Source organism: Oncorhynchus keta, chromosome 4 (genome assembly GCF_023373465.1).
Source record: "Oncorhynchus keta strain PuntledgeMale-10-30-2019 chromosome 4, Oket_V2, whole genome shotgun sequence".
In the NCBI taxonomy this organism is placed as follows: Eukaryota; Metazoa; Chordata; class Actinopteri; order Salmoniformes; family Salmonidae; genus Oncorhynchus; species Oncorhynchus keta.
In genome coordinates, this window is record NC_068424.1 from 22232857 (window position 1) to 22521214 (window position 288358).

Sequence of the window (288358 nt, forward strand, 5' to 3'; positions counted from 1 at the left end):
TGCCTTAAATCGACTTCCACGTCATCGGCGCCCAGGGATCAGTTGGTTAACTGGCTTGCTCAGGGGCAGAACGATAGATTTTTACCTTGTCAGATCTGGGATTCGATCCAGCAACCTTTCAGTTACTGGCCCAACGCTCTTACCCGCCAGAAATGGATTGTGTCAGTCAGAGGCTATTAAAGCTATGGCAGCATTGGCAGATGCCCAACAGCATAACAAGTCTGACCTACTTTTGTCACCTAGAAAATGTAAGGCAATTCTTGTCCCAAAGCAATAGCACGGTCATAAAGGCACCAGAAACACTCATGGACCATTTCACCTCCTCACAGGCTAGGCTGTTTTTGCTGGCCCACTAAATCTTAGCGGCAAGGTAATATTTGGCTGTCAGTCTAATGTTTCAGGTTGAATGAATATGTTTCTGGGGCACTTGTTTTGAATGTTTGAGGAACAATCGTTTTTGAGGAAAGAATTCCTGACAATCATATGAACAGCAAACAATGCATTGTTTTCTGTATTGTATTTTCTATCAATACTCAAAGAAATAATTTATTGTTTAGCTCATGATTTGATGGATAGATGTTTTTAAACCCATGTTTTTCAAGGAAAAAGGCACTGACCTCATTCTCCACATATACTGTACAATCTGAAGAATTAATTTGTTAACGCATTTAAAAGTCATTTTAACAAGCACATACAAAGGAAAACCATCCCCTTTTTATTGAAATGCCATTTCAAATTGAGTCAATTACTCAATGGTGTAAAATGTCATTGTTCAGTGTTTATTTTGTATTGTTTTGTGTTTGTCTCGTGTCTTCACGTTTGGTGCTTGCTTGGTTGATCACCAAAGACCTTTCATCTCTGATTGGACAGCCACACCAGTGGAGGTTGGTAGAGGGGAAATTAGGAGGACGGGATCATTTTAATGGATCGATTGGAATAAAATGGAATTATTCAAACACATGCAAATAAAAGTTAATAAATTATCGTTGTGCTGCCTGTAACAATAAGGGCCTGTATTTGAATTGACGCAAACCACCTTCAGACGAGTATCATGGTGAATATTACCAGTGTACCAAGTGCCATCTGCTGGTGATCAGTCATCCTTAGTAGGCTTTCTAACACTGGGTTGTCCATCATTGGTTATCCATGATCTTGTCATAGTGAAATAGGTGTTACAGGTTTTGTGAAATAAAGCTTTTGTTTTTGTTTATTATATACATTATTCATTATTTGACACATTATTTTTCAGATTGTATATGAAGTAAGCTTGTTGTCATGATCAGATCCTCTAATTATGCATCATCTGATGTAAAATATTTGTTTAAATCCCAAGATACCATTGAAATGAATTATTAAAACGAATTATACTTCCTGTGTTGTCATTTGCTTGCATTCATCAACCTTTTGTTGTCGAGTGGCACAGCGGTCTAAGGCACTGCATCTCAGTGCTAGAGGCGTCACTACAGACCCTCATTCGATTCCAGGCTGTATCACAACCAGCCGTGATTGGAAGTCCCATAGGGCGGCGCACAATTGGCCCAGCGTCGGGTTAGGGTTCAGCCGGGGTAGGCCGTCATTGTAAATAAGAATTTGTTCTTAAATGACTTGCTGAGTTAAATAAAGGTTAAATAAATAAATACTGTAAGCACATGATCTTTCTCCTGTCTGAGCAAGCTATCAACCAGAGCAGAGACATGCATCTCATACAGCATAATTATTCTGCTAAGAGCGTTATTGACCCATCAACCAGTGGTCAAAAGGGGTTCCAGCAGTGCTAGTCACTCGCCAGGCCTCTAGGCCCTCCTGTATGTCATTTTACAAGATTCCCAGAGGACATATTTCACTTGATTTTTTTATAGTCCCCAGACACAGGTAGGCTCGAGACATGTGCAGAAGGTCAAATGCATTTTGTCACTGTTGCTTTAGTAGTCCATTGTTGGCTTTTCTGTTTGAAAATAGTTGAAGTCATCGTGCTTCGAAGGACAGGGAAGGTGATCTCTGTAGCATAAGACCAGGAAGTATGTATTGTGAGTATTAAGGATGCCAGACATACATTTCATAGGGGGTAATCATGCTGTTGGCGACATGCCTCGCCTTTTACTCAAGGTCAAGGAAAACATATTTGTCGAGGTACAGTCCCAGTCAACAGTTTGGACACAACCACTCATTCACATTTTTTCGGTATTTGACTATTTTCTGCATTGTAGAATAATAATGAAAACATCAAAACTATGAAATAACACATATGGAATCATGTAGTCCAAAAACACGTCCAAAAACCATTTCTTCAAAGTAGCCACCCTTTGCCTTAATGACAGCTTTGCACACTCTTGAATGAGTAGGTGTATCCAAACTTTTGACTGGTGCTGTATATTACAAAAATATTTTTTACAATAACATTAATAAATGTTTACCCCATATACACATACATTATTTTCACGTGTTTTCCTATCCTGCCATGATCACATACTTATATTTAAACCAAGGATAATTATTGCTAACTGCTGTGTATTGCTGAAGTGGCTTCACTATTTAGTACAATGTGTCCCTGTCACTATCACAGTTGTTTTGGTTGGTGTTTATATGTCTGTAGCCTACATGGAGCACAGTAGTGAATGCAACAGAATTAGCATGACAGATGAGTGAAGAAAAAACAAGTAGGTTTATTGTCACATCTCTATCTTTCTCTCTCTCTCTCTTTCTCACGCGTTTTCTCTCTCTTTCTCTCTTTCTCTCTCTTACACACACACACACACACACACACACACACACACACACACACACACACACACACACACACACACACACACACACACACACACACACACACACACACACACACACACACACACACACACACACACACACACACACACACGCAATAAACACACACTCCATCTATTGTATATTGTCACCTAGTATAGAGAAGGCAAAATCACGTTTGACAGACCAAAGGGCGTCAATCTGCAATCTCTTGGCGGAGAACAAACAGTGTGTGTTTTGAGAACAAACAGAGTGTGTTTTGAGAACAAACAGAGTGTGTTTTGAGCTGACAGACAGTGACAGAGAACCCAACACTCTACCTTCATTGCATTGACACTTTAACAAAGGGGCCCCAGGTGTATAGTTTGCGGAGGCTTGTGCTTGAGGTAATTAAATTCAATGACCAAAAAGAAATTAGAGACATGACAGGTGATGAAAATACACTCCTATTTGACTGGTAAGGATCCACAGCAGGGGATGAAAGTGCTGTTGTTACTATGCAATACAATACTATACAATACAATAACATACAGAGCCCTATGGCAACATGTTACTCCAGGCAGTTCGCATGAAAATGAGACATCTGAACAGGTAAAAAAAACATCTGAAAACTTCAGTAGGCCTACATGTTCTGTGTTTGGCGCCAAATGAGGGTATAGCAATGGTGGAATGTCCGGCGTGATGTTCCCTCTCCCCAGTCAAAAGCAATATCAGAAGCATGATGAAATCAATGCTGTTTATTTCAAACTAAATCAATCAGACAGGAATGGTGGCATTTTCAGTACCTTATTATAACATTAAAAAAACATACTTGTCACATTTAACTTACAATGTAGAACGTCCCAATAGCTTCCGTAACTAGTCACATTTGTTTATAAAGAATAATTTCAGGAACATTCACATTGCCTCTCGTAGCATAGGCCTACAGATGCATATTCAATAATTAATTTATGTAAATGGTTCAAATTTGAGTGGGCATTGGCACAAGGGCAGATGTTGTCACTCAACTCTCCCCAATGACACGTCTTCATTGCTCTATTACAGGCGGCTGATGAACCATCAAAAGGACTTGAGGAACAGACGGCACCGATTCTAAGCAGGCGCGGGATATGTCATAGCCCGTCATTGATTGTGATGGATGAGGCCGGAGCATCATAATGTTATGTAACCGATATCTCGTGTTGCTCATTTAGATCTAAAAGCCTGGTGCGGAGCCAGAGCATCCAATCAAATTTTTCTAAAACATTTGAGAATGTTTCATGTGAAGTACATCACAGTCCACAGTCCATCGACCGAAAGAGAATCTGAAGGTTCAATTCAATCAGTTCATCATTGCAGTACATGAAAACGTTTTTCTGTTTACTCTCTTCACAGATAGATGCTTCCCTGTTTCCAATTTGTAAACATAAACATAATGCACAACCATTGCTATTGCAGGTATTAATGAATTCTATCCTTAGTCTCCGTGCAGTGTCTATGAGGTCATGGAAACAGGTAGACATCGCTGTAGCCAAGCATCCAACAGTCTTTCCCCTGAGAGGTTGGAGGTAGAAGAGCCTGGTGACAACTTAAGCCCTTCATAAGGGATATTGTGTACACACTCTATGCCACCTGTCTATGATATTGGGATGTTTGCCAGCACAGGAAAGTGCAGGTCCTGGATCCACAAAGCGTCTCAGTGGATCGCTGATCTAGCATCACTTTTTCCTTTTAGATCATAATGAATAAGGCTGTATGGACAGATCCTAGATCAGCAGTCCTACTCTTAGATGCTTTGTGGATACAGGCCTAGGGCTCAGACCTAGAGTTCCAAGTAAATGTAACTGCACCAAACACAAAACCCTTCCTCAAATAAGCTAGGCCTAAGGCTGCCATAGCCGAGCCAGTCTCTCCCTATGGACTGGACACTTCCTCTAACTGCCATCTGTCTCCTTCAAGCCTCCCTGAACATCTTTTAAGTTTCCATTTTGTTGCAGCCTGTCTGGGGGAAATCCTCGACATGTATCTATTCCTTTTATCCATTACTAGTGGAATGGTTCAAAAATAAACATATCCAGGTGTTAGAATGGCCAAGTCAAAGTCCAGACCTGAATCCAATTGAGAATCTGTGGAAAGAACTGAAAACTGCTGTTCACAAATGCTCTCCATCCAACCTCACTGAGCTCGAGCTGTTTTGCAAGGAGGAATGGGAAAACATTTCAGTCTCTCGATGTGCAAAACTGATAGAGACATACCCCAAGCGACTTACAGCTGTAATCGCAGCAAAAGGTGGCGCTACAAAGTATTAACTTAAGGGGGCTGAATAATTTTGCACGCCCAATTTTTCAGTTTTTGATTTGTTAAAAAAGTTTTAAATATCCAATAAATGTCGTTCCACTTCATGATTGTGTCCCACTTGTTGTTGATTCTTCACAAAAAATACGGTTTTATATCTTTATGTTTGAAGCCTGAAATGTGGCAAAAGGTCGCAAAGTTCAAGGGGGCCGAATACTTTCGCAAGGCACTGTACATAAGACACATGTCCAATTTCATTATTTATCTGATTTACTTTAATGTGATATTTTATTCAGGCTTCTACATTGCTGCAGCCAATATCATCAGGGCAACACTTCCTTTAAGAACAGAACAACAATGAGACCGATATTAATTTCTTATACTACCTGGCAGAAATACATCAGGGAGGTTGTTTGGGTATTTATAAATGGTTAGAAAAAGCACACAAATATGATTCATACTAACTGCATTAGTCTTAGTATGCAGGTGAATGATCGTATAATATATTTAGTTGACATTATGTTACATACTGTAACAGGGATCTGTCTACGCACAGGTCATCATATGGAAATGTGTTGTTTTAACATGGAAATAAGGTTGATTCAAGTCATTCCTTCACGTAGAAAAAAGGGGGGGGGCTACCTAGTTCTTCGGCTGTCCCTTTGGGTTCTTTGAGGGTTTTTCATTTGATGAAAAAGTGGAACAATCAAAAATGTTTTACCTGGAAACAACAACAAAAAAATGTTTCTGGGTATGAGCTCATTCTTTCTACCTTTCTTCCTGTCTCCTTCTATCTTTGTTTCCAGGAATAGATTCCATCTTCCAAATTTGAATTGGGAAAAAAGAGGAAGCTAAAGAGAAAGCTGGATTTAAATTTGAGTCATAGGAATTCCTCACCATTTTACTGGAAACATAGGGGTATTGAGTTCATTATAATTCACTTAATTCCCCTATGTTTCCAGTAAAATTGTGAGGAATTTCTATGACTCAAATTTAAATCCAGCTTCCTCTTCAGCTTCCTCTTTTTTTCCAATTCTAATTTGGAAGATGGAATGGGGCTGTCTGAAGAGGGTGTGAACAATGCTGAGTGGGTGTAGACAAAGGAGAGCTCTCCAGTAGGTACCAAAACATTCAAAGGCCCCTTTCTCAAAAGTGAGTTTACAAGTTTTTCAACTTTCAAAGCACAATTACTTTCCATTGTTCCTCGAAAATGCAGTGTATGATATACCATTTTGTAGCTATGAGTCTCTACTTTTATCCAATGTAATAAAAACAATTAAAAATGTTGCTACATAAAACCGATTTGAGTCATATATTCTAACTCTGGTGTCTATTCTAACTCTGGTGTCTAGTCTATTCTAACTCTGGTGTCTATTCTAACTCTGGTGTCTATTCTATTCTAACACTGCTGTTTATTCTATTCTAACTCTGCTGTTTATTCTATTCTAACTCTGCTGTTTATTCTATTCTAACCCTGGTGTCTATTCTATTCTAACTCTGGTGTCTATTCTATTTGAACCCTGGTGTCTATTCTATTCTAACTCTGGTGTCGATTCTATTGTAACTCTGGTTTAACGTGGGATATAGGCCACTCTAGTTATAGAGATGTGTGCCAAAATGTGTTAAATTTCATGATTGCATGTAATTCAATTACATTACATTGTCAATTGAATTGACCCCATAACACCGTTTTTATAGATTAGCACATACAGTATGCATCATATTGGCTATACAATCATATTATATGACATAGGCTACATTTCATTTAACTTTCTATCAATAAAACTGTTATAAAATCAAACACAGCTGCATTAGATTATTTTAATAACAGCACAGTAAGTAGCCTACACAAACTTGAAAATAGGTCATTTGACGAAGATGACTTGATAAGGAAAGGTCAACTGCTTAGTCTTTTAATATTTTCTTGGATAATTATATTTACAGTAAGAAAGTATGTACATTTTATACAATCCCCTTTACTCTTTTTTTGTCTTGTACCTTTTAAAAATATATCCATATATCGTGTTCCCTGCCACGATATTTCACACCTGTTCGATCACAATCTAATATTTCGTTTTGACTCTTCCAGTAGAGGGCTGTTCGAGAGCATGCGCACAACCGCAGCAAGAGAACATTATTCCTCCTGTCACCAGTGCCTGTCACAACATTGAGGGGCAAAACGACAGCAGTGTGGGTAAGGACTTCAACATTTCATACAACTGCACTTTGTTTTTAAAAGATGATCAAGCACACACTATAGGGGTGCTCCAATATGTGGGACGAAAACAATTCGAATGGCGTGTCGGGTTTTGCCATCGTGTTCAGATGCGTTGATGACAATCCTCGCTCTAATCTCTCATGTTTTCTCCTGTTAAACTAGCGAACATATAAGATGCTCCTTCCCTCAACTACTGATCCACTAAATGAAGTAAAATAACTGTCTATATATTCGTCAATTTGTTGCTGTAACGTTTTCCAAACATGTGACACGATAGTGTAGGCTAAACAATGCGCAGCAAGGCAGTCAAGCTAAGTGAAACTATAATTTTTCTCGGAAATGTTTCGTCTTAACCTTGCACGTTAGGATTTTTGGTAGGTAACAATGTGTCATCGTGATGAGTTACAACTGTCTGTGTGCGAGGAGACTAGTTACAATTGTAACAAGTTATTAATGAAGCTTTGCTACGTTGTTTGTATTTCCTTGACTTCAGGGCTATCTTCTCATCCAGGTCGTTTTCTAGTTGGGTGGAGTGTCAGTTTTATTTAGTTGTTTGGCCCTGATATTTAAATTACCTCATTTTGTTGAACAACATCTACATTTTCTGCTTATTTGAAACAACCAGGTTTAAGGTTTGTCATGTTTTGTTTGTTAAAACCTTGGGCCTAAATGTCAACTTGTCAAGTGTTTTTTTTTTTCAGTTACACTGTAACATCAACCCATTGTTTGTTTAATTCCTGCAATTTATCCAGAAATTGCATATAAAATAAGAGCTCATTCCCGAGATTAAGGTTAGTTTCCTTATTCTAACAATAATGATTTTCATTCAACCCAACTAATAATTGTCAACCCCTTATCCTATTCAAATGAAATGTTTTGATGCACTCTTATAATTTTACCTGAAGAAAACTGATGAAAAAATAGGTACATTGGGAATGATATACACCGGTTGAGTTAAGAATGATGTAAGCGCTTATTTAAAAAAAAATGTTATGCATAAAAATGTTACCACAGGCAAACAAACAGTCACTAAAGTATCCAAATGAGAATAGATAGGCCTAAAACATAGCAGTAGACACCCCAATTTATGTTTTGTTGCTTTTTCAAATATTGTTTTAACTTTAGGTCTCTAGTCATTCAATTATTATTACTCACTAAAACACTACTCATTAGTGTTTTAAGGAATAACCTCTGTTTGTTGTAATTTCTGAGAAAATAAACCCATCCCACTGGGAACAGAAGTCAACTTCATTTCAATGAAATTACGTAGAAACAACTTTGATTCAACCAGTGTGTGCCCAGTGGGTTATGTCAAGTTTATACTATAGCATCACAACGTCATTCCCATTCAGTATTTTATGATTTACATTCACTTTGAAGGAGAGTGATTTTGTGTCTTGCTGAGTGATTGTCAGAAAGACACATCAAAGGATAGATCGTTGTGGTGTTTATTTCGATGTCAGTGTCGGGAAGTTGTTCATAAGCTTCCTGCTTTCCACACTGCTCTATTGCTGCCACACAACACTTCCTGTTATAGCACACACATATTAAACATGAATAAATAGTTTTGGCTTGAGAATCCACGATTCAGTTTGTGTATCCATGGAAGAACTATTCAACAATAACAAATCACAAACTGTGATTTTTGTCTCTGGTGTGTTAGTAATTGTAAATCTTATCTGACAACGTGTGGAACCGTATCCTAACTTACGTTGTGACTTTAAGATCTCTAGAGAATGTTGCACAGGCTTTGTGAAGTCATCCCTTAGTTTTTGCATTTTTCTTCTGCTGTCAAGCTAAGATGGTATGTCATATTACATTTATGATTATATTTATGTTGTAGAACTGAAAAATGATATTTTTCTAATCAGTTGAAATGGTATTGAACTTGAACTTTCATGTACACTTCATGTGATTTGAGTGAAGGGAACCTTTCTCCTTTCTGATGGACATGCTTCTTGCTGATGGATCAAGGACTTTTTTGGAGGCTGAGAGTACATTCTATTTACTTACATGGACACTTTATATCATAAATCAAGTTAAGATACATTTCATACTGACTGTAAAGCATATAAATCAATGCTATAACACTTCATTGTAAGACTTGTAATGCAAGCCTAGGGTTCTTTAGTCATCTAATGTTTCAGCTTGAATAATCTGTTAAGGAGCATTCAGCCATGTTTTCCTGCATTATTTGCTCTCATGGCACTGTACAGTACACACAGTTAAGTATTACAGAGGTTTCTGTCACGTAGACTATCCTGTTAACTTAAATACTTCAGTATTGCAGTATTGGCTTGGCTCTCTCCCTTCACAGAACGTGTCAGTGACCGCCTCTGTTTAGGTTTATTAGTTGTAGTTTTATTGTGTTTGTTAAAAACGATGTTGAATGGATGTAATTCTTTGTGTATGTCCATTTTTTGGGACATGGCACTAGTTGGCCATTGTTTTAGATTTCAATAGGAGGAAAGCCAATCACAGGTCTGGGGCACATAGCCATTTTTGAGCAACATGCTGGCAACCTCAATAGGGGAAAACACTGTTGATTTCAATTGTACGTTTAGCCTCAATTATAGAACCCAGTCATTACTAGTAATGTGACTGAAGTGTATAATTTCAGTCAAATCCCTGCATTGAATATGTGATTATTTAATCTAATGCAACAGGTTGAGCAATATATGCTGTATGTATTTGGAAATGTTATTCACAACTGAAATAGAGAAGGCATTGCCCTAAAATAGAAAAGGTCTCTCTAGTTTTGGATTACACTGTCTTATCTTTGACAGGATTACTAAAAGAGAATGCACTGACTTTCCAAAGCAGTTGTAAATGGGCTTTCTGGTTATCTACCACTATACAAAACAATAATAGATGTTGTTAAGTAATTTCAATTGATCAAGATCAGTTTTTCAACTTAATCTGGCAACAGACATGCTGTAGACATGAAGTTTCTACTTTGCCATCCCATTCATTTCTTGCATCAGGTCATGAAATCTTGATGATCGGAATTGTCATTGAAATCTGGTGATAAAATTATATGATGCATAGCCATTTAACGGATTCTTCATTCATGGATACTATGTGTATCAGATACTGGACCTATTCATTTTTATTTGAGATTGAATTGAGTAGCTTAGTCAGTGCCAAGGCTGGTCTGACATTCAACTAAGTTCAATTATGTGGCCTTCATGTACAGAACAAAAGGGTGTCAGCATAATTATTTTGAACATACTTACGTATATGTCACTGAGAGAGACAAATGTGTGCCTTGAGTGTAGTTCTGCATCTATAATATTTATTCTCCTCATATATGCACTCTGATGTAGTCTATATGATAACATGGTGACATTTGTTGCCATTGTATGCCAAGGACATTTAAGCCTAACTGCTCAATTTCATACGGTGCTTAGTGTGCTATAAGCTTATATCTTCATGGCATTGACAAAGCAGGTTGTCTTGAAACAGCAGGTTTCCCGTTTCAATAGAATGTAAATGTGTGCAAGTTACATTTTTCTCACCAGCCTCAGAGACCGACTATTGATCAAGCCTACGTTGACTTTGAATCAGGAGCCATTTTACTACACTTGAGGAGTATATTGAGAGTGCCACCAGCATGCAGTCTGGGGGCATTGTTTAGATTAAGAACAAATCAATGTTTTCCCTTTGCAACAGAATAAAACAGGACGTACCCTGTAGTCATTTGTGTTGGAAATCCAATCATTGTGTTTGGTACATTTTGTCACAATGTGTCGGTGTGCTATTCATCACTCGCCAGGCATTTTCCATAGGCAGTTCCCAATCAAATCAAAACAAATTTGATCCCAGCTTGCTTGGTTTCTTTGAGCCAGTTTCTATGAAAAATGAAAACCCAGGGCACAATAACACTCCGTTGACCCGGTTTGTCTATGGCCTCCAGGCTCTCTCCTTTTGTTGTGTTGAAGCAAATGAGACGCGGGTATCTGCTAAGTCCAGGAAAATGTGCGAATTTGTGTAGCCTCATGCTGTGTAGACTCAGGGGGGAGTGGGTGGTCCCTATTCCCTGAGCATACCGCATACTAAAGCTCCAAAAACCCTTAGCCAAAGTGCCCTCATGCATTACAGTGTTTGTACACTGTTGTTGACAAAAAACAACTGTGTTTACTGATAATCCTCAAATAGAAACTAAGGATGAAGTGATTGGAGCCATAGGAGAAATGTGTTTTAAGCCTATAAAGCTAGTCTAAATGTATCTTTTGGCCTTCTTCCACAGCTTTAGACATTTTCTCCTTGCATAGGATAAATCAGACTTTGCAAGTGTTAAAATCTTGGTGTTAAGGTTAAAAGTGCTGTGATTGTTATATCTGAGTGTTGATTCTAGTGGGATTGAAATTGACCCCACTTCTGGTGAACAAATGAAGTGTTATTTGAATCACAGTGGAATAAACACTGTGTGGTTTTCTTTAATTCTCTGAGTGAAAAAGTCCTAGGAGGGGCCTCTATCCTTTTTCCCAGAATGCTTTGTTGCAGGTAGATTTTTAGAATAGTTTTTTTTATATCTATGTTTCTGCATGCATGTTGTTTGATTAATTGATTTTATACAATTTCTAAACGAATCCAACCTGTAACGGGTTGGACCTATTGCACCCGTTACTGAGATGGTGGTTCCAGTTTATATGGTTTAGGTAGTCTTGTTTGTCAAGTCCTTCACCTTAGCAGTCATTCTGAATACAGGTTGTGGGTGATATAATATTCCAATTATTTGCTGGATTCTGATAGGAATTACTAATCACTTCACAAACCAGTTTATTGTGATTTGCAGGTCTGATGTGGCCCATGAGCCAGAATTTTCAGACCACAATGTTGCACAATTAAAGACCTTACCAAATGTGCAATATATGGTCATACAGGGTTCACTTTAAATTGAAACATATTCACTTTGGCAGTCACTTGGGCAGCTTCAGGATGAAGAGTTATTGAATGCAACAGGCATGTCTGTCACTCAAATTGACTTGAATGGCATGCTGGGCAATATTCAAATAAGGCTTTACAACCTGTGATGTTACAATACCCCCCCCCAAAATACTGTAACACTAAATAAAATCAAATCTAAGTTTATTGGTCACTACACATTTTATGTGGTCCTTCTGTAGCTCAGTTGGTAGAGCATGGCGCTTGTAACGCCAGGGTAGTGGGTTCGATTCCCGGGACCACCCATACATAGAATGTATGCACACATGATTGTAAGTCGCTTTGGATAAAAGCGTCTGCTAAATGGCATATATTATATTATATATTATATTATGTTTTGCCTGTTCAATACAATCCTAATTTAAGTCCGAATTTGCCACACCCATGGTGTTAAGGCCCAACACTCCAAGGGTGTTAGTTTGTGAACACTTTGAAACGTGTTAGTTTAAATCTGTTTCGGTGGGTGACATATCATTTCTAAGAAAGTGCTACATTTAACACTGTGTGCTAAAATTCTGATCTCAAATTTGTTGTGTAGTAATTACATTTTCGAAAGGGAATAGATGATGTCCCAGCAGTAAATGGATGAAAAAGGGTTTGACGCCACCACATTCATTGTGTCTATTAGGATGATATGAATTCCCCTTTATCTTTTCTATTTTCCAGAAAGTATGCATTTACCAGGCTATATTTGACACTTAACAGCATTGCTTAATAATACCTGTACATTTAATTCAGCCTGCATTCAAATGTGCCAGTGAACCGAGAATAAGCATTCCATAAGTGTTCTATAAGCGTTCTGTGAATCCCCAACTATCGGACGCAGGGTGTATTCTCAGATGACACAGGAGATAATTGGGGATCCACTTCCAGCAGGAGTCGCAACCCAAATAATTTAGGGAGACCAATTATAGATGTCTCAGAGATATTTCATCTGTATGGCAGCCTACGGCAGGGCCTCTGCCATCAATCAGATTAGGACAGATTACAATTTGTCTTTCTTTTGTCCCACGGGCGGTTGAATAGTGATTTGTTTTGCTCCTCATTGTCAGCGCACATAGAGAGAGACTGAGCTAAGCTGCTCAACAGACAAAGGGAGAGTTTAACTGTAGGTTGAAAGGCTTGTACTGACTACAAACACCAAGCCTTAAAACTTTGAGAAAGGACCGATTCACTTCCCTCCTTTTGCCATGAATGCACTGAAAACATCAGATAACCATTAACATATTTTCCTCAATGTCCCTGCTGGTATCTTTCTCTTTTCCCTTTTCCATCCATTGAACACTTTTGTGGAGTCTCCATTATAATGTGAATGCTGTTTTTGTGCAGTGTTTATTGGATGCTCTTAGCGAGCTCTGTTATTGTGAACAAAAATAGACCAGCCTCTGTGTGTCAGATATTTCGTTTTCTTGTTATGCAGAAGTGACATAAAGGAGCCGTGTTTATGATGGATCTGTCTTGGACTGATTCATTGTGGAGGCATGCAAATGGCCACCACCTTCAGTTAGATTTGTCAATGTAACACGTAATGGGTCCCTTTACTGTAAATGCATGTAGTGGGCAAAAAATACACCTATACATATCCAGCTGAGGTTTCTCTCTCTCTTTTTTTCATTACTTAAAAAAAAAATCCAGCTCCCTCTTTTTTTTCTTTATCTTTTTTCGCTCTATCTAGATCTCTCTATTTTTCTCACACCTCTCTTTCTGTCTGGAGAATGATGTATGCTTGTAATGGCCGCTGGGCTGCCATTATCTTTATTCGACTTATGCATGTTTGTGTAACAGAGCTCATTTGTGACCAATAAACAATACCCAGGAGTAGTGCATCACACCATCAAGGTAAATGGAATCTATTTTAGGTAGCAGGCATTAATACCCCCCCCCCCCCTAGCATCAGGTCAAGGTGGCAACATCCATCCTATTATCTCTATGGAATTGGAGCCTGTTGATAACTTTATTAATTCCTGTCAGGTACACAGTTCATGCTGCATTACAAAGGCCTGTTGCTGTAGATGGTCTCCTGGGGCTGGGGTGTAATTGTCTCTTTGGATAACAGCAGTGGAGTTGGCTGGAAAATATAAATTGTGCTTAGCTTTTAGTGTTGTGGTGGGCTTAATAAGGCTATGTTGTTTACACGGTTGGTCCTTCGCCAACCACTTTACTGAAGGTCAAAGGACATGCTGTGGGCTGAAACCTCTGCTAAATGACTAAAATGTAAACTCGATGTGCAATGCAATATTTACATGAAGAGCTAGCCCTACTGTACTTAGTCCCGCAAGGGAGGGTTACGCCACACAACGGCACCCCATGCCCAGAGCCTTGGCAGCCACCCTCTCCCAGTTAATCAGAGAGGCTGTAGTCAGATCATCCACACTCACCTTCAGGCCTCCTCAAGCACTAGCTCCCTTCCCCCTCTCTCTGTCACACCTCCTGGAGACCTTCCCGTCACTCCACCAATTAATAATAGGCCCTCCCTATCTAATATGGAAGGTTCTATTGACTGCCTGGGAATGCAGTGGCATTTAAAGGGAGAATATGGGAGCCATTCAATCAAATCCTCATTGCAGTATTATTTAAGCTGTAGTTTATAAACAAACCTTATTGATAACAAAAAAAAATGAAATCTCTAGGTCGTTTTGGGGACACTTAACGCTAGATGGCAGAGGACTTTGCCTCACAAGTAGTTGTTTCTACTTTTTAGAATATGGTACGTTTACATGAATTGGAGTGTAAACAAAGTAAAATGCATTGCATTAATTGACTATTGCATGTTTGCCTATCATTCTGAACCAATGTGTTTTTGTTCTTTTCAGTCTCTGGCTTCTAATAGATCTGTGAAGACATAGAATGTGATTGGAATGGAAGCTCGGAGAAGGAGTCCCTGATTGGCCGAAAGACTGGGCGGGTGCACATACCAAACGGTGAGTCACTTTGGAGTTTCACAGAACCGCTAGAGAGTTCACTTAACATGAGGGTACCAGTGGTCAATGGTCAGAATGATGATTTAAGTCCCTTTCAGGGTCATACACGATTATCTTGTGGTTACAGTGCCTTCAGAAAGTATTCGTACCCCTTGACTTATTCCACATGTTGTGTTACAGCCTGAATTCAAAATTGATTAAATATTTTTTTTAAATCTCACCCACTTACCTTACATTCAGTCCCAGATATACAGTGCTTTTGGAAAGTATTCAGACCCATTGACTTTTTCCACATTTTGTTACGTTACAGCCTTATTCTAAAATAGATTAAGTTGTTTTTTTCCTCATCAAACTACACACAATACCCCATAATGACAAAGTGAAAACATGTATTTTTTTGAAATATTAAAACATTTATTGAAAATGAAATGCAGAAATAACAAATTTACGTAAGTATTCACATTCTTGAGTATTGACTCAAGGGTGTGAATACTTATGTGATATTTGTGAGCCTTTCTTGGTGAAAGGCTCTGCATGGTCGTTCCAATGCAGAAATCAGGGCATTAATACTTATTGCGCTTCGCTGAGCAGAGCTGTTATGAAGGAAGTTGTCAAGGAAGTGAGGTTGTGTTTATACTGGCCCTACCGTCAACCAATTATGTCAATGCAGTGCTATACGACGCTCCCCGCATTGTTATAACATTTGGGCAGGACACGGCGATGCGGTACAGAGCTCAATTTGTCCTTCTGTATGCCGATGGAGGCTCCGCAATTGCGTCATACGGCGCTTCTGACCACATTTTCGTCTCAAGCATAAATGGGCTTTTAGTCTCTAAGAGCTTTGCACACCTGAATTGTACAATATGTGCACATTTATTCTTAAAAAAATATTCAAGGAAGGTCAAGTTAGTTGTTGATCATTGGTAGACAGCCATTTTAAATTTTTCCCTTATATTTTCAAGACGATTTAAGTCAAAACTGTAATTATGCCACTCAGGACCATTAAATGTCATCTTGGTAAGCAACTCCAGTGTAGATTTGGCCTTGTGTTTTATGTTATTATTCTGCTCAAAGGTGAATTTATCTCCCAGTGTCTTTGGGAAAGAAGACTGAACGTTTTCCTCTAGGATTTTGCCTGTGCTTAGGTCTATTCCATTTTTATCCTAAACTACTCCCTAGTCATTAGATTCAAGATGGCGCTGATAAAGATGGCAGCTTTGCCTCAAGTCCTTAGGAAACTGTGCAGTTTTTAATATTTTTTGATGTATTATTTATTCAATTGTTAGCCCAGAAAACCTTAAGTGTTATTGCATACAGCCGGGAGGAACTGTTGGATATCAGAGAGATATCAACTTACCAGCACAACCAGCACTACGACCAGGAATACAACTGTCCCAAAGCGAACCCTTTGCCTGCAACTCCCAGGGCATTTGAACTGATTCCAGAGGCTGACCACAAAACAATGCCGTCGGAGGAGAGGGTGCTGGCGCCGTCTTCTAGTGCGGCTTCGGATGCACGCACACCACCCACCGCTTCCGAGTATTTTACACGCTAATGTTCAATCCCTAGTTAACCTGTCTGGGAATGGGGTTCCGCTAGCCAACAGCCAATGAAATTGCAGGGCGCCAAATACAAATCAAGGAAAATCTTATAAATCAAATTTCTCAAACATACAAGTATTAGGCACCATTTTAAAGATAACATTCTCGTTAATCCAGAAACAGTGTCTGATTTAAAAAATGCTTTACAGCGAAAGCTCCACAAACGATTGTTAGGTCACCACCAAGTCACAGAAAAACCCAGCCTATTTTCCAGCCAAAGATAGGAGTCACAAAAAGCACAAAGATATAAAATGAATCACTAACCTTTGATGATCTACATCTGATGACACTCAGGACTACATGTTACACAATACATGTATGTTTTGTTCGATAAAGTGCATATTTATATCCAAAAATCTCATTTTACATTGGCGTGTTATGTTTAGTAGTTCCAAAACATACAGTGATTTTTCAGAGAGCCATATGAATTTACAGATATACTCATTATAAATGTTGATGAAAATACATTTGTTATACATGGAAATATAGATACATTTCTCCTTAATGCAACCACTGTGTCAGATTTCAAAAAAACTTTACGGAAAAAGCATAATCTGAGTATGGCGCTCAGAGCCCAAAACAGCCAAAAGAAGTATCCGCCATGTTGCGCAGTCAACATTGGTCAGAAAGAGCATTATAAATATTCACTTACCTTTGATGATCTTCATCAGAATGCACTACCAGGAATCCCAGTTCGACAATAAATGTTTGATTTGTTCCATAAAGTCCATCAATTATGTCCAAATAGCTTCTCTTGTTTGGGCGTTTGGTAAACCAATCGAAACACGCTTTCAGGTCCAACCGAACGTCGGACGAAAAGTTCAAAAAGTTATATTACAGGTCGTAGAAACTTGTCAAACTAAGTTTAGAATCAATCTTTAGGATGTTTTTATCATAAATGTTCTATAATGTTCCAACCGGAGAATTCCATTGTCTGTAGAAAAGCAATGTAACGAAAGCTACCTCTCATGTGAAATGCGCTTGACTGAGAATGAGGCTGCTGCCAGATCCCTTAGTCAAACAGCTCTCATCCGGCCCCCCTTCACAGTAGAAGCCTGAAACCACGCTCTAAAAACGGTTGACATCTAGTGGAAGCCTTAGGAAGTGCAAAATTACCCATATCCCACTGTATTCGATAGGGGCTGAGTTCAAAAACTACAAACCTCAGATTTCCCACTTTCTGTTTGGATTTTTTCTCAGGTTTTTGCCTGCCATATGAGTTCTGTTATACTCACAGACATCATTCAAACAGTTTTAGAAGCTTCAGTGTTTTCTATCCAATACTAATAATAATATGCATATATTAGCATCTGGGACTGAGTAGGAGGCAGTTTACTCTGGGCACGCTATTCATTTAAAAGTGAAAATGCTGCCCCCTATCCCAAAGAAGTTAACAAAGTTGACGAAATTAGGGAAAGAGTTGCTTTCTTGACAGAGATATCCGGGATTGTAACATACTCTGTTTCACGGAGACATGGCTAGCTGGGGACATGCTGTTGGAGTCTGGACAGCCAACGGGATTTTCAGTCCATCAGGAACAAACATCTCTCTGGTAAGAAGAAGGGCGGGAGTGCATGTTTCATGATTAACAACTCATGGTGTAATTGTAACAACATGCATGAACTCAAGTCCTTTTGTTCACCTGACCTTGAATTCCTCACAATCAAATGCCGACCGTATTATATCCCGCCTCAGTTATCGTCACAGCCGTGGATAGTCCCCCCGCAAGATGCCATCATGGAACTTCATTGGACTTTATGCAAACTGGGAACCATATATCCCGAGGCTGCATTTATTGTAGCTGGTAATTTTAACAATGCTAATCTGAGAACAAGGCTCCCTAAATTCTGTCAGCATATCGATTGCAGTACATGAGCGATTAGCACACTCGACAACTCTAACTTCTGCGATGCATACAAGGCCCTCCCCCGCCCTCCTTTTGGCAAATCTGACCATGACTCCATCTTGTTGCTCCCCTCCTATAGGCAGAAACTAAAACAGGAAGCACCCATGCTTAGGTCTACCCAATGCTGGTCTGACCAATCGGATTCCACTCTTCAAGATTGCTTCGATCACGTGGACTGGCATATGTTTTGAAGATATAAGCCACCTGCATTTGTTTATTAGGCTACTGTGCAGTCTGACAAGTAAACATAGCCTACAGTACATACTATAGTAAACATGGGAAAGTGCCAAATTCTTTACATAAGGGAGAGCAGGCCATGTCCAGACTTTCTCGTGACATCAAGTACTCATTAACTCTTTTTCGGGTTGCATCAGTCATGGACAGAAACTTCTGAGACACAGTGTTAATGATGAACACCCGGAGGTTCACTGGTAAGCCACATTTGCCTCGGGATCTATCCCAGTTGGTATTCTCTGCCCACTTGTGGTATTTCTCTTTGGTTACACATCCTTGGAATAACGGAGCAGCATAACTGTCTGGACGGCCCTTGCTGTGCCTGGTGAGCAGTTGGTCAAGTTATTTTTGTCAGAAGAGGGAGGAATGGAAATATCAGGGTGAACTGACAACCTGACGAACCCGGCAGGTATGTTGACTCTGCCTGTCGGAGGTGGAGTTCCAGAGCTCATAGGTGTGCCTGGTATGGATTGTCACTCCATCTCATTCCTCGCCCTCTTCAACGCGTCATTCTCCGCCTGACTCTCCACCAATGCCGCCTGGCTCTAGACCAATGCATCAGCTGTCGCCCGTGTCTCTGCCTGTTTGCCAAGAAAGCTGTTTGTTTCTAGGTATTTTATTAACTAAGCATAAAGATGTTGAGGAAGAAATACTGTACTGCTGTTTTTAGTTAGAAATGTAAAACTTCAGAGTACTTAAGCATCAAATACATTGCAGGTAGGGGGATGTTCACACCTACAGTAGCTGGGCTATAAAGAGTCGTTTGTCCTGCTAATCGGGCGACAAGTGTTTGAAAACCTGCTTTCAAAATTCCACCAGCTGTCCATCACTACTGTAAATAAAAACACAGCATCTTGTTTACATCTTGTTTACATTCTTTATTGTAACCACAATGTCACAAATAATTTGTATCTACCTTTCCAATTACTTTTAGAATTTGGGATTAATTTCATTAATATTATGGTGTTTCTATTCCAAGAAAAATTAAAAACCCTCTGGGTTTCCATAAGGATGGAATGGAAAATATGGTGCTGTACAACGTGACAGTCGGGAGTACAGTACTGGACTATTTAGCTAATGAATCCCTGTTTCGTGCCGGTCGCAGGAGACTGGGGTTAAATTCCCCGACATGGAGGAAGGACTAGCCTGTCCTTGTAAATAAGCATTTGTTCTTACTTGACTTGCCTAGTTAAATAAAGGTTACACTAACTTCAATATGATCTTTAAGTAAGACCTACACCACTTTTAACAGTACATTACTCAACACTAGTCAGACTCAGGTCGCCTACGGTAAGCCTAAAGTATATTGGAAAATATGACGTGACTCTCCGCCAATAATTACATATACAGGATTGGAGGATATATATGTAATTCAGTGATATTTATTCCCATAGTAATTTGTTATGGATCCATACCTAAATAAACATGGGCATTTTGAAAGAGTATTTTGATCATTCATTTATTAACTTATGTTGCTGGTGGGAGGCTACCGTCCCATCTGGCCAACATCCGGTGAAATTGCAGACCGCGAAATTCAAAAATACCAAATTCAAATATTAAACATTCTTGAAAATATGTGTTATGCATCAAAATAAAGCTTAACTTCTTGTTAATCCAGCCGCTGTGTCAGGTTTCAAAAAGGTTTTACGGCGAAAGCAAACCATGTGATTATCTGAGGACAGCGCCCTGCATACAAACACATGAAAATCATATTTCAACCAGGCAGGTGCACCACAAAAGTCAGAAATAGTGATCTAATTAATGCCTTTTGAAGATCTTCTTCTGTCGGCACTCCAAAATGTCCCAGAAACATCACAAATGGTCCTTTTGTTCGATAATGTCCTTTATGTCCCAAAAATGTCAATTTATTTGTTGCATTTGATTCAGAAATACACTGATTTAAACTCGCCCAACATGCCTACAAAGTATCTAATAAATTACCTGTAAACTTGGTCCAAACATTTCAAACAATGTCTCTAATCCAACCTCAGGTACCCTAAAACAAAAATAATCGATCAAATTTAAAACGGAATAAACTGTTTCTAATTCCTGATTAAAAACAACGTGAAGCGTGCTCCAGTTCACGCTCACCAAAACAGTAGAGTCCACCTGGAGTGACATTTACAATGAATAGGACTACTTCTTCATTTCTCAAAATAAAAACATTGAATGACTTCTAAAGACTGTTGACATCTAGTGGAAGCCATAGGAACTGCGACCAGGTTCCTAATAATAAGGGTATCCCATAGAAAACAATTGGGAAATCCTATGACCTCAATTTTTTCCCCCCCTGGATGGTTTGTCCTCAGGGTTTCGCCTGCCATATCAGTTCTGTTATACTCACAGACATTATTTTAACAGTTTTAGAAACTTTAGAGTCTTTGCTATCCAAATCTACAAATCTAATTTTATGCATATCCTAACTTCTGGAGGTCTGGAAGTGAAAATACTGCCTCCTACCCAAGAGAGGTTAACGAAAGCATAAAGATGCCATTATTAGTTACATTGTTTTAGTTTGAATCTGCAGACTAGCACAAAGAACAGAACAGCAGGAACGTTTCCCTAATCAACACCATTTATTAGTGCAATGCCCCTTAAAGTGTTGCCAGTGCAGCGAGGTGGGGTCCCCCCCTCCCTTCCTGTGTGTGCGGCTCTGCGGCCCATCCTGTGCCCTCGTGCATTGAACCTCGTGCACTTTCAATGAATACAGCTGGAGAACTGCAAGGCAATCCCATTGTGCGCCACTCAGGAGCAATGAACAATTTGACCAATATATATTGTCCTGCTAATAACAGGGTTAATAATATATCTGTGAGAATATGCAACGGGCTTTTATATAATTTTTAATTAATAATAACAATTGCTTTGTTAAAAAAATAACAATACTTTGGAGATTTTGTTTTCAAAGAATATAAAATGAGAGAGGAAAAAGGCCATTCTTGAACATGGGGTGAGACATTGTTACTAATTTGTAAATAAAGCCAGTTTGTTATTTAGAATGATTTTATTTCTGTTTTTAGAGAGAGAAACCAAAAACCTACAATCATCTCATGGGTCTCCCCGTTGAGGGCGGCAGGGTATTGAACTTTTTATTTTTAATTAATATTTTTTTTTGCTTTGCTATTATGGGGTATTGTGTGTAGATTGATGACGGGTGGAAAAACAATTGAATCTATTTTAGAATAAATCTAATTTAACAAAATGTGGAAAAAGTTGAGGTGTCTTATTTGTTTCCGAATGCACTGTATGTACTGTACATATAGGTAGGGGTAAAGTGACTAGCAGCAGTGCATGTGGTCAGAGTGAAGGTATGTGTGTGTGTTGGGTTGTGTAATGTAATGTAATGTAAGTGTAACCTGTTCTGTACCGGTACCTTTCTGCATTGTGTTCTGGTAAGGTGTAGATGGAAGATTAGGCTCTGGACACAATTCTGCCGGTTGTCTCTCTTTTAAGGACTGCATGGAATGTGTACAAATACGAGGCAAAAGTTAATGCTGATGTCTGGGCTCCCATACAAGTATATTCTCCTTTCCTCATCACGCTCTGAGCACACTCAGGAGTAAAAGCATCAACAAGAAAATGCACATTTCAGTTTATAAATGTTGTACACTAATAATCTGCTAATAAGTGCTCAATATTTCTTAGAGTATACTATTGTACCATTATACCTGAGGCATACTAATGAAGCAACAACGCCATTTTTGAAATGACCGGACAGGTAACAAAATGAACGAAAGGTAACTAGGCACATTAAACATGAAATACAAAATCGTAACATTTCACAACATACCTGCATGGAATGGGTACAAATACAAGGCAAAAGTTAATGCTGCCGTCTGGACTCCCATACAAGTATATTTTATTTATTTATTTCACCTTTATTTAACCAGGTAGGCTAGTTGAGAACAAGTTCTCATTTGCAACTGCGACCTGGCCAAGATAAAGCATAGCAGTGTGAACAGACAACAACACAGAGTTACACAGGGAATAAACAATAAACAAAACAATAAATAAATAAAAAAACAAGTCAATAACATAGTAGAAAAAAATTATCTATATACATTTTGTGCAAAAGGTATGAGGTAGGCAATTAATAGGCCATAGGAGTGAATAATTACAATTTAGCAGATTAATACTGGAGTGATAAATGATCAGATGGTCATGTGCATGTAGAGATACTGGTGTGCAAAAGAGCAGAAAAGTAAATAAATAAAAACAGTATGGGGATGAGGTAGGTGAATTGGGTGGGCTATATACGGATGGACTATGTACAGCTGCGATCTGTTAGCTGCTCAGATAGCAGATGTTTAAAGTTGGTGAGGGAAATAAAAGTCTCCAATTTCAGCAATTTTTGCAATTCGTTCCAGTCGCAGGCAGCAGAGAACTGGAAGGAAAGGCGGCCAAATGAGGTTTTGGCCTTAGGGATGATCAGTGAGATACACCTGCTGAAGCGCGTGCTACGGGTGGGTGTTGCCATTGTGAACAGTGAACTAAGGCGGAGTTTTCCTGAGCATAGACTTGTAGATGACCTGGAGCCACTGGGTCTGGCATAGAACATGTAGCGAGGGCCAGCCGACTAGAGCATACAGGTCGCAGTGGTGGGTGGTATAAGGTGCTTTAGTAACAAAACAGATGGCACTGTGATAAACTGCATCTAGTTTGCTGAGTAGAGTATTGGAAGCTATTTTGTAGATGACATCGCCGAAGTCGAGGATCGGTAGAATAGTCAGTTTTACTAGGGTAAGTTTTGCGGCGTGAGTGAAGGAGGCTTTGTGGCGAAATAGAAAGCTAGATTTGATTTTGGATTGGAGATGTTTGATATCTGGAGGGAGAGTTTGCAGTCTCGCCAGACACCTGGGTACTTAGATGTCCACATATTCTAGGTCGGAACCATCCAGGGTGGTGATGCTAGTCGGCGTGTGGGTTCAGGCAGCGAAAGGTTGAAAAGCATGCATTTGGTTTTACTAGCGTTTAAGAGCAGTTGGAGGCCACGGAAGGAGTGTTGTATGGCATTGAAGCTCGTTTGGAGGTTAGATAGCACAGTGTCCAATGACGGGCCGAAAGTATATAGAATGGTGTCGTCTGCGTAGAGGTGGATCAGGGAATCGCTCACAGCAAGAGCAACATCATTGATATATACAGAGAAAAGAGTCGGCCTGAGAATTGAACCCTGTGGTACCCCCATAGAGACTGCCAGAGGACTGTACAACATGCCCTCCGATTTGACACTGAACTCTGTCTTCAAAGTAGTTGGTGAACCAGGCAAGGCAGTTATTAGAAAAACCCGAGGCTACTGAGTCTGCCGATAAGAATATGGTGATTGACAGAGTCGAAAGCCTTGGCCAGGTCAACGAAGACGGCTGCACAGTACTGTCTTTTATCGATGGTGGTTATGATATTGTTTAGTACTTTGAGCGTGGCTGAGGTGCACCCGTGACTGGCTCGGATACCGGATTGCACAGTGGAGAATGTACGGTGGGATTCGAGATGGTCAGTGATCTGTTTGTTGACTTGGCTTTCGAAGACCTTAGATAGGCAGGGCAGGATGGATATAGGTCTGTAACAGTTTGGGTCTAGGGTGTCTCCCCCTTTGAAGAGGGGGATGACCGCGGCAGCTTTCCAATCCTTGGGGATTTCAGATGATACGAGGGGGGATTGAACAGGCTGGTAATAGGGGTTGCGACAATGGCGGAAGACAGTTTCAGAAATAGAGGGTCCAGATTGTCAAGCCCAGCTGATTTGTATGGGTCCAGGTTTTGCAGCTCTTTCAGAACATCTGCTATCTGGATTTGGGTAAAGGAGAAGCTGGGGAGGAGTGGGCGAGTAGCTGCGGGGGGGTGGAGCTGTTGGCCGAGGTTGGGGTAGACAGGAGGAAGGCATGGCCAGCCGTTGAGAAATGCTTGTTGAAGTTTTCGATTATCATGGATTTATCGGTGGTGACCGTGTTACCTAGCCTCAGTGCAGTGGGCAGCTGGGAGGAGGTGCTCTTGTTCTCCATGGACTTTAGTGTCCCAGAACATTTTGGAGTTAGAGCTACAGCAAATTTCTGCTTGAAAAAGCTGACCTTTTCTTTCCTGACTGACTGCGTGTATTGGTTCCTGACTTCCCTGAACAGTTGCATATCGCGGGGACAATTCGATTCTATTGCAGTCCGCAATAGAGGGCAGTCTGGTCTGGAGTTAACCAATCTGTTCTTAGTTCTGCATTTTTTTTTAACGGAGCATGCTTGTCTAAGATGGTGAGGAAGTTACTTTTAAAGAATGACCGGGCATCCTCAACTGACGGGATGAGGTCAATATCCTTCCAGGATACCCGGGCCAGGTCGATTAGAAAGGCCTGCTCGCAGAAATGTTTTAGGGTGCGTTTGACAGTGATGAGGGGTGGTCGTTTGACCGCGGACCCGTAGCGGATACAGGCAGTGATCGCTGAGATCCTGATTGAAGACAGCAGAGGTGTATTTGGAGGGCAAGTTGGTCAGGATAATGTCAATTAGGGTGCCCATGTTTATGGATTTAGGGTTGTACCTGGTGGGTTCCTTGATGATTAGTGTGAGATTGAGGGCATCTAGCTTAGATTGTCAGACTGCCGGGGTGTTAAGCATATCCCAGTTTAGGTCACCTAACAGAACAAACTCTGAAGCTAGATGGGGGGCGATCAATTCACAGATGGTATCCAGGGCACAGCTGGGAGCTGAGGGGGGTCAGTAGCAAGCGGCAACAGTGAGAGACTTATTTCTGGAGAGATTAATTTTTTTTAATTAGAAGTTCGAAATGTTTGGGCATAGACCTGGAAAGTATGACAGAACTTTATGACAGAACTTTGCAGACTATCTCTGCAGTAGATTGCAACTCCTCCCCCTTTGGCAGTTCTATCTTGACGGAAGATGTTATAGTTGGGTATGGAAATCTCAGAATTTTTGGTGGCCTTCCTAAGCCAGGATTCAGACACGGCATTGACATCAGGGTTGGCAGAGTGTGCTAAAGCAGTGAGTAAAACAAACTTTGGGAGGAGGCTACTGATGTTGACATGCATGAAACCAAGGCTTTTTCGATCACAGAAGTCAACAAATGGGGACATGCAGGGCCTTGGTTTACCTCCACATCACCCGAGAAACAGAGGAGGAGTAGGATGAGTGTGCGGCTAAAGGCTATCAAAACTGGTCGCCTGGAGTGTTGGGGACAAGGAATAAAAGGAGCAGATTTATGAGTGTGGTAGAATAAATTCAGGGCATAATGTGCAGACAGGGGTTTGGTGGAGGTAAGCCCAGGCACTGGGTGATGATGAGAGAGGTTGTATCTTTGGACATGCTGGTTATAATGGGTGAGGTCACCGCATGTGTGGGAGGTGGGACAAAGGAGGTATCAGAAGTGTGAGGAGTGGAACTAGGAGCTCTATTGTAAACTAAAACAACGATAACTAACCTGAACAACAGTATTCAAGGCATATTGGTATTTGAGAGAGACATACAGCAAGGCATAAAGTAATCGCATGTCTTGATTGGGAGAGCTTGCTATAACAACAGGTGAGACAACAACAGCTAGTCAGCTAACAGAACAACAGCAGGTAAAATGGCGATGACTAGGCAGAGAGGGTCCGATTAACTACACACAGAGCCTAAGTTTGCGGTTGGGGCCGACAGATAAAACATAAATAAAGATAATGGAGTATCGTGATTAATGGACTGTCCAGCAGGCATCAGCTATGTCGCCAAATGATCATAGTGTCCAGTGGGCAGCAGTAGATGGAACAAGGAAGCTGCCACTACGCTAGCACGCGGGCGACACAGCGTTTAACATTTGTAGCCCGGGGGTTGGTGGGGGGGGGGGGGTCTGCTCAGACGGAGGCCGGTTGAAGGCACAGTGGATGGAGTATTCGTCGGCAGACCAGTCGTGGTGGTGCGGCGGCGGGGGGCCGTGTCGACAGAGAATCCAAGCCAGATGGCGAAAGAGGTGTTGTATATTTTAGTTTGCTAGCAGGGAGATTTGCCTGGCTCACGGCTAACTGGTGCTAGCTTCGTGGCCAAGGTCCAGAGTTTACAGCAAGGATCCGGTGGAGTATTTGGCTCTAGCCGTGTATGAGTGGGGTTCGGGTGAACAGCTGAGTAGGCCGGGACGTTGGCCTCAGGGATAGCTTCGGTACTGGGTGCAAGCTAGCTGTGAAGATCAGAAGTAGTGGTCCAGGGATTACGGTAGGAATCCGGCGTTGTTGTGGAGAGACAATTCGATACTGGTAGACAGAGTATTATCCAGGCTAAAAAGAGGGCTGGCTGTGCAGAAGGTAAAAGCCGCTAGCTGTGGCTAACAATGACTAAACAGCTTGTAGCTAATTAGCTGGTTAGCTTCTGGAGGTTCTTGAATGTTTTCTAAAATTAAAAATAATAGCAATTCTGTATCACATTGGGGAGGCAGGTTACCGGAAGGTATATTCGAATTGAAAATCTAAAATTGATTGAAAATAAATATGGGTCCAGTGAGTGGTTGGGCTGGCTGGGGACACGGCGATTCAGACAGTTAGCAGGCCTGTGCTAACAAGCTAACAGTTAGTAGGCCGGGGCTTAACAAGCTAGCAGTTAGTAGACCGGGGCAGGCTAGCAGTTAGCAGGCCAGGTTAGCAAGCAAGCAGATGGCAGGGGCTAGAAAGTTAGCCTTTGGGGAACGTCGCGATGGGGTTAAGTATGTTTTTGGCTCTTCATGCGGTGACGTCGATAGACTGGTCGTGGAATTAGTAGGGTTCCAAGTAGCTCTAGGTAGCTAGCAGGCCTAGCTGGTTAGCATAATAGGCCTTCAGCGGGCAACGCGCCTGAGGGGCCTGTTGGAGTCCTCGGGCAGATTGTCGGTATTCCAGTCGTAGGGGATCTGCGGGGTTCCATGCCCCATACCGGCTGTAGAAGGGGTCCGGATATTGTAGCCCAGGAGTATGCTTCGGTGGTAGCACAGGAGCTCTGGCCGTGCTAGCTTCAAGCTAAGTGGATGGAAACGCTAGCCAGGAGTAGTCATCCGGGGTTGCGGATAGCTAGTTGTGAAGATCCAGATTAAAATGTTCAGTTTGCGGTGGGAATCCGGGGATAAAAATAATAGGTCCGTTATGCTCTGGTTAGAGTCACGTTGTTCGAACTGGTGAGAGCTATTCGAGCTGAAGGTTAGCTGATGACCGCTGGCAATGGTTTGCTGACTGATAGCTGGTAGTTAGCTGGCTAGCTTCAGTTGAGGGATTCCAGATCCGAAGTAAATATAGATACTTTAGAAGAAAAAAAAGTAGATCCACGCTACATTGAGTGAGGCACGTTGCAGGAGAGTATTTAGATATTGAGGTTTAGCAAAATATTTTTAAAAATATGCGAAGAAAAATATGTAAAAAAGATATATACAAGGGACACGACAGGACAAAGACGTCTGACTGCTACGCCATCTTGGAGTCAAAAAGACAGTGCAGAATACCCGTTAGAAAATCATCAGAGAACTCATGCTGTCTGCACCTGAAAGAGAGCCTCCCCCACAACAAAGCTAACAGTAGCTGGGCTAGCCTTGTAAAGTTTCACTCCAACATTATTCCCATTCACCTTTAATATATTTTCCTATAAACAGTAATGCAACACTAAATCAGTGACGATATAACTTTTGCTTGTCATTTCTTGTGCATTTGTGAACATTTACGAACATGTACATACCTCTCCTGTTCACGCTCTGAGCAAACTGAGGAGAAAAAGCATGGCTCCTGTTGATGACATCACAGCATTAACACAATTTAGAATAAATACAATCAAATAATTCACTCTTGAAAGTTGTGTAATCCATCTCAAAATACCTTTGAAAATAATAAATTTAAAATAAATATGAGGGATTATCGGTGAAATACATAAAGTATATTTTACACCTGTTACATAAGTGTGTGGGTACAGTCCAGTGTGTGTGCATAGTCCGTGCGCATAGTCCGTGCAAGAGAGTTAGTGAAACAAAGAGTCTATGCGGGTAGTCCGGGTAGCCATTTGATTAGCTATTTAGCAGTCTTGTGGCTTGGGGGTAAAAGCTGCGGTTCTAATCAAATTCTAATCAAAAACGAAACAATGACTTGTTTTTAAATATGCTGTCTACAGTTACAGGCACCATAATTGCTTCCCATGGGCATATAATACAGAAAAGGTAACTTAGTCTATGGATGGTTATACCCTTATACTGCTCGGAAATGTAATGCTCTATAAACATCATGGAACCATCTTATAAGATCATACTGGCACTTCTCCAGAAACAACAGACGAAATTCCATTGCATTCAGCCATGCACTTTCTCAGCATAAACCAATGGATGGTGAATATTTCTAATAAGTTTGGTTTTTAATCAAATTATTATTTTATTTTTTGAAAACCAACAACAATATTTCTAAATAGGATTGGATCAGAAGCATGTTATCATACATCTCTTCTCTAACTACATGGCACTGTGTGCACAGGCCTAAAATGCCTTTACGCATAACATTCACACGTCTATACAAAATACTAGGCTCTTGTCAATTGTATCGTTGCCTGTGCGAAGCAGATTCATAAAAACAATTGCGGTTAATATAGCATTATAGAAGAACTGCGTAGTTTGGTGGAGCGTGTTTTTGGTAATCGGACGAGGGGTGCTCCTTGAAAATGGGTACGCATAGCCTACTTGCACCAGCAAAATGCAGGTATGTGAATAGTGAAAAAGTGTGAGGGCAAAACCTAAAATATTACAAAGCACTCGCCGTAGATAATTTAAAACCCCTTTATTTAAGGCTTCTTTTGGCTAATGGCCAGGAAAAAAGACACCTATGTGATGTTGCTAAACCAGCCTTGATTAATGTGTGGTTAGGTTATGCTTGATTATTAATTCAATTAAATGGGGGGGAACCCCCCCCCCCCCAAAATGATGTTTTGAAATACGAGATTTACCAGCAGAAAATGTAGTTCTCTCCCCATGGTCACTGTCTGTCATGGCTGAATAGGCTGTGCTTCCGCTCTCAAAATTCATTAGATTATAAACTGCGTTACCTTTTAAAGACCTGTTTTTTGTTAGTCTTAAACTGTCTCATGCACTCTAATGTTAGACAGGTAAATTGCAGAACCTGGTGTTAGGGCTGGAGAATGCCCTAACAATTTGAACGAAATTGAAAACTAACATGTGTCTGGCGTTTGCGCCTCCTTAGCGCCAGACGAAAATGGACACCCATGGCACATTGCAAAAAGGCCAGAAAGCAACAATTATTTTGTCAGAGCAACTGCAAACCATATACACAGAGTGCACAAAACATTAACAGCACTTTCCTAATATTGAGTTGACCCCCTTTTGCTCTCAGAACAGCCTCAATTCGTTGGGACATGGACTCTACAAGGTGTCGAAAGCGTTTCACAGGGATGCTGACCCATGTTGACTCCAATGCTTCCCACAGTTGTGTCAAGTTGGCTGGATGTCCTTTAGGTGGTGGACCATTCTTGATACACATGGGAAACTGTTGAGTGTGAAAAACCCAGCAGCGTTGCAGTTCTTGACACAGTTAAACTGGTGCGCCTGGTAGCTAATACCATACCGCGTTCAAAGGCACTTAAATCTTGTCTTGCCCATTCCCCCTCTGAATGGCACACATATACAAACCGTGTCTCAAGACGAAAAAATAATCCTTCTTTTACCTGTCTCCTCCCCTTCATCTACACTGATTTGAAGTGGATTTAACAAATGATATCAATAAGGGATCATAGCTTTCACCTGGAGTTAACTGGTCAGTCTGTCATGGAAAGAGCAGGTGTCCTTAATGTTTCTACACTCACTGTAAATCCATTCAAAACCCTATTTGAGAGTGTACTATCGTATACAGTAATTAATATACAGGAGTCGGAGTGCAGTGAATCCATTTTGTTTCCGGCCAGCTACAGTACAATCGATTAATCTGCATTGGAAGGCAAACAGTTGCTGCTTCCCACTGCCTTCTAGGAAATCCGGGCCCCTCCAGCTGCGGCCGCCCCCTCTGCCACAGACCCAACTCTTACTTAATTTGACTTTCATGGGAAGCAGTCCTTATCTCTTACCAGGAACTCAATCCAATTTATATCATATACTGCAGAAAGAGATGAGAGATGCATTAATTTCCTCTTTATACAGTAATCATGGGGTTGTTACTGTACTAAGACTTGAGAAAAAACATTTCACTTTGTCTCTTACAACAGGCAATAAGACAGCCAAGCTGCGTATGCGCCCAGTGAACAATTCAAGTAAAATGTCATTTGCTTTGCATTATATGGGTAAACTTCAGAGGACTTTTATGTTTTTATAAAAGGAATGGTGGTGGCTTTCATTGAGTCTGTTCAGAGTGAAAATAGAATGCAAGAGATGTTCTTACAAATAGGAGTAAATTGCGATGTCTCAACTTAAAGCGACTCACACCGTGGAACTTAAATAGTAATTGATTTGTTTTTGCATTCAAATGGCCTGCGTTTGTATATCATGTTGTAGAATCGATCCTGTCTCAAATGATGCAGGCAGAGGATAGGAAGAAAAGGAGTTTCAGCAAGGGCGTGGCGGAGGAATATTGTCTAAGAGTGAGTAGGCCTGGACCTGACCGCACCTGAGCTCATTATCATGACAACATTATACCTGTTGGCTGAAAAGTTGTGTTGCCCAAGTTTCTGTCAGCAAACTAACAACTGTGTCATTTCAGGAGCGACCAAACGAGGACACCGTAAAAATGAAGAACAAAGTGACAAGCACACAAGGTAAACTCTTGAAATGTAAACACTACTAACAAAACAATTAGAGCATTACTTAATGCTACAGTATTAGTGCTTATTGATATGAATGCACAGACCATTTTGTAAAATTCATATCAAATTATTTATTGCTGTCAAATGCTATTTAGAATGCATACATGAATTTACACACAGGAATTCTCCATTGAGAATGCTTTTTAGACTAGGAGTAGACTTAATCTGGGTCCGGGAATCTGAACCATGGTGTTATAAGGAAAGGTGTAATTCAGATCAATGTGGTGTGCAGCAGTGAGGGGTAAGAAGAAGGCATGGTCGTGGGATCAATACCTGGGAGAGAAGAAGGTCATAGCAGCTCCCCTAAGACTCTTCACTGAGGTAAGCAATAACCTTCATCAACCAGTAGGTGTATATAGTGCATTCAGAAAGTATTCAGACCCCTTGACTTTTTCCACATTTTGTTATGTTACAGCCTTATTCTAAAATTGATTAAATTGTTTTTTTCCCATCAATATACACACAATACCTCATGACAAAGCAAAAATCTAGTAAAAATAAATAAATATCACATTTGACATAAGAATTCAGATCCTTTGCTCAGTACTTTGTTGAAGCACCTTTGGCAACTTGAGGCTGTTATCATTTTCTTGGGTATCAAGCTATAAGCTTGGCACACTTGTATTTGGGGAGTTTCTCCCATTCTTCTCTGCAGATCCTCTCAAGCTCTGTCAGGTTGGATGGGGAGTGTCGCTGCACTGCTATTTTCAGGTCTTTCCAGATATGTTTGATCGGGTTCCAGAACGGGCTCTGGCTTGGTCACTCAAAGACATTCAGAGACTTGCCCCGAAGCCACTCCCGCATTGTCTTGGCTGTGTGCTTCAGGTCGTTGTCCTGTTGGAAGGTCCGGAGCGCTCTGAAGCAGGTTTTCATCAATGATCTCTCTGTACTTTCCTCTGTTAATCTTTCCCTCGATCCTGACTAGTCTCCCAGTCCCTGCCGCTGAAAAACATCCCCACAGCATGATGCTGCCACCACCATGCCTCACCTTAGGGATGGTGTCAGGTTTCCTCCAGATGTGACACTTGGCATTCAGGCTAAAGAGTTCAATCTTGGTTTCATCAGACCAGAGAATCTTGTTTCTCATGATCCGAGAGACGTTTAAGTGCCTTTTGGCAAACCCCAAGCGGGCTGTCATGTGCCTTTTACTGAGGAGTTTATTTATTTATTTTATATTTTATTTCACCTTTATTTAACCAGGTAGGCTAGTTGAGAACAGGTTCTCATTTACAACTGCGACCTGGCCAAGATAAAGCATAGCAGTGTGAACAAACAACAACACAGAGTTACACATGGAGTAAACAATAAACAAGTCAATAACAGAGTAGGAAAAAAATAGTCTATATACATTGTGTGCAAAAGGCATGAGGAGGTAGGCAATAAATAGGCCATAGGAGTGAATAATTAGAATTTAGCAGATTAACACTAGAGTGATAAATGATCAGATGGTCATGTGCAAGTAGAGATACTGGTGTGCAAAAGAGCAGAAAGTAAATAGATGAAAACAGTATGGGGATGAGGTAGGTAAATTGAGTGGGCTATTTACAGATGGACTATGTACAGCTGCAGCGATCGGTTAGCTGCTCAGATAGCAGATGTTTAAAGTTGGTGAGGGAAATAAGTCTCCAACTTCAGCAATTTTTGCTATTTGTTCCAGTCACAGGCAGCAGAGAACTGGAAGGAAAGGCGGCCAAAAGAGGTGTTGGCTTTAGGGATGATCAGTTAGATACACCTGCTGGAGCGCGTGCTACGGGTGGGTGTTGCCATCGTGACCAGTGAACTGAGATAAGGCGGAGCTTTACTTAGCATGGACTTGTAGATGACCTGGAGCCTGTGGGTCTGGCGACGAATATGTAGCGAGGGCCAGCCGACTAGAGCATATAGGTTGTAGTGGTGGGTGGTATAAGGTGCTTTAGTAACAAAACGGATGGCACTGTGATAAACTGCATCTAGTTGCTGAGTAGAGTATTGGAAGCTATTTTGTAGATGACATCGCCGAAGTCGAAGATCGGTAGGATAGTCAGTTTTACTAGGGTAAGTTTGGCAGTGTGAGTGAAGGAGGCTTTGTTGCGAAATAGAAAGCCAACTCTAGATTTGATTTTGGATTGGAGATGTTTGATATGAGTCTGGAAGGAGAGTTTACAGTCTAGCCAGACACCTAGGTACTTATAGATGTCCACATATTCTAGGTTGGAACCATCCAGGGTGGTGATGCTAGTCGGGCGTGCGGGTGCAGGTAGCGAACAGTTGAAAAGCATGCATTTGGTTTTACTAGCGTTTAAGAGCAGTTGGAGGCCACGGAAGGAGTGTTGTATGGCAATGAAGCTTGTTTGGAGGTTAGATGGCACAGTGTCCAAGGAAGGGCCAGAAGTATACAGAATGGTGTCGTCTGTGTAGAGGGGGATCAGGGAATTGGCCGCAGCAAGAGCAACATCATTGATATATACAGAGAAAAGAGTCGGCCCGAGAATTGAACCCTGTGGTACCCCCATAGAGACTGCCAGAGGACCGGACAACATGCCCTCCGATTTGACACACTGAACTCTGTCTACAAAGTAGTTGGTGAACCAGGCATGGCAGTTATTAGAAAAACCGAGGCTACTGAGTCTGCCGATAAGAATATGGTGATTGACAGAGTCGAAAGCGTTGGCCAGGTCAACGAAGACGGCTGCACAGTACTGTCTTTTATCAATGGTGGTTATGATATCGCTTAGTACCTTGAGTGTGGCTGAGGTGCACCCGTGACCGTCTTGGAAACCGGATTGCACAGCGGAGAAGGTACTGTGGGATTCGAGATGGTCAGTGATCTGTTTGTTAACTTGGCTTTCGAAGACCTTAGATAGGCAGGGCAGGAGGGATATAGGTCTGTAACAGTTTGGGTCTAGGGTGTCTCCCCCTTTGAAGAGGGGGATGACCGCGGCAGCTTTCCAATCCTTGGGGATCTCAGACGATACGAAAGAGAGGTTGAACAGGCTGGTAATAGGGGTTGCGACAATGGCGGCGGATAGTTTCAGAAATAGAAGTTCCAGATTGTCAAGCCCAGCTGATTTGTATGGGTCCAGGTTTTGCAGCTCTTTCAGAACATCTGCTATTTGGGTAAGGGAGAAGCTGGGGAGGCCTGGGCAAGTAGCTGGGGGGGCAGCTGTTGGCAGAGGTTGGGGTAGCCAGGAGGAAGGCATGGCCAGCCGTTGAGAAATGCTTGTTGAAGTTTTCGATTATCATGGATTTATCGGTGGTGACCGTGTTACCTAGCCTCAGTGCAGTGGGCAACTGGGAGGAGGTGCTCTTGTTCTCCATGGACTTTAGTGTCCCAGAACTTTTTAGAGTTTGAAATTCTGCTTGAAAAAGCTGGCCTTTGCTTTCCTGACTGACTGCGTGTATTGATTCCTGGTCTGGAGTGAACCAAGGGCTATATCTGTTCTAAGTTCTGCATTTTTTGAACGGAGCATGCTTATCTAAGATGGTGAGGAAGTTACTTTTAAAGAATGACCGGGCATCCTCAACTGACGGAATGAGGTCAATATCCTCCCAGGATACCCGCGCCAGGTCGATTAGAAAGGCCTGCTCAGGACTCCCGGGTGGCTCAGTGGTTAAGGGCGCTTTACTGCAGCGCCAGCTGTGCCACCAGAGACTCTGGGTTCGCGCCCAGGCTCTGTCGTACCCGGCTGCGACCGGGAGGTCCGTGGGGCGACGCACAATTGGCATAGCGGTCGTCCGGGTTAGGGAGGGTTGGGCATGTAGGGATATCCTTGTCTCATCGCGCACCAGAGACTCCTGTGGCGGGCCGGGTGCTGTGCACGCTATCCAAGGTTGCCAGGTGCACAGTGTTTCCTCCGACACATTGGTGTGACTGGCTTCCAGGTTGGATGCGCGCTGTGTTAAGAAGCAGTGCGGCTTGGTTGGGTTGTGTACCGGAGGACGCATGACTTTCAACCTTCGTCTCTCCCGAGCCCGTACGGGAGTTGTAGCGATGAGACAAGATAGTAGCTGCTAACAATTGGATACCACGAAATTGGGGAGAAAAAGGGGGTAAAATAAAAAAAATACAAAAAGAATGGCCTGCTTGCAGAAATGTTTTAGGGAGTGTTTTACAGTGATGAGGGGTGGTCGTTTGACCGCGGACCCGTAGCAGATACAGGCAATGAGGCAGTGATCGCTGAGATCCTGATTGAAGACAGCAGAGGTGTATTTGGAGGGCAAGTTGGTCAGGATAATGTCTATGAGGGTGCCCATCATTACGGATTTAGGGTTGTACCTGGTGGGTTCCTTGATGATTTGTGTGAGATTGAGGGCATCTAGCTTAGATTGTAGGACTGCCGGGGTGTTAAGTATATCCCGGTTTAGGTCACCCAACAGAACAAACTCTGAAGCTAGATGGAGGGGCGATCAATTCACAAATGGTGTCCAGGGCACAGCTGGGAGCTGAGAGGGGTCGGTAGCAGGCGGCAACAGTGAGAGACTTATTTCTGGAGAGATTAATTTTTAAAATTAGAAGTTTCGAAATGTTTGGGTATGGACCTGGAAAGTATGACATTACTTTGCAGGCTTTCTCTGCAGTAGAATGCATCTCCTCCCCCTTTGGCAATTCTATCTTGACGGAAAATGTTATAGTTGGGTACGGAAATCTCCAAATTTTTGGTGGCCTTCCTAAGCCAGGATTCAGACACGGCAAGGACATAAGGGTGTGCTAAAGCAGTGAGTAAAACAAACTCAGGGAGGAGGCTTCTGATGTTGACATGCATGAAACCAAGGCTTTTTCGATCACAGAAGTCAACAAATGAGGGTGTCTGGGGACATGCAGGGCCTGAGTTTACCTCCACATCACCCGAGGAACAGAGGAGTAGGATGAGGGTGCGACTAAAGGCTATCAAAACTGGTCGCCTAGAGCGTTGGAGACAAAGAATAAAAGGAGCAGATTTCTGGGCGTGGTAAAATATATTCAGGGCGTAATGTGCAGACAGGGGTATGGTGGGGTGCGGGTACAGTGGAGGTAAGCCAAGGCACTGGGTGATGATAAGAGAGGTTGTATCTCTGAACATGCTGGTTATAATGGGTGAGGTCACCGCATGTGTGGGAGGTGGGACAAAGGAGGTATCAGAGGTATGAAGAGTGGAACTAGGGGCTCCATTGTAAACTAAAACAATGATAACTAACCTGAACAACAGTATACAAGGCATATTGACATTTGAGAGAGGAGTGGTTTCCGTCCGGCCACTACCATAAAGGCCTGATTGGTGGAGTACTGCAGAGATGGTTGTCCTTCTGGAAGGTTCTCCCATCTCCACAGAGGAACCCTGGAGCTCCGTTAGTGAACATCAGGTTCTTGGCCACAAGGCTCTTGTCCCCCAATTTTTAATTTTTGCCGGGCGGCCAGCACTTGGAAGAGACTTGGTGGTTCCAAACTTCTTCCATTTAAGAATGATGGAGGCCACTGTTTTCTTGGGGACCTTCAATGCTGCAGAACGGTTTAGGTACTGACACAATCTTGTCTTTGAGCTCTACGGATAATTCCTTCGACCTTAAGGCTTGGTTTTTGCTCTGACATGCACGGTCAGCTGTGGGATCTTATATAGATAGGTGTGTGCCTTTCCAAATCATGTCCATTGAATTGAATTCACCACAGGTGGACTCCAATCAAGTTGATCATCTCAAGGATGATCAATGGAAACAGAATGCACCTGAGCTCAATTTCAAGTCTCATAGCAAAGGTTCTGAATACTTATTTAAATAAGGTATTTCTGTTTTTTTTGTAATAAATGTGCAAACATTTCTAAAAACCTGTTTTTGCTTTGTCATTACGTGACATTGTGTGTAGATTGATGAAGATTTGTAATTTTATTTAATCCATTTTACAATAAGGCTGTAACATAACAAAATGTGGAAAAAGGGAAGGGGTCTGAATACTTTCCGAATGCAATGTATCTACTACTATAGCCTGACTCCAGTCCACATCGTAGCAAGTTCAAGTAGTCCCTCTGTTTTCAGTCCGAGATGTCATTTACTGAACTATACAGGCAATAAAGTTATGATTTGCATTTTAAGGCCATAAGCCAGCTGCATGATGTTAAAAACATAGTCTGTTGATTTAAAAATAAGGATGTTGGGGACCTTAAACTGCAGGACAGTACATGGTTTAAACTGCAATGCAATCTTCTCCACGTGATTAATGTCAATGTGTCTGTTTTGTTTTGAGCAAATCAAATTGCAAGCCGTTGTCCTTCATTAAAGGCTTTCCCTATCTCAGTAGCTGGAGTTGTAGGCCACGCAGGCAGATTTCAGATGAGAGAGGGAGGAGAATGTGCTAAAACTGCAGAAAAATCCCACACCCAGCCTCGCCTTTCCTGCTGCTTTTCTACAGCATTTATTTCTAATGGGCTGACGGGGGCCTGTAAAATAGAAGAAAATCCCAGTGTGTGTGTGTGTGTGGTGGATACCAGGGTGTCTATTGTTTCTAATAACTGCCTTTGAGGACAGTCGGACTTCTCTGTCGCAGCACACCTATTAGACCGCAGGGAAGATTAAGCAAGGATTTGACAATTGGCACTAAAATAGTTCAAGTATCAAGGTGTGCCACTGCCCCAGAGCCTGTATAGTCTAAAGGGGAGTAGCTTCACCTGCCAGGCTTCAAGCTTCTCCTAGAGAACAAGGATACAGAGGGAATGCAAGGATATGTGATCTGGCTATGCAAGACTTGTAGGGCAGTTTTTCCTATGCCATTGTAGGACTTATCCAGCCTTTGGACCAGCACTGCGTTTGTTGTGTGTTCCTTACAGGAGAGTTGCTGCCTGGTGCAATGCTCCACTGTTTATCAGCCCCCCCCCCCTCTCCCTGACAATGATTCATGCTGAACTAATTCCTCCGCTACAAACACGCGGTGTGGTGGAAGAAATTTTCTATGAAGGGATTTGACGGGACATCTGTTCCGTCGGAGGCACAAACACTCATTTCTATGGCAACCGTGCTGTTGAGACACTTGAGTGTGGCGGTCCAACCGCCATGACTTATATGAATGGCTTTTCTGGAGAGGATATTTTATTCATCAATATTTGGTTTATTCTCCTGCTTTCCTGTAAGTTATTTTTGTGGTCTCCTTTTTCGCTTTCTCTGCTCTTTCCTTCCCTCTCTGTCCTTTGTTGTCTCCATCACATTCACTCTCTTTTCTCCTCTCCCACACTCACTTTGTCTTCATCCCTTTCTCCCTCCCTCCATCCCAGGCCCAGTCGTTCCCCCTTAGCAGAAATGGTTTCAAGGCGGGGATGAGGCTGGAGGGGATCGACCCTCTGCACCCCTCTATGTTCTGCATCCTGTCCGTGGCAGAGGTGAGCTGCAGCCGTCAGCGAGCTGGCCCAGCTCCAGACCAGCCTCAACCAAGGGCTCTCCCAGCACACTGGGCAGGTCACTGTAATTGGATCTGTGATTGCAGTCCAGGCGCCACTGTATTGGGTGGAGGAAATGATCGCCCTTAACTGTCACTAACAAAGCCCTTGGTAGTTTTGTGTTGTCGATCTGTTTTTGATGTCATCCCTTTTGTGTTTAAATGTACAAGACGTTAGCACCTGGCATGTACGTATGACATCGACCACTTTACAAATGTACAAGATTGACATTAGCAGACATTATTTTGCGTCATAGTCTCATAAAATTTGCAGTGGGAAAATGATTGCTGTTAAGAGCAAGGCCCTTCAAGTAGCCTGCACTATTGGTCATGGGAATACAAAGCAGAATTACATCATGCCATGGATTGATGTTTGGGATAGTGACTGCATGTCCATCCATACATAATACTGTGTTTTGTTTTTCAAAGGTGATTGGTTACCGATTACGTCTCCACATCGACAGCTACTCAGAATGCTATGACTTCTGGGTAAACGCAGACTCTCCGGATATCAGGCCAGCCGGATGGTGCGAGTCGACAGGACACCAGCTCCACCCACCAAAAGGTGAGCTACAGCAGATCAGCACACTGTTAACCTTTTGTCTTTATCCATTTCACTGTGACTCGTGACTATCGTGCTGACCCAAACCAAACTGTGCTGGCTCTGATATATTATTTTCACATGGTCCTTGTCGTCGGAGACCAGCCACCGGGACAGCTGATAAAACTGAGGAATATTTATATTTGTCCTTTGTGGGGAAAAACTCATTCTGATTGGCTGGGCCTGGTTCCCCAGTGGATCATGGTTGTGGCCCTGCCCAGTAATGTGAAATCCATAGATTAGGGCCTAATTCATTCATTTATTTCAATTTTCTGATTTCCTTATATGAACTGAAACTCAGTAAAATATTAGAAATCAGTATTTTAAAAAATATATAAAAATGAATATACAATAAATACAAATAAATAATGATATTTCCTGGAGTGGTGATTTACCAGCGGTGGGGCGCCTAGCACCCTAATCCCCATTTATTTTTTTTGTTCTCTTTCTCCACCCTTCTCTCTCTCTCCATTTTCTTTCTCCCCTTCTTTCTCTCACCCTCTCTCTCTGCACCATTTATTTTCAGGCTACAATGAAAGCGAGTTTAACTGGGAGAAATACCAAGAGGCTTGCAATGCTGAAGCTGCACCAAAGAATCTGTTTAAATCCCAAAATGGTGTAAGTGCTTGGTTGGGGTGCGGGAGTCAATGGAGGCTTAGTTCTACTTTCACCTGTAAAGACAGCTGGGGCCAAATGCTGACTTTCATTCACACAGCAGAACAGAACAATATGTCCCAGTGGCTGTTGTAAAGCTCCCTCCCACTGTGGCAGAGATGCACCACTTTACTTCCTGTAGTTTTTTTACACTTACAAAAGCTGAAATTTATATTGACTTGTCATAGTAGTAGATGATTTTCAAATCATGCCACAATATTTCCACTATATTGTCATATATACGTATGTACAAAGTAGTATTACCCTGAGGGTTGAAGACATGTGAGATACTGCTTGATTTTAATGAAAGGAAATTGATGAAGGGAAATTATAAATTATATGGTCATATCTCGTGTTAAAACTCAACGTTTGTGCACTCAAGCCTTTCCCTTATGGAAATGAAATCACACATCCGGAATCATGTGAAAATGTGTTTTTGGAACACTTTACATGTAACATTTCACTTCAAGTGTGACATTTCACATTTCACTTCAAGTGTGACATTTCACATTTCACTTCAAGTGTGACATTTCACGTTTCACTTCACATGTGAAAATGTGTTTTTGGAAAAATGTGTCATTATGATACACACATTACTTTTAACTGTGTTTTCAAATGACATATTTGACACACTTTGACATACATGACTACATTGTGTATGTTTTATTGATACAGTAATTATTATTCAAAGTGGGATTTAAACACACAACCTCTTGTAAAATGACTGATTTCACCTGTATTCCCGACACTTTAGATTTCAAAGTAAATCTCAGCTTCCTTAAAAATACACAAGAAAAACTGTTATATATATCATAAGGATTCAGAAGTAACATTGAAACAGAATACTATGCCCCACCAACATTAGACAACTATACAGAAAACCCTCATATTGCTGAAATAAGTACATTGATGATGAGAGAGACAATAGTGAGATTAACTGGCACTAAGTGCAGAGATGTATAATAGTTAATGAATGTGTAGGGGAATGTTAGACACTGAGGTGCAGCAGAAAGATCAGTGCACCTCAAATCCATAGATTCTGAGTCCCAGGTGGGGTCATATTTTATCTGAACAGCATACCACTTACTTTAAAACCCCTATACCATTACTTTACTTATGATTGTTTGGGACATCTGGGACCATCGCGTGACATTCTGACGACTGGTAAAATAAATGTTTTGAGAACATCCTCACCCTTAAGGAAAAAACACATGAATTTCATGTGATGCTGTGATCTTATGTAAAGCAACGTGATAAGATGAAATGAAACGTGACAATTTGATGAAATTAAACGTGACAGCGTGAGCACATGTTAAAATAAATGTGACATGGGTATACACATGTGATAACATGAAATTACACGTGACAACATGTAAAAACATATTCTCATGTGAAGTGTTCCAAAAAGCACATGATTTCACATATGAAATTTCACGTGAATTGTTCCAGAAACACAATTCCACATGTGAATCATTTTTCACACAAGGGGATGCCAGCAACCTGAATTTTTTGCTATGTCACCAGAACATTGTATGGCTCTTTTGTGTTATTTGCATAGACTAGAGAACTGACAATGTACAAGCTTAGTGTTTATGAACAGAATACAACAGAACACATTAACTGGGATGACATTCCCTCTCATGGGAGACCAGAAAGTACTAGCAGAAAGACACACATCCAATAAACCACGCCTGCAATATTCTGATAGGCTGCCACTGCGACACCATGCTGCCAATCAGCAATTAATGTTGCATGTTGTCAACAGATAAGTCAGTGAATTTTGCAAGTAAGTTATTGTGAATTTTACATCAACTTACTGACAAATGGTTTCCAGTTCAACTAGTTTCCATTGCTGGAAAATGCACAATAACCTATTTACAGTGATGTTCATAAGAGACAACTGCTCTTACAAAGGTTGCAGAACAGACCATGTCAACGAAGGTGCTCAATTTGCATCGGCATAACCATCAAACACTTACACTGCCGGTTGACACACATACATACAGTGCCTGCCTGTCACAACACCTACTCAATCAAGGGTTTTTCTTTATCTTTACTATTTTCTACATAATAGTGTAGAATAATAGTGAAGACATCAAAACTATGAAATAACACATATGAAATCATGTAGTAACCAAAAAAGTGTTAAACAAATCTAAATATATTTTATATTTGAGATTTTTTGAAGTAGTCAGCCTTTGCCTTGATGACAGCTTTGCACACTCTTGGCATTCTCTCAACCAGTTTCATGAGGTAGTCAGCTGGAATGCATTTCAATGAACAGGGGTGCCTTGTTAATTTGTGGAATTTCTTTCCTTCTTAATGCGTTGGAACAAGGTAGGGGTGGTATACTGAAGATAGCCCTATTTGGTAAAAGACCAGGTCCATATTATGGCAAGAACAGCACAAAGAGAAACGATAGGGTATTGTAAAATTAAAGACAAAAAGGACCGTCAATTCGGAAAAGTTCAAAAACTTTGAAAGTTTCTTCAAGAGCAGTCGCACAAACTGTCTCTCGTGAGGACCTTCACAGGAAAGGAATAACCAGGGTTACCTCGCTGCAGAGGATAAGTTCATTAGAGTTACCAGCCTCAGAAAATGCAGCCCAAATAAATGCTTCACAGCGGTCACGTAACAGACACATCTCAACATCAACTGTTCAGAGGAGACTGCCTGTGTCAGGCCTTCATGGTCGAATTGCTCCAAAGAAACCACTACTAAAGGACACAAAAGAAGAAGAGACTTACTTTGGCCAAGAAACACGAGCAATGGACATTAGACCGGTGAAAATATGTCCTTTGGTCTGAGTCCAAATTTGAGATCTTTGGTTCCAACCACCACGTCTTTGAGACGCAGAGTAGGTGAACGGATGATCTCCGCATGTGGGGTTCACACCGTGAAGCATGGAGAAGGTGTGATGATGTGGGGGTACTTTGCTGGTGACACTGTTGGTGATTTATTTAGAATTCAAGGCACAGTTAACCAGCATTGCTACCACATTCTGCAGCGATACACAATCCCATCTGGTTTGGGCTTAGTGGGACTATCATTTGTTTTTCAACAGGACAATGACCCAACACACCTCCAGGTTGTGTAAGGGCTATTTGATCAAGATGGAGAGTGATGGAGTGCTGCATCAGATGACCTGGCCTCCACAATCATCCGACCTCAACCCAATTGAAATGGTTTGGGATGATTTGAACTGCAGAGTGAAGGAAAAGCAGCCAACAAGTGCTTAGCTAATGTGGGAACTCCTTCAAGACTGTTGGAAAAGCATTCCTCTTGAAGCTGGTTGAGAGAATGTGCAAAGCTGTCATCAATGCAAAGGCTGGCTACTATAAACACTTTTTTGGTTACTACATGATTCCATATGTGTTATTTAACAGTTTTGATGTCTTCACTATTATTCTACAATGTAGAAAATAGTTAAAATAAAGAAAAACCCTTGAATGAGTAGGTGTGTCCAAACTTTTGACTGGTATTGGTATGTATTTGACCATGCCACAAAATATGCTAATGAGCCCCACCAGTACATTGCCCTCACTTATCAAAGCGCAGTGATGATCGTGCCTTTTATATTAGAAATATTGGGTAGAAAAATGTCACATTATACCTACAATGTACCGAACTATACCAATTGAGTTCATATGTGTGCCTGTGAAGTGTACCTTAGACTTTTTTTGTACCCCAGAGAACAACACTGTAACCCAATCATAACCTTATAGTGTGTTAATACATGTTCCAAGAAATAACTATGAACATGGTGGCACTGCAGAAACATTGATCAACTCAAACAAGAGGTGAAACGGGAACAAAAGTATCTATATCCACAGTAAAACGAGTCCTATATCGACATAACCTGAAAGGCCGCTCAGCAAAGAAGAAGCCACTACTCCAAAACCGCCATAAAAAAAAGCCAGACTACAGTCTGCAACTGACAAAGATCGTAGTTTTTGGAGAAATGTCCTCTGGTCTGATGAAACAAAAATGGAACTGTTTGGCCATAATTACCATCGTTATGTTTGAAGGTAAAGGGGAAGGCTTGCAAGCCGAAGAACACCATCCCAACCGTGAAGCACGGTGGTGGCAGCATCATGTTGTGGGGGTTCTGTGCTGCAGGAGGGACTGGTGCACTTCACAAAATAGATGGCTTCATGAGGAAGGAAAATTGTAGATCTATTCAAGCAACATATCAAGATATCAGTCAGGAAGTTAAAGCTTGGTCGCAAATATGTCTTCCAAGTGGACAATGACCCCAAGCATACTTCCAAAGTTGTGGCAAAATGGCTTAAGTACAACAAAGTCAAGGTATTGGAGTGGCCATCACAATGCCCCAACCTCAATCCTATAGAAAATGTGCAGGCAGAACTGAAAAAGCGTGTGCGAGCAAGGAGGCCTTCAAACCTGACTCAGTTACACCAGCTCTGTCAGGAGGAATGGGTCAAAATTCACCCAACTTATTGTGGGGAGCTTGTGGAAGGCTATCCAAAACGTTTGACCCAAGTTAAACAATTAAAAAATAAATAATAATATTTCACCTTTATTTAACCAGGCAGGCTAGTTGAGAACAAGTTCTCATTTGCAACTGCGACCTGGCCAAGATAAAGCATAGCAGTGTGAGCAGACAACACAGAGTCTCCAGCTTCAGCGATTTTTGCAGTTCGTTCCAGTCACAGGCAGCAGAGTACTGGAACGAAAGGCGGCCAAATGAGGTGTTTGCTTTAGGGATGATCAGTGAGATACACCTGCTGGAGCGCGTGCTACGGATGGGTGTTGCCATCGTGACCAGTGAACTGAGATAAGGCGGAGCTTTACCTAGCATGGACTTGTAGATGACCTGGAGCCAGTGGGTCTGGCGACGAATATGTAGCGAGGGCCAGCCGACTAGAGCATACAAGTCGCAGTGGTGGGTGGTATAAGGTGCTTTAGTGACAAAACGGATGGCACTGTGATAGACTGCATCCAGTTTGCTGAGTAGAGTGTTGGAAGCCATTTTGTAGATGACATCGCCGAAGTCGAGGATCGGTAGGATAGTCAGTTTTACTAGGGTAAGCTTGGCGGCGTGAGTGAAGGAGGCTTTGTTGCGGAATAGAAAGCCGATTCTTGATTTGATTTTCGATTGGAGATGTTTGATATGAGTCTGGAAGGAGAGTTTGCAGTCTAGCCAGACACCTAGGTACTTATAGATGTCCACATATTCAAGGTCGGAACCATCCAGGGTGGTGATGCTAGTCGGGCATGCGGGTGCAGGCAGCGATCGGTTGAAAAGCATGCATTTTGTTTCACTAGCGTTTAAGAGCAGTTGGAGGCCACGGAAGGAGTGTTGTATGGCATTGAAGCTCGTTTGGAGGTTAGATAGCACAGTGTCCAATGACGGGCCGAAAGTATATAGAATGGTGTCGTCTGCGTAGAGGTGGATCAGGGAATCGCCCGCAGCAAGAGCAACATCATTGATATATACAGAGAAAAGAGTCGGCCCGAGAATTGAACCCTGTGGCACCCCCATAGAGACTGCCAGAGGACCGGACAGCATGCCCTCCGATTTGACACACTGAACTCTGTCTGCAAAGTAATTGGTGAACCAGGCAAGGCAGTCATCCGAAAAACCGAGGCTACTGAGTCTGCCGATAAGAATATGGTGATTGACAGAGTCGAAAGCCGTGGCAAGGTCAACGAAGACGGCTGCACAGTACTGTCTTTTATCGATGGCGGTTATGATATCGTTTAGTACCTTGAGTGTGGCTGAGGTGCACCCGTGACCGGCTCGGAAACCAGATTGCACAGCGGAGAAGGTACGGTGGGATTCGAGATGGTCAGTGACCTGTTTGTTGACTTGGCTTTCAAAGACCTTAGATAGGCAGGGCAGGATGGATATAGGTCTGTAACAGTTTGGGTCCAGGGTGTCTCCCCCTTTGAAGAGGGGGATGACTGCGGCAGCTTTCCAATCCTTGGGGATCTCAGACGATATGAAAGAGAGGTTGAACAGGCTGGTAATAGGGGTTGCGACAATGGCGGCGGATAGTTTCAGAAATAGAGGGTCCAGATTGTCAAGCCCAGCTGATTTGTACGGGTCCAGGTTTTGCAGCTCTTTCAGAACATCTGCTATCTGGATTTGGCTAAAGGAGAACCTGGAGAGGCTTGGGCAAGGAGCTGCGGGGGCCCCAGCTGTTGGCCGAGGTTGGAGTAGCCAGGCGGAAGGCATGGCCAGCCGTTGAGAAATGCTTATTGAAGTTTTATGGATCATGGATTTATCGGTGGTGACAGTGTTACCTAGCCTCAGTGCAGTGGGCAGCTGGGAGGAGGTACTCTTGTTCTCCATGGACTTCACAGTGTCCCAGAACTTTTTGGAGTTGGACCTGCAGGATGCAAACTTCTGCCTGAAGAAGCTGGCCTTAGCTTTCCTGACTGACTGCGTGTATTGGTTCCTGACTTCCCTGAACAGTTGCATATCACGGGGACTATTCGATGCTATTGCAGTCCGCCACAGGATGTTTTTGTGCTGGTCGAGGGCAGTCAGGTCTGGAGTGAACCAAGGGCTGTATCTGTTCTTAGTTCTGCATTTTTTGAACGGAGCGTGCTTATCTAAAATGTTGAGGAAGTTACTTTTAAAGAATGACCAGGCATCCTCAACTGACGGGATGAGGTCAATGTCCTTCCAGGATACCCGGGCCAGGTCGATTAGAAAGGCCTGCTCAAAGAAGTGTTTTAGGGAGCGTTTGACAGTGATGAGGGATGGTCGTTTGACTGCGGCTCTGTGGCGGATACAGGCAATGAGGCAGTGATCGCTGAGATCCTGGTTGAAGACAGCGGAGGTGTATTTGGAGGGCCAGTTGGTCAGGATGACGTCTATGAGGGTGCCCTTGTTTACAGAGTTAGGGTTGTACCTGGTGGGTTCCTTGATGATTTGTGTGAGATTGAGGGCATCTAGCTTAGATTGTAGGACTGCCGGGGTGTTAAGCATATCCCAGTTTAGGTCACCTAACAGAACAAACTCTGAAGCTAGATGGGGGGCGATCAATTCACAAATGGTGTCCAGGGCACAGCTGGGAGCTGAGGGGGGTCGGTAGCAGGCGGCAACAGTGAGAGACTTATTTCTGGAGAGAGTAATTTTCCAAATTAGTAGTTCGAACTGTTTGGGTATGGACCTGGAAAGTATGAAATTACTTTGCAGGCTATCTCTGCAGTAGACTGCAACTCCTCCCCCTTTGGCAGTTCTATCTTGACGGAAGATGTTATAGTTGGGTATGGAAATCTCTGAATTTCTGGTGGCCTTCCTGAGCCAGGATTCAGACACGGCAAGGACATCAGGGTTAGCAGAGTGTGCTAAAGCAGTGAGTAAAACAAACTTGGAGGAGGCTTCTGATGTTGACATGCATGAAACCAAGGCTTTTTCGATCACAGAAGTCAACAAATGAGGGTGCCTGGGGACATGCAGGGTCTGGGTTTACCTCCACATCACCCGAGGAACAGAGAAGGAGTATTATGAGGGTGCGGCTAAAGGCTATCAAAACTGGTCGCCTAGAGCGTTGGGGACAGAGAATAAGAGGAGCAGGTTTCTGGGTATGGTAGAATATATTCAGGGCATAATGTGCAGACAGGGGTATGGTGGGGTGCGGGTACAGCGGAGGTAAGCCCAGGCACTGGGTGATGACGAGAGAGGTTGTATCTTTGGACATGCTGGTTGTAATGGGTGAGGTCACCGCATGTGTGGGAGGTGGGACAAAGGAGGTAACAGGGGTATGAAGAGTGGAACTAGGGCTCCATTGTGAACTAAAACAATGATAACTAACCTGAACAACAGTATACAAGGCATATTGACATTTGAGAGAGACATACAGCGAGGCATACAGTAATCACAGGTGTTGAATTGGGAAAGCTAGCTAAAACGGTAGGTGAGACAACAACAGCTAATCAGCTAGCACAACAAACAGCAGGTAAAATGGCGTTGACTAGGCAACGGGGCCGACAGATAAAACAAACAAGCAGAATGGAGTACCGTGATTAATGGACACTCCAGCGTGCATCAGCTATGTAGCCAAGAGATCAGTGTCCAGGGGGCAGCGGTGGATGGGCAGGGAAGCTGGACTGGCGAGTGTTATCCAGGTTAAAAAAAACTAACAATGACTAAATAGCTTGTAGCTAGTTAGCTGGTTAGCGTCTGGAGGTTCTTGAGTGTGTTCTAAAAAATTAAAAATAATAGCGATTCCGTATCACATTGGGTGAGGCAGGTTTCCGGAAGGTATAAACAAAATAAAAATCGAAAAGAGATAGAGAGTACATATGGGTCTAGTGAGTGTTTGGGACGCGGCGATTCAGACGGTTAGCAGGCCTGTGCTAACAAGCTAACAGTTCTTAGGCCCGGGCTATACAAGGTAGCAGTTAGCGGACCGGAGCTAGACAAGCTAGCAGTTAGCAGGCCGAATTAGCAAGCAGAGAGATAGCGAGGGCTAGAGAGTTAGCCTTTGGGGGACGTCGCGATGGGGTGAGTCTGTTTATTCCTCTTCATGCGGTGACATCGATAGACCGGTCGTGGGCCCAGGTATTGTAGCCCAGGAGTATGCTACAGGTGCTCTGACCGGGCTAGCTTCAAGCTAAGTGGGTGGAAACGCTAGCTAGCTAGTTGTGAAGATCCAGCTGAAAAAATGTTCCGTTTGCGGTGGGAATCCGGGGATGAAAAATAAATAGGTCCGTTATGTTCTGGTTAGAGTCGCGTTGTTCGAACTGGCGAGAGCTTTCCAGGCTGAAGGTTAGCTGATGACCGGTTAGCTGAAGACCGCTAGCATAGCTGGTGGTTAGCTGGCTAGCTTCAGTTGAGGGGTTCCGGTTCCGAAGTAAATATAAATACTTCAGGAAAAATAGCTACATTGGGTGAGGCGGGTTGCAGGAGAGTATTTGGAAGCTTAGGTTTAGCAAAATGTTCTTAAAGAGATATGCGAAGAAAAATATGTAAAAAACGAAAAAGAAACGATATATACATGGGACATGACACAACAGGACGACTTACTGCTACGCCATCTTGGATTCATTCAGCATTTAAAGGCAATGCTACCAAATACTAATTGAGTGTATGTTAACCTCTGACCCACTGGGAATGTGATGAAAGAAATTAGCTGAAATAAATAATTCTCTACTATTATTTTGACATTTCACATTCTTAAAATAAAGTGGTGATCCTAACTGACCTAAAACAGGGAATTTTTACTTGGATTAAATGTCAGGAATTGTGAAAAACTGAGTTTAAATGTATTTGGCTAAGGTGTATTTAAACTTCTGACTTCAACTGTACAGAAAATCAAAATTGTATAAATATTCAATTCAAGCTGTAACACAACAAATTCTGGAAAAATGAAAGGGGTGTGAATTCTTTCTGAGGGAATTGTATAGACAATCCATTATACCCATAGACGTGGTGGCACATCAGGAACTTACAGGAAGGAAGCTACAGTAGCAACCAAGAAGTTGTGAGTTCAAATCCCAAGTGAGGTTTTACTCTCTTACTGTCCTTTTAACATTAACACCTTAATTTAGCTGTACAAATACAGTAACTTATTGTAGATTTGCTGTATTTTCACTGTAACTACACAAAAACCTACAGGGGAGCATGGCACAGCGTTCTAAGAATGTTTCTGTGAAAACCGGGAACTAGACAAAACCTGCAGTTAAAGTGAAATATTCTCAATTACATTTGACACCTGGGGTTTCACGTGCTTACATTTTTTTCATGTTAAGTGCTCAAATATTGTCACGTGTAATTTCAAGTTATCAAATGTTGCTTTAAATTAAACCATGTTATCACGTGTGAAATTCATGTGTTTTTTCTTAAGGGTTAAGGGTAGAATCTGTGTATGGTATGTCAATATTTACTTAAATCCTCCATTGACATGAATGCATGATTTCTTCTTTTAAGTTTAAAGTCAGAAAGTATGAAGCCCTTTTGTGATTTGTCTCTCTGTGTCAACAGACTACGAGCACCTCTAAGTTTCAGGTGGGCATGAAACTGGAGGCAGTGGACAGAAAGAATCCATGCCTGGTGTGTGTGGCCTCGGTGGCCGACATCGTGGACAATCACTTCCTGGTTCACTTTGACAACTGGGACGACACTTACGACTACTGGTGAGACACCTACAATTTAGTTAACCCTTTACACTTGTGGGAATTGGCCTATAAGGATAGGGCTACATTTAAATGTTTCTTACAGAAGAAATAATAAATGCATAAACATGGTATCATTTAAAAGGGAACAATTTGGAGATTAGGGGGACACAACAGTTCTCCTGACACAAGACTGAATCCAAACATGACACTGTTGATTTAATGTGCATTTGACATTTTCTGTACAATTTGCCGCATTTGTTGATAACGAAATCTGAAAATACTCTGGATACATTCAGTAACATACGAACATTCATGGAAAATGTGGGGTAGGTGCAACATAAGACATAAAAATGACAAAGGTTTGAGTGAGAAGACTAACTGGTATCTTCAAGTGGCCACACACCTCTCCAAAGTGTGAGCAGTTCCTAAGTTATTTCAAGGAATTTCTTATGACTAAAAAAAAAGCATTAAACTATAAGGACCTAAAAATGTTTATAACCTCTCCTACAGTAGAAGTACTAGAGTTGAACACAACCCTCCGTTCCTGCCATCACCCAATTACTGGTGTTGTTTACGCAATCCAAAAACTGCCCATTTTAAAAGCTCGTTCTGTTACCTACATCACTCACGAAATTATAAAATAGGATCTTACAGTGCCAGGCTTTCACAAGGCAATTCAGAGAAATGGATCGTAATTTTGGTGCGCATAGAAAGGAGTCATGGGTGCATTTTCCGCAGTAAATCTTCTTCACAATAGACAAACAGGCTCATTCTGTTCAGAACAAACCAGGGTATGTGGCCATCATAAACTTTGCCGCTGTATATGACGTGAGTTTTATGATATGGAAATGTGAAGGGCACATTTGGCTTGCTTGTATGACATCAAAGCAGCATTTACTAAAATCCTCCACGTCTCAGCTTTCATAATTAATCGAGTCCTCTTAGTTTATAGCATTTCCCAGAGCTTTGACGTCATTTGTAGCATGTTACTGTTCAGTCACTGTGTTCCAATTTAGGCGCTTATTAATGCCCAAATCTGCCATTTTCAACACGTGCACAAGTGTAAAGGGTTAAAACAGTTTTTATTCAGCTTTTTGTGAGTTAGAAGTTGATGAGAATATGGAAAAGTGTGCGTGTGTGTGTGAAATTGGTCATCATTTCAGTTTAACTTCTCAGACTATGTTATGATACACTATTTTTGATATAACTGAAGTAAACTTCAGCGGAACTGGTTCTGTCTTCTCAAAGTTTAAAAGGAAGTGTCTGTCTAGCATTACATTTTGGGTATCTTGTTGCTACTTTGAATGTTAAATGAAGGAATTTGTCAAAATCAGACCAGAGGTTAACAACACTGCCATCTCAGATTTTCAAAATGTGCTTTTGAACCATAGCTAAACAAGCATTTGTGTAAGAGTATTGATAGCTAGCATAACATTAAAGCCTAGCATTCAGCATGCAACATTTTCACAAAAACAAGAAAAGCATTCAAATAAAATCATGTACCTTTGAAGAACTTCAGATGTTTTCAATGAGGAGACTCTCAGTTAGATAGCAAATGTTCACTTTTTCCAAAAAGATTATTTGTGTAGGACAAATCGCTCCATTTTGTTCATCACGTTTGGGTAAGAAAAACCCCTAAAATTAAGTCATTACAACGCAAACTTTTTTCCAAAAACGAACTCCATAATATCGACAGAAACATGGCAAACGTTGTTTAGAATCAATCCTCAAGGTGTTTTTCACATATCTATCGATGATAAATCATTCGTGGCAGTTGACTTTCTCCTCTGAAGAAAATGGAATGCGCATGGAGCTGGAGATTACGCAATAATTTCGACGGAGGACACCGGGTGGACACCTGGTAAATTTAGTCTCTTTTGGTCAATCTTCCAATGATATGCCTACAAATACGTCACAATGCTGCAGACACCTTGGGGAAACGACAGAAAGTGCAGGCTCAGTCCTGGCGCATTCACAGCCATATAAGGAGACATTGGAACACAGCGCATTCAAAATCTGGACCATTTCCTGTATGAAATGTCATCTTGTTTTCGCCTGTAGCATTAGTTCTGGGGCACTCACAGATAATATCTTTGCAGTTTTGGAAACGTCCAAGTTTTTTTCTTTCCAAAGCTGTCAATTACATGCATAGTCGAGCATCTTTTCGTGACAAAATATCTTGTTAAAAACGGGAACGTTTTTTATCCAAAAATTAAAAGAGCGCCCCCTATCTCGAAGAAGTTAAGGTGTTCGAGCCAGAGGAGATGTGATCAACATTTGTTTACTGATGTTTGCTGTCAGTAACTGATAGGTTACACTTTAATGTTGTTTTGTAGCTGTAGTGCATGTGTCATTCAACTTTATATTACATTGTGTATAATTAGCTTTGTTACCTTATTGTGTGTGTGTGTGTGTGTGTGTGTGTGTGTGTGTGTGTGTGTGTGGCTGCGCACGTATGTGTACCTGTGTGTACAGAATCTTTGTGTGTGTACATGTATCATCTTCAATGTAAGATCTCTCTGAAATTCTGTCGTCAGTGAATCAGTGACAGTTTACCAGCTAATTGCTAAGAGGAGTTTCATTGATTACATAGCATGTGACATGGCCCAATTCATCTGATGTGGGAGAAAAATAGAAGCTGTGTAATTAGATATAATGTAATGGTTGAAGAGGAGAACTGACAGTTGTCTCTGGGAAAAGACAAACGTTTGTTCTCAAGAGTTGCCTGGCTGAGATATTTTCAGGGTATTTTATTTTTAATTTTTTCCTGTATTTTTCCTCTTTCCCTGTGTCATACCGAGACATTCCAGTAGGAGAAGCTCCTAGCTTCCTAGCCTCCTAACTGCCCATAACGACATGCAGAAATCATGGTTCCCCACAGCTCATTACATTCACACACACATGCACACACTCAACATGTACACCCACACTCAGTGTCTCTTACACACAGGCTCAAACACACTTGCATGCTCACACGTTCACAAACTCGCGCACATCTTGCACACAATTGCATTCTCTCAGACACTGCACTGGCTCACCAGGGAGCATGTGTGGAATTGTTGGTCAAATACCATGGCTGTCGGGACATGGCAAGCCCCATGATTGGCTATTCTGCAAAATTATACAGCTGCTGTGTCATTTCAAAGCACACAGAAGATGAATGGAATTCCTATTGTATTGTCTGATTGATTGTGTTTGTAGGTACATGTTAATCTAGCCGGCCTGTACAATAAGTGAAATTGCAATATTCTCCCGGTCACAAACCAGGTATTGTACATGTAAATTGCATTTAGAGGTTGTTGTAATATCTTACCTCAGGACGATTGAAATCAAATTGTACGTGTGCGTGTAGATGAAGAAGTGGGTGTGTAGATGAGGAAGTGTACGTGTGTACGAAGATAATGTAAAGTATGCTATGGTAAAGTGTAGTGTGTGTCTGTATGTTTTAGGTGTGACGCCAGCAGCCCTCACATCCACCCAGTGGGCTGGTGCCAGGACCACGGAAGACCTCTCACTGCACCTCAGGGTGGGTAGCTAGTCCAGCACACACAGTATACTGTCATTGAGGAAGCTGTTTGAATTGTGTCTTCTAAAATGACCTTGGCTCCTCCCCACTTCAGCCATGTTTTGCTATTCCTCACTTTAGTCCCCATATTTGTACAAAGATATGAACCTTTATCTTAAATCCCCCTTCAACTTCCATGTAAAATCATGAGTTATTCATTTAATTTCCCCTCTAATTTGCTGGTAAGTTTCCCCCTTCCACCACACACTTTTTAAAGACCTTGAAAGAACTCTTATTGTATGGAGATAGGACATCAAAAACCTTGAAAGAATCATAACTCATATTGTATGGAGATAGGACATCAGTAGGACATTCATTTCTATGTACAATATGACACGTGGATCATCTTGAATGAGACTTCATCACAGCTGTTCTTTAGTAATGCATGCCCTTCAATGCATAACAAATGCATAACAAAAATCTAAACATTAACTATTTACTTGACAATTGTTTTTGTTTATATACAGTTGAAGTTGGAAGTTTACATACACCTTAGTCAAATACGTTTTAACTCAGTTTTTCACAATTCCTGACATTTCATCCTCGTAAAAATTCCCTGTCTTGGGTCAGTTCGGATCACCACTTTATTTTAAGAATGTGAAATGTCAGAATAATAGAAGAGAGAATGATTTATTTCAGCTTTTATTTCTTTCATCACATTCCCAGTGGGTCAGAAATGTAATTTACATACTCCCAATTAGTATTTGGTAGCATTGCTTTTAAATTGTTTAACTTGGGTTAATCATTTCGGGTAGCTTTCCGCAAGCTTCACATAATAAGTTGGTTGAATTTGGCCCATTCCTCCTGACAGAGCTGGTGTAACTGAGTCAGGTTTGTAGGCGTCCTTGCTCGCACACGCTTTTTCAGGTCTGCCCACACGTCTTCTATAGGATTGAGGTCAGGGCGTTGTAATGGCCACTCCAATATCTTGACTTTGTTGTCCTTTAGCCACAACTTTGGAAGTATGCTTGGGGTCATTGTCCATTTCGAAGACCCATTTGCGACTAAGCTTTAACTTCCTGACGGATGTCTTGAGATGTTGCTTCAATATAGCCACATCATTTCCCTTTATAGATAATTTTGTACCCGTTTCCTCCAGCATCTTCACAAGGTCCTTTGCTGTTGTTCTGGGATTGATTTGCACTTTTTGCACCAAAGTACTTTCATCTCTAGGAGACAGAATGCGTCTCCCTCATGAGCAGTATGACGGCTGCGTGGTCCCATGGTGTTTATACTTGCATACATTTGGAAATTGCTCCCAAGGATGAACCAGACTTGTGAAGGTCCACAATTTTTTTTCTGAGGTCTTAGCTGATTTCTTTTGAGTTTCCTATGATGTCAAGCAAAGAGACACTGAGTTTGAAGGTAGGCCTTGAAATACATCCACAGGTACACCTCCAATTGACTCAAATGATGTCAATCAGCCTAACAGAAGCTTCTAAAGCCATGACATAATTTTCTGGAATTTTCCAAGCTGTTTAAAGGCACAGTCAACTTAATGTATGTAAACTTCTGACCCACTGGAATTGTGATACAGTGAATTATAAGTGAAATAATCTGTCTGTAAACAATTGTTGGAAAACTTACTTGTGTCATGCACAAAGTAGACGTCCTAACCGACTTAAACTATAGTTTGTTAACAAGAAATTTGTGGAGTGGTTGAAGAACAAGTTTTAATGACTCCAACCTAAGTGTATGCAAACTTCCGACTTCAACTGTACCAGGACATAACAGAAGAAAGTGGTAATAAGATGGTACACAGATCATGTAAAATGTAATCACAATGACTTAGTTGTCAATAGCATTTCCATTCAAAGTGTAGCTTGTGTTTTAATCCAGACATCAGCAAATGTAATGTTTACCACACTTGTCAGCATTCACCTCCACCTCCTCCTCCGCAGTAGATGTTACTGTAGGCTACATCATGCCCCATAGCTCTGCTTTAATCTCATCATATGGAACGGTTGATCCTTTGACAGCCCAGCTCTAAGATTTCTCTCTTCACTTACATAAAACCAAGGATCTCATATCAGCACCCCATCAGTCCTGATTCTGTCAATCATTTAAAAGTTTCTGATCTGCAGTCAGTAGCTACGATGATAAAGTAAAGTTGGTGGGTTTGTCAGTGTAACGTTCAATGGGACTAGGCAACAGGAGGTGTCTATAATTTCACCTTGTGTTTTCGACATAAACATTACATACAGTGGGGCAAAAAAGTATTTAGTCAGCCAGCAATTGTGCAAGTTCTCCCACTTAAAAAGATGAGAGAGGCCTGCAATTTTCATCATAGGTACACTTCAACTATGACAGACAAAATGAGAGAAAAAAAAGTATTTGGTCAATAACAAAAGTTTATCTCAATACTTTGTTATATACCCTTTGTTGGCAATGACAGAGGTCAAACGTTTTCTGTAAGTCTTCACATGGTTTTCACACACTGTTGCTGGTATTTTGGCCCATTCCTCCATGCAGATCCCCTCTAGAGCAGTGATGTTTTGGGGCTGTTGCTGGGCAACACGGACTTTCAACTCCCTCCACAGATTTTCTATGGGGTTGAGATCTGGAGACTGGCTAGGCCACTCCAGGACCTTGAAATGCTTCTTACGAATCCACTCCTTCGTTGCCCGGGCGGTGTGTTTGGGATCATTGTCATGCTGAAAGACCCAGCCACGTTTCATCTTCTATGCCCTTGCTGATGGAAGGAGGTTTTCACTCAAAATCTCACGATACATGGCCCCATTCATTCTTTCCTTTACACGGATCAGTCGTCCTGGTCCCTTTGCAGAAAAACAGCCCCAAAGCATGATGTTTCCACCCCTATGCTTCACAGTAGGTATGGTGTTCTTTGGATGCAAGTCAGCATTCTTTGTCCTCCAAAAACGACGAGTTGAGTTTTTACCAAAAAGTTATATTTTGGTTTCATCATATGACATTCTCCCAATCTTCTTCTGGATCATCCAAATGCTCTCTAGCAAACTTCAGACGGGCCTGGACATGTACTGGCTTAAGCAGGGGGACACGTCTGGCACTGCAGGATTTGAGTCCCTGGCGGCGTAGTGTGTTACTGATTGTAGGCTTTGTTACTTTGGTCCCAGCTCTCTGCAGTTCATTCACTAGGTCCCCCCGTGTGGTTCTGGAATTTTTGCTCAACGTTCCATGTGATAATTTTGACCCCACGGGGTGAGATCTTGCATGGAGCCCCAGATCGAGGGAGATTATCAGTGGTCTTGTATGTCTTTCATTTCCTAATAATTGCTCCCACTGTTGATTTCTTCAAACCAAGCTGCTTACCTATTGCAGATTCAGTCTTCCCAGCCTGGTGCAGGTCTACAATTTTGTTTCTGGTGTCCTTTGACAGCTCTTTGGTCTTGGCCATATTGCAGTTTGGAGTGTGACTGTTTCAGGTTGTGAACAGGTGTCTTTTATACTGATAACAAGTTCAAACAGGTGCCATTAATACAGGTAACGAGTGGAGGACAGAGGAGCCTCTTAAAGAAGAAGTTACAGGTCTGTGAGAGCCAGAAATCTTGCTTGTTTGTAGGTGACCAAATACTTATTTTCCACCATAATTTGCAAATAAATTCATTAAAAATCTTACAATGTGATTTTCAGGATTTTTTTTCTTATTTTGTCTGTCATAGTTGAAGTGTACCCACATTCTCGTCTTTTTAAGTGGGAGAACTTGCACAATTGGTGGCTGACTAAATACTTTTTTGCCCCAATGTATATATTATTGCCGTATTGGGCCACTCCTGAGCCCCTCCACCCAGTCGTAATTGTGTTGTCTGACTCAAGATTAAGTACGGCTCAGGTCATGGTAATGGGGTAGGAATTACATACAGGGAGCTGTAAAGTGAAACTCGCCCAATGGTGAGGAATCCAGGTCAGAAGCTTTTGAGAATTTCGAAACCCTCTAGGCTCTCTCCCGTTTCCTCGCTCGTTCTCCTGTTCTCCAATCAGAGACTTTTAAAACATTTTAAACTGCAAAACCCTTACGCACCACTGCACTTTGTATACCAGAGTTGGCTGATCTTCTCTAGTCACTCGTAGGCTCAGTCACTGGTATACTTTTATTTACAAAGCCATTTTGGGTTTACTACCTTTTTAATTTGTCTATTTTTATTGTTCAGAAATGTGTTGGGTACTCTCTTCGTTCGCTGGACTTTATCCTGCTAACTGTTCCAAATGTCCGAATTGAAATTGGTAAAAGGGCTTTTATGTACTCTGCGCCATCGTCTTGGAACACCTTACAAAATACCTTTTAAACTGGAAGAACTTGTCCCGATTGGTGTTTTTAAATCACTGATGAAGGCTTTTGAGGCTGATTCCCCGACCTGTCAATGTTTTTAATTAGCTGTTTTATACTCTTTTGAATTCAATGGTTTTTACTAGATTACTTGTAGTTTTTCATGTTGTCTGTCTGTAATTTTTTTGTAATGACTTGGTGCTGCCTATCTTGGCCAGTGTGCTCTTGAAAATGAGATTTTAATCTCAATGAGTCCTTCCTGGTTAAATAAATAAATAAAATATGCAAAGGTGCTCAGTTGTGCCATTTGGCTAACGTTCTCGCCGTGAACTGTATGTCATAAAACTGAAATGTTCATTTTTGTGCTTTAAAGTGAGTGTGACGCGGAGCTGTTAACTTCTTGACGCTACCAATCCCTGTAGCGGGATAATTTTAGTCTGCAACCGCTGAATAGCATAGCGCAACAGTCAAATAATATTACTAGAAAATATTCATATTCATGAAATCACAAGTGCAATATTTTGAAATACAGCTTAGCATTTTGTTAATCACCCTGTCGTCTCGGATTTTGAAATTATGCTTTACGGCGAACGTAATCCAAGCATTTGTGTAAGTTTATCAGCATCAGGAAGCTTGGTCACGAAAATCAGTAAAGTAATCAAATGAACCGTTTACCTTTGTTGATCTTCGGATGTTTTCACTCATGAGACTCCCAGTTACACAGCAAATGTTCCGTTTGTTCCATAAAATTATTTTTACCCCCAAAAATACCGACATTTGTTTGTCGCGTTATGTTGTGGTGCTGGCTTTAGTGAACACCACATGATGGTATCTGTCTGTTTGGACCGAATGTTTTTTTTTCTTGTAAAATATATAGTGTACATAAAATGATTACATCAATATGAAGTGAATGTGTAGAAACTACATCCCTTGCTTTAACTTAATATGGACTCATCATTTCTGCCATGTGCAGTATGATGTCATATCCTTTTCCTCAAGTAATTTGAGATCAAGTGAACAACTGCTGCTCTGGTGTACTTATATTATGTTATACACTGAGTATACCAAACAATAGGAACACCTTCCAAATATTGAGTTGTACGCCCTTTTGCCCTCAGAACAGACGCAATTCATCGAGGCATGGACTCTACAAGGTGTCGAAAGCGTTCCACAGGGATGCTGACCCATGTTGACTCCCACAGTTGTGTCAAGATGGCTGGATGTCCTTTGGGTGGTGGACCATTCTTGATACACACAGGAAACTGTTGAGTGTGAAAAACCCAGCAGCATTGCATTCTTGACACAGACCGATACGCTTGACACCTACTACCATGGCCCTTTCAAAGGCATTTTCATATTTTGTCTTGCCCATTCACAGACAATGGCACACATACACAATCCATGTCTCAATCGTCTCGAGGCTTAAAAATCCTTCTTTAACCTGTCTCCTCCCCTTCATCTACACTGATTTGAAGTGGTTTTAACAATAAGGGATCATAGCTTTCACCTAGCTTTGTTTCCCTGTGAATCTGGGAAGGTGAAAGTTGTCATTACTTTGAAATATATGCATCTATAGGCACTTTACCAACATATTTACTACCACTACTTCCAGATGCCTCTATGCACAGAACATATTTTGTCTAACATGCATTTAATTTTTTATACATTTCTTGTGGCTGAAGCATCTGCCAAATTGTGAGAAGGAGCCACTTTAGCCTATTGAGATGCACAAATGCGTTTTCTCTTGGATGTTTTACTGGAATGAAATCAAGTTTCAAAGTTGAGTTTCATCATAAAGACACAATATATGAACAGTTCCCAAGTAGCCATTCAAGTTTATTATTGAACCATTTGCGATTGGCTCAAATGCCCAAGGCCTCTAACTTCCTCTTACTCCTCTCTGGCTTGGGACTGGAGTGCGTTATTTCTGTACAGTCATTATCCTCTCTTCTATATTAGTTCAACAAAAACTACTGAGGCAGTGTCCTGTAGAGCCAATCACTTACTAATTGGAGCCTCCACAACTCAATCTCCAATAGCTAACCATAATTATCTCCGCAACCAGGCGATATGTGTACATTTGGTTCCCCTGCATATGTTGCACCCATCTGTGTGTGTGTCGCATTCAAGTTTTCAAGCACATTTTTCTTTTGATGAAATTGTCACAGCCGTTAACAGTCACAGTTTGAAGTTGTTGCATGTGTTTGTGTGTGCATGTGCGTGCGCAAGCTTGTAAGTGTGTGATTTAATTCAATTTGTGTTTTGGATTGTGTTCAAGGACACCCCAATCCAGAACATTTCCTGTGGGAGGAGTACTTGCAAGACAACGGTTCCACGGCGGTTCCAAGCCAGGCTTTCTGTATGGTAAGCAATAGGCATGGAACAGCAGGCTAGCCTTGTATCAGCCAACTGTGTGTGTGTTGCACATCACCATTGTTATTCCCAGCCTCTGCTGCAATCTAACGGCTGAAAATTGTAATTGAAGGCAGTTTAATAACTGTTGTGGTTCAGTTCCTTTTCACAATAATGACACAAGTCATGTTTTTCTCAGTTTGACATTAATTTGTCTCTTTCCCAGACCTGTCTTTCTCATTCAGAAACTTCTGTTTCAAAATGGTTCTTTCTCATAAAGAACTCCACTGTCAACCTCCTCTCCCCCTGTGACATCTGCACAGCACAATTTCACACCCTAAAATCCTCACCTCTGGCTGAGTTTCTGGCTGACAGGGCCTGTCCTCTCCTCTGCTCTCCTCCACTCTGCATGTTCTGCTCTTCTCTCTCAGAGATGTGTACAGTGTCCTGTCTTCTGCCTCCTCCCTTCCTCTTTCTCTCTCTCTCTTTCACATGTCCTCCTGTCTTCTTTCTCTCTCCCTCTCTTTTGGCTGGGAAGTGCATGGGCCTTTTTGGGAGTCTCGACAGGCTTGACTGCCATCTCTAACGCCCTTTCTCTCCGCCCCCTCTCTTCCTCCTCTCTCTCGTCACAGAGAGCGCCTCACAGTTTCCAGGTGAACATGAAGCTGGAGGCGGTGGACAGGAGGAACCCCATGCTGGTCCGCGTGGCCACCGTCTCAGACACTGAGGACTACAGGGTCAAGGTGAGTGGAAAGGAAAGGGAGATACCTAGTCAGTTGTACAACTGAATGCATTCAATTGAAATGTGTCTTCCGCATTTAACCCAACCGAATCAGAGAAGTGTGGGGGGCTGCCTTAATTGACTTCCACGTCATCGGCGCCCGGGGAACAGTGGGTTAACTGCCTTGCTCAGGTGCAGCATGACAGATTTTTACCTTGTCAGCACGGGATTCGATCCAGCAACCTTTCGGTGACTGACCCAACGCTCCAAGCCGGTGAAGGATTGGGATTAGAGAGAGAACAATGGGGTGAGAGAGCGAGAGAAGTGAGGAAATGAGTAATAGATTAAATGAGAGGAAGAGCTTTTTAGAGTGAAAAAAGGAAAGAGTGAGGCAGGCGATGCGAGGAGGTTATGCATGTGGGAAGAAGTGAGGGGGGTGTTAGTCAGGGTGAGGAGGCCTGCTGGAGTGACATGGCAGATGGAGGTTTTGGGGTTTGGTACTGTGAAATGAGCAGGCTGGCAGTCTGCAGAAACCACTTGGTGGTGCTGCTCTTGTTAAACCACTAACAAGCTTAACAAGCCTTGTACTGAGACTTGATAGGTTATAGTGTGTGTGTGTACTGCATGCCTATATGTTTGCGCATGCATGATGTGTATATGCGTGTGTGCATGCAGGTCATAATTGACAGAGCAGAGTGCCTTGTCATAGGACAAAAATGGTGAGATGCATCACACTGCTCGATCAGTAGAGGAGGAATCCACTGATTAATTCATGATTACGTGATCAGGCAGGCACCATTAACCAACCATGGCTTTAGCATGGGTCAAAGCAGGTTATACAGTGCCTTCAGAAAGTATTCACACCCCTTGACTTTTTCCACATTTTGTTGTTACAAGTCATCATTGGCCTCATTATGAAATCCATGAGCGGTTTCCTTCCTCTCCTGCAACTGAAGCTGGAGACCCATATCTCCCTCTCTAACTTTTAGCGTCAGCTGTCAGAGCAGCTTACCGATCACTGCAGCTGTACACAGCCCATCTGTAAATAGCCCATCCAACCAACTACTTACCTCATCCCCATATTTGTTTTTGTTTTTCTGCTCTTTTGCACACCAGTATTTCTACTTGCACATCCTCATCTGCACATCTATCACTCCATTGCTAATAGGCCACTATTGGCCTATTTACATCCTTACTTTATTTGCACACACTGTATACAGATTTTTCTGTTGTGTTATTGACTGTATGTTTGTTTATCTCATGTGTAACTCTGTGTTGTTGTTTTTGTCGCACTGCTTTGCTTTATCTTGACCAGGTCGCAGTTGTAAATGAGAACTTGTTCTCAACTGGCCTACCTGGTTAAATAAAGGTGAAATAAATAAAAAATAATAAAGTTTAAAACAGTGCTCAACTAGGAGCAGAAACAACTGTGGATTTAGAACTAAGTCTATTATCGTTAATCCTGGTGTCTCAAAACGTTATTTTTTTGTTACTGTCTCTTTATATGATTGAAAGAGCATTTTAAACATGATTTCAGCGCTCTTTCTTTAGGAAGGCTTTCTGTTGACTTTGTGTATGTTGGCCTGTTTAATTGTCCATTATAATACATGTTTTTCTATTTGGTTGAAATGTTTTATTTTCTGTACAGTACTTTGAGATGATTATGTATAGTGAAAAGCCCTTTATGAATGTCAGATATCATTTTTTGTACTAATGTTGCTGTCTCTCCCTTTTGCTCTCTCTCGCTCTCTCTGTATTACTCAGATCCATTTTGACGGCTGGCATGAGAAGTTTGACTTCTGGGTGGACTCTGACCTGCCGGACCTTCACCCTGTGGGCTGGTGTGCCCGGACAGGTCATCCCCTGGAACCCCCCCTCTGTGAGTTCACCACCCCTGTGTGTGTATGTGCTCTTCACTAACCATTCCAACTCAATGCTCACATGTACACACAAATCAATGCACTCGTCCATGCTTCTCAAGGACCTCTCCATCCATTAAATCCCCACTATTGATTTTGTCCCTTTCAGAGGTGAATCTCACTGACATTAGAGCACAGCTATCTGATGTATGGGTGCAAAGTCTTTTCTATGGCACAAGGCTTTGTACTGCGCTCTAAATCCTAACCACAACTCCACAGCCAATAGCACAGTATCCCTGCCCTAAAAACAACTTTAAAGTAACTGTCCAGTGAAAATCTCACTTTAATGTTCATATTCTGTTATCACTTATCCAAATAATGTAGTTGACTCGTCTTATAATCATATTTCTGGCCAAAGCATAAATTGGAGATAAAAACACACCTCAAACGTTTATCTCAAAACATTAAAAAGAGAAACACTTGAAATTTGCTTGGATAATGACACCATTATCTTTGGCGGAGACAGGCCCGTGTGTCACTAATCCAATAACTTTTTCATTTTTTTCAAATTCTCTGGTGGGGAGAAGGATCTTTCTCGAGACGAGGTGAGACATGTGCTCACTGCACACAGGCAAGGTAGTTAGCTAGCAAGCAAGCCAAGAAATCCACAGCTGGTCTTGGCAAAAAGGACAAAGCCTATGCAACAACTATCTCGCCAGTCACTTTTATTTCAAGTTATGTGGTTTGTAAAAGTTGGCCTGCTGGCAGTTATCTAAGGTTAGCATGCTAATGGTAGCAATAATTAGCTAAGAAAGCAAGTCAAAGCAGATCTTTCACACAACAACCATCTTGCCATTCCATTTTATTTTAAATCCTGTGGTTTGTAGCTAAAAGTGGTATGTCAAGAGAACTTCGCTGTTGTGTTAGCTGTTGTTGACTGATATAGATAGCAGTAGTAGCTAGCTAGCTTCATGACTATCATGGGGAAACAAAACTAATGCGTGATAGTGAGAGGAGTGTCTGGGAAAATTGCTTTTTTTCACTCATTCCGTCCAACTTATCACCCTATCGCCTCTAAAATGTAAATAAAACACTATAAATAGTTTATATAATGTGTCATTATATACCTATTTGAAGGTTTGTGTCGAATTTGAATCGGGTTTTTATGGCGGTGCTAAAGTGATCTAAGAAGTAAACAGCGGCTTTGAGAATGATGATCGCATGCAATGATGACGCAAAAAATGCCAAGGTATTCCCCCCTTACCCCCGTCTCTGTCCATTTCTTGTTTTTAAAGGAAGAGAGAAGTGCTACACCTGGTGGAGAGAGATTGTAAGACATAAATAGTTGCTTTATATGCGTGCTGTACTTTACGACATGACACGTCTAGATGTAATGGAGGGTCCGTTTTTTTAAACTTTTCTCCAATACTATAGAGCCGTTACCATGTCAATCAATGCTTGAATAGTTCACACCCACGATTTTGAAGTAAACACAGTCACTACAGTCCCATTAGTTTTCTTTGTAGCCTCGTTTGAATGTTGCGGTTGGGGTGAGTTTACGTTAGCTAGTTACGTAGCTAACAACAAAAATATCAGCAATATAGTGACAGTGAAGTAAAGAACAGAAATGACTCACACTTGTGAAATAATCAGCCTGCATTTATTGTTGTTATAGTGACGTGCCCTAGTAGTTCCATTGTGCATTTCCATATTCTGAATCCATCCGTATTATTTGACTTGGTGCAGACAGGCTCGGGCAGTCTGCCCCAGTGCCCCCATGTGGGAGCTAATGTGAATATCCAAGTGTATACATGTCTCATTGGCTGAGCAGTCAAATCAGTAAAAAAATAAATGTACCAGTATACACCCAAACCACTCAGGGCACAGGGAAATATACTTTTTATAACATCCGAAATGATACTTTTTTGGAAGGACATCTATTTAATTCATATTGTATTTCATTTTAAAATCTGGAACACTGGACAGATACTTACATTTATAGCAAAGTAGTCATTGTGATTGACAAGTTGGCACAGTGCGAGAAATCGACAAAAGTATTTTTGTCTGCACAGACTAATCACTTGACCTTTGAAGAATGCCTTTAATTTTTCTTCATTTTCGATGATGGCTGTGATTGTTTTTCTTGATGTATTACCATTGACAGTTCCATAGTGATTTTGGGATACAATATAAATGGCTGCAACAGAAATCATATTAGAAATAAAAAACACAACTCTAATCTTATTCCAAGTGGAGGACTTGTCTCCTTCAGAGACTAGTGGAATAAATCTTTTCAATTTCCCCTTTTGGTAAACACATTTGGGATGACGTGTGTGTGTGTGTGTGTGTGTGTGTGTGTGTGTGTGTGTGTGTGTGTGTGTGTGTGAGTTTTTTTTGTCTTGGCACCGGCAATACAGGCCATAAACCTGACTTGACTTCTATGTCTTATTTGGTTCAGAAGCTTGGTGCTTGATATATTATGGCAAGAGAAATGTTTGATGTTGCTATAGATGTCTTAATCTAACACATAAGCAGAACCATAAGGGCTATTCGTCTACCCTGACACTCAAAATACTTATTGGTCTACCCCAGCTAATCCTCTGTAAGGTCTCATTCATTGTAACTTAATTTCAGATGGATACTCATCATGCAAGGGTTTGCACAGTTGGATAACTAAAACCCATGTTATAGGCGATGATGCTTTATAGGCTACAACAAAGTACTTAGTAAAAGGCGTGGATACTTGTGTAAACGTGACAAAAACAACAAAAATATATTAATTTGCTAACACTTCTAAAAACTTGTTTTTGCTTTGTCAGTATGGGGTATTGTGTGTAGATTGATGAGGAGAAAAAATACTTTCATTCATTTTAGAATAAGGCTGTAACGTAACAGAATTTTGAAAAAGTTAAGTGGTCTGAATACTTTCCAAAGGCACTGAATGTAGTTAATATACCACTGAATACATATGCTGACCCAATTTTACCTACTTGCCTGTTGACTACATCAATCAATGAATAGCAAGAGTTATCTTCAAACTCTTTCTTGCCAGCCTCAAGCAAGCCTTGTGATTGGTGTGTTGGTTGTCATCCCCATCCAGCACACGCAGGACCTTCTGACCTTAAGAGCTCCGTGACCCAGGGAGTGTGCCCCACTCTGGGCTGCAGGGGTGTGGGCCACATCAAAGGAGCCAAATACACAGGACACCACAGGTAAGACACCTGTTGATGACTACATTGTCTGACAATATCTGCCGGTCCAGAAAAATTGGCAAGCCCCTATACCCTGTAGATCTGAAGGGATTAGAAAGGTATCAGCAATATGATAGTAGTTCCACCTTGCTCTCTGATAGGCTTGGTAGCATGTTCACCATGTTGCTTATACCCATCAAATCAAACACATACTTTCCAATCCCTACAAGTGCTTAGAGGGTAGCGGCTAAGAATTGTTTCTGGGCCAGACCTATCCCCAGCTTGGCTTTTCTGATAGCATGTCACCATTGTTGAGAGGCATATTTTATTTGCTCAATTTGCTTCTTGTGTGCCCATTGACACCCAGATCAGGAAGGACTGTCACAATCGTCATAATGAGTGGACCAAGGCTCAGCATGATTGAAGTTCCACATCTTTATTACGGTGAAACTTTAAACAAAAACAATAAACCAACAACGAAACGTGAAAGTAGTGGTGCACAAACACAAAACAATATCCCACAAACACAGGTGGGAAAAATGGCTACCTAAATATGATCTCCAATTAGAGGCAACGAATACCAGCTTCCTCTAATTGGGAACCATACAAAACACCAACATAGAAATATTGAGCTAGAACACCCCCTAGTCACCTAGTGACCTACTACACCATAGAGAACCAACGGCTCTCTATGGTCAGGGCGTGACGAGGACTAATAACACAAATTAAGGTATTATCCACCAACAGCTGGCTTTGGCAAGCTGAGATGTGGATGCCATTGTCTGTGGGTAATATATATGCTGCTGTAACTGCAGCATTGCATGGCCTGTTGGTTGGCTCCATGCAACAATAGTGAGAGTATGTTGCTAGCATTAACATCCATCCATAGCTCGTTGAAGCACAAATCCTTGCTAGCATTAACATCTAGCTGACCTGGGCTTCTCTGTGGGGGAGATAGGGCTGCAGCCAGCCGGGTTCTAAGGTTTTTCCTAGGGGAGCCAGAGGTGCCTCCACAAAGGAGAGGAGAAAAAGGGATGATGGAGGAGAGGCACTCCTGGACCATGTTCACTCACGGAGCTCACATACGAGTAGCCTAGAGAAGTTAACCCTGCAGCTTGCAGGCCTTCTCAATGCTCTTCTCCCTGCCAAGACTCTGCCTGACTAACTGCCAGAGCAGCAGCGCACAGTCTATCACCGGCTGTCATACCACTGACATTATGGCCCTCTCTAACCCATTTGTTTTACAAATTGCTTGGTGGAAATTCTTAGTTTTTGATTATGGAAGAGGATGTGTCTTTCACACTTTAGGTGAGAAAATTAGGAATCTTGCCGACTAATATTAATTTTAGTTGCGGTATATTCTGACAATGCCAGGTGTCAAAGTTGACTTTTTCAATAAACAAACTGTAGATCTCTCTCTGTTTTTATAATGTAGTTATCAATACTATATGACAATGATAGTAGTAGTCCTTACATTCACCCCTCTGCTCCTCCCTCTCTCCGTCTCCGAGCGTCTGTCTGAGGATTCAACTCGCCCTCTGCTATTTTTGTGCCTCACCTTTTCCAAGGATATAATCAACTCTGAATGGAATGAGGGTGGAGTGTGCATATCCCCCCCCAGCACACCCCTCTCCACAGCCCACTGGTGGATCCTTCTGATCAAGAAACAGAAAGACATTCAGTGACACTACCACAGGAGTCCTCCACAACCACAGTACCATGCTTTAAGCCCTGTTACTGCAGCAAAATAAAAACTCTAGAAACGTGGCTCTAACCCAACTTCATTAGCAACTAATTTGAATTTCATCTGCATCAATTATCATAAACTCAGAACTTCAGTTTTATGTGGAGAATAACATATGTGGGTAGGAATATGTGACCGACTAGCTCGATTCGGTCTTATGTAGCAAAATTTCAAATTGTGTATTTTACATTGGATAAAAGTAGACTCCGAGCTAGAAAATGTTGATAAACTTGTAACGTCACTTTTTTAGAAAATGGACCTTGAATGTTTTGGTACACCTACTGGAGAGCTCTTCTTTGTCTACACCCATCCAGCATAATTCGCACCCTCTTAACCTCTTGCTCCTACCTGACACGCAGGCGTCCCATCTAGACATCTGGAAATGCAAATGCGCTACGCTAAATGCTAATAGTACTAGTTAAAACTCAAACGTTCATTAAAATACACATGCAGGGTATTGAATTAAAGCTACACTCGTTGTGAATCCAGGCAACAAGTCCGATTTTTAAAATGCTTTTCGGCGAAAGCATGAGAAGCTATTATCTGATAGCATGTAACACCCCAAAAGTCCCGCAGGGGACGTAAACAAAATAATTAGCATAGTCGTCGCTACACAAACACAAATAAAATATAAAACATTCATTATCTTTGACCATCTTCTTTGTTGGCACTCCTAGATGTCCCATAATCACTATTGGGTCTTTTTTCCGATTAAATCGGTCCATATATAGCCTAGATATCGATCTATGAAGACTGTGTGATAAACGAAAAAAAATAGCGTCTTGTAACGTCATTTTTTAAAATGAAAAAAGTCGACGATAAACTTTCACAAAACACTTCAAAATACTTTTGTAATGCAACTTTAGGTATTAGTACACATTAATAAGCGACCAAATTGATGACGAGGCGATGTATATTCTTTAGCTGTCCGTCTGGAAATAATGTCCGGGTAAATCTCAACCAAAATATCCGGTCGGGGACCTGAACAAATGGCTTGTCTCTTCTTCGTTTGACCAAGAAACAAAGCCTAGGCAAATGACAAGACTGTTGACATCGTGTGGAAGCTGTAGGTATTGCAACCTCAGCCCCATTTATTGTGGTTCGCCTTTATCAATGGGTTGAAGTGGCGGATGGATATATATTTCCATTTTCAGTGATCAGATTTTCCTGCGCTTTTCGATGAAACGCACGTTCTGTTATAGTCACAGCCGTGATTTAACCAGTTTTATAAACGTCTGAGTGTTTTCTATCCACACATACTAATCATATGCATATACTATATTCCTGGGATGAGCAGCAGGGCGCTGAAATGTTGCGCGATTTTTAGCAGAATGTTCGAAAAAGTAGGGGGTAGGAGTAACAGGTTAAGCCTTAGCCCCACCCATCTCTTCAAGGATTCACAAGTGAGGCCATGTACAAAACAACCAAAGATTTCAAGACTAAAGGCTGGTTTATACTACGGGTGTGTTCGTAAATTCAATCTGAAGTGCCAGAGTGTGCTCAGACTGAGCTATTAAGGCACATGAAAGTTTACATGTTCCAGAAGGCATTTCTGCCCCCCCCAAAAAAAAAAAAAAAAAAAAAAAAAGTTCAAATGGCACTTCTATGAAGTAGTGATGCGCGACATACGCGTAGTTTCCTGAAACGAGTCACATATCATCACTTTTATGTTATTGTGGCATGTTTTCATTCTTTAATGGTCCCCGTCATCTGAGTAAACGGTTGTGACTGCTCAGAGGCTGTTGGGAGCAGAGACACTGAGGCTCACATTATTACGACTCACACAAAAACACACACGCAAACACAAACACACAGCTGTATTCAGTCATCTGTGCAGTGCACGGTAATAAAAACATCATTCGACATCCATATTAAAATAACTAATCAGGAAGCTGAGAGCTATTTCATACCCCCACACGACATTATGCTCCGGCACCCTCAATGATTTTGATGAATGTATTATTTTTAATTCCAGAGGCGTTATTGGTGAAGAGGTAATATTATCCAAGTTTGAATTTTGGCATTAGCCTGAAGGTTTGAGAGTGTGGGAGCTCATCTATTGCTCGAGTCGAGCGTTATGCAATCTCATTATAATAATCTCATGAATATTTATAAAATGGTGACTTACTTTACTTTGAAGAAAAATAAATGTACATTTGTATCTGTTGAGGGACCTTCAGGGTGTTATACAATTCACCTTTCAATGATTATGGGTTTAACTTTTGACCTCAAAGGGTCAACTCATTTACAGAATACGACGCCGCACAAAGACAGGGCATGTTCATTTCCATTGAGATAACATTTCAATGGAAAGTGCCCACTTTAGCGCCCTGCCTGGGCGTTAGAAGAGCCCAGCACGGCTCTTTCCTGCAGTACAAATTGATCTTATCTCTCTAAACCATCTGCAGTGGAGGAAAGGGCACAGAGTGAGGTGACCAACCCCTCTCTGAACAGCGTAATTTTAGCTTCTCAACACTCAGACTACTGCTGCAATGTATTTTTGAGCTACTACAACCCTCCCGCTTCAGTCGCCTGTAGTTCCATCATGCAGCATTTTGTTTTAATGAACGCAAGCATGGTCGATTTCCACAGCTGGCGTCAACATAAATTGTCTCATCCAGACTTAAAGTCTCCGGTCTGCTGAGAGCGCAGTTTCATCCCCTTATCAAAATGCACAGATGTATGTGTTTTTCCTTGGCCTGTGCTACGGTTTAGTTGGTTCCAAGGTAGAAGTGTGTCTGTGTCTGTCTGTATGTGTGTCGGCTCAATTTATGGCAACAGATGAAGGCCTACAGTGCATTCGGAAAGTATTCAGACCCCTTGACATTTTACACATTTTGTTACGCTACAGCCTTATTCTAAAATGTATTACATTTTTTCTCATCAATCTACACACAAAACCCCATAATGACAAAGCAAAAACAGGTTTTTAGACATGTTTGCAATTTTATAAAGAAAGTATTCAGACCCTTTACGCAGTACTTTGTTGAAGCACCTTTGGCAGCGAATACAGCCTCAAGTCTTCTTGGATATGATGCTGGCTAATCTCCCAACCCCTGCTGCTGAAAAACATCCCCACAGCATGATGCTGCCACCACCATACTTCACTGTAGGGATGGTGCCAGGTTTCCTCCAGACGTGACGCTTGGCATTCAGGCCAGAGAGTTCAATCTAGATTTCATCAGCGAATCTTGTTTCTCATGATCTGAGAGACGTTTAACTTATTGGTGACAGGGAGGCAGTATTGAGTAGCTTGGATGAATAAGGTGCCCAGAGTAAACTGCCTGCTACTCTGTCGCAGATGCTAATATATGCATATTATTAGTACTATTGGATAGAAAACACTCTGAAGTTTCTAAAACTGTTTGAATGATGTCTGTGAGTATAAAAGTAGTTGTAGTGTACCTATGATGAAAATTACAGGCCTCTCTCATCTTTTTAAGTGGGAGAACTTGCACAATTGGTGGCTGACTAAATACTTTTTTGCCCCACTGTAGGTGTGTGCCTTTCCAAATAATGTCCAATCAATTGTCTCCTTATCTATGCCTGTTAACACTGTTTCCAGTGGACATTTTTTCTTAGTAAAATTCATGGCCGGACTTGAGATGCATCGAGGGAGCTGGGCTTATGGACTGTAATGGAGCATGAAGAAGTAGGCTTTTGTGATGTGTCAGAGGAACCTTTTCTTGTTCTCTGATCTCCCACTCCAAACCAGCTGTAAGTTCCAAGGTTTCTTTTAGCATTGTATAGACTGATGTGGCCCCCCATTTAGCTCCGTTGGCCCCCAGCTAAGAGAGTTTGGCCTCTATTGGTTGACAGTTGTCGTGTCAGAGCAGGCCTGGATGTTGCTTTGGGGGACTTAAGAGGTGCCCAGCCTTGAAAGTAATCTTGGTGGGTGAAACATGTACAACAAATGAGAGCACTTGGCCCTCACCACCCCAGTGACTTGCTTGCTGTTACACTTATAGTGACCTCTCATTTACTCGTTGCTGTATATTTCTTTGCAGCCAAAATAATGTAAGAGTTGTCAACTATTGTTGCCTATCAACAATGACAAGCCACCAGGTTCTGACAACTTGGATGGAAAATTACTGAAGATATTGCCACCCATATTTGCCATATCTTCAATCTAAGCCTACTAGAAAGTCTGTGCTCTCCAGGTAGAATCAGGAATTCCCCAGGGCAGCTCTCTAGGACCCTTAATTTTCAATCTTTACTAATGACATGACACTGGTCTTGAGTAAAGCCAGTTTGTCTATGTATGTATGCGGATGACTCAACACTTATACATGTCAGCTACACCAGGGAGTGAAATCACTGCAGCACTTAACAAAGAGCTGGAACAGTAGCTAAGATGTGGAGAAGTCTGTCCATAATAAAGCGCTACTCTGGCTCCTTAACTTCTCTAGGGTAGGGTGCACTATTTTCACCTCCGGATGAAAGGCGTGCCCAAAGTAAACTGCCTGCTACTCAGGCCCAGAAGCTAGGATATGCATATAATTGGTAGATTTGGATAGAAAACACTCTAAAGTTTACAAAACTGTTAAAATAATGTCTGAGTTTAACAGAACTGATTTGGCAGGCGAAAACCTGAGAAAAATCCATCCAGGAAGTAGGATTTTTTTATTTTTGTAGTTTTCTATTCAATGCCATTAGAGTATCCATTGAATTAGGACTCAAATTGCAGTTCCTATGCATTCCACTAGATGTCAACAGTCTTTAGAAATTGTTTCAGGCTTGTATTCTGAAAAATGAGGGAGTAAGACCAGTCTGAATGACTGGATCCTAAAGTGTCACAGAGCTTTTTCATGCGCAATCCCGAAAGCGCGCCTTTGTGTTTACCTTTTATATTGACAACGTTATTGTCCGGTTGAAATATTATTGATTATTTAGGCTAAAAACAACCTGAGGATTGGATATAAACATTGTTTGACATGTTTCTTTGAACTTTACGGATACAATTAGGATTTTTTTTGTCTGCCTGTTGTGACTGCATTTGAGCTTGTCGATTACTGAAGAAAACACACAAACAAAACAGGGTTTTTTGGATATAAAGAGACTTTATTGAAGAAAACAAACATTTATTGAGTAAATGAATGTCTTCTGAGTGCAACCATATGAAGATCATCAAAGGTAAGTGATTAATTTTCTCTATTTCTGACTTGTGTAACTCTTCTACTTGGCTGGTTACTGTTTGTAATGATTTGTCTGCAGGGCGATGTTCTCAAATAATCGCATGATATGCTTTTGCCGTAAAGCCTTTTTGAAATCTGACACCGTTTTGGATTCACAAGAAGTTCATCTTTTAACCTATGTGTAACACTTACTTGAAGGGCCTCCCGGGTGGTGCAGTGGTTAAGGGCTGTGCCACCAGAGACTCTGGGTTTGCGCCCAGGCTCTGTCGTAACCGTCCGCGACCGGGAGGTCCGTGGAGCGACGCACAATTGGCATAGCGTCGTCCGGGTTAGGGAGGGATTGGCCGGTAGGAATATCCTTGTCTCATCACGCACCAGCAACTCCTGTGGCGGGCCAGGCGCAGTGCACGCTAACCAAGGTTGCCAGGTGCACGGTGTTTCCTCCGACACATTTGTGCAGCTGGCTTCCGGGTTGGATGCGCGCTGTGTTAAGAAGCCGTGCGGCTTGGTTGGGTTGTGTTTCGGAGGACACATGACTTTCAACCTTCGTCTCTCCCGAGCCTGTACGGGAGTTGTAGCAATGAGACAAGATAGTAGCTACTAACAATTGGATACCACGAAATTGGGGAGAAAAAAGGGGGTGAAAGTTTTTAAAAACACAAAAAAAAACACCTGTATGTTTTCTGAATTTTTATAATCAGTATTTCTGTTTTTGAATTTGGCGCTCTGCAATGTTACTGGATGTTGGTCAGGTGGGACGCTACCATCCTACGTACCCGAGAGAGGTTTTAACAAGACAGGTCCTACAGGCTCTAGTTTTGTTGCACCTGGAATACTGTTCAGTCGTGTGGTCAGGTGCCACAAAGAGGGACCTCTAAGGGCCAGCGGTGCAGCCCTGTAATTTTCAAATGGACACAGAGAGCTAATATGCATGCATATTTCTCATGGCTCAAAGTGAAGGAGAGACTGACTTCATCACTACTTGTTTCTGTAAGAAGTTTTGAAATGCTGAATGCACCCAGGTGTCTGTTTTTTTTAAATTACTAGCACACAGCTCGGATACACATGCATACCCCACAATACATGCCACCAAAGGTCTCTTCACAATCCCCAAGTCAAGAACAGACAATGGGAGGTGCACAGTACTACATAGAGCCATGGCTACATGGAACTTTCTTCCACGTCAGGTAACTGATGCAAGCAGTAGAATCAGATTTAAAAAAACAGATAAAGATACACCTTTTGGAACAGCAGGGACTGTGAAGAGACACACACACACAGGCACAGACACACATACACATGATAAGACACACACTCTACACACATACACATGGATTTTGTATTGTAGATAAGTGGTGGTAGTAGAGTGATGGCCTAAGCGAACACACTTAATGTTTTATGAAAAATGTTATGACATTTATTATTTTAAATTGTATACAACTAATGTTGCTGGACACCAGGAAGAGTAGCTCCTGCCTTGGCAGCAGCTAATGGGGATCCTTAATAAATGCAAATACAAAACTGTATATGTAAATATATACTCACTCTGTTAGCCAAGGCCTTAAGAGATAACTATAGACTCAAGTTTAAAGAAATAGAGCCATCTAATTCTGCAGATTAGAGTCAATATTATCAAAGGAAATTGAAGGACTAACAGAACAGACAGATGGCAATAAAAACTGTACCATAAAGACTCAGAGTAAGTTGGAGGAAAAACAAAATGAAATGGAGGAAAATGCACCAAATTATTTTTTAATTTTCAACATAGAAATGCTACCAATTATTTTTTTTTTTTACTGAAACTTGTTACAAAGGATGGAGTCACTCATGATTCACTGAACAATATTTTGAAAGAGGAGGTAAAGTACTTTAAGAATATGTTTTCATTTCAGTCTCCTCCATCTCCACTAACCTCAGCTAATTGTATGGACTTTTACCCTATTAATAATGTAAAATTAACATCTGTACAGAAAGACTCATGAAGGCCAAATTACAGAGGAGGAACTTCTTGATGGAATTAAAGCCTTTAAGTCTGGGAAAACTCCAGGGCTGGATGGCATACCAGTGGAAGTATACCAGAGGACCATGTTTTAGCCACTCTTATATAAACGCTAGATTATCGGACACACAACAAGGTCTGATTTCATTATTACTGAAACAAGATCCAAGTGGTGTATATATAAAGATCCAGTCCATTGAAAAAAATTGAGGCCTCTTACACTTCAGTGTTGTGATGCAAAAATTCTAGCTAAATGCTTGGTGCATAGAATTAAAATGTTATTATTCATTCTAATCAGACTGTTTTTTTACATGGATGATACATTGGAGATAATATAAGACAAGTACTGGAAATAGAATACTATGAAATATCGGGGAAACCAGGCCTGGTTTTCGTAGCTGACTTTGAAAATACTTTTGATAAAGTACGATTGGAGTGGAATATTTCAGTTTTGGAGAATCTCTTATAAAATGGGTTAAAGTTATGTATAGTAACCCTAGGTGTAAAATATTAAATAATTGCTACATCTCAAAGTTTTAAACTGTCAACAACGTTTCTATTTATTATTGCCATCGGAATGTTAGCTGTTAAAATTAGATCCAAAAATAATATTAAAAGTCGATGGATTAAAAACTAAGGTGTCATTGTACGCTGATGTTTCATGTTTTCTTTTAAAGAAATGTTAATTATTATACAAAATTATTTCTACAAATAGAATGTTATGTGGGGATACAATCTTCTCAGCTCTGCAGATTTTGCTGCGAGGAGGCAGAGTCAATAGATAATTTATTTTGGTACTGTTCATATGTAGCTTGTTTTTGGTTAGAGGTTCAGGAATGGCTGAAGAATTGCAACATTTACCTAGAACTAACGCTGCAGATAGCACTACTGAGTGATTTGAAAAGTCATAGTCAATCGATCAATAATATAATAATTATTTTAGCAAACATGTTTATCTTTAATTTACAATCTTTAGAAACTATGAGAATAGATAGATTCAGTACTTTTGTGAAGCATCACAGCACAGTTGAAAAATATATGGCAAATAGAAATCCAACATGGATGGTGTTAAGAGATAGATGGGAGGGGTTTAATGGAGCTGAAAGGTGGGACTAATAACAACAAGGTAACAAATGTAAAACACACGAGGTCTGTGAAATGTATATAGGTTCAGGACTTTTGTGAAATAGCACAGTTACAAATAGAAATCAGATGGACATCAGAAATAGAGGAAGGACAGGACTAAAAATAAACTAAATATAACTATTGTAAAATATATTGTCTGTAAAATGTGTATAGTTTGTATAAACTGAAGGTAGAAGCCTAAGTCTTATTGTTTATTAGTTTACTCCAATTGGGGGAGGGGGGGGGTTTACAGGGAATAATAAAGGTATATTTAAAAAAAAAAATGTGTGTACAGTTGAAGTTGGAAGTTTACATTCCAACCTAATTGTGTCATTAACTAATTTTTTATCCACTCCACAAATGTCTTGTTAACAAACTATAGTTTTGGCAAGTCTGTTAGGACATCTACTTTGTGCATGACAAGTAATTTTACCAACAATTGTTTGCAGTCAGATTATTTCAGACTGTATCACAATTCAGACTGTATCACAATTCCAGTGGGTCAGAAGTTTACATATACTAAGTTGACTGTGCCTTTAAACAGCTTGGAAAATTCCAGAAAATTATGTCATGGCTTTAGAAGCTTCTGATAGGCTAATTGACATCATTTGAGTCAATTGGAGGTGTTCCTGTGGATGTATTTCAAGGCCTACCTTCAAACTCAGTGCCTCTTTGCTTGACATCATGAGAAAATCAAAATAAATCAGTCAAGACTGAAGCTCAGGAAGGAGACGCGTTCTGTCTACTGGAGATGAATGTATTTTGGGTGCGAAAGGTGCAAATCAATCCCAGAACAACAGCAAAGGACCATGTGAAGGTGCAGGGGGAAACAGGTACAAAAGTATCAATATCCACAGTAAAACGAGTCCTATATCGACATAACCTGAAAGGCTGCTCAGCAAGGAAGAAGCCACTGCTCCAAAACCGCCATAAAAAAGCTTGACTATGGTTTGCAAATGCTCATGGGGACAAAGATCGTACTTTTTGGAGAAATTTCAAAAATAGAACTGTTTGGCCAAAATGACCATTGTTATGTTTGGAGGAAAAAGGGGAGGCTTGCAAGCCGAAGAACACCATCCCAACCGTGAAGCACAGGGGTGGCAGCATCATGTTGCGGGGGTGCTTTGCTGCAGGAGAGACTGGTGCATTTCACAAAATAGATGGCATCATGAGGCAGGAACGTTTATGTTGATATATTGAAGCAACATCTCAAGGCATCAGTCAGGAAGTTAAAGCTTGGTCACAAATGGTTCTTCCAAATGGACAATGACCCCAAGCATACTTCCAAAGTTGTGGCAAAATGGCTTAAGGACAAAGTCAAGGTATTGGAGTGGCCGTCACAAAGCCCTGACCTCAATCCTATAGAAAATGTATGGGCAGAACTGAAAATGCGTGTGCGAGCAAGGAAGCCTACAAACCTGACTCAGATACACCAGATCTGTCAGGATGAATGGGCCAAATTTCACGCAACTTATTGTGGGAAGCTTGTGGAAGGCTACTCGAAACGTTTGACCCAAGAACAATTTAATTGCAATACTACCAAATACTAATTGAGTGTATGTGAACTTCTGACCCACTGGGAATGTGATGACAGAAATAAAGCTGAAATATATAATTCTCTCTACTATTATTCTGACATTTCACATTCTGAAAATAAAGTGGTGATCCTAACTGACTTGCAACAGGGAATTTTTACTAGGATTAAATGTCAGGAATTGTGAAAAACAGAGTTTAAATGTATTTGGCTAGGGTGTATGTAAACTTCTGACTTCAAATGTATTTTTATGTATTTATGTATTTCTGTTTATGTGGGTTTGTATGTGTGTGTAGATATATACCCCAAAAATATACTGGGGATTGGAAATGATGCAGATAATTACGTTGATGGAAGCAACAATCAATCCACAATATTAAAGCTGATCCAACCCCTAAATTTAAAAATACACTCTGCGGATGGGGGTGCGTGTCCCCTCGGGCCTGTGTGGATAGGTAACAGTGTCCTGTATGCCTCTGTTTATAAGGGCAGTATTTTTGAGGTATTACTCATGCAATCTATCATCTGTGTGTTTTGTGTGTGAGACAAGAAAAGCACCACCAAGCATTTCTCTTGCGCTCTCTTTTATTCCATTTCACACTTCATTTGCCTAATCTTCTCATTCCTTCATGTTTTTTTTTGGGCCTCTTCATTGAAGTTTGTAATGAATATTTCTTGTTTATTTCAAGGTTTGTCACGTTGTTTGTGAGAGAGTGAGAGTGAGAGAGATTTCTAAAACAGTGGTTTGCTGCAGGAAAAGTGCTCTGGCTCAGCAAAGCCTAGAGATGTATATAATTAATTGTTTTGAGCACAATAGCAATGTGTCTCTACTCTTTACTGTTTCTGGTTGACCGGACCTCAGCAACACATTGTGGCCAGATTCACACTGTGACTTTCTCCACATGGTAATTTTGAAGGGATGGTTTGACTGATGCGCTGTGACATGCCGGGCCAAATGAACTCTCACACACACAAACATGTCCTGCTGCTGCTGCATGGACTGGCCGGATGAGAAGTGCATGTTTTAACAGCCAGGTCTAGCACCATTTATTTTCTCTCTTTCTTTCTCAATCATGCTTTTTCTTCTCTTACTGGCTCAATCTTTCAATCTGTCTACTTCTTTCTTTGGTCTCTCTCTCTCTCCATCCCTATCCCTCTTTCTCACCCCTCCTCCTCATTTTCTTTAATTTCTCCACAGTGCCTTCGGCTGTCCCTACTCCGACATCAACATGAAGAAGGAGGCCGTGCTGCCTGACCGTCTGGGCGGCGAAAAGCAGATCACCTTTGTCCCTGTGCACTTTGTTCAGAAGACCAAGAGGCTGTGCACTGCCGACGGACAGGAGGAAGCCACGCCCCAGGACACTCCCATGGAAACCAGGTGGGGGGAAGTGATGTCATTGTGATGATGTGTCAAGATGGCCAGCTGGCTCTGTTTCCATCCTCACTGATCTAAAATGATTGGATAGGTAAGAGCAAAGGTTCAACTTCATAGATTTTACCCATCCAGACATGTCAGATCAGGGAGTGAAGAAAGGAATAATGCAATTTCCAATTATTTAAACATTGTCAGTGTCGCCACCCAACAGATATTTCGAATTGGACCTGCAGCCTTGGATGGAGAGGAGGCTTGGCTAAATGCAATCCCAATGTCATTGAACCTCTGTTTCACTTTCAGCTGAGAGGCCCTGACACTGTTCCAAACTAGAACAATTACAGCTGTTATAACAGAGCACACTACTCTCTGCAAATTTCAATTTTTCCAAGGTTACAGTGTTAGAGTCTGAGACGAGGCGGATGACGTGCCGTTGGCTCCTCGGCAGAGAAGTTTAAGGGTGGCGAATTGTATTTTTTTCACAATGTCCACAGCAGAATCAGAAGCGTTTCGAATCAGAAGCGTTGGGTTAAACGCCGACTCAGCACTGCCGATCGGCTTAACTTACGCACTGCTCAGAAGGATTTTCTACTATTGCAGTGGGCTTGCTCTATTTGTCTAGGCCTGGCTGGGCTGTGGATGGCTGGCTGCCAGAGTTTACAGTCGGAAGCTTGTCAAGTGTAATAGCGGAGCGGGAGCCGAGCTGTGATGAACGGTTTTAATATAAAACTAACTTGATTATCAACTTTTAAAATTCCCGCCAGAGGAGTCTTTAATGTGTCGGATGTAATCGTACGTTGTTCTATTAATAAATCTTTGCCGTGCCATTGCCGAAGGTTGATTTCAGAAGCCTGCCAAGAAGTCTGCTAGAGTAGGCCGTACTCTACTCATAAATAAATACTGAAAAGGTTTTGTTCGAGGTCAGCATTTGTGTAAGGGACTATTGATCACTTACAGTACATGAAAATATTTCTTTCAAGATATATCTTTGGTCTGGGCAGGTAGTAACAAAGCACACGCAAATACATGTATTACAATGAACTATGGACTATGGCCGTCATTGTAAATAATAATTTGTTCTTAACTGACTTGCCTAGTTAAATAAAGGTTAAATAAAATTGTAAAAAATACCTTCTACCTGTCAGGGGTGTCTAGATAGTTTTCTTACAGCATCTAAAACAGTATTTTATTGTACTGTACTGCTGATAAAGTATGTTTACCACCGTACATCCCACTACTGGCTTGCCATTGAAGCTAAGCAGTGTCGGTCCTGGTCGGTCCCTGGATGGGTGTCCATATGTTGCTGGAATTGATGTTGGAGGGCCAGTAGGAGGCACTCTTTCCCCTGATAAAGAAAAACATCTCAATTTCCCAGGGCAGTGATTGGGGACTTTGCCCTGTGTAGGATACCCTCTTTCAGATGGGATATTAAATGGGTGTCCTGATTCTCTGTGGTAACCATCTCTGTTCAATGCCTTTTCTCTCTCACTCTTAACCTCTCCCTTTTATCCTCTCTCCCCCCTGCCCCTCACCCTATCTTTCTATCTGTTTCTACCTTTTGCTCTCTATTTCTTTCTCTCTCATTTTTATCCTCCCTCACTCAATCTCTCCCTTTACTCAATCTCTCCTTCCCCTCTCTCTCGCACTCCCTCCCTCGCTCCCTCTCTTTCTCTCCCTCCCTCCCTCGCTCCCTCTCTTTCTCTCCCTCCCTCCCTCTCTCTCTCTCTCCCCCCGTCGCTCTCAGGGCTATGTTGTCAGGGTATGAGGAGGCTGGTCGTCTAAGAGGACGACCCCCAGCCAACCCCCTGGTGAAGAGAGAGCCAAGGGAGGAACCAGCCACAGCTCAGGGACAGAAGCTCCTCTCTCTGGGGAAGAGAAGCCTACCCAGCAGGTAAGATAAGATAACTTTATTTGTAAATTGTACACAAGGTCCAACCGAAATGTGACTTCCGCTTTTAACCCAACCCCTCCGAAAGACAGACATACTACCGGTCCAAAGTTTTAGAACACCTACTCATTCAAGAGTTTTTCTTTACCTTTACTATTTTCAACATTGTAGAATAATAGTGAAGCCATAAACTATGAAATAACACATATGGAATCATGTAGTAACCAAAAAAGTGTTAAACAAATCAAAATATATTTGAGATTTGAGATTTTTCAAAGTAGCCAGCCTTTGCCTTGATGACAGCTTTTGCACACTCTTGGCCTTCCTATCTCCCTACTTACTATCACCACCATGCTGGGAGAATAGAAAAAATGTTTTATTGTCCCTTACACCGGATAGATGCAGTGAAAAGTGTTGTTTTACAGGGTCAGCCATAGTAGTACAGTGCCCCTGGAGCAAATTAGGGTTAAATACCTTGCTCAAAGGCACATCGACACATTTTTCACCTTGTCGGCTTGTGCATTCGAACCAGCGACCTTTTGGTTACTGGCCGAACACTCTAAGTACTAGGCTACCTGCTGCCATAATATGACCTGTAATTGTGTGGATGTGGGTAACGCAAATCTTTGGCTAGTGTTTCACCACTCTGCATCTTCAGATTAAACCGGTTTCTCTGGTGAACCATACAATAGCATTTGTTGACCATGCTGTTAGGATACGTGTGGCAGGTGATGTGTTTTTGAGTGAGAGAAGCTCATTGCTGATCTCAATTTCTTTAAATGAAATCAGCATGCTTTCTTTTTGTTTTAAAATAGTTAGCAGTAGTTCAGAAGGTCAGGGCCTGCATCTTAAGCATCTTAAGGCCCAATGGTTTTAAAAATAAACTTTAACCTTTAGATGTTTTTGGGAAACCAGGTCCTGGTCATTTGTACTGTACATCTTCCAAACGGCAGCCATCTTGTCATAGAAATTTCTGAGATAGAGATTTCCGAATCTTACTTTTTGTGAATTGGTTTCACCTCCAAATCCAATTTCCTGTTCTGTCAATAATTTATAAAAGTGTTAGTCATATCTTCATATAGCACCACCTCCATTTCCTCTCTCAGCGTCTCAGAGCTCTGTGTCACCGTCACAACTCTCTGTACTCTCTAACAGGGCGTTTTGAGACAGGCGCTTGCTCTGCCACCCGGCTCTTAGCGAGGCCCCCCTGGGGTTCCTCTCGGTCGGGTTGACATGGTGTTAATGCAAGGGCACTGATCCAGAACCGTCCATGGGCCACGCTCGCTCTGTCTGTCTCTGTGGTTACTGTGTTTAGAGCACTGAGATGCAGTGCAGATCACAGAGACACGAGGCAGGAGTTTACACACACACACACACACACACACACACACACACACACACACACACACACACACACACACACACACACACACACACACACACACACACACACACACACACACACACACACACACACACACACACACACTCTCACCCATAACGCTGGATTGTTTCAATTGAACCCCCAATCTCCCTAAGCCCACAAAAGCTATTTAAAAAAGAACAGATCTCTACTGTATCGATTCAAGTCAAACCAAATACTGCCACAAAATATTTATAGCCACAGTCTGATTTATCACTACTTCAGCCATAAAATGGCTACAGATCCCTTCAAATTGTGTTTTAACCCCTATCATAACTCAGCCACTGTGATTTCACTTCCCTGTCACCATACTGATGTCAACGACCCACACACCCACCCGTCCAAAGCTCATGGAAATACAAATGCTCTGTCATTAAAGAGCCATACTGTCGCAGATGGCTCCTGAGAAAGAGAGGGAGAGGAAGAGACGGTTGAGAGAGGAAGAGACGGTTGAGAGGGGAAGAGACGGTTCAGAGGGGAAGAGACGGTTGAGAGAGACGGGAGAGAAGGAGAGACTGGGGCAGAGAGAGAAGGAGAGATGGAGAGAGAGAGAAGGAGAGAGAGACAGAGTGTGTGTGTGTGTACAGTAATGCCGTATAGAGCGAGCAGATTAGAAAACCCTACATCCCAGTGTGATTGAATTTGTTTTCCCTCATACGGCCCGCTCTAGCCAGGTTCTCCTGTGTGTACGTTTATGACGAGGAGCTGATTATTAAACCCTGTGAAACATTTACCGCATGCCTTGAACATTATGTAAGGCTGCTGTTATATAAAAAATGAAAATAAAAAGTGTCACAAGCCTAAAATTAGGAACAGTTACCTGACATAACCATCGTGGTTGATCCGGCTATATTTTACCAAAATACATTGGAGCTTGTTATATAAGATATTTGTATCAATATTTCCTGATCTGGCATGCCTCCCTCGATGCAGTGAAAATAAAAGCCAGTATTGCGTTATTCTCTAGTCCATTGTTTGAGTGCAGCAATGCAGCAGAGATGTACACTACCATTCAAAAGTTTGGGGTCACTTAAAAATGTCCTTGTTTTTGAAAGAAAAGCAACAAAAAAAGTCCATTAAAATAACATCAAATTGATCAGAAATAGTGTGGACATTGTTATCGTTGTAAATGACTATTGTTGCTGGAAATGATTTTTTAATGGAATATCTACATAAGCGTACAGAGGCCCATTATCAGCAACCATCACTCCTGTGTTCCAGTGTTAGCTAATCCAAGTGTATAATTTTAAAAGGCTAATTGATCATTAGAAAACCCTTTTGCAATTATGTTAGCACAGCTGAAAACTGTTGTGCTGATTTAAAGAAGCAATAAAACTGGCCTTTAGACTAGTTGAGTATCTGGAGCATCAGCATTTGTGGGTTCAGGCTCAAAATGTCCAGAAACAAAGCACTTTCTTCTGAGACTCGTCAATCTACTCTTGTTCTGCGAAATGAAGGCTATTCCATGTGAGAAATTGAACAGAACAGCGCAAACTGGCTCTAACCAGAATAGAATGAGTGGGAGACCTCGGTGCACAACTGAGCAAGAGGACAAGTACATTAGTGTCTAGTTTGAGAAACAGACGCCTCACAAGTCCTCAACTGGCAGCTTCATTAAATATACCTGCAAAACACCAGTCTCAACGTCAACAGTGAAGAGGCGACTCCGGGATGCTGGCCTTCTAGGCAGAGTTGCATAGAAAAAGCCACATCTCAGACTGGCCAATAAAAATAAAAGATTAAGATGGACAAAAGAACACAGACACTGGACAGATGAACTCTGCCTAGAAGGCCAGCATCCCGGAGTCGCCTCTTCACTGTTGACGTTGAGAAGTTGAGACTCATTAATCATTCAATGTTTGTCGGCTCGACTTTCAACCGGGGAGACAAGACCCCTTGAGAGTTTTGAAATAATGAACTTGATACTCTTTGAGCTGGTTTGTGTATTATGAAACATCAACAACGTAGTCCTCTGAGATAGCTTTGGCTTCAACTTGGCTGATCCTCAAGGTTATTTCTGTCTGTGGCCAGTCTTGGAAATACTGTCAGGACTTTTCCATGGGAACTTCCTTTAGTGATCTCCTATTCACTGTCACAATCTATTCAAAAGCATGGCTTTCACTTTATACAATGCATGTAGTGTCATGGTCTGAAGTAGACCTGTGCTGTAGCTGTAGACTCTAAAGTATATTATAACATAATAAATATGGCCTTTTGTTTTTTTCATTTTCACTATATCACTGGATTATTGAAACTGTAAATCCCGTACTTCCCATTGACAATGATAGAAGAGTTAGCTGTAGCTAATGCAGGATGGGAAGTTACTGTAGTCTGAATTGAAAGTGTATCTTTTCACTGGTTCTTAATAGTTTGTACTGGAAATGTTTGACTGGACATTTTTTTATTTAAATGTTTTTATTTTTTATTGATATGATTTATTTAAGTGTCATACACCTACCGGTGCCCAGTCCACATGGGCTTACAAGACACTAGTAAACACAATTCCATTTTCCTTGTACTCAACAAAATAACATTTAACAAATGATATCCAGTTGAAGTTGGAAGTTTACATACACTTAGGTTAGAGTCATTAACTTGTTTTTCAACCACTCCACAAATGTCTTCTAAACAAACTATAGTTTTGGCAAGTCTGATAGTACATCTATTTTGTGCATGACACAAGTTATTTTTCCAACAATTGTTTACAGACTGACTTTTTCACTTATAATTCACTGTATCACAATTCCAGTGGGTCAGAAGTTTACATACACTAAGTTGACTGTGCCTTTAAACATCTTGGAAAATTCCAGAACATGATGTCATGGCTTTAGAAGCTTCTGATAGGCTAATTGATATCATTTGAGTCAATTGGAGGTGTACCTGTGGATGCATTTCAAGGCCTGCCTTCAAACTCAGGACCTCTTTACTTGACATCATGGGAAAATCAAAAGAAATCGGAAAAATTGTAGACCTCCGCAAGTCTGGTTCATCCTTGGGAGCAATTTCCAAATGCCTGAAGGTATCATGTTCATCTGTACAAACAATAGTACGCAAGTATAAACACCATGGAACCATGTAGCCGTCATACCTCTCAGGAAGGAGACTCGTTCTGTCTCCTAGAGATGAATGTACTTTGGTGCGAAAAGTGCAAATCAATCCCAGAACAACAGCAAAGAACCTTGTGAAGATGCTGGAGGAAACGGGTACAAAAGTATAGCACTGGTCACCATAGCAGCACCACACGTAGCACACACTCTAACAGGTATATTTCACTGGTCACCTCCAAAGCCAATTCCTGCTTTGGCCGCCTTTCCTTCCAGATCTCTGCTGTCAATGACTGGAACGAACTCCAAAAATCTCTGAAGCTGGAGACTCATATCTCCCTCACTAACTTTAATCACCAGCTGTCAGACCAGCTCACAGATCATTGCACCTGTACATAGCCCATCTGTAAATAGCCCATCCAACTACATAATCCCCATACTGTTATTTATTTCTCCTTTGCACCCCAGTATCTCTACTTGCACATTTATCTTCTGCACATCTATCACTCCAGTGTTTAATTGCTAAATTGTAATTATTTCACCACTATGGCCTATTTATTGCCTTTACCTCCCTTATCTTACCTCATTTGCACACACTGTATATAGACTTTTTCTATTGTATTATTGACTGTATGTTTGTTTATTCCATGTGTAACTCTGTTTTGCACTGCCGTGCTTTATCTTGGCCAGGTCGCAGTTGTAAATGAGAACTTCTTCTCAACTAGCCTACCTGGTTAAATAAAATCTATATCCACAGTAAAACGAGTCCTATATCGACATAACCTGAAAGGCCGCTCAGCAAGAAAGAAGCCACTGTTCCAAACCTGCCATAAAAAAGCCAGACTACGGTTTGGAACTGTAAATGGGGACAAAGATTGTGCTTTTTGGAGAAATGTCCTCTCGTCTGATGAAACAAAAATAGAACTGTTTGGCCAAAATGACCATCGTTATGTTTGGAGGAAAAAGGGGGAGGCTTGCAAGCTGAAGAACACCATCCCAACCGTGAAGCACGGGGGCTGGCAGCATCATGTTGTTGGGGTACTTTGCTGCAGGGGGGACTGGTGCACTTCACAAAATAGATGACATCATGAGGCAGGAACATTATGTGGATATATTGAAGCAACATCTCAAGGCATCAGTCAGGAAGTTAAAACTTGGTCACAAATGGGTCTTCCAAATGGACAATGACCCCAAGCATACTTCCAAAGTTGTGGCAAAATGGCGTAAGGACAACAGAGTCGAGGTATTGGAGTGGCCATCACAAAGCCCTGACCTCATCCTATAGAGAATTTGTGGGCAGAACTGAAAATGTGTGTGCGAGCAAGGAGGCCTACAAACCTGACACAGTTACACCAGCTCTGTCAGGAGGAATGGCCAAAATTCACCCAACTTATCGTGGGAAGCTTGTGGAAGGCTACCCAAAATGTTTGACCCAAGTTAAACAATTTAAAGGCAATGCTACCAAACAGTAATGTAATGTATGTAAGCTTCTGACCCACTGGGACTGTGATGAAAGAAAAAGTTTAAATAAATAATTCTCTCTACTATTATTCTGATATTTCACATTCTTAAAATAAAGTGGTGATCCTAACTGACCTAAGACAGGGAATTTTTACTAGGATTAAATGTCAGGAATTGTGAAAAATTGAGTTTAAATGTATTTGGCTAGGGTGTATGTAAACTTCCGACTTCAACTGTACATACAATAATCATGACAGACAGCATCTCGCCACATGTTTACATATTAGATAGAATTCTAACTGTTCTTGTTCCCCTCATCATCAGTCACTATATTCTCTTTAACGGTAGGGCCTAGCATTTCCGTATCTGTGGATGGGATTTGCATTGTGCAGTAGATTTGATTGGCGATTCAGGTATGGTCTCTGACTGCTTAGACCTCTGTCAATATCTTCCTGTAGAGGTAGCATCATCCAGGGGGAAGGGCAGAGGCTCACTGTAGTCTCCTTTAAATCCCTGTCTGATAGAACATAACAATGAGATGACTTCTCCCAAATGGGGCAGACAGGTCTTATGCCTTTGGAGGAGACGCATTAAAAGTTGTGCTGCCGTAGAATTACTTCTGTTGAACATACATTCCCATTTAAGTTAATTTAATTTATGTATATAGCCATGTCCTTTCCAGTTATGCTACTCTAATGCGCCCCCCTGAGCTCAATTGTTCCCCCAGGCATATTCGGGACATGCATTCATTTCATTGCTTCTAAGCACGTACTAGAAGATGTCTCGCAGTTATTACAAGAAGAATTCTGTAGCCATCCATATTACCATAGCCATAAAATTTTAAAAATCTGTATTGCCAAAGTATTGTGCACTGCTGTAGTTTGTCCCCATAGACACCTGGTCCAGGTCATTTAGAATATGTTTTGGGGTTTTATATTTCTCACCTTTTTTATTATTTTATTTGTTAAGCACTTTGAAATGCATCCCCTGTAAGAGATGTTACTCTACAAATAATGTTTGATTGATTGATTTCTAATAGAGAACACAGTCCCACTTTAAATGAGGTGCAACTTATAAAGGCTTCATAAGCCCTACATAAATGCTTCACAAATCATCTATAATCGTATGTCATACTCTATAAATGGTGTACAAGAATACATAGTATTTTATGTCACGTTTGGCAAATCACCCTACAGTGGTAATGGATGTCATCCTTTATACACCATTTATAAAGTATTGGATACACTTATAGATGATTTATCAAGCCTTTGTAGTGCTTATGAAGTGTTTTATGTATGCTATATAAAGCCTTTATAAGTTGTAAAATCTGTTGTTTTACCTTCACGGGAAAGACCTGCATCAGGTGTGGCTCTATGGTGTTTCTCCTACAGTCTTCTTTACTGTCAAGAGAGACTGCCCTGCCAAACTGCATCACAGTCCCCCTTTCAGCTAGCACCCAATCACTGTGGACATGCTATCATAACCACTATCCATAGAGCTATCATTACTGTATCCTCAGCACTGGTGTTTTTCTCTGCCAAGAGCACATCGATGTACAGCAGTTTGTAAGATGGTGCAATGATGTGAATGCTATAAAGTAGATACGTATGTGTGCTTTATAATAGGATATATTTTTATACCATGACGATATATAGATTTTATGTATGCCATCTCAGGTTTATATTCGCTCTGTTGTTAGGACTTAAAAGCAGTTCCACCTCAAGGCTTGTTTGCTTGGTAATCTTCTAGCCCCAATAGTGAATCGCTTTCTCGCTGTAAGATTCTCTCTCTCTTTCTTTCTTTATCTCCTCAGGCTCTCCCAGTCAACAAAATATCTGCGAGTCAAAGAGGAGGAGGAAGAGATTGACTTGAATAGCATGATCACAGGTAATGCAAACAGCTGGGGTAGATGGTTCAAAGGTTGTTGTTAATGGTATTATTGACATCCTGGATGCTTTCCCTCGCTCTGCTTGCTCTTTGGAGTGTCGTATGGGCTGGAGATACTACATTACCTCCAGTCATTTCCCCCCATACCTTCTGGCAGCCGGCACCCCAAGTGACTCAAGGCAACGAGAGCATAGACCTATCTATGTTCCTGTGGCACCTTTTTAGTTGTTTTTCCATGAGAGAGAGAGACCACTAAACACTCACTAATGATGACACTGTAATGCCCTTTTTATAGTCTAGTCTCCTCACCCAAAGCTATTCAGCTAGTGACAGGTTTTTATTTTTAAATTCTGTAAGTGGCTTGCCGGCTGCTTAGCATCTGACAGGTAGTTACTCTCCACAAAGATGGCTGGTTGTGTGAGCGAGCAATCACTGGAGAGTTGGATACCCAATTTCACCTGAGGTAATTGATGCCAATCACGGTTGCTACTGGGGTGATTTCTCCGTGAAATTGGGCGTTTTCAAGTAGCAAGGAAGTATTAGTCCTAAGTCACTGGATCACCTGGCCTCGCAGTCACTCATTTTGATTTCAGTGAGCACAGGTGTAAAATGGAGTTTTGAGACTGGTTCAAAACCTAGAGGGGACAAACACAGATCTTTTAGTTTAGTTTTTCTTTTTATCTAGATTCCTCTATCTATTCGGATAGCTGCATTGATTGCTATGATTTGGTGGGTGGTTTCCATGGCAACCTGGCCCAGTCAGCAGGCAAGAGGTGGGGGGGGGCATAGGGAGTGTGTGTGTGTGTGCGTGCGTGTATTTTTTCCGTTAAGCTGTCAGTTTCTCCCAAGGAAAAAGAGACAACGTAGTCGAAGGAGCCCTGTTTCGTATCCTTTCAGGCCGAGTGCATTTCACCGGCTGTGTATCGGAGTGAAATAACAAATTTTAGCTCCACTACCCTCGACGACAGCTCTTCCAACTCCGTGAGGACGATAAGAGGAGGTGAAAGAGCTCTAGTTGTGACGACAGAATGCATTACTGCTACAGCCGGAGTAGCCAGTCAGGCAGGCCACACACACACACCACACACACATACCCAAACACATACTTGTGCACACAAACCAACCACACTCGCCTTACCTCCAGGCCACAAGGACCCAATTGCTTCTGCCATGAGTTTGTTCTTTGCTGCCTCAACGAACTAACCAAACTGATCCGTACTCTACTGTGAAGGATGATTCTGGGACCTGGATTTCATTCAGTACATTCTGTACCGGAAATGTGATAAGATAGTTAGAGAACACCACACAATGAGAAATTAAACTGAACACTCAAAAATCTTTTTCTTCTCACTCCATGCAGGAATGTCCATTCTTGTCATTCTTTCCTCCTTTGTTTTGTGGGACTTTTTCGGTAACTGTGGGATGGCAAGTGATCAGAAGAGACTTGTCGGGTCACCCCACCCTTGGACTCCTTTACAGCTGAAATCCCTTCTGAAAGGGACAGATGAGAGAGAGATTCACCTCTTTTCTATCCCTTGTCTTCTCTCTCCTTTACCTCTCTCTTCTTCTTTCCTCTCCTCCATCCTCTCCTCTATCTTCCTGGTACAGGAAGAGACAGTCCACCCATGGCCTTGGCTACAGCATACTTTTCAAACTGGACTTTTTTTGTAGTTATAACAAATATTGTTGCTATAGCATATAGTTATTACTCACTATGAGTTTACATGGTAGTTATACTATAGTTAAAGCATTTGTGTAAGTGGTACTGCAATGTTCATTACTGAGCTGTAGTTTACATTTCTTGTCCCACACTAGCAGATAATCATATTCTGGTCTTGATTCATTCATAACTGTCGTAGAGTTGAATACACTTCTGAGTGTCATGACAATCCATCTCTATGAACAATGTTAATTATGTTAATGTACTGAATGATTGTGTTAGTGAGTGATCTGATTGCAATAATATCCATTGAAGATCTTGACTCATGACTTGCATTCATATATACAGTGGGGCAAAAAAGTATTCAGTCAGCCACCAATTGTGCAAGTTCTCCCACTTAAAAAGCTGTGAGAGGCCTGTAATTGTCATCATAGGTACAACTTCAACTATGACAGACAAAATGAGAAGAAAAAAATCCAGAAAATCACATTGTAGGATTTTTAATGAATTTATTTGCAAATAATGGTGGAAAATAAGTATTTGGTCACCTACAAACAAGCAAGATTTCTGGCTCTCACAGACCTGTAACTTCTTCTTTAAGAGGCTCCTCTGACCTCCACTCGTTACCTGTTTATTGGCACCTGTTTGAACTTGTTATCAGTATAAAAGACACCTGCCCACAACCTCAAACAGTCACACTCCAAACTCCACTATGGCCAAGACCAAAGAGCTGTCAAAGGACACCAGAAACAAAGTTGTAGACCTGCACCAGGCAGGGAAGACTGAATCTGCAATAGGTAAGCAGCTTGGTTTGAAGAAATCAACTGTGGGAGCAATTATTAGGAAATGGAAGACATACAAGACCACTGATAATCTCCCTCGATCTGGGGCTCCATGCAAGATCTCACCCCGTGGGGTCAAAATTATTACAAGAACGGTGAGCGAAAATCCCAGAACCACACGGGGGGACCTAGTGAATGACCTGCAGAGAGCCGGGATCACAGTAACAAAGCCTACCATCAGTAACACACTACGCCGCCAGGGACTCAAATCCTGCAGTGCCAGACGTGTCCCCCTGCTTAAGCCAGTACATGTCCAGGCCCGTCTGAAGTTTGCTAGAGGGCATTTGGATGATCCAGAAAAAGATTGGGAGAATGTCATATGGTCATATGAAACCAAAATATAACTTTTTGGTAAAAACTCAACTCGTCGTGTTTGGAGGACAAAGAATGCCGAGTTTCATCCAAAGAACACCATACCTACTGTGAAGCATGGGGGTGGAAACATCATGCTTTGGGGCTGTTTTTCTGCACAGGGACCAGGACGACTGATCCGTGTAAAGGAAAGAATGAATGGGGCCATGTATCGTGAGATTTTGAGTGAAAACCTCCTTCCATCAGCAAGGGCATTGAAGATGAAATGTGGCTGGGTCTTTTAGCATGACAATGATCCCAAACACACCGCCCGGGCAACGAAGGAGTGGCTTCGTAAAAAGCATTTCAAGGTCCTGGAGTGGCCTAGCCAGTCTCCAGATCTCAACCCCATAGAAAATCTTTGGAGGGAGTTGAAAGTCTGTTGTCCAACAACAGCCCCAGAACATCACTGCTCTAGAGGAGATCTGCATGGAGAAATGTGCCAAAATACCAGCAACAGTGTGTGAAAACCTTGTGAAGACTTACAGAAAACGTTTGACCTCTGTCATTGCCAACAAAGGGTATATTAAAAGTATTGAGATAAACTTTTGTTATTGACCAAATACTTATTTTCCACCATAATTTGCAAATAAATTCATTAAAAATCCTACAATGTGATTTTCTGGATTTTTTTTTCTCATTTTATCTGTCATAGTTGAAGTGTACCTATGATGAAAATTATGGGCCTCATCTTTTTAAGTGGGAGAACTTGCACAATTGGTGGCTCTGACTAAATACTTTTTTGCCCCACTGTATATATCCACAAATTTCTTGTTTAACACAAAGTATAATTTTGGCAAGTCGGTTAGGACATCTACCTTGCGCATGACATAAGTCGTTTTTCCAACAATTGTTTACAGACAGATTATTTCACTTATAATTCACTGTATCACAATTCCAGTGGGTCAGAAGTTTAGATACTCTAAGTTGACTGTGCTGTTAAACAGCTTGGAAAATTTCAGAACATGATGTCATGCCTTTAGAAGCTTCTGATAGGCTGATTTTAAATAATTTCAGTCAATTGGAGGTGTACCTGTGAATGTATTTCAAGGCCTACCTTCAAACTCAGTGCCTCTTCTCTTGACATCATGGGAAAATTAAAAGAAAGCAGCCAAGACCTCAGAAAAAAAAGTCTGGTTCATCCTTGGGAGCAATTTCCAAAAGAACAAAAAAAGGTACCACGTTCATCTGTACAAACAATAGTACGCAAGTATAAACACCATGGGACCATGCAGCCGCCATACCGCTCAGGAAGGAGATGCGTTGTCTCTTAGAGATGAACGTACTTTGGTGTGAAAAGTGCAAATCATTCCCAGAACAACAGCAAAGGACCTTGTGAAGATGCTGGAGGAAACAGGTACAAAAGTATCAATATCCACAGTAAAACGAGTCCTATATCGACATAACCTGAAAGGCTGCTCAGTAAGGAAGGGAACCCGATGGTCACTCTGACAGCATTCTAGAGCTCCTCTGTGGAGATGGGATAACCTTCCAGAAGGACAACCATCTCGGCAGTACTCCACCAATCTGCCTTTATGGTAGAGTGGCCAACCGGAAGCCACTCCTCAGGAAAAGGCACATGATAGCCCGCTTGTATTTTGCCTAAAGACTCTCAGACCATAAGAAACAAGATTATCTGGCCTGATGAAACCAAGATTGAACTCTTAGTCTGGATCGAGGGAAAGATGAACAGAGCGAAGTACAGAGACATCCTTGATGAAAGCCTGCTCCAGAACCTCAGACTAGGGTGAAGGTTCACCTTCCAACAGGACAACAACCCTAAGCACACAGCCAAGACAATGCAGGAGTGGCTTCAGGACAAGTCTCTGAATGTCCTTGAGTGGCCCAGCCAGAGCCCATACTTGAACCCGATCGATCAAACATCTCTGGAGAGACCTGAAAATAGCTGTGCAGCAATGCTCCTCATCCAACCTGACAGAGCTTGAGAGGATCTGCAGAGAAGAATGGGAGAAACTCCCCAAATACAAGTGTGCCAAGCTTGTAGTGTCATACCCAAGAAGAGTCCTTATTTATATATATTTTTTATATAACCTTTATTTAACTAGACAAGTCAGTTTAGAACAAATTCTTATTTACATTGAGTTAACTGCCTTGTTAAGGGGCAGAACGACAGATTTTTACCTCAGAGATTCGGTCTAGCAACAAACTCTCTAACCACTAGGCTACCTGCCGCCCTGAGTCGAGGCTGTAATCACTGCCAAAGGTGCTTCAACAATGTGCTGAGTAAAGGGTCTGAATACTTATGTAAATTATATATTTCAGTTTTTTATTTTGTATACATTTGCAAACATTTTTAAAATCCAGGTTTTGCTTTGTCATTTTGCGGTATTATGTATAGATTGATGAGAAGAAGAAAAGGTTTTAATCCATTTCAGAATAAGGCTGTAAGGTAACAAAATGTGGAAAAAGTCAAGGGGTCTGAATACTTTCTGAATGCACTGTATATACACATCTTTTAAAAGGATTTATTCCTTTAGTATTTTTCACTAACCCTCCCCTAATTGGAGTAAACTAATGAACAAAAACGCTTCTACTTACAGCTCAAACATACTATATAAATTTTACAGACGCAATCTATGTTACATTGGTTAACTTTTTTGTTTTTAGTTCTATCCTTCCTTTACCCTCAACTCCTCCCATCTATTTCTGAAGACCATCCAGTTTGATTTCTATTCGCCTTATTTGCCATATATTTTTAACAGTGCTGTTTCACAAAAGTTCAGAACATGTTAAAAAATAATGTCTGATTGGGCCTTCCACGCATGCAGAATGACACTGCACTATCACGCTCACTACTCTACACCATTTTGAAGATTCACCAAGTGATGTGCTGCTCTCTTCTTTCTTTCTCTCTCTCTCTCTTTCCCTCGCTCTCTCTTTCTCTTTCTCCACCCAATCGTGAAGAGCAAGTGGTCTCGCAGTCTCATAACTGTGCAGGGAAACAGATGGTCCCTATCTGACACTCGCTGGGGAGAGAGCCACCCCATACACAATCATTTTCTAGCGCGCCAGCGGCCCCCACCTTCTGTGGCCTGCTCATATTTCCCTGCTGCTGTTCAATATGGGCTAATGCTGCTGGGATCCTCAATGTCTAGTCTCACATGAAAAGTATCTGGGACTCTTTGTTTACATACCAAGCTGATTTGGAACAGTGGAGGCCTTTGCGATTGTTGAGCTTCTGAGGGAGTTGGAATTTCAGGGTTGAGGTGAAATCCATGTCTGAAGGGATGTTTTGGTTGGCATAGTGCTAGTTAGGACTGTCCCCGACTAAAAAAAGAAAATGGTGGTCGACCAAGATTTGTCCTGTTCAGTCGAAATGTTTAAACATATTTTTCCATATATAGACAGACACACTGTTTGAATAAAATAAACTACATATGCACTGAGCTTGTCTGATGCTTTAAGCACACTGTTTGATTAAATAATTAAGACACACAAATAACTCGAGCCCGATGGTCACACTGTGTTGAAAAAAATGACAGTGAGTACCTGTGTAACTGGCGCACGTTGTCTCGCTGTCCTCCCTACTGCAGCGAAAATGCACCACAGCACAGCAAGTGTTTATTGTGCTGTCCGTGCTGAAGCTGCAAAATCATTTCAGCCATTTGGTTTCTTACTTGTTGCTGTCTGAAAAGTTCTGTTACCGAAATCCATAATTTGTTTCGGAAAAACATTCCCTATTCCTTTCATCCTTGTTCTCTTTACGTGAAACATCTCATGCATGTGACCAATAGGGCCTGACCTACAGCCTATCATAATCACATAAAAGCTCCAAACACAGTAACACGTCACAGCAAAATGGATGCGGAGGACATGAAAAAGAAACTCAAAATGGGTGAATGTTTAGGGAAAGGGGAAGTCATATCTGTGGAAGACATTTGACTTAGTTGTGGAAACTACTGGAGATCATGAAAAATTTGGGTATAAGAGCAAGCTTTGTGTGAGTATTTTGTGTGCCAAACAGTTGCTGTTAGATTACAATATTTATTTTCTCCGACCATTTGGAACAGTGTAAACGACACTAAATAAGTGTACCATAGAGTCTGTTCTTATAAAAAAACATATATATATATATATAAAGTCCTTATTACAGCAAACTAAAAACAGTTGCATGCATTCGTGAATTGCGGTTTATTTATTATTTAGGCTAATTATTCAAAGCTCCCTTTGTTATTTAATTTTCAAACTTAAATGCTTATTTTGTATTTCAAAGCATGAATGTCTCATATGCTGTGTGATGGCAGGAGTGAATGATTGATTGATACAGTAGCCTATATATTGAAATATAGGCCTAAGTAAGTAAGTTAAGGTATTAAGACTAAACAGGATGTGCTCTTAGGCCTATAGCTCGATGGTGGTTATACAAGACTATTATACAAAGTCTACTAATGACAAATACATTACTTATTATTTTAATGATGATCATAATAATAACTATAAGAAGATAAAGAAAAAGTAGGGTATAGGAGCGAGAGCTGTGTACAGATTATGTGTGACAAAGAAGTGCTGTTAGATTACAGTATTATTTTTCTGTCTGTTTGGAACAGTGTAAACAACACTAAATCAATTATACGTAATACCAGTCTGTTCTAACCCAGAAAATGGTAAAGCCTTTATTACAGCATAGCAAAGATTAAAAACAGACAAATCTGTGAAATTGCTTTATCCAACATTTTGCTGTTGCATGAGGCTTGGTGCTCATAGAATCAGTAGACTAAACACTCAAACAGGCAACAGAAGCAAGATCTGTCTTATTTTTGTTGATATATATATATATATGGATGATTTATAAAGCCCGTCACATCTTAACAGTTCGGCTATTGATTATAGACCTAATTAAGTCGGGGGTTTCCTCTCTCCTCAATATTCTTAGACAATAAGGCTAACATGCTGACCACACTGGTCGCGCGCGTGCGTCCGCCATTGCGCACATGTTGATTTTGTCCACCCACACCAGACGTGATCAGGATATGCAGGTTGAAATATCAAAACAAACTATTAATTTGGGGACAGGTCGAAAAGCATTAAAAATTATGGCAATTTATCCAGCTGGCTTGCTGTTGCTAGCTAATTTGTCCTGTGATATAAACATTGGGTTGTTATTTTACCTGAAATGCACGAGGTCATCTACTCCGACAATGAATCCACAGATAAATGGGTAAACAGAGTTTGTTTCTAGTAATCTCTCCTCCTTCAGGCTTCTTCTTTAGATTTTATATAGCGGTTGGGAACCAACTTTAAGGTGCATTACCAATACCAACTGGTATGGAGTTAATCTTTCAATCACCCACATGGGTATGTGCTCCTAAAAACCAATGAGGAGATGGGAGAGGCAGGACTTGCAGCGTGTCATGGGTCACAAATAGAACCAAGTTCTATTTTAGCACCTGGCTACGTAGACGCTTGTTGGCACTCACAATGATTGAATAACATGTATATGTGTACATTAATTTTGCATCGCACGTGATGCAAGTGGTGTGGTCAGCATGTAAGGCAAGGACTGTTTCCTCGTCTGCTGCTGCTGCCTCCGCCGGATTGGTCTCATTCCCAATATGTTGATTAACTTTGCTATTAAGCACACATCAACATAGGGAAATGCGTCAATTCTATGGCGCACTGAAGATTGTTTCAGATCCGCAGACCGCGACTGTATCCAATGCGGGAAGAAGTGCATTTGTTAGAATATTAGATGTATTATTTTTTCATAATATAACCATATACAATGTCAGTATCACATGTCTTACAGTGATGGACTGTGCCATTCCCGTGGCCTCCGCAATGGATTAGTTCAGAGACAGATGCAAATCAGACAGGTGTCTTGTACACCATGAAGAAAAAAATGTATATTTGACTGCTCGACTAAATAAATCTTAGTCAACCAACAGCCTATCGATCAAACAATCGACAAGTCGGCTAAATGGGGTCAGCCCTAGTGCTATGCAATCTACGAAAATCCTAGTTTTGATACCAAATTGGTATAGACAGCATTGCCAGTCACTGTTGTGAGGACAGGGGGATAAGCAATGCCATTTTTAATTACCATTATTTTGGCTTTAGGTGGCAGTAGGCAGCCCTAGCGGCGTGTAATCTGTCTGTTACCATAGCAGCAGAGGGGGAATTGTATGGCCAACTCGACCAATAACTAGGGCGAGACCACCGCCACCCAGTCACCACCTAAACAGGGTCTGGTAAACAGGGTCTACATGTCTTACCAGCTGCTACTTTCGGGTTGAGGAGGGGAGAAGGAGGGAGGGGGTCATGAACTGGTTATGCATAGTAATGACTAGTCTCTTTGCTGAGCTGTCTGTGTCAATGCAGGAGTGCTGTGGGTTTGTGCCTGCGTGCCATGAATTAATAATTGCTCAAGCACTTTGTGTCTGCGTGGGGAGTTAGTGTGCATGAGCAGGGTTCAGAACAGTTGTTTATTTTGACTTAGTGAATTTAAAAAACTGTAATTGCAATGCAGTTTGTAGACTCTGCCTGTTATGGATTCCCCTGGTACTGCTGCTCTTTCCGTGCACCAGTTCCAGAGGTCTACATCACCGGCCTCTAGGCTTCACTGAAGTTTCTAATTACGCACTTGATGGTTCCCATATCCCCTGATTAGTAATTGTATATATGTGCCCTCTGTTCCCCATTGTCTTGTCGGTTATTGTTCCCATGTCTGTTGGTCTTGTGAGTACCTGTACTTTGTTGTTTCAGCTTTCGTGCTGCCTGTATTGTGTTCTTGTTATTATGTGTCTCGTCCCGTGTATTGTTGTGTACTTGTTATTACGGGTCTCGTCCCATGTATTTGTTAGGGGTTTAACCTCGCTCTTTTGTTTGGGTTACATCCCTGTGTTTTTTTCTATACGTGTTTGTTTTGGGCTTCGTCCCCGTGCCTTTTCATGGCTGGTTGTATTTTGGGGTTGAGTATTAAAACTCCCCATTACGTATTCCTGCACCTGTCTTCAATCATTTATACAACGTGACACTGTCGACTTGATTTGAGTGCTTTATATGTGTGTAGCTAGTCTTATGTACCCAGTAGCCTTTGTCATAATATCTTGAGTCTGGTAGAGGGTATACTGTGGTTGTTGTTATGGTACACATATGGTAATTCTTGACATCATTTTTTATGCTAAACCAAATTCAAAAACTCCTTAACCCCATTGAGACGCACCTACCCTGGCGGGCCAATAACCGAAAGGTAGCAGGATCAAATCCCCGAGCTGACAAGGTAAAAAAATCTGTCGTTCTGCCCCTGAAAGACAGTTAACCCGGGTGCTGATGACGTGGATGTGGATTAAGGCAGCCCCCCCACACCTCTTTGATTCAGAGGTTAGGTTGGGTTAAATGCGGAAGTTGTACAACTGACTAGGTATCCCCTTTTCCCATTCCCTATCTCTCCATCTCGCCCAGTGCCATCTCTGAAGGAACATGTTCATCATTTATTTTCTTTGATTTTATCCACCCCCACCCCCTCTTTCTCACACTGCAGAGGGTGAGAGGGCTGTTGTGTAAACCAATCAAATGAGCTCCCCTCTCGTTTGTAGTGGCGCGCTAGAGGTGATTGGATGATTGTCCATGGGCCTCTGGTGGAGCAGAGGGCCCCTATCAGGGGTCCACTATCTGACTTCTGTCCGACATGACTGATGGCTCTTATAAAGAGTGTCTGAGGAGAGGTTTCACTTGATTAACAACCAGTGGTGGTGTGTGGGTAAAATCATTGAGGAAGCCAAGCCAGTGAAAAAGCCATATTACAACCTGTTGTGATGATAGTGTTGTTTGCTCTATAACCCATTTGTTCATATGCCACCATGATATACAATAAGGCAGTGACAACAAAAAGACAACAATCACACAGTGGTGGAATAAATTCAACTACACGTACGTTTGTTTCATTACAAAACCGAAGAGCAACATCTGTTCAGTGAAGTCCACAAAGCAAATATTGCACATAAAAGTTATTTTTATTTTTTTCACCTTTATTTAACCAGGTAGGCCAGTTGAGAACAATTTCTCATTTACAACTGTGACCTGGCCAAGATAAAGCAAAGCAGTGCAACACAAACAACAGAGTTACACATAGACGTACAGTCAATAACACAAAAGAAAAGAAAAAGAGAAAAATGTATGTACAGTGTGTGCAAATGTAGGAGAGTAGGGAGGTAGGCAATAAATAGGCCCTAGGGGCAAAAATAATTACAATTTAGCATTAACACTGGAGTGACACATGTGTAGATGATTATGTGCAAGTAGAGATACTGGGGTGCAAAAGAACAAGCGGGTAAGTAATAATATGGGGATGAGGTACTCGGGTGTGCTAATTACAGATTGGCTGTGTACAGGTACAGTGATCGGTAAGCTGCTCTGACAGCTGATGCTTAAAGTTAGAGAGGGAGATATAAGACTCAAGCTTCAGAGATTTTTGCAATTCATTCCAGTCATTGGCAGCAGAGAACTGGAAGGAAAGGCGGCCAAAGGAAGAGTTGGCTTTTGGGATGACCAGTGCAATATACCTGCTGGAGCGCGTGCTACAGGTGGGTGTTGTTATGGTGACCAGTTAGCTGAGATAAGGCGGAGCTTTACCTAGCAAAGACTTATAGATGACCTGGAGCCAGTGGGTTTGGTGACAAATATGAAGCGCAGGTCGCATTGGTAGGTAGTATATGGGGCTTTGGTGATAAAACGGGTGGCACTGTGATAGACTACATCCAATTTGCTGAGTAGATTGTTGGGGGCTATTTTGTAAATTACATCGCCGAAGTCGAGGATCGGTAGGATAGTCAGTTGTACGAGGGTATGTTTGGCGTCATGAGTGAAGGAGGCTGTGTTGCGAAATAGGATGCCGATTCTAGATTTACTTTTGGATTGGAGATGCTTAATGTGAGTCTGGAAGGAGAGTTTACAGTCTAACCAGACACCTAGGTATTTGTAGTTGTCCACATATTCTAAGTCGGAACTGTCCGGGGTAGTGATGCTAGTCGGGCGTGAGGGTGCAGGCAGCAATTGGTTGAAGATCATGCACTTAGTTTTACTAGCATTTAAAAGCAGTTGGAAGCCAAGTGAAGCTCATTTGGATGGTTTGTTAGCACAGTGTCCAAAGAAGTGCCGGATGTATACAGAATGGTGTTGTCTGCGTAGAGGTCGATCAGAGAATCACCAGCAGCAAGAGCGACATCATTGATATATACAGAGAAAAGAGTCGGCCCGAGAATTGAAACCTGTGGTACCCCCATAGAGACTGCCAGAGGTCTGGACAACGGGCTCTCCGATTTGACACATTGAACTCTATCTGAGAATTAGTTGGTGAACCATGCAAGGCAGTCATTTGAGAAGCAAAGGCTGTTGAGTCTGCCGATAAGAATGCAGTGATTGACAGTCGAAAGCCTTGGCCAGGTCGATGATGGTTACGATATTGTTTAGGACCTTGAGTGTGACTGAGGTGCACCCATGACCAGCTCGGAAACCTGATTGTATAGTGGAGAAGTACCGTGGGAATCGAAATGGTCGGTGATCTGTTGGTTCACTTGGCTTTCAAAGATTTTAGGAAGGCAGGACAGGATGGCTGTAGGTCTGTAACAGTTTGGGTCTAGAGTGTCTCCTCCTTTGAAGAGGGGGATGACCGTGGCAGCTTTCCAATCTTTGGGCATCTCAGACGGTATGAAAGAGAGGTTGAATAGGCTAGTAATAGGGGTTGCAACAATTTCTGCAGATAATTTTAGAAAGGGAGGGTCCAGATTGTCTAGCCCAGCTGATTTGTAGGGATCCAGATTTTGCAGTTCTTTCAGAACATCAGCTGTCTTGATTTGGGTGAAGGAGAAGTGGATGGGTGGGATGGGGTGCAAGTGTCTGCAGGGGGTGCTTAGCTGTTGGCCGGGTTAGGGGTAGCCAGGTGGAACGCATGGCCAGCCGTGAAAAAATGCTTATTGAATTTATCGATTATCGTAGATGTATCGGTGTTGACAGTGTTTCCTAGCCTCAGTGCAGTGGGCAGCTGGGAGGAGGTGCTCTTATTCTCCATGGACTAGTGTCCCAAAACTTTTTGGAATTAGAGCTACAGGATGCACATTTCTGTTTGAACAAGCTAGCCTTAGCTTTCCTAACTGACTGAGTATATTGGTTCCTGTCTTCCCTGAAAAGTTGCATATCGTGGGGGCTATTGGATGATAATGCAGAACGCATTATGTTTTTGTGCTGGTCAAGGGCAGTCAAATCTGTTCTCAGTTCTACATTTTTTGAACGGGGCATGGTTATTTAACATGGAGAGGAAAGCACTTTTGAAGAGCAACCAGGCATTCTCTACTGACGGGATGAGGTCAATATCCTTTCAGGATGCCCGGACCAGGTCGATTAGAAAGGCCTGTTCGCTGCCTTTCTAAACTCTCCCTAAAGTGTTTTAGGGAGAGTTTGACCAGTGATGAGGGACGGTTTGACCTCGGACCCATTACGCACGCAGGCAATGAGTCACTGATCGCTGAGATCCTGGTTGAAGACAGCAGAGGTGTATTTAGAGGGCTAGTTGGTCAGGATGATATCTAAGAGGGTGCCCATAGTTACGGATTTAGGGTTTGTACCTGGTAGGTTCCTTGATAATTTGTGTGAGATTGAGGGCATCTAGCTTAGCTTGTAGGATGGCCAGGGTGTTAAGCATGTCCCAGTTTAGGTCACCTAGTACGAACTCTGAAGATAGATGGTGGACGATCAATTCACATATGGTGTCCAGGGCACAGCTGGGGGCTGACGGGGGGCTATAACAAGCAGCAACTGTGAGAGACTTGTTTCTGGAATGGTGGATTTTTAAAAGTAGAAGCTCAAATTGTTTGGCACAGACCTGGATAGTGTGACAGAACTCTGCAGGCTATCTTTATAGTAGATTACAACCCCCCTTTGGCAGTTCTATTTTGTCAGAAAATGTTATAGTTAGGGATGGAAATTTCAGGAGTTTTGGTTGCTGCCTAAGCCAGAATTCAGACACTGCTACGACATCTGGGTTGACGGAGTGTGCTAAAGCAGTGAATTAAACAAACTTAGGGAGAAGGCTTCTAATGTTAACAGGCATGAAACCAATGCTTTTATGGTTCCAGAAGTCAACAAATGAGAGCACCTGGGGAATGGGAGTGATGCTTGGTGCTGCAGGGCCTGGGTTAACCTCTACATCATCAATCAATCGAGTGATACTCTTTTGGTCCAGACAGCATCAGATACATGGGCTACACATACTGAGACAGAGCTGTTTCCCTTGCTCGAATTATTTCTCCCGTGCGAATTGACTGAAAATGATGAAAACACTGAGAGAGAGACGAAAGATAAATGATTTTATCATTTGTATTTTTGTACAATTCAAGTTAAACTTTGTGGGTAGCACTTCGTTTTACAAGTACTGTTTCCCCTGGTATTTCCCTGGTATTGACTAGGAAATTATGTGGTAACAATGGCTACTTTTTGGTTTTTACATCATCTGTTTTCTCTGTGCGAAAGGCTGTCAGTTGGAGAGAATATTTGACAATTATTAAATGGATGTAGTCTTTGTTTGTATTAGGATAGTGTCTTATGGGTTGAGAAAATGTTTCAAACTTCTCCAAAGTTGCTATTTCTTTTCAAGTGGCAAAAAGTAGACTGGGCATATTTTGTTGGCACAAGCAGAAATGTACGGTCTTCTTTGTCACTGAACAAATGTAACACGCTGGTTTTTGTTTTTGGTACGGTTTTATACTTTTCTCTTCAGCCCCAGAGAAGACAAATATCTGACATATTTTGTGTTGGCATTTACAGCACATCTAATTTGTACACTGAGGCTTCCATGAAGAATTGTAGCCTAGGGCGATAGGTAGCCTAGTGTTTAGAGCATTGGGTTAGTAACCGAAAGGTTGCTTTATCGAATCCCTGAGCTGACAAGGTAAAAATCTGTCGTTCTGCCCCTGAACAAGGCAGTAAACCTACTGTTCCTAGGCCATCATTGTAAATAAGATTTTTTTCTTAACTGACTTGCCTAATTAAATAAAGGTTTAAAAAATTGTTTTTTAAATCCTTCACACTCTATACCCTTTCACCCTGTATTTGCTAACTTGGGTGACAATATTGTTGTTCTCAGTAATTATAAATCTAAACATCTCGCTTATCTCACCTCTTTGAAGCGGCTGTATCCTCCATTCTTCTCTATTCTCCTGTTTAGCCTGCGTTTAGCCTGCGTTTAGCCTAGATAAAAGGTGGAGACGGCGATCCTATCTATCTCCTGCATCAAAGCCCGGAGCTGAGCCCTCATGTAGAAACCACAGGAATACATTATGCTAATCTACAACACCAGAGCCTCAGAGCTGCCTCAGTAATAAAGCCACCTTGATGTCTACGGGGGCACGTTTTTATGAAACACATCATCATCATTGTCGTCATCGTCTCCATGGGTCGAGAGGCTGTCTTTAATTTAATCTTGTTTTTGAAGTGCTCTGAGCTGAGGTAGGAGGAACCTGGGTTGCTTTTGAAAGAAATGGGACAGGAAATGGAGTGAATGTGTAGATTGGAACGGAGTGTCTCATACTGTTCTCATCTGACTCCATCTAGGCACAATTACACTCAGAGATGGCGAGGTAACACATGCAACAGAAGTCTGCAACTGTCAGTCTGATAGCAAAAACAACCAAACACCTGATGATAAACACCTTTTAAAAAATACATGGCATGATGATGATAACTGTTGAATCCAGTTAAATGATGAGGAACTATCAGCAGAAAGGGGAATGTGTTTGAATTCTGATACCACTATGGGATAATAATGAGACCTCTTTAAGATGAATTGCGTCTGGCCCCTCTTCAAAGTACAGTTCTCCAAGGTTTAGTGTCGTCCGTCAATATGAATCAGTGTGTCGTCCGTCAATATGAATCAGTGTGTCGTCCGTCAATATGAATCAGTGTGTCGTCTGCCTATTTTTTTTTATTTAAAAAAAAAAACATTTCAACCTTATTTAACTAGGTAGGCCAGTTGAGAACAAGTTCTCATTTACAACTGCGACCTGGCCAAGATACAGCAAAGCAGTGCGACAAAAAACAACACAGAGTTACACGTGGGATAAACAAAAGTACAGTCAATAACACAATAGAAAAAGCTATATACAGTGTGTGTAAATGGAGTAAGGAGGTAAGGCAATAAATGGGCCATAGTAGCAAAGTAATTACAATTTAGCAAATTAACACTGAAGTGATAGATGTGCAGATCATGATGTGTAAATAAATCCAATATGGGGGTGAGTTAGGTAAATTGGGTGGGCTATGTACAGCTGCAGCGATCGGTAAGCTGCTCAGATACCTGATGCTTAAAGTTAGTGAGGGAGATATAAGTCTCTAACTTCAGTGATTTTTACAATTTGTTTCAGTCATTGGCAGCAGAGAATTGGAAGGAAAGGCAGCCAAAGGAGGTATTGGCTTTGGGGATGACCAGTGAGATATAGAGTTGAAGTCGGAAGTTTACATACACTTAGGTTGGAGTCATTAACTTGTTTTTCAACTACTCCACAAATTTCTCGTTAACAAACTATTGTTTTTGCAAGTCTGTTTGGACATCTACCTTGTGCATGACACAAGTCATTTTTTCCAACAATTGTTTACAGACAGATTATTTCACTTATAATTCACTGTATCACAATTTCAGAGGCTCAGAAGTTGGCTGTACCTTTAAACAGCTTGGAAAATTCCAGAAAATAATGTCATGGCTTTAGAAGCTTCTGATAGGCTAATTTACATTATTTGAGTCAATTGGAGGTGTACCTGTGGATGTATTTCAAAGCCTACCTTCAAACTCAGGGCCTCTTTGCTTGACATCATTGGAAAATCAAAAGAAATCAGCCAAGGCCTCAGAAAAAAATTGTAGACCTCCACAAGTCTGGTTTATCCTTGGGAGCAATTTCCAAACGCTTGAAGGTACCACGTTTATCTGTACAAACAATAGTACCCAAGTATAAACACCATGGGACCACGCAGCCATCATACCGCTCAGGAAAGAGACGTGTTCTGTCTCCTAGATATGAACCTACTATGGTGCTAAAAGTGCAAATCCATCCAGAACAACAGCAAATGACCTTGTGAAGATGCTGGAGGATAGGCTAATTGACATCAATTGTAGGTGTACCTATGGATGTATTTTAAGGCCTACCTTCAAACTCCATGCCTCTTTGGAGGAAAAAGGGGGAGGCTTGCAAGCCGAAGAACACCATCCCAACCGTGAAGCACCGGGGTGGCAGCATCATGTTGTGGGGGTGCTTTGCTGCAGGAGGGACTGGTGCACTTCACAAAATAGATGGCATCATGAGGCAGGAACGTTTATGTGGATATATTGAAGCAACATCAATCAGGAAGTTTAAGCTTGGTCGCAAATGGGTCTTCCAAATGGACAATGACCCCTAGCATACTTCCAAAGTTGTCGCAAAATGGCTTAAGGACAACAAAGTATTGGAGTGGCTGTCACAAAGCCCTGACCTCAATCCTATAGAAAATTTGTGGGCAGAACTGAAAAAGGCTACCTAAGTATGATTCTCAATCAGAGACAACTAACGACACCTGCCTCTGATTGAGAACCATACTAGGCCGAAACAGAAACCAAACATAGAAACACAAAACATAGACTGCCCACCCCAACTCACACCCTGACCATACTAAATAAAGACAAAACAAAGGAAATAAAGGTAAGAACGTGACAGACCCAAGTTAAACAATTTAAAGAACTGGTTTAGATTTTTAAATAGGCCTACAGTAATAATCATGATTTACAATAATAATAACGACTAAACAACTGATAATAAATACAAAAATAAATTAGGGAAAGGTCGAAAATTACATCGAACCTGAATAGCGAGTTGCACACAGTCCATTTGGCCGCGCCAACGTTCTTCTCATCTTGTCAACTACAATATTTAAACTTGTCCCTGAGGACATTCTTCTTGTCGGCTTCTTTTCACCATACTCTTTCTCCTTGAACTTTTGTTTTACTTCAATAAGAAATAACTCCATCTTCGCAATCAAAAGTAGGCTAGCCAAGACCAAGGCTCCTTTTACTCACTCACTTGCAACTGGTCCTCAGCAGCAGATGCATGTGAGGTGAGCAACCAGTTGCAATTGGTTGACACATAACAAGCTCGTGCAGTTGTTCTTCCCACAAACACTAAATTAACAGAGGACAAGTCGAATCGGGTCCGGTCGATAAATACATTTTCATTGCACTAGGGCTGGTGGATTGTTTGGTCGATGGGCTGTTGGTCAACAAAGATTTATTTTAGTCCATCAGTGGAAAATGTTTTTTATTTTTTTTAATTTAAAAAATGATCGCACCTGTCTGATTCACGCCTGTCTGAGTGGACTAATCCATTGCGGAGGCTGCAGGGATGGCACACCAGTATCCATCATTTCTAATCTACAATGTTTGTTGATTACGTCATTTCTGTTCATGCACTCAATATATTATTATTGCAGTTACCGTTGTCATTTTCGGAGTAGACATGTTGTTTACAGAGCGCACAACCTAGGCTACACTTGTGAGAAAAACGCTTTGGTTTATTTCATTCCATTTATGAGTTGTCAATTCATGCATTGACTTTTGTTTGGAGCACTTCTGTCAATCTTGAGTAAGGACTCAAACCAGATTATGCATAGAAGTACAGGTAGGCCTAGGCTACCTGGCCCTCGTGCAAATGTAGAGCTGTGTTCGAATACTCATACTAAACACACTATTTGTGATGTAAATTGAGTATGTAGTATGCTTATTGGTTACCCCCTTGGGTCCCGGGTCAGATCTCGAATTTCGAGTCTGTTGGACCCATTAAGACCACTAGTTTATAGTCAACGTTTACACTGACTTTTCCCCCCAAGCAAATACTTTGACTCAAACCGTTGGGCTATTTGAAGTTGCAACTGGCTTTACAGAGACGATTTGTACAGAAAGTTAGCTACACTAGTCTGACTGAATGAGGCTGACTGACTATACAACAATGCTGACTAAAGTGAGTTTATGTACACTCAACAAGCAATACCAAGTCTGTATCTGAGTCGGAGTAATGAGACATTTGTGTACCAGGCTCAGATCCATTTAAATAGCCTACAAAAATAAATTTGATCAGCTTGGGAAACAGACGCCTACATAAAACAAAAAGACAATAGACAAAATGTCTTAAGTTGCAGCCATACTGACGTTACTCATCCAATTAGCCACTTGCTTTTTGGAAATTCTCTTTAGTCATGGTGTTGGGTTAGTGAGACTCTTAGTGAGTCGTGACACATATGCATTCCCCTTAGCACAGCATGTCCCCAGGAATCTCATGCTACATAAATGCCCTTTAAAGCACTCACACTTTGGAGTCAACAAATATCTAGGGAGCATTGATTATTTCAGGATTGCGTCACTACACATTTTTCAGCAGAGTTTCTCTGAAAAGCTTTGTCATGTCCCCTTGTCTCAATCGATCTTTCGTGTCTGTTCTTTGTCACTGTATTCGACCTGTCACTGTCAGTCTTTGTCATCTTATTCATCATGAAAAACCTAAAGTAGGGGATTAAAGGCTTTCTCCACATTCCTTTTCATTGCTGTCCATATAATGTTAAATGAATAAACCCTTGATTTAAAATCAAAGTACTAAGGATGACATAAAATTTGAAATAAAAGTTATTCTAGGTCTCGAGAATCATTATAGAAATACTTGCCTGAGGGCCTGAAGGCTTCCAAAATACATGAGCAGTTCTGAGAAAAGACTATTAATCATTCGGCTCAACAAACAGAGAGACTGTCGGCAGGCAGAAGATAAATATCTCTGTTTGACAAGATAAGTTGGCTTTTCAAACCCACAGCCTGCATTGTATTCACCAGCATGGGGGTTTATATGCTTCCAAGTGGCGCAGCAGTCTAAGGCACTGCATTTCAGTGCAAGAGGCGTCACTATAGTTCCTGGTTCGATTCCAGGCTGTATAACACCCAGCCGTGATTGGGCATCCCATAGGGCGGCACATACAGTGGGGAGAACAAGTATTTGATACACTGCCGATTTTTCAGGTTTTCCGACTTACAAAGCATGTAGAGGTCTAATTTTTATCATAGGTACACTTCAACTGTGAGAGACGGAATCTAAAACAAAAATCCAGAAAATCACATTGTATGATTTTTAAGTAATTAATTTGCCTCTTATTGCATGACAAGTATTTGATACATCAGAAAAGAAGAACCCAATATTTGGTACAGAAACCTTTGTTTGCAATTACAGAGATCATAGGTTTCCTGTAGTTCTTGACCAGGTTTGCACACACTGCAGCAGGGATTTTGGCCCACTCATCCATACAGACCTTCTCCAGATCCTTCAGGTTTCGGGGCTGTCGCTGGGCAATACGGACTTTCAGCTCCCTCCAAAGATTTTCTATTGGGTTCAGGTCTGGAGACTGGCTAGGCCACTCCAGGACCTTGAGATGCTTCTTACGGAGCCACTCCTTAGTTGCCCTGGCTGTGTGTTTTGGGTCGTTGTCATGCTGGAAGACCCAGCCACAACCCATCTTCAATGCTCTTACTGAGGGAAGGAGGTTGTTGGCCAAGATCTTGCGATACATGGCCCCATCCTTCCTCCCCTCAATACGGTGCAGTCGTCCTGTCCCCTTTGCAGAAAAGCATCCCCAAAGAATGATGTTTCCACCTCCATGCTTCACGGTTGGGATGGTGTTCTTGGGGTTGTACTCATTCTTCTTCCTCCAAACACGGCGAGTGGAGTTTAGACCAAAAAGCTCTATTTTTGTCTCATCAGACCACATGACCTTCTCCCATTCCTCCTCTGGATCATCCAGATGGTCATTGGCAAACTTCAGACGGGCCCGGACATGCGCTGGCTTGAGCAGGAGGACCTTGTGAGCGCTGCAGGATTTTAATCCATGACGGCGGAGTGTGTTACTAATGGTTTTCTTTGAGACTGTGGTCCCAGCTCTCTTCAGGTCATAGCCCAGGTCCTGCCGTGTAGTTCTGGGCTGATCCCTCACCTTCCTCTTGATCATTGCTGCCCCACGGGGTGAGATCTTGCATGGAACCCCAGACCGAGAGTGATTGAACTTCTTCTATTTTCTAATAATTGCGCCAACAGTTGTTGCCTTCTCACCAAGCTGCTTGCCTATTGTCCTGTAGCCCAACCCAGCTTTGTGCAGGTCTACAATTTTATTCCTGATGTCCTTACACAGCACTCTAGTCTTGGCCATTGTGCAGAGGTTGGAGTCTGTTTGATTGATTGAGTGTGTGGACAGTTGTCTTTTATACAGGTAACGAGTTCAAACAGGTGCAGTTAATACAGGTAATGAGTGGAGAACAGGAGGGCTTCTTAAAGAAAAACTAACAGGTCTGTGAGAGCCGGAATTCTTACTGGATGGTAGGTGATCTAATACTTATGTCATGCAATAAAATGCTAATTAATTACTTAAAATCATACAATGTGATTTTTATAGATTTTTGATTCCGTCTCTCACAGTTGAAGTGTACTACATATGATAAAAAATTACAGACCTCTACATGCTTTGTAAGTAGGAAAACCTGCAAAATTGGCAGTGTATCAAATACTTGTTCTCCCCACTGTAATTGACCCAGCGTCGTCCGGGTTTGGCCGTGGTAGGCCGTCATGTGGGTACCGTACCACAGGGTTCAATTCTCGGGCCAACTCTTTTCTCTGTATATATCAATGATGTCGCTCTTGCTGCGAGTGATTCCTTGATCCACCTCCACGCAGACGACAACATTCTTTATACATCTGGCCCTTCTTTGGACACTGTGTTAACAAACCTCCAAACGAGCTTCAGTGCCATCCAACTCTCCTCCGTGGCCTCCAACTGCTCTTAAATGCGAGTAAAACTAAATGCCGATCGCTGCCCGCACCCGCCCACCCGACTAGCGTCACTACTCTGGACGGTTCTGATTTAGAATATGTGGACAACTACAAATACCTAGGTGTCTAGCTAGACTGTGGGCTCTCCTTCCAGACTCATATTAAGCATCTCCAATTCAAAATTAAATCTAGAATCGGCTTCCAATTTCGCAACAAAGCCTCCTTCACTCACACTGCCAAACATACCCTCGTAAAACTGACTATCCTACCGATCCTCTACTTCGGCGATGACATTTACAAAATAGCCTCCAACACTCTACTCAGCAAACTGGATGCAGTCTATAGTGCCATCCATTTTGTCAACAAAGCCCCATATACCACCCACCCCTGCAACCTGTATGCCCTCGTCGGCTGGCCCTCGCTACATATTCGTTTGCAAGACCCACTGACTCCAGGTCATCTATAAGTCTTTGCTAGGTAAAGCTCCACCTTATCTCAGCTCACTGGTCCCCATAGCAACACCCACCCATGGCACGCGCTCCAGCAGGTACAGTTGAAGTCGGAAGTTGACATACACCTTAGCCAAATACATTTATACTCAGTTTTTCACTATTCCTGACATTTAATCCTAGTAAGAATTCCCTGTCTTAGGTCAGTTAGGATCACCATTTTATTTTAAGAATGTGAAATGTCAGAATAATAGTAGAGAATTATTTATTTCAACTTTTTATTTCTTTCATCACATTCCCAGTGGGTCAGAAGTTTACATACACTCAATTAGTATTTGGTGGCATTGCCTTTAACTTCTCTCGGGTAGGGGGCAGCATTCGGAATTTTGGATTAAAAGCGTGCCCAAATTAAACTGCCTGCTACTCGGGCCCAGAAGATATTATATGCATATCATTGGTAGATTTGGATAGAAAACACTCTAAAGTTTCCAAAACGGTTAAAATAGTGTCTGTGAGTATAACAGAACTGATTTGGCAGGCGAAAACCTGAGAAACATCCATCTAGGAAGTAAGATTTTTTTGGTTTTGTACTTTTCTGTTCAATGCCATTACAGTATCCCTTGAATTAGGACTCATTGCAGTTCCTATGCCTTCCACTAGATGTCACCTGTCTTTAGAAATTGTTTCAGGCTTGTATTCTGAAAAATGAGGGAGTAAGACCAGTCTGAATGAGTGGACCTATATCTGCATAGCAGTAGTAGCTGCTATCTGACAACTATGAAGAAATCCATGTCGATATCGGGATCATGGTGCCGGCATATCTCCATCTTTGTCTCTGTCTCTCTAGGGCTTGGCCTAAGCTTGTCTCCCTTAATATTTTATTTTAAAAATATGAATATCATGCAGTGGATGCCTAGGCCTGTAGGTCTATATGCATGCAATGCCTTGATACATTTAGCTCTCAAATCTCTGACGGCTGAACCGTGAGTTAGACAATTATTGTTTTAGGAAGTAAAAACCAATACAACGATAGACTATGAAGTTTTGAATATGCTACACATCCAACTTTGGCAATCATGTATTTGGGAGTAATTCTAATGATGAATAGGTTCTCTCTGGGAAAACTGAATTTAGGTTTTTTGCAGGGGTGTGCTCCTTTTATTAGTCTTCCACCCGAAGGGGCAGATCTGCAGGACTCTCGCCAGTCTCCTCTGGGAGAGAGATTCAACCTTCATTTTCCCTACCTTAAATGTATTCAGACCTGGACAGAGGCCCTGGGTCCAATTCATCAAGTCATTCCCCCTTTTAAGCAGAGGCCACTTCTAAAGATGGCACTTGGCTGATTGCGTTAAAAGTCCCCCATCCTTGAGGACAGCGTTTTGAGGTTACGCAGCAGTTGGTTGGAAAGCTGGGGTGTTTCTTCTTTTTACATTATACATTATTGATGCTGTAGCAGAGCTCAAGAAAAATAGTTTGTCAGTCACACAGTTCTTCAGTCATCATTACATTGGTTTTAAAGTGCTGCTTTGTGTGTACAATCAGAATGATGATTATTGATGTGCTATGATCAACGTCATCTGTTTGTGTGTGATTTACCATGATAATACCTAGCCACTCAGGCAACAGCGTGACGCATTCCCATTACCTGGGGAGGTACAGATCTATGCACCAAAAAAACAGCCATGACAAGCCGACAGCCTCCTGTAGTCGCCCAGGTAATACATTGTGACCGTTGCCATGGCAATCATATCCAGGGCCTTTCTGTGTGTGCCTGCTAGCAGTGCAGAGTTTGCTGCACTGAAAGTAAAGGGGCTGAATAATTTTGCACGCCCAATTTTTCAGTTTTTGATTTGTTAAAAAAGTTTGAAATATCCAATAAATGTCGTTCCACTTCATGATTGTGTCCCACTTATTGTTGATTCTTCACAAAAAAATACAGTTTTATATATTTATGTTTGAAGCCTGAAATGTGGCAAAAGGTCACAAAGTTCAAGGGGGGCGAATACTTTCGCAAGGCACTGTACATACTGTATCCCAACCAGAAGCCATGGATTACAGGAAACATCCGCACTGAGCTAAAGGTTAGAGCTGACACTTTCAAAGAGCAGAACACTAATCCAGATGTTTATAAGAAATCCCGTTTCGGGGCTATCCCGCTACGGTTTGATCCCAGGCTGTATCACAACTGGCCGTGATCGGGAGTCCCATAAGGCAACGCACAATTCGCCCAGTGCCGTCCGGGCAAGGAGTGTGGCTCGGCGCACTCTAGCGACTCCTTGTGGCAGGCTGGGCGCTTGCAGGCTGACTACGGTCATCAGTTGAAAGGTGTTTCCCTCAACACATTGGTGCAGCTGGCTTCTGGGTTAAGCAGGCGGGTGTTAAGGATTGCGGTTTGGTGGGTCATGTTTCAGAGGGCGCATGACTCGACCTTTGCCTCTCCCGAGCCCGTTGGGGAGTTGCAGCAAGATCGTAATACATTTTTTAAATATAACCTATTACACCAGCTCTGACGCTTGTCAGATGTGGCAGGACTTGCAAGCTATCAATGATTACAAAGGGAAATCTAGCCATGAGCTGCCCAGTGATGCAAGCTTATCAGACAAGCAATTCTGAACAAAAATATAAATGCAAAATGTAAAGTGCTGGTTCCATGTTTCATGAGCTGAAATAAAAGATCCCAGAAATGTTCTATATGCACAAAAAGCTTATTTAGCTCAAATGTTGTGCACACATTTGTTTACATCCATGTTAGTGAGCATTTCTCCTTTCCCAAGATAATCCATCCACCTGACAGGTGTGGCATATCATGAAGCTGATTAAACAGCATGATCATTACAAAGGTGCACCTTGTGCTAGGGACAGTAAAAGGCCACTCTAAAATGTGTAGTTTTGTCACACAACACAATACCGCAGATGTCTCAAGTATTGCTGACTGATTTCTGCTGACTGTAGAAATGTCCACCAGAGCTGTTGCCAAATAATTGTATGTTGATTTCTCTACCATAAGCCGCCTCCAATGTCATTTTAGAGCATTTGGCAGTACGTCCAACCGGCCTCACAACCGCAGACCATGTGTAGCCACGCCAGCCCAGGACCTCCACATCCAGCTTCTTCACCTGCAGGATCGTCTGAGACCAGCCACCCGGACAGCTGATGAAACTGTAGGTTTTCACAACCAAAGAATTTCTGCACCAACGGTCAGAAACCATCTCAGGGAAGCTCATCTGAGTGCACATTGTCCTCACCAGGGTCTTGAGCTGACTGCAATTCGGCATTGTAATTGACTTCAGTGGGCAAATACTCACCTTAGATGGCCACCGGCATGCTGGAGAAGTGTGCTCTTTTTGGGTGAATCCTGATTTCAACCGTACCGGGCAGATGGCAGACAGTGTGTATGGCTTTGTGTGGGTGAATGGTTTGCTGATGTCAATGTTGTGAACAGAGTGCCCCATGGTGGCGGTGGGGTTATGGTATGTGCAGGTATAAACTACAGACAACGAACACAATTGCATTTTATTGATGGTCATTTTAATGCATATAGATAACGTGACGAGGTCCTGAGGACCATGTTCATGCCATTCATCAGCCGCCATCACCTCATGTTTCAGCATGATAATAGCCACAATCAACAGCCTGATGAAGTCTGTGAAGATGTGTCGTGCTGCAATGAGGAAAATGGTGGGCACACCAGATAGTGGCTGTTTTTCTGATCCACTCCCCTTATTTTTTGGGAGGGTGTCTGTGACCAACAGATGCATATCTGAATTCCCATGATGATTCCTTAGTTGTTAATTTTCTTGATATCTAAAAACACAGCCTACATTCGAGCCAATGTCTTAAGTAGTCAAACATGTTATTACTCCAACCTCGTGAAAGTAACAAACTGACACGTTTTCATTTTCGTCAAAAACATAAATCGAAGGAGTGCCTTTGATTTGACGGCTTGCACATGCGCGAGACGACCGTTAGACCCGATGACGTGTTTCTGCACATGAGCGTAGCTAGCCAGCGATGCTATGACATCGCCTACGAGTGTGATTGGGGATTTCCATTGGAGAAGCTGGTTCTATCTTTATACTGTACTGTCTTTATTGTTTCTTTGTAGACAATAATAAAGATTGGTGCTAAACAGTTGATGCAGATCCCTTGGAGCGTACATACTGTGAAAAAAAACAAGAACAGGTTATCTTTTGTAAAACAAAAAAGATGGCCACGATATGTGAAAATATGTAATTTTTGGTTCCAACATAATGATAAACTATTCATTGTGCTTTAAATCATGTGCATTGTCTCTCTATATATGAGAAACAATAATACCTATCCTCCAGAAAAGGCATTGACAAGTATAACTTTGCATTGCCTCCTCTACGCGAAAGGCGTATCATGCCTCAGCAGAGATTGAGCTTCAAAGTGATTTTCTGGCTGCTCCCATCATTTCTTATTTATTGTTGCATCATTAGATTCATATTTCAAGGAGACAACACGACACGAGTAAGGCTGTGGTTTGGAGTTCTTCCCCCGTTGTGCCATGTCAAGACTGTTCCAAACCTTAATTCAACTTGAATTCACCCTTATTCTGTTATGTTGCCTTCACATAATTAATTTACGTCAGCACATTTGACTTTGGTGATGCAACCTTTCCGAACTGGGATTGAGGTTCCGTTGAATTTGGAGTGACTATTTAAAGCCACAGACTCTGCAGTAAATCGGCTGAAGCACTGGATTCTTCTTCCCTCTCTTTTCCCTCTTCTCTTGTAATAGCAGATCAGGCCTGTTTTGTGATCGAGAGGGAGGAGGAGCGGAGATAGATTTAACAGAGCTGACTGGTAGCCATCTCCACAGCGGGAGTGTAATTTAATTACTGTGCCTTGCTTTGCAGGACGTGCTGCTGTACATCAAAAAATGATCCTTTAAGCTGAGAACCACGATAGGCCAAACGGCGTCACTACCCGCCCCAGACGTATGTGTTTTTGTTTGAGGAAATGAGCATCCAGCGCCGTGGTTAATAAAACATAGTACATACCAGTGGCGGTCACTGCCGTTTAACATGAGGAAGGATGATTCTTTTTTTTAATGAGCATGGCCTTATTTCTATTACAGCAAGTTTGATGACTGTCATTCATATTTCATTCCCCCAGCTCAATGTAACATCGATAGGTTTAGGCTACCACATGATACTCACATTCTCCCTGTACCCAACATGAGGTTGCTACCATCTAGCCTATGAATGAAAGTTTACAACGTAGGTAGATGGGTTGAGAAAATTTTGAGTAATCAAGGTGACAAGCAGTGACACATTTAGTACTGCCTTGCACACTCTTGCCTGCATCTAGCTGATCTAGGGTGCAATCATTAGTCCAACAGTTGCAAATGAGAGTTTCTATTGGACAAATTCAGGTGTGTTTATCCCCGTTTCCAACAGAATCGGCGGAATGAATACACCTCTGATCACACGCAAACAGTTCACTTTCATAGCAGCCACATAAAAACAGCATGCTCACTTTTCTGGTTGTACATATAATTCCTTCTCGCTACTATCTACAGCCTCTCCTCTTACCTTTTCCCTTCGCTTCTGAACATCAGTGCACAACACATCAGCTGTCTGTGACCAGACGAAAAAACCTTTCCAAGCCAAACCTTTATATCATAGTCAACTAGAACTACTACAACCAACACATTAGTAAACCCGCTAATGCAGTACAGTGTACAATCAGAACCCAGTTTAGCAGTTACACTGGTGTCAATAAATTAATAAAACCAAAAGGTGCATGGCAACTGCCGGATAAGATGAGGAAAAAGAAGGAACCCGCACACTGCTCTTGATCGTATTACTGATCTTTAATAAGCTTTACGTATCGTCCTTATGACCTTCGTCAGAGCTTTTGTGAGTTTTTTTTAAAAATTAGCACCCTTATGTAGACTTAGCCCCACCCTCACCCGTTCCACGCATCTAAAGGAGTTGGAGGTGAAGGGGAAAAAAATAAGTGCTACCAAATATAACAATATGAATTTCATAAATATTCAAATAAAGTGTGTAGATAAAATGTATTAAACACGTCTGTAAAACCACAATGAGTACATTGACCTACCAAGCAAGTTTTCAGAAATCATTGTGTACAGTGTAAGAAAAACGTCAGAGTAATCTGAAATAGTGGCATAATTCCTGTTCAAATTTACAACATAACATACATAGGCATTTCATCATTAAGACCTTTTAGGGAATAATGTTTGGAGGGTGAAAATCCCAAAACATTCTGGCTGATTTTCTTTTGTGGCTGACAGACCAATTTATCTCGTAAATAAAACATGCCAGTGTTTCCTGACTACATCTCCCACTTTTTGCGAGTTCAAAGTATATGTAATTGTGAACATTACAGAGTGTTCTTTAGCTTTAGTGGGTCTTTTTTGTAGCAGATCTCGTGTTTTTCCCAATGCCAAATTAAGAGATTCATCCACACATTGTGGAGAATAGCCTCTTCTTAGAAACCTATTGCGCATCTCTGCTGCTTTCTCTAGAATGTCGGGGAGGAGTGGGGGTTTCACACCGAACTCAAGTTGGGGAGGCGTTCACAACTAGCTTGGCTATTAGACAGTTCTTTAGTAAAGGTTAAATAGTTTATTGTTCAGCTAATAGACCATCCTGCTATGCTTGTGAAAAACTAATAATACTTTTCCCCCTTTCCACATGTTAATGATTCCAATTAATAATGTGTTTTTGGCCACAATCGGCCCCAACCCCAATTAATACATTTGGGCACAGTCCATAGCATGCTGGACTAGAATGTTGAGGGTTCGAAACCTGCTCCCTGCTTTCTATAATGAATGAGTTTGATACACCTGGTATTGGATATGGCTGACAAAAAACTTGCTAAATAGCGATTTTTGTAAATTAACATTATGACAAAAAAATATGCACAATCGTTTGTCTCTACGTTAACTAACATATTCCTCTCAATTGTACATGTTTTACTTGACTCACTATAACATTATAAATAAATACATTTGCTTCCCCGTAATGTTTTGTCAGCCATCTTTGCTGAAGTCACCAGAGACGGGTGGCCCGCGTCAAATTCGTCATTGGAACCACTCGATATGATTGGTCATATAAAAACTAGAGGTCAACCGATTAATCGGAATGGCCAATTAATTAGGGACAATTTCAAGTTTTCATAACAATCGGAAATCGGTATTTTTGGACACCGATTCGGCCCATTTTTTTTTACACCTTTATTTAACTAGGCAAGTCAGTTAAGAACACATTCTTATTTTCAATGACGGCCTAGGAACGGTGGGTTAACTGCCTTGATCAAGGGCAGAACGACAGATCTTTACCTTGTCAGCTCCGGGATTCAATCTTGCAACCTTACAGTTAACTAGTCCAACGCTCTAACCACCTGCCTCTCATTGCACTCCACGAGGAGTCTGCCTGTTACACGAATGCAGTAAGAAGCCACGGTAAGTTGCTAGCTAGCATTAAACTTGTCTTATAAAAAAAACAATCAATCATAATTACTAGTTAACTACATATGGTTGATGATATTACTAGTTTATCTAGCGTGTCCTGCATATAATCGATGCAACGCAGGGGGATGATTAAACAAAAGAGCATTTGCGGAAAAAGCACAATCGTTGCACGACTGTGCCTAAACATAAATACCAATGCATTTCTTAAAATCAATACACAGAAGTATATATTTTAAACCTGCATATTTAGCTAAAAGAAATCCAGGTTAGCATGCCATTTTAACCAGGTAAAATTGTGTCACTTCTCTTGCGTTCATTGCACGCAAAGTCAGGGTATATGCAACAGTTTGGGCCGCCTGGCTCGGTACGAACTAATTTGCCAGAATTTTACGTAATTATGACATAACATTGAAGGTTGTACAATGTAACAGCAATATTTAGACTTAGGGATGCCACCTGTTAGATAAAATACCAAACGGTTCCGTATTTCAGTGAAATTATAAACGTCTTGTTTTTGAAATTATAGTTTCCGGATTTGACCATATTAATGACCAAAGGCTCATATTTCTGTGTGTTATTATGTTATAATTAAGTCTATGATTTGATATTTGATAGAGCAGTCTGACTGAGCGGTTGTAGGCAGCAGCAGGCTCGTAAGCATTCATTCAAACAGCACTTTTGTCTGTTTTGACAGCAGCTCTTCCCTGTGCTTCAAGCATTGAGCTGTAGGTGACTTCAAGCCTATAAACTCTCGAAATTAGGCTGGTGTAACCAATGTGAAATGGCTAGCTAGTTAGCGGGGTGCGCTCTAATAGCATTTCAAACGTCACTCTCTCTGAGACTTGGAGTAGTTGTTCCCCTTGCTCTGCAAGGGCCGCGGATGTTGTGGAGCGATGGGTAACGATGCTTCGAGGATGGCTGTTGTTGATGTGTTCCTGGTTCGAGCCCAGGTAGGGGCGAGGAGAGGGAAGGAAGCTATACTGGTACACTGGCAATACTAAAGTGCCTATAAGAAGGTATAGGTATATGAAATACAAATGGTATAGAGAGAAATAGTCTTATAAATACTATATTAACTATAACCTAAAACCCATTACCTTGGAATATTGTAGTCTCATGTTAAAAGGAACCACCAGCTTTCATATGTTCTCATGTTCTGAGCAAGGAACTTAAACGTTAGCTTTTTTAAATGGCACATATTGCATTTTTACTTTCTTCTCCAACACTTTGTTTTTGCATTATTTAAACCAAATGGAACATGTTTCATTATTTATTTGAGGCTAAATAGATTTTTATTGATGTATTATATTAAGTTAAAATAAGTATTCATTCAGTATTTTTATAATTGTCATTTATTCAAAAAAAAATTTTTTTAAATCATCCGATTAATCGGTATCGGATTTTTTGGTCCTCCAATAATCGGTATCGGTATCGGCGTTGAAAAATCATAATTGGTCGATCTCTAATAAAAACTTTGGGACCTAAATGCATAATGAGTGCTCTAACTCCCCCTTGTGGTGTTCTGGAGCAATGAAGCTGTGATGCTGGGTACATCTAAGTCCCGCGGTGTAAGCTCACAGCTTTTAAAGGAGGAATCATTGTAAGTGTGTCCAAACCTTTGACTGGCACTGTATATAAATATTAGGACGAGCAATGTTGGAGTGGCATTGACTATAATACAATAGAATAGAATACAGTATATACATTTGAGATGAGTAAATCAGTATGTAAACATTATTATAGTGATAGTGTTCCATTATTAAAGTGGCCAGTGATTCCATGTCTATGTATGTAGGGCAGCAGCCTCTAAGCTTCCAGGTTGAGTAACCGGGTTTGCCCAAACATCTGGTTTTCATTCTCGCCACAGGTACTGATTCAGACCTTGGACACCAGGTGAGTGCAATTAACTACCAGACAGAAGCAAAAACCATGTTTCAGCCCTCCACGCAGGACTTTAATTGGATATCCATACAACATATTGCGGCATTGTATATTTTTGTGGAATTGCACCCGTATGTCCATACCTTTTATATAACTAGTGTATGTAATTTTGAAGTTGTTGAATGTTAATGAACCTTTTAGAGGTTATTTCTCTCTGAGACCATGGATGGGCCTTTCTGCTGTCCTGGCTCTCTCGCTCTCTCACTCTCTCCTGGCTCTCTCTCACTCTCTCCTGGCTCTCTCTCACTCTCTCCTGGCTCTCTCTCACTCTCTCCTGGCTCTCTCTCACTCTCTCCTGGCTCTCTCTCACTCTCTCCTGGCTCTCTCACTCTCTCCTGGCTCTCTCTCACTCTCTCCTGGCTCTCTCTCTCTCCTGGCTCTCTCTCACTCTCTCCTGGCTCTCTCTCCTGGCTCTCTCTCACTCTCTCCTGGCTCTCTCTCACTCTCTCTCTCTCACTCTCTCCTCACTCTCTCTCTCTCTCTCCTGGCTCTCTCTCACTCTCTCCTGGCTCTCTCTCACTCTCTCCTGGCTCTCTCTCACTCTCTCCTGGCTCTCTCTCACTCTCTCCTGGCTCTCTCACTCTCTCCTGGCTCTCTCACACTCTCCTGGCTCTCACTCACTCTCCTGGCTCTCACTCACTCTCTCCTTGCTCTCTCTCACTCTCTCCTGGCTCTCTCTCACTCTCTCCTGGCTCTCTCTCACTCTCTCATAACTCTCTCCTGGCTCTCTCTCACTCTCTCCTGGCTCTCTCTCACTCTCTCCTGGCTCTCTCTCACTCTCTCCTGAATCTCTCCTGGCTATCTCTCCTGGCTCTCTCTCACTCGCTCTTATCTCGAGTACATGTGGCCGTTAGGGGGATACTTAAGGCAGTCACTTGATACGCATTTCAACCCCTCTGTTCACATCTCTCTGTGAATATTTTGAAACGGTGTGAGCTGCACTGTGTTAGTTGAGGATGCAAAGCCTCTTTAAGCTTCTCCACTTAGATAAACCTCTCCTCAAGCAGTCTGATGATTTAATGCATTTTATTATTAACTTAATCACGATTGATTAGGCTTACTAATAACCATAGGCATCTAATAACCATAGGCATCTATCTCATTTAGCGTAAGTAACCTCAAAGCATTTTTAAAACAAATATCTTGTTTCACTAGTCACGATTAATAGTTACACTCAAATATGCAGCGTGAGGTCGGCGCTATCGTGTAATTAACGCTACGAAACACATTGTTCTGGTTTCTGCCTGGCGGTGCTGCTATCAATACATCAGTCCAGTGACAACAAAGACTGCTTGCATCACCGGGGGAATGATAATGGGTGTAGGTTGAGTTGTGGGCTCCAATTTGAAACCAGGGGTCAGCGGCTTATAGATTTTCCCACATTCACGAGTGAGCGAAGCGTCACGAGATTAGCTTTCATTAGCTCTAGCCCTCTAGCCCTCTAGCTCTAATTGTTTTCTCGGTGTCGGTGCAGGTAGTCAGTATACGGTTAAAGCTCATGCGGAGGCTTTGGTAGCAGCAGTCTGTTTTGGATTGAGAAGTTTCACGCTCACTGGGGGATGAAAAATACATGTTTCACCACCACAGGGGATTCTTTCAATGAAGACGTGTTTGCCAGGAATAAATGTTTAGCGCTTTTCTTTTGTGTTCGTGAAGTGTTTGAAGTCTGCGGGGCTCGCAGCATTAAACAAACAAAACTGTCCTGTCTTCACAGGACTCCATCATTTTCGGATTTACAGTTGAAGTGGGAAGTTTACATACACTTAGGTTGGAGGCATTAGAACTCGTTTTTCAACCACTCCACACATTTCTTGTTCACAAACTATAGTTATGGCAAGTCAGTTAGGACATCTACTTTGTGCATGACACAAGTCATTTTTCCAACAATTGTTTACAGACAGATTATTTCACTTATAATTTACTGTATCACAATTCCAGTGGGTAAGAAGTTTACATACACTAAGTTGACTGTGCCTTTAAACAGCTTGGAAAATTCCAGAAAATTATGTCATTACTTTAGAAGCTTCTGATAGGCTAATTGACATAATTTGAGTCAATTGGAGGTGTACCTGTAGATGTATTTCAAAGCCTACCTTCAAAACTCAGTGCCTTTTTGCTTGACATCATGGGAAAATCAAAAGAAATCAGCCAAGACCTGGTTCATTCTTGGGAGCAATTTCCAAATGCCTGAAGGTACCACGTTCATCTGTACAAACAACAGTACGCAAGTATAAAGACCATGGGACCACGCAGCCATCATACCGCTCAGGAAGGAGACGCGTTCTTTGGTGCGAAAAGTGCAAATCAATTCCAGAACAAAAGCAAAGGACCATGTGAAGATGCTGGAGGAAACGGGTACAAAAGTATCTATATCCACAGTAAAACGAGTCCTATATTGACATAACCTGAAAGGCCACTCAGCAAGGGAGAAGCCCCTGCTCCAAAACCACCATAAAAAGCCAGACTACGGTTTTCAAATCATACTTTTTGGAGAAATGTCATCTGGTCTGATGAAACAAAAATATAACAATTTGGCCAAAATGACCATTGTTTTGTTTGGAGGAAAAAGGAGGAGGCTTGCAAGCCAAAGAACACCATCCCAACCCATGTTGTGGGGGTGCTGTGCTGCAGGAGGGATTGGTGCACTCCACAAAATAGATGGCATCATGAGGAGGGGAAATTATGTGGATATATTGAAGCAACATCTCAAGACATCAGTCAGGAAGTTAAAGTTTGGTCGCAAATATGTCTTTCAAATGGACAATGACCCCAAGCATACTTCCAAAGTTGTGGCAAAATGACTTAAGGACAACAAAGTCAAGGTATTGGAGTGGCCATCACAAAGCCCTGACCTCAATCCTATAGAAAATGTGTGGGCAGAACTGAAAAAGCATGTGCAAGCAAGGAGGCCTACAAACCTGACACAGTTACACCAGCTCTGTCAGGAGGAATGGGCAAAACTTCACCCAATTTATTTTGGGAAGCTTTTGGAAGGCTACCCGAAACGTTTGACCCAGGTTAACAATTTAAAGGCAATGCTACCAAATACTAATTGAGTGTATGGAAACTTCTGACCCACTGGGAATGTGATGAAAGAAAGAAAAGTTGAAACAAATCATTCTCTGTACTATTATTCTGACATTTCACATTCTGAAAATAAAGTGGTGATCCTAACTGACCTAAGACAGGGAATTTTGACTAGGATTAAATGTCAGTGAAAATGTAAATGTATTTGGCTAAGGTGTATGTAAACTTCCGACTTCAACTGTAGGTGAATGGAAATCGGTCTGGAACATTCAATCAATTTAAAGTCGTCACTGAAGTGACAAATGTGTGTTTGACGAGGCTTCATGGTCGAACCATTATGTCATACTGCACGGGACACCAGCAGAGTTTGAGTCTCCTGACAAAACTGTCTGGTATTTCTTACATAGTCACACACAGACAAACGGACACACACACACACAATTCGAGATGTTTAGTCTTGAGGGAGAAGCCTTCCCTGGAGCCAGGCTGTCTCTCTAGTGTGACACACCATGTCCACTCTGTCCCCCCTGCAGCTCACTGACTGACTCCTATACTGCCCCAGAAAATGGCAGCCAACACATCCCCAGTCCCACTGTCTCTTGGTTCTCCACACTTTTGAAATTCAGCTCTGCTCAACAGTAACATTTTAGCAAGATGCTTCCCGGGCTATGCCCAAATACTGTGAAAGGCCATTTCTGTTTTACCCAGCTCTCCCTGCTTCTCTCTCTCTTTCTCAATCTCTCACTCTCTCTCCACCTCTCTCTCTTTTTCTCTCCCCGTCGCTCCACCTCTCTCTCTTTCTCTTGCGCTCTCTCTATCTCTGCCTCTAGAGCCTACAAGCTGGGAAATCGCCGTTTCATTCAGAGTGGTGTGTGTGTGTACTTTAGTCATTGAGGCGCAGCAGACAGATCCGCAACACAGCAAAGTCGCTGCTTTTGAAGGAAACATTGCCATGGTAACTACAGTATTGTACGTAGTCTTTTTTTCTCCTGAGCTTGTTGTTTTTTTGATGGAGCAAAATAGGTCAGGTTAATTGAATTTGTTTGTCTAAATATACAGACGCCAGATGTTCCCATTATTGATAGTGTATTTTTCATAGCTTAATACCTTTTCCATTTGATCAATCTCTTTTGTTGTCAAATCAAATAGCAAAGTGACGGTACACCTTGTGACTATTCTATTAATAGAAAACACAGGAGGAAGATGTTGGTTCAAGAACAGGAGGGTAAAATGCTAGAGGGATCCAATCAGGGATCCAATCCGTGATCCCTGTCAAGTTTTTTGGCCCTCTATGTTTTTGTGGTGTAATTGTGCGCTTCACATTATGGAGCTGTGCTGTGTACTTCCTGTCTCAGGGGGTGCTGTGCCACGGCCCCATCATCAAAGTTTTATGATCAAAGTGGGCCTGTGTTCGTGTAGTGACATTAAAGCTTTTTGTGTCGTGCCCTTTTTCTACAAACAGGAAGGAGGTGACTGGGTTTTCCCATGTCACATTGAGGCTGTGGTTGGGTTTGTGGCTGTGGCTGCTGTTAGCAGGAAGTCAGCTAAATGGAGGGAGCCCTAAAGTTGATTTGACAATACTTTTTTAGTTGTTGATGTTTTGTATTGTACTAGGTCTTAGCATCTCAAAATCCATATTCATGTTGGTGACATTATACTGTCATGTAGCCCTTATTTAACCAGGATCAAATCCCTTGAGGTTCTTTTTCTCAGGTTGACCTTAATTGTTATGAATCTTGTGCTGAAGGCGGAAAGTCAAAATTGATTATATTGTCAAAATTCATAAATACAAGCATCTGCTTTTTGGTCTTAATTTAAAGTTAAGGTTAGGCATTAGGGTTTGTCATGTGACAAAGGTTAGGATTAGGTTTAAAATAGGATTTTGTGACTTTGGCTGTGCCAGCTAGTGATTACACTGCAGAGCTGCCTCCAGAAGAAGATACATGACGAAAAACGCTTACCTGCTTCTTTTTCGAGGGAGACCTGAAAGACGTTGAAGAATTATGGCGTTCCAAAAGAAAGTGCTTTCTTAAGAAAAGTCTGCTCGATTTTGCTGCGTTTTCTTGGCTCACACTGTACTCATAATCCTTTTAACGTCTTGCTAAGAATGCTCTGATACGATGGACCAACAAAGAGATAAAGATCTACCATGCAGATGTCAGACATCATATGCTGCTTCTTTTATTTAGCAAAAAACAACAACAAAAACATCTTAATTAGGCCGCACTTCAAAGCTACTGAGTTGTCTCTGCAAGTTATTTGATTGTTCTTAATAATAATAGAGTACACCACAAAATGTAATAGGATCAATGCTTCAAAGGTGAGAGTAGAAGTGCAATAGAAAGGCAATATCAAACAAGGCACTCGAAAGGGTAGTCTATCTGTATGTTTTAAGTTCTCACAGAAATTCACTTGCATTATACAGTATGATTGTGTGTAATATAACACTGATTTGAATCCTATTAATCATAATCCTCTAAATAACTACTAAAAACCCTTTGGGGACTCATCGTAGCGTTGCTTGGGTTACAGATGTTAGCCATGTTTGGCCATCGGAGCAGCAAACGTAGACAAATGTCACGGTTAACAAGCATGTCAAACCCAGCTCTACTCCTTTGAGACATAGCTGGGAGACAACTGGAAGAAAAACCACATGTCCTGTAGCTGACCCTGCTCCTGCTGTCTGTGTACACACACACACACACACACACACACACACACACACACACACACACACACACACACACACTCTCGCGCTCTCTCCCACACACACACATACACACACACACCACCCCCTCAAAGCTTGCTTTGCTGCCTGCCAAGACAGAGGGTGCATCTGGGGTATAGTCTGGGACATCTGGGGCATCAGTCATTACATCACCATTTGGTATCTCCCCTAGTCCATCAGCCTACTAAGAGCTCAGGAACACTTGATTCTTCTTATCTACTGCTGCGGTTAAGGAAGAGAGATGCATCTACATTGTGCTGTCAAGAGGGACTAGCTAGTGGATCCTTCCATTAGAAAATGAAGGATTAGAAAAGAAAGACAATAATGAAAGGAAGGAAAGGACCCTGGCGAAGCTGAAAGCAAAACGGTTTGTTTGTTGATGCACAGTAAAATCAAAAAAAGGAAGAAGAAATGGAACAAAAGTCAAGGTCGGTCGCCTGTCATTTTTTGTTGAATTCTGTGGACAAAGCCTGTACCATTGCTTATCAACCTACCCCCTGCAGCCCTACCCCCTGCAGCCCTAACCCCTGCAGTGATCACACTCCCACTCTACTATGCAGGTCATTGTAACTTTTGCTTAGCAGACTATTTTAATCTTCCCAGCAGGCCTTTGCTGTACTGTACATTACCTCTACCGTGCCTTCAGAAACAATACATACCCCTTGATGTATTTCACATTTTGTTCTGACAGCCTTAATTTAAAAAAAGACATGTTGTTTTCTCACCCATCTACACACAATAACACCATAATGATAATGTAAAAACATGTTGTTTTTACATTTTTGCTAATTTTAAATGAAATATAGAAATATCTCATTTACATAAGTATTCACACCCCATAGTCAATACATGTTATAATCCCATTTAGCAGTGATTACAGTTTATTTCTGGGTATGTCTGTAAGAGCTTTGCATACCTGGATTGTACAATATTTGGACATATTGTTTTTTTTTTATTCTTCAAGCTTTGCCAAGTTGGTGGTTGGTCATTGCTAGACAGCCATTTTCAAGTTTTACCCAAGATTTTAAAGCTGATCTAAGTCAAAACCGTAACTAGGCCACTCAGGAGCATTCAATATTGTCTTGGTAAGCAATTCCAGTATATATTTGGCATTGTGTTTTAGGTTATTTTCTTGCTGAAAGGTGAATTTGTCTCCCAGTGTCTGTTGGAAAGTAGACTGAAGCAGGTTTTTCTGTAGGATTTTGCCTGTGCTTAGCTCTATTCTGTTTTTTTTCTTAAAACTCCCTCATACTTGCTGATGGCAAGCATACCCATAACAGGGTGCAGCCACCACCATGCTTGAAAATATGATGAGTGGTACTCAGTGATGTGTTGTTGGATTTGCTCCAAACATAATGCTTTGTATTCAGGACATAACATTTATTTCTATGCTACATTTTTGCAGTATTACTTCAGTGCCTTGTGGCAAACAGGATGAATGATTTGGAATATTTGTATTCTGTACAGACTTCCTTCTTTTCACTCTGTCATTTAGGTTAGTATTGCGGAGTAACTACAATGTTGTTGATCCATCCTCAGTTTTCTCCTTTCACAGCCATTAAACTCTTTAACTGTTTTAAAGTCACCATTGGCCTCAAAGTGAAATCCCTGAGTGGTGTTCTTCCTCTTTGGTAACTGAGTTAGTAAGGACGCCTGTATGTTTGTAGTGACTGGGTTTATTGATACACCATCCAAAGTGTAATTAGTAACTTCACCATGCTCAAAGGGATATTAAATGTTTTTACCCATCGACCATCGTTGTGAGGCATTGGGAAAATTTGCTGGTCTTTGTGGTTGAATCTGTGTTTGAAATTCACTGCTCAAACGAGGGACCTTACAGATAATTGTATGTATGGTATACAGAGAGGAGGTAGTCATTCTAAAATCATGTTCAACACTATTATTGCCCATGGAACTTATTATGTGACATGTTAAGCAAATCTTTACTCTTGACGTTATTTAGGCTGACAATTACAAAGGGGTTGAATACTTATTTACTCAAGACATTTCAGATTTACGTTATTAATTTGTAAAAACATAATTTCACTGGCATTATGGGGTATTGTGTGTAGGCCAGTGACACAAAAGCTCAATTTAATCCATTTAATTTCAGGCTGTAACACAACAAAATGTGGGAAGAGTCAAGGGGTGTGAATACTTTCTGAAGGCACTCTCTCCTCACTCTCTCACTAGCTCACTTTCTCTTTCTTTCCCCACCCTCTTATTCCCTTTCTCTCTCACTTTCTCACTCATTAACAAATTCACATTGGCAACCCACTAATGACATGTACACCCTTCCCCCTCCAGAGCACAGCGTGGACAGCCTGCAGCAGGCCCTCCACCAGTCAGTGTTCTTGTCGGCAATGTCGGCCCACCCTGGCCGGGACCTGCCCCTATGCTGGGAGCAGCACTGCAAGCTGCTGCCTGGAGTGGCCGGAGTACAGGCCAGCCGTGTGGCCCATTGGACCGCGGAGGAGGTGAGAGCACACACACATCCACGTGTACTTGCGTACATACACACATGGATCTGTGAATTGATGGTTAGTAGCTGCATTTGCATTTGTTGAAGCTGTTTCCTAGTGACATTTATTTGGGTACATCCATAACTTTGAGCTAATGAGGCGCAATTTCACCTGGCAAAGAAAATGGTCTCACTTGTCAGTACACTATTGTTCAAAGGAGCTAGCTAACACATTCACTTCAAACTGAAGCTGGAAAGACTGCAAACTAACTGCACTTTGTTTCATTTTACCTTTTTTCAATTGACATTTCTTTGTATATATCCATAAAATGATGCCAGCTGACTCATGATTTTGACTGGCTAAGAAACGCTGCCTGCCTATTTGTCTCGTCCCGACTCCCGACATGTTCATTACAATGGGACAGCTGGAGATCGAATTTGAATATTGAAGCAATGTTGACGACAGACTGCAATGTTTATAAAAATCTCTGCTTTTGAAAACTAAATGTTAGTCTCAAAGAAACGTGAGATAATGTCTATATGCTTTTTATAGTGGAGATCATGTTTGGGCTTGATGAGACTGGCTGGGCTGATGAGACAGTGGATTGCGCAGTCAGATGGAACAGAGTAAATAGGCATTTTAACGTCATAGATTTAGCCGGTGGTAACTTGTGGAATAGACACCAGCTGGAATGCGGTTTTAATCAATCAGCATTCAGGATTAGACCCACCCGTTGTATAAACTCAAACAGTTCACACATACACACGCATAGACACACACACACACACACACACACACACACACACACACACACACACACACACACACACACACACACACACACACACACACACACACACACACACACACACACACACACACACACACAGACCTGTTGACATATGCTTGAGGATGTCTCACCTTTGTTTGTTTCACCTTAGTTTATTTCATCATCTGGTATAGATCCCTGTATTGTTGAGATTGCTCTACGTGTGGCTTTGCAATGTGCTGGGATTCTATTGCCTCTGACTTCACTTATAGAAAACCTTAACCCAGTCATCTGTCAGTTGGGTTTATAGTGAACCAGAGTCTCCTCACATACAGTACTGTCCTGTCTGTTTCCACTTTGTCATTTCTCTTTTACTGCTGATGTCAGTCTTCACGCTCCAGAGAGAGCTTGACACCATAGCAACCAAGTGTGACAATAAACTTTGACCCTTGCAGCCAGAGAGCCTAATTGTAAATAGACTGTGTGTGTGCGTGTGCGTGTGTGTGTACAGAATAAATAAGCAATCTTGGGGTCGCTGTGTCTAATCATACCAGATGTGATCAACTGTTTATTTACAGTTAATGAATTATGAACATAAGGAGTAATGCAATGACGCTAATGTGTAGGTCTATGAATCATAATGTTTTTAACCATTTTATTTATGTGGTTCAATGTATTGTGCTTCATAATTTATCGTATGTCTACTCCATTGATAGTCTGTCAGTCCTCTCCTATTGTTTCAAACCTCCTCTGTCAAGCCAAATTGATATCAGTCCAAATCAATTGAAATGTCAGCTGTCACTCGAGAGAGAAAAAAAACAGCCTTGGATGTTTCCCTCTCTGGTTAGAATACGAGACACAAATTAAATGTCAGGATCCCTCAGCGGGCACCGCTCCACTCTAAGAATGAATTTACATGCACGACGTCCCGGTCTAAATGGCATGTGCGATGTAGCCAATGCCAAGGTCTGCCGTGCCCCATGCCATGATCCTCCTGTGGTTGCTAAGCACTCTCTCCATCTACGGGTGACTTTGATTGATGAGACGAGGACGGCTACCGGACCCAAAGTGATTTTTCAACTTTCGCTACATACACACCACACCTTCTCCAGTCCTCGCCGCTATTGAGCATCTCCAATAGGCTTGGACAGCATAAAGTATACAGTGGGGCAAACAAGTATTTAATCAGCCACCAATTGTGCAAGTTCTCCCACTTAAAAAGATGAGAGAGGCCTGTAATTTTCATCATAGGTACACTTCAACTATGACTGACAAAATGGGGGGGAAAAATCCCGAAAATCACATTGTAGGATTTTTAATGAATTTATTTGCAAATTATGGTGGAAAATAAGTATTTAGCCATAGGATGGTTTTTCAATACCGTTGAAACTACACTGAACAAAAAATATAAACCAACATGTAAAGTGTTGGTCACATGTTTCCTGAGCTGAAATAAAAGCTGACAGTAAGGTTCAGTATGCATAAAATTGTATTTCTCAAAAATGTGTCTACATCGCTGTTAGTGAGCATTTCTCCTTTGCCAAGATAATCCATCCACCTGACAGGTTGGCATATCAAGAAGATGATTAAACAGCATGATCATTACACAGGTGCACCTTGTGCTGGGGACAGTAAAAGGCCAACAACCCATTGCCACAGATGTCTCAAGTTTTGAGGGAGCGTGCAATTGGCATGCTGACTGCAGGAAAGTCCACCAGAGCTGTTGCCAGAGAATTGAATGTTAATTTCTCTAGCATAAGCCGCCTCCAATGTCGTTTTAGAGAACAGTAATTCCAACCGGCCTCACAACCGCAGACCATGTCTATGGCATCATGTGGGCGAGCGGTTTGCTGATGTCAACATTGTGAACAGAGTGCCCCATGTTGGCATTGGGGTTATGGTATGGGCAGGCATAAGCTACAACGAATACAATTGCATTTTATCTATGGCCATTTGAATGCACAAAAATACCGTGATGAAATCCTGAGGCCCATTTCTTTTATTCCTAGTCATGTGAATTCCGTAGATCAATTTAAATTGATCGATTTCCTTATTTGAACTGTAACTCAGTAAAACCTTTGAAATTGTTGCATGTTATGTTTATCTTTGTTCAGTATATTTCTTTCAAGTTTTCCAGTACATTTTAATATTTGTAGCAATTTTTTAAGTAAATACTTGCAGTCAACTTGTGCAATGCGTTACAAGATAAAGCAGATTGTGTTCTTCATTTCACCTGTCACATTATTTTACATTATGAAACTTAGTTCCTCAGAACTTTTCAGCCAGTCACGTGTTTGTTTGTAAATAACACAACCAGAGAAAGCTGAAGCAGGTGAGTCCAGCTGTGTATTGACTATGGTCTTGTTTTATAATGAAAGTCAAGTGTTTTTTAGCTTCAATAGAGTGATCAGGGACATGCGACTATAGTTTTCCTTCACAGAAAATACATTCGTGCAACACATTCGGCAGAAAATAGCTTCATTTTCATCAGCAGCCAAACAAGTAAATTAGTTTACAATGAAAAGGCAAGGTCTTTTTTGCAAAAACGATGCATGGCCATCATGTTTCTAATGTTTAGTCCTATCCCAATGTTTTGTTTAAAGTTAATCTTGGGGCCTCCCAAGTGGTGCAGTGGTCTAAGGCACTGCATCGCAGTGCTTGAGGCGTCACTACAGACCCGGGTTCGATCCAAATTGGCCTAGTGTTGTCAGGGTTAGGAGAGGGTTTGGGGGGGGCTTTACTTGGCTCATCGCGACTCCTTGTGGTGGGCCGGGCGACTGCAGGCTGACCTCCGGTCATTGGTTGAATGGTGTTTCCTCCGACACATTGGTGCAGCTGGTTTCCGGGTTAAGCGGACGAGTGTTAAGAAGCACGGTTTGGTGGGTCATGTTTCAGAGAACGCATGACTCGACCTTCACATCTCCCCAGCCCTTTGGGGAGTTGCAGAAATTAGACAAAATTGCAATTGGATATCATGTATTGGGCAGAAAAGGGGGGTAAAATATAGATATTAAAGTTTATCTTGCATTAACCGGAGAAAATAGCCTGGCTACAGGAGAGAAGTACAGAGAAAAGTAGCAACACATCAGTCAGAGCACTGTCTGCTAATAGAATACCCTTTTGTGAATTATCCGAGTTTAGAAGTACAACTGAAGCACAAAATTAGTCTGATGCAGATCAACAATTACAATAAGAAGCATTTTAGATCTGCATTTACGAAACGCAGCAAGATATTTCTTATGCGTTTTTATATTTTTTTCCTGCGTGAAAATGTAGAATTCTGCATTAACACAACCCCTAAGTTTAACTTGCTATCTAAGTAAGTGGCTGAATTAATAAGGTGACGGGGCATCATATTGTGTTAGCTTTTTGCCAAGTTTGAGAAGTCAAAGCCCTTTTGGATGAGTTATTTGTACAGCTGCCACTGATATCTTGATTTCCTGCGTTTTTTCTCCTCTCTGTTCTCGGCCGATCTGCTCCTCCCCTGATCTGCTCCTCCCCTATCTTCTCTGAGCAAGGCAGGCAGGCCCATTGCCCTAGCGACTCCAGACTCCACACAGAGACTGTGTGTAGACATGCTGTTAGAGATCCAGTACTGCTCTTCCTTCAGACAAGCATGCGTCAAAACTTTGTTCATTTGTACAATGTCTCTCGTTCACATTCGCTTGGAAATGTCTAAACTCACCAGAAATGACATTCGGTAGCTCCTACCTATATATGTATAACTTTAGGAGCTGGATTCCCTGACTTGGCAATTGTTAGCATATTTAGCTAGCAGCCTCCATGGAAATTATCAATTACTTGTGCTAATTTTGTTAGCATTCTAGTAATAGACGTTCAAAGGACTTTTTTTTGCATTTTTGGGGCTCCCTTGTGTACTAAGCCGGTAATACCGTAAATCCCAGGATGAGAGAAGGATGGTATGATGATATGAAAGTCGGGATACCGCCCAATTCTAATCTCCAATGGTAACGACAAATAGGTCACCCACCATTTGTAACGGGTTGGAGTTATTTCCAAACACCACGGCAGTGTTGAGAAAAGGGGGGTCAACAAGGTACCCCTAAGGAAAGAAAGAGAGCGAGAGAAGGGATGGGGAATGTTAAGATGCTATGAGTTAAGACTGAATAGTAGTGCTGAGCGATTAGTGCCTTTTGAGGTCGGTTCGATCATAAAAAATGTATCACAGTTTTCAAATACGGTTTTGATTATATTTTTAGACATTAAATGCACTATGCATTTGGTGTGTATATAACATTTGTTTTATTTGATTGTTATTATTTCATTCCAAGTCATCATCTCTGTTGTCTAATGTGCAAACTGTACACTTGTATCAATGTGCACCATTACAGGGAAGATAGTTAGGAGAGCAATAGGAGAGAGAGGAAGATTGAGGGATCGGCCCTCCTCAGAGCACAGACTGATGAGAGATGGTCCAATAGAGGTAACCAAGACTCACAAAAGCAATGCACAGTGTTGTGGCACGTTCAGATAGAACTATATGATGTACTGTAAAACAAACCCCTCTGACATGTAGAAAAGGGCATCTTGTCAGTTCTATCTGCAACAGTGTTGTGCCTACCGAGTGTGGCCCAGGCTTGTCTTGTGACTGCAACCTGCAGAGAGGGGGCAGCACAGAATGTCATTGATTTGTACCAGAAGATGTTTTATCTTGGCGGTTGTGGGGATTTGGCAGAGTGGAAGGAGCGAGATTGCAGTAGAGAGAAAGGGGGAGGGAGAGCGCAGAACTGTAAAGGGATCGACTAGAGGGAGAGGAGCAGTGCTTATATAGGCTTTTATAACACCCACTAACCCTCCTTAAGACTACAGATGTATCCATACTTCACCACCCACTTCCCTTAAATCAAGTCCTTAGCCGAGGTTCTATAAAGTGAGCCTATAGCTTAATAGCCTTGAGCAGTGCTGAATGGGCACATTTCACTATCTCCATCAGCCATCACTTCTCCAACCTAACCACTAGCTAATTGGGTGGGGTTAGCATTGCACTATGTACTATCATCCAAAGCTTGAGCATACATTTTTAGTTTGTCTATGTGATCCATGTGGGAATTTAACCCATGGCCTTGGCATTGCTAACATCACACTGGTTTGCTAGCAATGCCATTTCCTTTCAACATTAAGCTTGACGTACTCTAATTAAGATACAAGAACCCTAGGAGCTATTTCCTTGGGAGTTAGTTTATCTGCAAGGCTTAGTCTTTAGTTCATTGGGTTCATAATCCTGCCAGCCCTTGATCCCAGTCATACAGATGTACATTTCCTGTTGCTGTAAGATTTTATATGTATTATGTGGATTATAATTAATGGACATTTTTGTAGGGTTTGATGAATGTTTCGTTAGGGCCAATCAAAACTGAAATGTCAAAGTGGAAATTACAAACATTAGAAGCCTTTTTAAACCTCAAATACACCGTTTTCTTTTCCTGCCGCACAGGAACATTTGAACGCAATAAAATAGTGATCAAATTATTTTTATTTTATTTAACCTTTATTTAACTAGGCAAGTCACTTAAGAACAAATTCTTATTTACAATGACGACCTAGGAACAGTGGGTTAACTGCCTTTTTCAGGGGCAGAACGACCGATTTTCACATGGTCAGTTATGGGATTCGATCTAGCAACCTTACTGGCCCAATGCTCTAACCACTAGGCTACCTGCCATCCCAATTAAGATCCTACATAAGGATCATTGCATTCATTCCACTAAAGTTACACCTGTCCTTCTACTCCCACCCTCCCTCCCTCCCTCTCTCTGACTCTCAAAGCAAAGAGTGAAAGTTCTTTAAAAGTGGTGCTTTCAAATGGAAAAGTCAATGTTTCTGCCCCTTTGCCTTGATTCCTAGCCCATCATATTTTCCTAAGAGCATAAAAGAGAGGGTGTCCGCAGGGGAGAAGAATGTCTTTTGCCACCGTCCGTGTGAGTATTGGTAGTCACAAAACAGCCATGGGAACAGCCTCGCAAAAACACTGCTCCTTGACCACTGCTCTATCACCCAGCCTCACCTGGGACTCTGTCTGTAACAGGCTTTTTCCTGGTCCACTACCCACTCCTGTCACGCTTTAACGCACACTGGCTGGAGACGTTTACCACCCAAAGATGGCAAATTAAATGCTTAGCTGGCTCCCCGATTTGCATTTGTAGGGCTGGAGCACACACTTGGAATTGTACAGTGTGTTAGTGTGAAACTTGGATCAAGTTGTGTGTTGACCAGGATTTATAGTGCCTTCAGAAGTATTCAGACCCCTTGACTTTTATCACATTTTGTTACGTTACGTTTAATCCATTTATTCTAAAATGGATTAAATCAAATATTTCCCACAGCAATCTACACACAATAACCCATAATGACAAAGCAAAAACAGGTTTTTAGAATTTTTTGCTAATTTATTGTAAAAAAATATTTTAAAAAGATACCTTTCATAAGTATTTCGACACTTTGCTATGGGACTCGAAATTATTATTTTTTTACCTTTATTTAACTAGGCAAGTCAGTTAAGAACAAATTCTTATTTTCAATGACTGCCTAGGAACGGTGGGTTTAACTGCCTGTTCAGGGGCAGAACACACCTGTCTATATAAACTTCCACGGGTGAAAGTGCATGCCAGAGCGAAAACCAAGCCATGAGGTCGAAGGAATTGGTCATAGAGCTCATAAACAAGATTGTGTCGAGGCACAGATCTAGGTAAGGGTACCAAAAAATGTCTGCAGCATTGGAGGTCCCCAAGAACACAGTGGCCTCCATCATTCTTAAATGAAAGAAGTTTGGAACCACCAAGACTGTTCCTAGAGCTGTCCGCCTTGCCAAACGGAGCAATCAGGGGAGAAGGGCCTTGGTCCCTCTGACAGAGCTCCAGAGCTTCTCTGTGTAGATGGGAGAACCTTCCAGAAGGACAACCATCCCTGCAGCACTCCACCAATCAGGCCTATATGGTAGAGTGGCCAGACGGAAGCCACTCCTCAGTAAAAGGCACATGACAGCCCGCTTGGAGTTTGCCAAAAGGCACCTAAAGACTCTCAGACCATGAGAAACAAGATTCTCTGGTCTGATGAAACCAAGATTGAAGTCTTTAGCCTGAATGCCAAGCGTCACATCTGTAGGAAACCTGGCACCATACCTAAGGTGAAGTGTGGTGGTGGTAGCTTCATGCTGTGGGGATGTTTTTCAGCAGTAGGGACTGTGAGACTAGTCAGGATCGAGGCAAAGATGAATGGAGCAAAGTACAGAAAGATCCTTGATGAAAACCTGCTCCAGAGCACTCAGGACCTCAGACTGAAGTTTCACCTTCCAACAGGACAACAACCCTACGCACACAGCCAAGACAACGCAGGTGTGGCTTTGGGAAAAATCTCTGAATGTCCTTGTATGGCCGAGCCAGAGTCAGGACTTGTACTCAATCAAACATCTTTGAAGAGACCTGAAAATAGCTGTGCAGTAATGCTCCCCATCCAACCTGACAGAACTTGAGAGGATCTGCAGAGGAATGGGAGAAACTCACCAAATACAGGTGTGCCAAGTTTGTAGCGTCATACCCAAGAAGACTCGAGGTTGTAATCGCTGCCAAAGGTGCTTCAACAAAGTCCTGAGTAAAGGGTCTGAATACTTAGGCTTTTTTGCAAACATTTCAAAAACCTGTTTTTGCTTTGTCATTATTGGATATTGTGTGTAGATTTTTCAGGGGAAAAAACAACTTAATCCATTTTAGAATAAGGCTGTAACGTAACGAAATGTGGAAAAAGTCGAGGGGTGCACTGTATATGATTGTTTGGGATTTTTTTTCAAAAGCTACAAATTGATGTAAGTGGGTGATTTGTGTATGCAAAGTATTCTCATTGTTAATAACATCCTCATAGGAACTGGAGAACTGTTTCCGCTCATGAATAATTCCGACACAAATTAAGATTTCTGATTGAATTCCAACCCACTCTAGAAATATGTAATGGAATGTTTTGAACTTCCATAAATGGCACTTAGCTAATAGAGAATTTTACTAATCCTGTCCTGGAGACTACAGTGTGTTTCAGTTCAGATGCCTCTCCTCACTATAATGTGCTGTATACAGACTGACATTTATGCTCTCTAATGTTGAGGCCAGGTATTTGACATGACACTCAGGTAGCAGGCAGTCCTCTGTAGCTATTGCTAGCAGAATAATTCAGCCTGAATAGACCTACCACTGCAGACCTGGGTTCAAATAGTCATTCGGATTCTGAAAGCAATAGAATTAAAGGTGCAAACACCACCCATCTGGCACTCTAGACAGGCTCAATCAAACAAATATTTCAAGGAAGCCAAATATTACTTGAGCCCAGGTCTGCTTCAGTACAGACTACTGGCCAGTTGCTTCAAGGCGGCAGCTTTGGGCGCTGCATTATCATGATTCTGCATTGCAGAAATTACGCACACCACTTTTTCTACATTTTCTTGTTACAGCCTGAATTTAAAACTAATACAATTTGGATTTGTTTGTCACTGGCCTAGAGACAATACCCCATAATGTCAAAGTAGTATGATGTTTTTCTAAATTTTTACAAATTAATTAAAAGCTGAAATGTCTTGAGTCAATAAGTATTCAACCCCTTTGTTATTCCAAGCCTAAATAAGTTCCGGAGTAAAAATGTGCTTAACAAGTCACAAGTTTAATGGACTCATCACTCTGTGCAATAATAGTGTTTAACATCATTTTTTAATTACTACCTCATGTCTGTACACCACACATACAATTTATCTGTAAGTTCCCTCAGTTGAGTTGTACAATTCAAACAAAAATTTAACCACAAAGACCTGGGAGGTTTTCCAATGCTTCACAAAGAAGGGCCTGTTTGTAGATGGGTAACAAATAAAAAGAAGCAGACATTGAATATCCCTTTAAGCATAGTGAAGTTATTAATTACACGTTGGTTGGTATATCAATACACCCAGTCCATCACTTGGTCAGTCTATGTCATGGAAAGAGCAGGTGTTCCAAATGTTTTGTACACTCAGTGTATACAGAGAGTACCAGTATCAGATCAATATGCAGGTGTACGAGGTGCTCTATATATACAAAAGTATGTGGCCACCCCTTAAAATTAGTGGATTCGGCAATTTAAGCCACACACGTTGCTGACAGGTATATAAAATCGAGCAAACAGTCATGCAATCTCCATAGACAAACATTTGCAGTAGAATGGCCTTACTAAAGAGCTCAGTGACTTTCAACATGGCAGTGTCATAGGATGCCACCTTTCCAACAAGTCAGTTTGTCAAACTTCTGCCCTGCTAGAGCTGCCCCAGTCAACTGTAAGTGCTGTTATTGTGAAGTGGGAAACGTCTAGGAGCAACAACGGCTCAGCCGTGAAGTGGTAGCCCACACAAGCTCACAGAACAGTGTGCAGAACAGTGTGCCGAAGCGCATAACGCGTAAAAACGTGTCTGACCTCGGTTGCAACACTCACTACCGAGTTCCAAACTGCCTCTGGAAGCAGCGTCAGCACAATAACTGTTCGTTTGGAGCTTCATCGAATGTGTATCCATGGTCGAGCACCCGCATCATCATGCACAATGTCAAGGGTCGGCTGGAGTGGTGTAAAGCTCGCCGCCATTGGACTGCAGTGGAAATACATTCTCTGAAGTGATGAATCACGCTTCACCATCTGGCAGTCCAACGGACAAATCTGGGTTTGGCGGATGCCAGGAGAACGGTACCTGCCCCAATGCATAGTGCCAACTGTAAAGTATTGGTGGAGGAGGAATACTGGTCTAGGGCTGTTTTTCATGGTTTGTGCTAGGTCCCTTAATTCGAGTTAAGGGAAATTTTAACACTACAGCATACAATGACATTCTAGACAATTCTGTGCTTCCACCTTTGTGGCAACAGTTTGGGGATGGCCCTTTCCTGTTCATCATGACAATGCCCCTGTGCAGAAAGTGAGATCCATACAGAAATGGTTTGTCGAAATCAGTGTGGAAGAACTTGACTGGCCTGCACAGAGCCCTGACTTCAACCCTATCGAACACCTTTGCGATGAATTGGAACACCGACTGCGAGCCAGGCCTAATCGCCCAAAGTCAGTGCCCAACATCACTAATGCTCTTGTGGCTGAATGGAAGCAAGTCCCCACAGCAATATTCCAACATCTAGTGGAAAGCCTTCCTAGAAGAGTGGAGGTTGTTATAGCAGCAAAGGGGGGGACAACTCAATATTATTGCCTGTGATTTTAGAATGAGATATTCAACGAGCAGGTTTCCACATACTTTTAGTCATGTAGTGTATTTGAGGTAGTTATGTAAATGAAGGCAGGGTAGAATGACTAGGCATTCAGTCTACATAATAATGAGAAGTACAATAAATAACAGAGTAGCAGCAGCATATGATGAGTGTAAATGTGTGTGTGTGTGTGTTGTCCTTATGCATTTGCATGTGCATATACAGTGGATGTGTGTTAGTTTTGTGTGAATGTGTGTGAGATGTCATGTCAGATCGGCGATAACAACAAGGAAGGAAGGCAGGAAGGATCCATTTTAAGAGTACTCAAACAGGGCCTGTGCTTAACACAGGGTGAAAAGGGACATTTGTGTTTATTTTGTACTGGCCAGTGATACACAGTGAGGTAATAGATTTTGGGAGATGTTAGCTGGGTGAGATGAGGACCTAAGGGTCTTGGACTGGAACAAACAGCTGTTTCATAATGTACTATATTGAATAGCTGTTTATCACACCGTCATGTAACACGGATGCAGCCGGGGTTCTCTTCACGTGTGGCTTTTGTTTTAGGTGTTGGGGCTATGCTCAATACAATACCTATTTTTTTTACCCATTTGCACAAAATTTCTACATTTGCAGTCAGCACTGGGATTTGAACCGACAACCCTCCAGTTACTGGCCTCGTTTCTCTAACCTCGAGGCTACAGCCAACTGTACTGAGATGGTTCAATATGACTCTGAATAAACTGGTTGTTCTGTTGGTGTCCGGTAATGTAGCTTTATGACTAATTTCCATGTTTTCATTACGGTAAGAATGTCCTGACAGAGGAGGAAGAGTTATCTTGTTGTTTTTTGGGGTACTTAATTGAAGTCATTTTCACTAGCAAGTCCTGTGGACCTTTACGCCTCGCCATCTCTTTCATTCGATTTTTTAAAAGCCTCATTTGACAACGTTTTGGCAGGATACAGGCTTTCTAAAGGCTATTGTCTTACGTCAGTGGCTTCCAGCAGATTGTCTTCTGTTGTAAAGCAGTCGATATCCATCATACAGGAGCTTCTTACGCTCTCTGACCCCCCCTTTATTCCCTTGGCTGTTATCCCAGTAACAGCTGCAGTCAGGCCCGCTAGAACCCCAGCTACCCTGGGCTATTATTGGAAGTTTCCAAACCCCTCTTCAGAAAGTTTGAGTTTTCTCACTCTTTCCAACTCCTGTATCTTAAATGGTTCAATAGAAGCCCAAGGAGGTACTGGATATGTGCAGCTTTGAATTGAACGCTATCCCTTCACTTTTTTCTCTCTTTTTGTATTGATGGAATGGCAATATCGCTAGCTTCTTTAGAGCCTCAGGAAATGTCAGTGCCCACAGGCTGACACGTTCTCAATATCAACATGATTTGTTCTTCTGAGTGGTAATAATTAGGCCATAGCTTCACACATCACTCACTGATCCCCTTATGTCTGTTGATTTTCCATCAACAGTTACAACCCCTCATCATAAGGCCTACATAACATTGTCATAACAACGACATAACGGACGTCATAACCAGTCATGACTTGTGGTGTTGGCCTTATGACTGGGAAGGTTCAAGCAAAGTGTTACTATGGTAACTCCACCAGATGCTCTCCATTGAGATGGTCTCCCAAACTGTAACGTCCGTCGTTAAATGAAGACCAAGGTGCAGCGTGGTAGGCGTACATTTTCTTTAATTTGAAATGTTCCACCAAAAACAATAAACAACTCAACGAACGTAAAGCTAGGAGTGCAACACATGCAACACACAAAGACAAGATCCCACAACAGAAGGTGTGAAAAAGGGCTGCCTAAGTATGATCCCCAATCAGAGACAACGATAGACCACTGCCTCTGATTGGGAACCATACTCGGACAACAAAGATATATAAACATAGATTTCCCACCCTAATCACACCCTGACCTACCAAATAGAGAATTTAAAGGATCTCTAAGGTCAGGGAACACTAACCAGTGTGTCTGTCTTCTACATGTCTTTGTCCAGGTGGCTGACTTCATCCACTCTCTTCACGGCTGTGATGAACAAGCCAAGCAGTTCAAAGAGGAGGTAAGAGATGACACACCCTCTATCCACCCTCTGGTCCCCCTCCTCTAGTCCCCCTTTAGACCCCTCTGGCCCCTCTCTAATCTCCCTCTAGTCCCCTTCTAATCCCCACAGGTCCCCTTCTAATCCCCTCTGGTACCCCTCTGGCCCCACTCTAATCCCCCTCTGGCCCTCCTCCTCTAGTCCCCTCTGGCCCCCCTCTAGTCTCCTCTGGTCCCCCTCTGGCCTGCCTCTAGTCCCCTTTAATCCCATTCTGGTCTGTATCTGGCCCCCCTCTAGTCCCCTCTGTCCCCCCTTTAGTCCACTCTGGCCTGCCTCTAGTCCCCTTTAATCCCATCTGGCCCCCCTCTAATCCCCTCTGGTCTGTATCTGCCCCCCCTTTAGTCCCCTCTGTCCCCCCTTTAGTCCCCTCTGCCCCCCCTCTAGTCCCCTCTGGCCCAGCTTTAGTCCCCTCTGGCCCAGCTTTAGTCCCCTCTGTCCCCCCTCTAGTCCCCTTTGTCCCCCCTCTAGTCCCCTTTGTCCCCCCTCTAGTCCCCTTTGTCCCCCCTCTAGTCCCCTTTGTCCCCCCTCTAGTCCCCTTTGTCCCCCCTCTAGTCCCCTCTGTCCCCCCTCTAGTCCCCTCTGTCCCCCCTTTAGTCCCATCTGGCCCCTCCCTAGTCCCCCCTTTAGTCCCCTCTGGCCCCCCTTTAGTCCCCTCTGTCCCCCTTTAGTCCCCTCTGGCCCCCCTCTAGTCCTCTCTGGCCCCCCTCTAGTCCCCTTTAATCCCCTCTGGCCCCCCTGTAATCCCCTCTGGTCTCTATCTGGCTCCCCTCTAGTCCCCTCTGTCCCCCTTTAGTCCCATCTGGCCCCTCCCTAGTCCCCCCTTTAGTCCCCTCTGGCCCCCTTTAGTCCCCTCTGTCCCCCTCTATTCCTCTCTGGCCCCCTCTAGTCCCCTCTGTCCCCCTTTAGTCCACTCTGGCCTGCCTCTAGTCCCCTTTAATCCCATCTGGCCCCCCTCTAATCCCCTCTGGTCTGTATCTGCCCCCTTTAGTCCCCTCTGTCCCCCTTTAGTCCCCTCTGCCCCCCCCTCTAGTCCCCTCTGTCCCCCTTTAGTCCCCTCTGGCCCAGCTTTAGTCCCCTCTGTCCCCCCTCTAGTCCCCTTTGTCCCCCCTCTAGTCCCCTTTGTCCCCCCTCTAGTCCCCTTTGTCCCCCCTCTAGTCCCCTCTGTCCCCCCTCTAGTCCCCTCTGTCCCCCCTTTAGTCCCATCTGGCCCCTCCCTAGTCCCCCCTTTAGTCCCCTCTGGCCCCCTTTAGTCCCCTCTGTCCCCCCTTTAGTCCCCTCTGGCCCCCCTCTAGTCCTCTCTGGCCCCCCTCTAGTCCCCTTTAATCCCCTCTGGCCCCCCTGTAATCCCCTCTGGTCTCTATCTGGCTCCCCTCTAGTCCCCTCTGGTCTCTATCTGTCCCCCCTCTAGTCCTCTCTGACCCCCCTCTAGTGTCCTCTCTGCCCCCTCTAGTCCCTCTCTGGCCCCCTCTAGTCCTTCTAGTCCCCCTCTGGCCCCCCTCTAATCCCCTCTGGTATCTCTCTGGTCCCCCTCTAGTCCCGTCTGGCCCCCCTCTAGTCCTTCTCTAGTCCCCCCCCCCCCCCCCCCGTCCGAAGTAATCTAAATAGTTTTAATGCTGGCCCTCCTCCATACGGCTAAACTAATGTGGCGAAACAGGTGTGGAGTAGCCTTTGCCCGTATAGTTGTTAGGCTGCCATCTGCAACAACACACTCAGTGAAATGGATTCTCTTCCTTCGTCTCCACTATGTTTGGTCCACTATGTTTGGTCCACTATGTTTGGTCCACTATGTTTGGTTTGTTTGAGTTCATAATTATATAGAGGTAAGGAGACATGACTGGAATCCAAAGCAATTCATTAAATGCTAGTAGCAGTAGCGATTAGCATTCCGAGCACAGCCATCTTTCCCTCCGCTAATCTGACTCTAGTGTTTGCCATTGCTCTCTTGGTTATTGAAATCCCCTTTTCACCAATCCCAGTTAACACTCCACAGTTGTGCTTTTTATATACACAAAATGTGAGTTGCACGTTTAGTCGTTGAACAAGCATTTACCATCTGATCCAACTGATAAATACACGATTACTGTTTCATAAATGATCAAACGGCTCATACTCTCTGTATAGTGGCAGATAAGATCTGTAGCCCTTAGAGAGTGAGAGGGATTTTTTTTCTAAGTCTCACTGGGTTCAATTGACTGCATATCAGCTGTTGACCCATGCTGTAATCTGATTGGTTGTCGTCCAACAGCAAATTGACGGGAAAGCCTTCTTGCTGCTGACCCAGCGCGACATCGTCAAGATCATGTGCGTGAAACTCGGTCCTGCCCTCAAGATATACAACTCCATCCTGATGTTCAAGCACGCTGAGGACAACCAATCGGCAGCTGGCAACGCCAACACATGAAGCATCGGAAGCCACACCCACCAGGCCCACCCTATGTGTCTGTCAAACACATAGATTTACTGTATGGATTCATTCCAAAATCCCTGACCCCTGACTCCTGCTCCTTCACCTTGGCCTACAGGCACTTTAGTTAAAGGACTTGAACTTCAACTAAAGCCGCTACATGATCTGTCCAGACCGATGGACTTTCAGGTTTGTGTGTGTGCATGTGCGTGCGTGCGTGTGTGTGCGTGTGTGTGTCTTCTTCCTTGGACACAGCCTCTAATTCTGCCTTTAATACTCAAATGTAGGTGTCATGAAGGTCAACTCAACAAAACCCGCATTTACAGCTACACAGCACAGTTTTCTATGTCTTTTACGCTGTAGCTTCTCCATGCTCTACTTTTCTCCTTCAGGATCAAAGAAGTGACAATCACCATCAACAGTACAAAGCCGTGCACTACATCATGACAAACTGTGCTTTTTCTGGGTCATCACGGTGCTATGTGTATTCCGATTACAGTCTACATCACAGTACGGGAGTTGACCTCTGGTACTACCAGCTTACGATCTCTGTCTATCGACTCAAACAGGGATACATATTCCAAACGTCTCTGCCATTTTGATTTGTTTTGATTCTATTTTGTATAAATGTTATGTCACTATCTATATCAACTCACCTATATTTATTGTGAAAAATATCTTGGTGTTTGCATAGTTGAAGAAAATTAATATATTATATATGAGGAAATTGTTTTCAATTTAATTTGATAATATATTGCACATTAGAAGAACGAAAAATAACTTGACTTACGTTTTGGAAAATGTAAAACCATGGGATAGCTTTGAGCTGAAGATAGTCTAAATAAGTGTCATTTATGTTATTATAATGTTAAGGTAGTTAAGATATCTTACGTAGTCTTACTTTCTGTGGTACTGCAGCTCGAGACAATAGCCATGTACGTTTATCATTATTTACCTTTTGATCCATACTCGTTGAAAAGGACCAATATTGTATTTTCTGTTCTCCTTCATTTTCATTTTTGCTCTCCTTTTTACCATTGGGGTAAGTTTTCTCACAGTCCTGATAGGTTGAAGTTGTTTTCTTATTATCAAAGAACAGCATACTTTATCTTCTGCACAATTAAGAGTTTAATCGTATATTTTGCTATAACTTGGAACTTAAGCTATATGTTGAAACAACTGTGCTATATCATTTGTTCTCTAGTCTTAATATGAATGTTGCTACTAAATTTCAACAGAACGCCATTGAAACTTCAGGAATATGAAGAAACCGTTTACTGTACTTTCTGCTTTTTTCCTATAGGGACTTTCTCTCTATCCCAAATGTCAAGCATCCGGAAACGTATATTTTATTCTGATGCTGCTTGTCTTTCTCAATGCTGTAACGCGCAAGACTGCTGTTTAGTGCATGGACAATAGTGCTACATCTTGGTACAACCTCCAATATGGAGTTAGATATCTGCCCTTAACATATTCTACACGTATTTAGGTGACTCACAATCTATTTTGGCGGATATCTACCTCCATATATCGACCACTTATCTATGAAAATGACAACTAATTGAACCATAAAGATGTGTTGTACATATTTGTAAACCCTGTTTCTTACACTGAATTTACACTTTGTACACACTTAATGGATTCAGATCACATGACTTCACAATCCAAATAAACAGTGCAAAGTCCCTGCCGTCTCCACACTCCGTTTTAGTTCTCCTCAAGACAGTTTTGCATTATTAATTGTTTATTTGACTACTACAGTGCGAAGGCTGCACGCCCATTTCCAACTTCCAAGGTCCCCCTTGACATTATGTACAAAAATGGAAATTAATGGACTGTGGCTGGGATTTATTCAACTGCAGATAGTGGTCTTCCGGATTGCACTTTCTATTTGATTTGCACAGCAGCGTGTTTCGGATGGTTAATTTAGATACTGGCAGTCCTGTGGTGTGACACAGGACTGCCAGCCATCCACTGCTGCAAAACCAGACACATTTTCACTGCTTTGAAAATCAAACACACTTTGTAGTCCCATTTCTCTCTGTGACCACCCTGGAAGGGACAGAAGGTCAACACGACATTGACCCTGCATACTCTACTCTACTCATAACCAGGATCACCAAAATACATCTCAGTCCTGTACTATACATGGAAGCAGCAGAACTGATGATGCGAGACCAAGATACTTCATACATTATTCAAACTAAATTTTAAGAAAACAATGTGCTTGTTCAGTATCCCAGAACTATGCCTCCAGGACATATGAATACCTATTATGAATATATTGAATTGAATACAATAGATTGGATATTTCTATACTTACATGAAACACACTGACTGAAAATAAATAGAAAGCACATGAACATGGCTGGTATAGAGTGTTTTGATGTAACCCCAAGGGCATTTGACCCCAGGAGAGTATGGTGGCACATCCCACATCATATGCAGGCTTTATCCTCTGTAGCCCTAAAATTCAACTTGGGACCCTGAAGCCAGTTCCACTGCATTTTTTTCATTGTTGCCCTCTAATCAGGGACTGATTTTGACCTGGGACACCAGGTGTGTGCAATTAATGATCAGGTAGAACAGAACCAGCAGGCTCCGCACCTCAGAAGGTAAGAGTTGAATACCTGATACTCTATAGTAGCAGTCTTATTTAATGCTCTTTCTCTTGGTGTAGTGTGTGCAGTGAGCCTATGTATCAAAGCTATATTCATGTTATCCTCTTATAGAAATTGTAGGTGGTCTCCTGGAGCCCTTGGACCCAAGCTCGTTTATATAAAAATAGATATACAACAACAACAACAACAAAATATATACACAGTGCCTTGTAAAAGTATTCAGACCCCTTGGAAAGGTTCACATGTTGTGTTACAAAGTAGGATTAAAATAGATTGAGTTGTCTTTTTTCTATCGACGATCTACACATAATATTCTGTAATGTCAAAGTGGAAGGCAAATTCAAAAAATGAAATAACTAAAATATAGTCATTACATAAGTATTCAACACCCTCAGTCAATACATGTTAGAAACACCTTTCCCATTGATTACAGCTGTGAGTCTTCTTGGGTAAGTCTACTGTTTAACAGATTTCACAACTGTATTATGCAATATTTGCTCATTATTATTTTAAAAATTCTTTAAGCTCTATCAAGATGTTGGGGGATCTGGGCTAAACAACAACTCATGTCTTGCCATAGATTTTCATGCAGATTTAATTTAAAAGTGTTACTTGGCCACTCAGGAACATTCTTCTTGGTAAGCATCTCCAGTGTGGATTTGGCCTTGTCTTGTAGATTATTGTCCTGCTGAAAGGTGAATTACTCTTACAGTCTCTGGTGTAAAGCAGACTGAAACAAGTTTTCCTCTAGGATTTTGCCTGTGCTTAGCTCCATCCTGTTTCTTTTTATCCTGAAAAGAAAACAGTATTTGCCAATGTCAAGCATACCCATACCATGATGCAGCCACCACCATGCTTAAAAATAAGGAAGCAGTTACTCAGTGTTGTGTTGTGTTGGATTTGCCCCGAACATAGGCTTTGCATTTAGGTCACAAAGTGTATTCCTTTGCTGTGTTTTTCTTCTTCTTCAGTATTACATTAGTGCCTTGTTGCAAACAAGATGCATGTTTTGGAATATTTTATATTCTGTATACATGTATTTTTCTTTCCACTCTCTGTAATTTAGGTCATTATTGTGGCATCATGACAATGTTGATCCTTCCTCCGTTTTCTCCCATCACAGCCATTGAACTCTGTAGCTGTATTAAAATCATGGTAACATCCCTGAGCCGTTTCATTCCTGTCTTGCAGCTCAGTTCAGAAAGATGACTATCTTTAATGTGTCTGGTTTAATTCATAATCCACAGCATAGTTATTAACATGACCAAAGAGATATTCAATGTCTGATATGTTGTTGTTACCCATCTACCAATCACTGCCCTTCTTTATGATGCTTTCAAAAAGCTCCCTGGTCTTTGTAGTTGAATCTGTGCTTGAAATTCAATATTTGACTGAGGAGCTTACAGATGTATGTATGGAAGACATAGGAAGGGTTGGTCATAAAGAAATTATGTATGTCAACCCCTATTATTTCAGTCCATGTAATTTATGTGATTTGTTAATTACCCCTGAACTAATTCAGGCTTGCCTAAACAAAGAGGTTGAATACTCATGCCAGGACAATATTTTAGTTATTGAATGTTTTATATATCAAAAAATTATAATTCCTCCACTTTGACATTAGAGTATTTTGTGTAGATTGTTGACAAAAAAATAACAAATCCATTTTAATCCCACTTTGTGACAATAAAATGTGACGAAATCCAAGGGGTCTGAATACTTTTGCAAGGCACTATATACACATAGTATATAAAACATTAGGAACCACCTGCTCTTTCCATGACATAGACTGACCAGATGAATCCAGGTGAAAGCTATGATCCCTTATTGATGTCACATGTTAAATCCACTTTAATCAGTGTAGATGATTGGTTAAAGAACGATTTTTAAGCCTAGAGAAAATTGAGATGTGGGTTGTGTATGCGTGCCATTCAGAGGGTGAATGGGCAAGACAAAATATTTAAGAGCCTTTGAAGGGGTATGGTAGTAGGTGCCAGGCGCACCAGTTTGAGATCAACGTCAAACTACAACGCTGCTGGGTTTTTCATGCTCAACATTTTTCCCATATGTGTCAAGAATGATCCATCACCCAAAGGACATCCTGCCAACCTGGCACAACTGTGAGAGGCATTGCAGTCAACATGAGCCAGCATCCCTGTGAAACGATTTCGACACCTATGTCCAGACGAATTGAGGCTGTTCGAGGGCAAAAGGGGGTGCATCTCAAAATTAGGAAGGTGTAAGGTGTTCCTAAGGTTTTGTACAGTCAATGTGTATATGTATGTATATATATGTATGTGTATATATACAGTTGAAGTCGGAAGTTTACATACACTTAGGTTGGAGTCATTAAAACTAATTTTTCAACCACTCCACAAATTTCTTGTTAACAAACTATAGTTTTGGTAAGTCTGTTAGGACATCTACTTTGTGCATGACTCAAGTAATTTTTCCAAAAATTGTTTACAGACAGATTATTTCACTTATAATTCACTGTATCACAATTCCAGTGGGTAAGAAGTTTACATACACTAAGTTGACTGTGCCTTTAAACAGCTTGGAAAATTCCAGAAAATGATGTCACGGCTTTAGAAGCGTCTGTTAGCCTAATTGACATCATTTGAGTCAATTGGAGGTGTACCTGTGGATGTATTTCAAGGCCTACCTTCAAACTCAGTGCCTCTGCTTGACATGTGAAAATCAAAAGAAATTAGCCAAGACCTCACAAAAAAAATTGTAGACCTACACAAGTCTGGTTCATCCTTGAGAGCAATTTCCAAACGCCTGAAGGTACCACGTTCATCTGTACAAACAATAGTACACAAGTATAAACACCATGGGACCACAAAGCCGTCATACCGCTCAGGAAGGAGACGCGTTCTGTCTCCTAGAGATTAATGTACTTTGGTGCAAAAAGTGCAAATCAATCCCAGAACAACAGCAAAGGACCTTGTGAAGATGCTGGAGGAATCGGGTACAAAAGTATCTATATCCACAGTAAAACGAGTCCTATTTCGACATAACCTGAAAGGCCACTCAGCAAGGAAAAAACCACCATTAAAAAGCCAGACTACAGTTTCCAACTGCACATGGGGACAAAAATTGTACTTTTTGGAGAAATATCCTCTGGGTCTGATGAAAAGAAGAGATAACTTTTGTAGGTACCTGTTTCCTCCAGCATCTTCACAAGGTCATTTGCTGTTGTTCTGGGATTGATTTGCACTTTTTGTCTACAGTGTGCATTCACAGCCCTGTGCGTTCTGTACCAAATCCTCCCACTTGTCGTGCTAAAGTGGGTATCTGTCCAGGACCGGTTGTGCCGGCTCAGCGCGCCTTGTCTCCAGTGCGGCTCTACGTGCTGTATCCCCAGTGCGCCTTCACAGCCCAGTGTGTCCTGTGCCAGCTTCCCGCACTTGCTGTGCGCAGGTGGTAATTTGTCCAGGACGCGTTATGCCAGCTCTACGCTCCAGACCTCCAGTGCGCCAAAACTGTTTTGCAGCAGTGAAGGTCCCCAAGAACACAGTGGCCTCCATTATTCTTAAATGGAAGAAGTTTGGAACCACCAAGACTCTAGAGCTGGACTCCCGGCCAAACTGAGCAATCGGGGGAGAAAAGAGGTGCCCAAGCATCCAATACTCACTCTTACAGAGCTCTAAGGTTCCTCTGTGGAGATTGGGAGAAACTTCCAGAAGGACAACCATCTCCGCAGCACTCCACCAATCAGGCCGTTATGGTAGAGTGGCCAGACGGAAGCCACTCCTCAGTAAAAGGCACATGACAGCCCGCTTGGAGTTTGCCAAAAGGCACCTAAAGATTCTCAGACCATGGGAAACAAGATGCTCTGGTCTGATGAAATCAATATTAAACTTCTTGGCCTGACTGCCAATCGTCACGTCTGTAGGAAACCTAGCACAATACCTACGGTGAAGCATGGTGGTGGCAGCATTATGCTGTGGGGATGTTTTTCAGCGGCAGGGACTGGGAGACTCGTCCGGATCAAGGGAAAGATGAAAGGAGAAAAGTACAGAGAGATTCTTTATGAAAACCTGCTCCAGAGCACTCAGGACCTTTGACTGGGGCTAAGGTTCACTTTCCAACAGAACAACGACCCTAAGCACACAGCCAAGACAATGCAGGTGTGTTTTCGGGAAAAGTCTCTGTACCCAGCCAGGGCCCGGACTTGAACCCGATCTAACAACTCTGGAGAGACCTGAAAATAGCTGTGCAGAAACCTGACAGAGCTTGAGTGGATCTGCAGCTAAGAATGGGAGAAACTCCCCAAATACAGGTGTGCCAAGCTTGTAGTGTCATATCCAATTAGACTCAAGGCTGTAATCGCTGCCAAAGGTGCTTCAACAAAGTACTGAGTAAAGGGTCTGAATACTTATGTAAATGTAATATTTCCTTTATTTATTTTATTAGCAAAAATGTCTTAACCTGGTTTTGCTTTGTCATTATGGGTTATTGTGTGTAGATTGGTGAGGGGAAAAAATGGTTTAATCAATTTGAGAAAAGGGCTGTAACCTGATCAAATGTACAGGGGTAAAGATTTACCCCCAATGTACAGGGTAACCTTTACCCCAATGTACAGGGGTAAAGGTTTACCCCCAATGTACAGGGTGACCTTTACCCCAATGTACAGGGTTAAAGGTTTACCCCCAATGTACAGGGTTAAAGGTTTACCTCCAATGTACAGGGGTAAAGTTTAACCCCCAATGTCAGGGGTAAAGGTTTACCCCCAATGTACAGGGGTAAAGGTTTACCCCCAATGTCAGGGGTAAAGGTTTACCCCCAATGTACAGGGGTAAAGGTTTACCCCCAATGTACAGGGGTAAAGGTTTTATAGTTAAGCTCTAGTGACCATGAATGTTATAGCTTTTTTCAACTGTTGGTTAATGGGGGAGGTAGACAACAGATAATGGAAATAAATGACTCCGGGTGTAAGGTGGGGAAATTGGTGGTGTAATTTCGCTCAATGCAATGTTCCCTGTTGTTGTGTCTCTCTCTCTCTCCTCTCACATTCTCTTAATCTCTCTTTCTTTCTTCCTCCCTCACTCTCACTCTACCCCTCTAATGGTCTCATTCTCTTACACACACACATTCACACTTACATTAACAACTTATTAATGGCATTCGAATTTGACGAATGCCCTGCCAACATCCCCTAGGTTGCAGAACATGAATAACCTACCTACTGTATGTGCAACCAAACCTCCCGAATGCTTCAGCCCTGGTCAATAGCAGAGAGTTTGCTGATCTAGGTCTTTCTATGAGTGCTATGGGAATCTTCTGTCCGCAGGGCATTTTAATTCTCATATCTCCCATGGTTGGGTGGAAGTGGCGGAAAGAGCCAAGGATTTGGATACAGCAGTGAAACAGTAGTACAAAGCATCAGATCAAGCACATTTTAGCTTGGACTGGATCCAGGCTCCCAGGTGCTTTAGTGGAAAGAAATGCAAGGCAGACATGACTCCTCGGGGAGAGCGAGGAATCCCCTGAGATATGTGTGTGTGTCTGTGTGTGTGCGTGCATTCTCAATGCCGTGTGTACGTGCATGTTCTTGGAGGTATTGAGGACACCTGCGAGCAGGAGAATGAATGATTGTCGGTACTGTATGTTCTGACAAACAGAGGCTATAAGCTGCAGCATAAGCTGCTCACATCAAAGGCGGAGGAGGTTTGGCTTTATTAAGGCTCTTTCTAGGCACATAGGTGGCTTCCACAGCACCAGTGGCTGGTTCAACAACCTGGACCTTGTTACCAGCAAGCTTCTTCATCTTTGAATCCAAGCTTATCTGGGTAAATTGCTGGCTTGGTGTTATGTGGAGTTGAATTTCAAAGGGCTTCATTGTAGATGCTGTATGTTTTAGCATATGGTGGATGGGGAAGTGCAGTGGTATGAGTATCAATATGGTTTTTCAACGTATAGTTAATCTATTTAAAAGACCCACTGCAAATGAAAGCCGATGCCAATACAGGGATTCCCATTTCCATCCTACCCTATTGGGTTTTAAGTATGGATATTTTAAAGCATTCAATAATGCATTTATAGTGGATAGCTGCCACATTTGACCATACACCATGATATAAACTTCAGAGGAATTGGATTTTACCTGATAAATTGCTTTAAAGTTAGCTGCACTCATGACCATATACATAGATAAGTTGCCTATACATGTATATTGGGCTCCCAAGTGGCGCAGCAGTCTTAGCCACTGCATCTCAGTGCTAGAGGTGTCACTACAGACCCTGGTTCAATTCCAGGATCTATTCCAACCGGCTGTAATTGGGAGTCCCATAGGGTGGCACACAATTGGCCCATCGTCACCCGGGTTAGGCCGTCATTGTAAATAAGAATTAGTTCTTAACTAACTTGCCTAGTTAAATAAAGGTTATATTTTGCTCTGATGGAGGTATTTTCAATCCTAGTGCTTGAGAAACACTGGGTGCAGGCATTTGTTCTGGCTCAGCATTGACTAACTAACAATCTAACTAATGATTAATTCAACTAATTAGCAAGCACATGTTTAGCTGATTCAGATGGGTCAGCACTGGATTGGATCAGAAGCCTCTACATACTATGGCTCAGACCAGTACTGAAGAACACCAATGGATTCTAACTTCATGTGGACCAGTATTGTACTGCTTAAATTATTGTAGGTAAAATGCAGGTGACATAACTTTCACAGAACAGAGAATGCCTACTGCATTTTCCTGTGGGTTCTGGGTATATTCACCAACACCAATAGGCTACCTGTTTTCCCACAAATATTGTCTTAGGGTCATTTTTGACCCAGCAGTTATAAAATAATTTACACACCACAAAAACCACAAAGACACACACACACACACACACACACATTGATAAATTGAGATTGTGTGCTACTGACTGAACTCAGACAAAACTAAAACTTCCTTGTGCATGTACAGCATCTCCCCTCCACATCCCCACACATGACTCAAGTTCACAGACAGAATAAAAACAATTTCAGACAAAATAAAAATGTCTTGAAAGCATTGTTTACTAATGGGGAATGCAGTCAGAGGCTATAAAGGTGCTGCAGATGACAGTCCCCCAGTTCTCTCTTTGCTGAAGCCATGAGTGCACGTTTCAGTTCCCAACAGGTCATAGATCTGATTTTATCAGATGTCCAGGGGGAACAAGAGAACAATGATTTAGAAGAGGAGGAGGTATCTGAAGAAGGTTGGGAAGAATACAGCATGATGGATCATCTTCAGATGAAGAAGGAATCCCCCAAGCTGAAAAAGATACATTTTTGTCAAAGAACAGCAAAATAATATGGTCCTTGTCACCATATGACAACCACAATATGTCATAAGGATGACCCCAGGGCCCACAAGACATGCAGTTGTCCAGGACATCGCCTCAACATTTTACATGTTCATTACACCAGCCATCGAAACAATCATGCTGGAGCTGACAAATTTGGAGGGTTTCTGTAAATATGGAGACAACTTAAAAAGGATGGATGAGTTTGACCTGTGTGCCTACATACAGCGGGTGTGTATAGGTCCCCGAGGTGAGGCTACATGTAGTCTCTGGGATGCAAGGAGTGGAAGGGTGATTTTCCGTGCCAAGATGCCACTGACAGTCTTTCACACTTTCTCAAGAATGCTGCGATTTGATAACCGTGAGTCAAGACCTGCAAGATGCGTGAGAGACAAACTGGCGGCCATCTCCACCATCACCCAACCTCAACCCAATTGAGATGGTTTGGGATGAGTCGGACCGCAGAGTGAAGGAAAACAGCCAACAAGTGCTCAGCACTTAGTTTTGAGGTTATGCTCAGGTAAAACAATTTGGCTAATCTATACTTCCAAGTCCAATTCTTGAAGATCAAGGGGTATAACATTTATTGGAATGACTGGAATTCTGATAGACTTTGTTAAACAGCCATCACTACCATAGAGAGGCTGCTGCCAACATACAGACTCAAATCTCTGGCCACTTTAATAAATGTACCTTATAAAAGGTATCACAATGACTTTAAATAACGCCACTTTAATAATGTTTACATATCCTACATTACTCATCTCATATGTATGTACTGTCTATACCATCTACTGCATCTTGCTTATGCCGCACAGCCATCACTCATCCATATATTTACATGTACATATTCTTATTCATCCCTTACATTTGTGTGTATAAGGTAGTTGTTGTGAATTTGTTAGATTACTTGTTAGATATTACTGCATTGTCGGAACTAGAAGCACAAGCATTTCGCTACACTCGCATTAACATCTGCTAACCATTAGTATGTGACCAATACAATTTGATTAGATTTTTTAATGTAAAGACATAACTGAATTGTATTATTATATGTAGTAGAAAGCGATGGCTTAGAAGAAGCCTACATATCCAAATTGAACATCCATATATGGCCAGCTATGTAAACTTTAACATTGATTTATCCTGCAATAGATGGCATTGAATTGGTAACATACATTTTTTTCTTTCTTATGCCTAATAAGGATAAAGTAATCTAAAAAGTAACTGAATGTAATCGGATTACGTTACTGACCTTGGGTAATCCAAAATATACTTTTATGATTACAATTTTGAACTGGTAATTAGTAACTGTAACGGATTACATTTAGAAAGTAACCTACACAACCCTGCTGGTACAGCAGTAGCTAGTAGCTGTAGGTAAACTTGTTACTGATACGCCTAACATCTCCGGCGCAATTGATCTGTTGGATGTACTTGCTCCACCTGCAGAAATAATCTTTTATCAAAATGCGTACTCATCTTCCCCAGAATCAGTTTGAGCAATGCATAGTGTGCAATGCATATTTCGATTTGGCCTCTGTTATTGGTAAACCACTAGCCATTCTTCCCATATATAACTAGATTCCGCAACCCCCCGCAATTTTGGAACCTAGGTGATGCGGTTCCATGTGGTGAAGATGCAGATAGAAAGCTCTGTAAAGATGTTTCTGAGTGCGCCAGGTGCCTTGCGCAGGTCATTTGCAGACACTAACACAAGTCCATCGTTCCTACTTCGAGGCAAAAACGTTGGAGAGGTCTCACCACACGCGTTCTGGACGTTAGCAGCAGCACAACGCTTCAGATCCAAACATGGATGGGGAGTGTTGGTTACCGAGAGGATAGTTAATAAGGCAATTATTCAAATCCTGCAGCAATTTCACTCGATGGCTGCTGTGGTGGTATCATAGCAACAACACCCAAGAATTAGAACAATATTAACAATAGCCCCGTATCACCCGCTGCCTGCCAGCACAAAACTCTCCATTACAAACTCGGCGCGCTGCTCTCTGACAAGACACTCCCTGGAGAGGAGCGCGGGTGAGCCGGATAAAAAGGATAGTATTTTTCTCCCAGACGCAGGTTGACTTGGAAAGGCTTACGCCTCGATGAAAACTACATCGCCGAGTGACTGTGACTGGATCCTCTTGCTAAAGAAGATCGCCAGGTCCTTTGCCAGAATGGAATTACATGGAATAAACGAAGTTTCCTTTTACGACATGAGATATCCGCGCCTGGGAATCGAAACTTTCTTTCGGGGTTTTTAATATGTGGTTGCATTGCCTGTCTTCTATGGTAAGCTTACCATTATATAGGCGTTTGGATATGATACTGAAGTAGCCTACTAGTGCTAGAATAAGCGGCTCATCAGAATTTCATGCATTTTTACTGTGCTTGTTCATTATGTGTTATAGATAGCTCCTGTCACGACCGCAGGACGCCTATTGAACATTATTTCTTTGCTCCTGCTCAATTGGGAACAAATCCGTATTTCCTTCCAATTGAAGACATTCTGTTTATGTTTTATCTATGTAGATTATGTCGTGGGCCTAATGCACTATATCAATATAGCCATATCTGACCATTTATATAGGCCTGTCAATAAAGCCTAAAATGTAATGTTATCATAACCATGAATAGCCTACTAAATATACACCAACTGCACTTATGAATCCTCAGTTTCTTGTCCTAGGACTGGATGACTGAATAATTGACAGACATCATGCATTTGGATGTGGAATGCTGGTAAAATCACAATGCGCATCTGTTATCATGACATGAGCTTGCCTTCCATACTTGGAAATCCACAAGCCTTACTGACTGTCCTCATAATGTGTTATATACTGAATAGTTGTTATACTCGGCTACAGTAGGCATACTATTCATTGTTTAGTTCAAAGTTCAACTCATTTGTAGCGTCAAGTGAACATTGTTTAATGGCACTGTAAGTGCTTTTCACATCAAAGTCTGTGGCATGGTCATAGATATTCTCACATGACTGGCTGCTTTGTCTGGTTGCCTCGCCATTGGCACCCCAGTGTTCCTCTTGACTCAAATTGTTATTATCATCATCATCTGTGTGTATGTATGTGTGTGTGTGTTGTCGTGCATCTGCAAGTGTATATGTCTCAGCATGCCTCTCTCTCTCTCTCTGTGTGTGTGTGTGTGTGTGTGTGTGTGTGTGTGTGTGTGTGTGTGTGTGTGTGTGTGTGTGTGTGTGTGTGTTGTCGTGCATCTGTATATGTCTCAGCATGCCTCTCTCTCTCTCTCTGTGTGTGTGTGTGTGTGTGTGTGTGTGTGTGTGTGTGTGTGTGTGTGTGTGTGTGTGTGTGTGTGTGTGTGTGTGTGTGTGTGTGTGTGTGTGTGTGTGTGTGTGTGTGTGTGTGAGAGAGCGTTTGACAGGGTTCGGTGGTTCACTATACATTGTGACTGAGTGTGATTGAAAGGGAATATTCACGTAATCAGAACCACACTTTTGTTACCAGCAATTTGGAGATCAGTTACCAAGTGAGCGAACTAAACTCGGGTCATTATTAGGCTAATTATGTAATCAATTATTCAAATGTGAAGATATACTCAGGTTCTTTGTAAAGTGCATCAATTATGTTTGGAAATTGTCTCTTGAACATAAACAATAGGATTAAGATTGTTTGGGGAAAACGGCTGACATTGAAATCCTATAATCCTAAAACCTGCAACATAACTCGCTGCAATGTAAATGAATGGTGATATTCTCCTAATCATATAGCAAATAGAATTCTGATGAAGTAGACAATTGTGTTTGGCCATTGCCTTAGGGAACATAGGCAAACATTATGAAAATCCCTCAGATAAACAGACACAGACTCCTCAGAAACAACATTCCTGCTATTCCCCAACACAGTTTGAGATACACCTTCCCAGCACAACATGCCCCACCCCACGGGTAAACTAACCTGGCCATAGGACTCCTGTACAACCCCAGGGCATGTTTAGCACCATGACCTCATGCATGTGCAATAGAGGTGGTTTGGTGACCTTAGTAAGCTTGCCTTAGACGAGTTGCTCTGGGTCAGAGAGGATCTCCCTGCGGAGAAACAATGGCTAGGCTTCGGCTCAGCAGGCTAATGTGCTTTTCTGGCAAGCAAGACACCTGGGTTCAAACCCTGTCATTCACACAAGCATTAGAGCCCATTAGAGTCCAGTTATAGCAATGGAGAGTGTTATAGAGGCTCTGTGAGGTTGGACAGAGCTATGGACCTGGTGAATTTACTGCAAAGAACTACATGGTGATGAATGTGGATGTTTATAGGATACAGGTACAGTAGTCAAGTCTGTGTTTGACAGAGGGGGATGAGACCACAGAGATAAATACAGTATATTGTATCCAACTCTCTTGGTGAGACATGGTGAAAAGACCGATGCAGTGCAGTAGAAAAGCTGAGGACTGTTGAGGTATGTTTCAAGTTATGTTGCTATTTATGGAGAGATGGGCGATAAGATGAGCGTTGGTGGCGGGTATATCTATCTATGAAGAGGAGAGTTTGGAGGCGTGGGAGTAGTAGATATTAATAGCAGAACTTAAATAACCAATATACTGTATATAACCAACATGATGAAGGCTCTCAAGGAGCGCTGGAGGGACTGGTAGAGAATAGTGCCTAACAGGAGGTCGGCAGAATCACAGGACCAACTCAATTGTACGAAGGTACCCCTTTGCCATTTCCTCAACACCAAAATGTCACCTGACTTTTCCCTGTGTCCTTGGAATTTCAATACATCAGGTGCCCATTTCTGAGATCATAATGTACGTCATGTGTTTACTATTCACCCTTGTTTATATACCAGCTCTGGGAGAATGGAGGAGAGATCAACCGTATTATGATGCAGGTTTTATAGTTTTGGTCAAAGTTTATGATGGATAGATGTAATCAAAGATGACTACAGACTCTGTTTGACTTTACAGCACTGACATGCTTGGAATTTCAGTATTTTACTTCTCATTAAGCATAGAATAAATCCCTCATCCGTGTGTGTGCATGAGTGCTTTTGTGGTTGTGTGTGTACAGTGTGTGTGTGTGCATGACCTTGTACTTGTTTGTGTGTGTGTGTGTCAGCGCTCATGTGTTTAATGATCTCAGACATCATTTGACACAGGAGTTAAGGAGATCAATAGAATAGCGGACGAAAACATCATCACATCAACATTTCAATGCCAGCAGCCTTCGATCCAATCATGCATCCTTATGATGCATAGCTTTGAGGGAAATTGCACAGTGTGCTTGTTTGAGATTAGATTTACGAACTCTATTTGATCTCACATGTTATTCCTATATGTCACGGTTTTCTAATGGTGAAGGAGAGTCGGACCAAACTGCAGCGTGTCGATTGCGATCCACGTTTATTTAAACAAACGTAAAACACGACTAAACACGAACAATACAAAACAATAAACGAAACGAAAACCGAAACAGCCTATACATGTGTCAACTAACATTAACAAGGACATCAAGACACTCAGGACAATCACCCACAATACAACCAAAGAATATGGCTCTCAATCAGAGACAACAATAAACACCTGCCTCTGAGAACCACTTCAGACAGCCATAGACTCTCCTAGAACACCCCACTAAGCTACAATCCCACTAAGCTACACACCACATACAAAAACCCATGTCACACCCTGGCCTGACCAAATACATAAAGAAAAACACAAAATACTTCGACCAGGGCGTGACAGAACCCCCCCCCCTAAGGTGCGGACTCCCGAACGCGCCTCAAATCAATAGGGAGGGTCTGGGTGGGCGTCTGTCCATGGTGGCGGCTCCGGCGGGGGACGTGGACCCCACTTCACAATTGTCTTAGTCCCCTCTCCTCGCGTCCCTGGATAGACCACCCTCGCCGCCGACCATGGCCTAGTAGTCCTCACCCAGAACCCCACTGGACTGAGGAGCAGATCGGGACTGAGGGGAAGCTCAGGACTGAGAGAAAGCTCGGGAGTGAGAGAAAGCTCGGGAGTGAGAGAAAGCTCAGGCAGGTTGATGGATCTACCAGATCCTGGCTGACTAGCAGATCTGGCAGATCCTGGCCGACTGGCGGATCCTGGCCGACTGGCGGATCCTGGCCGACTGGCGGATCCTGGCCGACTGGCGGATCCTGGCCGACTGGCGGATCCTGGCCGACTGGCGGATCCTGGCCGACTGGCGGATCCTGGCCGACGGGCACTTCTGGCGGATCCTGGCTGACTGGCGGATCCTGGCCGACTGGCGGATCCTGGCCGACTGGCAGATCCTGGCCGACGGGCACTTCTGGCGTATCCTGGCTGACGGGCTCTGGCGCCTCTGGGCTGAGGGGCTCTGGCGCCGGACAGGCGGGAGACTCCGGAAGCGGCGCCGGACAGGCGGGAGACTCCGGAAGCGGCGCCGGACAGGCGGGAGACTCCGGAAGCGGCGCCGGACAGGCGGGAGACTCCGGAAGCGGCGCCGGACAGGCGGGAGACTCCGGCAGCGGCGCCGGACAGGCGGGAGACTCCGGCAGCGGCGCTGGACAGGCGGGAGACTCCGGCAGCGGCGCCGGACAGGCGGGAGACTCCGGCAGCGCAGGAGAGGAGAAAGGCTCCGATAGCGCAGGAGAGGCGAGGCACACTGTAGGCCTGATACATGGTGCTGGCACTGGTGGTACTGGGCCGAGGACACGCACAGGAAGCCTGGTGCGGGGAGCTGCTACCGGAGGGCTGGGGTGTGGAGGTGGTACTGGATAGACCGGACCGTGCAGGCGCACTGGAGCTCTTGAGCACCGAGCCTGCCCAACCTTACCTGGTTGAATACTCTCGGTCGCCCTGCCAGTGCGGCGAGGTGGAATAGCCCGTACTGGGCTATGTAGGCGAACCGGAGACACCGAGCGCAAGGCTGGTGCCATGTAACCCGGCCCAAGGAGACGCACTGGGGACCAGATGCGTAGAGCCAGCTTCATGGCATTTGGCTCGACTCAATCTAGCCCGGCCGATACGCGGAGCTGGAATATACCGCACCGGGCTATGCACCCGCAGTGGGGACACCGTGCGCACCACTGCATAACACGGTGCCTGCCCGGTCTCTCTAGCCCCCCGGTAAGCACAGGGAGTGGCGTTGCCATACTCCCTGTAAGCCCCCCCCCAAAGACATTTTTGGGGCTGATTCCCGGGCTTCCATCCGCGCCGTCGTGCTTGCTTCGCCAACCTCATTCTCCTGTAACCTTCCGCGCACTGCTCCATCGAATCCCAGGCGGGCTCCGGCACTCTCCCTGGGTCGACCGCCCACCTGTCTATCTCCTCCCAATAAGTATAGTCCATACTGTACTCCTCTTTGGGCTGCTCCTGTTTCCTCTTCTCCTGCTGGGCGGCTACACTCCCCTGGTTTAGCCCAGGGTCCTCTCCCGTCAAGGATTTCCTCCCATGTCCAGAAATCCTTAATACGCAGCTCCTGCCTGTTGACACGCTGCTTGGACCATTTACGGTGGGTGATTCTGTCACGGTTTTCTAATGGTGAAGGAGAGTCGGACCAAACTGCAGCGTGTTGATTGCGATCCATGTTTATTTAAACAAACGTAAAACACGACTAAACACGAACACTACAAAACGAAAACCGAAACAGCCTATACATGTGTCAACTAACATCTAACAAGGACATCAAGACACTCAGGACAATCACCCACAATACAACCAAAGAATATGGCTGCCTAAATATGGCTCCCAATCAGAGACAACAATAAACACCTGCCTCTGATTGAGAACCACTTCAGACAGCCATAGACTCTCCTAGAACACCCCACTAAGCTACAATCCCACTAAGCTACACACCACATACAAAAACCCATTTCACACCCTGGCCTGGCCAAATACATAAAGAAAAACACAAAATACTTTGACCAGGGCGTGACACTATATGACAGTTTAAATGTATCTCATTCTCCCACTGCGACGCTGAGGTTACAGATCAGTTTGCAGTTCAAAGGTTCATTCAACGATCCATAAATGCCTTATTGACTTCACAGAAGGTTGACAATACAACCATGTCATGCTTCAGTTCCTCAAGAAATGTATTTACTGTCCAGAGTGCATGTCATATTATTTATCTATTTGGTACATCTCTTGTAATTTACAATTAATTTAATCAGGAATTTCAGGAATCGATTAGTCTCTGCCTGACTCATTGGCTATTGATGGATTGCTGTGCTATATGAATTATAGTGCGATTTTATTCCTGACAATATATTTATTCCCTGCTATTCAACTGAATTACTGTTTTCGCAGAAAAATGACCGGTATGCCTTTTGTCAGAGGATGGCGAGATGATGTAAAGAACATGGGTTCTCTGTCAGGGAGGAGAAGAATGTTCTGAGACCAGTGCCAGTAGCGGTTTGTTTTTACATATGCTTAGAGGCCCATTATCAGCAACCACCACTCCTGTGTCCAAATGGCACGTTGTGTAAACTAATCCGAGTTTATCATTTTAAAAGTCTAATTGATCATTATAAAATCCTTTTGCAATTATTTTGGCACAGCTGAAAACTGTTGTTCTGATTAACGAAGCAATAAAACTGGCCTTCTTTAGACTAGAACATTTGTGGGTTCGATTACAGGCTCAAAATAGCCAGAAACAAAGACCTTTCTTCTGAAACTCGTCAGTCTATTCTTGTTCTGAGAAATTAAGGCTATTCCATGCAAGAAATTGCCAAGAAACTGAAGACAGAAAAGTGATGACAGGTTACATCACCTCTGTCTACAGCTTGACACAGTCCCCAACTTGAACACATTGCTTTAGCTACACCCATAGATGCCAGGCAATAGTTGCTGACCCACGTATCCCCTACAAAGCGTGCCTCGAAGCTTATATTTTCTCTATGGGAGAGATGTACGCTTGCACTCTCATAAAAAATGGTTCCAAAAGGGTTCTTCATCTCTCCCCATAGGACACCCCTTTTTGGTTCCAGGTAGAAACGTTTTGGGTTCCATATAGAATCCTCTGTGGAAAGGGTTCTACATGGAACCAAGAACAGTTCTATTTGAAACCAAAAGTGTTCTACCTGGAACCAACAAGGATTCTTCAAAGGGTTATCCTATGGGGACAGCCAAAGAACCCTTTTAGTTTCTAGCATCTTTTTTGCTAAGAGTGTTTATGCAGCTCAGGCAACAATGGTTTAATGAGACCTGTAACTGGACACATTTGTCATCACAAATGAAGAATTATAGTTGCAATATACAACTAGGAGGCTATTCCCACCAAATGTCAGCACTGTGTGTTCTCTCGCTCCCTGCTGATTTACAGCTGGGAGATATTTAATTTTATGGCTACTCCAGTCTCCTTTTCAGCTCATTTATCACCTGATTTACTTAACAAAAGGCACATCTCAATAAGTGATCCAAGTATCCTCATGACATGGCACAAGTGTGGGGGTGGGCCTTTCCTCTTTAGTTCTCTATTGTTCCTCAAGCAAGGGGGGAGACAGATGACATCACAAATTCCCATCCTTGAAGTTTGATAATATACAGTAATAATATACAGTAATTCACTGTTAATAGCACCAATCTGATCAAATTCACAGGAGAGTTCCTTGTCCTCATAATTTGTGAGCTGACAAAAAATATCTGGTAGTGAAGTGAGAAAAAAAAACAGATGAGTTTTTTTCAATGCTAATATTGAAGTGATCACATTAAGCTAAATGAGCTAGCTTACAGACAGCTAGCCATTTTAATTGGACTGGCCTCCTGTGACCAAGGGTTAATACAAAAAGGCCAACACAAACACAAACACAAACACTCCCGAGCCTCCCTGAAGGCGTTAGCTACTAGCTAGCTTCTTCACTCCTCCATTTTGTTAGTCGCTTCTCGCTGTGTTGATAAGCCTCAGCTGGGTCTAGGATGCCGCGTGCAGGGGTATAGCCCTGAAAGCGCTCCTGTGGGCCCAGCAGCCATTTGATTTGTCCCTTTGAATTAGCTCCGACACCAGGTGCTTCTTTCTGCTCCATCTGTTTGCCAGCAAGGGGAGAATTAAAAGAGGCTTATTTTTTCATCCAGGAGCATGTTTTTTTTATTAGCGAGCTAAAGGGCTGTATTTCTGTTGAGCGTGTGAGTTTTTTTGGGGGGGGGTAAAAGTGTGAGTCTTTTTGATTGAAGTACACTTTCAAAATGGTCATATTTCAGGGATGTGTTGTGTTCTTTCTCTCACTACTTTGATAGTAAATAAAGTGTGTGCAATCAACAACGTTTGTTTTGCACACAGGTATGTAATGCATAATTTAATTTATTTGTGATTGATTTATTGGACTTGGTATTCACCCTTACATTGTGGTTTGTTTTAAGGGGACTATTGGAACTAATTACAATTAGACTGAAGCCATTATACCCATGTGTTGATTGGTAACCATCAATAATCAGCTGTGTCTGTGAGCTAATGAAACACCTTCAGGCAGAGCGAGGTGTGAGTTCCTCTGGATCACACTGTTATCATCTCCTTCCCTCATTAGCATTATTCATCCTGTGGTTGCTGACTGTTTCACGCCACCAGAGAGTCACTCGCTCCAGCTGGGACCTGCAGTGTGCACCAATCTTCATGCATCTACATTAACCTTTGTATGATTAGAACTCCTGTCGACAAGATTTAGGTCTTGGATTATATTTTTGAATATGCCCTCCTGAGGTGGTAGATGTGCCTATGTTATGGAGAATCATATTTTTACTGGCTCTTCACAGTAGTCAGTGGAGTAGTCAGAGAAAGGAGAGCATTTCCATGGCAAATCTCCACAGATGGCGAAGATCTTTGTATCAAAGCATAAGTGTGACGTGTCCAGGTAGACTAGGTCAGCTGAGACAGCAGCAGTCTTGTGAGAGTGTTACTCCTCTCTGGTTGAGGTGAGGAGGCCTGTATGGGGAGCTTCAATTTCTTTGGCTCTGCTTGGCTTCTTCAAGGTGGTGCATTTAGCTCGCTGTATGTGCACCATCACCAGTTGCACAATAACATCAAAAGAAGCTCAATTGGGCCAGAATACCGCCATGTCTGGTAACACTGACTGCTCACATCAACACACTTTTTAAACCACATTTTCAGGCACATTGACTTTCACTGGATGCTTTTAAACATCTCCTTTTAGTTTCGTTATCTGCCTTTAGCTCAAGGGGATAGCTCAGTGGTATATTTCTCCACTCATTGTATAGGTATTGGCATTGCTGTTGGTTTCGCTATTGATAGTGACGGTGTACCTAATTCAAAGTTTTAGAGCTTTTCCGGCCCAATGATTTATCACCCAACTGCAGGCATCCCCCAAGGTTTAGTCTGAAATCCGTTCCTGATGTGCCGGGCATAGCAAGAGCCAGTAAGCACACTACACACACAGTGTAGGCTTTTAAGGGACAGCCTTCTTCCTGTATTCAGTATTTTCTATAGGGTTCATTTTCACAATGTAGTAGAGTTTCTTGATGCATTACTCTATGCAGCTGTCAACCGTAGTATCTGGTAAAGGTGGTACCTGGCGTGTAGAAATCAAAGTGGCGTGGCAGTGGACGACCAGCTGTTTTCTTTCTTCACACTCCACTTAGGCTTTATAGCCGGCGAGCAAGCAGTCGGTGAGATGTGTGTGTTGCTCTATATTTCCCTGTTGTTCTTGCAACACTGTATTGTGAAGCCACAGAATGTCTGCTTATCCCACTCTGCTATGCCACTCTGTCATTTTGGTGCATTCATTCCAGAGCGCATGTGTGTGTGTGTGTGTGTGTGTGTGTGTGTGTGTGTGTGTGTGTGTGTGTGTGTGTGTGTGTGTGTGTGTGTGTGTGTGTGTGTGTGTGTGTGTGTGTGTGTGTGTGTGTGTGTGTGTGTGTGTGCACATCCATGTGTCTCACTCCGCTCCCTGTGCTGTGGCGGAAGTCTCATCACTCCCACACGTCTGGAGCTGTCACCCAGTGAGCAAGTGCCTCCGGAAAACAGGCTTCACTTTGTATTGATTCTCATTGTTTTGCTCCTCCTTCTTCCTGAAAGAGCTTCATTTGGCATGCATATTTCACTGGGATGATCTAAATTAGTCAGAGCATAGCGGAAGTGTTGCGATATTGCACTGAATAGGAATGTAGTAGTTTGTGTTGGCGTTTGTTCAAGTGTCTCTTCTCTAAATGTATCACAAACTTATGACCATATCAAATTCAGCAGTGGAATAACTATTATGGACCGCTTGAGTATCATCATCAGTATTGCACATCTAGGTCTATTATCTAACCCTGTCTCTTCCTCTCCCTTTTCTCTTTCTGTCTCTATTTCTCCCCTTTCTCTGACCTTCTCTCCCTGCCTACCTCTCACTCACTTTCCCCCTCTCTCTCTAGCCTCAGGATGAGTGAGTGAGCAGTCCGTCTGCTGAGTCCCAACCATGATCGCCACCGGAGGCCTGCTGCGGATCAACAGGAGGCAGGACTCGCTGCGCTCTAAGAGCCGTGCCGAGAACAAGCGTAAGAGAAAAGCCAAGAAGAAGCGGAAGAATGAGGTGGTGGTGGTCAAGGGCAAGCTGAATCTCTGCTCCATCTCGGGGGTGGTGGCGGCTATTGGGATTCTAATCCTACTGGTGGGCATTGCCATGGCCATACTGGGTTACTGGCCCAGGGAGAGCACACTGTACCCAGATCCGCCCAAAATCCAGATAATTTACAACAAAAAGGAGGAGTCAGGGCTGACAGGCAACTGGACGAACAACGCGAAGGACGGATTTCACTTGGATGGGGATTTGGTCAGTAACAATCTTTCCAACGGCACAGGTTTAGAGCAGCCGTCTATGGGCTTCCTGGCTGAGTTCTTGGATAAGTACCTGTACTCGGACAAGTTGAAGGTGTTCGGTCCCCTCATCATGGGCATTGGCATCTTCCTGTTTATCTGCGCCAATGCGGTACTGCATGAGAACCGCGATAAGAAGACCAAAATCATCAACCTGAGGGACATCTACTCCACTGTCATTGACATCCACAGCTTGCGGACTAAGGAAAACATGCCACTCAATGGCTTTGTGAACTACATGCAGTCCAAAGGGGTGGAGGGCAAACCTAGCGCTGCATATACCGCCGCTCTACTAGCCAAAGGCACTTGGCCCTCGGGAGGTTCGCCGGACGAGTGCAGCCTGGGCCCCTCCAGATGCCACTCCCTGACTAGGTCAAGGGTGTCATCTCTAGAGAGGCAGACGTTCACCGACACAGTCTACACTATCTCCAGACACAGCAGGGCCGGCCAGCAGAGCAGCCCGATTTCCATCCCCAAACGGTGCGAGACCCGGACAATAGTGGCCTCCTCGGTCAACGCCTTCACTCTGCCCATGACCAAACCCAACCATCGGACCAACCAGCATCAGCGCAGGCCTTCAGCCAAAGCAGAGGCAGGGAGGAGCAGGGCTGCCCTGTGTGACTCTGGCGAAGAAGACGAATCCTGGGTTGGGTACGGTGTTCCAGAAACCACCACCCAGGCAAATGTGGAGACTTTGCAGACGGCTATGCTCCTGCCTCAGGACTCTGTGGAGGTGTACAAGAGTAGTGGTAGCCTCCAGGGGGCGCTTCAGGGCTCCCAGATCCAGCTGCTCCCCTCGTCCCCCACTGGCCCCAGGGTGATGGGTTCCCACTTGTCCCTCAGCGCCCTGACGGACTACTCCAGGTCCATCGACCTGGGCATCACTCCATCCACCCCCACCGAGTGGAAGGTGGAACGGTCCCGGCGACTCAGCTGCCCTCGTTTAGAGGTACCGGGAGCCGGTGGGTACATCAAACTGGGCGACCTGGGGGGAGAGTCCTTTGAGTCAAGGGAGTCATGTGAGGTGACCGCCTTCAGCCGAGTGACCTCAGAGGAGGGTCTGGGTAAGAGTCAGAGGGAAGGAGGAGTATCCAATGAACAGGAGGAGAGCAGCCCCGGGGAACGACAGGACAGGTGCTCAAGGCGATACTCCAACAAAGAGAAACTTCTCATGATCTCTCAGTCAGACTCCGTTTTGGACGATGAGGAAGTGGATAGCACAGAGATATGATTGGACAATTACTGATTGGTGGATTGAGTTTATTTGAAAAAAAAAGACACATGATAACTCGCAGTTGTTTGAAGACACTTGACAGCAGTTTCATGAAATTATGATAACGACAATACTGCATAGGATCTGAGATCTAGAGGATCTTGTGGTTCGTTGCAAATGCAATTATCGATATGTGACCAAAAACTTGAAAATGGTCTTTGGAGGCTATGAAAACAGAAGACTGTGTGTATAGTATTTTGTCAAGGGTTTGTTTGTGTAGGTTGGAAGAATCGCACCCAACTGAAAGAGTTTCAAAGCAAAAAGATAACATTAACCAAAAAAGGGCCCGTTTTAAAATGGCGATTGAACCGTTAGTTACTGTACCATCCACATGATGTAATAGTTTCTCTAATTTGTAGAAATATAGTGTGTCTGTTCCACCTACTGTCACAACTGATACTGTAGTAGTATATTGATTGAGAGTTGCTGTCTCAACAGCATGTATTTTGTACTTTAATGTCCTTGCCGTTTTTATCAGTTTGAATTCAAACTTTAATAGCAATACATCATTGACCATCTCTGTTTGCTTGTGGGGGAAACAATGTTGGCATATTTGCCTGTGTGTCTTTTAAATTCTCTGAGTAAGGCTTGTATGTTATTGTTTAGAACTGTCTTGACTTGCTTGTTAAGGAATCTCCTGTATATCTTTGCTATCGCTTTTGCCTGAGCGAAATTAAAAACAACACTCTAACTAGCACAATTCACAGCTGAACACTTGTATCTCTGTACAAGTAGCCTAAGTACCTTAGCACAAGTAACCATCTGTGGAAAAAAATACTTATCAAATCAATGTTATCCTGTGCAAAAGCAGCTGGATTGTTTTTGTAGTTGGTTCTTGTTCAATAACACACCTGCAGTAAATAATTGTATTCCAATTGTTCCTGGTGCCCATGGTCAATTCAACCATCCCATGGTCGTCCTATGGCTCAATCAGTCTTCAAATAAACTTATGAAGCTGTCTCATTATCTGTACCATCTGTTATTCCGACATGTCAATCAAGTTATCAACCCAAAGGTGTGAGAACACTCTCCAAATTGAGTAGTCAGCCTAGGCAAGCGGATCTTGATGTGCCAGTGTGTTAAACAAATATTAGTTCAGCAATGTATAGCTGAGAGAGAGAGAGAGAGAGAGAGAGATGGAGAGAAATAATGGAGAGAGAGAGAGATATACAGTGTGAGAGAGAAAGAGAGGGAGTAAGAGAGAGATATAGAGAGTGTGAGGGAGAAATAGAGGGAAAGAGAGAGAAAGAGGGAGAGAGAGAAAGAAAGGGAGAGAGCGAGGGAGAGAGAAAGAGGGAGTTAGAGAGAGGGGGGGAGCGAGAGTGAGAGATATAGAGAGTGAGGGAGAAAAGAGGGAAAGAGAAAGATAGGGAGTTAGAGAGAGAGGGGGAGCGAGAGAGAGATATAGAGAGTGAAGGAGAAAGAGAGAGAGGGAGCGAGAGATATAGAGAGTGAGGGAGAAAGAGAGGGAGAGAGAGAAATAAAGGGGGAGAGAGAGGGGAAGAGAGAAAAAGAGAGGGGATAGAGAGAGAGTGAAAGAGCGGAAGAGAGAAAAAGAGGCGGGATGGAAAGCATGAGAGAGAAAGCTAGAAAGAGAGGGAGAGAGATGGAGCATGAAAGAGGGCTGGGTGTAAGTGTAAGAACAAGTGTTTTCCTGTCAATGGGAGTAACAGAGTCCCACATTTGGTACGGAATTCTGGTTTCTATCTGTTCATGGGGAGAAGGAGCTTTATATAAAATAAAATACAATTTTATTGGTCACATACACATGGTTAGTAGATGTTATTGTGAGTGTAGCGAAATGCTTATGCTTCTAGATCCGACAGTGCAGCAGTATCTAACAGGTAATATCTATCAACTCCACAACAAAAACTAATATCTAACAAATTCCACAACAAAACCTAATACACACAATCTAGTAAAGGAGTGGGATAAGAATATATAAGTATAAAATATATAGATGAGCAGTGACAGAGCGGTTAAGATGCAATAGATAGTAAATAATAGATAGTGAAGGATACAGTATATACATATGAGTTAAGTAATGCAAAATACGTAAACATTCTTAAAGTGGAATTATTAAAGTGACTAGTGTTCCATATATTAAAGTGGCCAATAATATCAAGTCTGTAGGTAAGGCAGCCGCCTCTCTGTGCTACTGGTGGCTGTTTAACAATCTGATGAGATAGAAGCTGTTTTTCAATCTCTCTGTCCCAGCTTTGATGCACATGTACTGACCTCGCCTTCTGGAAGGAAGCGGGGTGAACAGGTAGTGGCTCGGGTGATTATTGTCCTTGATGATATTTTTTACCTTCCTGTGACATCAGGTGTTGTAGGTGTCCTGAAGGGCAGGTAGTTAGGCCCCGGTGATGCGTTGTGAAGACCGCAACACCCCCTGGAGAGCCCTGCGGTTGTGGGTGGTGCAGTTGCCGTACCAGGCGGTGATACAGACCGACAGGGTGCTCTCAATTGTGCATCTGTAAAAGTTAGTGAGGGTTTTCAGTGACAAGTCAAATGTTTTCAGCCTCCTGAGGTTTAGGAGGCTTTGTTACACCTTCTTCACCACACTGTCTGTGTCCTTGGACCATTTCAGTTTGTCAGTGATATGTACACCGAGGAACTTAATACTTTCCACCTTCTCCACTGCTGTCCCATTGATGTGGATAGGGGGATGCTCCCTTTGCTGTTTCCTGAAGTCCACAATCATCTCTTTTGTTTTGCTGACATTGAGTGAGAGGTTATTTTCTTGACACCACTCTCCCAGGGCCCTCACCTCCTCCCTGTAGGCTGTCTATATCTATATCTCTTTGGAATGCAACTCTTGCCCTAATTTCGTCGACTTTGTTAACTACGGACTGGACATTAGCGAGTAATATACTCGGAAGCGGTGAGTGGCGTGCGTGCATCCGAAGTCTCACTAGAAGACCGCTCCGGCACCCTCTCCCCCGACGGCGTTGTTTTGGGTAGCCTCTGGAATCAGTTCAAATGCCCAAATCCGCTTTGGGAAAGTGGTATTCCTGGTCGTAGTGCTGGTTGTGCTGGTAAGTTGACGTCTCTCTGATATCCAAAAGTTCTTCCTGGCTGTATGTAATAACACTTAAGGTTTTCTGGGCTAACAATGTAAGAAATAATACATACAATTACAAAATACTGCAGTTTCCTAAGATCTCGAAGCGAAGCTGCCATCTCTCGGTACCAGCGTGCATACAATTACAAGCAAAACGATTCCCCACATTTTAGTGCCAATCCCCAAGCTGTCGGGCGTCTTATGTAAATGTGACTGGCCGCTCTGATTGATTATTATGGATTTAATCTAACCTTTCTGTGGATAGGACACCGCGTGTTTCTCCACTGTATTCGTTTGAGGGTCTTTGAAGTGTGTGTGTGTGTGTGTGTGTGTGTGTGTGTGTGTGTGTGTGTGTGTGTGTGTGTGTGTGTGTGTGTGCTCTTTGAAAATGTATTCATTTATTTTAGTTCTGCAGCAATCCAAAAGCAACATAAATTCAACCCTAAAACAGATTATGCACATTAAACCCATTTATTCAGCTTCGTCCTTCCTCTCCCCTCCACTGCACTGCTGCTGCATTCAAACGTGACCTCTGCAGTCATTTTTCCCCCACCTGTCTGACCTTTCTCTCAGCCAGCCAAAGCAGATGTGTGAAAGATTTAAGGTTTTTCTCTTCTCTCTCTATCCCTCTCTCTCTCTCTCTCTCTCTCTCTCTCTCTCTCTCTCTCTCTCTCTCTCTCTCTCTCTCTCTCTCTCTCTCTCTCTCTCTCTCTCTCTCTCTCTCTCTCTCTCTCTCTCTCTCTCTCTCTCTCTCTCTCTCTCTCTCTCTCTCTCTCTCTCTCTCTCTCTCTCTCTCTCTCTCTCTCTCTCTCTCTCTCTCTCTCTCTCTCTCTCTCTCTCTCTCTCTCTCTCTCTCTCTCTCTCTCTCTCTCTCTCTCTCTCTCTCTCTATCCCTCTCTCTCTCTCTCTCTCTCTCTCCATGACCTGCAGTGAGCTCTGAATCTTCCAACATCTCTCTCAAACCCTCCTACTCTCACTTATATCCCAGAATGTCTAACTCTTTCTTATTCCCAATGTCATAGCAACACCTATTCCCTTTCTTATAATTCAAATTACAATGTTTTCTCATCAATGTTTAACTACTACTTCAATCAATCAATCAAATGTATGTATAAAGCCCTTTTTACATCCAGACTGAAACCCCAAAGAGCAAGCAATGCAGATTCAGAAGCAAAGTGGTTAGGAAAAACTCCCTAGAAAGGCAGGAACCTATAAGTAAAACCTGGAGACCGACCAGGCTCTGAGGGGTGGCCAGTCCTTTTCTGGCTTGGCCCGGTGGAGGCCAGTTCATTCTTTAAGATGTTCAAATATTCATAGATGACCAGCAGGGTCAAATAATAATCACAGTGTTTATAGAGGGTGCAACAGGTCAACACCTCAGGAGTAAATGTCAGTTTGCTTTTCATAGCCGAACATTCAGAGATCGAGACAGCAGGTGTGGTAGACGGGAGAGGGAGGGGGGGGGAGAGGGAGGGAGGGGAGGGAGGGAGGGAGGGAGGGTCGAACAGCAGGTCCGGGACAAGGTAGCATGCCCGGAGAAAAGTTCAGGGTTCCATAGTATAGTCATAGGCAAACATCAGAAACTAGATCATCAGCACGACCAGGTGGACTGGGGACGGGGACAGCCAGGGATTGTCAAGACAGGTAGTCCTGAGGCATGGTCCTGGGGCACAGGATGCTGCTGAGGGGAGGACGGCTCAAAATAATGGCTGGAACGGAGCGAATGAAATGGCATCAAACAGATGGAAATCGTGTGTTTATGTATTTGATACTATTCCACTAATTCTGCTCTAGCTATTACCACAAGCCCGTCCTCCCCAATTAAGGAGCTACCAACCTCCTGTGTCCTAGGGCTCAGGATGCACCAAGAGGGAAGAGAGAGAGAGAGAGAGAGAGAGAGAGAGAGGGAGAGGGAACATACTTTAAAAGATCACACAGGACACCAGATAAGACAGGATAATTACACCAGATAAGACAGGAGAATTACACCAGATAAGACAGGAGAATTACACCAGGCAAGATATAACCCCACTCACTTTGCCAAAGCACAGCCCCCACACCACCAGGAATGTAGTCCCCTAAAACAAGGTGGAGTATAGGCCACCAAGATTTCCTCCACCGCACAAGCATGAGGGGGTGGGGACTCAGCCCCCGTAATAAGGTCAGAGGCAGAGCATCCCAGTGGAGAGACAGAGAGGAGCCTGCCATGCAGAGACAGCAAGGGTGGTCTGTCACTCCAGTGCCTTGCCGTTCTCCTTCGCACCCCGGGGCAGACTACACTCAATCACAGGACCTACTGAAGAGAAAAGACTTAAAGGTCGAGACAGAGTCTGCATCTCTCACATGGATCGGCAGACCATTCTATCAAAATTGAGCTCTATAGGAGAAAGCCCTGCCTCCAGCTGTTTGCTTAGAAATTCTAGGGACAATAAGGAGGCCTGCATCTTGTGACCGTAGCGTACATCTAGGTATGTGCAGCAGGACCAAATCAGAGAGATAGGTAGGAGAAAGTCCATGTAATGCTTTGTAGGTTAGCAGTAAAATCTTGACATCAGCCCTAGCCTTAACAGGAAGCCAATGTAGAGAGGCTAACACTGAATTAATATGTTTTTTAAACCTCTAATTAACAGTGTTATTACTCAGTTGTCTTTAACGGCAGGCGGTTATATAATTGGTAAAGTCTACCATATGCAGACTACCCCACTATTCCTGCAAATTCACTTATCAAGTCTCCTGGGCACCGTTTTTCACTTGAGGTGAGTGGTTTTCCTCTATTCTTTAAGACTTTTTCAGCTGAAATGATGATTCTTTGCTCATTAAGATAATGAGCTGTAAGCCCTCTTGACGATTGTCATTAAAGTGAGATTAATTACAACAACCAGAATGAAACATCACATCTCAGTGGATAGGATTCATTTTGAAGGCCAAATTCAATGCCATATATGGTATTGATCGCTGGCCATATAGGCTACTTCACAATGAAGAGAAATACATTCCTCGTGTTACATTGTACCTAAATCCTAGGCTTATTTCCACCACTTTTTAAAATCCTTGCCCTTTCCCTTGCCCTGTCTACATTCAGATAAGGTACACAAACACATTTACTTCAGCTTAATGTAGGCCACACAAAGGCTAATGCTACAGGGCCAGCACTCAAGTAATCCCTACTATATTTTATTCATTAGACCTACTTTGTAATGCATTTTCCTGTCGTGAATCTCTTCGCCTGGATCTATTTGACACTGATAAAAGCGGACACATCTATCCCATGTTCAACTCGTCTCAGTAAATTTGACGGGACGGAATGAGAGTATCCACAGTCACATCGTTTGTAACATATGATCTAAATGACATCCTCATGGAGCTCCTGACATCCCACTGACAGAAGGAATCAAGCTCCCTGCACTTGTTGTAAACAACATAAAAAATCAGCTTGGCCCATCAATACGTCGTAACACGTTTATTGTCGTAACAGCCGAGCTGCAAAATAAGCCTGTGTTTAATGTTGACAGCTTGGTAAACATTTGCATCAAACTATTTAGTGTCAGTGACTCACAGAGGAAATCAAGTCGCAATATACGAAGTGTGAATATACAGTGCCTTCAGAAAGTATTCACACTTCTTGACTTTTTCCACATTTTGTTGTGTTACAGCCTGAATTGAAAATAGATTAAATTGAGATTTTGAGTCAGTGATCTACACACAATACCCCATAATGTCAAACTTCATAAAAATTCAAATTCATAAAAAATGTACAGCTGAAATGTCTAGAGTCAATAAGTATTCAACCCCTTCGTTATGGAAAGCCTACTGTAAATAAGTTATTTAGTAAAAATGTGCTTAACAAATCGCATAATAAGTTGCAATGACTAGTGGTTAGTGGTTAACATGATTTTCGAATGAATACCCCATCTCTACCCCATACATACAATTATCTCTAATGTCCCTCAATCGAGTAGTGAATTTCAAAAACAGATTCCACCACAAAGACCAGGGTTTTTTTCCAATGCTTTGCAAAGAAGGGCACCTATTGGTAGAATAGAGCTGACAATGAACATCCCTTTGAGCATGGTGAGTTATTAATTACACTTTGGGATGGTGTACCAATACAGTTACCAGAGAGTAAGGAAAATGATCAGGGATTTCAGCATAAGGACGATGGTGATTTTAAAACGGTTACAGAGTTGAATTGTTGTGATATGAGAAAACTGAAAATGGATAAACATTGTAGTTACTCCACAGTACTAACCCAAAGCCCCATATACCACCCACCACTGCAACCTGTAGGCTCTCGTCGGCTGGCCCTCGCCACATATTCGTCGCCAGACCACTGGCTCCAGGTCATCTATAACTCTTTGCTAGGCAAAGCTACGCCTTCTCTCAGCTCACTGGTCAGCATAACAACACCCACCCGTAGCACGCACTCCAGCAGGTATATCTCACTGGTCATCCCCAAAGCCAACACCACCTTTGGACACCTTTCCTCCCGTTCTCTGTTGCCAATGACTGGAACGAATTGCAAAAATCGCTGAAGTTGGAGACATATCTCGCTCACTAACTTTAAGCATCAGCTATCTGAGCAGCTTACCGATCGCTGAAGCTGTACACAGCCCATCTGTAAATAGCCCATCCAATCTACCTACCTCATCCCCATATTGTTTTTATTTACTTTTTGCTCTTTTGCACACCTGTATTTCTACTTGCACATCACTCGTTATTTTGCTGTTACTACTTCGCTACTATGGCCTATTTATTGCTTTACCTCCTTACTACATCTGCACACACTGTATATAGATTTTTTCTATTGTGTTATTGACTGTACTTTAGTTTATCTCATGTGTAACTCCGTGTTGTTGTTTTTTGTCACACTGCTTTGCTTTATCTTGGCCAGGTCGCAGTTGTAAATGAGAACTTGTTCTCAACTGGCCTACCTGGTTAAATAATGGTGAAATTAAAAAATAAATAATAAATAAATGACAGAGTGAAAAGTATGAAAGCAAGCCACATAAGTAATAGTGCAAAAAAAAGAAAAGAACAATCCTGAATACAAAGTGTTATGTTTGGGACAAATCCAACACAACACTGTGAACCACTCTTCATATTTTTACAGCAGGGTGGTGGCTCCACCATGTTTTTTACCATAAAAAGAAACGGAATACAGCTATAAGCACAGGCAGAATCCAAGAGGAAACCCTGGTTCAGTCTGCTTTCCAACAGACACTGGGAGACCAATTCACCTTTCAGCAGGACAATAACCTAAGACACAAGGCCAAATCTACACTGGAGCTGCTTGCCAAGATGACATTGAACGTTCTTGAGTGGCATAGTTACAGTTTTGACATAAACCGTCTGGAAAATCTATGGCAAAATTTGATAATGGCTGTCTAGCAACTTAACAGAGCTTGAATATTTTTTGATTAATAATTGGTAAATATTGTACAATCATGGTGTGCAAAGCTCTTAGAGACTTACCCAGAAAGATTCACAGCTGTAATCACCGCCAAAGGTGCTTCTAAAGAATATTGACTCAGGGGTGGTAATACCTATGTAAATGAGACATATTTGTATTTCATTTTCAATAAATGTGCGAACATTTCAAAAAACCTGTTTTCACGTTGTCATTATGGGGTATTGTGATGGGTGAGAAAAAAATTATATTTAATGCATTTTGAATTCAGACTAACACAACACAATGTGTGATAGATCTAGAGGAATAAATTATTTCTGAAGGCACTGTATTACAGTGTGATCTAGGGTTGGGGAGTAACTGATTACATGTAATCAGTTACATGTAATCTGAAAAGAAGAGGAAAACTGTAATCAGTTACGTTACCAGGAAAAATATTGTAATCAGATTACAAACACTTTTGAAAAACTAGATGATTACTTCTTTGAATACTTTAAATTAAGAAAGAATGTTGGCAAACAATACATTATGACACCTTTCAGTTTTCTGAATGACATTCAAAGTAGCTTGTTCCACCTGAGCGAGTCTGACCACAAGTCAGAGACTACTATGATGACACACCAAATGTATTTTGCACAATAGAAAGAAAAAACATTGCGCCATTATGGGTAATGTCTTTTGATTTAGAATCAAGCCATTATCTCTTAGGAAATGAGAGAGACTTGGCTACATCGGCCGCAGAACCTGGATATTAAATGCAGTGGGAAAAGTGAGAGGGTTGAGCGAGAATACAAATTCTACAAATTCAAAGACAATGTCATATCTGCCCACATAAACCACATAGAATTTCAGGAATTTTGCTTTAAAACTGAAAAATGTTCTCTCTGCCACATTGCAAAATGAGTAGAACTGCATCCAAAAATAATGGGAAGTAATTACTGATTACAATTTTGGACAGGTTACTAGTAACTGTAATGGATTACAATTAGAAAGTAACCTACCAAACCCTGGACTGTGATCAAATTACTTTCTATAAGGTATGCTTAGGGCCATATATCAAATCATATGTTATTTGTCACATGTGACGAATACAAGAGGTGTAGATCTTACTTTGAAATGCGTACTTACAAGCCCTTAACCAACAATGCAGATTGTTTTTTAAGTGAGAAAATATACAGTACCAGTCAGAAGTTTGGACACACCTACTCATTCAAGGGATTTTCTTTATTGTTACTATGCTCTACATTGTAGAATAATAGTGAAGACATCAAAACTATGAAATAACACATATGGAATCATGTAGTAACCAAAAAAGTGTTAGCCACCCTTTGCCTTGATGACAGCTTTGCACACTCTTGGCATTATCTCAACCAGCTTCACCTGGAATGTGTTTCTAACAGTCTTGAAGGAGCTCCCACATATGATGAGCACTTGTTGGCTCGTTTTCCTTCACTCTCCTTCTTGGTCAAATAGCTCTTACACAGCCTGGAGGTGTGTTGGGTCATTGTCTTGTTGAAAAACAAATGATAGTCCCACTAAGCGCAAACCAGATGGGATGGTGTATCACTGCAGAATGCTGTGGTAGCCATGCTAGTAAAGTGTGCCTTGAATTGTAAATTAATCATAGACAGTTTCACCAGCAAAGCACCCCACAACCATTACACCTCCTCCTCCATGCTTCACGGTGGGAACCACACATGCGGAGATCATCCGTTCACCTACTCTGCGTCTCACAAATACGTGGCGGTTGGAACCAACAATCTCAAATTTGGACTCATCAGACCAAAGGACAGATTTCCACCGGTCTAATTTCCATTGCTCGTGTTTCTTGGCCCAAGCAGGTCTCTTCTTATTATTGGTGTCCTTTAGTAATGGTCTCCTTGGAACAGTTGATGTTGAGATGTGTCTGTTATTTGAACTCTGTGAAGCATTTATTTGGGCTGCAATTTCTGAGGCTGGTAACTCTAATGAACTTATCCTCTGTAGCAGAGGTAACTCTGGATCTTCCTTTCCTGTGGCGGTCCTCGTGAGCCAGTTTCATCATAGCGCTTGATGGTTTTTGCGACTGCACTTGAATAACTTTCAAAGGTCTTGAAATGTTCCCGATTGACTGACCTTAAAGTAATGATGAAAATATTTTTTTTTTTATGTGTTATTTCATAGTCATGCATTTTCCAGCATGACGGAGCACCTTGCTATAAGGCAAAAGTGATAACTAAGTGGCTCGGGGAACAAAACATCAATATTTTGGGTCCATGGCCAGGAACCTCCCCAGACCTTAATCCCATTGAGAACTTGTGGTCAATCCTCAAGAGGCGGGTGGACAAACAAAAACCCACAAATTCTGACAAACTTCAAGCATTGATTATGCAAGAATGGGCTGCCATCAGTCAGGATGTGGCCCAGAAGTTAATTGACAGCATGCCAGGGTGGATTGCAGAGGTCTTGAAAAAGAAGGGTCAACACTGCAAATATTGAATCAAATTCATGTAATTGTCAATGAAAGCCTTTGACACTTATGAAATTCTTGTAATTATACTTCAGTATTCTATAGTAACATCTGACAAAAATATTTAAAGACACTGAAGAAACAAATTTTGTGGAAATTAATATTTGTGTCATTCTCAAAACTTTTGGCCACGACTGTACACTTAGAAATAAGGGGTCTAAAATGATTTTTCATCTGTCCCCATAGGGGATCCCTTTTTGGTTCCAGGTAAAATCGCTTTTGGATTCCATGTAAAAACTCTCTGTGGAAAGGTTCTACATCATGGATTTGAAAAGGGTTCTACCTGTAACCAAAATGGTTCTACAAGGAACCATGTCGGCGGGAAGATTTTTTGGCGTGGGGGGTGCTGTCGACCGTGAGTAATAAACCACTACCTCCCAAGGCTATGCCTGGAACCTAAAAGGCTTCTTCAAAGGGTTCCCCTATGGGGACAGCTGAAGAACCCTTTAAGGTTGTAGATAGCATATGTTTTTCTAAGAGTGTATGTCAGATATTTCCATAGACCTTGACAACGACCTCAACAATAGCAGGAGGTCTTTGACATAAGAAGTAGGAATAGGGGGGGGGGGGATCCATACATCCAAAAGATTTACAGTGGGTTTCTGCTATAACCTGAGTTGGATTATGTAATGACAGATGCTATTTATGAAGCCCAAACATCTAGCAGCATCACCCCTAACTCTCTCTCACCATCACTTGCACATTATCGCGGCACAGCGCAATAGCTCGTATCCAAGCACTGTGCACATTACAACTTATATTATCCGCTAAAAAACAGCCGTTCACCATCCCACACATTCACTTGAATAACAACCAGTGGGCCTGGACGCCCTCCAGGTCCACAAATAGCTCCTTTGATGTATGACTCCTCGTGTTCGTCATACCCAGATTAATTTCTATACATACCGCATATCAATTTGACAGTGTGTGCACGCGAAACACATGTGGACATCTAATAATGTGAGTCACATTTCGCCTAGTAATTGTGAGGAAAAGCATGATATCTTGTAATTAACTCCTGGATGGCCATGCATTGGCTGCTGTCTTAAAAGACTGCGTTGTCTTCGGTAAATAAACGCTGCTGTCTTTTTGCACCATCTAGTGGTCATTTTTTAAATGTTTTTTTTTCACGCAGCCCCTCAGGTGGGACGATACAGTACTATATACCAAAGCTGCTTTTATGTTTTCATCTTTACCTATGTTTTTTTTTAAATGTTTTCATCTTTATCATTTTTACTAAAATACCATTATGTTTTACTCTAATTTTATAGTTTTAATAATGATTTAATCTAGGTATTGTCAAAATGACGAAAACAGTGGCCATTTTATGAAACTAAATGCCCTTTAATTTTAGTCACATTTTAGTCACATCACATTTGTATTTCCTCATTAACCTATAGAAACATACATCACTGACTTCCATGTGCACAAACATACAGCCTTGTCCTACCAAAATATTTTTCTGCATACAACCGTATTCTCTTTCCAACAGCATATATATGACAAACATATAGAAGAAGAACATCATGTAATATAAGAATTATCTGGCCATGTAAATTCCCAATTCAGCCTACATATTACACACGAGAGAGAGAGAGAGAGAGAGAGAGAGAGAGAGAGAGAATCACAAGATTGTGCCTCAAAGTGCTGGCAAAGTAGTATGGGTTGCACCTCCATCACATAATTGCCATTGTTATCAATGTTCCACAGACACCACAGCCTCATTGATATCCAGAAGTACAACGGGGGCTAATGACTGTTTCACCCAGTGATGTAGTCGAGTCATTCAACCTCCAGTCCGAATCAAGTCCCAAGTCCCCTCTGCCTGAGTCCAAGTCAGAGTCACAAGTCCCTATGGCTAAAGTTCGAGTCCCAGTGCTTGAGTCTTGGGTCTTGGTCCAGATGCTCATGTCTGGGTTCACATTCACTCAAAATAAAGTTATTTAGCCAGTCAGATAGCCTATAGCATAGTGGCAAGAGTTAAATAACAGTTAAATAAAAATCGAAAATAAAAGAGGAATTTAGTCAATAAATTGTTTGCTATCCTTTTTTCTTTCTTTCTGTCCCACCAAATGTTTGCATATACAGTTGAAGTCAGAAGTTAACATACATTTTAGCCAAATACATGTAAACTAAGTTTTTCACAATTCCTGACATTTAATCCTAGTAAAAATTCCCCGTCTTAGGTCAGTTAGGATCACCACTTTATTTTAAGAATGTAAAATGTCAGAATAATAGTAGAGAGAATGATTCATTTCAGCTTTTATTTCTTTCATCACATTCCCAGTGGGTCAGAGGTTTCCATACACTCAATTAGTATTTGGTAGCATTGCTTTTAAATTGTTTATCATGGGTCAAACGTTTTGAGTAGCCTTCCACAAGCTTCCCACAATAAATTGGGTGAATTTTGTCCAATTTCTCCTGACAGAGCTGGTGTAACTGAGTCAGGTTTGTAGGCCTTCTTGCTTGCACACGCTTTTTCAGTTCTGCCCACAAACTTTCTATAGGTGTGAGGTCAGGATTTTGTGATGGCCACTCTAATACCTTAACTTTGGTGTCCTTAAGCCATTTTGCCACAACTTTGGAAGTATGCTTGGGGTCATTGTCCATTTGGAAAACCCATTTGCAACCAAGCTTTAACATCCTGACTGATGTCTTGAGATGTTGCTTCAATATATCCCCATAATTGTCCTTGCTCATTATGCCATCTATTTTGTGAAGTTCACCAGTCCCTCCTGCAGCAAAGCATCCCCACAACATGATGCTGCCACCCCCGTGCTTCACGGTTAGGATGGTGTTCTTCAGCTTGCAAGCCTCCCCCTTTTTCCTCCAAACATAACGATGGTCATTATGGCCAAACAGTTCTATTTTTGTTTCATCAGGCCAGAGGACATTTCTCCAAAAAGTATGATCTTTATCCCCATGTGCAGTTGCAAACCGTAGTCTGTCTTTTTTATGGTGGTTTTGGAGCAGTGGCTTCTTCCTTGCTGAGTGGCTTTTCAGGTTATGTCGATATAGGACTCGTTTAACTGTGGGTATAGATACCTTTGTACCTGTTTCATCCAGCGTCTTCACAGGGTCCTTTGCTGTTGTTCTGGGATTGATTTGCACTTTTTGCACCAAATTACCTTCATCTCTAGGAGACAGAACTCGTCTACTTCATGAGGGGTATGACAGCTGCGTGGTCCCATGGTGTTTATACTTGCGTACTATTGTTTGTATAGATAAACGTGGTACCTTCAGGCGTTTGGAAATTGCTCCCAAAGATGAACCAGACTAGTGGAGCTCTACAATTTCTTTCCGAGGTCTTGGCCGATATCTTTTGATTTTCCCATGATGTCAAGCAAAGAGGCACTGAGTTTGAAGGTAGGCCTTGAAATACATCCACAGGTACACCTCCAATTGACTCAAATTATGTCAATTAGCCTAACAGAAGCTTCTAAAGCCATGACATAATTTTCTGGAATTTTCCAAGCTGTTTAAAGGCACAGTCAACGTAGATGTCCTAACCGACTTGACAAAACTATAGTTTGTTAACAAGATATTTGTGGAGTGGTTGAAAAATTTGTTTTAATGACTACAACCTAAGTGTATGTAAACATCCAACTTCAAATGTAGGCTGCTGGTAATGTTACCAGGGCCACATTCAGTTGAAAAACATTCTCCAAAGTTGCACATAGAAATTCCATGAATAGAGCCAATGTTTTTCCTTATTCAACATGCCAGAGAGGCATGTTTGTTCTACGTAGCATGTGCTAAAAGTGCCCCCAGGTTGTTAGCTATAGCCAACTTTTGAGGTGACATGACTGAACAAGGTGTAGGCTAAACAAATGTATCCTAGTTTTAGGACGGCCTGTGATATGCTTTATGAATGTGAAAATGCAGCCCACCAATGCACAATAGAAAGAAAAAACATTGTGTCATTATGGGTAATGTCTTTTGATTTAGAATCAAGCCATTATCTCTTAGGAAATGAGAGAGACTTGGCTACATCGGCCGCAGAACCTGGATATTAAATGCAGTTGGAAAAGTGAGAGGGTTGAGCGAGAATACAAATTCTACAAATTCAAAGACAATGTCATGTCTGCCCACATAAACCACATAGAATTTCAGGAATTTTGCTTTAAAACTGAAAAATGTTCTCTCTGCCACATTGCAAAATGAGTAGAACTGCATTGCATTTGTCAAAAAATTGCTAAAATTATTTTGCCCATTACAAAATGTGTAGAATTGCAGGAAATTCACTTTAAAACGTACATTTTTATCTCTGCCTTCAACAGTTTTTCCCAAAACCAAACTCGCTTAGGGCCCCCAAAAGGCTAGCCCTGCCCACACTCCCAGGCAGTTCACCAGCTGATATAGGCTGTTTGCCGGGTGTGACAAGTCCTTCCCACTGCTGAACAGAACTGCTTATCACTGAAAAGCTCTCAATCTCTCCAAAAACTCCAGTCCATCAGATTTTAGTCACATAGAACATAGAACATTTTGTCTCATCTCGCTATAATAGTTTTTTCTGGGTCTATTTAGTTGATGAAATTAACACTGCTGTGTGTGTGTGATGATAATTTATGAACTCACACAACTTTCTAGACATTCTTACCAGTCTACCATTCACCGGTCCTGGCAACCCACATTACGCACACCTTGCAACCATCATTCTGCACACCTGCTCCCCATCGTTATGCACACCTGGACTTCATCATGACCTTTATTACTTCCCCTTGATTTAGCCGTCAGTAGCCTCAGTCTTCAGGCAGTATTGGTTTTGTTCATGTTCAGTGTGACTCTCCTGGTTTGTTTATCTGCTTATTCTCATTATTAAACTCACCTGCTTCCTGACTCCTAGCATATACGTTCCAGTCCTATATCTAGGTGACATAAAATATATATATATTTTTTCCACATATATATTAAAACCCTTTTTTTCCAGTAGGCACAAAACTACTTTCATACTTCCGGTTACATTCAGACTCATTTGTAGCCCAATACTTCCAGTTATCTTCACATTAGTTTGTATCCCAAATGGTTCGGACACTACAAACAGAAGTTGGCACATCGACGGTATCGACTTCAGACGAGTCCCTTGACACTTGTGGGGTTTGGAGAGCAAAACATGAAATACTGGCAGCACTCTGTCCTAACACATAAAAGACTAGTGGCACCCTGTCCTAACACAGTCCTAAATCATGGATCTGATTCATTTGATTGATTATTTTAGTTTAATGATTGCACCTTATCTTCTATAACCCCTATCAAATGCACCATGTTTGACAGCATGACTAATAAAAAAACCTATTCTACTGGCCTCGCCTGTTTTAGCTATAGTGATCATGACAATAAATGTGCATTGCAGCCATCACCCCTCTGTTAGTTGTAAGACACATCTAGAGGCCATATTAGTCTGTGTGTTGACCATAAGGTGGCAGGAGAACCACATTTTCCTCCATATTTAATTATTTTACCAGCCACCATATCTACAGTATGTACCATTTCCTGTAGTTGGCCCATTATATCTGAGATCTGAAGATCTGCCACTTTTGCACTCCTCTGGTATAGTAAACCAGCTCACCCTAGCTCATTTAATGGTGAGTCAGGACAAGGTACCAGATTCTCCCTTTAGTTGACTGAAACAAACAGAAGGCCAGTGGATAGTATCTAGCCCTTACAAAGGTCACTGACATTTTTCGTGACTGTGTCCTCTCTGTATTAACATACCTGACGGTCTTGTGAGCTCCAGCTTTTATTGTCGTTTATTGACATTTTGCTGAAATGTCAGCTGCCACAATCTGCCCTTCTTGAGCCTGGGATCTGTTGGTGCTCTGGTTGAGGAAAATAGCAGTCATGAAAGAGCTGTAAATGTATTCCCCCTGTTGCCTGTCCTTATCTATTCCCCCTCACAAACCCAATCAGGGTCAGTATTCAGAAAGCTTCATAGAGTAGGAGTGCTGGTCCAGGACAATTTTTTGAATGAGCTTATATGGACAAGGGGAACCTGATCCTAGATCAGCACTCCTACTCAGAGACAATTTGTCAATACGAGCCCGGAGTAGTTATGGCACACAAGCCATAAAGTACAGAGGAGCTGGCCTCTTCACAGCAGAGTAAAACCTTTCAGCCCTCTGCTTAGCCCAATTCCTCTTATTTTGACATATCCTCACCATTATCAGTGGTGATATTATGGTTACATGTTGAGAATAGTTTACTTTTTATCATTTTTTACCATGTTATCTGTACTTTTTGGGTTGATGTTTGTGTATTGTGCTTGCCAGTGGCGGCTCTAGCTTGTATGGCTCCCTGGGCCGGTAGTGTGTAAAAAAAATATATATAGTCCAAAAATATAGTCCGTAAAGTCCAAAATTTGATGTAGCAACTACAGATTGCCTCTTTCAGTCTATCAAAAGTGTACACGTTTGAGCACGTGTCCAATAGGCCTATGGAGAAAAAAGATTATCAGCATGAATTAGGAAGAGAAATAAAAGCCCCATTTTTATTCCATAGGCTTGGATCCACACAATGCAGCTGTTGCTAGAGCGCATTTTTCACTCGTTGTCAACTGGTTTCAAAAACAATGATTGATAGGCAGCTTAAACTTCTTGAATTCAACCAATATTGCGTTCAAATACATATTTAGATTTGTGAACAGTCATCCACAACAACCACAATCCGTAGGGTGCAAATAGGTAAATGAGAGAGCAGCAGTGTGATTCACATCAATGCGCTATGTAGATATCAATAATCAGTTATTGTGATATTGGTATCATCGTAGTCTACACCACTGCTGTCATCCTTACCTCCAAGCGTTTATTCAAGATGGATCATCTTTGGATGCCGACAGCAGTCGCACCACTGGAAGACATGGCTTGGACTGTAGCCTACAAAAGCCTATTCCTGCTCATTTCCCTCGATCCACATTTGGTGTATTATCATAATCATAGTGGTCTCTGATTTGTGATCAGACTCGCTTAGGTGGAACAAATTTAAACTTCAGCCTATTTTCAATGCTGATTTGAATGACATTGAGAAAACAGAGAGGTGTCAAAGATTTTTTTCTCGCAAACATCCTTTCTGAATTTAAAAGTAATCTTTGAAGTAATTGTGTAATTTTTCAAAAGTATCTAATTTGATTACAATATTTTTTACTGGTAACGTAACGGATTACAGGTATCATTTTTTTGTAATCCCAGACATGTAAAGGATTACATGTCACACGTTACTCCCCAACCCTGCCTATTCAGACAAACCCTGCATATTCAGAATTGAAACAAGTGAAAAGGTATATCATGGTGGCTGTTTTCTTTACCCAGAGGATAGCTTTGAATTCTAATGTGTATAACACCTCACTTTGATCAAGCCAGACAACATGGCAGCTCCATGTATGGCTGCCTCACTCTCTGTGGGACCTGATTGATGAAACTGAACTGGGAATGAAAGCCTGTGAAGAGACATACAATGATTTATATTTGAAGGGGAAATGCAGGGAGATGGGGAAGATTCTGGCAGATATGCTTCTAGAAAAATAGCATTGGGAGGAAGTCTTTAATATCCCTCGACATTTTCTCTGCATCTTGACTTACAGTGACTTCAGAAAGTATTCAGACCCCTCGACATTTTCTCTGCATCTTGACTTACAGTGCCTTTAGAAAGTATTCAGACCCCTTGACATTTTCTCTGCATCTTGACTTACAGTGCCTTCAGAAAGTATTCAGACCCCTTGACATTTTCTCTGCATCTTGACTTACAGTGCCTTTAGAAAGTATTCAGACCCCTTGACATTTTCTCTGCATCTTGACTTACAGTGCCTTTAGAAAGTATTCAGACCCCTTGACATTTTCTCTGCATCTTGACTTACAGTGACTTCAGAAAGTATTCAGACCCCTTGACATTTTCTCTGCATCTTGACTTACAGTGCCTTCGGAAAGTATTAAGACCCTTGACTTTTTCAAAATGTTGTTAGGTTATAGCCTCATTATGAATCTACACACAATACCCAGTAATGACAAAGCACAAACAGGTTTTTAGAATTTGTTGATAATTTATTAAAAATAAAAAACAGAAATATCACATTTACATACAGTTGAAGTCAGAAGTTTACATACACTTAGGTTGGATTAAAACTCGTTTTTCAACCACTTGTTAATTAACAAACAATAGTTTTGGCAAGATGGTTAGGGGAAATCAAAAGAAATCAGCCAAGACCTCAGAATAAAATTGTAGACCTCCACAAGTCTGGTCCATCCTTGGGAGCAACTTCCAAAAGCCTGAAGGTACCACTTTCATCTGTACAAACAATAGTACGCAAATATAAACACCATGGGATCACGCAGCCGTCATACCCCTCAGGAAGGATACGAGTTCTGTCTTACTTTTTTATTTTTTTACCCCCTTTTCTCCCCAATTTCGTGGTATCCAATTGTTAGAAGTTACTATCTTGTCTCATCGCTACAACTCCCGTACGGGCTCGGGAGAGACGAAGGTCGAAAGCCATGCGTCCTCAGAAACACAACCCAACCAAGCCGCACTGCTTCTTAACAAAGCACGCATCCAACCCGGAAGCCAGCCGCGCCAATGTGTCGGAGGAAACACCGTGCACCTGGAAACCTGGTTAGCGAGCACTGCGCCCGGCCCGCCACAGGAGTCGCTAGAGCGCGATGAGACAAGGATATCCCTACCGGCCAAACCCTCCCTAACCCGGACGACGCTAGGCTAATTGTGCATCGCCCCACGGACCTCCCGGTCGCGGCCAGCTGCGACAGAGCCTGGGCGCGAACCCAGAGTCTCTGGTGGCACAATAAACCACTGCACCACTCGGGAGGCCCCGAGATGAACGTACTTTGGTGCGAAAAGTGAAAATCCGTCCCAGAACAACAGCAAAGGAAGATGCTGGATGAAACAGGTACAAAAGTATCTATATCCAAAGTAAAACGAGTCCTATGTAGACATAACCTGAATGGCCACTCAGCAAGGAAGAAGCCACTGCTCCAAAACCACCATAAAAAAAAGCCAGACTACGGTTTGCAACTGCACATGGGGACAAAGACTGTACATTTTGGAGAAATGTCATCTGGTCTGATGAAACAAAAATATAATTGTTTGGCCATAATGACCATCGTTATGTTTGGAGGAAAAAGGGGGAGGCTTGCAAGCTGAAGAACACCATCCCAACTGCGAAGCATGGTGGCGGCAGAACCATGTTGTAGGGGTTCTTTGCTGCAGGAGGGACTGGTGCGCTTCACAAAATAGATGGCATCATGAGGGAGGACAATTATGGGGATATATTGAAGCAACATCTCAAGGTATCAGTCAGGAAGTTAAAGCTTGGTCACAAATGGGTCTTTCAAATGGACAATGAGATAGATACTTCCAAAGTTGTTTCAAAATGACTAAAGGACAACAAAGTCAAGGTATTGGAGTGGCCATCACAATGCCCTGACCTCAATCCTATAGAACATTTTTGGGCAGAACTGAAAAAGCATGTGCGAGCAAGGAGGCCTACAAACCTGATTTAGTTACACCAGCTCTGTCAGGAGGAATGGGCCAAAATTCACCCAACTTATTGTGGGAAGGCTACCCAAAACATTTGACCCAAGTTAAACAATTTAAAGGCAATGCTACCAAATACTAATTGAGTGCATGTAAACTTCTGACCTACTGGGAATGTGATGAAAGAAATAAAAGCTGAAATAAATCACTCTACCAGTATTCTGACTTTTCACATTATTAAAATGAAGTGGTAATCCTAACTGACCTAAGACGGGGAATTTTTACTAGGATTAAATGTCAGGAATTGTGAAAAACTTAGTTTAAATGTATTTGGCTAAGGTGTATGTAAACTTCCGACTTCAACTGTAAGTATTCAGACCCATTACTCTGTACTTTGTTGAAGCACATTTGGCAGAGATTACAACCTCAAGTCTTCTGGGGTGTGATGCTACAAGCTTGGCACACCTGTATTTGGGGAGTTTCCCCCATTCTTCTCTGCAGATCCTCTCAAGCTCTGTCAGGTTGGATGGGGAGCTTTGCGTCACAGCTTTTTTTCAGGTCTCTCTAAAGATGTTAGATTGGGTTCAAGTCTGGGCTCTGGCTGGGCCACTCAAGGACATTCAGAGACTTGTCCCGAAGCCACTCCTGCATTGTCTTGGCTGTGTGCTTAGGGTCGTTATCCTGTTGGAAGGAGAACCTTCACCCCAGTCTGAGGTCCGAAGTACTCTGGAGCAGGTGTTCATCAAGGATCTCTCTGTAATTTGCTCCGTTCATCTTTCCCTTGATCCTTAATAGTCTCCCAGTCCCTGCCCGCTGAAAAACATCCCCATAACATGATGCTGCCTCCACCATGCTTCACTGTAGCGACGGTGCCAGGTTTCCTCCAGACGTGACGCTAGGCATTCAGGCCAAAGATTTCAATCTTGGTTTCATCAGACCAGAGAATCTTGTTTTTCAAATCAAATTGTATTTGTCACATGCGCAGAATACCTTACAGTGAAATTGTTACTTACAAGCAACAATGCTTTAAGAAGTTTTAAGAAGAAAAGTGTTAAGTAAAAAATAGATAAGTAAACATTTTAAAATAAAGGTGACAAATAATTAAACCGCAACAGTAAAGTAACAATAGCAAGGCTATATACAGGGGGTACCGGTACAGAGTCAACGTGCTGGGGCACAGGTCAGTTGAGGTAATATGTACATGTAGGCAGGGGCGCGCCAGGGATTTTGGGCCCCATGAAAGATATCACATTGCGACCCACCACCACATCAACCCTGCGCAATTGCTGTAACCACACACCTCCAGAAGCCAATCGACCCATTCAAGGCTTTAAATAACTCTACCTTTGCAGGCTTGCAACTCTCTTGTAGTCCAATATTTACTGTACTATATTTACTGAGAGTGAGCTGTGAAAATATAATACTGCAGACATGCATGCAACATTATGCATACAGTGGAATTCACTATTTGATGCAAGCCTGATACCCTCTATAAGAAATGTGCTAAAAGCCATCTTTTACAGTCTAAATTTAATTTTAATGGTAAAGTTCTTGAACTGAAAATTCCCTTAACATTAATGAATAACTTAAAATAAATACAACTTAAATATACATTAACCTCTTCAATTAAAATAAATTAACATTATCATCTATAGAATGATATAACAAACAGAATAAAATCAGAAGCAGATTTTTGAACTAAGTATACAGACCAACTAAAAGAATAAGCAGCTGTATGTGGAAATGGAAAACAAAATGGAAATGAAAAGGCCTGATGGTGGCGCTAGAGGAAAGGTCAAGAGGTCACCAAATCAATAGGTTTCTTCCACTTGGGGGCTTGATTGTGCACAACACATTTTATGACAATCCGGCCATTACTTTGAGATATATCTTGTTCTCAGTCTGTTCTCAGCCTGTGGACATCATGTGTGTAGTGATCCAATATCCATAGCCATGCCATTGAACAGTTATCACTGGCCCTTGCTCTGCTTTACTCACCAAGAGCCCAGCGCCCAGCCTTCTTGCTAGCAAAGTCACTGATTAAGTCTTTGAAGTTCAGCTTTCTAGCTATCTGACTTTCAATGGAAAGCATGGCAAGACTGCAAAGTCTGTCCCGGGACAGATAGTGGACCCGAAATAGTTTTTAAAATCAGTTTTAGCTTAGAGGAAAGCTCTCTCGCCACCAACAACAGTCACAGGCAGTGTGCAAAATATACGGAAAGCAATGCACACGTCTCCAAGATGCTTTGCAGCTACATCTTACAAACTGCATTCAGAAGACCAAGAGGGGACAAGTTAGGGGGGAAATGGCAGCATATACAGTGTTCAGGTGTCTTACTTTATTTTGAAACTCAAGTGTAAGATCTCTGGAATACTTCATGACCAGTGGTTGGCACACAGAAGAGACTTTATCCTCGCTAATCTGCCCAACTTTCAGAACAGCAGAAAAGGATTCTACAATTCTTCCAGTGGCGTGGAACCTAGTGTCCTAATCACTTATCATGTTGTCCATAGCAGTAAAAAACACTGTGTTCCAAAACACCGTTGCATCACTGTCCTGAGCTGTCTCCTCTTAAGAGGTCTCATGGAATCTCTTTCCTTTCCTCTGGCGGCTGTGTTCCTTGCTAAATTGAGGTGCAACATCCATTTGCATTGCAATCAGTGTTGCCTCAGACAGGAGAGACTCCCATCCATCTCTAAGAGCCTGCATCTCTTCCTTTAAGGCTCTGATATTAGCTGCCTCTGTGTCAAGGGAGACTTTTCCTGACTGGAGAATCACATTCCTGTCCTCAATGCATTGCAGTCCCTGCAATTATGTCAACTGACATGTCATTCAATACAATGCTGCTCACCTCCTTCTTCAGTTGGGAGTAGGGCTGGTTCAGGGGTATGGAGATGGGGAGACAGGGCTGCTGAGTCTGAAGCTGCATCTGGCACTAGGCAGGGGCAGAGGCTCTCTGGATGTTTACTTTTGCCAAATAGAAAAAAAGAAACTATTAGTTTTATTAGTACATTGTAAATAAAATATTATATAAATTAAATGTACTATTTAATTTTTTAACCTAATGTTCTAATAATTGGTTAGGGCCCCTGTCAGTCACAGGCCCTTAGAATCCCCCTCACCCACCCCACTATGCATAGATAATAAAAAGAGAGTAGCAGCAGCGTAAAAGACGGGTCTGGGTAGCCCTTTAATTAGCTGTTCAGTAGTCTTATGGCTTGGGGATAGAAGCTGTTAGGAAGCCTTTTGTACCTAGACTTGGTGCTCCGGTACCGCTTGTCGTGCGGTAGCAGAGAGAACAGTCCATGACTAGGGTGGCTGGAGTCTTTGACTCAGGGTCTGAGAGTCTTTAGGTGTCTTTTGGCAAACTACAAGCAGGCTGTCATGTGCCTTTTACTGAGGAGTGGCTTCCCGTCTGGCCACTCTACCATAAAGGCTTGATTGGTGCTGCCGGGATGGTTGTACTTCTGGAAGGTTCTCCCATCTCCACAGAGGAACTCTAGAGCTCTTTCAGAGTGACCATTGGGTTCTTGGTCACCTCCCTGACCAAGGCCCTTCTCCCCCGATTCCTCAGTTTGGCCAAGCTCTGATCTGTGCCGTGACATAATCCTATCTCGGAGCACTACAGACAATTCCTTTAACCTCATGGCTTGGTTTTTGCTTTGTCATGCACTGTCAACTGTGGGACCTTATGTAGACAGGTGTGTGCCTTTCCAAATTATGTCCAATCAATATAATTTACCACAGGTGGACTCCAATCAAGTTGTAGAAACATCTCAAGGATGATCAATGGAAATAGGATGCACCTGACCTCAATTTCGAGTCTCATAGCAAAGGGTCAGAATACTTGTGTAAATAAGGTATTTCTGTTTTAGATTTTTTTTTAAATTGCCCAAAAAATATAGAATCTGTTTTCGCCTTGTCATTACGGGGTATTGTGTGTAGATTGCTGAGTTTTTTTTTTTATTCAATCCATTTTAGAATAAGGCTGTAACATAACAAAATGTGGAAAAGGTAAAGGGGTCTGAGTACTTTCTGAAGACACTGTATCTTATGGCTCACTTGACTGGTAGGCCTGTACTCTCTTGTGATATACTTTTATTGTACATGCAAACGATGTGAAAGACTTACCACATCAGGCCTTCAATGTCAGGCAGTGGTGGAAAAAGTATCAAATTGTCATACTTGAGTAAAATTAAAGATACCTTAATAGAAAATGACTCAAGTAAAAGTGAGTCACCCAGTAGTACAAGTTTAAATGTATTTGTTTTTAAATATACTTAGGTATAAAAAGTAAATGTAATTGCTAAAATATGCTTAAGTATCAAAAGTAGAAGTAAAAGTGTAAATCACAATATTTTTTAAGGATAACCAGGGGCACACTAACATTCAGACATAATTTACAAGCGAATAATTTGCGTTTAGTGAGTCTGTCAGATCAGACTGCCACGGCTGATTTCCTCCTCTTCGTCTGAAGACGAAGATGGCCCCACTGAATGGCCCCACTGGACTGAGGGGCAGCTCCGGCCTGAGGGGCAACTCCGGACTGAGGGGCAGCTTGGGACTGAGGGGCAACTCGGGACTGAGGGGCAGCTCGGGACTGAGGGGCAGCTCCGGACTGGCTGACGACTCTGGCGGATCCTGGCTGACTGACGGCTCTGGCGGATCCTGGCTGACTGGCGGCTCTGGCGGATCCTGGCTGACTGGCGGCTCTGGCGGATCCTGGCTGACTGGCGGCTCTGGCGGATCCTGGCTGACTGGCGGCTCCTTGCAGACTGGCGGCTCTGGCGGCTCCTTGCAGACTGGCGGCTCCTTGCAGACTGGCGGCTCTGGCGGCTCCTTGCAGACTGACAGGCGGGAGACTCTAGCAGCTCTGGACAGGCGGGAGACTCTAGCAGCTCTGGACAGGCGGGAGACTCTAGCAGCTCTGGACAGGCGGGAGACTCTAGCAGCTCTGGACAGGTGGGAGACTCTAGCAGCTCTGGACAGGCGGGAGACTCTAGCAGCTCTGGACAGGCGGGAGACTCTAGCAGCTCTGGAGAGACGGGAGAATCTGACGGCACTGGTGGTACTGGGCCGAGGACACGCACCTCAGAGCGAGTGCGGGAAGGAGGAACAGGGAGTACTGGGCTCTGGACACGCACAGGAAGCCTGGTGCGGGGGACTGCCACCGGAGGGCTGGTGCGTGTAGGTGGAACTGGATAGACCGGACCGTGCAGGCGCACTGGAGCTCTTGAGCACCGAGCCTGCCCAACCTTACCTGGTTGAATGCTCCCAGTCGCCCTGCGAGTGCGGCGAGGTGGAATGGCCCGCACTGGGCTGTGTTGGCGAACTGGGGACACCATGCGTAAGGCTGGTGCCATGTATACCGGCCCAAGGAGACGCACTGGAGACCAGATGCGTAGAGCCGGCTTCATGGCACGCTTCATGGCACCTGGCTCGATGCCCACTCTAGCCCGGCTGATACGAGGAGCTGGTATGTACCGCACCGGGCTATGCACCCGCACTGGGAAAAAATGTGCGCTCCAAAGCATAACACGGTGCCTGCCCGGTCCCTCTCGCTCTCCGGTCCCCCCAAGACATTTTTGGGGCTGACTCTCGGGCTTCCAGCCCTGCTTCCGTGCTGCCTCTTCAAACCGCCGCCTCTCTGCTTTGGCTGCCTCCAGCTCCGCCTTGGGGCGGCGATATTCCCCCGGCTGCATCCAGGGTCCATCTCCATCCAGTATCTCCTCCCAAGTCCAATAGTCCTGATTGCGCTGCTCCTCCTGCCGCTGCCTGTCACCACGCTGCTTGGTCCTGGGTTGGTGGGTGATTCTGTCATGGCTGATTTCCTCTTCTTAGTCTGAAGAGGAGGTGTAGCAGGGATCGGACCAAAATGCAGCGTGGTAAGTGTCCATAGTAGATTTGAATGAATAAACCGAAACAGTACAAAACAATAAACGAAACATGAAAAAAATAAAACAGTACTGTGTGGTGAAACAAACACGGAAACAATCACCCACAAAGTACCCACAGAATATGGCTGCCTAAATATGGTTCCCAATCAGAGACAACGATAGACAGCTGCCTCTAATTGAGAACCAATCTAGGCAACCATAGACATACAATATACCTAGAAAGGAAACAGCCCCATAAACATACAAAACCCCTAAACAAGACAAAAAACACATACATCACCCATGTCACACCCTGACCTAACCCAAATAACAAGGAAAACAAAGAATACTAAGGTCAGGGTGTGACACAGACGCTGCAGGGATGACCATGGATGTGCACCCGCACTGGATGTTCTCTTGAGAAGAGCGTGAATTGGACCACTTTCCTGTCCTGCAAAGGATTCGAAATGTAACAAGTAATTTTCGGTGTCAGGGAAAATGTATGGAGTAAAAAGTACATTATTTTCTTTAGGAATCTAGTGAAGTAAAAGCAAAAGTGTAAATGGTCAAGTAAAGTACAGATACCAAAAAAACTACTTAAGTAGTACTTTAAAGGGGCGGCAGCGTAGCCTAGTGGTTAGAGCGTTGGACTAGTAACCGGAAGGTTGCGAGTTCAAACCCCCAAGCTGACAAGATACAAATCTGTCGTTCTGCCCCTGAACAGGCAGTTAACCCACTGTTCCCATGCCGTCATTGAAAATTAGAATGGGTTCTTAACTGACTTGCCTGGTTAAATAAAATGTAAAAGTATTATTCCTTAAATACTTTACAGCACTGATATCAGGTCTCTTTATTTATTAGCTAATGCTGTAAATCCATTTTAATGAAATGTTGTGTGTCATTGTGTTCTATATCCTTCTGAAACATAAATCTGAATTGTCTGTGTGAAAGCTGTTTTCAGCTGCACTTCCACTGATAGCCACATGAAGCCAGTATTCCACTTCACACCAAAGTGCCAGTCTAAGAAGCAATGGCAGTGAAGAGCAATGTGTTCCAATGATTATGCTACTGCAATCTGACCACACACTAGCTGACTCTACCTTCTGTTACAATACCACAGCCATTTACATGCCATAACTCCCTGTGGATATGCCCTAATAAAATAGTGCACACACCAACGCTCCAGATCAAGTTAGATGGCTATACTGTAGTTATCCATAATATAAATAATTACTTTCCAGAGATTATATCTCTGTGTGTGGGAGAGGGTGGGAGGAATTTATTCCAGGTGACAGGTTTACATTCAGAAATTCATAAGACAGTTGGAACACACCCTTCATAAGGATTGGGTAAAGATACATGTGGTCTGAGGTGTAATTAAGAAGATATAGCCTTCTGGCGTGTCGCTGTGACATTCTTTGTAACTCCTATTACACTGTAAAGGGAATACTTGTCATACCCAAAGCCAGTTGGCCTGTTAATAATAGCCTAAAATTAGATTGATCAACTCCAGTGTTTTGACTCAAAATCAAATGCATAGAGACTGATACAGGCATTTGCCCTGAAATAACCAGCAAGCTTAGTTATTCAGTAGTGCACGCACCTCCATTTCAATAGCTATAACAGATACTACTCTTCCTGCCGTTGCATTGGGCAGCAGGAGTGACATTTGTCTGAATACTGTAGTCCAGAGGGACAGTAACTGCATTTATCTCACTCAATAAAGCCACTGGAATTGAGCTCCAACAGCCAGCCCACATCTGTTTAACTGACAGTAACCTTGGCCTATGAGGGTTGACCTAAAGCGTTTCCTTAATTGCGCAATAGTGGGCGTGAATGTGTGGAACGCTTGGTTCTATTGTGGAGAGCGAGAGGACGGTTTTGCAGGTGAGGCACTCTCTGCTGAACTGCATTTAGGCTACAGCAACCCGCCAACTAGACATTTCAGAAATAACGGTATTGGTTGAGCGGATTGTATCAGTTGGCTGTGAGCACAAAATATCTACACGAATCAGGTAAACACGTTTTCAAGTGAAATACCCTATATAGTTCATTCGGGACGGACTTTAGCGCGTTAATGGTAATGAGAGTAGCCTAATGTCTTTTCCTTTTGTTTTGGGGTCACTGAGTAATGTTAGTGTGTTTACTGTGAAGCTCTATCGATGGGTGTTTTGAAAGTTTACCTTGTTGCAGGTATACATATTTTCTATTCGAAGTTGTCTTAACATTTTTCAGCGAACTGTATTTATTGCCTTATGCGCATTTCATTATTTGCGAAAATGACTTGTTTTTACAACAATATCCCACGTCCGTGCGAGGGAGATATTACATACATTCCCTTGAATTATGACCATTTCTCCTTTCAGGCTACTGTATTTTACTGTATCAGGTCTCCATGCGTTCAACAGCTGTTGATACAAAGTATCTTGTGCGTAAAGCTTCGAGGATAGACATATGGCTACTGTATTCTACATCTGGAATTCATTATCCAGTCGCTGAAAGCTACTCTGTAGAATGGTTTCATTTTGAAACAGCGAATACTTATATTCCTGCATACTGTAATAGTGAATATATCCATGTCTGCAGCAGTACACCGGTCTTTGGCAGTAGGCTTTAGTGGAAATATTCGATGTCAGTCTCTGCAGTCAAGAATGTTGATGTGCGGTGATTGTCGTGTACAGATGGCTGGCTTCACTGCAGGCGCGTGCCACTGGCAAAAACATTGGCGCCTGTTCTGATTGCAGTTTGGAATGAACACTGCTGTAGGCCTACAAATATTGATGTAGCCTATATTATTACTGTTTTACAAAATGTATACTGGTGTAGCCTATTTGATCTCAAGGTTATGTTGGTTATGTTTTGCACTTTGAGTGTTGGAAATCTTATCTTTTATTAAATTTTCCCCCCACATCACTCTGGATCAACTTGAATGCAATTCCGGATGGAACCTGGATGTGCTGTATGAATTATCATGGTGAGTACAAATAAATACTTCCTACATTTCCACACAAAATGAATATAACCTGTTGGAGGGGTCTGCCCTTGTCACCTATCAACAAATTGTGGGACATTTAAGTCTACTGTAGGCTACAACTGTTAGGCTCCTTTGAGATTGCCAAATGCCTTGGAGGCTATAAATGCATAGCCTAGCCTACCACAGCAAATGGCATTGCAGGTATGACACAGAGAGAGTTGAATTGGGGTGAATTGACTACAGACAGAATGCCTTTTGCTGTGATAAGGAAGTGAATAAACTCAAGAAACACAGTTCAAAAATGTTATTTTTAGGACAGCCTGTTCTGTTTGGGTTTTAACCTACCGGTATTTGTCTCGTATTTAATCTTCCGAACCCCCCAAAGCTGTGGATTAACCACAGCAAATGTCAGTCAGCACAGCACTAGAAACACTAAGCTATTAAAATACTACAGAAATGTCTGTCAGTCTTCGGTCTGGCGTGCTGTTATTGTAATTTTTGTGCAGCTGATACTTCCTATTTATATTGTTGGGCTTCTTCTGTCCATTCCCTAGGGGAAAAGTTCAGTTACTGCCAGGCAGATGTGCCTCTGGTTCTCTCCTCTCTCTCTCTCTATCTCTCTCTCTCTCTCTCTCAATTCAATTTAAGGGCTTTTTTGGCATGGGAAACATATGTTTACATTGCCAAAGCAAGTGAAATAGATAATTAACAAAAGTGAAATAAACAAAAAACATTTTTACAGTAAACATTACACTCACAAAAGTCCCAGAAGAATAAAGACATGTCAAATCGTATTATGTGCAAATAGTTAAAGTACAAAAGGGAAAATAAATAAACATAAATATGGGTTGTATTTACAATGGTGTTTGTTCTTCACTGGTTGCCCTTGTGGCAACAGGTCACAAATCGTGCTGCTGTAATGGTACACTGTGGTATTTCACCCAATAGATATGGGACTTTATCAAAATAGGGTTTGTTTTCAAATTCTTTGTAGGTCTGTGTAATTTTGGGGAACCATTTGTCTCTAATATGGTCATACATTTTGCAGGAGGTTAGGAAGTGCAGATCAGTTTCCACCTCATTTTGTGGGCAGTGTGCACATAGCCTGTCTTCTCTTGAGTGCCAGGTCTGCCTACAGCAGCCTTTCTCAATAGCAAGGCAATGCTCACGGAGTCTGTCAGGTATTCTGCCACTGTGTACTCTCTGTTTAGGGCCAAAATATGTTTTAGTTTGCTCTGTTTCTCCTCTCTCTCTCTCGCTCTCTCTGTCTCTTTCTCTCAGGGAAATGTTTTCCTGCAATACGATACAAAAGCAAAAATAATCCTTATTGATCTGCAGGTATAACTCAGACTCAGCCTCCTTTCCCAGCAGCAGTCATAAAGTGCTCCATTACCAGAATGACTCATGCCTACTGATCAGACATTTTTCATGTAGCCAAACTTATGGGATGATTATGAATGCTTAAGTGCTATGAAAGTCAAAGTATCAACTCAGCATGGTAAATCTTTGATTGCAATACCCTGGCTATGCCTGCTCCAGTGTTGCTGCCCCCTGCCTTGTAGTTTGGGAGAAAACGACCACTGTTTCAGGTTGTCAGGGCTTTAGTGCATATGGTATTTTTAATTAAACTTGGGTGCAAACACCTCTGTATTCACATTACAGTTTCCTGGTTATATTTTGTAAAGCAATATATATGGTCGTCTCTGACTGCAAGATTGTTATGCACTGATTAAATAGTTATATTTACTTTTCGAGATTGTAAGATAGAATCTCAGATTGCACTGCACTCTCCCTCTAATATAGAAGCGCATGAAAGAAGGTTCGAAGAACCCTATAGGCTATGCACAATGCATTCCGTAAGCCAGTGGTTCCCATACTTTTTATAGTCCCGTACCCCTTCAAACATTCAACTTCTAGCTGCGTACCCCCTCTAGCACCAAGGTCAGCGCACTCTCAAATGTTGTTTTTTGCCATCATTGTAGGCCTGCCACACACACACTATACGATACATTTATTAAACATAAGAATGAGTGTGAGTTTGTCACAACCCAACTCGTGGGAAGTGACAATGAGCTCTTATAGGACCAGGGCACAAATAATGTGAATAACTCACCACAGGTTAATGAGAAGGGTGTGCTTGAAAGGATGCACATAACTCTGCAATGTTGGGTTGTATTGGAGAGAGTCTGAGTCTTTTTCCACACACAGTCTGTGCCTGTATTTAGTTTTCATGCTAGTGAGGGCCGAGAATCCACTCTCACATAGGTACGTGGTTATGAAGGGCATTAGTGTCTTAACAGCGCGATTTGCCAAAGCAGGATACTCTGGCAGTATCCTAAATCTGGCAGTGGCTTCTGATTGAATTACATTTTCACAGAACTACATGTTGCAATTTCGATGAGGCTCTCTTGTTTAGATATCGGTAAGTGGACTGGAGGCAGGGCATGAAAGGGATAACAAATCCAGTTGTTTGTGTCATCTGTTTTCGGGAAAGTACCTGCGTAATTGCGCACCCAACTCACTCAGGTGCTTTGCTATATCACATTTGACATTGTCCGTAAGCTTGAGTTCATTTGCACACAAAAAAATCATCCAATGATGGAAAGACCTGTGTGTTGTCCTTGTTAATGCAGACAGAGAAGAGCTCCAACTTCTTAATCATAGCCTGAATTTTGTCCCGCACATTGAATATAGTTGGAGAGTCCCTGTAATCCTAGATTCAGATCATTCAGGCGAGAAAAAACATCTCCCAGATAGGCCAGTCGTGTGAGAAACCCGTCATCATGCAAGCGGTCAGACAAGTGAAAATTATGGTCAGAAAATAAAACTCTAAGCTGGTCTATCAATTTTTTTTTAAACGTGTCAATGCTTTGCCCCTTGATAACCAGCACACTTCTGTATGTCGTAAAAACGTTACATGTTCGCTGCTCATATCATTGCATAGTGCAGAATATACACAAGAGTTCAGGGGCCTTGCTTTAACAAAGTTAAACATTTTCACTGTAGTGTCCAAAACGTCTTACGAGCTGTCAGACATTGCCTTGGCAGAAGTACCCTCTCGGTGGATGCTGCAGTGTACCCAAGTGGCGTCGGGAGCAACTTCTTGCACACGTATTACCACTCCACTATGTCTCCCTGTCATGGCTTTAGCACCATCAGTACAGGTACCAACACATCTTGACCACCAAAGTCCTTTTTATGTCACAAAGCTGTCCAGTACTTAAAAAATATCCTCTCCTGTTGTCCTGGTTTCCAGTGGTTTGCAGAAGAGGATGTCTTCCTTAATTGATCCCCCATAAACGTAACAGACATATACCAGGAGCTGTGCCAGGCACGCCACGTCTGTTGACTCATCCAGCTGTAATGCATAGAATTCACTGGCTTGTATGCAAAGCAGTAATTGTTTCAAAACATCTCCTGCCATATCACTGATGCATCGTGAAATGACAAATGTTTGATGAAGACATTGTCTGTGTAGTTTTATGGCCTTTTCCCCAAGCCACATCTACGGCAGCAGGAATAATTAAGTCCTCCACAATAGTATGGGGCTTGCCTGTCCTAGCCACTTGGTAGCGCACCATATAAGACGCTTCTAGTATCTGTTGCTTTTATACATGTCTTACTACTTGAAAGTCGTCTTAATTCTCTCTCAAAAAACTCCTGTGACTTATTTTTCCAATTGGCATGTATTGTTTCTAAATGTCTGGAAGAGTGAAGGTTTTATTGAGTTGTGAGATAGTACTGTTGCACATATAACACACTGTGGCTCAGGAAAGGCACTACCAAATCAATGTAGTTCTCATCATAGTTACGCCTCTTGGATGGTCCAACGTCCCTGTCTGTTGTTTCTTCGGCTGCATCCGATTCACAACTGTCAGTGTCCATCCTAGCTGGGCTAACAACAAATGTAGAATTACTGATGCTAGCATTGGATGTGCTTGTGGAAGCAGAACAACTTGTGTCGTCGAAAGGTGTAGGTGTAGCACTGTTGGTAGTAGCAGGACTACCAGTAGAGGTGGTATATGTCTCAATGGACGCGGACCTTACTTTTTTTTAACCATTTATCAATTTTCGAGCAAACGGAATGAGCAGCAGCTACATTTGGCTTCATACGGACCGTTAGTGAAATTCCCGCGAGAGAGTGACGATTAATGTGATTGGATGTTCATTATTTGACTACGCTACCTATATTTGACGTTGTGCTGTTATTTCGCTGAATACTAGATTTTTGGCAGTGAAACGAGGTTACTCTCATCGAATGTATAAGAGGCGAAGTCAGGTGCAGGAGAGTAGAGTGATGTAAACAGGCGCACTTTTATTTTAGTTTCAAAACGAGAGCACTACATAAATCAAATGCGCTCAAAACACGGAACATAACAAAAGTAAAGCGCGTAATAAAACACCACAATAACATGAAACAATATCACACAAAACATGATGGGAAACAGAGGGTTAGATACAAGTAGATTTGTTGGGGAAATGAAAAACAGGTGTGTATGGAAACAAGACAGGACAAATGGATATATGAAAAATGGCTTGAAAACCGGTAACGTCGAACGCCGCCCGAACAAGGAGAGGAGCCGACTTTGGAATAAGTCATGACATACTCATGCAAGAAAAAAAACTCAGCCAAATGTATAGCCCCGTTGGAAAATATAAATGGACTGTTTGAAAATTCGAAGAAAAATATAAATAAAATAAATTGGCCCAGCGCATAATTGGCCCAGCATCGTCCGGGTTAGGGGATGGTTTGGCTGGGGTTGACCAAAAAATCTTGCCTGTCATTTTAGCTTTAACACAAATGCGCACATGCAGGCACAAATGCTACACACAGACATTAACACTCAGAACTATGCCAGTCTGCACCAGCAGTACCCAGGGGGGCAGGCCTCCACATATTGATTGATATTTTTCCATTGATACTCTCACTGTAATTACAAATCTGCTACATCTCACACTGGCCAAGATCAAAAGTTGATTCCATACGCAATACACTGGTCTACTCAATGATTCAAATAAACACTTTTTTTTCTTTGACCTTTTGCTTGTGCCTATGTTAAACTAAAGGTTGACTTATTGAATCATCCCTCACCCTGGACCCAGGGCTATTGATGAGGGGCTTTAAACGTGATGAATGAAACTGCAATGGATAGATGCCCTTATTCACGAAGCGTCTCAGAGTAAGATTGCTGATTTAAGATCAGTTTAGCCTTTTAGAACATATTGAATAAGATTACCTGATCCTAGATCATCACTCCTACTGTGAGACAGTGGGAATACAGGCCTAGTTGTATGTCAATTGCATTGTAAATCAGGCTCAGAAAACAGATGTAGCCTGCCCATTGCCCACCGTGCTCAAACAGGTCGATTCAATGTTGTTTTCACAAAGTTATTTTTAATCGTGTTACATTGTTATTACAGTGTTTTTACAGTTCTACCAACATGGGAAAAAAAATAGTCATCAATAGACATCTTTTGCCTTTTGTACCCAACTTAAAACCAAAGCGCTATAGCTGGCCTCAATATTTGAACTCGTTCAGTTGTTTGTTGACAAGTCTTATCAAATCTCTATCAAAAGTGAACATTGAACTGACATCCGTGCTCAGCGAGTAGGTCTCAGTTAACTCAGTGCTGCTAGGTCCTTATCATACACTGTGTGATGAGTGTTGCGCGTTGACTGTAACAGAAATAATGGTCATCGATGATTCATTTGTTCATTGACCGTTGTCTGAAATCTTTGGCCTCAAAAGCACTTCTCTTTTATTGATGTAATGGGCCATAAACAAAAGCTAATCTCCTGAGTCAATATTCTTCCTTCCTCTATCTCCGGCCTTTTATATCAGGGATTGAAAGATCATTGTTCCAAGTCATGTGGTCGCAATGATAATCACTTTGACAGGGTATGACTAAGTAGCCTATCTTCCGCATGATATTTTCTTATAAAATCCTAGTTTTGGATGATTTGTCAAGTCTTCCCCTGAGTGCATTTACACTGGATTTCTGATATCACGGCCAAAGGTTTCACTAGTAGCCGGAGTGCTGTGTAAAACAGGAAGTGAGTGTAGGTAACAGAAAAGTATGAGTCAGCACTAATGACATAACCTGACTGACAATGTACTACTGTCTGTGGAATGATGCCTGTTATGTATTTAGTGGTGAATGGGTAAACCATTGTATCCTTAGCTTGGGACTTTTAAATGTATCTATACACTCAAATGTCATCCAAAAAGCTTTTCAGTGTCTACACAGCTGCATCAACAGCTTACATAATGAATGCAAATGGATATTAGATGGCTGTTCATGACAAAAACATGCTTTTCTCCTGCCTTTTATGAGTTCCAGGTCTGTGGAGTTTCCCTGTGTTTTATATATATTTCCACACTGGAGGTTGGAATAATACTGTGTAATTGTGAAAATGATGATAATGCATTTTTTGTGTAAGGGCTGTTTGAAAAGACTGCCTGAAGTTTCAGCCTGTTTTGTTGGGATGGAGTTTTGGCCTGCCTGGGGACATCACTCCCAGACAGTCAGAGCAAAATTCTTGCTTGAGAAATTGCTCTTTGCTAAGAAGCTATTTTTGTTTATTTTTGACCACGTTAACTGAGTAAGGTACTTAATTGTTACCCACTAAGATGATGGGGTTGCCTACTATGTCGAGACACCTGAGTAGAGGCATTTTGAGTGTCTGCTGTAGGTTCAACTCTGCCTTAGTGCTGCTCATTTGGCTGGCTGTGCTGTGATGGCTTTCTCTCCAGCAAAGTGTGCCCATTCTTCACATTGAGTCCACTGTAAAAGTCTGATTGAGGTTTCAGACATCATTAAAGATGATTTTCCTAAAAGTCTGTGTTGAGGGACTGCCAGAGCTAGAGCCCACTTGCTCAGCAAAGCAATTATAGTCTCTGTCATATTAGATAGTGTGCAGGGAATGGCTGAAAAACAGCCCAATAGACAAGGAAGGAAGTCTGGAGCTTTGAAGGTGTGTGTGTGTGTGTGTGTGTGTGTGTGTGTGTGTGTGTGTGTGTGTGTGTGTGTGTGTGTGTGTGTGTGTGTGTGTGTGTGTGTGTGTGTGTGTGTGTGTGTGTGTGTGTGTGTGTGTGTGTGTGTGTGTGTGTGTGTGTGTGTGTGTGTGTGTGTGTCTGTGTGTCAGTGTGTCAGTGTGTCTGTGTGTGTATGTGCTCCCACAGCAGATCTGTCAGGTTTGGCTACATGCCCGCGGCTGGTGAAGGAGAGAACTTGCAAACCAAAACAGCAGACAAACTCCTCCCTCACAAACATGTACAGTGTGTACTAGGTTAGTCAGTTGAGTAGTATACTGAGTTATATACTGAGCAATATCAATGTAGCACAGCTTTGGATGTAGCATGCCCAGATCTAGGCTATATTAGCTACTGTAGATATCAGTATACTGTGGATCAGTACCACTCTTTTCATACTGTTCTTATCTGAGGCATGCCTAACTGAATGTGTGTGCATGTTGTATTGGCCCAGTTCCAGAGACAGAACATCTAGTATAGAAGTCTGTCTCTTGAGCAGGCCTATTTCACAGTCACCGCCCTCCATACAGGACTGTAGGATTCCATGCAATTGTCTGTCTAGCTTTCAGCGTGCAGATGCATTCTATAGGGCTGGCACAATTACCGTATAACCATGTATTTGACGGTTATGGATGAAGACAGTTGTGAAAATAAAATAACCGTCATAACCTTTTAAGCTTTTTTGTTATTTATTTTTACAAACGGGTGACTGAAGAGGGGGTGGCCGGGAATTTGTGTCCGTTTCTACGGTAACATGGTCTCTTAAAAACGTGATGAAGCGTTGTTGCTCCTTGCTGAAACAAACCGGGTGTTGTAGCAAACAAGCACACAGAGAAAGGTGCCAGTGAGGTGCAGCAGCAGAACACAGAGAAAGGTGCCAGCGAGGTTCAGCAGCAGAACACAGAGAAAGGTGCCAGCGAGGTGCAGCAGCAGAACACAGAGAAAGGTGCCAGCGAGGTGCAGCAGCAGAACACAGAGAAAGGTGCCAGCGAGGTGCAGCAGCAGAACACAGAGAAAGGTGCCAGCGAGGTGCAGCAGCAGAACACAGAGAAAGGTGCCTGCGAGGTGCAGCAGCAGAACACAGAGAAAGGTGCCAGCGAGGTGCAGCAGCAGAACACAGAGAAAGGTGCCTGCGAGGTGCAGCAGCAGAACACAGAGAAAGGTGCCAGCGAGGTGCAGCAGCAGAACACAGAGAAAGGTGCCAGCGAGGTGCAGCAGCAGAACACAGAGAAAGGTGCCAGCGAGGTGCAGCAGCAGAACACAGAGAAAGGTGCCAGCGAGGTGCAGCAGCAGAACACAGAGAAAGGTGCCTGCGAGGTGCAGCAGCAGAACACAGAGAAAGGTGCCAGCGAGGTGCAGCAGCAGAACACAGAGAAAGGTGCCAGCGAGGTGCAGCAGCAGAACACAGAGAAAGGTGCCTGCGAGGTGCAGCAGCAGCAGAACACAGAGAAAGGTGCCAGCGAGGTGCAGCAGCAGAACACAGAGAAAGGTGCCAGCGAGGTGCAGCAGCAGAACACAGAGAAAGGTGCCAGCGAGGTGCAGCAGCAGAACACAGAGAAAGGTGCCTGCGAGGTGCAGCAGCAGAACACAGAGAAAGGTGCCAGCGAGGTGCAGCAGCAGAACACAGAGAAAGGTGCCTGCGAGGTGCAGCAGCAGAACACAGAAATATAATCTATGGCAGCACATGCAGTCAGGAGTGGAGGAGAGAAAATTATTATATATTTTTTGTCTGTTATTCAAACCATTATTAGGTAGACCACGGTCATTTGGCGGGCCAATTACCGTCATCCAAAATTCCATTACCGTCACAGCCCTAGCATTCTAGTCCATCTTAAAATGCCGCAGTTAAGACCTTTTTTAATTATGGATCCCGCATGGCTGCACATAGAGGCAATGTTTTTGCTATTGCCTCACAAAAAAAACAGCCACTACTTTTTACTCTGTGTGAGATATTCTATTGCAGTAATTGTCCCCGGTGCCTTCTTCAGCTCGTAGAAATACCTTGTGATTCACCCCCCCCTGCTGAGAGAATGCCCTTTGTAGATGTGTCAGTGATGGATTCTGGAAGGGCTTCGCTGAATAGATTTGGGTGTTTTTTCTTAACTTTTTTTTTAGCTTTCCCTTGTTAGAATGTTATTAGCATGGATCTGACGAACATTATATAGCTTAAAACCTATCACAAGCAAAGAAGATGTGTGTGGGGGGTGTTGTGTGTGTGTCTGTGTATGTTTGTGTGCACACTAGAGCTGGGCGATATGGGCAAAAATCCATATCATGATAAACTAACTGAATTATCACAATAATGATACATTTAACAATATGTTTGTATAATATTAATGTGCAACACAATAATTTTTTACATTCCCTTTAAAACTACTACTACTGGGCTCACGAGTGGCACCGCGGTCTAAGGCACTGCTTCGCAGTGCTAGAGGTGTCACTACAGATCCTGGTTCGATACTGAGCTGTGTCGCAGCCGGACGCGAACGGGAGACCGATGAGGCGGCGCACAATTGACCCAGCGTCGTCCGGGTTAGGGGATGGTTTGTCCGGCTGGGATGTCCTTGTCCCATCATGCTCTAGTGACTCCTGGTGGCGGCCGGGCACATCTACACTGAATTTGGTCGCCAGCTGTACGATGTTTCCTACGACACATTGGTGTGGCTGGCTTCCGAGTTAAGAGAGCAGGGTGTCGAGAAGGAGTGGAGCTTGGCAGGATCGTGTTTCGGAGGAGACATGGCTCTCGACCTTTGCCTCTCCCGAGTCCGTATGGGAGTTGCAGCGATGGGACAAGACTGTGTGTGTATATGTGTGTGCGCTCCAGACCTGGGTTCAAATATTTATATATTTATTTGTATTACTTTAACTTACATTTCAAAGTATTTTCAAATACAAATATTGAAATATATGAATACTCCCAGGCATTTCAGCTCAGTTCTGTTTGGTTTTAGGATTACTGTTTGGTCCTGTAATGTATTTGGAAACACATATTTGAAAATAGATTCAAATTGTTGGCTATTTATTGGAAATTATTTGAAAATACTTTCAATTAACTAATAGAAGTAGTTGATTCTACACCACATTATTTGAAAATACTCAAATACAAATATTTCAATGACAAATACTTAAATACACATGTATTTGAAGCCAGCTCTGGTGTGCAATTGTCTATATGTGTTTGTATGACTAAGCTTGTGTGTGTACCCGTCGCTAGACTGTGACGCTAAGCTACTTCTCTCCTCGCTATGGGCCTTGTCTGCTCTGTGACTGACTCATCAGCAATATCTCCATATATACGCACGCGCACGCACACACACACACACACTACCACCCCACTATTTCCAGTTTAGATGACCTATTTCCGTACACCACATTAGCCAGTAGCTATCAGTTAGGGCATCTCTCTTTGTTGTATGGCTTTGCATGAATACACGTGTCTGCTTTGTGGCGGGCGGCTAGCCTGAGGCGTCTGGACTCCCCCCTGGTCATGAATAATTGAGGATCTATTTAACCAGTGTGGGGCGGACTCAGGTGCGAGGACAGATAAAGCATCCCACCCACCTACTGCTCCGGTCTATATCTGTTTCCTAGGGTGCAGCTCAATAGTGTGAAGTGACGTCCTCCATAATCCCCTTGTCTCCTTTCCTCCATATACAGTGACATTCAAGACCTAGACAGGTGAAAGTAAATCGGTGTGCATCCTCCATATTGATTTGATTTAGCCTGTGTTTTCAGTAAAGATGAAGGAGAGGAGACAAGGAGAAGAAGCCTCACTGCAGTGGTGCTTTACCAGCCTAACCATGACTTATAACATGGTAATGTCATGTAAATAGCCATATACAGTGTAGATTTTTTTTAAAACCTTTATTTAACTAGGTAAGTCAGTGAAGAACAAATTCTTATTTTCAATGATGGCCTAGGAACAGTGGGTTAACTGCCTATTCAGGGGCAGAACGACAGATTTGTACCTTGTCAGCTCGGGGATATGAACTTGCAACCTTTCGGTTACTAGGCCAACGCTCTAACCACTGCTGCCCCAAACTGTTGACAAAAACAGTGATACATTAACTGCGCGTGGCCCATGCGGGAATCAAACCCACAGCCCTGGCGTTGCTATCACCACGCTCTAACCCACGGAGTCATTGAAATCATAACTATTAAAAAATATAGAGAACAGGGGAGAAAGTGTAACATATCTGTGAGCTTTGCATTTCTAATGGTAGGTCAAGTCCTATAGGCTTCAGGGACTGCAGTGTAGCGGAACATGCATGTCACTTAATGGTGGTGTGATGGTTGTATGGAGCCCAGTCTTGTGAAGGCAGGAGAAAGGGTATCTGAGGAGAATTCTAACATACTGGTTCAGCTGCTGGGCCCATACAAAGGATGGGTGGGGAAAGCAGCCAGTCATTGGGACTGCCCTCTGTCTCTCCGTCTGTCTGCCATGATGTTTTATAGCTCTGTTGCTTTCCCTTCTCACCGTCTAGCGAAGACATCTGTCCCTCAGATGTTACACTTTCTCCCCTGTTCTATATATTTTTTAATAGTTATGATTTCAATGACTCCGTGGGTTAGAGCGTGGTGATAGCAACGCCAGGGCTGTGGGTTTGATTCCCGCATGGGCCACACGTAGTTAATGTATCACTGTTTTTGTCAACAGTTTGTAGTCAACAACATTGATCCTAACCCTCCTGGTTTATCAGATATATCTTGGTGTCACTGATGTACTAATGTGTTTTTCATTTCATTCTTGTGTCCATCCTTGACAACGGGGCACAGTAATGTGCAACAGTAATGTAGGTGACTGTGTTAATTTGAAATCGAACTCTAAGCCGTTGTCTGCGAGGGATTGGGGGGTTTACTACAGATTAGCTGTAATCCATTGGCTAAATCACAGTTTTGGACAATGTGTGGCAGATTGGTCATAGGCTGGACTGATCCTGCAGGGTGTGAATGAACAGCATAATCATTAAGAGCAGCCTGGAGGTGTTGAATGTTGATTGAATGTTGTTAAATGTTGATGACAGTGAGATAGCATGGTCCAAGTTTAGATGCACTAACACATCAGATGGTCTGTGTACAGAGGGCTTATTTTTGAATAGGCTAAGTGATGATATAGGCTTGTAGCTAATAGGTTGACCCTGGAGAGTGGCCATGGGCACCCCTACAGCACCATCACTTAAAAAATAATACATGAGAGGTCATGTGTTATGACATTTTTATCATGGTTGTGACGTGGTCATAGCCACGAGGCGAAGCTCAGTAGACCACCACAGCCATGATAAAAATGTCATAACACATGGACTCTAATATATTATTCGTTTTATACAATGAGTTTCCAGCATTAAAAAGCAACATTCTTTCCCTAACCATAACATTTTCAACAAAAACGTGATGCTACATTCACTAACACTGATTGTCAAGTGCAATTTTAGGTGTTCTCTGGTTGTTAGTTGTATTTGTATTGCCTGCCATGTAAATCAAAACTACTCAAGTGCTGGTTGATAGTTCCAGAACTTTGCAGGTTGCTAGGGCAAACAAAAATGGTTGCTATGGAGGCCCTTCCCCCTTTTTAGCTTGTCAACTACACAGCTAACGCAATCACTTCAGACTGAAAGGCAGCAAACTAGCTGCATTTAGTTTAGTTTTACCTGTTTTTCCATCGATTTTTTGTTGTTGTTGGTATATATCAATGAATATTATGCTGATTCATTTTGACTGGAGAAACGCTGCCTGTCTGTCTCATCCCGACTCCCGACACATTCATTATTATGGGACACAGTGGAGATCAAATTTCAATATTGCAACAAAAACATCAGACATCATTTGTAATTGCTTTTCATAGTTGATATCAAGTTCATAAATTGCATGGCTGGGCAGTGGATCTGTAAAAATAGTAGTGCGTTGCTAGGTAACGACATAAACAATGGCAATTTTTATGAATGTACTGGCCATATGTATGTTGTCTATTATATCAGGGGCAGGATCCAACAATGGGAATTCCAAACCACCCATTGTATAAATTGATTTAGATCTCTCCTACAACCTCTTCACATTAGCACATGGCTATGCAAATAACCTGCTGGCAGCAGATGGATATACCGGTCCGATCAGCAACACATCTATAACGCGACATGTAATGCTTACGAAACTAAACGAACATAGTGTTGTGCGGACATATTCTCAGGAAACAGCCGTTATCATGTCTTCTCCGGTGCGCTGGTTAAGTTGCCTGTCAGAACAGCCAGTGATAATATGATTCAGGGCTCCCTTCATCTTCTCTCTTCCGTTATTTCACTCACTCGTTTCACACACACACACACACACACACACACACACACACACACACACACACACACACACACACACACACACACACACACACACACACACACACACACACACACACACACACACACACATCTGAAGTGTGATTGGCGATGTGATGGGTTTCTAAATATTTTACTGATTGGTGGGATACTGTCTGTCTTGAATGATTGTGATCTTCAGTGGAACATTGAAATATTTTGGAGACTACATATTTGACTTTGTCTCATTGGATAATAGGAGGAATTAACACTGTTTTTACAGAATTGAAGAGATTTGATGTAGTTTTGTAACCCTTTTTGTATCTTTACGCTGTGTAATTAAGCATAGTTTTCCAATTCCATATGAAAGCTTAATTGCCCCAATAACTTTCTGTCAACATCACAGTGTAGCCTAATTTTACTCGTTCCCCTCCTTTTACCCTTTTGTAAACACTTAGGAGAGATTCACAAGGAGCTCGCCATTGTTGAAATATGAATTCATTATGAGACGCGCTGTTTCATTGTCTTTGATTGCAAAATATTTAGCTCTTTGTGGAGTTCTCACTTATTCAATGGATATTTCTCTTGCTGTTGTGGGCCGACTGTGTTCGGCTGAGCATCGTTTCCATTTTGGATCTTGTGAAGACTTACTTTGGATTTGAAACAGAATTGTTGATTAGATGTTATTGGTGTAGAATGTGGTGCAGATCTCTGTTTTTACTGAAGATTGCCTCATATGTTTGGTTAAGCATTGCTGTGTAGGCCTACAGTACCAAACCCATGTTACATATATCCCTTTCACATTAAGACGTTTTGACGGCAACTTTGACATACCGTAAACTGTTTTTCGCCTTTTCCTTATATCTGAAAGGTATTGCCGGTATTATTTCCGCCTAGCAACCTAGTAATAATTTAGGTCAACTTCTGCCTACGGCTTAGTATGAAACATAGCCGTAATGCTGAGGTGGCATTGGCAGGCACTACGCCGTTAAACTCATGTATGGTTGCTAGGCAGCACCCGTTAACCATCCTCCTCCTCCTAACCTTTGCCTGGCATGTCACTTGTCACATCTCTTTGCATAGCCCACCACTAAGCATGCACTGTTATCTTAACCTCAACTGGATGGTCCATAAAGAATTATTGTAGGAATAAATATCACTGAATGAGAAAAACATTGGAATAAAGCATCTTAATGCAATTGAAGGCATGTTTCAAATGGTTGCTTATTGAAAGTCCCAAAGTCATCTAACCATTGTAATACATTTGAAGCAATAGCCTACCCGCGTGTGGTCAACTAGATTATAACTTCAGCACCGTTTTGATTGGGACACCACCTTCGCCCTACTTTGAGATAAGCTTGGGGACTCGTCTTGATAAATCAATGTCAGATTTGACTTTTCACTGAATCTCCCTTTAGATATTGGTTAGGCTGTAGTTAGTTGGGGAAATGTTAGCTAAATTGAGTTGAGTGCTGCTCATGATCAACTTTTCTAGTTGGCTCATTTGTTAGAACATTTTTGCCAGCATGTTATGTAGTTTAACAAGTGGATTATTTTGCTCTTCACTCGCAGTCGCTTAGTAGCCTAGGCCTACTCCTGACCAAAAGCCTGTGACCACTGACTTGTCTCAGTGCGTCTTGACTTGTCTCAATCAATGTGATTTTGTTTCACTGAATCTCTGTCTTATAGGCTATTTGATTAATTGGTTTCTGGCTGGGCAAATAAGTGGAGGTGGTATAGCTCATCTATTCATTTGCTTTTGAAAATATAATTGCTATTATTTTCTATCGGTATCATGATGAAGATACTATATGACTGCGGTTCACACTTTTGCGTGACAGAAGTTGTGTGGGAAAAATATTATTTGTATTTTATTCTGTTATATTCCATTATATTCTTACTACAAAATATATGTGTGTTTGACTGTGATTGGGATAGGTGTGTCTTGTCTGTTTAATGAACAAAATAGTGAACTATTGATTTAATTTGGTCATAACATAATTAAACAAAAAATGTGTAATTTCTTTTTGATGGTGTATATTCTTAATGGATTTATTAAAATAGACGCCCACCCACATCTTCACACCACTACTACCACTCATCCCCAGCATGCCGACATGCGCACCGTTGGTATAAAAGGCATATGCAGTCAAGAATGTGGTAAAAATGGGCCTGTTTGTAAGAGGATAATATAAACATTACCCCATTTCTTTTTTACAGTCAAAATCTGTAAATCCAATGTGAAAGCAGCAAGAGTAACAACTAGGTTTCATAGGCCTAGTGTCTCCAAAATGAAGGGAAAATTGTATAGCATCACCCTCATTCATGACAACTCTACTATATTTGTTCTGAAAGACTTGCAGTTGAAACATGTTGTCATGGAAGCTTTTAATCTGAATAAAGAAATCTTGAAATATGCCTTGATTGCTGCTGTGCTGAATAGCCCCACAAGAGAAACAGTCACATTTACCTTCCAGTTGTGGAGAGAAAGCTACCTCCATGGATTAAGCACTTATGGCAGAAAAGGCTTATCCAGAGTAACACTAACACAACAAAGGGTTTTGCATGGTCGGCCTGAGCTCAGACTAAACACGTTTCAGAAGACAGTTTGTTGTCTGGCTTTGAAAACAATTAAAAAACCAAATGCAATGTTCTTATCTCTGCCATGGCTGCTCCTCCTCCTTGCCTTTTCATTTTTACCTTTAGCATCTTTGTTTTGACAGTTGGTTCTTGAAGCATACTTAAAGTCATTAAAATTCAGTTCCTGATTAAACAGTGATTGACTTGCCCCTCACGTCAGAAGCAGTCGAGTGTTTAATGAATCTTCATCGGCTTGTCTATTTTTCATCCGATAATTAGGAGTCTGTGGGTAACAAAACAGACTGAAACATGGAGGGCCTACCTGGATTTGTACAATAACAAACTCTCATTTTAGTTTTCCTTGGCAAAACGTTTTAAAACATTTTCCTTTCGTGTGCCGAATGGACACGACCAGGGTTTCCGTTGCGTATCTGTGAAACTCCAGCTCCTCGGTGTCCTTGCCCAGGTTCTCACCCGGCGATGACACGTAACAAACAACAATATCCTTGAGAGTATGCAGGCGTGGAGCCGAAGCCTCTGGGACTAAGGCTTCCCATCAGCATGCAGAGAGCATTACTGCTTTAATATGAAGGGGCCATATGGAGCGCAGAGGTACTGTATAGTGGTGCAATAACTTTTTGCTTGTAAGGGACATTTTGTTTTATAGAGCCAGGTGTTACTGATTGAGTTGGGGAATTCTGTTCATCAGAATGTAAGGCATTCACTTTTTGTTGTTGTAATCCATTCACAATGTAGTTGCTTCCCAAGCGTTTTTATAGTTGAATGCTTTGACCTGATGATGATAGCATGCATTAAATAAAAATGTGATTTAAAAGAGTAGGGCAACAGGGTGTTACAGGGTGCAATTCCACAAGCCGCCATATACTCTGCTGTAGAATAGTTCCATGTGAATAATATTATGAGTATCATTACATAGCAAGACATGATCCTAAAACAGCTATAACTCGCTATTGAGTGCTACTTAATGTCGTTAGTCCCACTTGCAGGATGCTGGCTCACTGTTTGAAAACAGGTTGCCAGTTGGAGTGAGATTGGCCTACACAGAAATGCATCAAACAGTAAATGGGACTTGGAGTCGGCGCCGCTCAGGCAACACTTCCAATTTGCTGAAGGCTCTGAGTCAGAGTGCTCAGTGTCTGGAAACCTTCCAAACCATTTCCTTTTCATCCCCCTACTAATCTGTTATGTGGATTATTAGTTCCCCCAAGGGGGTTGGGAGGGGGGCTATGACGAAACAGCCAACCATCTACCCACTCTCTTCTTTGAAGTTTCAAGTTTTATTTGTCACATGCACAAGTACAGTGAAATGCTTAACTTACATACCCTACCCAACAATGCAGTATTCAATATCAAATAGGATAATTAATAAAAACATATATAAAAACATGAGAAATAAAAATTGAGAGAAAGCTATACTGAACAAAAATGGAAACGCAACATGCAACAATTTCAAGACTTACACTTAGAAGTAAAATACATTTATTAGGCCCTAATCTATGGATTTAACATGACTTGGAATACAGATATGCATCTGTTGGTTACAGATACCTTTAAAATATAAGGTAGGGTGTGGATCAGAAAACCAGTCAGTATAAGGTGTGACCACCATTTGCTTCATGCAGCGCGACACAACTCCTTCACATAGAGTTGATCAGACTGTTGATTGTGACCTGTGGAATGTTGTCCCACTCCTCTTCAATGGCTGTGCAAAGTTGCTGGATATTGCCAGGAACTGGAACAAGCTGTAGTATATGTCGATCCAGAGCATCCCAAACATGCTCAATGGGTGACATGTCTGGTGAGTATGCAGGCCTTGGAAGAACTGAGACATTTTCAGCTTCCAGGAATTGTGTACAGATCCTTGCGACATGGGGCCATGCATTATAATGCTGAAACATGAGGTGATGGTGGCAGATGAATGGCACGACAATGGGCCTCAGGATCTTGTCACGGTATCGCTGTGCATTCAAATTGCCATCAATGAAATGCAATTATGTTCATTGTCCGTAGCTTATGCCTGCCCATACCATAACCCCACCTCCACCATGGGGCACTCTGTTCACAACATTGACATTACCTTATGGTAGAGAAAGGAACATTCAATTATCTGGCAACAGCTCTGGTGGACATTCCTGCAGTCAGCATTCCAATTGCACAATCCCTAAAAACTTGAGACATCTGTGGCATTGTGTTGTGTGACAAAACTGCAAAAGAATTCTGCAGCTTTGAAGGTCAATCAATCAATCAAATGTATTTATAAAGCCCTTTTTACATCAGCAGATGTCACACAATGCTATACAGAAACCCAGCCTAAAACCCAAAACAGCAAGCAATGCAGGTCCCCAAGAACACAGTGGCCTCCATCATTCTTAAATGGAAGAAGTTTGGAACAACCAAGACTCTTCCTAGAGCTGGCCACCCAGCCAAACTGAGCAATCGGGGGAGAAGGGCCTTGGTCAGGGAGGTGACAAAGAACCCGATGGTCACTCTGACAGAGAACCTTTCAGAAGGACAACCATCTCTGCAGCACTCCACCAATCAGGCCTTTATGGTAGAATGGCCAGACTGAAGCCACTCCTCAGTAAAAGGCACATGACAGCCTGCTTGGAGTTTGCCAAAAGGCCCCTTAAGGACTCTCAGACCATGAGAAACAAGATTCTCTGGTCTGATGAAACCAAGATTGAACTCTTTGGCCTAAATGCCAAGTGTCATGTTTGGAAGAAACCTGGCAACATCCCTATGGTGAAGCATGGTGGTGGCAGCCTCATGCTTTGGGGATGTTTTTCAGTGGTAGGGACTGGGAGACTAGTCAGGATCAAGGGAAAGATGAACAGAGCAAAGTACAGAGAGATCCTTGATGAAAACCTGCTCCAGAGTGCTCAGGACCTCAGACTGCCTCAAAGGTTCACCTTCCAACAGGACAACAACCCTAAGCACACAGCCAAGACAACACAGACGTGGCTTCGTGACAAGTCTCTGATTGTCCTTGAGTGGCCCGGCCAGAGCTCGGACTTGAAGCCGAACATCTCTGGAGAGGTCTGAAAATAGCTGTGCAGTGACGATCCCCATCCATCCTGACATAGCTTGAGAGGATCTGCAGAGGAGAATGGGAGAAACCCCCCAAATACAGATGTGCCAAGCTTTTAGCGTCATACCGAAGAAGACTTGATGCTGTAATCTCTGTCAAAGGTGCTTCAATAAAGTACTGAGTAAAGGGTCTGAATACTTAAGGAAATGTGATTATTTCCTTTTAATTTTTGTATATACAAACCAGTTACAGTTGAGCAAAAAAGTATTTAGTCAGCCACCAATTGTGCAAGTTCTCCCACTTAAGAAGATGAGAGAGGCCTGTAATTTTCATCATAGGTACACTTCAACTATGACAGACAAAATGAGAAGAAAAAATCCAGAAAATCACATTGTAGGACTTTTAATGAATTTATTTGCAAATTATGGTGGAAAATAAGTATTTGCAAGATTTCTGGCTCTCACAGACCTGTATCTTCTTCTTTAAGATGCTCCCCTTTCCTCCACTCGTTACCTGTATTAATGGCACCTGTTTGAACTTGTTATCAGTATAAAAGACAACTGTCCACAACCTCAAACAGTCACACTCCAAACTCCACTATGGCCAAGACCAAAGAGCTGTCAAAGGACACCAGAAACGAAATTGTAGACCTGCACCAGGCTGGGAAGACTGAATCTGCAATAAGTAAGCAGCTTGGTTTGTAGAAATCAACTGTGGGAGAAATTATTAGGAAATGGAAGACATACAAGACCACTGATAATCTCTCTCGATCTGGGGCTCCCCCCAAATTTTTACCCCATGGGGTCAAAATGATCACAAGAATGGTGAGCAAAAATCCCAGAACCACACGGGGGGACATAGGGAATGATCTGCAGAGAGCTGGGACCAAAGTAACAAAGCCTACCTTCAGTAACACACTACGCCGCCAGGGACTCAAGTCCTGCAGTGCCAGACGTGTCCCCCTGCTTAAGCCAGTACATGTCCATGCCCGTCTGAAGTTTGCTAGAGAGCATTTGGATGATCCAGAAGAAGATTAGGAGAATGTCATATGGTCAGATGAAACCAAAATAGACCTTTTTGGTGAAAACTCAACTCGTCGTTTTTGGAGGACAAAAAATGCTGAGTTGCATCCAAAGAACACCATACCTACTGTGAAGCATGGGGATGGAAACATCATGCTTTGGGGCTGTTTTTCTGCAAAGGGACCAGGACGACTGATCCGTGTAAAGGAAAGAATGAATGGGGCCATGTATCGTGAGATTTTGAGTGAAAACCTCCTTCCATCAGCAAGGGCATTGAAGATGAAATGTGGCTGGGTCTTTCAGCATGACAATGATCCCAAACACACCGCCCGGGCAACGAAGGAGTGGCTTCGTAAGAAGCATTTCAAGATCCTGGAGTGGCCTAGCCAGTCTCCAGATCTCAACCCCATAGAAAATCTGTGGAGGGAGTTGAAAGTCCGTGTTGCCCAGCAACAGCCCCAAAACATCACTGCTCTAGAGGAGATCTGCATGGAGGAATGGGCCAAAATGCCAGCAACAGTGTGTGAAAACCTTGTGAAGACTTGCAGAAAACGTTTGACCTCTGTCATTGCCAACAAAGGGTATATAACAAAGTATTGAGATAAACTTTTGTTATTGACCAAATACTTATTGTCCACCATAATTTGCAAATAAATTCATTAAAAATACAAAAATCTTGATTTTTTCCCCTAATTTTGTCTGTCATAGTTGAAGTGTACCTATGATGAAAATTACAGGCCTCTCTCATCTTTTTAAGTGGGAGAACTTGCACAATTGGTGGCTGACTAAATACTTTTTTGCCCCACTGTATGTTGTATTGTGTGTAGATTGATGAGGGGGAAAAAAATATTTGAGAATAAGGTTGAAACATAACAAAATGTGGAAAATGTCAAGGGGTCTGAATACTTTCCAAATGCACTGAATGTACATGTAGGCAGGTATGGAACTTGTGGAGATGAGATGACAGTCAGAAGTCAGACCATGGCAAAGATTATAATTCAAACACAGATACATCAGACTGGATGACCTTAATAGGTTGTTGTTTACCAATGCATGCCTTGTGCTTTTGGGAAGGTGTCCCGGGTAGTCAATGATATAACATCTTCTCTTGGAAAACGACAAGTCAGATACGTCAAAGGAAACAATATAATAATAATAATAATAATATATGCCATTTAGCAGACGCTTTTATCCAAAGCGACTTACAGTCATGTGTGCATACATTCTACGTATGGGTGGTCCCGGGAATCGAACCCACTACCCTGGCGTTACAAGCGCCATGCTCTACCAACTGAGCTACAGAAGGACCATATATATATATATATATAGTATTCTTTATGTTTTATTTTAGGGTTGGTTTTTCAGCTATTTGATAATATGCCCATCATACAAATTATTTAATAAAATAGCATATTTTATTTAGCATATTCAAAAACATGGATGCTCTTCATAGGAGGTTTCATTGTCGTTTGATCTGGTAATATGACCGGAAATGTTTGTACATTTAATAATGTTTGCTGGCTTCATAATTCAACTTGCAATCTAAGTGTAATGAATACTCAGTGAGAAAAAGGTGTAGATTCACTCGCAGAGCGCGGCAGGTGTTTATTTCGCCTTCGCAGAAGGCAGGAATCGTGATCACAGGCAGGCAATGGTCATACACAGGTAGGCAAACAGGCAGGTGAATCAAAACTAGGACTGAAGGCTTTAACTGGTTCTCACAAACGAGCTAGGAAAAGGCTTATTAGAGTTAAAACAAACAATACCTCACAAATGCACAAACAGAATGAACTGAACTAAATAAGGAGCTGATGAGACCAAGTGAGGAACTAACACAGGTGAAATCAATGAACAAAAATGAAAGACAGGGCTACGTTCAAGAACACAATGAAACAGAACACAAGATTGGCTAAGAAAATAAATACAGAACCTTACACTAAGTCATCTATATTAAAGTTACTGTTATGAATCTTCATTTTGAGGAGTCTAAACTGATTTATAATTTGATAGGTTACTTCTGATGGTCATTGGTAGCATCAGACCATATCCGCTAATGCACTCAGGTCTACAGAGCATCATAAATGCATTTTCTGTGGCATTTTAATATAAATGGATATCGCAAATATAATCAAGCCAATCTGGCTGAATGGAAATGGACCCAGATGGCCCCCTGAAGGTCCTCACCAGCCTGGGGGTCAGGATTCAGGTTGTTAATAGCAGAGGTGCATGAAGATGGCGGCCTCCATACTCTTACCACAAATGCCTCGTTTGCTAAGTTCGCCGTATTGTACATTGCTCTCTGTTACCCTTTTTTTGTTTCGGCATTAGCACAGTATAAATGATCCCAATTCTAGCTCCAAGACGCCTGCAAACCGAAAAAGTAGGTTATGCTGATTTATTAGCGCATTGAACCATATCCTGTGCTGTAGTTTAAAATATCTGTGAATAGTGCTCCAACAATGACGTCATATCTGAATTCCGACACTTTATTATTATTATTTTGTATTTAACCTTTATTTAACTAGGCAAGTCAGTTAAGAATAAATTCTTATTTACAATGACGGCCTACCCCGGCCAAACTCTAACCCGGACGATGCTGGGCCAATTGTGTGCCGTCCTATGGGACTCCCAATCACAGCCTGTTGTGATACAGCCTGGACTCAAACCAGGGTCTGTAGTGACACCTCTAGCAGTGAGATGCCGTGCCTTAGACCGCTGCACCACTCGGGAGCCTTCGCCATTGCACATTGACAGTAAACAGATATTGTGTTATCTGTTTTGTGTGTTGTGTATACTGTAGTTTCATGTAGTAGTTTTGAGTTGTGTTCTCATAGACTATTTAAACTGTGTTGTTGTTCTATGCATGTTGGATAGCAGGTTAGCGTTTTTCATCACAAATCTTGTTCTGGAGGCAGCTCTGCAGCATGGTCACTAGCTGGCAAAGCCACAAAGTCATCAAATGTTTAACCTAACCTTAACCACACTGCTAACCCTAATGCCTAACCCTATTCTTAAATTAAGTTTTGTTTTCATGAATATTTAAAATATAGCCAATTTTAAGTTTGCAGCTGGCCAATCTAGTGAATATCACTCAGTTCTGCCTCCAGGGCAAGATTCATGTCAATAAACATCAACCTGCACATTAGATAGAGGATGGCTTGTAAAACATCAGTTAATTAAAAAAAAACATAATTTTCAACAACAAACATAATTTTCATCCATCCTCCCCCCCAAACTTTTTCCACCAGCTGCCACTGTACCAAGTGCATACTGAGAGCCAAATAAAACAACTTTACAGCTAGCAATTTGTTTACCATGGTCTCTGGCAGATTCTGTTTTTATTCCAAAACTTCAAGGATGTGTGTACCTGTATGTGTTGTATGGAAGAGCTCCAACTTGAACTGTTGCCAGGGGAGTCCCTAATGCCCAACTGTGGTGTGGGCACTAAACCACTATAGGATCACCAAATTGCTCATAACAAAAATATTATGATCCTACACTCTGCTGTATGGAAAGCTTATGTCAATATGAAAATAAGTGTAAGCAAAAATATAGATATAATAACACTACAGAAGTTTGAATAAGTAGGTTATGTATTCCCCCAATGTCCTTTGTGAGTGCGTGATTAGGACCTAAATTGCAGGGACTTTGTAGAGATATACTTCGTAGAGGAATAATTACACCGCATAATTCAACACCAGGTATTATCCATCTCTGGGTCGTGATATGTCCAGATTTTTTTTCATAAAGTGGGCATTCTTGGCTATCCCAGAATTCCGTGTGCTCGGTGTATCCTACGGTGGCAACCTAGCGTGGCTACTGCAGGCGGTGGCAGGATGACATAGGGGGACTACCGGAGTCAGCAGCCAAAGCTTGGAGAAACTGCACCTCAGACAACGGATTTTGGAGGACACAGGATACCCGGTAATGCAATAGAAACTCCACATTTCATAAAGGGGACTCGTGTATTGAATTCAGTAGTCCCACATTAATTGTGGAAAGAGAAAATAGTTTCATTATCGATGTTTTCATCTGAAAATGTGACGTGCGGCCGTTGCATCATTTACAGGAGATGACGAGGCGATTCCCTTGTACAAAAAATACTGCTCATGGATAACTTAGTTATAGTAACATTCAAGACGAATAGAGATATGTTAATCTTTATTGAATCTTTGTATCTCGTATCCCTCATTGTAATCTGAGAAGTCATGCTTTCTGCATAAGCTACTTTGTATCATATGAGTATAATTTTCCTCTGGATACAGTATCATGGCCATGTGATCAAAACGCCCGATGCCTATTTGCGACTGGTTAAAAAGTGTCTAATAATTGGATTACGCATGGATTCTTGCGCATCAATGGAAAAGTTGTCCGTTGGATTGTTTTGTGGGAGTTGTGCTCTGTTTTGTGCAATTTACTATGGCGTTATGCGTAACGTCTAGCGGTTTTGATAAATTATTGGTAGACTATCACCGGTGTATGACAGTTATGACTTGCAGTCCCGAAGTTCCTGTCTCGGTTTTCGGTATTTCTGCAATGCGGTGGGTGTGGCCTGACTGTTCCGTAGATGGAGAGGAGGAGAGGAGAGCGTCTTGTGGCTGCTCGGCCAGCTGGTTTACTCGCCCAACGGGGCGTTTTTCAGCCCACATCATGGTTAGCAAAGTGTGGGCACATGCTACAGACACAGGTGGTGCTGCATTGTGCAAGCTCATGGGTCAGAAAATGTAGCTATAGTGGTCCATTGTTTACTATTTTATGGATGTGTTTTATTTTGGTCTCATCTGTCACCACGGGACATCAGAAATGGGTTATAATAGGCCAACAATTTACAACTATGTTTGTGTGTAAATGTAATAAACTGTTTACATAGGTACGTGTTGGCTATTTGTCTGTTTTTGTCATCATTTTGATTTATGATGTAGAAACTGCAAAATCCAGCACAAGGTAATGCTATGATTGATTTGAAATGAAATGGTTATGATAGTGTCTGCATCACTCTGCTTGGAATGTTTAAAGTGATAGGCCTATCTGGAACTTGATTTATTTTCTTAGCATATTTGAAGAGGTGTGTGTCAATGTGTGTCCATACCAATACTTACTCTCTCCAAATAGCAGTATGGTCCACAGAATAGTGATTGTCACGGTTTCCTTTACGTGAGCTGCATGTTAGGGTTGTGTTGTTGACCAGTGACCACACCTCAGAAAGTGACTCACTCTCAGCCTGTTGAGGCTAACAGAGAAGTAAACAAATAAGCATATTGCTGCAGATTTCTGTTGTGCTTTTCACTAACACCTGCCCAATATCCTTTATCTTGGCTAGAGCTCAGCCAACCATTGGTCAATATTAGCAAAATAGCTTTTGATTCAACATAATGGTAATAAGGCCTTGGATAGAAGAAAGGAGCAGTCCAGCTGCTGAAGCCATGCTGGGTTTACACCTTCTGTAAAGCTCTTCAGTCCAGCTGCTGAAGCCATGCTGGGTTTACACCTTCTGTAAAGCTCTTCAGTCCAGCTGCTGAAGCCATGCTGGGTTTACACCTTCTGTAAAGCTCTTCAGTCCAGCTGCTGAAGCCGTGCTGGGTTTAAACCTTCTGTAAAGCTCTTCAGTCCAGCTGCTGAAGCCATGCTGGGTTTACACCTTCTGTAAAGCTCTTCAGTCCAGCTGCTGAAGCCATGCTGGGTTTAAACCTTCTGTAAAGCTCTTCAGTCCAGCTGCTGAAGCCATGCTGGGTTTACACCTTCTAAAGCTCTTCAGTCCAGCTGCTGAAGCCATGCTGGGTTTAAACCTTCTGTAAAGCTCTTCAGTCCAGCTGCTGAAGCCGTGCTGGGTTTAAACCTTCTGTAAAGCTCTTCAGTCCAGCTGCTGAAGCCATGCTGGGTTTACACCTTCTGTAAAGCTCTTCAGTCCAGCTGCTGAAGCCATGCTGGGTTTAAACCTTCTGTAAAGCTCTTCAGTCCAGCTGCTGAAGCCATGCTGGGTTTAAACCTTCTGTAAAGCTCTTCAGTCCAGCTGCTGAAGCCATGCTGGGTTTAAACCTTCTGTAAAGCTCTTCAGTCCAGCTGCTGAAGCCATGCTGGGTTTACACCTTCTGTAAAGCTCTTCAGTCCAGCTGCTGAAGCCACGCTGGGTTTAAACCTTCTGTAAAGCTCTTCAGTCCAGCTGCTGAAGCCATGCTGGGTTTAAACCTTCTGTAAAGCTCTTCAGTCCAGGAGCAGTGGATGGGTTCCATTTTTCTCATGGACGCGTATCATCCTTATGTCCTACAGTATATGACTTTGATGGATGGCTTAAATTGTGTTATGCTGACCACGGACTACTGCAACAATACTGCTACTGTGCAGCAGTGTAAGGTTACATGGGAGAATGTCACACATACAGCATCTCTTACCATAACATTTTATGTTTTGGTCATTTAGCAGATCCAGAGCAACTTACAGTAGTGAGTGCATACATTTCCGTACTGGCCACCCTGGGAGTAAAAACACAAAATATAAGATTTATAGTGTGATATGTTGGGTAGTACTGTGGTGGAGCAATGGGGGCCAAATAACAATGCTTGGCTTGTCTGGAATGGATTTCTCAGTCTAAATATGGGCCAGTGGCTTTTGGCCTCTGTGTCGAGTGTTTCAATCACTGGATCTAGGCTACAGTGGAACAAGTCACAGAGCAGCAGCCTATTCAGAGCAAAGCAGAAATAATACGAAGATACCAAGGGACTTTTCTATCAATAGCAGTGTAAAGTCCTTTGGTTGTGCACCTCTAGTACATTTACATTTCAGTCATTTATCAGACGCTCTTATCCAGACTGATTTACAGGAGCAGTTAGGGTTAGGTGCCGTGCTCAAGGGCACATCGGCATACTTTTCAGGGATTCGAACCAGCAACCTTTCAGTCACAGGCCCAACGCTCTTAACTGCTAGGCTACATGCCGCCGCTTAGTCAAGAGAGTTCAAAAAGACTGCCTTGTGTGTAAGTATACAGTCACTCAGATTACTGCATGGAGACTAATTTACAAGAGCAGGCATGTTTTATGTAAAAGAGGAAAGCAGGACTTGTTTGTGACTCAAGGAGCTGTATTTTAGCATTGCAACAGCACCAAGGACAGCGCCACAGACTTTGAATAATAGACAGTCAGGCCCAGTTCAACTAATATACCACTGTTGTAAGCCTATTATTCTCATAACTGAAGGGCTAGTGAATGTCAATCAAGAAGCCTTGTAAGTGTGCTGCTGCTTTGTCATCAGGATAATTCAATCTCATTGAAAGAGATATATGCAGTAACTCAGCAATATTTTCTCTCTGAGGTTTTTTGGCGAAACATTGCCATTCCTTTCCTTGATATAAGCCTATGACCCTCAAACTCAACTCTGGGCCTAGAAGCCAGTTCCACTGCATTGTTTCATTGTTCCCCTCTAATCAGGGACGAATTTAGACCTGGGACACCAGGTGTGTGCAATTAATGATCAGGTAGAATAGAACACCAGCAGGCTCCGGACCTCATAGGGTCAGAGTTGACTACCCCTGGCCTATGAGTTGAACCATGAGCAGTTTAGAGGAGTTAAAGTCTGATTATATAGAATTCAGGTAGTAACCTTTACATTGTAAACAGCAACAACTACTGTATATCGTGTTACTTAAGCAATAAGGCCCTAGGAAATGTGGTATATGGCCAATATGCCACGGCTAAGGGCTGTTCTTAGGCACAAATGAACACCCTTAGCCGTGGTATATTGGCCATATATCACAAACCCCTGAGGTGCCTTATTGCTATTATAATCCGGTTACCAATGCAATTAGAGCAGTAACAATAGATGTTTTGTCATACCCGTGGTATATGGTCAGATATACCACGGCTGTCAGCCAATTAGCATTCAGAGCTTGAACCACCCAGTTTATAATATACTTTAATGTTATTACCACTTTACTCCATGGTAAATGTGAAGTGTTATCAAACATTTTTATAGAGGTTGTATTTAGGTTTTAGGTTTTTGGAAGTTGTATTCTCCATTTATAATCATAATACTCTGACAGTGTATAGGCCTGTAGACAGTGTATAGGCCTATATCGATGGATCATAATCTTCACAGTATGCCTGGCGGTTGTCCTAGATGTTTGAATGACAGCCTTTACGTACTATACTCTGTAATTGTGTGGATCTGTAGATAGTACTGTATCATTCAGTAATATAATGGTGCGATCCTGCTTTAGAGTCCATGGGAGATTCTCTATGATGAGAACGTCTATTGGAGCTCAGTATGCAGATCAGATCAGTACATGCCTTATTTTAATTGGGATCTAAACTCAATTTCTTTTACCCTTATAATTATTATAATTTTTTCATCTTAACCATGTTTCTGTTTGCTCTTAGATGGACCTGATTGAATAATTCATATTTCTCATTAACATTTACATTTTAGTTACTTAGGAGACACTCTTATCCAGACCGAATTACAGTACAGAGCTGCGTCCATTATGAGGGAAGTTAGAGTTAGGTTCACGGGCCAATTCTAACTAGCTTAGCACAAAGAGTGGAAGTCTTTGGGTACAGCTAGCATACATAAAAATAGTATCCACGAGTTCATCTGACTCTGGGGAAGTAGATAAAGGGCTTCATTGCCAAAATCCCCAACTATCTCTTTAATATCATCAATATTATGCCACATGAGACACTGTTATTACAGTTCCAGGCGTGTTTGCTTTGGCTTCAAAGGGGTAGAGTTGAATGGAAAAACATTCTAGGTTACAGTAGCTGACTCTGTTAATGATACCTCATAAGCTCAGTTGGTAGAGCATGGCGCTTGTAACGCCAGGGTAGTGGGTTCGATCCCCGGGACCACCCATACGTAGAATGTATGCACACATGACTGTAAGTCGCTTTGGATAAAAGCGTCTGCTAAATGGCATATATATATATATATATATATATAAAAAAACATTGTTTTTGTAATTGTAATAATATTCTCTTCACTTCAGGAAATACTAATATGGTTGTGTAGATGTCAAATATTAGACTTATTCTTTATTCATGGGCAGTGTTGTTTTGGGTCATCAATGATTGAGTATAAAGGTCTTTAATCCACCTACCAGGGAGAGCCATACAATAAGTAACTAGGCTCATCTAAACCGTGTCAGCTGATTGAACCTCTCTCCTATCCAGATCAATGGTTCCCTCAAGACCATTTCTAATCTGCCCTGGGGTTATTTAGTTGGACAAAACAGGTTTCATCTGTGATAGGCCTTTAGCGCATTGTGACAGACAGAATCAACTCCTTCCAGTGTGTCTGTTCTACTTCACACTTTTGGATGCTTTGTGATGTAGGAACACAGATGTGCTGATAGCTAGCTCCCCCTCTGTTTGTTCCTCCAATTTCCCTAAGGGAGGTCATTCATTGTGGAAATGTGTTCCCTCACTCATGTGGGCTACTGTTGCTTTCCCCCCTCTCCTTGGGTGGTCTGGGTAGAATCCTGGTATTGTGGTTGGTTAAATTGTATGGCTGTTTGGTAAAGAGGACCAGCTGTGGCGTTGAACTGGGTAATTGGCTGGAGGGTCTCTGGACTCTGCCAGTCCCCTGCCGGCCCACCGGCTCTATTAGCGGAAGGGGGAGATAGCAATGCAATCAGATTGAAGGAGACACTGGTTATTTGGGAATAATTCAAAGGCGAACAATAATTGAAGGAAGCAAGCGTAAGATAAGATCTGAAGAGGACTTCTGTCGGTACTAGTGCTGAGCGATTAGTGCTTTTTCAGGTCGTTTCGGCTATAAAAAATATCACTGTTTTCGATTTATTTTTTGATTATAATTTTTTGGGACATTAAATGCACAATGCATTATGTGGGTTGAATGCTGTAACAACACAGAATAAAACTATTAATGGAAGTCCTATGATGGTAGTGACTGCTCATTACTGCTTATCGCTTATTAGCATAATTTATTCACATTACTTAAATATTTGTTTTAGTCGATGACTTTATTATTTAATTCCAAGTCAACATCTCATCTCTATAGAGCTGCTGCCTATATAGCCTGACAAATTCACTATTTTAGTAGTTCTTCAAAGTAGATTAGGCACTTTTATGACTGCTGAATACCAACTATCAATCACCTAGATCACGTATTTGTAGGTAGAGAAACCCCCGCAATGCAACTGCTTTCTATCTCTCTCTCATGCTCCACACAGACCGAGACCTGACAAGTAAGTGGACATGCAACGGATTATGGTTATTGTAGTTAATTACCACATTTCCTGTGCTAAACTACGTAGAATATTGGCCTGTTGGAAACTATAAATCCCTACTACATCGCAGAATTTGAGCTAGATAAGATTTTTCTCCACAGAAACTGAGCATCAAGCTCACAAAAAAAACTGAAATAAATGGAATTTAAATCATTGAACTGACGTCAGTCAATTAGTTGTTTAAAAACGGAAAAATAAAAAGCAGAGAAATGATTTAGTGTAGAGGTGCTGACTAATGGCAAATAAACTGTAAGCTATATACTCTACATATAAACTCCCAGTAATTTATTTGGTAAACCACCAACGGTTATGTAGACAATGACAATATTGGGGGGTGTGTCAATTATTAGGTTGATGAGAATGATTTGAGTGAAACTGTTAAAAGACAATAGTTTACAACATGTTGAATATATTAGGCTAATGTTATCATATGTCAACATAATTAGATATGGTACATAATATTAGCATCAACATACTGTACATTATTATTGAATTAAATGCAATATACAGTATATATTTAATTGTTTCCAATTTAATTTTTTGCAACATGTAATCTTTTGGTTCAACCATAATGCATAATAAGCATTATCAACAGTGGGAACATATTGGGTGTACGCTGATAAGCTGTAGAAAGAATATATGAATTTATCAGACTTGTTGATAAAAAAGGAGGATTGTTCATAAGACTAAAAACTGAAAAAGAACAGACATTTCAGTTAATCGTTCAGCCCTAGTCTGTACTCTCTGTGCTGTAAATAGAGATAGGAGAAGAAGGGTTCAGATGTTATCTAGTCAGAGGAGAGGAGACTATTCAAATGTAATACTGTCCATAAAGAGGATGTGTATTCAGAACTAGAGGACACACTGGGTTGTTTGTTTTCCTTCAGATACTTTGAGCATTTGTTTAAGCCTACCTGAAATGCCAAATAAGCGTGGTTTGCACTTTTGGGCCTTTTTCCATTTCTCCAGACAAGCTCAATCAAGCGCAATTAAAGAATTTGAACAAAAACAAACACCATTTGAACCCAGGTCTGTCTGACTAGAAGACAGGCCATTGTTTGATGCTATATGCTCTATAGAAGAGTCCCACAGGTCCACAGACAGACAGTCTTTTGATGAGGACTCCAGATACAGTAAGTGTCAGAAAAGGTCAGAGCGGCCATCTTTTTCGACAGCAGTCGGCATTCTGTGTGTAAAAGATACCAGTACACGCATGCATTCTCTGCACAGCTGTGCCCAACCCAACCCATATTGGCATCCTTGCTAATTATAGGCCCCAACGGGCGAGAAAGAGACAGATAGAGAGAGAGACCAATAAAGAGAGAGCATCATTCATGATACAATGGTAGCCCAGAAAGACGTTTTCCACTGGGGCTTTAGCAAGAGGCTTGTATGAAAAAGAACATACATCAGGTTGAAGAAGCTATGCATTTGTTTTACACTGAACACAACATGTAAAGTGTTGTTCCCATGTTTCATGAGCTGAAATAAAAGATCCCATAAATGTTCCATGCACAAAAAAACCTTATATCTCTCAAATATTGTGGACAAATTGGTTTACATCCCTGTTAGTATGAATTTATCCTTTGCCAAGATAATCCATCCCCCTGACAGGTGTGGCATATTAAGAAGCTGATTAAACAGCATGATCATTACTCAGGTGCACCTTGTGCTGGGGACAATAAAAGGCTACTCCAAAATGTGCAGTTTTGTCATACAACACAATGCCCAAAGATGTCTCAAGCTTTGAGGGAGCGTGCAATTGGCATGCTGACTGCAGGAATGTCCAACAGAGCTATTGACAGATAATTTAATGTTAATTTCTCTACCATAAGCTGCCTCCAATGTAATTTTAGAGAATTTGGCAGTATGTCCAACTGGCCTCATAACCGCAGACCACATGTATGGTGTCGTGTGGGCGAGTGGTTTACTGATGTCAACGTTATGAATTGAGTGCCCCATGGGGGCGGTGGGGTTGTGGTATGGGCAGACATAGGGTTGAAAAGGATCGAAAACCTTCCGGAATTTTTCCATCAGAATTTAAGCCCTGGTATTTGGGGAATTTTGCTTAAATTCATAAAAAAGTTTGCTTATAACAGTGAACCTTTTTTTGTGGGATACACATAAGGCAATTCTATGTCTTGTGGCATATTTTGGTTAAACTATCCCCAATTCAATGGAATTGCAACCCTCTGCATGCACAGTGCACTCTTCCATCACATGTATAGCTGATTCTCAAGATCTTGCACACTAATTATATGCTATAGATCCCACACTACTACACTGTCTGAGCCAAGGACTACATGCTTTCTGGTAAGTTTTGATTACAATACTGGGTGGGGTGAATATATTTTATAAGACATATATGATTTTTGTTAACTAGTAAATAGTAGCCTACAGCAAAGTGTGTTTAAATTGTTTCTAACTTGTTAACAATTTCTGCTAGTTAGTTTTTGCTACCATGTGGGTTTTAGCTTGCTTGGGCCTACTAACTGAGGAGTGTTAATTCACATGTTTTCATAGATGTTTAATTTTTTTTAAATTATCTTACAAAGGAGTTATTTAATCTAACTACTTAACTATTTATCTGTACATGAAATTGTATTAGGAATTTTTTTACTCATTTTTTTCTAATGTTTACAGGAAAATGCCACGGGCACTATCTGATGTGTGGAGACATTTCACTGCAGCTCGTGTAGAAGAAAAATCTGTGTACATTTGCAAATACTGTGCTAAATCATATGTGAAGAAGGCAACAAAGATGCAGAATTATCCGGCAAAGTGCATAAAGTTCCCTCAGCGCTCACAACAAGCAACCTCTGACAAATGTCCCTCTACTTCTATTTGAGGAGAAAATGATGAATCAGACACCTTATCGATAGCAACAGCAATTTGTCCTCCTGGAATCAGAAGTTTTTTTGACTCAATGGAGGAACGTAGTCAGAGAAATGCTGATGAATGTCTTGCTCGAGCTGTGTATGTAACTGGTTCACCTTTGATGCTCACAGGCAATGTGGATTGGAAGAGATTTCTGAATGTTCTTTGCCCAGCAAACACCCCTCCAACCAGACATGGTTTATCTACTCATTTGCTGGATGCAGAGTTCAACAGAGTTCAAGTGAAGATCAAGCAAATCATAGAGAGAGCAGACTGTATTGCAATCATCTCTGATGGGTGGTCAAATGTTTGTGGGCAAGGAATAATTAACTACATAATCTCCACCCCTCAAACAGTATTCTACAAGAGCACAGACACAAAGTACAATAGACACACCGGTCTCTACATTGCAGATGAGCTGAAGGCAGTCATAAATAACCTTGGACTACAGAAGGTATTTGCACTGGTGACAGACAATGCTGCGAACATGAAGGCTGCTTGGTCTAAAGTGGAGGAGTCCTACCCTCACATCATACCCATTGGCTGTGCTGCTCATGCATTGAATCTGTTCCTCGAGGTCATCATGGCACTGAAAAACAATGGATACACTCTACAAGAGAGCCAAGGAAATGGTTAGGTATGTGAAGGGTCATCAAGTTATAGCAGCAATCTACCTCACCAAGCAAAGTGAGAAGAATTAAGAGCACCACATTGAAGCTGCCCAGCAACACCCGTTGGGGTGGTGTTGTCATCATGTTTGACAGTCTCCTGGAGGGGAAGGAGTCTCTCCAAGAAATGGCTATGTCACAGTCTGCCGATATGGACAGCCCCATCAATATGATCCTCCTGGATGATATATTTTGGAAGAGAGTGGTAAGCAGCCTGATACTCCTGAAACCTGTAGCAGTAGCCATTGCACAGATTGCACGCATCTGTCTGATGTTCAGACTCTGCTTGCAGATGTAAGAGAAGAAATCCATACTGCTCTGCACACTTCACTGTTACTCCAAGCAGAGGAAACTGCAGTTCTGAAATACATCAGAAAGCATGAAGACTTCTGCCTGTAGCCCATACACGCCGCAGAGTACATGTTGGACCACGAGTATGCTGGCAAGAGCATCCTGTCTGGTGCAGAGATTAACAAGGCTTATGGTGTCATCACTACCATGTCTCGCCGCCTTGGCCTGGGTGAGGGCAAGGTTCTTGGCAGTCTGGCGAAGTACACTTCCAAGCAAGGGCTTTGGGATGGAGATGCAATATGGCAGTCGTGCCAACATATCTCATCAACCACCTGGTGGAAGGGACTTTGTGGATCTGAGGATCTTTCCCCTGTTGCCTCCATCATCTTCCAAATCCCACGAACATCAGCCGCCTCAGAGCGCAACTGGTCCTTGTTTGGGAACACACACACCAGAGCACGCAACAGGCTGACAAAAACAAGGGTTGAAGAACTTGTTGCCATCTGGGCAAATTTGGGGCTTTTTGAGCCTGACAATGACCCATCCTCAACAAGCTTGGAAAGTGACAGTGAAGATGAGGCCGCAGTGTCTGATGTTCAAGAGGTGGACATTGAGGAGGTCCAGAGAGAAGACATGGAAGCCTGAGAGGAAGACATAAAGATGTATGTTAAAAACTGTTTTTGGGAGATGCAATGGATTATTGGGGATCATTAAATAGTCCCGTTCTTTTGTTGTTCAGTGAAATCATCCCATGTGAATAGTCAACTCTTCACATGGAATCAGGAATTCCCCAGCGTAGCTGTTTAGGCCCCTTCCCTTTTCCAATTTCTACTAACGACATGCCACTGACTTTGAGTAAAGCCAGAGTTTCTATGTATGCGGACGACTCAACACTATACACGTCAGCTACTACAGCGACTGAAATGACTGCAACACTCAACAAAGCGCTGCAGTTAGTTTCAGAGTGGGTGGCAAGGAATAAGTTAGCCCTAAATATTTCTAAAACTAAAAGCATTATATTTGGAACAAAATACTCACTAAACAATAAACCTCAACTTAACCTTGTAATAAATAATGTGGTAATTGAGCAAGTTGAGATGACTAAACTACTTGGCGTAACACTAGATTGTGACAACTGTCATGGTCAAAACATATTGAGGCAGTAGTAGCTAAGATGGGGAGAAGTCTGTCTATAATAAAGTGATGCTCTGCCTTCTTAACAACACTATCAACAAGGCAGGTCCTACAGGCCCTAGTTTTGTCGCACCTTGACTACTGTTCAATCGTGTGGTCAGGTGCCACAAAAAAGGACTTTGGAAAATTGCAATTGGCTCAGAACAGGGCAGTATGGCTGGCCCTTGGATGAACACAGAGCTAATATTAATAATATGCATGTCAATCTCTCATGGCTGAAAGTGGAGGAGAGATTGACTTCATCACTACTTTTATTCATAAGATGTATTGATTGACATGTTGAATGCACCAAGTTGTCTGTCTAAACTACTGGCACACAGCTCGGACACCCATGCATACCCCACAAGACATGCCACAAGAGGTCTCTTCACAGTCCCCAAGTCCAGAACAGACTATGGGGGGCATACAGTACTACATAGAGCCATGACTATATGGAACTCTATTCCACATCAAGTAACTGACGCAAACAGTAAAATTAGATTTAAAAAACGGATTAAAAAAACTCCTTATGGAACAGCGGGGACTGTGAAGCAACACAAACATTGGCACACGCACACACACACACACACACACACACACACACACACACACACACACACACACACACACACACACACACACACACACACACACACACACACACACACACACTAACATACACACTAACATACACACTATACATACACATGGATTTAGTACTGTAGATATGTGGTAGTGGTGGAGTAGGGGCCTGAGGGCACACAGTGTGTTGTGAAATCTGTGAATGTATTGTAATGTTTTAAAATGCTATAAACTGCCTTCATTTTGCTGGACCCCAGGAAGTATAACTGCTGCTTTGGCAGCAGCAAATGGGATCCATAATAAATACAAAAATACAAACTCTTCTAATTTAAGTTCAATTCGTAACTAAATTGTTTTTACAATTTCTATTGGAAGGATTTAATAATTTGCAATTATTAGGTAAAAGGTTTATGTTTCTGTCTCCGTATGATATGGTAAATATATCCAATGCAAAAAACATCTACATTTAATTGGTATTAATATTCATTTGCATATATTTCCGTTAATTCCCATGTATTCCCATTAATTCCCATATATTCCCATTAATTCCCACAGAAGGTTTCCACCTCAGAATATTCCCCAAAATGTCCAACCGTAGGCAGACATACTGTAAGCTACGGAAAACTAACACAATTGCATTGTGGTCCTGAGATCCTGAGGCCCATTGTCGCATGGATCTGTACACAATTCCTGAAAGCTGAAAATGACTGATTTCCTTATTATGAACTATAACTCATTTATATTTTTGATCAGTATGGATGACATGTTATTTTTTGTGGACCTACTGGCCTTTATCTCTGTGGTGAAATCCTGTTTTTTCTTGAATTCCCACCCTTGCTTCATTGGTCATGAAAGTTGATTAATTCTGGTTGAAATATCAGCTCCTTTGTCAAGTCAATTTTTACTCCTTTTTCTGATAAATAAATTACCTTCAGATGATGGCTTGAATAATTCAGATTTCTGCTTACTAGTAACGTAGAGAAATGCAAATTTGTCTCATGATTTTTCAAGCGAAAATAGAGAACATTTACAACATAATGAGGATTATAATTTCCTTGTATCAGAATGTCTGGAAAGGATTTCCTGACCTTCATGGGATCTTTCTTGTTTGTTCTGTTTTCTCTGCTGCTTTAATATTAGTCCAACAGAAGACTGCTATGCTGGCCTAAATTGGGCTGCAGTTTACTGGTGTTCCTACTGTTTAGCCTGGACTATCTCTAATGTTGCCATAGTAACTACCGCAACAATGGCCACCTTTGTGTCTTTTTGGGGGGCTCCTTTTGTCAAGGTGTTTTGCAGAGCATGGACAATAGTGAAAATATTTTTTGAAAATGTGATGCACAGTAGGCTACAGATGTAGGATTTTAGGAAGTATGAATTATTATGTGGAAATATGAATTATTATGTGGATTATAATTAATGGGCATTTTTGTAAGTGTTGATACATTTTTCGTAAGTGAAAATAAAGTCTGACATAGTGGAAATTACAAACTTCAGAAGTATTTTTAAACCTCAAATGCACTACAAGTTATCCTGCAACAGGGTGATCAAATTAAGATCATACATCTGTACATTTATGTAATCTCTTTAGTATTGCATTTTACATCATTTTTTCTTAAGACAGTATAATTTGGACTGAAGCAATGTCAGCAAACCTTGTATAGCTCAGTAGTATTACTACTAAGTGTAATGAATCCAATTGATGTATTTTTTCTCAAGAGTGGAATTTACTTACCATGGATCATTCGGTGCAGCGGGAGGGGTATTTTGTTGGGGGGTTGCTGCCCCCAAAAATATTATAGTAGGCTACACTGTCCCGCGAATGTTGCGCAAAATCATCCCGCGTTTGGGTATTTTAAATGTAGTCAACCTACTTCCATAAAACCTAGTAATAAATTACCAGAAAGTCCTTGCACAGCAGAAAAGCATGTTTTGCAGTTGACTTGAAACTGTAAAGTAAACATGATTTACTTTGATTGAATAGGGTTCCTTCACTCTCAGAAAAAAGGGTTCTAAAAGGGTTCTGCCGCTGTCCCCATAGGAGAAACCTTTTTGGTTCCAGGTAGCACTCTTTTGGGTTTCATGTAGAACCCTCTGTGGAAAGGGTGAAAAGGGTTCCAAAATGGTTCTTTGGTTGTCCTTTTTTCCACATAGAACAAATGTTGGCTCCATGTAGACCCCTCTGGGAAAAGTGTCTACATGAAACACAAAAGGGTTCTACCTGGAACCAAAAGGGTTCTACCTGGAAACAAAAGGGGTTCTTCAAAGGGTTCTCCTATGGGGACAGCCAAAGAACCCTTTTTTGGTACTAGATAGCACCTATCTAACAGTCTTCACTCTGTGTGCCTGATTTCATCCCTGAACCACAATTGAAGAAAAGACACATGGAGGAAATAAAATCCTACATTAGAGGATTGGGACACGTCCCATTTCTCTCTCTCCAGGGGTCAGTGGGGCTGTCTCAGAATATTTCTCAATATCCCCTTTGGTGGAGTGCTCGGAGCAGCTCCCATCAGTACCTATCAGCCTCTGAGAAGCAGAGCATGCTGTGGGCTATTTTTTGCTCACTGAAAGAAACGAGAGGAAACTCAGCCGTTGCCTTCTTCCTGTTTGCTACACATTTGTTTGATGTGGTGTAAAACGCAATTGAGATGAGAATGTCCTGATCTTTTGTAAGCTTTAATCTTTTCTATCTCAAACTCGCTCAAGCGTTATCTCGCTCGCTAGCCCCTCCCTCTCTTGTTTGATTGCATTATTCTTTTATATCTGGGCTGTAGTGTCTTTCGTCCTCTTTGACCCCGGATGTTTTTAGTCTCTGTAAAGCAAAGTCAACTCTCTGTTTTCCCAAACAAAGCTAGAATCACCCTGAGGCAGAGGCAAACATCAAACAAGCTTGACAGGAGAGAGAGATGATTGTGGCTCACTGTTTTATCGGAGTGAAGCTGATGTCAGTTAGTCTGCTGACTTGCTGTCAACCTGTTCAATAGACCGACCAGCTTGAACCAATAAGTGCTCAGAGTCATTCCCAATTCAAACACCAGATTAAAATGATTGAAATCACAATCAACAACATAGCATTTCTATGAACCAGAATCTGTAGAGTCACTGGCTGTAGCCTCACAGGGCTTCCCTGGTGGTGAAGCAGTATTGAGTCTATCCGGGCCTGGATGAGTTAACCAGCCAGTGACCCATTAGTCGGAAAGCAAAGGCTAGCTTTTTCAAATAGAAATTTGCATCCTGAAGCACAAACTCCAAAATGTTCTGGGACACAGTAAAGTCCATGGAGAATAAGAGTACCTCCTCCCAGCTGCCCACTGCACTGAGGCTAGGAAACACTGTCACCACCAATAAATCCACAATAATTGAGAATTTCAATAAGCATTTTTCTACAGCTGGCCATGCTGCCGCGGTCATCCCCCTCTTCAAAGGGGGAGACACTCTAGACCCAAACTGCTACAGTCCTATATCTATCCTACCCTGCCTTTCTAAGGTCTTCGAAAGCAAAGTTAACAAACAGATCCCCGACTATTTTGAATCCCACTGTACCTTTTCCGCTGTGAAATCTGGTTTCAGAGCTGGTCATGGGTGCACCTCAGTCACGCTCAAGGTCCGAAACGATATCATAACTGCCATCGATAAGAGACAATACTGTGCAGAGGTATTCATCAACCTGGCCACGGCTTTCGACTCTGTCAGTCACCACATTCTTATCGGCAGACTCAACAGCCTTGGTTTCTCAAATGACTGCCTCGCCTGGTTCACCAACTACTTCTTAGACAGAGTTCAGTGTGTCAAATCGGAGGGCCTGTTGTCCGTACCTCTGGCAGTCTCTATGGGGGTGCCACAGGGTTCAATTCTCGGGCCGACTATTTTCTCTGGGTACATCAATGATGTCGCTCTTGCTGCTGGTGATTCTCTGATCCACCTCTACGCAGACGACACCATTCTGTATAATTCTGTCCCTTCTTTGGACACTGTGTTAACTAACCTCCAGACAAGCTTCAGTGCCATACAACTCTCCTTCCGTGGCCTCCAAATGCTCTTAAATGCTAGTAATACTAAATGCATACTCTTCAACCGATTTCTGCCCGCACTTGCCACCTGTCCAGCATCACTACTCTGGACGGTTCTGACTTAGAATATGTGGACAACTACAAATACCTAGGTGTCTGATTAGACTGTAAACTCTCCTTCCAGACTCACATTAAGCATCTCCAATCCAAAATTAAATCTTGAATCGGCTTCCTATATCGCAACAAAGCATCCTTCACTCATGCTCAAACATACCCTCGAAAGACTGACTATCCTGCCGATCCTCGACTTCGGGCAATGTCATTTTCAAAATAGCCTCCAACACTCTACCCAGCAAATTGGATGCATCTATCACAGTGCCATTCGTTTTGTCACTAAAGCCCCATATACTACCCACCACTGCGACCTGTATGATCTCGTTCACTGGCCCTCGCTTCATATTCGTCGCCAGACCCACTGCCCTCCAGGTCATCTAGGTCGTCTTTGCTAGGTAAAGCCCCGCCTTATCTCAGCTCACTGGTCACCATTGCAGCACCCACCTGTAGCACGCGCTCCAGCAGGTATATGTCACTCGTCACCTCCAAAGCCAACTCCTCCTTTGGCCACCTTTCCTTCCAGTTCTCTGCTGCCAATGACTGGAACAAATTGCAAGAATCACTAAAGCTGGAGACTCACCTTTCCCTCACTAACTTTAAGCACCAGCTGTCAGAGCAGCTCACAGATCACTGCACCTGTACATATCCCATCTGTAAATAGCCCATCCAACTACCTCATCCCTATACTGTTATATATTTTTGGTCCTTTGCACCCCAGTATATCTACTTGCACATTCATCTTCTGCACATCTTTCATTCCAGTGTTTAATTGCTAAATGCTATTTATTGCCTTACCTCCCTTATCTTACCTCATTTGCACACACTGTGTATAGACTTTTTTCTATTGTGTTATTGACTGTATGTCTGTATGTTCCATGTGTTGTTGTTTGTGTTGCACTGCTTTACTTTATCTTGGCCAGGTTGCAGTTGTAAATGAGAACTTGTTCTCAACTAGCCTACCTGGTTAAATAAAGGTGAAAGAAAAAAAGAAAGAAAAAAGTCACGCACACGGGGACACACACACTAATATTTGTAATTTCAGCCTGGAAGGTTGTGTTTAGTCAGCTCATTCCCTTCATGGTCTCTATGTCACAGACTCACCACTAATCCTACAGCAGATGAATAATACAGACTCATCACTACTCCTACAGCAGATGAATAATACAGACTCATCACTACTCCTACAGCAGATGAATAGAATTATGGTGGTGTAGCACGGGGAGTTTGGGGAAGGGGGCGACAGGTGCTTGACTCTTGACTTTATTGTATTGCTAGTCGATCACTCTCTCCTCATCCAAGCTTCTCCACAATCTATGCTCCTATTCTGTTTTCAGTTGGTATCATTGGTCGGGGCTTGTGTGCGTAATCTATTTCTCATATGTCCTTTCTCATCTCACAATTGTAGCGAAGGAGTTAAATGTGTTTAACTGACAGTATGTAAACTAATTATAAACCCTTTATAAAGTAAAAAATTATGTTCCAATCTCCAATTTCACCCGTCCTATATCACTTTTGGCGAGATAATATTCCCCATCTGCACATATGAACAGGCCACATTTGGGAGCGGTTCATTTCAAAATCGAATGCCCTTGTTGTGTGGCCGTACATTTTATTAGCGTTTATGCGCTCACAGTCTTTTTACCTCTTTGAATTCTCCCCTGGCATTTAGTTTACACCTTGACTTTTTGCCTGGCCAATTTACTATTTCTGTCATCTTTAGAGGTAAAAAATATGCGCATTGTTGTCAAGAAAATACACATTCTTTCACTATATGTAAATGTCGATAGATTATACAATATTTGCAGTCAACGTTAAGTTAATGAAGCTAAGGTTATGCAAGTCAGGGAAATATTGTTTCTAGTAAAAAGTTATTATAATTTACCATTATGCTATAATTCTTCTGATTACCTCCACACTGGCAGGTAATATGGCATCTTTTTACAAATTGATGCTAATGCATTCTGACAAGAATCTTTGCATTATGATGATGAATTTGCGTTAGGCCTACATAGGGCTGCTGCAGTGACCGCATTACCGCCACACCTCATTAGTAGCCTACCAAATGTGCTAACTGCCTGGTACTCAGCACTCTATTGTACCTCTAATCACTTTGACATCAATGCAAATGTATTCGAAAATGGAATCAAACACTTCATGAGCTCATGTTGCGCAACATTTCCATAGGCTATGCAGTTGGTGAGAAAACAGAGTGATGACCTCTACTGAATAGGCTAGGCCTATTATATTTATTTCGCAACTTTCCTAATATTAAGCACATTGCTTATCTTTACAACAGGAGTATAGCCTACCTGGCTGGCATGAAAATGAACCACGGGAAAGCGTCCTCCATCTGCTACTTAAGAGCAGAGATGACATGTATTCTTTCCCCACTGCCTCTGTTTCAATACAGCTGCATGATAATGGTCCATTCTAAATCACAGCAAATTTCACACACATATTATTTTGTATATGTAACGACAAGATTAAATCAAGAATAGTCTGATGGGTGACAATATTAGCCTATCACTTGTGAATGATGCCCAGTATAAGAAACAGACTTTTTCAAATCATAGTTGCACACATCAAGTAGCCTAGCCTATAGGTCTATATGTTTTGATAAGGTTTATATCACAACTAAAGTGGCCAAAAAAGGTCTTTAAATGAAGTACATTCATTTGCTTTACAAGGGGTTTAGAGCCTAACTGGCATACATAAACAGTGTGTGACTTTCAAGTTTAGGGAAGATAATTTTCACCATAAAAATGCACCTTTATAATAATCGCAATTGTAGTCACTTTTGATAATGGTGTTTTCCCGCTAATGGAACATTCCTGTTTATAATAGCCTACTGCCATGTGCTTATAATGTGAAGAAATGGCCTAATAGCTTATTAACATTTGAAGCTAAAATAATGATTTCTTTGTTAACCGCTCAACACAGAGCTGCATGTGCGCACTCCCTCAAATCGTTTGGAGAAAATATTTATATTTTATTCAGCTTTGTTCAATTGTATTCTTCATACTATTAAATAATATAAAATAATGCCACAGAATTCTAAGCACATCTTGTCTGCTAAATGAGGACAACTCAGATTATGCTATTCTGTTCTTCTGAAATAGTCTACATTTTCTTTATATCATCTAAAATAAATCATGGATTTATTGTGAAGGTGTAGTCGATATTACATGGATTTATTAGACTTTTTAAAATGGAAATGTTCCAAAGGTCTGCATCAGTGGCTTGTAGGATATGTGTGGAAGCCAGGAGATGCTAAATATGTTTATGTTAATTAACGGTCAATTACCGTGAGACCGACAGTTATTTGCTTGACAATCACCGGCTGATGAAATTTCGTGACCGGCCACAGCCCTCTTTTTTTATATTTTGTTCATTATGCAGACACATACTCATATCGTAGTTAGTCTACATCCCTTCCCTTCCAGCTTTTACATCCGCTTTTTCCTGAAGCTCGGATATGGAAAATCATTTTGGAGATTGGTATTGACGTTTTTATTGCTTATACTTATGGTTTTCATGGCAACAGGGTCCGGTCCTCATAGCTGGGCTCCTCCAATCTGTCACCTCTTTGGTTGGAATAAACGGATGGAGAGCTTATAGTGTGTCTGACAACCTTCTGCCTGGTCAGCAGTGCACACTGACCTATATTACAGATTGTAGATTAAACCAAGAGAAGGTTCCACAGGCTTACGGCCCACAGAGCCCATTCCAAACCCAGCTAGGATATACCCGTTGTTGACTGAGGAAGAATGAAATACTCTCAAAAGTGTTTCTCTAGGGGATGTGTATCTGGTGGACCTCACAGAGTCTTTGTATTATCTGTATTCATCGCAACGCTGAGCATTAATTGAATTAAAGCATTATGGAATGAACGCAGTGAGTTCAACGGCAGTTCATGGTGTGTTGCTGAGGGCATGTTTTTGTTCAAACAACTTAAGTGCGACTTTGACTTAGTTTCTGAGGGAGAAAGCAGTAAAGAACATAACTCTTAACTGGCCGTTACAGTAGTAGCTGATTGGGTGTGGTACATATTTGAACCCTGCATACTCTGACTGCCATGGGCCTGAGTGGCCATGTGTGGGTAGGGGTGTCATGGCACCTGTCTACGTGCGTGTGTGTGCATGCCTCAGCATGTTTACGTTTAATATGTCTGTTTGCCCATATTTTTGTGCATTAGTGTGTGTGTGTGCGCACATGTGTGTCTGTATGTGTGTGATACTGGAACCCCTGCACCATGTGTGTGGAGACCTGCAGGGGTAACTGAGCCCAGTCCCATGTTGTGGGTAAACACTGGTGATAAAGTATAAATAGCCCTAAAGCGTGTGTGTGTGTGCGTGTGTGTGTGTGTGTGTGTGTGTGTGTGTGTGTGTGTGTGTGTGTGTGTGTGTGTGTGTGTGTGTGTGTGTGTGTGTGTGTGTGTGTGTGTGTGTGTGTGTGTGTGTGTGTGTGAGTGCGTGCGTGCGTGCGTGCGTGCGTGCGTGCGTGCGTGAAAGCCACACTTCCCCAGCCAAACACTTCCAGCTATGCTGGCTAAAGTTCACATACGAACATTGCCCTTTCCTTACTACTAAGATTTATTACAGATTCATTACAGCATGGATACATCTGACATTAATACATATTCATTGTGATTATTTTGGAGTTAGCATGTGGGAATTATTAAATGGTAATAGGTTGTTTATAAGGTGTCAGATGATAAGCGAATGAACTGTAATGGAGTGTAGAGTGTCGTTTTCTTTACAGAATAAAGACGCATTTGATATTTTTTACTGACTTTGTTCTTTCAGACAGCTGAATATATTGAAGTGGTTGTACCATTACAGTGTGTTCTCAGGGGAACCCATATACACAACATTAAGTCCTTATGGTTTGTCAATGGAAAATGGGGCCATTATCATGCATATCAAAAATATAGTACTGTAAATTGTACTGCACTGTTGTAGTTACCAGTTACACCTCGATTCATTTAAATTTGAAAGACACTTGGTGGACTGTCACAATGAGACATTGAGGTATATTAATGCTGGGGCGAATGTGACGTGTCTCACAACTCGTCACTGATTTAATCTGAATTGAATCACTGCTGTCTCAAGGAAGCTTATTATATAGAGAAGTACTGTAGTGTCACCTCTGTTTCAACCTTGAAGCTATGTAAAATACATTAGTAGTCAAATCAATGTTGACTTTCACATTACAAGAGCTTCTTATCATGGCTGTTGTCCTAGATATGTTTGGCGTCGGCAGTGAGAAAGTGTACTTCATTGCTATGCAGGTTATTCTTGATTGATCCCAGATTAACACATATGGATCTCTTCCTCAGATTGACGGTGTGGTGGTTGGAAATATGATTATGTCTGCATTGCAGAAAGTATTCAGGGTACATATTATTATAGCATTTCATTTTCAATTGGTTAGATTTCAGTTGTATCTAGAAATGTGGCCATGTATTAGGGCATGTTTTGCAACTGTTGTCTTGTGTTGAATTATTTTATTATTATTTTGTCTCAGTCGAAATTCTTCCATCTTCTTTTGTGTGTATTTATTTGCTGTGTTGTAGGGTGAATCGTCATGACGACAGAACCAAATTCAGAGTCCAGCGCGGACCAGCAGGAGGCCAGTGCGGTTCCACTCCTGGAGGCGGACTCTTTCCCCCCGGCTGCCGCCCACAGCACGCCTGTCAGGAAGAAGCAGGTTAGCCACACCCACAAAAAATAGCACTGTCACAGAGTTTCTAAGCAAAGTAGACACGGCCAGGGTTTGGGAAGTTAATGAGAGAAGTGAAAAATGATTCCTTATTTGTTAATATTCTCTAAATCTAAAGACACAACCTAGATTCGAGTCAATGACTTAAGTAGTCAAACATGTTATTACTCCAACCTCATGAAAGTGACAATCCAAATCTAAAACATTTGCATTTTCATCAAAAACACTTTATATCGAAGGAGTGCCTTTGATTTAACTGCCTGCACATGCGCAGTCCGGCACAAGACGGCCATTAGACCTGATGACCAGTTTCTGAGCTTGAGCTTAGCTAGCCAGCGTTGCTATGACATCGCCTACAAGCATGATCGTGTATTTCTATTGGAGAAACCTATCTTCATACTGTATGTACTGTCTTTGGCACCATCATCCTCATTTAGCCTATACAGTAAATAATGTGGGAATAGGCTTTAAATGGCTGAATTTGAAACATTTGATACAATATCAAACAGCCACAGTAGTACTATTCAGGTTTATAATAAACAAGTGTCCAAATAACTTCTCCTTAAAGGGATACTTCTGGATTTTGGCAAAAAAAACGTTATCTACAGCATCATGACTGGTTGTGTTCAAGCCCCATTAAAAAGTCATTTATTTTTCCTATTTAAATAATGTATTTATTATTAGGATCATCAAAAAAATTGCCCCCACTCCCGAATGTCATGATGTAATTCACAAAGACATAAAAATAGAAAGTTAATCTGAGTAGATACAGGGCTTCATTGCCAAAATCCAGAAGTATCCCTTTAACATTTCCATCACATTCATCCGGCCCACCAACTATTTATTCCACTTGACCAATCGTGTCACACCCTGTTGAGTCCAAAACAACACATTATCATAATCAACACACTTTAACATTCTCATCACAGTGCTATGTTAAAACCTGTGCCCCCCTTGTCCAGAAGGGCGAGAGAGCGGAGGGAGGCGTGGTCCCACAGGAGAATCAGCTTGATCCATCGCAGGTGGAGGAGGACAGGACCTCACACAGGTCGTCCACCAGTAAGCTGTCCAGGTCTCCTGGTGGAGGCCGGAGCGTTCGCAGCTACAAGACCATGCAGTGCAAGGTCACCCTACTTGATGGCTCCGACTACACCTGTGTGGTGGAGGTGGGTGGAGGGGGTCACCACTTGGGGTTGAGGGGAGTTTTGCAGGTAGGTGGGTTAACGTGCGTGTAGGGATGGGTTGGTGTGTGTGTGTGTGTGTGTGCGTTTGCGTGTGTTGCAGAGTTCACCAGGGATCAGAGGGGGCAGGACATGTATTTATCAAAGTTAGTCTCACTGACTTATAATTTCTTTCTCAAGTCATACTTTGTGGGGTTTGCTCAAAGTTGTCTTGAAATTATTTTTTTATCACGCTGAATTGATGACGTCTCATTCTACAAAGTCACCTCTGTCTACATGAATTGAGTGGACATTAATGGTCTTGTTCTACTGGAATACTAACGCTGCCAATATAGGTTAGCAAGCTTATCTATATGCATGGCTGTTCCTTTATTTCCTGTATTATCTGATCTTAACATAATTAAAGACTATGGAAGCTTGCCCCAATGGAATTCACTCTGCTTTTAACATTATTGTAATAAACTCCCCTTAGACCTAATACTTGGCTGTATACATTGAAAAACACCCCATCCCCCACTGGCGCATAATCAGACAGTTTTTTGGCCAACATTGGCGTTTTCCCTCTAAGCAGACATCCATCACTCTGTATAAATCTGTCCATTCCTACACATTTACTGCTTTGTCTCCACAAAAAACAGAGGTTCTGTTCTTCAGCTTCTAGCCAGCTCTGTCGACCAACTACTGGAGAAAAAACCAATCTATTAGTGCAGTTTGAGCCCCAGACTGGATATGGCCAGATTAGTCGGTACATTCAATGGAAAAAGATAAAGCATTGTGGCCGGTTGGCTCGATCGTTTGTTGGTCGCTCTGTGTAGGTGGCCATGGGAAAGCGACACTGCGAAGAGAGGGGTGTGGCCCCGGGCTAAACATGTTGCAGTGATTATTGACTGGCTCTTTCCCTGGCAGAGAGGACAGAGGAGAGATAGGGGGGAGAAAGGTGGATAAGAGAGGGGAGGAGAGCGATGAGGGAGGAGAGGACAGAAAAGGAAGAGAGGGGATAAGGCAGGGGAGGAGAGATATGGTAATGTTTTGGGGGGATAGAGGTTAGGAGTGAGGGGATAGAGGTCAGGAGAGAGGGGAAAGGAGAGGTAGAGAGGAGAGTGGAAAGGCTTGAGGGGAGAAGGGAGATGGATACACTCGGTAGAAAAAAGGGTTCCAAAATGGTTCTTTGGTCGTCCTTTTTGGTTCCACATAGAACAAATGTCGGTTCCATGTAGACCCCTCTGGGAAAAGTGTCTACATGAAACCCAAAAGGGTTCTACCTGGAACCAAAAGGGTTCTGCCTGGAACCAAAAAGGGTTCTTCAAAGGGTTCTCCTATGGGGACAACCGAATAACCCTTAGATTGTAGATAGTACCTTTAGGGAGAGGTGAGAGAGGGACAAGAAGTTTACTGAGGGGATAAAAATAATGAAGCGGGTGATAGCGTGACATCCCCTCCTCTCTCGCAGTGACATGCACAGTGTCACGTCTGTCACAGGCCACTCCGCTTCTGGGTCACATGGTCTGAATCATCAATGTCGCTCTAACCTCCCAAGTCACCTCTACAACATTCCACTTAACTACCCATCAGCCCCATCAATGTCACAACAACACTCCTATAGTGAATCCAAGTCCCCCCCTCGCCCCTACCGACGTGCTCGGAGGGCCCTCCATTGTCACGTGTTGCTGACAGAACTCTGAGAACGACTTCCAGTGTGAGTGGCGATGGGATCAATAAACCCATCAACTTCAGGACACACTCGTTAGATAGTTTTTAAAAAGCATGAAAATCAAGTAAACAAATCCCCCCTGTTGTTTTACAAGATATAAACTTGTTCAACAGTTCAACATTTAATGTGGGAGGTATTTCATCTGTTAGCTAATACATGTGGCGTATAATTAGGCACGCCTCTCCATTCTTTAGTAGCAAATTGCGCCAACTCCATAGATATTGCGGTGCGTGTCGGGATAGTACTTCACTCTGAAGCCTTGCTGGCTTGGCCGAAGCGGCTATCTGAAGGTCTAATTAGCCCCTAAACCCTCGATCATTTTCGCTCCCTCAGCTTTGGGACACGTGCGCAATTGGCGGAGGCGCATGGGAGCGAGCAAATCGAGGGCCAAGGAGAAGGGAGTGATTTGAGATTGAGCCCTAGTAATGGATGTAGTGCGGTAGAGGAGCTAGGGAAGTGGAAACACCTTTATCTCTCCATCTCTGTTTGTCCTCATTGTTCAGGAGCTAAATTCTTTGTTTGGATGTTGTTTGGGTCACTCAGACAGTGAGTGACATCGCTGAAGTGCTCCTTCTGGTGATTGGAAGGGGAAATTAAGGCTGCAGAGATTATCCTCTTTAGCGTTAGCTGTTAGCTGCCCATGGCTAATGCACATAGTTTATATTGTTCCTATATTACTGGGTGTTTAATAAGGTTGTGGTGGTTAAGTGGTACCCCAAGTAGAGGTCGACCGATTAAGATTTTTCAACGCCGATACCGATACCGATTATTGGAGGACAAAAAAAGCCAATACCGAATAATCGGACGATTTTTTTAACATTTATTTGTAATAATGACAATTACAACAATACTGAATGAACACTTATTTTAACTTAATATAATACATCAATGAAATCAATTTAGCCTCAAATAAATAATGAAATATGTTAAATTTGGTTTAAATAATGCAAAAACAAAGTGTTGGAGAAGAAAGTAAAAGTGCAATATGTGCCATGTAAGAAAGCTAACGTTTAAGTTCCTTGCTCAGAACATGAGAACATATGAAAGCTGGTGGTTCCTTTTAACATGAGTCTTCAATATTCCAAGGTAAGAAGTTTTAGGTTGTAGGTATTATAGGAATTATAGGACTATTTCTCACTATACCATTTGTATTTCATATACCTTTGACTATTGGATGTATTGCCAGTGTAATACTATAGCTTCCGTACCTCTCCTCGCTCCTACCTGGGCTCGGACCAGGAACACAATGACAACAGCCACCCTTGAAGCAGCGTTACCCATGCAGAGCAAGGGGAACAACTACTCCAAGTCTCAGAAAGAGTGACGTTTGAAACGCTATTAGTGCACACCCCGCTAACTAGCTAGCCATTTCACATCACATCATTACACCAGCCTAATCTCGGGAGTTGATAGGCTTGAAGTCATAAACAGCAGAGCTGCTGGCAAAATGCACAAAAGTGCTGTTTGAATGAATGCTTATGAGCCTGCTGGTGCCTACCATCGCTCAGTCAGACTGCTCTATCAAATCATAGACTTAATTATAACATAATAACACACAGAAATGCGAGCCTTAGTTCATTAATATAGTCGAATCCAGAAAACTATCATCTCGAAAAAACAAGACGTTTATTCTTTCAGTGAAATACGGAACCATTCCGTATTTTATCTAACGGGTGGCATCCGTTAGTCTAAATATTCTTGTTACATTGCACAACCTTCAATGTTATGTCATAATTACGTAAAATTCTGGCAAATTAGTTCACAATGAGCCAGGTGGCCCAAACTGTTGCATATACCCTGACTCTGCGTGCAATGCACGCAAGAGAAGTGACACAATTTCACCTGGTTAGTATTGCCTGCTAACCTGGATTTCTTTTAGCTAAATATGCAGGTTTAAAATATATAGTTCTGTGTATTGATTTTAAGAAAGGCATTGGTGTTTATGGTTAGGTACACGTTGGAGCAACGACAGTCCTTTTTCGCGACTGTGCACTGCATCGATTATATGCAACGCAGGACACGCTAGATAAACTAGTAATATCATCAACCATGTGTAGTTATAACTAGTGATTTTGATTGATTAAGTTCAATTCTAGCTAGCAACTTACCTTGGCTTCTTACTGCATTCGCGTAACAGGCGGGCTCCTCGTGAGGAAGGGGGTTAGAGCGTTGGACTAGTTAACCGCAAGATTGAATCCCTGAGCTGACAAGGTAAAAATCTGTCGTTCTGCCCCTGAACAAGACAGTTAACCCACCGTTCCTAGGCCGTCATTGAAAATAAGGATGTGTTCTTAACTGACTTGCCTAGTTAAATTAAGATTAAATAAATGTGTAAATAAATTAAATAAATTTTAAAAACGGCCAAATCGGTGTCCAAAAATACAGATTTCCGATTGTTATGAAAACTTGAAATTGGCCCTAATTAAACGGCCATTCCGATTAATCGGTCGACCTTTAACCCCAAGAGGTCGTACGACCTGGGAAATCGCTTGACTGCATTTCACAGTAAATCAAGGAGATGAGCATTTTCCTCATTTATACAGTACAGTCGGAAAGTATTCACAACCCTTTGTCTTTTTCCACATTTTGTTACGTTTCAGACTTATTCTAAAATGGATTACATTGTTTATCTTTTTCTCATCAATCGACACACAATACCCCATAATGACAGAGCAAAAACAGGTTTTTAGAAATGTTTGCAAAACCGGAAATATCACATTTACATAAGTATTCAGACCCTTTACTCAGTACTTTGTTGAAGTACCTTTGGCAGCGATTACAGCCTCAAGCCTTCTTGGGTATGACGCTACAAGCTTGGCACACCTGTATTTGGGGAGTTTCTCACATTCTTTTCTACAGATCCTCTCAAGCTCTGTCAGGTTGGATGGGGAGCGTTGCTGCGCTGCTATTTTCAGGTCTCTCCAGAGATGTTCAATTGGGTTCAAGTCCGGGCTCTGGCTGGGCCACTCAAAGACTTTCAGAGACTTATCCCGAAGCCACTCCTGTGTTGTCTTGGCTTTGTGCTTAGGGTCATTGTCCTGTTGGAAGGTGAACCTTTTCCCCAGTCTGAGGTTCTCCGGAGCAGGTTTTCATCAAGGATCTCTCGGTACTTTGCTCCGTTCATCTTTCCCTTGATCCTGACTAGTCTCCCAGTTCCTGCCACTGAAAAATATCCCCACAACATGATGCTTTCCTCCAGAGATGACGCTTGGCATTCAGGCCAAGGAGTTCGATCTTGGTTTCGTCAGACCAGAGAATCTGTCTGACCAGAGAATCTGTCTGACCAGAGAATCTTGTTTCTCACGGTCAGAATTCTTTAGCTGCTTTTTCACAAATTCATAACCGGCTGTCATGTGCCTTTTACTGAGGAGTGGCTTCCGTCTGGTCGCTCTTCCATAAAAGCCTGGTTTGTGGAGTGCTGCTGAAATGGTTGTCCTTCTGAAAGGTTATCACATCTCCACAGAGGGACTCTAGAGCTCTGTCAGTGTGATCATCTGGTTCTTGATCACCTCCCTGGTCAAGGTCCTTCTCCCCTGATTTCTCAGTTTGGCCAGGCGGCCAGCTCTAGCAAGAGTCTTTGTGGTTACAAACTTCTTCCATTTAAAGATGATTGAGGCCACTATGTTCTTGGGGACCTTCAATGACACAATCTTGTCTCTGAGCTCTACGGACCATTCTTTCAACCTCATGGCTTGGTTTTTGCTCTGACATGCACTGGTGTGTGCCTTTCCAAATCATGTCTAATCAATTGAATTTACAAAGAGAGAAAAAAATTTAGATTAAAAAAAAAATCCATTTTAGAATAAGGCTGTAACGTAACAAAATGTGGAAAAGGGAAAGGGGTCTGAATACACTGTGAAAATATGTGAAAATATGGGATTTTCTTTTCTCTTGTGTGTTTTTAGCTGCACACACACAAACACACACGCACAAACACACACACATACGCACACGCACACATTCACGCACATACAGTACACACACAGTTATTTTGTACTTTGTTTAGCTTGGATGGGATAACTTCTGTGTAGCCCATGTCAAGTATTCATTCTGACACTTGGTTTGTTTTAACACACCTCGCTACTACTCCAGAAACACTACAAAATAACCCAGTTTTAACACACCTAGTCCTCTACAAAAAACGTTACAAAATATAACCCTTCAAATCTTTGTCCGTTTCAAGGTGACATATTTGTAAGAAGTCTACTGTGTCAGCCCCCTTTACCCCTGGCTTAATTGGGCTATTTTTACAAAGCGTTAAGGCATGTTGCTAATTTAGAGCTAGCAATAGGAGCCTCACAGGTTCACGTATCGTGGTTCTGAAAGCCTTGGATCTCGCCCTGCGAGGGCCAGGCAAGGTAACAGCCATTAGTACAGGGATCAGGATGTGACACAACATGGTGTGATGCTGGGAGATGGGAGTGGAGCCCTTTTGACAGGCAACCCCCTCCCCCTGTAGAGAGTGGAGTTATGGTAGGAAGACTGGCACCCACAGAGGCAGACGTGTGTGTGTCTGAATACTCTTTCCAGTGCCTATCTTTCATTAAATGGCTCCTGACCCCGTTGGAGGAATATATCACAATTTAGCGCAATGACACACCATTATCATTCAGGAGGGGTTAGATAATAGAAAAATGGTCTGCCGCAGTAATCTGTCCAATGTATGCTTGTAGCATTTCTAGAATAAGAGTTTTTCATGTGCTTTTCTGTGCAGAAACGGGAGAGAGGCCATGTGTTATTCCACAAAGTTTGTGAGCAGCTTAACCTCCTGGAAAAGGACTACTTTGGCATCACATTCCGGGATATCGAAAACCAAAAGGTGGAATTTCTCTTTTTTATTTTTCTGTGTAATTAGGGGTATTTTGGTTATTTTGTAGAGGTGAATTGACACGGACCTCTTGAATTCTCCCAGAACTGGTTAGACCCATCTAAAGAGATGAAGAAACAGATCAGAGGTGCGTGGAATATGGGTATTTGGATATTATTCTCTGCATGGTTTGAATGTTAGCCAGCATGCTAGTTACTCAGGCTGAAAGGATCTATCCTACTGTTCAATGGTCATTTGAATGACCCGCTTGTTTTTGTACGCTCCAGGAGTCGCCTGGAATTTTTCATTCAACGTGAAGTTTTACCCTCCAGACCCTGCCCAGCTGTCTGAGGATATTACAAGGTAACACTTTCTCTAGTTTCACCTTCGGGAAGCTGTCCACTATGTCCTTTTTCAAGAGGTTTGCTATTTTTGTACATTTGGGATGTCTACATTCACCAAATAGCTGTCTGAGTCACCTGGGATGTTTTTATTCTTCTGTCCTCAGGGTTTTACATTAGCATAATGACACATTTTTTTAATCAATTCATTACTGTGCTTTGTGCATTTGGCTGCCAATTAACTCTCTCTTTCTCTTTGTTTTCCTTTCTCTCACACTTCTTTTTCTCTGACAAACTCCCTTCCTTACTCCCCTTTCTTTTCCCCACCCCTCTTTCTCTGTCCCTCACCCTTCCTCCCCCTCTCACTCTCAGATATTACCTGTGCCTCCAGTTGAGAGATGACGTGGTGTCGGGGCGTCTGCCCTGCTCCTTTGCCACCCACACGGTGCTGGGATCCTACACAGTCCAATCAGAGCTGGGGGACTACGATCCAGAGGAGTCTGGGACAGATTACGTCAGCGAGTTCCGCTTTGCCCCCAACCAAACCAAGGAGCTGGAGGAGAAGGTCATGGACCTGCACAAGAACTACAAGTCAGTCTGTCTGTCTAGAACAGCAAGTCAATGTGTCTGTCTAGAACTACAAGTCAGTCTCTGTCTGTCTGTCTAGAACTACAAGTCAGTCTCTGTGTCTAGAACTACAACTCAGTCTATTTGTCTGTCTGTCTACATTTTTCTGTCTTTCTGTCTATATAACCTATTGGAAGAGACGGTCATGGACTGAACAGTTACTGTATAAAAAAACATACAAAACCCTCTGTGTGTGTTTGTCTCTCTCTCCAGAGGAATGATGCCAGCTGAGGCTGAGATGCACTTCCTCGAGAACGTGAAGAAGCTGTCCATGTACGGAGTGGACCTTCACCATGCCAAGGTAAAGGGGCCGTATTCAACTTATACAAACACCTGTTATTGACCCCAACCCTGTTGTTGTTTTTTCAAAATGTCTGCTCTGCCATGAATTGAAAAAGCCCTGTTATGACCTGCATGATTCTGCCTGGTTCCCTGTCCTTTGACCGCCAGCAGCTTGAATAGCCATTTGGATCTTTGTTGTTTGAATCCTTAGATCCAAACCATGGTGTTATGTACTGCCCTAAGTGACACATCAAACCCCACAAGTGCAGGGAATGAAGGATATCACTTACATAGGCTTTGAAATTAACTAATTTAACCTTGCTACCAAATTCATTATTTTAGCCTGTCAAAGGTGCGTACACTTTTTATGGTCTGCGTATCACTAGCTAATGTCCTCTCTGGTTTGTGTTCAATTTTGTTCTAGCTGTTACTGTGTGCCTCGGTTGGTTGTTAATGTTGTTTGCAATGTCAGCTGGGAATGACATTTTAGGACTAACTAATCACCTATCTACACAACACTGTTATATAACCAAGCAAATCAAAAACTGGCCCAATTCACTGGCATAGATTTGAATGGACATGGCACGGTTAGATAAAAGAACATTGTCAGACTGAATATACTCAAGAAGCAATAGGAGAGGAGAAAGAGCTTATTTTAGATTTTAGCTGAACCTTTTACAAATATGGTTATTTTTTGTCTTTAACGAAGAAACATTGTTTGGAAAATTGTATTTCTGTTGCCAGCCATGTAAATATAGCCTGACCCAGCTATGTACTGTGGGTTATATCATCTGACCTCATGTAACCCCAACGCACCATGAGGAAAAATCGTTCACCAAAAACCGTTTCACAACACCTCCTAGCACCAATTGCATCAGAGAGTAAACAGTGTTTTGTCATGAAAATAAAAACATGAACTAATGACATGCACTTATGATTTTAATTCATAACCAAATAAGGGAATACATAAAAATACTCATAACAGACTCACTGATGGCATGGAAACCTTCCCTCCGTTTGGTCAGATCAGACTGTTTTTATCTTTTCTTGTCTTATTCTTACTGAATGGCCTAGTTGGTAGGAAGCCTGTTTGAGTGCTTGTCTCCAGCTAAGGGTGAGGTAAGGCTTGCATTTTGTTTGTGTGTATGTAAAGCTACATGTATGTTACATGTGTTCCTGTCTGAAAACCCCTGTCTTCGTGCATGACCATGGACTGTTAGAGTCCATCGTTTAGGGCTGTGGGTTTGTCTCACCACATTGTGGATGATTGTAATTGTAATTTCTTAGGTGGCTGTTGTGAGGTGTAGGATATCACCCCCCCATGGTATACTGCATCCCCTCATAGCCCCAGTGCTCATATCCCACACACGGAGTTGTGGACCACCCTTTGTCCCCCCATCTGCTCTGTGGCAGCCTGACTGTGCTCATCTGCAGACTTCAAGACCTTTTGGGGAAGGCCTCATCATTGTGATGTCATGTGACTAGTATTCTCCATTTTAATCCCACATTTAGGCTACATCCAATATCCACATTAACATGCCTCTTGAATGAAGCAACTAGGCATGGACATTGGAACATAGAATTAGACTTTAGACAGAGTAGATGAAAATACCTCAGCTTTGCTCGTTACTACCATAGAACTACTTTTAAATAGCTATGACACGTACATCACTGTGCTCTGTAAATTGGCTCTCAATTGCTTCCTCCCCTCATCTCCTTAACTTCATCTGCACTGATTGGAACGTGACAGGTAAAAACATTATGGTGCAAGATCATGATTAGGCTGGCTTTCACCTGCTCAGTTCTTTCAGCTGAGTGCAATGAAGGAGAGGAGGCAAGGAGAGGACAGACTTCTTAGACAATTGAGAAAGAGCCCAATACTTGCTCCTGGCTAAGCCAGACAGATAACTAGTGAAAGTAGGAGCTGTGAAAAGAGGCGATTTAGGATAAATAATTGGTTTCCGGTAATGTAGGTTATTTTCTTGTCTCTTGAGTTCTTGGTTTGGCGACGGTTTGTGAAATATGTTCATCAACATTACGACAGCTCTCATTATGTTTTCATTTCAATTATCCTTTTTTTAGAAAGCTCATTTGAATCCTTCATTGAATAATGCATTGTATTTGGCTTGCCGTATCGCCAGTCATCTCAGGCTGCCTCACTTCTTTGTAGGAGAAAGTGGTGGTGTCTGATAATGTCAACCATTTTTGTTTTAAACAATCAGAAACTTTTTTTAGCCTGGTTGTCAATCTGTTTTGGCATTAGTCAACTACTCTGCTGTTATCATGTTTGGTAGAGTCTAGAAAAGATTAGGAATAAGTCTATGGGCATACTGTAGACCAGGGCTATTAGAACTCCAGGCCTGGAGGAACGAAACACTTCTGGACTCTCTGGGCCAATCAGTGACATTCAATCAATCAATTAATTACTAGTTAGTAAACAAAACCAGGAGCCCTTTGGCCCTTCAGGCATGAAGTTGAATATCCCTGCAAACAGTAAACAAAGGACAACAACCAATAGGTGAGCTGACTAAGACCAAAACTGACTGACACCTAGGCTTCCTCAATGTGAGATTAGTAACAAAATTCCACAAACTTGACCAAAGTTCCCAGGTTTTTTCAGAAATCCCACTTTGTGGAAGTTTCAGGAATTTTGCAACCCGGACTCTCATTTGAGTAGTGTCAGGTAGTTAACCACGCTTCCTGACATTCCTTCCCAGGATTCTGAGGGTGTTGAGATCATGTTGGGCGTGTGCTCCAGTGGTCTTCTGATCTACCGCGATCGCTTGCGCATCAACAGGTTCGCCTGGCCCAAGGTCCTCAAGATCTCCTACAAAAGGAATAATTTCTACATCAAAATACGCCCTGGAGAGGTAAGCATATCAGTATAAGGCCCTGCTGACATGAAAGCAATGTCCCGATCCTGTTTCATGTATGAAGGTAGTATGCACATCACATAGAATGGCATCACATAGAATAGCATCACATAGAACAGGGTTCCCCAACTGGTGGCTCGTGTGCCCGAATTTGGCCCACGGGTGGTTTTATTTGGCCCTCCAAGTATTCAGAGCAAAAATAAATACAACATTTATTGTTGGAAATAAAATACTGTAAAAACACCAGGAAATTAGCGCCAAGTGATTTTAATTTAAGAAATCTGTTCCTAAGTATTCCCACGTGTAAGAGAGAGACACATGATCATATAGAAATGTATGCAAGGTTTGAAATTATTATCTTTTAATCTAACATTATATCTGTGACTTGTTGCAGTCAACAAATTACATGTTCCGGCACCCCGACCATCCGCTCAAGAAATAAATTGTCCCGCGGCCGAATCTAGTTGATGATCCCTGTGTTTGTGTGTTTTTTCTGTATGTTTTGTCATCAGTTTGAGCAGTTTGAAAGTACAATTGGGTTCAAGCTCCCCAACCATAGGGCGGCCAAGAGATTATGGAAGGTTTGCGTGGAGCACCACACCTTTTTCAGGTGAGACCTGGGCCACCACCTCAATGTGTAGACATCTGCCATTTCAGTGAAGGGTTTTGGATGTAAATCTATAGTTATTGAACATTGTCTTGGTTAACTTCATGCTGGGTTGGAACAATTGCCTGCACACACTGCTTCCCTGCAGGACCATTTACCCATCCCTGCTGTAATTGTGTGTCTTTCTTGACCTCTAGGTAGATTAATGTCTCCTCTTTGTTCTCCTGCCCTCAACATTCCTCTCTGTCCTCTAGGTTGGTGTCTCCAGAAACTCCCCCCAAGAAGTTCCTAAACCTGGGTTCTAAGTTCCGCTACAGCGGGAGAACCCAGGCCCAGACTCGACGAGCGAGCTCCCAGATCGTCCGCCCAGCACCCTGCTTTGAGCGCTCCACCAGCAAGCGCTACATCATGTCTCGCAGCCTGGACGGAGGTTTGTAGTCCCATCAACCTTTCTCTTTGAAGTGGTTAGGAATGAAGGAGGATTGTAATCACATTTCTCCCCATAGAGTTTGAGTTGGGGAAGCATACTACAGGACAAAGCAAGCTACGAGACATTATTAAACAACCAAACCTAAATCATCACACTTATGAAAATCATATGTTGCCCTTGTCCTCCGTGCTCATGTCCACACTTTTCTGAAGTATTTGATTCTAAGCTGTCCAAGTCAGAGGGATTTACAGTACCCAGACCTGTCATTGGCTTACAAGTGTCACTGGTGTGAATAGGGAATACTTTCCCTTGAATATCCCTAGAACGATAGTTGATATTCTCCACAGAGCCATTTTGGTCGCCGTTTGTCTTGAAAGTGGTCGCTTGCTTGACAGCTTCAACATTTCCTAGTCTAGGTGAACGCTTAAGAGAACCTCCGTAAGCAGCCGTGCTGTGAAGGCTCAAAAGCCTCAGTATGCCGCTCAGACTAATTACAGTTTTTAGCCATTGTTATCTTCGCCGCTCTGCACTCACAATGCCTTTTCATCCCCTGGAAGCACCCAGGGCCGTCCCTCACTCCCCTGTCTTTATCAACCAGTCCCAAACCACGGGTAAAGTCCTTTATTTTTCAAGCCTGTTCACAGAGGAAGCCGCAGATAAATTGCTCGTAGTGACGACGGCTATGTATGAAGAGAGAATCGAAAATATTGTTTATTTTATATCCCCTTCTGAGGGAACGGATACTCGCCACAGGGATTTACCAGGCACCCCATTGTGTTGTTTTGTCATCTTCGCTTGACGATGCACCCTCTGCTTTTGTTCTCCCCCGTTCGCTGATTAATTGGAGAATTTAGTTTTTTCTTGTATTTATGCTGCCGCCCCTCCCATGTCATATCTGAGCTGTGACGAAAACATGTCCGTTTGAATGCAAATGTTGCTGTTTCATTTAGGAATAAAGAGCTTTTTTGGCGGGATTTCACTAGCTAACTGACTTGAAAGAGAGACTCGGCCAATTGGCTGTGATATCAATTGAATATGAGCCGCCCCGGGGCCCATATTAGTTTCAGACTCCATCAGTATCATTGGACCTAAAAGGCAACATTGATTTTTCTGTCTCAACTCTTCATTGATGGGAGAAAGTTTAGTGTCTGACTGTCTGTTCTCATCCCATCAGAAAGTGTATCCATTAGGTGTCTTAGTCTTAAGAGGCTTTCCATAATACTGTGAACCAGACAACTTACATATCCTTTAACGTTCATGTATTCAAATCCATAGTCAATAACTCTACAAAATTATTATATAAACAAACAATATTCTCTCCCAAGTGCTCAGCTGACTACCTAATGCTCAGCTTTGAATAATATTATGTGTTATGTTAATGTTGAATCTTCCCCCGTGATATTGAATTTCTATGCAATCCTCCTCAGCTCCCCAGAGTACACCCAAAAGGAGTTCACCCAAAAGGAGTTCACCCAATAGGAGTTCACCCAAAAGGAGTTCACCCCAAAAAACTGTATCACCGAGAATTAAACCACCTGCTAGTTTAAACGGCACTAAACCAACAGGTAGATATTACGCACTGTGTCTCTCTGTACGTGCTAACAGTAGATGTAGCCCCTGAGCTAACTATGCCTGCTAGTTAATGATCCCATCTCTGCTTCTTTCCTTTGACTTTTTCCAACGGTAGCCATTTAGTTTTGTATTTTGGGCCCTGGTTACAGACACCCCTCGGTGCTGATCAGGCTTGCGCTGCATGATCCCATGCTAATTGGGGGGGGCTCGCCGAGCATGTGAACGCACCATGGCCCTCCCTTCATAGCTGTTCACTTGTAGTTGTTTGTTTGAAAGAAAATGGAGAAAAAAATCCCAGCCTTGTTCTGTCAGCTTGGCCGCTAATGGCTTATGTGGCCTGGATCTATAAAGAGACTCAACAATCACTCGCTCATTCTCCCAGCTCGTTACATTGATTCAGAGTGCTTTTTGTGCTGTCAGTGACGTAGGGAGATGATATAAGTTAACATAGTTACAGTAGTCATTTTTTAAGATATGTGTTTTATCCCTGAATGATCAACAAAGCTAATAAGCTGTGTTCTAAGTTCACAACAGGGATGCAGTGCATGTTTTGTCTGAGCTGACTCATAGCAATGATGGAATATTAAATGTTTCTAATTTACCAGCACAGCCAATACCATATCATCTGCCAACTGCATATTTTTCCCCCTTTCTCGTTTAGGTTCTGACGCAGTAGTTTTTATGTTGGTATTTAAGTGCATGCAGTTTGAGCCTTTCATTATCAGTCAATGGGAGGAATTCAAAAGCTGCAGTCAATTAGAGAATGTTTGTAAGTACGGCACATAGAGGAGCTGAAAAATGACAGCTTATCAGCGATTGCTGTCTAATGTTAATTGAAAATTGATGATGAGGGTAGTCACCCTAGCATTTAAACCTCTGCATGGAAACTGATATAGCAATTTTATACATATAGCATATTTTATACATATATATATATACATACATATACATATATATATATATATACATATATATATATACATATACATATATATACATATATATATATATATACATATATATATATACATATACATATATATACATATATATACATATACATATACATATATATACATATATATATACATATATATACATATATATACATATATATATAGCCTTTTCTCATAAATCTGGAGCGTGGTATTTTGTTAGGTGCGTACTGTTGTGACTGAAACCCTTGATGATATCGATTTTAATATATAATACTGTTTATGAGATGCTTTTCATTTCAAACCACACAATGATTATGGAGTATTGGCTTTAATTACAGATCAAGGCTAATATCTGAATGAAAAGCTCTGACGTTGATAATAATAGTGTTATTATCAATGGGAATGGGATTTAATGCGTGTTTTTAGGTTTATCTTCCATGAGTCTATGGTTGTGATGACTATGCTGATACAACCTGCAGCTTATTACATTCACGCTCCAACCTGCTAACGTGCAATGTTGCCTCAGTTAGAGGAAAATGACAATTCCTTAATGCAAAATGCTGTGTGTGTGTGTGTGTATGTGTGTGTGGGTATGTGCGTGCCTGTGTGCGTGCGTGTGCATGCATGTGCGTCTATGTGCATGCTTCAGAGATGGGCTCGGATCTATACGGAAGGGCGAAGGGCATTGCCGTGAGTGACCTCATCACCACAGTGACACCGGAGAAAAAGGTGGAAGAGAGGAAGGCAGAGGAAGAGGTGGAAGTAGAGGTGCAGGTGGAGGTGGAGGAGGAAGACGAGACCACGAAAGCCACCGAGATGTCTCAGCCAAGTCCAACCTCTCCCATTCGACATGACACCAAGGTATAGTTCTCCACACCCAATCAATTATCTCTGTCCTCAGTCCACCCCTGAGCTCTCTCTATAATACATTAAAACAAATTTCTCTGAGTGCCCAGATTCCACTCTGAAAACGAAAGCTGTTTAATGCCGGAGCCCAGAGTGTAACCTAGCTATGCCAGCCAGAGCTATTCTGTCAGACAGACTAGAGCCAGGTGGCCATAATTTTTCCAAGGTAGTGAAGCATTACAAATCTCATTGTCTGGGAATGCCGTCCTGTGCTTTCACGCTCTGCCACGCTCTCTATCAGGTAGGCAGGGCCCTGATAACTTACTAATGGATAACTCAGAGTCCCCGAACCTGAACTGTCTCTACTCTGCCTGAAAGGCGACTTCAGATCAGTGCCAGAAGACTCGGAAAAAGGCAGGGACAGACTATTTCAAATGTAGAAATTGAAAGTGCTTGTTTAGACGTGATGTTCATTCATTGTGAAAGTTGATGACGAGGAGCTTAAACTTAATTAACTTTGGCAGATGTAATGTCTATAGTTACTCGTTACCTAGGAGAAGAGTTCTTAGTAGAGTCCTAATGCTTATTGTGAAAGGGCAAACTGCTAACTGTAATTTAATTTGTGATGAAAATTGATAAGGCAGGAGAACAACCTCTAGCTGGTGGAGTCATCTGTAATGTATTCTAATGGATTGATGTTGACATGGGTCTTCTAAATATGTTTTAATGCATTTCCTGTTGCTTTTTTTACCCCGAAAATGGTTTACAATCACTACTTTGTTGAACCACTTTGCTAATGGCTAATGTTTTGGTAAAAACGAGTTCTGGGAAATTGGTTCTCTTTCTCCTCACGCTTGTCCATTGGATGTTCTACTGTGTTACTACTAAACAGACGGAACTGACTGACACTTGTGTCGATGGTGAACTGACAGCTACTGAGGTTTGTACCATGGGAAGATACTTCACCTCAACTCTCATCTGTTCTTGTAGAAGTCTTACGTTCTTTAGTTCCATATTTCTATTTCAACAATATCGGACTGTCTGATTATCCATTCAACGCATTATTTGATAGTTTCTCTTATAAGCATAACCTGTTGTGTTGTATTGCGGTTTTGATATCAAATTCCCTCTCTGTGCTTCCCATGCTGCCAGTCGGACCAAGACGACGAGTCTGAGTTAAAGACACAGGTATATTAACTAGTGTATGGTGCCTTAACTCTCATTTCATCCACAGCTCGTCAAACGACCATTTCATCCGCAACCTGTGAACCTGGGATTCAAAATCACTGTAGGCTTCACAATCAAGATCTGCAATCTATGAGGAGATGTGGATTTTATATGCAACAACATCTAAATGACTGTTATTTTCCTTACAGAACAGTTTCATAAGGCGAATTAAAGGAGAGAATGTGTTTGTCAGACATAGTGTGCTGATGTTAGAGGTTGGTACAGTATGGAACGCCAGGCTAGTGCATGGAGATTGGTGACATTTTGGTCAAGGTCTAGGTTTGGCCAGTAACAGTGGATTTCCCATTTTGACCACAATAACATATTGTTTTGAACTGTCCAATGTTGATTCATTAGCTAACATACTTAGTAAGCATGGAGTGTTTTTGGGGTGATTTAGTTTTTGCTGTAATACATTAATGTGATATGCCAGATTGGGAGTTATTGCTTATAAATAGAGAATAAGATGAATTAAGGTTCAATTGATGTCTATGAATACTTCTTTACAAAGAGGTGAATCTTAACTTTCACTTCAGTTAAATTTGTACCTATTCATGCATTGATGTCTATGTGAGACTAAGTGAAAAATTGACCTTATGAATTATCCACATTTTGTGGTGAATCCTAGGTATACAAGAGAGGCAAATGCATTGCAGTGTCCTTTTGAATGCATGTTCTGCCTGTTTTGGATAGATTATGCCGTATATACAGCTCATTACACAGCACTGCACCTGTGAACATAATATAAACATACATCAAAGTAATGGACATTATGTTTGTCAATCTGTCACCAAGACGATACTTAGCCACGCTACTTCAATAGCAGCACACAAGCTGCACTCACAAAGATTCAGAATTGTAATTTCGTCTCATAGTACACCGTTGATTTCCTATTGCGTTTGCATTGCATAACTCATTCACTACCTCATTTTGTTTTTAAAGGATTGATTTGTAGCTTGCTGACTAGCGTCCAGTAGCATATTTTTTTCAATAGAATGTTATTTTCAGTATTGTTCAAAACATGGACATAAATGTTAAACAGCCTGAAAGAACAGGACACAATACTCTGACATTAAATTGATATCCATACACGTTTAAAATCTAGAATTAGCAGTAGCATCAGTCAAATGACTTCTCTTTCTGTTCCTCAGGACACAGTGGGCACGCCAGAGGAGCTGTTGAAACACGCAACCAACATCAGCGAGCTCAAGAGGTCGTTCCTGGAGACGGGCGCCGACACGGCCGGCCTCACCGAGTGGGAGAAGAGGTTGTCCTCGTCCCCCCTGCGCTCGCTGCGTCTCGACGAAGCCCCTATGATCGAACCACTGGAGCTCGATGAAGTACCGGTAAATTCACTGTCAAATCGGAAAGGGACTGAATAGAGAGGGGGGAGGCATCCATACATCGTTTAGAGACCCCTGTGATTTAATTACACATTTAGTAGAACCTCAGTGGGTGAAAACACGTAGAATAAAAATCCGGTAACATATAATCCATGGGTGGACATTATGCTGCTTTTTGTTCCATCCTGCTCTAACACACCTGGTTCTACTAATCAGCTGCTCATTAGCTCCTTGATAAGCTGAATCAAGTTTAAAACTGCTGGAAGTACACACACTACTATCCTGACTTAAAGAGAAATAGCATCCTTGCTTTTGATAGGACATGATTTGAAGGTTGAGATGTGCCTTCTGCATTGTGAGAAGGTTGACATGTGCCGGCTGCAGTGTGAGAAGGTTGACATGTGCCTGCTGCAATGTGAGAAGGTTGACATGTGCCTGCTGCAATGTGAGAAGGTTGACATGTGCCTGCTGCAGTGTGAGAAGGTTGACATGTGCCTTCTGCAATGTGAGAAGGTTGACATGTGCCTGCTGCAGTGTGAGAAGGTTGACATGTGCCTTCTGCAATGTGAGAAGGTTGACATGTGCCTGCTGCAATGTGAGAAGGTTGACATGTGCCTGCTGCATTGTGAGAAGGTTGACATGTGCCTGCTGCATTGTGAGAAGGTTGACATGTGTCTGCTGCAATGTGAGAAGGTTGACATGTGCCTGCTGCAGTGTGAGAAGGTTGACATGTGCCTGCTGCATTGTGAGAAGGTTGACATGTGCCTGCTGCAGTGTGAGAAGGTTGACATGTGCCTGCTGCAATGTGAGAAGGTTGACATGTGCCTGCTGCAGTGTGAGAAGGTTGAGATGTGCCTTGCTGCAATGTGAGAAGGTTGACATGTGTCTGCTGCAATGTGAGAAGGTTGACATGTGCCTGCTGCAGTGTGAGAAGGTTGACATGTGCCTGCTGCATTGTGAGAAGGTTGACATGTGCCTGCTGCAATGTGAGAAGGTTGACATGTGCCTGCTGCAATGTGAGAAGGTTGACAGGTGCCTGCTGCAGTGTGAGAAGGTTGACATGTGCCTGCTGCAGTGTGAGAAGGTTGACATGTGCCTGCTGCAGTGTGAGAAGGTTGACATGTGCCTGCTGCAATGTGAGAAGGTTGACATGTGCCTGCTGCAATGTGAGAAGGTTGACAGGTGCCTGCTGCAGTGTGAGAAGGTTGAGATGTGCCTTGCTGCAATGAATGAGATCCCTCCTCTCCATGTCAAATCTCAGGAGACTGGGGCCTCTACCGTGTCTCCTTGAAAAGCTACTCAATAATCTATACAGGTGGAGGAAGGTGCTTAACACCCCGCTACTGGAGATAGAGGGACAGATGTTAGGAAATAATCGCTGCCTCATTATGAAATGTGACACCTATACCCTTCCTTCTCCAGTGACGTGTTCAAGTAGCTACCAAGCATCAACGTGTTTTTCAAGTGAAGTTAAGCCACTGTGAAAGGAAGTGATTCAGAGGCAGCTCCTTGATGCAGACAAAAAGTGTAGGCTACAAAATCCAACCGCTGAAGCCAAAAGTAGATACAAGGAGCACCAGTTGAAAGTACCAGGGGACAATTTACAGTGTGACATCAATATAGGGCTGGATTGATTTTTAGCAGCCTGGCCTGTGAATGAGTAGTAAATCCTTGTGCTATAACCTTGCCAAATGGAGGTGGGAGGGAGAGACTCAAGGAAGCAAACATCCTCTTTGGCTAAGCATTTTAGCAGGACTAAGATCAACCACAGCCCTGCTATGGAAAAGCATGCATGGACTTCAAAAGGGAGGAAGAAACCCCCCATCCCTCTGCATGCTGTGTGTGTGTGTGTGTGTGTGTGTGTGTGTGTGTGTGTGTGTGTGTGTGTGTGTGTGTGTGTGTGTGTGTGTGTGTGTGTGTGTGTGTGTGTGTGTGTGTGTGTGTGTGTGTGTGTGTGTGTGTGTGTGTGTAAACATCAAGCAGTCTGGAGAACGGCAATGATGATGTAACCAAGGAAAGGGGATTTATTTATTTATTCATGTAGCAGCGACAATAGCATATTTCTGCCAGTATTTCTTTTTATGACTGTTTGTATGTGATTAAAGTAGGTGTGGAAAGGAGCCAGTTTACCCCTCAGCCAAGTCTTGCAACCTTGACCCATTCTTTATTTGTGAGATACTGGAAGAAGAGGGATTGTGTCTGCAGATAATGTTCTCATTAATCCACACCCTTATCTCTGTTATCAACCTCATAGTGTGAGTATGTTTGGAGAGATACTTAAGTCCCATCGTTACACACTGTTGTGCCGTGTTTTATGGAAATCTCATATCCCACACACTCTTATCAAACAGAATGAGTAATGATATCCGTAATAGGATACAGCCCACACTCGTACGCCTCAAAGCTACTTTCCATTCTACTTCATTCATGCCGGGCTGTTTGTTTGTCTTGTTTTTCTTTTCTATTCATGTAGAGCAAAGAGGATGAGAGAGAGGATGAGAGAGTCATGGATGCAGGCGGTAGCATTGAGGAGGAGATCAACCACAGCCCTGTGGATACTAAGACTACTGTGGTAGGTAGCCAGGATGTATGCTGGTCCAGCTATCTCTGTGTGATTGGAACACCTTCATCTCTGCTGCTTGGTTAGATTAGAGACAGCTAAGCCTATGAATTATTAACATGTCTTACTGTACATATTTAATCAAAGATCCATTTGGGAGTGTAGGACTAGCATCCTATGTTATTCATTGTCAGCAGTGGATGACAACATGACAAGAATTTGCTATACATAGAGACCGGTTTTAAATAGCCACTGAACATGCCGTTTGGCACGTGTGTTTTTCTGTTGCTCATTAGAAAACGAGATTTCAGTCTTGAAGGTGTGTTTCCTGACCGATTCAGCGTTTGGTTAATGATGTTTGTCCCCGATGAGACACTAGCCGCGGAAGTCTATTTCACTTGCTCAAAGGTTCACTCAAGAAATCTGTAATATATTTTTCAGTTTTTGCAGAGGATGCTTTAGTTTTAGTTTAACACATAACTAAGGTGTTTTGTGCAATATTTCTCAAGTAAAAGAATTGGCGACATGTTGTCTTATGTAAACAAAATCGAGCTGCTGGGCAGGTCTGTCTCATTGTCTATGCTATTGGATAGAGAGCAATCACCGCAGCTGTTCACCCCATGTTAGTTCCCCAATGGACATTGTCAAATCAACACTGTTTTTGACGAGACTGACTTTATGACCAAAATTATTCCTAATTACACTTTGTAGTCAATTTTGACACTGGAACTCTTTCTGACTCGATGCCACAAAGGCCGTTTTCAACGGGATTTGTTGCTTTTTAAAGGCCGTCACTCTTTAACAATATACTAACAACTAAGACCTGTGATCTATGTTGCTGTCTATGTTAATAGTGTCTATGATCTATGTTGCTTGCAAGTCTAAAGTTGCTGCTTTAAGAATTGCTCTTCTTGGGACTGCCACTGGAAGTCCTTCTCCCCCCATTGAACTGCAAGTTGCCATTTATTGTTATGAATATTTCCCAGGAGGCAGCAGTGCAGAGTGGTCATTATATGGCACAGCCACAAAGTCATAAAATATTGTTTAAACCTAACCACACTGCTAACCCTAATGCCTAACAGGCTGACTACACGTGAGCGTTGTGAAATAAATGTAGACAAATATGTTCAATTATTGCACCCACACAGCTTGCCAAGGGCTAAAATAGAAGTCAGTTCTATTTCTGACGCAGATCGTGCTGCAAGTCCTGCCTCTCCCATCTCCTCCTTGGTTTATAGAAACAGGTACCCACGTGCCATCTCCTCATTGGTTATACCCACGTGGGTGAGTGAAAGACGAAATAGGTCGGTGGCGGTAATGCACGTAATTTATGAAAGTTGCCAATCACAATATAAAGTCAAGAGAAGAAAAAGCCTGGAAGGAGGAGAGGTGACTAGAAACGATTCGGTTGATAGTTTTATGTGTGGATTATTTGGCGGAGTAGAAAACCTTGTGCATTTCAGGTAAAATAACAACTAAATGTTTATATCCCAGGACAAATTAGCTAGCAACAGCAAGCTAGCTAAATAGGACAAATTAGCTAGCAAGTGCAAGCTAGCTAGCTAAATTGCCATAAATGTTTAATGCTTTTCGACCTGTCTCCAAATTAATATTATCGGTGCAGAGTTTGTTTTGATATTTTAACCTGAGTGTCGTGATCGCATTTGGTGTGGGGGGACAAAATAAATGTATGCACGATGGTGCACGAGCGCAGCCGGTTTGGGTTCGGTGTAACCCTAACCTTAAATTATGCCTAACCCAAATTTTTGTTTTCATGATTTTTTACGTATAGACAATTTTGACTTTGCAGCTGATCCATCAAGCGGAATGGCCTCCAGGGCAAGATTCATTACAATTAACGTCAATCTGCCGTTGAACTGGCTAACCCCAGTCTTTGTATGTATCTTGTATGTAGGATTCTGACGGGTGGGTAATAGTAAGTAAAGTCCCTCCTAAGGTAACCGAAAAGAAAATCATTGTCAACTATAAAGTTATGACCGTCACTAACACTGTGGCCGAAGGAGCGCTCGCCGGCACCAGTGGTGGCATAGTCGGCAAGGAGTTGAAAGCGTATGAGAGCTTCCGCAGCGAACTCCCCTCCAAAACCGAGGAGATGAGAGAGAAGAACTATACCCTGGGCAAGTCCTATGACACAATGTCAGGCAAGATTGTCACAATGACAAAGCGGGCCAAAGATGGTGGGGAGGCGGTGGCGGCTGCTCCGGCAGCGTTTCCCAGGGAGCTGAAGAGGGCAGCAGACCAATCCACCACCACAGTGAAGATCATCCCGGTGTCGACTGAGTATGAGATGCCGGTGTCTGTCCACATGGGTCTCCCACCCCAGGAAGGAGTCGGACCCCCCATGATTACCATCAAGGAGGCCAGGACGCCCTCTCCATCCGAGCCCAGCAACGGTGCCCTGGGCCTGGGCACCGTGCGGACCATGGTGTCCATCCGCTCCAGCCAGGACATCAGTGATGCAGCGAGAGCGGACAGCAGGAAGCAGCTGAGGGAGACTTTTCTCCTGGGAGACAGGAGCACCACCCCTGTTGCACCTCACACACCTCTCTCGCCACGCTCCCCCATGGCCAAGTCACCTATGGCGAAGTCTCCCATGACAAAGCCCAAGCCTCCAATGGAGGATCTGCGTCTGAGCCCCGGCCCTGTGTCCTATCTATCCAGAACCCCATCGCCCTCCAAAGTGGTAGGATGATATGACGCCCCTCCCCCCAAAATGCCTGAAGCCCCCCCCTCTCCCTCCCTACTGTAGCCCCCCAAAATGTTTTCAAGCTAATCCCGCCCCTGTCTGCCTGGTCTTCGTATCTACTGCAACAAGCCTGGACCCGGCGCGGTTTTGCACTCGACTGAATGTTTATAGGAATCGCTTGGGTATCTCTTTCTTTCTATCCTTTGCTCTTTTTAGTTGGACACAAATCCCTTAACCACGGTATTTGGTGTAATTTGTTTACTGCTTTCCTAAGCCAAACTTGCTGCCTCATGGGCACTGGCATTTGTTTACCCCTTTCATTTCAATGTAAATTAAATTGTGTTTCGTTTTATGCTTATTCCCCATGCTGCTAGCCACACCAAATTAATGCTTTACACTTTGGCTTATGGTACGGTACGGTATACTATGGTTTATATGCCACTGACTGCTTCAGCCCTACCACATTTACTTTTGATTTTCCTTGGTATGCCCTCTATGAACTCTTGGCTGCTTGATCTGAGATTATGATATGGGCCCTATTCATAAGAAGAGACATCCCGACTCACAAGACATACTTGTCTGTCTCATCTATTGCCTTTGATTGACATTCTCAATAGATGAAAGCCAAGTACTGAGCTGCCATAAGGTCTCCCTAGTAAAGTTGAATTGCTGACGATGCTCTTTTCTAGAAGTTCTATAAATGTATAAAAGCTCTAGTAAAGTGATTGATATGTCACAGGGTGGTGTTTCTATCAATTCCTCAGATTTGCGTATTATAGCATACAAACATGGACTTAAAAAAAACACTCTAGATTCTTAAGAGTTCTTAAAGTATTCTATCTTCTCAAACCCAATCTTCTAAAATGACCCTTCTTAGCGATCAATCTTTACCTCAATGCTCTTATGAATAATCCCCACAAACCCCCATCCCCTGAGCTTGTGTCTGGGCATTGTGTCAAAGGCCTGTCTGTCTGTGTCTCTCCTCCTTTGTATGTACAGTATCTAACTATGTGTGTGCGTGTGTCTCTCTTCTACTCCTGTGTGTGTGTGTACTCTCCCCATCTCTCTGTCTGCTCAGCCTAAGCCGACCTTTGAGGAGATGTCCCCGGAGCTCACCGCTCTCTTACATTCGGCCCGATATCAGACCAGCACGGGGGGTTGGACTGCCTCGCCTGCCCATAGTCAGGCCCTGCTCAAGGTGGCCTCTTATGCCCTATGGACAATATACAACTTAACAAATGGGATGACAGCAGTTATAATTTATTTGTTTTCAACTTCACATATACAGGTTATTCACATTGAGATAACATCTCTTTTGTAAGAGAACTGTTCAGTATCTATACTGTTTGTCCTTGTTGGTGAGGAAATGTTGTCGCTCTAGCCACTGCTGTCTGTCAGGCATTTGTCATCGCCACTTGCCTGTTCCCTGTCAGTCCGTCCGTCCTTCCTCCCGATCATTAAAACAGAGGACAGGTTGATTGGTTAAGGACAGCTTTATGAGGACACATGGTTTGTCTAGACAGATGTACCACATGGTCCTATGACTGTATTGAGGAGGAATGTGAGAGCTTTATTTGATTTTTCCACCCTACTCACCTTTTAGAACATTTCGATACCTCAAAGTGGAAAACAAAGCAATCATGCAATGAAACCAATGTTAAATGACAACATGCATTCAGAAGATCACGTCGGTACTAACATAAAGTAACCCTTTCCTGCTGTATGGAAACACAATCATGCTATTTGTCTTTGTTTTAGCATTTGATTCCATACTAGGCATACAGTAATTGAAGTGGCCACACAGGTTCAAGGAGACTGACTGACGTCTTGTTTGTTTCCTTTGCTAGACAACAGAGAAGGTGGAGCGGATCGTGCTGCAGACAGAGGTGGTATCATCACAGCAAACAGAAGAGGTTGAGGATCAGCCGAAAGAACAGCCGGCAGAGGACCAGGAGCAGCCGGTGGAGAAACAGCCTGACGACCGGCCTGACGGCATGGAGAAACAAGCTGGTCAGCAGCCTGAGCAGGTAGAGACAGATTCATTGGGAGGGATAAAGGATGATGGGCCTCAGTCCGTGCTTGGGTTTACAGGGACACTCATGCATGATGACTCGGACACACCCAGCGAGGCGAGTGACACTAGCGGCGCCGCTAGCATAGCCTCCGCGGGGCGTGCCCTGACTGCCGCGGCCCAGGCCGCTGTGGACGAGGCTGTAGAGGCAGCGGTGAATCAGACAGAGACTGAGGAGGAAACTCCAAACGCAGGCTCAGGTGGAGGCCTGGGGCTGGACAGTCCATCAGATGGAGAGGTATCCACAGGGTCAGTCTCAGAGGAGGAGGAGGAGCAGGAGAAAGAGAACAGCCTGGACTGGAGAGGGCACTTTGTGTCCCCCTCTCCTACAGGAGCATCCTGGCAGAGTCTCAGTGGGGAGGTAGCTGCTGCTAGAGCTCACTCAGAGGTAACACCCCAAAGAGCCCCAACCTTTTCCCTAGTTGTCCCATAAGTACCTCCTCAAATCTCCTTCCCACTCGCCTACATTAGCACTGGAAAAGCTAGCTGAAACTACCCTGGTCTCACATTCCTTTTTGTCCATGCTACTTAGAAAAAGCTCAATCTAGCCGAGTCTTACACTCACAATCGCCTGTAATATCAATCGAGCCTCCCAAAATGATCCCAATATTGGCCTCCCATTTGCCTGTAATAAGCAGTATTACCACTGGATAAGCCATCCAACTCTCCCAGTCCTGCCCCTCCTCTTCACCAATAACAGCAGTCAGCCATTACAGCATGTGGAGCTGTGTGTGTAGTGATGTGCAGGTGGGGATGACAACGACCTTGTTTCCTGTCCCTGTTTCTGCACACTGGGGTTTCTATTGGAAATCAATATCCTGGCCAGGCAGGTTGTAAATACTGCAAGCTGCAGATACACGCTACTGTATATGTATTACCCAGGAGCAGTATTGAAAACTCGTCGTGGAAGATTGCATAGAGGGAGGTGTGTGTGTGCCTGTTCGTGTTTGTTCTTGGAGCGACAATATAAACGTTCAATTCGAATATTTCGACCTGCACATGTACACACAGTTTCACAGCGGAAATGGTGCATATCCCTTCCTGGTAGTACTGCCTCATTTCCCCAATGTTCCCAAAGATTACCTTTGTGGTAATCATGAGTGGCAATGATTTAAATGTTTTATGGACACGCGTCTATGAGAAGCACAGTTTAAATAGATAGCAGTCTGTTGCTATCAATTAAGTTCGAAGTCCACAGCCAATTTCAATGATATGGACCGTTTCAGTGAAAGCAACAGGAATTGTTTACAAATATGTACAATCCTGCCAGGTAGACCAATTTGGCCTTCCAAATTGAATGAATAGGCTTCCACACATCCAGACAAATAAGACTTACTCAGTGGTGAACACTGTTGAGTTCTGTCATACATGACTCAGACTGGCTGAAGTGAAAATCTCTTTGCGTTTGTTCTTTGGTCAGGGTCCAAAGGGACCTGGGTGATACACAACTCTTTCATCAGGAAAACAAATGTTGTTATTGTAAACATTTGACATTTTCTTACATTCTTTGTAACACAAAATTCTCCCTTATTCTGTGCTTTGGGATTTGATCATTTATGTTGATTCATTTATAGAAGTTTCGTTTTTTTATTTATTTTTTTAAATCAGAGAGAAAATGCATCTCATGAATGATCAACAATTATTCAGACTTTCCTAAAAGGAAAAATCCACCAAAAACCACTCATTACTATAATTTACAGTGTTAAATAACACTAATATGTGAGAACTATTTTATTGTTATAAAAAGGTTGGTAGCAACGTGAAAATCGTTATGGAAATCTATTGCAGCTTAAGTCGACTACAAAACCTACAATGCAATGCTCTCTCTTAGGGCTGGCTGTCTAGCTAGCTAGCCAACGTAGCTACACACAATAATATCAAAGTCAATATCGGCATGTGAAGTAGCTAGTTAGCTGTAAAAAAAAAAAAAAAAAAAAAAAAATTTTTAAAAATTAAAAAATAAAAATAAAAATCGCTGAAACAAACTGCCCTATTCATTTAGGAGTTTACAACCTCACCATGTTCAACCTGCAGATCGATGTGCCTCAGAGTGGAGTCTGACATTCGCAATGGCCATGCAACGACACCATGCAAAGCACCCTGGACTGAAGAGACAGACAAATAGGAGAAATGTGCTAGACCCTCCGTTAAATTACACATTTCTTGAGGTAGGAATATCAAAAATATGATCAATGGCTAATTCGAAAGAAGACAACCTCCTGTGTTTGACATCAGCCAGTATTGAAATCTGACATGTATGACAGACGTTTTCACAATCTAAAAGTTGTATTCCCATTAACTTCCAGGTTAGTGAGAGTGACTTCATCGCAGTGCTATGTCATACCGGCAGAATTTCTGCCTGCCTAAAACGGCAATAGCAAAAATACACATGAAACGTCCCAGGGAAGTGATAGAACATTGCTCAGAGATGCACAAAAACAATATATTCAAAATGGGTGAATCTTTTCTTTAAGCTTTTTTCCCCATTTTCTTCTCCTGCATTTTCTATAACCTTCCAATAAACAAATTGCTTTTGTATGTCCTGTAGACAGGCGGTGAAATTGTAATTGTGTGTGTGTGTGTGTGTGTGTGTGTGTGTGTGTGTGTGTGTGTGTGTGTGTGGTCATGAACATGTTTGTGCGTAGATGTACGCTAGCGTGTGACCATAAGGTATAAAGATCTAACTTTCTGCACCAGTCTCATTTTGTCTCTCTCCATTTCACCCTTCTTCCACTCATTCAGACATCTGCGCTGGAGTCTCCAGAGGTCCTGACCTTCAACAGGGCAGACGTGATGGAGGAGACAGAGATGCTGGTGCCCCAGGACGTACCTGTAATACACACGGAAATGAAAACCATCACATACCGGTCACGAGAGGTAAAGGTCCTCACAAAACGTCAGGGTTGTTCAGGCTCATGCTCTGTACTGGTTCTTCTCATTTACTCCAATGTTTTCAACCTCATTCATTAGGGCACACAATATAAAAGCTGTAAAAGTTTTGCAACAGAAAACAAAAAAGAGCCCAGGGAATTCCTCTGTTTCAGTCCGTTTTCTTCCGTTTGGTGCCAGATGAACACGACACTGTTCTTCAAATCAAATGCTATTGGTCACAAAACACATGGTTAGCAGATGTTAATGAGAGTGTAGCAAAATGCTTGTGCAGTAATATCTAACAAGTAATCTAACAATTCCCAAACGACTACCTAATACATACAAATCTAAAGGGTTGAATGAGAATATGTACATATAAGTATATGGGCAATGGCCGAGCGGCATTGGCATGGTGCAGTAGATGGTATAAAATACAGTATATACATGTGATGAGTAATGTAAAATATGTAAACATTATTAAAGTGGCATTGTTTAAAGTGACTAGTGATCCATTTAATAAAGTAGCCAGTGATTGGGTCTCAGTGTAGGCAGCAGCCACTCTGAGTTAGTGATTGCTGTTTAGCAGTCGAATGGCCTTGAGATTGAAAAACAGCCTCTCTCGTAGTAAGAGGAAGGGAAGCGCTACTAAAGGTACACAATAGTACATTTTGGTAGACAGAAGGTGCTCTTTGATAAAAGGGGTGAATTGGTCATCAAAAAGAAAGGAGGACCAAGGCACTTTTCATATAAAAGTGTACCGCATGTTAAATAGAAACAAAGTTGTTTTTTTTTTAAATGAAAAACTGTTTCTATTGAACATGCCATATAATTAATTAAAATGCCTTTATTTGTATGAAGAGTGCCTTGGTCTTCCTTTCTTTTTGATGACCTGTTTTTCAGTCTCAGTCCCAGCCTTGAAGCACTCAATGGAGAGGATGTATTGTGTCTGTGTTTTGTGTCAGGGTGACGCTGACACTGATCCAGAGGCGGGGGTGTTGATGAGCGCCCAGACCATCACCTCAGAGACCACCAGCACCACAACAACCACACATATCACCAAAGTAGGTACAACCTGACCCGGCCTAAGTGGGGTGCCACTCTCATTCACCATCAGCATGAATGAATAGGGGCATGAGTGAAGAGAGCAGGGATCATCAACTAAACGCAACATGCAATAATTGCAAAGATTTTACTGAGTTACAGTTCATATAAAGAAATCAGTCAATTGAACTACATTCATTAGGCCCTAATCTATGGATTTCACATGACTGGGAATACAGATATGCATATGTTGGTCACAGATGCATAAAAAAAAGGTAGGGGCGTGGATCAGAAAACCAACCAGTATCTGGTGTGACCACCATTGCATGATGCAGCATGACATCTCCTTCGCTTAGAGTTGATCAGACTGTTGATTGTGGCCTGTGGAACGTTGTCCCACTCCTCTTCAATGGCTGTGCGAAGTTTCTGGATGTTGTCGGGAACTCTTAACACGCTGTCGTACACGTCCATCCAGAGCATTCCACACATGCTCAATGGGTGACATGTCTGATGAGTATGCAGGCCATGGAAGAACTGGGATATTTTCAGCTTCCAGGAATTGTGTACAGATCCTTGCGACATGGGACAGTGCATTATCATGATGAAACATAAGGTGATGGTGGCGGATGAATGGCACAACAATGGGCCTCAGGATCTTGTGACGGTATCTCTGTGCATTCAAATTGCCATCGATAAAAATAATGTATTTTTGTCCATAGTTTACGCCTGCACATACCATAACCCCACCACCACGGGGCACTCCGCAAACCGCTTGCCCACACAACGCCATACACGCTGTCTGCCATCTGACCGTTACAGTTGAAACCGGGATTCATCTGTGAAAAGCACACTTCTCCAGCATGCCAGTGGCCATCGAAGGTGAGCATTTGCCCACTGGAGTCAGTTATGACATAAAACAGTCAGGTCAAGACCCTGGTGAGGATGACGAGCATGCAGATGAGCTTCCGTGAATAGGATTCTGAAAGTTTGTGCAGAAATTCTTTGGTTGTGCAAACCCTCAGTTTCATCAGCTATCCAGGTGGCTGGTCTCAGACAACCCCACAGATGAAGAAGCTGGATATGGAGGTCCTGGGCTGACGTGGCTACACCTGGTCTGTGGTTGTGAGGGCGGTTGGACGTACTGCCAAATTCTCTAAAACAACACTGGAGGTGGCTTATTGTAAAGAAATGAACATTCAGTTCTCTGGCAACAGCTCTGGTGGACATTCCTGCAGTCAGCATTCCAATTGAATCTGTGGCATTGTGTTGTGAGACAAAACTGCACATTTTAGAGTGGCCATTTATTGGCCCCAGCACAAGGTGCACCTGTGTATTGATCATACGGTTTAATCAGCTTTTTGATATGCCACACCTGTCAGGTGGATGGATTATCTTGTGAAAGGAGAAATGGTCACTAACAGGGATGTAAACAAATTTGTGCACAAAATCTGAGAGAAATAAGGTTTTTGTGCATGTGGAACATTTCTGGGATCTTTATTTCAGCTCATGAAACATAGGAACAACACTTTACATGATGCAATTATATTTGTGTTCAGTATTAAAAAAAAAAATCTTGAGTGGATGGTCAGGAGGCCAGAACATAATTACAAATATTTGTAGATTGCAAATTGACCACAAGAAGCCCAAACAGATTAGTTTCAAACCTTGCCTACATTTATATACAAATCACATGTATATCTCCATTATGCATGGGAATACTTTGGAACAGATTTTCAAAATTAAAATCACTTGAAGCTGATTTGCTGGCGTTTTTACCATTTTTTTTAATGTCCAACAAAACAAAAAACTAAATAATTGCTCAGTAAACCTGGGAACCAGTTGGGGAAGCCTGGAATAGAGGATATGAATATTACTAGTCTGTTAGTGGTGTAGCTATAGAATTTAACCAAGGTGGTTCTTATGGCTCATTTGGTTTGAGCTTGGCGTTTGCTTCCCGCTTCCCACATGCTGTTTACCAATTATATTTACATTTACATTTAAGTCATTTAGCAGACGCTCTTATCCAGAGCGACTTACAAATTGGTGCATACACCTTATGACAACCAGTGGAACAGCCACTTGCATCTAAATCTAAATATAGTTTGACTTAGCGGTTCCTTGAATGAAATGTCCCCTTAAATTACATTTGATTTTTTTTACCAGACTGTGAAAGGAGGAATCTCGGAAACGAGGATCGAGAAGAGAATCGTCATCTCGGGGGATGCAGACATAGACCATGACGAGGTAGGAAGACACTCTTACACTGTGTCCTTTAGCATGCAAGTAGCCTTACAGCTATTAAATAGGCAGAGCTATTTTAACAACACAGGTGGTACCTGGATACACTGCTGATAATATTGGGTTCCTTACTCAGCGGGCAATAACATCATTATAGTGTCTTTTATGACATCATGGTCAGGCTGTATACTAGTTGTCTTTTTAGCAACCAGAAAAATAAGTCTTCATCTGGTTGTAATCTGACTAGATAACAAATTGACATCTTTTCTTTCACGTGTTAATGTTGTCATGAACAATAAGTCTTTACCTGGTTGCTACAGAAACCAGTTGGTTGCAATCTGGTTATATCGCCGCTTCTCAACCTGAATAACAGTTTACCACCAGAAAATTACATCAATTTGAAATAATTTTCCATATTATGCCTGCTGGATACTGTGTTGAGAGATGCTTTGCCTTTAAGTGACTTAAAGCTCTGTTGTTCAACAGCTGAGGTCTGTGGGGGTGTACACACAGTGACAAACGTGTATAAACAGAGTGACGAACGTGTACAAACAGTGACTGAGGTGTACACAAACACATACTGTGACTAGTCCAACCCTTACACTTGTGATTCTGATCATACCCATTCCACCTTCCTCTCTGTTTCCCTCCATGGGGTGTTTGGCGTACTCTTTTTAGGCCCTGGCTCAGGCCATAAAAGAGGCCAAAGAGCAGCACCCTGACATGTCAGTGACCAAAGTAGTGGTCCACAAAGAGACTGAGATCACGCCCGAGGAGGGCGAAGAGTGACCGCAGGTAAGGGGACAACGTCGGTCGGTCAGTGACGGCTGTGGCTGGCTGACAGGACACTGACCTCCCTCCATTCCTTCCTCATCCCTCCTCTGGCTCCTTGGTTGTCTACAGTCACCGCCTTCTCGATAGGGCTGCTTGACTCTCAGCTAGCTCAACAAACCTGAGGCTGCTTGACACACAGCTAGCTCGACTAACCTGAGGCGGCATGACACACAGCTAACTCGACTAACCTGAGGCTGCTTAACACTCAGCTAGCTCTACTAACCTGAGGCGGCTTGACACACAGCTAACTCGACTAACCTGAGGCTGCTTAACACTCAGCTAGCTCGACTAACCTGAGGCGGCTTGACACGCAGCTAGCTCAATGAACCTGAGGCTGCTTGACAATCAGCTAGCGCTACTAACCTGAGGCTGCTTGACAATCAGCTAGCGCTACTAACCTGAGGCTGCTTGACACTCAGCTAGCTCTACTAACCTGAGGCTGCTTGACACTCAGCTAGCTCTACTAACCTGAGGCTGCTTGACACTCAGCTAGCTCTACTAACCTGAGGCTGCTTGACACTCAGCTAGCTCTACTAACCTGAGGCTGCTTGACACTCAGCTAGCTCTACTAACCTGAGGTTGCTTGACACTCAGCTAGCTCTACTAACCTGAGGCTGCTTGACACTCAGCTAGCTCTACTAACCTGAGGCTGCTTGACAATCAGCTAGCGCTACTAACCTGAGGCTGCTTGACACTCAGCTAGCTCTACTAACCTGAGGCTGCTTGACACTCAGCTAGCTCTACTAACCTGAGGCTGCTTGACACTCAGCTAGCGCTACTAACCTGAGGCTGCTTTTAGCTTTTATGCTTTCAGCTTTTACTCCACATTCATCTGTGCCCCGCTCAGTATCGTGATTCCTTCTGTGTGGATAGAGTCTCTAAATCCAGTATAGTCTTCCATGGCTGGCTTCTGTCGCTGAAATGCTTGCTCTAGAAATGTTTTTAGTGCTAATGTTTGCTTTTTCCTTTCAGCTTCTAATACCGTTATTGACCATAAGCAATTAAAACATTGTGCATTTGCTCATTGGTGTGTGCATTTTCTTTTTACTCTCTTTTGTCAAAATTTAGAGGTGGGTTTTGATTGCTGTCTGCTGGACGTCTCTGGTACTGTTTAGAGTGTACTGGAAATACCGACAATACGGTTTTCAAATTGCCAGTTTGTCTCATTCCTATTAAATAAAGGGTTATTTCGAGAGTATTGAGCAACATTACCTGATTTGGTCATTCTTTTCTGGTTATTGTTATGGCATGATGCTGAGGAAAGAGACACCATTTTACATTTCTTATTATCAAGGTTTCTGTACACTGTAGCAGAGGCATGTTACTGGACGGAGCTTGTGTTTGCTTTGCAAGGGCTGTATAGTCTTGTGCATTAACCCTTTTCACTTATTTTTGTCATGTCTTAGAATGCAGCCTGTATGATACTGTGTTTGTACGTGTCTCATAAGTGTTAGTTTAGATGGAAAAGGTTTTTTTTTCTGCCCGATAACAGACAAAGCATTGACTGTCTTTCACAGGACCCCTCTCATGCTCTGCTTTTAATCTCCACTTACAGCTTCTTCCACTTACAGGAAAATCACATGATTTTACATGCGAAATCATGTGAATACATGCGTTTTTGGAAACACTGCACATGCGATCACATTTTCAAATGTGTAGTTAAATGTTGCTTTACATGTTGTCACGTTATCACATTAACATCACATGTGATAACATAAAAACACGTGTTTTTGAAACACATCACGTGTGTTCACGTAAAATTCATGTGTTTTTTCTATAAGGGTTTTCAGCCATAGTAGCTGCAGAAACAGAAAATATTTATTTCATGTCCATCCTTCTGAAAAAGATGTAAGAGAATGTGAATGCTCAGCATTCTGTTTCATCTAAGCATGTGCTCTATAAGGATAACCTTTCTGTTTTTCAGGATTGAAGGATCACTGGGTTCACCGACGTTTCAGGGGCATTCTGTTAACGTTACTTCACGCTCTTCAGAGTATGAGATGCAAGCCGGATAGTGACGTTGCCAACAGACAACACACCACTGTAGAGGACACTACTATACTACTTCGTCTGACTACATTTAAGTCATTTAGACTACTACTGGACTAACCTAACCCACACTCACCAACACTACTGGCAAACACAGACCAAAGCTGGCCAGACCTTCATTGGAACATGTATACTGCATGAAAAGGGATCATTTCTGCATTTTGTAAAGGAGAAAACAAATACATTGGAGGAAATATCAAATTATATACATGTTTTACTTGACCTGTGCACTCAGGCTCGAAGGGAGAAGAATGTATGTCATGAGAGTTTTGAGTTATGATAATATACTCGGTTTTATTTATTATCGAACTACAATAATAGTAGCTAGGCTGAACGTGTATGATGGCACAATATTTATCCATGCAATAGATGTGACATTCATCTTGCCATACGTCCCCTTATTTATCCCAATGCTTATTTTATTCCATTTTACATACAGTATTGCCTGGAAAAAGGCAAACATAATATGTATGGTATGTACATTTGCTTAGTAGACCATATACCTTCAAAGATGATTTTGTTGTTTTTACTTTAATTGTAAATAAGTTCATTTGGTTTTCCTTCAATTAAAAAGTAAAGATGAGTATAATGAGGCAAGATCTCGTAGAATTGTGTTAGAAGGGAATGTTAAACAGACTCCATTACTGTGACTTCCGAGTTGATAAAAAAAACCTTATAATATATGTATTCACATGGTGGTCGGTGGATTGAACATTCTTGTTGGGTTGTATCTGAAATGACACCCTATTACCTATATAGTGGGCTTTGGTCAAAAGCAGTACACTATGTAGAGAATAGAGTGCCATTTTAGACAGTCTTGCTCATTCTTAAATCATACCCAGAATGCACCTCTTATCCCTGCGTGGCACATCCTAGCCTTAAAACTGTGAAGAACGGACAGACAACCTCCACTACAACCCTGCAATGTGTGTTTTATTTCTCCAAGGTCGATGTGTCAGCGGCCATCCAACACAGGGGCATCATGCTCATTGAAGCTGAGGTGACATGCTCCCCTCAATGTAAACAACTGGGATGAGAATGAATCATTAGTAGTGTCTTTTATAAAAAAAATAAGACATATGTTTGGTCATCGGTTCTCCCTCAGATATTAGGAGCATGATGCCTCTCATCCCACTCCCCTCGACTCAATAGTTGCAAAATCATCCATGTTGAATGTGTTTCCCACAAGATAAATAAAATGCTAAATTCATTGGGTTGGATTTTTGTCAATCACTGAAATGCTATCTCTGTTATGCTTTCATAAACTCATGGCAGGAACTCTACAGTGAAGCCATTTACAGTAAGGTAATGACTTTTACAAGTTTAAGTGACACTAGACCATAAATTCCACTTTCACTCCTCTCTTTTCTTCTAAAGATTAGCTAATTATTGATGAAAGGAACCCTGCCGAAAGGAAAGGTGTGACAAAATGGGTGGTCAAGTGTTACATGTGGTGTAAATCACTTTGGTTCTGTGTGACAGACAAATAATAATTACCAAGCCAAATGACCATTAGCAAGACAGTTACTTTGAATGACTCATATGAGAAGCAGTATTTGGTAATGTGATAATTCAGTTCCACAACAGCATTGTCTAAAGAGGAACCTAACCAGTCAGAAACCAGGGCCTTTATTCAGGCTTCCAGTCAGACTACTTTGTGATTGCCCTGCTCAAAGGATGCTGGACGGCTACAGCTGTTTGTCACAAATCCAATTAGGCTTCTGAACAGTATGTGTTAGGTACAGTAGATAGATATATGTTCTATCTTTTTATATTAGTGCTTGCCTGAAGCTACTGGAATGGAAATGGTTCTCAACCCAGTTACGTAAGAGTTAATACACTCTTGTTCCTGTGGAAGTTATGCAATATAGAGATGTTTCAAATGTCTCTGGCTCTGCAAAATAGTTTTTGGTGTATCAAAAATCTATCCAGTACCAACAATGTACTTTCCATTGCAGATTTAGCTTTTTATGGCATATTGGATTTGACTTTGCTCCAATTCAGATGCAACATGAAGTCAACTGTGAAGGTACAGCTGGTCTGGCATGATGAGGCAGATAGGGACATTGTTCCAATGGCTAGAAGCATCGTGTTGGTTGTTGTAATTCCCCTATAGGCTTCAAGATAGGGTACTCTGAACACACACCATAACAAATACACTGAGTGTACAAAACATTAAGAAACACCTTCCAAATATTGAGTTGTACCCCTTTTTGCCCTTAGAACAGCCTCAATTCGGGCAGCGCACAATTGGCCCAGCATCATCCGGGTTAGGGGAGGGTTTGGCCAGGCCCGGATTTCCTTGTCCCATCGCGCTCTAGCGATTCCTTGTGGCAGGCCGGGTGCCTGCAAGCTGACTTTGGTCGCCAGCTGGATGGTGTTTCCTGCAACACATTGGTGCGGCTGGCTTCCGGGTTGAGCGAGCAGTGTGTCAAGAAGCAGTGCGGCTTGGCAGGGTTGTGTTTCGGAGGAAGCATGGCACTCGACCTTCGACTCTCCCGAGTTCGTAGGGGAGTTGCAGCGATGGGACAAGACTGTAACTACTAATTGGAGATCACTAAATTGAGGAGAGAAATGGGTAAAAGTACCTTTTTTAAAGAACAGCCTCAATTCGTCAGGGCATGGACTACAAGGTGTCTAACGTGGCCCAGGCTGACTCCAATGCTTCCCACAGTTGTGTCAAGTTGGCTGGATGTCCTTTGGGTGGTGGACCATTCTTGAGACACACAGGGAACTGTTGAGTGTGAAAACCCCAGCAGTGTTGCAATTCTTGACACTCAAACCGGTGTGCCTGGCATCTACTGCCATGCCCCATTCAAAGGCACTTACATATTTTGTCTGAATGGCACACATGCATGTCTCAATTGTCTCCAGGTCTAAAACTCCTTCTTTAACCGGTCTCCTCCCCTTCATCTACACTGATTAAAGTAGATTTAACAGGTGACATCAATAAGGGATCATAGCTTTCACCTGGTTTCACCTAGTTTGTCTGTCATGTTTTGTACACTCAGTGTATGTCAATAGTGCAATCCAATGGTTTAAGAGATGTGCATCACATTAAATACATGAAACAGATGGCGCCAAAGAAAATGGCTGACATTTTACATTCAATTGTGCAATTGTTTTTCCGTAACTTAATTTGTTTTACTTATTGTGTATATAAAATGTTGCTGCTACTGTCTCTTATGACCGAAAATAACTTATGGAAATCAGAAAAGCGATTTCTCACCACTGACTGGAAGAAACTTTTTCCTTTAACGAGCCAACGAGAAGGATATCCTGCCTTCACTGGAACAGGCCTTTTGCGTGAAGAAAAGACGCCGGAAAATGGGACGCAGATCAGGGATCCTTCTGAGAATCCCGAGGCGAGTGAGTAAATTCCCAATGCCTTCCTTTCTCCTTGCTAACGTGCAATCGATAGAAAATAACATTGATGACCTACTATTAAGATTATCCTACCAACGAGACATTAAAAACTGTAACATCTTATGTTTCACCGAGACGTGGCTGAACGAAGAAACGGACAATATAGAGCTGGCGGGATGTTCCATGCACCGGCAGAACAGAGATTCTACCTCTGGTAAGACGAGGAGTGGGGGTGTATGTTTTTTTGTCAATAACAGCTGGTGTGCAATGTCTAATATTAAAGAAGTCTCGACGCATTGCTCGCCTGAGGTAGAGTACCTTATGATAAGCTGTACCAAGAGTTCTCATCTGTATTACTCGTAACCGTCTATCTACCACCACAAAGCGAAGCTGGCACTAAGACCGCTTTCAACCAACTCTATAAGGCCATAAGCTAAGAAGAAAATGCTCACCCAGAAGCAGCGCTCCTAGTGGCCGGGGACTTTAATGCAGGCTAACTTAAATCAGTTTTAGCAAATTATTACCAGCATGTCACATGTGCAACCAGGGGGATCCTAGACAACCTTTACTCCACACAGAGATGCATACAAAGCTCTCCCCCACCCTCCATTTGGCTAATCTGACTGTACATACATATCCCAACCAGAAGCCATGGATTACAGGTAACATCCGCACTGAGCTAAAGGCTAGAGCTGCAGTTTTCAAGGAGCGGGAGACTAATCCGGACGCTTATAAGAATTCACGCTATCCCCTCAGACGAACCATCAAACAAGCAAATTGTCAATACAAGAGTAAGATTGAATCCTACTACACCAGCTCTGACGCTTGTCAGAAAACTATTATGGACAACAAAGGGAAACCCAGACGGGAGCTGCCCAGTGACGCGAGCCTAGCAGATGAGCTAAATGCCTTTTATGCTTGCCTCGAGGCAAGCAACACTGAAGCATGCACAAGAGCACCAGCTTTTCTGGATGACTGTGTGATAACGCTCTCGGTAGCCGATGTGAATACCTTTAAACAGGGGGCAACATTCAAAGCCGCTGGGCCAGACGGATTACCAGGACGTGTACTCAAAGCATGCGCAGACCAACTGTCAAGTGTCTTCACTGACATTTTCAACCTCTCCCTGTTTGAGTCTGTAATACCTACATCTTCCAAGCAGACCACCATAGTCCCTGTGCCCAAGGAAGTGAAGGTAACCTGCCTAAATGATTACCGCCCCGTGGCACGCACGTCAGTAGCCATGAAGTGCTTTGAAAGGCTGGTCATGGCTCACATCAACAGCATCCTCCCAGACACCCTAGACCCACTCCAATTTGCACACCGCCCCAACAGATCCACAGATGACGCAATCTCAATTGCTCTCCACACCACCCTTTCTCACCTGTACAAAAGGAACACCTATGTGAGAATGCTGTTCGTCGACTACAGCTCAGCATTCAACACCATAGTGCCCACGAAGCTCATCACTAAGCTAAGGACTGACTCTGGGACTAAACACCTCCCTCTGCAACTGGATCCTAGACTTCCTGACGAGCCGCCCCCGGTGGTAAGAGTAGGCAACAACACGTCCGCCATGCTGATCCTTAACACTGGGGCCCCTCAAGGGTGTGTACTTAGTCCCCTCCTGTATTCCCTGTTCACCCACGACTGCGTGGCCAAACGACTCCAACGCCATCATTAAGTTTGCTGACGACACAACATTGGTAGGCCTGATCACCGACAACGATGAGACTGTCTATAGGGAGGAGGTCAAAGAACTGGCAGTGTGGTGCCAGGACAACAACCTCTCCCTCAATGTGAGCAAGACAAAGGAGCTGATCGTGGACTACAGGAAAAGGCGGACAGAACAGGCGCCCATTAACATCGACGGGGCTGTAGTGGAGCGGGTCTTGAGTTTCAAGTTCCTTGGTGTCCTCATGACCAACGAACTATCACGGTCCAAACATACCAATACAGTCATGAAGAGGGCACGACAAAACCTTTTCCCCCTCAGGATACTGAAAAGATTTGGCATGGGTCCTCAGATCCTCGAAAGGTTCTACAGCTGCACCATTGAGAGCATCCTGACCGGTTGCATCACTGCCTCGTATGGCAACTGCTCGACATCTGACCATAAGGCGCTACAGAGGGTAGTGCGAACAGCCCAGTACATCACTGGGGCCAAGCTTCCTGCCATCCAGGACCTATATCATAGGCAGTGTCAGAGGAAAGCCCATAAAAAATTGTCAGACTCCAGTCACCAAAGTTACAACCTGTTCTCTGCTACCACGTGGCAAGCGGTACCGGAGCGCACCAAAAGCACCAAAAGGCTCCTCAAACAGCTTCTACCCCCAAGCCATTAGACTGCTGAACAATTCATAAAAATCACCACCTGACAATTTACATTGACACCCTGGAATTAATCTCACTTCCCTGGCATATACTACATTAGGAATCATTGTGCAATGGGGCATCTCTAATTAGCATTAATTACTGCATTGCAGTGGAGACAAAGAATATTGTTTTAAAGTAATTTATGCATTTACATTTAGAATACCAATAGAATGCCACTGAAGGGAACCATGCCATCCAATTATCAATGTCAATTTATTTCTCCATTACAATTGAGGACCATCAGAAATTATTTAGGGGTACATCCATTGTGAAAATAGTTTCTCGATATGGATTTTATTATTAAAACAGTATTGTAATGTGAAATATATAATTAGAATAACGATAGATGTGTTGGTAGAGTATACTCATTTAATTTAACCTACCTCGTGTGTTTGTCTGAAGCGCTGCGCTGTTTCCTTGTTGAAGTGCTGGTGTGAATTATGCATGAGGCAAATTAGTCTACGTGTCAAGGAATATTTATAATATGACAGGAATAACCAAAGTTATTCATTATCGCTGGGGTGAATTACGTCATGAATGTATATTGTGACTAAAAGTAGAAGTTATGGCACAAGTTATTGAAGTGTGTGTGTTTATGTAAAACCGTTGTTTATGATATGTCCATGGGAAATTACGCATATCATGATGGAACATTCCTAGTTGAAGGAGGGTGGGTATAATTTGTGGAACGTTCCAGCAGGAATCTGTTCCAAAAACATCGTAAAGTACAAGGAGGCCAACAAACAACGTATACAAAGTAGCATGATCAATTCACCTAGTTAACTAAATGCCGAATAGACATCAACTCACCACGTAGCCTATTCTTAATGTTTGTCCATAGGCTACCAGAGTGAGGACAGACATTTTTCGGAATAAATGTGGTAAGTGAAAAACGAAATTAAATTGCCAACTCCCTACCCGGTATCTTAATCTGCCTCTTTACAATTTTGTATGCGTTGTTTGTTGGCAACCTTGTTATTTACGACGTTTCTGGAACAGATTAACCCACCGCAGTTAACCCACCGCCATTGTAAATAAGAATTTGTTCTTTTAACTGACTTGCCTAGTTAAAAGGTTTTAAAAATGTCAACCTTTTTAATCTAAATATGAGTGGTGCCATGAAGAACACTAGTCTGACACTCCGTGCGTGCACACCTGTACAACTCGAATTATTATCCAATGACTAGAATCTCAGTAAAAAGCGCTTCGCGACCCAAATTTGGTCCCGTTTTCCTCGCGCTCCAGAGATTCTCATCAGTAATTTGCGCAAGCATGTTCAGTCATCAGTGTGGTTTCTACGTGTTTTGTTGCATTTACGTTTTGAACGTAGCCGCATCCATTTACAATTTACGTACGTACCATAGAGATGAGGTAAGATCTTTATCTGTGCTATTATAGCGTCTGTGACACTGGCATACATATAGATTTGTCCTGTTTGAACATTTTCAGATGTTAAATTAATTACAACTTTAAGGCCACGTTATTTATAGAAATCTGTTAGCGGTATTTTGCGGAGAGGGCACATTAACTGTACCCCACTTATTCTCCTTAAGTGATTCATTCCAAGGTGCACTATGGAGCAAAGTAGAGTGATTACACACAGTTTTTGATTTTAGCTGGGCAGGACTCGCAGAAGTTGTTTGGAAATACATTTGATCAAGCTATGCACATTGATTCCTTTTTTTTCTCTGTAACACTAGCCACCTAGCAATTTTATGAAGTTGGCATTAGCTAGCCAGTTTCTGTAGATACCCATTCTCATAACTAGCTACCAAGCCATTTCATGCTATCAGTCAAGGTTGAGTAGCTTGTCTAACTATCTTAACTGGCAAGGTTGCTAGACTTTAGAAAAGCAAGCAATTACTAAAAGCTCAGTGGTGGGAAAAGTACTAAACTGTCATAGGAGTAAAAGTAAAGATACCTTAATAGAAAATGACTCAAGTAAAAGTGAAAGTCACATAGCAAAATACTACGTTCCAATTCATCCCAAAGGTGTTTGATGGGGTTGAGGTCAGGGCTCTGTGCAGGCCAGTCAAATTCTTCCACAACGATCTCGACAAACCATTTATGTATGGACCTCGGTTTGTGCATGGGGGCATTGTCATGTTGAAACAGGAAAGGGCCTTTCCTAAACTGTTAACAAAGTTGAAAGCACAGAATCGTCTAAAATGTCCCTTCACTGGAACTAAGGGGCCTAGCCTGAATCATAAAAAACAGCCCCAGACCATTATTCCTCCTACACCAAACTTTATAGTTGGCACTACGCATTGGGGCATATAGCGTTCTCCTGGTATCCACCAAACCCAGATTCATCTGTCGGATTCCCAGATGGAGGAGCGTGAGTCATCACTCTAGAGAACGCGTTTCCACTGCTCCAGAGTCCAATGGCGGTGAGCTTTACACCACTCCAGCCGACACTTGGCATTGCGCATGGTGATCTTAGGCTTGTGCGAGACTGCTCCGCCATGGAAACCCATTTTATGAAGCTTCCAGAGGCAGTCAAGTGTAACGCAGTTCAGCACTCAGCGGTCCGGTTCTGTGAGCTTGTGTGGCCTACCACTTCCTAGAAGTCTCCACAATAAAAGCACTTACAGTTGACCGGGGCAGCTCTAGCAGGGCAGAAATGTGACTAAATTACTTGTTGAAAAGGTGGTATCCTTTTTTTATGACAGTAAGGCCATTCTACTGCCAATGTTTGTCTATGGAGATTGCATGGCGGTGTGCTCGATTATATACCTGTCAGTAACGGGTGTAGCTGAAATAGCCAAATCCACTAATTTTGTATATACAGTGCCTTTGGAAATTATTCAGACCTGGACTTTTTTCACATTTTGTTAGGTTACAGCCTTATTCTAAAATGTATTAAAAAATAAAAATCCTCAATCTACCCACAATTCCATATAACGACAAAGCAAAACCTTTTTTTAAAAAGCTAATTTATTACAAATAAACTGAAATAACATTTACTCGGTACTTTGTTGAAGCACCTTTGGCAGCGAATACAGCCTCAAGTCTTCTTGGGTATGATACTACAAGCTCACCTGTATTTGGAGAGTTTCTCCCATTCTTCTCTGCAGATCCTCTCAAGCTCTGTCAGGTTGGATGGGGAGCGTTGCTGCACAGCTATTTTCAGGTCTCTCCAGAGATGTTTAATCGGGTTCAAGTCCGGCCTCTGGCTGGGATACTCAAGAACATTCAGAGACTTGTCCCAAAGCTACTCCTGTGTTGACTTAGCTGTGTGCTTAGGGTTGTTGTCCTTGTTGGAAGGTGAAACTTCACCCCAGTCTGATGTCCGAAGCAGGTTTTCATTCAGTATCTCTGTACTTTGCTCTATTCATCTTTGCCTCAATCCTGACTCGTTTTCCAGTCCCTGCCACTGAAAAACATCCCCACAGCATGATTCTGCCAAAATGCTTCACTGTTGGGATGGTGCCAGGTTTCCTCCAGATGTGACGGTTGGCATTCAGGTCAAGGAGTTCAATCTTGGTTTCATCAGACCAGAGAATTGTGTTTCTCGTGGTCTGGGAGTCTTTAGGTGCGTTTTGGCAAACTACAAGCGGGCTGTCATGTGTCTTTTACTGAGGAGTGGCAGCAGTCTGGCCACTCTACCATAAAAGCCTGATTGGTTGAGTTCTGCAGAGATGGTTGTTCTTCTGGAAGAATCTCCAATCCCCACACAGGAACTCTGGAGCTCTGTCAGAGTGACTATCGGGTTCTTGGTCACCTCCCTGACCAAGGCCCTTCTCCACCAATTGCTCAGTTAGGCCAGGTGGCCAACTCGAGGAAGAGTCTTGGTGGTTCCAAACTGCTTCCATTTAAGAATGGATGGCACTGTGTTCTTAGGGACCGTCAATGCTGCAGAAATGTTGGTACCCTTCCCCCAGATCTGTGCCTCAGCACAATCCTATCTCGGTACTCTACGGACAATTCCATCAACGTCATGGCTTGATTTTTGCTCTGACATGCACTGTCAACTGTGGGACATTATATAGACAGGTGTGTGCCTGTCCAAAGCATGACCAATCAATTGAATTTACCACAGGTGGACTCCAATCAAGTTGTCGAAACATCTAAAGGATGATCAATGGAAACAGGATGCACCTGAGCTCAATTTTGAGTCTCATAGCAAAGGGTCTGAATACATATGTAAATAAATTATCTTTAAAAAAAAATAATTATGAATTAAAAAAAAAAAATCTAAAATCCTATTTCGCTTTGTCATTATGTGGTGATTTCTGAGGATTTTTACAAATCTATTTAAATCCCCCCCTTGCCCTACACTTCGTGCCCTCTAAAATAATGGGTGCACGACACCCCTGTGTGATAGCAATATCCAGCTCCATTTTAAAGTCGTCAATTGTATTCTT

The 288358-nt window shown here is 42.2% G+C and overlaps 4 protein-coding genes and 1 long non-coding RNA gene across 25 annotated transcripts in view; 4 read left to right on the forward strand and 1 right to left on the reverse strand.

Moving 5' to 3' along the window:
* The first annotated feature begins 7093 nt into the window (after positions 1-7093).
* On the forward strand, positions 7094-145844 carry LOC118370878 (lethal(3)malignant brain tumor-like protein 4). 4 transcript variants are annotated; one of them, XM_035756099.1, is made up of 20 exons: positions 7094-7231; positions 15016-15123; positions 31332-31417; positions 31537-31591; positions 31872-31960; positions 38854-38958; positions 39444-39579; positions 40142-40233; positions 50231-50382; positions 53814-53890; positions 60454-60539; positions 61160-61270; positions 63013-63127; positions 66208-66319; positions 79034-79213; positions 80952-81098; positions 88837-88910; positions 128507-128676; positions 141654-141716; positions 144001-145844. In XM_035756099.1, exons 3-20 carry the CDS (start codon positions 31349-31351, stop codon positions 144154-144156), a joined length of 1989 nt encoding a protein of 662 aa, XP_035611992.1. In that variant the 5' UTR covers positions 7094-7231; positions 15016-15123; positions 31332-31348; the 3' UTR covers positions 144157-145844. The 4 variants fall into 4 exon arrangements, with proteins under 4 accessions (XP_035611992.1, XP_035612004.1, XP_035612012.1 ...); XM_035756111.1 differs by having other exon boundaries at positions 31875-31960; XM_035756119.1 differs by lacking the exon at positions 31332-31417.
* A 9641-nt stretch (positions 145845-155485) lies between these two features.
* On the forward strand, positions 155486-169079 carry LOC118370906 (transmembrane protein 200C-like). The gene is made up of 2 exons (XM_035756140.2): positions 155486-156365; positions 166399-169079. The coding sequence occupies exon 2, from the start codon at positions 166443-166445 to the stop codon at positions 168069-168071; it is 1629 nt and encodes a 542-aa protein (XP_035612033.1). The 5' UTR covers positions 155486-156365; positions 166399-166442; the 3' UTR covers positions 168072-169079.
* Positions 169080-196299: 27220 nt separating this feature from the next.
* Positions 196300-279459, forward strand: epb41l3a (erythrocyte membrane protein band 4.1-like 3a). Of its 17 annotated transcripts, none has more exons than XM_035756227.1 (25): positions 196300-196340; positions 242969-243081; positions 244056-244259; positions 250700-250804; positions 250898-250955; positions 251080-251155; positions 251506-251724; positions 251974-252061; positions 254760-254912; positions 255428-255525; positions 255777-255952; positions 257380-257517; positions 259112-259323; positions 260201-260248; positions 260461-260496; positions 261687-261881; positions 264352-264450; positions 266354-267142; positions 268224-268343; positions 268993-269172; positions 271959-272093; positions 273050-273148; positions 275292-275372; positions 276045-276161; positions 278125-279459. In XM_035756227.1, the coding sequence occupies exons 3-24, from the start codon at positions 244206-244208 to the stop codon at positions 276153-276155; spliced, it is 3270 nt and encodes a 1089-aa protein (XP_035612120.1). In that variant the 5' UTR covers positions 196300-196340; positions 242969-243081; positions 244056-244205; the 3' UTR covers positions 276156-276161; positions 278125-279459. The 17 variants fall into 17 exon arrangements, with proteins under 17 accessions (XP_035612120.1, XP_035612129.1, XP_035612139.1 ...); XM_035756236.2 differs by having other exon boundaries at positions 196305-196340; positions 244059-244259; XM_035756246.2 differs by having other exon boundaries at positions 196320-196468.
* LOC127920259 (uncharacterized) lies at positions 276455-277025 on the reverse strand. Its single transcript, XR_008105522.1, has 3 exons — positions 276879-277025; positions 276634-276773; positions 276455-276563 (listed from the first exon to the last, which is right to left on the reverse strand). It is a non-coding gene; the product is annotated as an uncharacterized LOC127920259 (long non-coding RNA).
* A 5253-nt stretch (positions 279460-284712) lies between the features above and the next one.
* Positions 284713-288358, forward strand: part of zbtb14 (zinc finger and BTB domain containing 14) — a 6791-nt gene continuing 3145 nt past the window's right edge. Inside the window, exon 1 of one of the 2 annotated variants that reach the window (XM_035756300.2) lies at positions 284713-284872. The gene's annotated coding sequence lies outside the window, so the exon portion shown is untranslated. Of the gene's footprint in view, positions 284873-285216; positions 285363-288358 lie in introns of those variants that run through there. The other variant, XM_035756314.2, reaches the window with a different exon arrangement.

Coding starts and splice junctions, on each gene's coding strand:
- epb41l3a (XM_035756152.2), top strand. CDS start 242,959: ATGACGACAGAACCAAATTCAGAGTCCAGCGCGGACCAGCAGGAGGCC. Junction 252,062..254,759: donor TGGACCTTCACCATGCCAAG/GTAAAGGGGCCG, acceptor ATTCCTTCCCAG/GATTCTGAGGGTGTTGAGAT. Junction 255,953..257,379: donor GTCTCGCAGCCTGGACGGAG/GTTTGTAGTCCC, acceptor AATCCTCCTCAG/CTCCCCAGAGTACACCCAAA.
- LOC118370906 (XM_035756140.2), top strand. CDS start 166,443: ATGATCGCCACCGGAGGCCTGCTGCGGATCAACAGGAGGCAGGACTCG.
- LOC118370878 (XM_035756099.1), top strand. CDS start 31,349: ATGATGCAGGCAGAGGATAGGAAGAAAAGGAGTTTCAGCAAGGGCGTG. Junction 61,271..63,012: donor CTGAGGACTACAGGGTCAAG/GTGAGTGGAAAG, acceptor TGTATTACTCAG/ATCCATTTTGACGGCTGGCA. Junction 88,911..128,506: donor CTTGAATAGCATGATCACAG/GTAATGCAAACA, acceptor TTCCCCCTCCAG/AGCACAGCGTGGACAGCCTG.